The 272,055-nt window shown below is 41.5% G+C and overlaps 78 protein-coding genes across 78 annotated transcripts; 38 read left to right on the forward strand and 40 right to left on the reverse strand.

Annotated features, from left to right (window-relative positions):
* Positions 1-5,340: 5,340 nt before the first annotated feature.
* Positions 5,341-6,838, forward strand: K444DRAFT_653466 (NAD(P)-binding protein). The gene is made up of 3 exons (XM_024885883.1): positions 5,341-5,423; positions 5,473-5,847; positions 5,907-6,838. The coding sequence occupies exons 1-3, from the start codon at positions 5,354-5,356 to the stop codon at positions 6,569-6,571; spliced, it is 1,110 nt and encodes a 369-aa protein (XP_024735295.1). The 5' UTR covers positions 5,341-5,353; the 3' UTR covers positions 6,572-6,838.
* Positions 6,839-7,899: 1,061 nt separating this feature from the next.
* K444DRAFT_614179 (uncharacterized protein) lies at positions 7,900-8,496 on the reverse strand. The gene has a single exon (XM_024880490.1). It carries the CDS (start codon positions 8,408-8,410, stop codon positions 7,976-7,978), a length of 435 nt encoding a protein of 144 aa, XP_024735296.1. The 5' UTR covers positions 8,411-8,496; the 3' UTR covers positions 7,900-7,975.
* A 3,411-nt stretch (positions 8,497-11,907) lies between these two features.
* On the reverse strand, positions 11,908-14,496 carry K444DRAFT_614181 (uncharacterized protein). The gene is made up of 5 exons (XM_024880491.1): positions 14,185-14,496; positions 13,926-14,069; positions 13,529-13,871; positions 12,495-13,470; positions 11,908-12,431 (listed from the first exon to the last, which is right to left on the reverse strand). Exons 1-5 carry the CDS (start codon positions 14,293-14,295, stop codon positions 12,389-12,391), a joined length of 1,617 nt encoding a protein of 538 aa, XP_024735297.1. The 5' UTR covers positions 14,296-14,496; the 3' UTR covers positions 11,908-12,388.
* Positions 14,497-14,684: 188 nt separating this feature from the next.
* K444DRAFT_431779 (uncharacterized protein) lies at positions 14,685-15,131 on the forward strand. The gene has a single exon (XM_024872772.1). It carries the CDS (start codon positions 14,719-14,721, stop codon positions 15,040-15,042), a length of 324 nt encoding a protein of 107 aa, XP_024735298.1. The 5' UTR covers positions 14,685-14,718; the 3' UTR covers positions 15,043-15,131.
* A 4,442-nt stretch (positions 15,132-19,573) lies between these two features.
* Positions 19,574-20,840, reverse strand: K444DRAFT_532031 (oxidoreductase family protein; the record flags this gene model as incomplete). Its single annotated transcript, XM_024875048.1, has 3 exons — positions 19,574-20,039; positions 20,101-20,705; positions 20,751-20,840. 3 exons carry the CDS (start codon positions 20,838-20,840, stop codon positions 19,574-19,576), a joined length of 1,161 nt encoding a protein of 386 aa, XP_024735299.1.
* K444DRAFT_431826 (uncharacterized protein) lies at positions 20,729-23,354 on the reverse strand. Its single transcript, XM_024872773.1, has 4 exons — positions 23,107-23,354; positions 22,255-23,027; positions 22,064-22,133; positions 20,729-21,972 (listed from the first exon to the last, which is right to left on the reverse strand). The coding sequence occupies exons 1-4, from the start codon at positions 23,164-23,166 to the stop codon at positions 21,148-21,150; spliced, it is 1,728 nt and encodes a 575-aa protein (XP_024735300.1). The 5' UTR covers positions 23,167-23,354; the 3' UTR covers positions 20,729-21,147.
* Positions 23,355-24,397: 1,043 nt separating this feature from the next.
* K444DRAFT_664484 (uncharacterized protein) lies at positions 24,398-26,478 on the forward strand. Its single transcript, XM_024886968.1, has 4 exons — positions 24,398-24,665; positions 24,721-25,255; positions 25,342-25,835; positions 26,261-26,478. The coding sequence occupies exons 1-4, from the start codon at positions 24,423-24,425 to the stop codon at positions 26,351-26,353; spliced, it is 1,365 nt and encodes a 454-aa protein (XP_024735301.1). The 5' UTR covers positions 24,398-24,422; the 3' UTR covers positions 26,354-26,478.
* A 238-nt stretch (positions 26,479-26,716) lies between these two features.
* On the forward strand, positions 26,717-28,411 carry K444DRAFT_725621 (uncharacterized protein). The gene is made up of 4 exons (XM_024888650.1): positions 26,717-26,988; positions 27,035-27,590; positions 27,626-27,630; positions 27,687-28,411. The coding sequence occupies exons 1-4, from the start codon at positions 26,761-26,763 to the stop codon at positions 28,281-28,283; spliced, it is 1,386 nt and encodes a 461-aa protein (XP_024735302.1). The 5' UTR covers positions 26,717-26,760; the 3' UTR covers positions 28,284-28,411.
* Positions 28,412-29,540: 1,129 nt separating this feature from the next.
* Positions 29,541-30,101, forward strand: K444DRAFT_431870 (uncharacterized protein). The gene has a single exon (XM_024872774.1). It carries the CDS (start codon positions 29,753-29,755, stop codon positions 30,050-30,052), a length of 300 nt encoding a protein of 99 aa, XP_024735303.1. The 5' UTR covers positions 29,541-29,752; the 3' UTR covers positions 30,053-30,101.
* Positions 30,102-30,447: 346 nt separating this feature from the next.
* K444DRAFT_502597 (uncharacterized protein) lies at positions 30,448-30,999 on the reverse strand (the record flags this gene model as incomplete). Its single annotated transcript, XM_024873359.1, has 1 exon — positions 30,448-30,999. A coding segment is annotated over one exon (552 nt), but the record flags the coding sequence as incomplete, so codon positions are not given.
* A 998-nt stretch (positions 31,000-31,997) lies between these two features.
* K444DRAFT_431874 (alpha/beta-hydrolase) lies at positions 31,998-33,236 on the reverse strand. Its single transcript, XM_024872775.1, has one exon. The coding sequence runs from the start codon at positions 32,939-32,941 to the stop codon at positions 32,111-32,113; it is 831 nt and encodes a 276-aa protein (XP_024735305.1). The 5' UTR covers positions 32,942-33,236; the 3' UTR covers positions 31,998-32,110.
* A 374-nt stretch (positions 33,237-33,610) lies between these two features.
* K444DRAFT_643977 (kinase-like protein) lies at positions 33,611-34,726 on the reverse strand (the record flags this gene model as incomplete). The annotated part of the gene is made up of 2 exons (XM_024884907.1): positions 33,611-34,447; positions 34,706-34,726. The coding sequence occupies 2 exons, from the start codon at positions 34,724-34,726 to the stop codon at positions 33,611-33,613; spliced, it is 858 nt and encodes a 285-aa protein (XP_024735306.1).
* A 2,754-nt stretch (positions 34,727-37,480) lies between these two features.
* K444DRAFT_630998 (uncharacterized protein) lies at positions 37,481-39,811 on the reverse strand (the record flags this gene model as incomplete). The annotated part of the gene is made up of 1 exon (XM_024883285.1): positions 37,481-39,811. One exon carries the CDS (start codon positions 39,809-39,811, stop codon positions 37,481-37,483), a length of 2,331 nt encoding a protein of 776 aa, XP_024735307.1.
* A 102-nt stretch (positions 39,812-39,913) lies between these two features.
* Positions 39,914-40,732, reverse strand: K444DRAFT_614188 (uncharacterized protein). Its single transcript, XM_024880492.1, has 2 exons — positions 40,219-40,732; positions 39,914-40,156 (listed from the first exon to the last, which is right to left on the reverse strand). The coding sequence occupies exon 1, from the start codon at positions 40,656-40,658 to the stop codon at positions 40,302-40,304; it is 357 nt and encodes a 118-aa protein (XP_024735308.1). The 5' UTR covers positions 40,659-40,732; the 3' UTR covers positions 39,914-40,156; positions 40,219-40,301.
* Positions 40,733-49,265: 8,533 nt separating this feature from the next.
* K444DRAFT_614189 (uncharacterized protein) lies at positions 49,266-49,781 on the reverse strand. Its single transcript, XM_024880493.1, has one exon. The coding sequence runs from the start codon at positions 49,592-49,594 to the stop codon at positions 49,277-49,279; it is 318 nt and encodes a 105-aa protein (XP_024735309.1). The 5' UTR covers positions 49,595-49,781; the 3' UTR covers positions 49,266-49,276.
* A 1,384-nt stretch (positions 49,782-51,165) lies between these two features.
* K444DRAFT_478480 (HET-domain-containing protein) lies at positions 51,166-52,044 on the reverse strand (the record flags this gene model as incomplete). Its single annotated transcript, XM_024872960.1, has 1 exon — positions 51,166-52,044. A coding segment is annotated over one exon (879 nt), but the record flags the coding sequence as incomplete, so codon positions are not given.
* Positions 52,045-53,503: 1,459 nt separating this feature from the next.
* On the reverse strand, positions 53,504-56,767 carry K444DRAFT_563738 (uncharacterized protein). Its single transcript, XM_024877037.1, has 2 exons — positions 56,129-56,767; positions 53,504-56,074 (listed from the first exon to the last, which is right to left on the reverse strand). The coding sequence occupies exons 1-2, from the start codon at positions 56,396-56,398 to the stop codon at positions 53,873-53,875; spliced, it is 2,472 nt and encodes an 823-aa protein (XP_024735311.1). The 5' UTR covers positions 56,399-56,767; the 3' UTR covers positions 53,504-53,872.
* Positions 56,768-56,827: 60 nt separating this feature from the next.
* K444DRAFT_614192 (uncharacterized protein) lies at positions 56,828-57,897 on the forward strand. The gene has a single exon (XM_024880494.1). The coding sequence runs from the start codon at positions 56,945-56,947 to the stop codon at positions 57,629-57,631; it is 687 nt and encodes a 228-aa protein (XP_024735312.1). The 5' UTR covers positions 56,828-56,944; the 3' UTR covers positions 57,632-57,897.
* Positions 57,730-60,374, reverse strand: K444DRAFT_631001 (uncharacterized protein; the record flags this gene model as incomplete). The annotated part of the gene is made up of 8 exons (XM_024883286.1): positions 57,730-57,815; positions 57,871-58,104; positions 58,155-58,609; positions 58,659-58,910; positions 58,957-59,073; positions 59,119-59,780; positions 59,905-60,230; positions 60,284-60,374. The coding sequence occupies 8 exons, from the start codon at positions 60,372-60,374 to the stop codon at positions 57,730-57,732; spliced, it is 2,223 nt and encodes a 740-aa protein (XP_024735313.1).
* Positions 60,375-61,257: 883 nt separating this feature from the next.
* K444DRAFT_591704 (uncharacterized protein) lies at positions 61,258-63,594 on the forward strand (the record flags this gene model as incomplete). The annotated part of the gene is made up of 6 exons (XM_024878203.1): positions 61,258-61,468; positions 61,523-61,728; positions 61,789-62,220; positions 62,282-62,383; positions 62,439-62,622; positions 62,670-63,594. The coding sequence occupies 6 exons, from the start codon at positions 61,258-61,260 to the stop codon at positions 63,578-63,580; spliced, it is 2,046 nt and encodes a 681-aa protein (XP_024735314.1). The 3' UTR covers positions 63,581-63,594.
* An 801-nt stretch (positions 63,595-64,395) lies between these two features.
* On the reverse strand, positions 64,396-66,236 carry K444DRAFT_725641 (HET-domain-containing protein; the record flags this gene model as incomplete). Its single annotated transcript, XM_024888651.1, has 2 exons — positions 64,396-65,849; positions 66,005-66,236. Coding segments are annotated over 2 exons (1,536 nt in total), but the record flags the coding sequence as incomplete, so codon positions are not given.
* A 1,267-nt stretch (positions 66,237-67,503) lies between these two features.
* Positions 67,504-68,937, forward strand: K444DRAFT_643980 (beta-lactamase/transpeptidase-like protein; the record flags this gene model as incomplete). Its single annotated transcript, XM_024884908.1, has 1 exon — positions 67,504-68,937. One exon carries the CDS (start codon positions 67,504-67,506, stop codon positions 68,935-68,937), a length of 1,434 nt encoding a protein of 477 aa, XP_024735316.1.
* A 561-nt stretch (positions 68,938-69,498) lies between these two features.
* On the forward strand, positions 69,499-70,021 carry K444DRAFT_614195 (ankyrin). The gene is made up of 2 exons (XM_024880495.1): positions 69,499-69,756; positions 69,972-70,021. Exons 1-2 carry the CDS (start codon positions 69,583-69,585, stop codon positions 69,990-69,992), a joined length of 195 nt encoding a protein of 64 aa, XP_024735317.1. The 5' UTR covers positions 69,499-69,582; the 3' UTR covers positions 69,993-70,021.
* A 490-nt stretch (positions 70,022-70,511) lies between these two features.
* Positions 70,512-71,913, reverse strand: K444DRAFT_664494 (uncharacterized protein; the record flags this gene model as incomplete). Its single annotated transcript, XM_024886969.1, has 3 exons — positions 70,512-71,169; positions 71,216-71,424; positions 71,473-71,913. 3 exons carry the CDS (start codon positions 71,911-71,913, stop codon positions 70,512-70,514), a joined length of 1,308 nt encoding a protein of 435 aa, XP_024735318.1.
* A 3,727-nt stretch (positions 71,914-75,640) lies between these two features.
* Positions 75,641-76,123, reverse strand: K444DRAFT_532026 (HET-domain-containing protein; the record flags this gene model as incomplete). Its single annotated transcript, XM_024875045.1, has 1 exon — positions 75,641-76,123. A coding segment is annotated over one exon (483 nt), but the record flags the coding sequence as incomplete, so codon positions are not given.
* Positions 76,124-76,633: 510 nt separating this feature from the next.
* On the reverse strand, positions 76,634-78,536 carry K444DRAFT_563748 (extracellular GDSL-like lipase/acylhydrolase). The gene is made up of 3 exons (XM_024877038.1): positions 77,938-78,536; positions 77,452-77,888; positions 76,634-77,387 (listed from the first exon to the last, which is right to left on the reverse strand). Exons 1-3 carry the CDS (start codon positions 78,103-78,105, stop codon positions 76,703-76,705), a joined length of 1,290 nt encoding a protein of 429 aa, XP_024735320.1. The 5' UTR covers positions 78,106-78,536; the 3' UTR covers positions 76,634-76,702.
* A 1,298-nt stretch (positions 78,537-79,834) lies between these two features.
* K444DRAFT_563751 (heat shock protein 90) lies at positions 79,835-82,586 on the forward strand. Its single transcript, XM_024877039.1, has 3 exons — positions 79,835-79,993; positions 80,171-80,450; positions 80,498-82,586. The coding sequence occupies exons 2-3, from the start codon at positions 80,190-80,192 to the stop codon at positions 82,340-82,342; spliced, it is 2,106 nt and encodes a 701-aa protein (XP_024735321.1). The 5' UTR covers positions 79,835-79,993; positions 80,171-80,189; the 3' UTR covers positions 82,343-82,586.
* An 18-nt stretch (positions 82,587-82,604) lies between these two features.
* K444DRAFT_432110 (uncharacterized protein) lies at positions 82,605-84,235 on the forward strand. Its single transcript, XM_024872776.1, has one exon. It carries the CDS (start codon positions 83,057-83,059, stop codon positions 84,167-84,169), a length of 1,113 nt encoding a protein of 370 aa, XP_024735322.1. The 5' UTR covers positions 82,605-83,056; the 3' UTR covers positions 84,170-84,235.
* A 561-nt stretch (positions 84,236-84,796) lies between these two features.
* K444DRAFT_664498 (uncharacterized protein) lies at positions 84,797-86,254 on the forward strand. Its single transcript, XM_024886970.1, has 2 exons — positions 84,797-85,541; positions 85,636-86,254. The coding sequence occupies exons 1-2, from the start codon at positions 85,248-85,250 to the stop codon at positions 85,996-85,998; spliced, it is 657 nt and encodes a 218-aa protein (XP_024735323.1). The 5' UTR covers positions 84,797-85,247; the 3' UTR covers positions 85,999-86,254.
* A 1,314-nt stretch (positions 86,255-87,568) lies between these two features.
* K444DRAFT_631012 (uncharacterized protein) lies at positions 87,569-88,431 on the reverse strand (the record flags this gene model as incomplete). The annotated part of the gene is made up of 2 exons (XM_024883287.1): positions 87,569-87,761; positions 87,887-88,431. The coding sequence occupies 2 exons, from the start codon at positions 88,429-88,431 to the stop codon at positions 87,569-87,571; spliced, it is 738 nt and encodes a 245-aa protein (XP_024735324.1).
* A 480-nt stretch (positions 88,432-88,911) lies between these two features.
* K444DRAFT_532198 (YWTD domain-containing protein) lies at positions 88,912-89,873 on the reverse strand (the record flags this gene model as incomplete). The annotated part of the gene is made up of 2 exons (XM_024875063.1): positions 88,912-89,155; positions 89,203-89,873. 2 exons carry the CDS (start codon positions 89,871-89,873, stop codon positions 88,912-88,914), a joined length of 915 nt encoding a protein of 304 aa, XP_024735325.1.
* Positions 89,874-91,766: 1,893 nt separating this feature from the next.
* K444DRAFT_631014 (uncharacterized protein) lies at positions 91,767-93,128 on the forward strand (the record flags this gene model as incomplete). The annotated part of the gene is made up of 5 exons (XM_024883288.1): positions 91,767-91,786; positions 91,854-92,416; positions 92,539-92,724; positions 92,754-92,887; positions 92,940-93,128. The coding sequence occupies 5 exons, from the start codon at positions 91,767-91,769 to the stop codon at positions 93,126-93,128; spliced, it is 1,092 nt and encodes a 363-aa protein (XP_024735326.1).
* Positions 93,129-93,154: 26 nt separating this feature from the next.
* Positions 93,155-94,016, forward strand: K444DRAFT_432268 (uncharacterized protein). The gene is made up of 2 exons (XM_024872777.1): positions 93,155-93,799; positions 93,858-94,016. The coding sequence occupies exon 1, from the start codon at positions 93,246-93,248 to the stop codon at positions 93,711-93,713; it is 468 nt and encodes a 155-aa protein (XP_024735327.1). The 5' UTR covers positions 93,155-93,245; the 3' UTR covers positions 93,714-93,799; positions 93,858-94,016.
* Positions 94,017-94,247: 231 nt separating this feature from the next.
* Positions 94,248-95,337, reverse strand: K444DRAFT_614205 (uncharacterized protein). The gene has a single exon (XM_024880496.1). It carries the CDS (start codon positions 95,176-95,178, stop codon positions 94,261-94,263), a length of 918 nt encoding a protein of 305 aa, XP_024735328.1. The 5' UTR covers positions 95,179-95,337; the 3' UTR covers positions 94,248-94,260.
* Positions 95,338-96,221: 884 nt separating this feature from the next.
* K444DRAFT_631017 (uncharacterized protein) lies at positions 96,222-97,222 on the reverse strand (the record flags this gene model as incomplete). Its single annotated transcript, XM_024883289.1, has 4 exons — positions 96,222-96,653; positions 96,717-96,983; positions 97,043-97,129; positions 97,184-97,222. The coding sequence occupies 4 exons, from the start codon at positions 97,220-97,222 to the stop codon at positions 96,222-96,224; spliced, it is 825 nt and encodes a 274-aa protein (XP_024735329.1).
* Positions 97,223-97,494: 272 nt separating this feature from the next.
* Positions 97,495-98,619, reverse strand: K444DRAFT_614206 (putative chitin binding protein). Its single transcript, XM_024880497.1, has one exon. It carries the CDS (start codon positions 98,494-98,496, stop codon positions 97,693-97,695), a length of 804 nt encoding a protein of 267 aa, XP_024735330.1. The 5' UTR covers positions 98,497-98,619; the 3' UTR covers positions 97,495-97,692.
* Positions 98,620-100,356: 1,737 nt separating this feature from the next.
* On the reverse strand, positions 100,357-102,589 carry K444DRAFT_591727 (MFS general substrate transporter). Its single transcript, XM_024878204.1, has 5 exons — positions 102,012-102,589; positions 101,788-101,957; positions 101,364-101,738; positions 100,877-101,284; positions 100,357-100,814 (listed from the first exon to the last, which is right to left on the reverse strand). The coding sequence occupies exons 1-5, from the start codon at positions 102,431-102,433 to the stop codon at positions 100,642-100,644; spliced, it is 1,548 nt and encodes a 515-aa protein (XP_024735331.1). The 5' UTR covers positions 102,434-102,589; the 3' UTR covers positions 100,357-100,641.
* Positions 102,590-105,668: 3,079 nt separating this feature from the next.
* Positions 105,669-107,396, forward strand: K444DRAFT_432312 (uncharacterized protein). The gene is made up of 7 exons (XM_024872779.1): positions 105,669-105,815; positions 105,868-105,998; positions 106,045-106,174; positions 106,253-106,498; positions 106,555-106,672; positions 106,754-106,821; positions 106,875-107,396. The coding sequence occupies exons 1-7, from the start codon at positions 105,773-105,775 to the stop codon at positions 107,015-107,017; spliced, it is 879 nt and encodes a 292-aa protein (XP_024735332.1). The 5' UTR covers positions 105,669-105,772; the 3' UTR covers positions 107,018-107,396.
* Positions 107,397-107,762: 366 nt separating this feature from the next.
* K444DRAFT_532182 (uncharacterized protein) lies at positions 107,763-109,894 on the reverse strand (the record flags this gene model as incomplete). The annotated part of the gene is made up of 7 exons (XM_024875061.1): positions 107,763-108,639; positions 108,698-108,855; positions 108,911-109,065; positions 109,117-109,261; positions 109,312-109,422; positions 109,475-109,716; positions 109,762-109,894. The coding sequence occupies 7 exons, from the start codon at positions 109,892-109,894 to the stop codon at positions 107,763-107,765; spliced, it is 1,821 nt and encodes a 606-aa protein (XP_024735333.1).
* Positions 109,895-112,912: 3,018 nt separating this feature from the next.
* Positions 112,913-113,684, forward strand: K444DRAFT_614213 (Glyoxalase/bleomycin resistance protein/dioxygenase). The gene has a single exon (XM_024880498.1). It carries the CDS (start codon positions 113,046-113,048, stop codon positions 113,433-113,435), a length of 390 nt encoding a protein of 129 aa, XP_024735334.1. The 5' UTR covers positions 112,913-113,045; the 3' UTR covers positions 113,436-113,684.
* Positions 113,685-115,113: 1,429 nt separating this feature from the next.
* K444DRAFT_631023 (uncharacterized protein) lies at positions 115,114-116,470 on the reverse strand (the record flags this gene model as incomplete). Its single annotated transcript, XM_024883290.1, has 2 exons — positions 115,114-115,262; positions 115,906-116,470. The coding sequence occupies 2 exons, from the start codon at positions 116,468-116,470 to the stop codon at positions 115,114-115,116; spliced, it is 714 nt and encodes a 237-aa protein (XP_024735335.1).
* Positions 116,471-117,983: 1,513 nt separating this feature from the next.
* On the reverse strand, positions 117,984-119,184 carry K444DRAFT_614214 (uncharacterized protein). The gene has a single exon (XM_024880499.1). The coding sequence runs from the start codon at positions 119,135-119,137 to the stop codon at positions 118,286-118,288; it is 852 nt and encodes a 283-aa protein (XP_024735336.1). The 5' UTR covers positions 119,138-119,184; the 3' UTR covers positions 117,984-118,285.
* A 362-nt stretch (positions 119,185-119,546) lies between these two features.
* Positions 119,547-119,843, forward strand: K444DRAFT_493624 (uncharacterized protein; the record flags this gene model as incomplete). The annotated part of the gene is made up of 1 exon (XM_024873245.1): positions 119,547-119,843. A coding segment is annotated over one exon (297 nt), but the record flags the coding sequence as incomplete, so codon positions are not given.
* A 383-nt stretch (positions 119,844-120,226) lies between these two features.
* Positions 120,227-122,619, reverse strand: K444DRAFT_432454 (Vps5-domain-containing protein). Its single transcript, XM_024872780.1, has 7 exons — positions 122,487-122,619; positions 122,261-122,424; positions 122,142-122,204; positions 121,593-122,089; positions 121,162-121,545; positions 120,513-121,115; positions 120,227-120,452 (listed from the first exon to the last, which is right to left on the reverse strand). Exons 2-7 carry the CDS (start codon positions 122,376-122,378, stop codon positions 120,288-120,290), a joined length of 1,830 nt encoding a protein of 609 aa, XP_024735338.1. The 5' UTR covers positions 122,379-122,424; positions 122,487-122,619; the 3' UTR covers positions 120,227-120,287.
* A 2,350-nt stretch (positions 122,620-124,969) lies between these two features.
* K444DRAFT_643997 (TAF5-like protein) lies at positions 124,970-127,224 on the forward strand (the record flags this gene model as incomplete). Its single annotated transcript, XM_024884909.1, has 3 exons — positions 124,970-125,236; positions 125,286-126,112; positions 126,165-127,224. 3 exons carry the CDS (start codon positions 124,970-124,972, stop codon positions 127,222-127,224), a joined length of 2,154 nt encoding a protein of 717 aa, XP_024735339.1.
* A 612-nt stretch (positions 127,225-127,836) lies between these two features.
* On the forward strand, positions 127,837-129,535 carry K444DRAFT_432548 (uncharacterized protein). The gene is made up of 3 exons (XM_024872781.1): positions 127,837-127,980; positions 128,167-129,182; positions 129,238-129,535. Exons 1-3 carry the CDS (start codon positions 127,935-127,937, stop codon positions 129,283-129,285), a joined length of 1,110 nt encoding a protein of 369 aa, XP_024735340.1. The 5' UTR covers positions 127,837-127,934; the 3' UTR covers positions 129,286-129,535.
* A 1,454-nt stretch (positions 129,536-130,989) lies between these two features.
* K444DRAFT_664514 (HET-domain-containing protein) lies at positions 130,990-133,382 on the forward strand. The gene is made up of 2 exons (XM_024886971.1): positions 130,990-131,390; positions 131,438-133,382. The coding sequence occupies exons 1-2, from the start codon at positions 131,072-131,074 to the stop codon at positions 133,171-133,173; spliced, it is 2,055 nt and encodes a 684-aa protein (XP_024735341.1). The 5' UTR covers positions 130,990-131,071; the 3' UTR covers positions 133,174-133,382.
* Positions 133,383-152,314: 18,932 nt separating this feature from the next.
* Positions 152,315-152,995, forward strand: K444DRAFT_506715 (uncharacterized protein; the record flags this gene model as incomplete). Its single annotated transcript, XM_024873396.1, has 3 exons — positions 152,315-152,402; positions 152,502-152,653; positions 152,705-152,995. Coding segments are annotated over 3 exons (531 nt in total), but the record flags the coding sequence as incomplete, so codon positions are not given.
* A 1,089-nt stretch (positions 152,996-154,084) lies between these two features.
* Positions 154,085-155,632, reverse strand: K444DRAFT_591746 (glycoside hydrolase family 43 protein; the record flags this gene model as incomplete). Its single annotated transcript, XM_024878205.1, has 1 exon — positions 154,085-155,632. The coding sequence occupies one exon, from the start codon at positions 155,630-155,632 to the stop codon at positions 154,085-154,087; it is 1,548 nt and encodes a 515-aa protein (XP_024735343.1).
* Positions 155,633-156,739: 1,107 nt separating this feature from the next.
* K444DRAFT_591749 (uncharacterized protein) lies at positions 156,740-159,577 on the forward strand (the record flags this gene model as incomplete). The annotated part of the gene is made up of 3 exons (XM_024878206.1): positions 156,740-158,658; positions 158,747-158,860; positions 158,941-159,577. 3 exons carry the CDS (start codon positions 156,740-156,742, stop codon positions 159,575-159,577), a joined length of 2,670 nt encoding a protein of 889 aa, XP_024735344.1.
* A 1,985-nt stretch (positions 159,578-161,562) lies between these two features.
* K444DRAFT_563792 (Bet v1-like protein) lies at positions 161,563-162,715 on the forward strand. The gene is made up of 3 exons (XM_024877040.1): positions 161,563-161,890; positions 162,015-162,177; positions 162,269-162,715. Exons 1-3 carry the CDS (start codon positions 161,669-161,671, stop codon positions 162,337-162,339), a joined length of 456 nt encoding a protein of 151 aa, XP_024735345.1. The 5' UTR covers positions 161,563-161,668; the 3' UTR covers positions 162,340-162,715.
* Positions 162,630-163,529, reverse strand: K444DRAFT_432613 (uncharacterized protein). Its single transcript, XM_024872782.1, has one exon. The coding sequence runs from the start codon at positions 163,144-163,146 to the stop codon at positions 162,760-162,762; it is 387 nt and encodes a 128-aa protein (XP_024735346.1). The 5' UTR covers positions 163,147-163,529; the 3' UTR covers positions 162,630-162,759.
* A 12,195-nt stretch (positions 163,530-175,724) lies between these two features.
* Positions 175,725-177,882, forward strand: K444DRAFT_591757 (HET-domain-containing protein; the record flags this gene model as incomplete). The annotated part of the gene is made up of 1 exon (XM_024878207.1): positions 175,725-177,882. One exon carries the CDS (start codon positions 175,725-175,727, stop codon positions 177,861-177,863), a length of 2,139 nt encoding a protein of 712 aa, XP_024735347.1. The 3' UTR covers positions 177,864-177,882.
* A 4,457-nt stretch (positions 177,883-182,339) lies between these two features.
* On the forward strand, positions 182,340-182,687 carry K444DRAFT_725703 (uncharacterized protein). Its single transcript, XM_024888652.1, has one exon. The coding sequence runs from the start codon at positions 182,370-182,372 to the stop codon at positions 182,598-182,600; it is 231 nt and encodes a 76-aa protein (XP_024735348.1). The 5' UTR covers positions 182,340-182,369; the 3' UTR covers positions 182,601-182,687.
* A 398-nt stretch (positions 182,688-183,085) lies between these two features.
* Positions 183,086-183,603, reverse strand: K444DRAFT_432627 (uncharacterized protein). Its single transcript, XM_024872783.1, has one exon. It carries the CDS (start codon positions 183,492-183,494, stop codon positions 183,147-183,149), a length of 348 nt encoding a protein of 115 aa, XP_024735349.1. The 5' UTR covers positions 183,495-183,603; the 3' UTR covers positions 183,086-183,146.
* Positions 183,604-186,198: 2,595 nt separating this feature from the next.
* K444DRAFT_474453 (uncharacterized protein) lies at positions 186,199-187,197 on the reverse strand (the record flags this gene model as incomplete). Its single annotated transcript, XM_024872921.1, has 1 exon — positions 186,199-187,197. A coding segment is annotated over one exon (999 nt), but the record flags the coding sequence as incomplete, so codon positions are not given.
* A 5,628-nt stretch (positions 187,198-192,825) lies between these two features.
* On the forward strand, positions 192,826-193,594 carry K444DRAFT_725705 (uncharacterized protein; the record flags this gene model as incomplete). The annotated part of the gene is made up of 4 exons (XM_024888653.1): positions 192,826-193,171; positions 193,276-193,333; positions 193,413-193,477; positions 193,530-193,594. 4 exons carry the CDS (start codon positions 192,826-192,828, stop codon positions 193,592-193,594), a joined length of 534 nt encoding a protein of 177 aa, XP_024735351.1.
* Positions 193,595-195,951: 2,357 nt separating this feature from the next.
* Positions 195,952-197,215, reverse strand: K444DRAFT_631043 (uncharacterized protein; the record flags this gene model as incomplete). The annotated part of the gene is made up of 3 exons (XM_024883291.1): positions 195,952-196,694; positions 196,749-196,825; positions 197,106-197,215. The coding sequence occupies 3 exons, from the start codon at positions 197,213-197,215 to the stop codon at positions 195,952-195,954; spliced, it is 930 nt and encodes a 309-aa protein (XP_024735352.1).
* A 1,424-nt stretch (positions 197,216-198,639) lies between these two features.
* K444DRAFT_631045 (uncharacterized protein) lies at positions 198,640-199,248 on the forward strand (the record flags this gene model as incomplete). Its single annotated transcript, XM_024883292.1, has 1 exon — positions 198,640-199,248. The coding sequence occupies one exon, from the start codon at positions 198,640-198,642 to the stop codon at positions 199,246-199,248; it is 609 nt and encodes a 202-aa protein (XP_024735353.1).
* Positions 199,249-199,542: 294 nt separating this feature from the next.
* K444DRAFT_631046 (uncharacterized protein) lies at positions 199,543-200,272 on the forward strand (the record flags this gene model as incomplete). Its single annotated transcript, XM_024883293.1, has 2 exons — positions 199,543-199,811; positions 200,041-200,272. 2 exons carry the CDS (start codon positions 199,543-199,545, stop codon positions 200,270-200,272), a joined length of 501 nt encoding a protein of 166 aa, XP_024735354.1.
* Positions 200,273-200,483: 211 nt separating this feature from the next.
* On the reverse strand, positions 200,484-201,771 carry K444DRAFT_432659 (uncharacterized protein). Its single transcript, XM_024872784.1, has 4 exons — positions 201,446-201,771; positions 201,262-201,385; positions 200,992-201,209; positions 200,484-200,941 (listed from the first exon to the last, which is right to left on the reverse strand). The coding sequence occupies exons 1-4, from the start codon at positions 201,626-201,628 to the stop codon at positions 200,570-200,572; spliced, it is 897 nt and encodes a 298-aa protein (XP_024735355.1). The 5' UTR covers positions 201,629-201,771; the 3' UTR covers positions 200,484-200,569.
* Positions 201,772-201,915: 144 nt separating this feature from the next.
* K444DRAFT_644005 (glycosyltransferase family 25 protein) lies at positions 201,916-203,013 on the reverse strand (the record flags this gene model as incomplete). The annotated part of the gene is made up of 2 exons (XM_024884910.1): positions 201,916-202,782; positions 202,852-203,013. The coding sequence occupies 2 exons, from the start codon at positions 203,011-203,013 to the stop codon at positions 201,916-201,918; spliced, it is 1,029 nt and encodes a 342-aa protein (XP_024735356.1).
* A 1,340-nt stretch (positions 203,014-204,353) lies between these two features.
* Positions 204,354-205,803, forward strand: K444DRAFT_631048 (uncharacterized protein; the record flags this gene model as incomplete). The annotated part of the gene is made up of 6 exons (XM_024883294.1): positions 204,354-204,372; positions 204,637-204,700; positions 204,762-204,795; positions 204,857-204,923; positions 205,201-205,332; positions 205,511-205,803. The coding sequence occupies 6 exons, from the start codon at positions 204,354-204,356 to the stop codon at positions 205,801-205,803; spliced, it is 609 nt and encodes a 202-aa protein (XP_024735357.1).
* A 2,426-nt stretch (positions 205,804-208,229) lies between these two features.
* Positions 208,230-208,709, reverse strand: K444DRAFT_532054 (uncharacterized protein; the record flags this gene model as incomplete). The annotated part of the gene is made up of 2 exons (XM_024875051.1): positions 208,230-208,403; positions 208,455-208,709. 2 exons carry the CDS (start codon positions 208,707-208,709, stop codon positions 208,230-208,232), a joined length of 429 nt encoding a protein of 142 aa, XP_024735358.1.
* Positions 208,710-211,053: 2,344 nt separating this feature from the next.
* Positions 211,054-211,592, forward strand: K444DRAFT_614225 (uncharacterized protein; the record flags this gene model as incomplete). The annotated part of the gene is made up of 1 exon (XM_024880500.1): positions 211,054-211,592. A coding segment is annotated over exon 1 (339 nt), but the record flags the coding sequence as incomplete, so codon positions are not given.
* Positions 211,435-211,961, forward strand: K444DRAFT_614226 (uncharacterized protein; the record flags this gene model as incomplete). The annotated part of the gene is made up of 3 exons (XM_024880501.1): positions 211,435-211,464; positions 211,516-211,656; positions 211,687-211,961. 3 exons carry the CDS (start codon positions 211,435-211,437, stop codon positions 211,726-211,728), a joined length of 213 nt encoding a protein of 70 aa, XP_024735360.1. The 3' UTR covers positions 211,729-211,961.
* A 5,222-nt stretch (positions 211,962-217,183) lies between these two features.
* Positions 217,184-218,253, forward strand: K444DRAFT_631051 (uncharacterized protein; the record flags this gene model as incomplete). The annotated part of the gene is made up of 3 exons (XM_024883295.1): positions 217,184-217,226; positions 217,278-217,825; positions 218,023-218,253. The coding sequence occupies 3 exons, from the start codon at positions 217,184-217,186 to the stop codon at positions 218,251-218,253; spliced, it is 822 nt and encodes a 273-aa protein (XP_024735361.1).
* Positions 218,254-219,633: 1,380 nt separating this feature from the next.
* K444DRAFT_664521 (uncharacterized protein) lies at positions 219,634-221,038 on the forward strand (the record flags this gene model as incomplete). Its single annotated transcript, XM_024886972.1, has 2 exons — positions 219,634-220,063; positions 220,112-221,038. The coding sequence occupies 2 exons, from the start codon at positions 219,634-219,636 to the stop codon at positions 221,008-221,010; spliced, it is 1,329 nt and encodes a 442-aa protein (XP_024735362.1). The 3' UTR covers positions 221,011-221,038.
* A 5,348-nt stretch (positions 221,039-226,386) lies between these two features.
* Positions 226,387-227,945, reverse strand: K444DRAFT_614228 (S-adenosyl-L-methionine-dependent methyltransferase). The gene is made up of 9 exons (XM_024880502.1): positions 227,730-227,945; positions 227,635-227,681; positions 227,502-227,584; positions 227,425-227,447; positions 227,350-227,368; positions 227,177-227,299; positions 227,068-227,128; positions 226,468-227,019; positions 226,387-226,422 (listed from the first exon to the last, which is right to left on the reverse strand). Exons 1-9 carry the CDS (start codon positions 227,859-227,861, stop codon positions 226,392-226,394), a joined length of 1,071 nt encoding a protein of 356 aa, XP_024735363.1. The 5' UTR covers positions 227,862-227,945; the 3' UTR covers positions 226,387-226,391.
* Positions 227,946-230,841: 2,896 nt separating this feature from the next.
* On the reverse strand, positions 230,842-231,672 carry K444DRAFT_631053 (uncharacterized protein; the record flags this gene model as incomplete). The annotated part of the gene is made up of 4 exons (XM_024883296.1): positions 230,842-231,010; positions 231,066-231,181; positions 231,284-231,403; positions 231,670-231,672. The coding sequence occupies 4 exons, from the start codon at positions 231,670-231,672 to the stop codon at positions 230,842-230,844; spliced, it is 408 nt and encodes a 135-aa protein (XP_024735364.1).
* Positions 231,673-233,080: 1,408 nt separating this feature from the next.
* On the forward strand, positions 233,081-233,754 carry K444DRAFT_432782 (uncharacterized protein). The gene has a single exon (XM_024872786.1). It carries the CDS (start codon positions 233,120-233,122, stop codon positions 233,549-233,551), a length of 432 nt encoding a protein of 143 aa, XP_024735365.1. The 5' UTR covers positions 233,081-233,119; the 3' UTR covers positions 233,552-233,754.
* A 467-nt stretch (positions 233,755-234,221) lies between these two features.
* K444DRAFT_631054 (uncharacterized protein) lies at positions 234,222-236,014 on the reverse strand (the record flags this gene model as incomplete). The annotated part of the gene is made up of 4 exons (XM_024883297.1): positions 234,222-234,680; positions 234,738-235,587; positions 235,643-235,908; positions 235,958-236,014. 4 exons carry the CDS (start codon positions 236,012-236,014, stop codon positions 234,222-234,224), a joined length of 1,632 nt encoding a protein of 543 aa, XP_024735366.1.
* A 350-nt stretch (positions 236,015-236,364) lies between these two features.
* On the forward strand, positions 236,365-239,032 carry K444DRAFT_432820 (uncharacterized protein). The gene is made up of 6 exons (XM_024872787.1): positions 236,365-236,485; positions 236,553-236,788; positions 236,845-237,153; positions 237,215-237,341; positions 237,389-238,041; positions 238,091-239,032. The coding sequence occupies exons 1-6, from the start codon at positions 236,466-236,468 to the stop codon at positions 238,897-238,899; spliced, it is 2,154 nt and encodes a 717-aa protein (XP_024735367.1). The 5' UTR covers positions 236,365-236,465; the 3' UTR covers positions 238,900-239,032.
* Positions 239,033-239,234: 202 nt separating this feature from the next.
* On the forward strand, positions 239,235-239,921 carry K444DRAFT_631056 (uncharacterized protein; the record flags this gene model as incomplete). The annotated part of the gene is made up of 1 exon (XM_024883298.1): positions 239,235-239,921. The coding sequence occupies one exon, from the start codon at positions 239,235-239,237 to the stop codon at positions 239,919-239,921; it is 687 nt and encodes a 228-aa protein (XP_024735368.1).
* Positions 239,922-241,116: 1,195 nt separating this feature from the next.
* On the forward strand, positions 241,117-242,933 carry K444DRAFT_532148 (MFS general substrate transporter; the record flags this gene model as incomplete). The annotated part of the gene is made up of 5 exons (XM_024875057.1): positions 241,117-241,442; positions 241,527-241,764; positions 241,816-241,862; positions 241,913-242,343; positions 242,410-242,933. The coding sequence occupies 5 exons, from the start codon at positions 241,117-241,119 to the stop codon at positions 242,931-242,933; spliced, it is 1,566 nt and encodes a 521-aa protein (XP_024735369.1).
* A 1,815-nt stretch (positions 242,934-244,748) lies between these two features.
* Positions 244,749-245,611, reverse strand: K444DRAFT_631058 (uncharacterized protein; the record flags this gene model as incomplete). Its single annotated transcript, XM_024883299.1, has 3 exons — positions 244,749-244,906; positions 244,957-245,510; positions 245,583-245,611. 3 exons carry the CDS (start codon positions 245,609-245,611, stop codon positions 244,749-244,751), a joined length of 741 nt encoding a protein of 246 aa, XP_024735370.1.
* Positions 245,612-247,206: 1,595 nt separating this feature from the next.
* On the reverse strand, positions 247,207-248,823 carry K444DRAFT_653498 (uncharacterized protein; the record flags this gene model as incomplete). The annotated part of the gene is made up of 2 exons (XM_024885884.1): positions 247,207-247,767; positions 248,133-248,823. 2 exons carry the CDS (start codon positions 248,821-248,823, stop codon positions 247,667-247,669), a joined length of 792 nt encoding a protein of 263 aa, XP_024735371.1. The 3' UTR covers positions 247,207-247,666.
* A 782-nt stretch (positions 248,824-249,605) lies between these two features.
* Positions 249,606-250,074, forward strand: K444DRAFT_614236 (uncharacterized protein). Its single transcript, XM_024880503.1, has one exon. The coding sequence runs from the start codon at positions 249,660-249,662 to the stop codon at positions 249,849-249,851; it is 192 nt and encodes a 63-aa protein (XP_024735372.1). The 5' UTR covers positions 249,606-249,659; the 3' UTR covers positions 249,852-250,074.
* Positions 250,075-272,055: the final 21,981 nt, after the last annotated feature.

Genomic DNA, 272,055 nt, shown 5'->3' on the forward strand with positions numbered 1-272,055 from the left:
GAAGAGATATATTTTATAATTAATTAATTAATTAAATAAGCTATCTTTATATCTTATTATAAAATAATTATAATAAAAAATATAATAAAAAATATAATAAAGATATATCTTTAAATTATTTACTATTATTATAGTTTTCTGGCCTCTATTATTTCTAATTATAATCTATAATTTATATTAGTATTTTAAAGGAAATTTAATAGAATTCTAAATATAAAACTAAAATTATTAATAGTATATTATTTATAAACTAATATATTAATTAATAATTATATTTATATATTATATATTATTAAAATAACTAGAATAAGTATTTACTAATAATTAATTATATTTAATTTACTGTTTTATATAGCTCTATTAGTATATCTTTATATAAACTCCTTAATAATAAGCTTCTATAAATTTCTTTTAACTAGTTAACCCTAATAACTATATTCTAAAATAAGTTAAATAAGATAAAGGCTTAATAAATTACTAGCTAAATAAAGAATATTATAAAAAGAGATAAAAAGAATATAAAACAGATATAAAAAGGAATAAAGAAATATACTAATACTATTATACTCTACCGCTTTACTAGTAAATTTAGTATTACGTAATTGCGATAATATATACGGCTGGGACTAGTATTTAGAATACTAAAGCTCTTATATTTAGAGCTTCTCTTCTTAGTTTAGAATTCTCGGATTAAAAGCTACTTTATCTGCTTTCTAAGCCCAGAGCCCGGTTTTATAATAAATACTAAATATTACTTAATAAACTTTAAAATAGAAAATAAGATATATATATTAATAAAGAAATAATAAATATAATACCCTAGTTATAAGCTAGACTATTAAATAGCCGGGCTTTACTCGATCCTATATTAAGTTAATAATTCTTATAAAGTTAAACTATTTAAAAATATTAAAATTTATAATATATTCTCTCCTAATTATTTATATAAAACTATTAATAATTTATTATCTGGCCAGAAAAACAAACTACCTTTACTAATTCAAGTAATAATAGACTAAAAGTATAAAATATAAAATATTCTAATATTAAAGGCAAAGCAGAATAAGCTTTTATATAAGATTAGTTAGATTATATATAATAAAAACCTTAACTAGTATCCGGTTTCTAATCTAAAATACTTTTCCTATAAGCTATAAGATTACTACTTGGCTAATTAATAATAATTAGATCTATTAAAAAGGCTAGTTAACTAGATATAAGCCTAGGAAAACAGAATAAAGAACTATAATAATTTAGATAATAATTCTATAATATCTATTTATTTAAAAATAAGATTTTTTTAAAAAAGAAAATAATTTTATAATTTTATATTTCATCTAGCTTAATATCTGGTATTTAATATCTTAGTTTAGTATTTTAGCTTAGTATCTAGTATTTAGTATCCTAGCTTAATATCTAGTATCTAAATATCTAATATCTGAAGTTATATAATAGTTATATATAATAAAGCTAAGGAAAGCTATATTCTAGAAAATTTAGAATACTAAACTCTATTAGGCCGAGCTATAAGCAAAGAACTATAAATATTTAAAGAACCTTAATTCGAGATTTCCTTTTTTCCTTAGCTTAGTTTTCTTAATAAATAGTTCTCTTACAAATGCCTTATTTATAGGCTTTCTTTATATAATTATAATATTAATTATTTATTATTTAATATATTAGCTAGAGAATTATTCTTAATATTACTATTATAATAATAAATATTATAAAATTATATTTATATAATATTTTATAAACTTATATTTAATTAATAACTTTTTTCAATTATAATTTTTATATTAACTTATTTTATAAATTTATTAAAAAGCTAAATCTAAAAAATAATTCTATTTTAAAAATTATAAAACTATAATATAATATATTAGAAATTAAAAACTATTAGTTTAAAACTTATTATTTCTATTATATTTATAAGCTTTTTATAAAATAGTTAATTTATAACTCTTGCCTTTTCTATAATAAATAATTCTTTAAAATTATTAGCTTTTAAACTAATAATTTTATAAAAATAAAGTAATTAAAACTTTAAAAAACTAAGTTTTTAGCTAAGAAATATAAATATTTTATTTTTAATTATAATCCTGAATTTAATAGAAATACTATTTATATAAATACTATTAGAATTACTTTTATATAAAAATACTAATATAAAAACCTTTAAATTATTTCTATAAAAAATATTATTATTATAAATAATAAAAGTATTATTTATTAAGATTTTTTTATTAAAAACTAATATATTATATTTATTTATTAATTATTATTTAAGCTATTAAATTCTCGGAAATTAATATAAAAATATTTAATAATAAATTAAAAACATTATTAGAGAATTAAAATTCATAAAACTAATAAAGAAATTCTTATATTTAATTATTTTTATAAATATTTCATTTATAAATAATAAAGATTTCTTTTTCTAAATTAAATATATTCTAATTCTAGTAAATAAATCTTGATATACTAATATTATTTACTAGTTTTTTATTAAATATAAAAGAATTACTAAAAGTATTTTAGTTTTAAAACTTTATAATATAAATACTTTAGTTAAATTTATAATTAATAAAATACTAGAAATAGAACTATTATTAGTAATTTATATAAATTGGAAATTATTATATAAATACCTTATTAAATTAAATACTATTTAAAAGAAATATCTAATAATTAATATAATATATTTCTATTAAATATATAAATAATAAAAAATTATAAAAATTAAATAAATAAAGAGAAAATCTAATTTTATTAATTTTGTAACGAAATTAAAGCTAATAAATATTTTTAAATATCTAATTAATATAAATATAATATAAAGAAATATAAAGAAATATTATAAGAGAAGAAATTATATATATAAAAGGCTATAGCTTTTAATATATAATTAAAACCTTAAAAAGTAATATAAATATATAAAATATTTAAGAAATCTGGTACTAAACTAGATTAGGGAATTAGTATATAATTAAAAGAAAATATTATTTTTTTCGCGTTTTTAGAAAAGTTCTAATATTAATATAATTATTTCTTTAGAAGTTATATATATAATTACGGGATTCGGGATATAAAATATAAATATAAGATATAAAATACGAGATATAATTATATAATTTTGTATTTTATAAATAACTCAATTAATAAACTAGATTCTATTAGGCTTAATAAATTTAGGAATTATATATTAATATTATAATATTATAATTCTTACTTTTAAATAATAATAATTTTACTAACTTTATATAAATAATAATTATATTATTAGTAAACTAATATTTACTTTTATTAAAAATAAACTAATATAATTTATATATTATTCAAATTATTAAACTTAATTAAGAAATAATTAAATATTAGAACTTTTATTATTTTATATTTTCTAATTATAATTATAAATTATTTAAATATTTTTATTTTTATTTAAAATAATTTTAATAATAAAAACCTTAAAGTTTTCTTTTAGATTCTTAATTTTAAATTATATAATTATTTTAATAGAAAAAATATTAATATAAATTATAAATTATAATAAGAAATTAGATAACGAGTTATATAGCTAGTTACTATTTTATATATATATATAGTTCTCTTTTTTTCTTTTTTTTTAATAAAATAATATCTTAAATACTCGGGTTCTTAATATATATTTTTAGTATTCCTATATATTTCTCTTTAATATTTATTATAAATAAATACTTTTAATAATAATATAATTATATTTAAAGTTTCTAATAATTTATTTATATTACAAATATATATATATATATTAATATAAAGCTTTAAATAATTATTTTCTATTTTAAAGGACTTTATTATTTTATAAGTATTTATTTTAATAATAAATACTTAATTAATTAATATTAAATTAATATATTTAACTAGAGTGTTTTTATTAAAGTTTTATTTTTAATTAAAGAATTCGTTTTTTATAAGCTTTAGAAAATAGAAATTATATTTTATAATAAGTAAATTAAACTCAATTATTATATTATAAATTAATTTTAAATTAATAAGCTTATTTAATAAATACAAATATAAATTAATTTTTAATATATTAAATATAAGTTTATAAATTACTTATAACTTTAATTTATTTCTTTATTTAATAAAATATAATTTATATTAGTAAAAGAACTTGACTTAAAATAAAATAATAATAAATAACTATAATATATATATTAATAGCAAGTATTTGGCTGGATTTAGTAGCCTAATTAGGCTAGTACTTATATGGGATCGCATTTCCTAATTGGGAGTAGTACTTCCGTATATCTAGTAAAATACTAAGTAATATATATAGAGATATGCGAGCTTTAAAAATAGATATTAATTAGTTTCTTAATAGAAACCAGTTCTTGAAATTAATTATATTTCTATACTTTACTTTATATTTTATTTTAAATTTCATTTACTCTTATCTTAACTACTTATATAATATCCTGCTATATTATGCGCCTTATAATAACTAATAAGTTTATAAATAAAGATATATTTTTATAATTTGTATTATATATATTTACTAATATAAACTATATTTCATTAATTAAAGAAATAACTTATAAAAATAAATATTTAAAGTATTTAAGTTAAATATATTTAGTATTATTTAAATTTAAAAACTTAATTCTTTTTAATAACTAAAAATAATATTAAAGAATTATTTTTAGTAAAAAAAGAAGTTATTTAAATAAATAATATCTTTATTAATTTAATAAATACTGGAATAAGCTTTATAAATAAAATAAATATAAGTTATTAAATAATTAAAGTAAATAAATTAATATAAGCCTAAAGCTAATATTTTTAATAATTATTTTAATAACTTTAATTTATAAAATATAATTTAAGTTCTTATTAAAAATAATTAAAATAAAAGCAATTATAGTAAATATAATATTAAAATATATAATATTAAAGTATATAATATAAATATTATTTTAATATATAAGTCAAATATTAAAAGAAACCCAGAGAATCTAGATTATTAATAAATATAATATATTAAAATAATAAAATATACTTTAAATATAAAATTATAATAAAAGCCAGTATAAAATAATTATATAGCTAAGCTTATAACTGATAGTTATATAATTAAGGCAGTATTTGGCATATAATTAAGCTTTAAAATATTAGTATAAAGTTAATATAAATTGGGATGTCTAAAGTATAAGAAGTGCGGTTCAGCGGATGATTTATATGCCTCTGCAATTGAGCTAATCAAAAGGGGAGAATCACGTGCATAGAAACTGACAGGTGGGGTGGATTTACCCCTCGTTTCCCCACCTTTGAATTCCCATTTCTTTCTCGCCTTTACCTCTTCGTCCATCCCATGCAAGGCAAATCGCTTCACCGAAAGATGGAGGCAATTCCTCTCCTTTCAGTCCGTTGGGGAATTCTGGGTACCTCCTCCCTTACCCCTTCACTATCAACCTCTAACAGCACCTTCAGGGACCGGCTGGGTGTCCACCCGTTTCGCCGCCGACCTCCTCAACCCCCGTTCCTCCACCCCCGTACGGCACAAAATCGCCGCTCTAGGGACCTCCTTAGAAGTGAAAGGAGCCAGCTTTATCTCTACCCTCTTCCCATCTGGCGCCCCAGATTCTGGTAAACCGAAGATCTACACAAGTTATAGTGATGTCTACATCGACCCAGAAGTTGATATTGTTTATATCGGCACTCCTCATTCCTATCACAAAGAACAATGTCTCGCCGCCATAGCTGCAGGAAAGCATGTACTGTGTGAGAAGCCATTTACCATCAACGCTGCTGAAGCGGAAGAAGTGATTGCTGCTGCAAAAGTCAAGGGGGTTTATATCATGGAAGGTACCTCCAATTGCCCTGAACTTTCCCCCTTTAATGTTTCCAAAGCTAAAAAGCAAAAGCTGTATGGACGCGCTTCTTCCCCTTGGTCCTGGATTTGAAGAAAATGTTGCATGAGGATAAAATCATAGGCGACATCCACCGCATGACCTGCGATTTCAGTCTTCAAAAGGACATGGAAAACCTACCGGCTACCCACAGATACAAAGACATTAATCTCGGTGGTGGAGCACTGCTCGATATCGGTGTCTACCCATTAATGTGGTCGAACATAGTCCTCGACGGGTCCGTGGGCTCATCTGCCTCGACCCCGGAGGTTTCATCCACCATGGTTGTGATAGATGGGGTTGACCATGAGGACGTCGTTGTGATGAAATATCCTGAAACGAATAGGGTTGGGGTTTTGACAGCCAGTTTGAGAGCCAAAGGAACAGAAGAGTTTCTCAAGGTTGAAGGGAGTAAAGGAGTGATTACAGTCAGTGGGCCTGGATGCAGTTTGCCAAAGAAAGTGAAGATTCAAGTTGAAGGAGAGGAAGAGAGGGTGATGAATTACGATCATGAGGCGATGGGGTTTCGTTTTGAGGCTGATAGTGTGGCGAAAGATGTGTTAGAGGGAAGGAAGGAAAATCTCATTATGCCGTTGAAGGAGACGGTTCGGATGATGAGGGTAATGGATGGAATTAGAAAGCAGGGCGGGGTTGTGTATCCGCAAGATGAACAAAGGTGAACTTCATTTTTGTGTTGAGCGGGTAATTGCTGAACATTTAGATGAGGTAATGTACTGAGATTGATGCTTAATTGCGGCAATTGTCCGACCCGATTTCGAATGGAAGTTACTCATCCAAACAGCCCACATCGCACTCATCAACTAGTAGCCGAAGCGTCTTCGTTAGATTAATGGCCGAAGATGAAGAATGCAAAATGGGGGAAGGGGCGGCATACCTTACCGACCTAGCCATACGGTTCAGCAATATACACCCAAAATCTATCCCTCCGTTATGCATTCGTTGTAAACGTTCCTTCAAACCAGTGAGTTGAATAAGCAACCGGATTCGAATTCATCCACGACAATGTGGCTGAGAAGCCGCTCTCGCACTAAAGCCAGATGAAGGATTCCACGTGCTGATTCACGACATATCCGTCTACCTGGCATATGAGTTAGCCGTCATCTACTAGGGTGGCATCGATAACTGCAACGGGATAGTCGGAGAAGTGGATGTTCCTTCCAAATTGGACACATCCTTGAGCTGTTGACAGGGCAAAAGGGGCGACGAGGGTTAGGCTCTGCTACAAGAACCACATCTTGGTGGTGGGAGAGACATTGGTAAGGAAGATTCCGTACTAGTGGTCGGTAAAGAGAAAAGGGCGACTCTAAGGGAAATGTGACAGAGAGAATCTCGGGTGCAGGTTCTATATATGCATCTTACAAGCGGGATTAGTTATCAAAGACATTTAAAAGCTACTTCGGCATGTGAATATGTGAGCTACCAGTAATATCTTTTTGTTCGGTCAGTGAACTTTGCTTTCATTAACCGAACTGTGTAATGCCAAGCCTTAAATAGGCATTGGTGAACCGAACTTAAGCAGTCTTGGTATTCTGACCACCGTGGTATTTTTAAGATGGATAGACAGGGAGACATCAGTCGATCTCGGATCAAAAGTTCGCGGACGGGGTTGTGCCAGGGGTTAAGGTTTGGGTGCGACGGTATTGAACTGGTCTTACCCCTCTCCTCCTCTTGACCAACAATAACCATCGGCTCATACATATGACCCTATCCCTTCAAATCAGGAGTACTGAGCTCTTTGTTACTTCAAATACACGCATTGGCCCTCGGATTCGCTTATAAAGTCACAACTTCATAACCACCTTCTTGTTTGGAGTCGAGCTTTGATAACCAAAAAAAAAGCAGAACCTCTTCTTATCAGCAGGACTCAAACTTCGATAAATTCACATAAAGGACAAATATAAGGAACAATATGAACGAAGCCCTCTGATTAGTCGAAGTCCTCGAGCCTCTAACTAACAAGAGGTTCAACAATAAGACGTCAGGAAGCCCGGGAGGGAAGAGGAGGAAGAAATGTAAAGATAGAACATATTTCGCAAATGACTTTATCTCAACCCGTGCTTCGTCTAAACATAAAAATCAATCCCCGCCGAAATAAATTGAACATAATCGTTCGGACCCATTCCAGAAAACTGCACCCCCAGACTAATCGCCGTCCCCCACAACACCTGATGATTGTTCGGCACCGCCTCTCTCACAAACTGCAGGCTTCCGGCCAGAGCCAACCCATCGTACTCTGCAATCTTCACCTCGCCATCATAGACATGGAAGTTGGTAATCTTGGCCGTTGAACCGGTCGAGAAGCGGATCATTGCCGATTCGGCTTTGAGACGAGTGCCGTCAACGATGACGGGCGTGGGAATCACGAAGTGCACCCAACCAAAGGTGGATTCATTCGACGGACTCACAGTGGTGTAGAAACCTTGGCGGAGGGCAGACCAGGAGCTAGATTCAAGCTCTACACCAAGACCGTGGGTCCATGCTGCTTGTTTGATAGACATGGTGGAGCGAAAGAACTATGTCTCGTGTTGGAAGATGAAGTTATTTGGCAGGATAATTTTTCTAAAAATGTGACCAAGTTCCGGATTTCGTGGGTGAGATGAACAGCGAAATCCTTTTTGCTTGGCAACTTTGCTCCTTTTATACTTTTTCTAACCAGAGAATGACTCCTAGAGGGGCTGAAGTAGAACACGGCGCATCAGCGCTATCCTCAGCACATATTTGGTGTGCCACTGAGCACCATTGACACGTTTAGTGAATGCCACTATTATGGTGGCTGATACTGAGGGCCACGGCACGAGCTCCGTATAGTATCACTGGACATAGTTACTCGTCATGAGCAATAAGGATCTCATACGTATTACAGAATAGCCGTAACGTATTGGCGGTACGTATTACAAAGTGTGGTGTATGAAAAAAATAAGGTAATTCTGAATGTGGCACTGCTGAGCAAAGAGCTGAAAACAACACGTCAGGAGGTATGACCACAACGAGGCGGCTAACTGGACGCAATCCAGCGCCACGAAGCCACCTTCAGACGATTTCGGCTTGATGCAGCTTGGTTCTCGCCATTAGTCTTCTCCGTCCGGCGTGTTGAAAGTCGCCGAGCAGAATCTAACACGAGGTATTGGACAGCCATCTAGGTAGCATGATGACTCTCAATGCAGGTGAGACGTGAAGCGTGACAAGTGAAAACCTGCGATTGGGTTACACGAAGGTGCGACAGGCCACGGTGTAATCCGGGCGAAGGATTCAGCTCTCCGTTGGAGCTTTGACGCCGAAAACTTGCAGAAAAAATCGTATCAGGCCACCACGGCTTTAGCAAGAAGCTGTCCACGATTAAAGCCACTTGTAAAAATATCAAATTTTCGTAATAAAAATCGCACTCACACTTTTTCCCATTAACGCGCCTCTTAGAATTACCTCCTTTATAACTCACTCACTATATACTTAGCTTACAAATCCCTCTTATATATAAGAAGTACTACACCGTGCGATTAATTTGAATTACTTTTTGCTTGACCTAGATTATTTTTAAGAGAGATATACGGACCTTAAAACTCAAGGGTTAGTAAGCGCAAGTTAGTAAGGGGCTTAGAAAGAATAAATTTATACATAAAAGTCGTTAATACTTTACATTTTTATAATCTTAGCCTTGAGAAAAATTAATAAGCAATTTTATACTTATTAATACTAGAAATCTTATATAAAATAAATATTTTTTTAATATTATTAAATTTTCAATAAAATTTATATATAAATGTAGTTTTCTTTATAAGGCAAGAAATACTAAAACTTAGATTTTTCTTTAACTTCTTTACTACTTCTCTAATTCTAATAAAAGATAGCTAGAAATAATTATTTAAGTAAAAAGACTTCAAACATAAAACGACTTATGTTTTAGGCGCAGTTTAGTTAAGATACAGGGGGGTAAAATCGTTAAAAGAGGTGCAAAAGACAATTTTTAGTCGAAAATCTGATGTTTTTACAAGTGAGTTTATTTGACGAGATTCTGGTTCGGCGCCTTTGGACAAGAAACCTGATGAAGGCTATTCTTATGGGTAATGACGAGCATTGGCACCTGCGAAAAATCGACGCCAGTCAGAAGCCAGGATTCATGTAGCATGCTTCATGATACCATTGACAGGAGACTAGTTTTGCACGACAAAATTCCATGATTCTTACATCACTTGATCTTCCCGTATCTCAATGCACTGCCATTCAATTCGCCTCTTCATATCTCCATGCGGCGTCACTTCGATTGTCGAAAGTAATCGACGAGAATGTCCATCCAAGTACCAGAACACCTCCTCTCTCTTCAAAAGCACAGAATGATGTGCGAGCAGTATCAGGGCCCTCTGTTCTCGTTCATTCAGAAGTCTGGTGAAGTCTTCTTTGACATGGATGGGCCAGTCGAAGGATGCCCATATCACACAGTTTTTTTTTGGATTTTCCAACGAAAGTTTATTAACCTGAGTTTGAGAATAATGTTCGAAGGCCCTATAATGCCGCCAAGTATATCTTGCTGTTATATCAACCTCCGGTGCTGTCACTTGGAAGTGATTCCAGTAATGGCACAAGTCTGGGAAGCTGTCCACCATCTGAACCATCTGGTACGCTGTCTTTCCTGTTGACTGGCTCGACGAAGGCGGTCATGGAACCATTTTGAATCCACTCCATGAAGTTGGAACCAAGTGTACGTTCCCCTCAAGAAGTATAGCCAGTCAGGCACAGCTCGCGTGCTGTCTGTTCCGGCAAGAAGGGAGTCCTCCACCGATTGGGGAGAGCCAAAAGCATAACATATGGCCAGAGCAGAAAAGGCAAATATTGCCTTACAGCTACCTTTGTCGGTGTTACACAGAATTGAGCGGTATCTTGAAGTGCGATTTGCTGCTACCGCGAAACATCGATGAGGAGTTGCTCGCGACTGCCAGACTTAGACAACACTCCACATTTGTTTTTGGCCAGGTTTGCGTGCGACAGTTGCTGATGTGGACATGGTGAAGTGATGGAACAGTTCAAGAGCTTTCCACTTCAGCTCTGAGTCCGGGTCGAAAGTACTGGAGGGCAATGGCCCCTTTTCCGGCAAGCTATCCTGAGAGTGGTTCAAGTCCTTGGCAGAAGTGGGCTTTGGGTTGTAGCCTTTCGGCGTGTTGTGGATGCATTGCGTCTCGTATCTTGTGCAATGGATACATGACGTCTTTTGTTCATCGCACTGTTCGCTCCGACCATCAATTTGCAGGTGAACGGGGGTTAAATTGCTAACAATTAGTTATATGCATGGTATAATTGAGACTAGCAAAAATAAGGGCAAAGTAAATGTGGGAGTCTGAGAAGCCATTAGAGCCCAAAATTCGTTGCAATTCCATTGAAGCATACTTCAATTCTCTTCTGCCTGCACTGAAGACAAGCTGCCCTTGTCTTCCGATGTGGTCTTTGACTATAGTTTTTCATTGTGTTTCGGTCCTGGTCTTAAAATAGATAGAAGCAAGGAACCAAGGGCGAGCAACGAGGATCGAAGAGCGAGATAAAAATTGGCGCTAGTGCTGCGTCATGTCTGGCTTCTTGGACAATATCAAGGCACAGGCAAGAATTCGTACGGTTGCCTAGAGCCATGCGAGGCTCAGGCAATAACACGTGTACGTAGTTCAAGGGTTTCGCTAAGCAGTGTCACTATCTTTGTGCGTGGGTGCCTAACAAATGGCAATGCTAGCCTTACAGAGAATATTGACAGGGTGTTTTCGATTGGGCTTACGAAGGGTTACACTACCCAAATGGCACGTGAAGGGGGCAACTTCGGGTTTGGGATCGGTCGATCAGTCACACCTGGACGGAACGTGGCACGAGCTGGACTACCTTTGTGAACAATAACCAGAGAGCAAAGAATCAAAGATGCAAAATCCCAGGAGACGATGCAACGGATCCTATGTAAGAGTACTGCATTGTAAAGGAAGCCCAGTAGCGGGTCAGTTATCAATGAATTAGATAGTGCCGCAAGAAGCAATACGTATAAACTCCAGGGTATCTACTCATTTATCCTATTTTAGTAAATAATGCGAGACAAAGATAAGCTACATACGTCCAATGATATGCTGACCGACTCGGCGGCGAACTACAGAAATCGTATAGATCTGATCCAGTTACCTGGGCGCATCACTGTGAAGACAAAAGCCATGGGAGTAGAAGTCATCGTCTGAGTCTGTAACTGAAATTTTTGCTACGAGACGCTCGAATTTAGACTATGACAGGACACCCTGTCCCTCAGGATATGTTGCTTGCGCCAAACTAAAACAATATTCAACAGATTAGAGATGCCAGCAGTTGAAGATGACATCCAGCTCTGAGACCACATCCTTGCCATATCGTTGTTGAAACGCTGGAAAAACCAATTGATTACCACTATAAGATTTAGGTTTAACTAGAGCAAATTGTTCTAGATATTCATGTGGTTCGGGCGTGTTCTTTGCCTCTGCTCTTATCTATAGAGTCGTTGGAAAAGAAATGCCCTCTGTCCACCGTGTTCTGTGCGGAAACATTAGCGTCAGAATTGCTCAAGGAGTGTTCACGGTCAAGTGCACAACTCACGCTGGAACCAGATCTTCCTTAGACAAATGCAAGTCCCCATATCTTGTATTCTTGAACTTGCAGTCACTGCGAGTGCACTGTGGATCGTGAAGGCAATGGTGGCTAAGGCAGCAGCTATAATCGTCGCATGACGGGCCTGCAGGGCACACGCTCGTGCGCGCCTTGTAGCGGTGGATGGCGATCTCTCCGGGTGTGAGTTTTGTGCTGTGGTCCCTTTCGCATTCATCTCCCCATTTGCACTTGCCAGCTAAATAGTAGTGGTTGCAAAAGGCGTTTGGCTTGATCCTATCCGCCTTCGCCTTGTAAGTCGCCTGGGAAGGATTATTATTAAAGCTCGGAACTTTAATTGGTGGATCAAGACGATGGTTATACTTGTTATATTCAATAGTCTTGGGGTTCTTGGTTTTTGCAGCTTGGACGTTGATATTTTGGTGTCCACTGGCACTACCAGCCGCGGCATAGCTGGAAGGATACTTTATAGAAATGCCGCCATTGCCGGAAGTGGAGACGCTCGCGGTAGGAGTTGGTGGCTGCGCTGAGGAAGCGGCCAGTGATGCAGCCAGTAGCGTTGGAGACGGCGAGGCGGTGCCCTCGGACGGAGCTATTGTCACCAGAGACGCCGGGGGCTGATGTATACGTGATGGCTCAAGTGGCCCCCGCGAGCCTCCGTCGACGGTCGACTTTTCGAGCAGCAATGACGAATGACCGGATTGACTAGGCAATGGGCGATTCGGATACGTGTACTTTTTCTCGTTCCCAAGAGGCTCAGAACGAAAGACAGTGTCGAGGCGTATCATAGGAAAGCCCAGGACCACAAACCCTGGCTCCGCTGGTGTGGTCTCCAGAAGGACAATACGCTCCTTGGCATCTGGATCTCCTACGTGCTCCCTAAGCTCATGGAGATAGCCATTGTCATGGCAGCCAGCGAAGAAAATCTTCTTGCACTGAAAGTTCTTCAAGAAATGTTTGAACATTTCTGTCGGTCGGTGAGTTTAAACGAACTAGCGCGCGGGTTTGAGCAACTGGAAACTCACTTCTCATCTTAGAATCGGCATTCTCCTTACCACGTCCAACATTAATAAAGTCGAACTCAGCACGGCTATTGGTAAATTGCTCGGCAAACGTGCGCATGTCGTCGGCCGACTCGATGATGTTGGAAAGGCGAAGTGACCTCGCCAGGTCGTTTAGATTAGCGAAAACGCGAACCAGGATAGGAAGCTCCACGGCGCCTAAAGGCGTATCCTTCAGATAATCTTTAATCCCTTGTATCAGTCTCTGGGCGGCTTTATCAGCACCTGAGACTGGGTCTTGAAGGAGACTATCCAGGAACTTAGAGCCATCGCCGTCTACAAGGACGACAACGTAGGGGTCTTTATTCTGGGGTGACATTAGCCGCTGTTAGAACCAAGTTGACAGGAAATGGAGGATCACAATCAGTTGCTCAATCTCCCTCTTCTCTCCTTCTAGTTTGCGGGCGTCTTGCTGGTATGTCATGCGTGATTTCGTCTGGTCTTCTAGATCCAACTCAAGTCTATGAATTTCCATTTCATAGCTATAAAGTCTCTTTAACACGCCCTACACAACACATGGTTAACAAGGAAGCCCAAAATTTGTGCTATAGGATTTGTTTCCATTATTTTTCGCGATAAATACCGACTTGACCAGGCTTCAGTGGTTAGGGACACCTTACAGATGTGAGTTCAGATCTCTCTTCATCTTGCTTAGCTAATTGTGCAAAGCGAGCATTTAGTTCCTTGAGCGAGGCGGCCGAGGCAAACTGCGAAAGCGAATTGTTACTCATGATACTGGATGTCGTTGGCGTAATGAGCGATGTTGGAGATGGCTGCAGCCCTGTTTGGTTGGGAGGCAAAACTAAGGATGCGCCCAGATACGAAGCTACCTAGAACTGCTGAAAGTCCTGGTGCTATACGATCACAGCGATATTTTCTCTTTGCGGAACCTCAGCGTGGTTGAATGAAGGATGGTTTGACCGAAGATTAAGAAGATTGTGAAAGCTGAAACCGATCGAGATTTTTCTTTAGCATCATCGGGCACTAACGAGTAAGGCGAACACTAAAATTAGATGGCACGTGGCACTCAGACGCGCCTGAGCCTCGCGTCTTAGGCGGCTGGTGGCACTATACCTAATCGGTAAGAAAAGTCACCTTGTCGATATTTAGGCCGTTATTCGAGCATTTCACGAGCTCACTTCTTATTAGAAAGGATGTCATTCCCTACTCCGCGTCACCCTTTCTCCACAGCTTCGATTAACCACCTGTCCTCAAAGAGTCTCAAGCCCCAAATCGTACGAACACAACCCAAGTCCGGTGAAACAAGTCTCTCTTGGCGAACCCACCCCTCGATACCCCCAATACCCAAAGGCCCGCTCTTCCCAAAAAAGCAGGTGGCCACAGCACTCGGAGCATACAGGGTATTACGGGTATACAGGATGGGGTGCCAACAGCTGCTAGGGCTACTTGGAAACAGGCAGAAAGGGTTCAAAGACCGGATCGGAAGCGCGGGTCGCAATTCATGTTGGGAGGTCTAGCAGTGCCTTGAAGAGAACGTAGGCACAGAGTGTGAGAGGTGGTGGACTGCGGAGCTAACGTCCTAGAAAGCTTCCTACTATTGATGTCGGCTCGGTATCTTCAAACAGTTCAAACTATTAGTAAGATTCGCACCAAGAGCTACTACTCTGAAACATTCTAAACCGCTTTCTAATAGGATGGCAATTACAAAAAGGTCACAGTATGTTACAACTGCAGAGAAAAAGTTTGTATTTGGGCGAAGAGAAGCGAAGTCCCTTCCCCCTAACAATGCATGCTCACGGCAATCAATACTTCCACAAGCCGTATTCACATCAGTGCCTACTACCACAACGATGACGCTTATTAGCCACCTATGCAGAAAGCCCCCGAATATCACTCATCAGGAGGTAGGACCCGTTCTTTTGCTCAGCCCATTCCTTCCAGCTAAATGGCTTGGCTGCTTCCGCTCTCAATTTCTCGAAAATACCCAACTCGCCATCTCTCCACTTCTGGATCAACTCATCTGCTTCGACGGGTGTGTTTCGCTTTGCAATTAATCGCTCGAACAACTCCAAATCATCGCCTTGTAATTCGTCTCTGGCATTGTTGACTGCTTTCACAAGCGAGAGCCAGACTGGAATCTTTTCTTCGCGCTTTTCCTTCAGGGTGAGAAAAGGGTTGTGACTTGGTGAGAGCCAGACTGGTATTTGTTCTTGGCATTTTCCCTTTAGGGTAAGATGTGAATTGTCACCCGGACCACCGGGCGCTGTTAGTACATCGGCTTCGCTCTACGGATGTATCAGTGTACTACGAGGTAATGGGACATTAAGGAAGAAGGAAAGAGCATACTAAAGGACAATCGGCCATAGATGTATCAGTACAGTTTCTCATTCTGTTGAGCATTTCCAACATTTCCTCGTCAACAGACTCGTTCTTGGTGGGTGTGCCATCGGAATCGCTCTTGGCTCTCTTGGGAGATCGTTGGGCTGCACCATAGGAGCCGAGGAGCATAGGGGTATTATCAGATGAGGATTTTCTTTTCGGTCGCGATTGGCGGTCCTGCGGGATTCCCAGGTTGACAGCCATGGGAGTATCGATAGCCATATCTCCTCCAAAACTGAACACCTCATTGGATTGTACATTAACATCGGCTTTGATCTCCCTGGATTGTACGTTGATGTTGACATTCATCTCTGCTTTCTTCTCGTCTAGCCATTGCAGCTGCTCGAGTTCGTTGGGAGTGATTCTTACAACAGGGGAGTCTACGATGCCGGCCGACTCGCTCATGTCTGACGTGGATTCTTCAGAGTGCCCTGACTCTTCGCTCCTCCTGTGAACCGTCCGATAGCTTTCCTCCGAGCCGAAGCGTCGGAGAGGCCACTCAGACGTGAACTCTTTCTTTGTAGAAGATTCTTCGAAGTGTTCTGATACACCACTCCTTGGTTGGACCGTCTGATATCTGTCGCCCGACCTGACTTGTTGACAAGGCAATTCAGACGATGGCGGCCAGATTAGACTTCCTCCCTCATTTATCAACAGATTTGTTCCGATGCCAAGCACCAGGCTCGGCAAAAATACCAGAAATTTTAGTATCGATACCTTATCGCTAAATTTGCGCGAAAATTTAGGGGCCTCTAGCCTATAAATTTAGCGATAAACTACCTAAAATTTAGGGACTGCACGCTAAACAATTAGCGATAAGCTTATCGGGATCGCAAAACTCGAAAAATCACAATTTTAATATATTTTAATATTTTAATTAAAAACTTAGTTATTTTATACATTGATTTAAACCAAATTATTAGCATTCTTAATACTTACAAATCTTTAATTTTTAAGTTATATAATATAATAGCAAATAAGAATAATTAAATAATAATTAAAATATGGGGCAAGTATCGATACTATCGATACTGGTATTTTTGCCGAGCCTGCCAAGCACGCTCGGATGGAAATATCGTTCTTTGAGAACCGAAATCAGGGGACAGTCGGGGAAGTACTGGATCAGAAAGTGGTAGTAGAGCTCCTCAGCCTTGGATTTATCGATGTCTCCGTTGACCTTGGCATCCTCGTTCAAGTCGGAGAGGATGTATCGGAAGGTTTCGAAGCCTAGAGCTTCCTGTTTCTCGGCGATAATTCGTGGGAATATGGGGATTGTCCAGCCGTGGAACCCTAGATATCGAGGAAGTTAACATTCGAGAGAAGATCATAGAGAGTGACGGAATAACCAAGGATAAGAAAAGGGTTTTCTCCCAACACTTACAGTTGCCTGGCTTGTCGATCTTGTACTCGGCCCAGTTTCCGATCCACATGATGAATATTTATATGGTGCGCGCTGGAAGCGAGAATGTCCTGAAACCTCTGGGGTGAATGATGCTGGAGTCTCGTGGTGAGTAGAAAGGGTGTTGGTGATGTGACGAAGTGGAATGAAAGCGAAGTCCGCTTCTATGGCGAGGAAGCATCATCTCGCTTCCCCTGAAAACGAGGAAGGAGCGACAAGCGAAAGTAAATACAGCCGATCCATGTGACCAGCCCTTCCCACTGGCTCCCTTTCGGACTCGGCCCCATTCCCCCAACCTCATTAGTTAGAATTCCTTTCTCGGCGGGCAAGCTCAGGGTATTTTTTTCACCTCCAGTCCCAGGCCCATTTGTTAGCATTACTCGCTTGATGACAATACAAACTCATCCGACCAACACTTCACAGTGTAACCCCACGCGGATCTCGCCTCACTCAACCACCACCCCGCAGTACAATCAAACGGCATTCAGCAACTGGTGCAATCATGTCGTCTTTACATGCCACCAGTCCCGGCCCGGTCGTGCTGCCCAAGTAACCGCCCACTATCTACAAGCACGAGCGCACTACCCAGTATCACGTTTTCACTATCTATATTTGCGATCTCAGCTTCATCAAGCAGTGATTCAAATTCCCCAAATTTCACACAACACGAGACCCCTTCTTCCTCAATCACCGATGAGACCGATGACGGCAAGACGGGTGGGGGCAAGGATTAGGACATGAATGACGAGGAAAAGAGAGAAGCAAAAGAGAGGGATTGCGGGTTTTTGGCCCCATGGCTGGCCACTACTTTTGCACCCTTGGGGAATTCAGGGAAGTGGGAGGAGAATGAGAAAGGATCGGGAGGAGGAAGTTGAAGAGAACGGGAAGGCCGGTGCGTCCAGTGGTACTCAATAGGGTTTCAACAATGATATTGATGCTACCCCTAATTGTATCACCCCAAAGTGAGACAATGAGAACATAAACGTGCTGATTACACTATCTTTCAAATCGCAATCGCATGGGTGCCGTGGTAGTTGAACCTGTTCGCAGAGCTCTACCCACAAACCCAAATGCACCCCCACGGTATCTGAAATGGTTTCTGAAGGACTTTCTGTGAAGAATGTTTGTAGTTTTGAAGGCGCTGTTGTCTGAGATCATCCAGAGACACTCACTGCCCATCAGTCAGTATCTCCTGGAACCGGATCTTGGACATTTGAAGCTGAGCCTGGTTGAGTTGATCCAAACACTTCGAAAACAACCCAGTCAGTTCGGTCCACTTAACTCAAGCTCTTCTAGCTTTGTAGCCTCGCGGAATCCCGCCTGTCTAGACAGACGAAAAAGACGAACCGTTCAGTCGACGCCATACGTTCCCAAGACAGTCAATGCTTTGGCACCCTCTCTCTCAATACCTGATCTCCAGCTCCAGGAGCAAATATCAAGCTCTTCCCAACCATTTTCGACGAACAGTTTAACATTGCAGTACATATCAACCCCAATCCCTCAATCCTCCAAGCCGCACACCCTTTCCACCCCACCACCTCTTCTTTCAATCCCTTCCCTTCCCTCGGCGTACCAACCTCCGCAACACGAACAACGAACAATGAACAAGCCACAACCATCTCCATCCCTCTCAAACCACGTAGATATCTATCAACAACCTTCAACAAACAAAATGATCTGTATATTGCCACGTCACACTTGCTCGAGCCGAGCTCCCACTCTCCTAGTCCTGCTACCACCTACCCACCTCACCCTTCCCTCCCTCCCTCTTCCCTCGCCCCGATTTCCATTCATGCAAGTCAGGGAAAGTTTCCCAACCCCGTTTCCTTTCCTTCCTTTCCTTGTTTCCCAAACCTACCACACCGTACCATACCAATCCTCCCTTCTACGAAAAACGATAAGACGGGACAGGACAGGACGGGCCTTTGATTTCCACCCTCGAAACCAAAGCCAAACTTTTAGTGAACATCACAGAGCCGGTGAAGATAAACTGCGAAAGCGCGGAAATAAATGCATCCATTGGAGCGCGAACGTCAAGTAAACCAGCGATTAGCCTAGTTTGGTATTATGTATAGTGGATGCAACTTGCAGCTCTCTTCTCCTTCATACATACTACAACAGAAATTAGATCGAGACGGATTGGGAGAATGTGTCATATCATTGATTTTATCCCCCCCCGTCCCTTCCCGTATAATCCGAACCCAATCCATGAATCATTCCTGACACTCAGCACGTAGACATCTTGGTCCTCCACCCCAGGTCCAGTGCTTTCACGCAGCAGGAAAGCCAGCTCTCAAAATCATCTTCCACAGATCAACTTCCTGCCTCGCATCCCTGGCCCCCGTCTTCGGCTCCTTCCCCTCCGCCACAACACAATAAAACTCCAAAAACTCAAGCATATAAGGGTCCTCATACGTTTTCCTAATCGTCCTCTCTTGGTACCCATCTCCTTCCCTCTCTCCATTATCAATCCTCTCTCTAACTGTCATCGTAACCGGTAATCCTTTCACATATGGTGTGTCGTAGTCCACGCGGACAATCTTCTCATTCGAGTAGACTTCGATATGAGCATCGAATATCGGCACGTTGTTTATACCGGATTCGTAAGTGCAGGGGAAGGATGGGTATTGGAATAAGACGCTCCAAATCGGGGAGTTGTGTTGGAGAGAGGCGCCGAGCACTGAGGTGGGCATGCCGAGGAGCTCGCGCATTGCTGAGAGGTCGTGGGAGCCCAGACTATCATCCATCGAAAAATCAACAAGAGGTAAAGGAGAAGGGGAGGGAAGGGTAGACGAACCTAGCAAGTAGTCTCGCCATATCCATCGACGCCGCCGTAACTTTTACCCCATAATCATGCTCCAGCGCATACTTCATTGCTTCTTCGTCCTTCGCAATCATCTCCTCTGTATCTTCTTTCTTGAAGTCTGTGAACTTCCGCGGAAATGTCCCAGACTGAGCAACAAAAGTAGGATTCGGCCCAATGATATCCCTAACCCTCGCATACTGCAACTTCTCCATCCCCCCAACCTCTTTCACAGCATCGAGGAAAGCCTCTGCATATCTTCTCTGATAGCCCACAAACACCCTTCCCTGAGACTTCTCCTCTGCAGCGATGATAGCATCAATATCTCGGTAGTTTAGCGCGAGCGGTTTCTCGCAGAGCACGGATTTGTTGTGCGAGAGGGCGAGGATGCAGTGCGGTGCGTGGAAGGCGTTCGCGTTGCAGAGGAGGATGACGTCGACGAGGGGGGAGGCGACGAGCTCTTCTGGATTCGAAGTCGTTTTTGGGACGCCGCCTGCGACCTTTTTGCTGCAGTGGGCGAGGGCGAGAGGCGAGGGATCGCAGAGGTAGGTGGTGAGGAAATGGGAGGAGAGGTTGTTGAGGAGGGATATGTGGTTTACCTGGCGGGGTTAGACTTGGAGGGAGGTGGAGGGAGGGGGACTGACTTGAGCGATCTCGCCGAGACCTATTATACCTACTCGGAGGATCTTCTTGGGCTGGCCAGAGCTTGTTGAGGAAGCATGGGATGTGGCCATTGTGAAGTCTGTCCTTAAGTTGGGTTGTTGTTGAGATGGAGTGGACTTGTCTGTTCCGCAGAAGGAGAGTTCATTATGGATCTGTGAGGCACCAAGAGAGAATCAACTGAAGCCTTAGTCGGGCTATATAGGCAGAACACAGCTACCCGTTGGGAGTTGGCACCTCCCGTGGATCTGTAGAGGAGCCGCAGGAGTGGGATGTCCTCGTCTCGAGGTCGAGGGGTTCTACGAATACCCCGCAACTAGCGTGGCCGTAGGGCAATGGCCGGACGGACGCCACCTGTGCCTACTTTTCCCGTTCTTGTTATCATCTGTTCTGCATGGCAGCATTTGGAATAATCGCAATATGAAGTGCTGCACTATGAGTTGGTCTAGGAAGCGAGTGATTTTCCCCTCCTGCTGGGCCTCCAATCTTGTTTGCCATCGCCTTGCTGACATGATACTGTCTTATGAGATTGGTGGCCTTCACGCTCTGTTCCGGTGGGCTCAACATCTTAACCACCAACAGCGGAAACCTGGTGGATGGGCGCAAGAATTCCATCCTGTTTGGCTCTTGCGCTTGGCGTTGCGTTGAAAACTCTATGATCATATTGGAATGGACAATCGCTTGCTTGAGATGGTATTTCGACCTGCTAGGAAGAGAGGTGGGTCGTCCAAGGCGCTCGGAGGCAATGGACAATGCATGGAGAGTCGTGTGGACGATGAGACTGGTTGCGTGGTACAATGAGGCTGTGAGTGCATTGTTGCTCTCTTGTTGAAGAAAGAGCGTGGGCGAGTATCCGATACCTTCAACCTTCTCGTATTTCTGGGGCATCGAGTCAGATATCGTAAAGAGCATTTCTAACTCCTCAGGGGAGATTGATTCGTAGGCTCTCCACCAATTTTCAAGCTGCTCGAGTAACCGGCGATAATTTTGTTCCAGCCCTGGTGGCAATGTGTCGGACTTCGCTATTCTCAAAATACTATGGTCCATTGGACCCGGATGGCCAGCTTGTATAAGATAGAGCGGGGTACATAACATGATATCGACGAGATGATGGAGAAGTGCCTTTCCCTTCTCACCAAAAGGGATGCTTCGCCAATCTTGATTGGCAAATTCTGACGGTGTACCCCTCAGGATTGCGATAAGTGACTAGCCCGTAAGTCAGAAGTTAGTTATCAGGCGGATAATGACGAGACGGTATTTCAAACTGGAGGCGGCCTGGGTATCACGTATCACTTACACTCGGGACTCGGTATGTAATGAACATCTGATGGAACAGTCCTTCCCGGCATCCCTCGGGCCCTCGGAGTCTAGGATTGCAGAGTTAGTGTTTCCCATGATAGGATTTTTGGATTTGTGTTTCCAGAGCATGAAGGATGGGGAAATGTCTGTGAGATCCGGAAAAAGGATTCAGAAACTGGGTGTCCTTACTCTAAGCCTTTGCATGCAGCACTGAGATGTTGTATCACGGCCGGACCTGCTGTCTCTTCGTTTGACAGTGTCTCGAAGAGACAAAGGAATGTAGGAATAATGAGTTCTTCCGCTCCAGGAACGAACTTTGCGTTGCCTTCTATCATCTCATCTCGAGTTTGAGCACTCAAATGGGCACGGAATTTGTTCAGAGCAATGACATACCAGCGGTACGCTTCTACTCGCGCCGCCGGGCTATGGTGTAGCTTAGCATGCAACGCCGTGGTCGCTGCACGAATAGAGAATCTGAAAGCCGGGACTTGGGAGGTAACCATCCACTCTGGGATTTTCATCAGCCATGTTATGGGTAAGGTTGGAGTATCGTGTGGTCTTGAGAAGCTGAGGAGTTGCGAGACTAAGAAGGCCTCGATGGCGTTCGAAGTGGACGGCTGGAATAACATGGGCACCTTGTCGTTGGAGGAGGCTCCACTGCTGGAGTGGGGTTTATGGATAATCGCTGTAGCCCATTGACCCTCGTCTGGGGATGAGGAGTCGAGTCCATAGGGCGTGCTTTGGGAGCTGCTGGAGCTGCTGGACGCTGTTGCGGTCGCAGCCCTGAATGGCACCGAAATTTTGCGGACCTTTTTTGGTCTTCTATCTAGAGGCGTTCCCGCTCGCTCTAGGGGAAAGGCGGCCTCGGGGGTCATGTCTACAATAGTCACCCCTCGAACAGGCCCGGAGCAGTCAAGACCGAATCGGAGGCACTGCCGGCAGAAGTCATCTGTCTCGTCGCACTTGGTCCCGTTGTCAGCATGTCGTCGAAGGGATTCGGCAGGGTCTTGGCAGATGGGGCTGCCCAGCGAAGAAGCTCACCTTGACGCGCCGTCGCCGACATTGGTCACAGCCTCTGCTGCGCATTCTCCGGGAAGCCATCGCTCATATGAGCCCCCACAAGCCGGGTTGCCCTCAGGTGGTGCAATGTCGCTGTCGAACCGATTGCCGCATCGAGCACTGGTGGGACGACGGATTCCAATGGGCTGGCTGGCGTTTGATGCGGTGGCGGATGCGTTACTTTCGCGTGCAGAAGTTGGATGTGACACCAAAATGTTTTTCTAGGGAGGATGCGAGGTTCCTGTTCTTGGAGATCAGGTAATAGGTCACGGTCCTGGTCCTGGCCCCTGTGCCGCCGGTTTGTGCATGCATCGGTCGGATGTTGTCAGGATACGCTTCCTAATGCGGAAAGGAGCTGGAGAACCCCTGAAAAGCTTCGCGACCCCTGACTCGAGACGGGCTGCCACGCGAGCCGACGCGTCTCTCCCGCTCCGCTCCGCTCCGCTCCTCTTTCCATCCCGAGTTCATCCCGCCCAATCATCCAGTGTCCAGATCCAGTATCCTGGTTGGCGGAACCTGCACCACGCCGTCAGGTATCAAAAGGAATACGAGGCCCGCCAATTCAAGCAGACAACTTCCGCTTTGGCTTGGCGAGGTCCGAATTCGGCTGCCTTTCCAAGCCACACAGCTTCGCTAGATCTCTCCGACGCAAGTCCCCAACCCTGCGGTGGATTATGAAGATAAGGGCCGGAAAGAAGAGGAGTCGTTTGTAGGTGATCGAACTTTACAAAAGCAAATTGAATACTGGTGTTCCCTAGGGGAGCGATGGTGTGGAGAGGAGGGTTGAAGGGGTGGTGAGTTGGGACGGGTGAAGGGGCTGTCGAGATGGACGCAATGCACGTGTCGTCGTTTCTTGAGCACCCCTCAATTGATGGCTGCAGCTGTCTAGAGGCCTTAGTGGAGAGCCTAGCTTTGCCCTTTCGGCATTACTGATCCGAAATGTGTTCACCCTGAAAAGCACCAAACTATCAAGAATCCAGCAGAGAAAGTCGGATGAATCTGAGCATCACCTTAACCTTATTTGTGTGCCTTGAGGCCCCCCCAAAAGGAAGATAATCCAGTATGAAGATAGCCCTTAGGTCAAATGGCATGGACCAACTATTTGAGAGAATGCTCATTCGCATCAGACGCTTTGAAGAGCTGCTGTCCGTTTTCTTCACGTGTAGGCCATATCAGGGGTTGGTTCCCAATTTGGATAAGTGCTCGGCTAACCCCTTTTCGTCTTCGACGCGTTTCACTCCTCACGATCCTCTGTTCAAGTTCCATGAGACCATTTGAATCCACCCAATGACCTGAAGATGATACATCCCAACATGCCAGCAATAAAGAAGAATCGAAAGCCCACTACACGAGTAAGAGATCCAGCCACTGGTCGCTTTAGGGGCATCGCTGTGCAACCAGTTGTCGTTTTACCACCCTGTTGCTCAGTACCACAGCTGCAGGACCTCGCAGCAGTTCCCGTTGAGCCGGTAATAAAGATCGAGCCACAAGAGGAGGAAGTTGACTGGAAGGCCGAGTATTGGAGGTGGAGAGATAAATACGTGAGTAGTGATGGTGCATTTTGCCGTATTAGTGGGATGCTAACAGGCTTCGCAGACTGTGCTGAAGCGACTAACGAAAGTATCGGAGGCGGTTTTTAAAGGACGCGAAGATATGTTGAAGGAATACAGAGAAATAAATGAGGAACACAAACACATGATTGGGCGCTTGGAAGCTGCCCAGGAGTTGCACAACATCAAAATCGACGAATTGAATCTTGAGGTAGAAAGCCTGCAAAGATGTCTGTCGAATACCGGGAAACGCAAATGGACGGACCAGATCAAAAATAATTTTGCACGCAAGTGGCCGAATCGACGTAAAGCGGGATACACGCAGGTCAAGGTCTTGATGGTACGCTGGGAATCGGATGATCTGGGCGTGTCTGATGAAATCAATTCTCTTGCGGAAGTCCTTCAAGGATCTTATTATTTCGATGTATCAAAATACAATATTCCCGACAAGGACTCACTGAGCGTTCTATCAACTCGAGTTATCGATTTCATTGGAGACAGTTCACCAGACACGCTTCTCATCTTCTATTATGCAGGGCATGGCGGGCTGCACGACACAAGGAGCCACCTCTCCGGTCGCCGTGAGTTCTTATCTTACCAAGTATGGTCATCCTACACACATTTCACCACAGCACAGGTGACTATGATGGACTTTCAATACCTTCAGGTGGCATCCAGGCCTTCTTCGAACAATCTGGATCTGACGCACTTCTAATCTACGACGCCTGTCACTCCGCCGAGACTGCAATATCAATAGATTCCCGTTTCCCTCGAAGTATCACCGAACTCATCGCAGCATGCGGTTTCCAAACAGCTGCTCCTGGCGTGGGAGACCATTCCCTCACTCACACCCTCACCAAGGAGCTTCGCCATCTCCGCAAAGGAGATCGCCCATTTTCCGTGTCAGAATTATTTAGCAGGGTGCTCACAAGGCTGAAACATACGCCTTCTCGGGAGGATAGGACAACACCTGTTCATACCACTCTCACTTGGGAGGCGAGCGGGAGATGCATTATGCTCGAACCTCTGATACATATCCCAAGTCCTCGCGAATATCCACCTGACACAATGCCGCTAGCACTGTTTCTGGACACTCAAGGAGAACTCGACACTGCAGAATACGAAAAATGGATTTCAAATGCCCCACCCAGTGTCTCGAATGTATATTTCAAGCATCCCTCGTTGGACGAGATATGTTGAACTAGCTAAAGCAATATAGCTAGGGTCACGTGCTTGCAATGTAAACCAAGTAAACGATACTGAATTGACTGCTGTTCTACAGTGGTAAGTAGCCCGTATATATAGCCCTGAACCCCCTAAGTCACATGTACTAAATCCCTATGCCAGCTGAACCGATTACAGCTATACAGGGTATTCCAGCCGTACAGGGTATTCCAGCTATACAGGGTATTCCAGCCGTACAGGGTATTCCAGCTATACAGGGTATTCCAGCTGGACAGGGTATTAAGCTAGTGCACAGCCCCATAGCGTTCGGTTCCAGGGCTTACTAAGCCTATTAGGGGCCTCAGGCCCCTAATTTCAACAAGATATGCGTAGATGGCTCGTCACGTGCGAGAATATCCCAGCAAAACTGGGGGCAACGCGTACCTTCGAGCAGCAATGCTCGTAGGAGGCTAATGGAGCAAGAGCCGAGAATCAAGCAGGAGAGGACTTGGTAGATTGGAAATTCCGGTCCACACTGATTATGGGAATGCTCAGGGTATTAGTGACATCTTTTCCTCGGTTTCATACCTTTCTGGGGGGGAAGGTTGATGACTTAGGACAATCATGAATAATCCATTGCACTGATGATCTAATGTTAACTGTGGAACAAATGAAGAACCCGAAGACTTCACTCTGAACCTCCTATTCTGGGAGTTCACTTTTCAACAGATGGAGAACCTGAAGAATTCAGTCAGGTCCCCCTCTCTAAGGATGCTGGAAACCCCGCTTCGAAGGTGACCCGTTGCCATCCCATCCTCGAAAGCTGAAGCTGAGATTAAGCTCTGTGCCATCGCTTTCTTCCCTGATCAACTTCAACCTTCCACCTTCGACAACGAGTCGACCTCCAACATCGCACGCCAACATGCCACCAATTCGGACTCTGGGAACGGTGACGGAAAAGAGCACAGGAACTTTCAGAGACTCTTCTCAGAACACGGCCTCTACGAGTCACCAGAAGTCGAGGACTTGGGTCGTTCAATCAGACAATTATGCACCGTACGAAACCGACTTCATTGACGACACGGAAACCAGCACCCGCGAGGATTGTGTTTCCTTGAAGGAGCAGTACGCTATCTCGGAAAGAGAGAGGGTGAGTTCAATCACGTCTTATTCAAGGCCCGATGCTCATTTGGTAGATGCACGTCGAAACGAAGTACAACCTCTTGTCTACGCAATTGCGAGAAACGCAACGCAAGTTCAACACGTTTCGAGAACAAAACGACTTCGAGAAAGAAGTATTCTTGGGAGAGTCGAAGCCTGCTGGAAAGGTCAACGATGCACTTTACAGCTGGATTCAAGAACAAGCCGGTGTTCGTCAGACGAACATAGAGCTCCAGGCGCGCATCAAGAAGCTGGAGGGCGAAATCCAACGCAACAATCAAGTTCTGGCAAAATCGAGTCACCGAGAATTATCTCTCCAATTCCAGACTTGTGTCAGTCGCAAGTGGCCGAATAGACATCATCGTTACACGCGAGCAAAGGTGTTGCTGGTGCAATGGCAGTCTGATGACTTGGGTGTCGACCAAGAGCTCAAATCTCTCGAGAAAGTTTTCACACAACTCTATCACTACGAAGTATCGAAGTTCCTTATTCCAGATGAACTCCCATTCCGGTCACTTGGAAAGGCAGTGCTTCGTTTTATCGGCGATGATTCTCACGAGACCCTTTTGATCTTCTATTACAGTGGCCATGGTATACTTCAGCCGCATCGAAATGATCTCTTCTAGGCAGCGTGAGTTTCGGCCACCCAAAGATTGTGTCTATTGCTAACATAACCCCAGCAACGAGCTAGGCGAACCCAATATGCCGTCACATGGGATTCAGTCTTTGCTTGAGGAATGCCGATCAGATGCCGTCCTGTTCTACGATGCTTGCCATTCCGCCGAGACGTCCGTCACAAAGCCATCAACCACTCGTCGGGGTGTTACCGAGCTGATTGCTGCTTGCGGATTCCAAACCACTGCACCTGGAGTCAGCGTGCACTCCTTCGCCCACGCTTTAACACAGGAGCTCCGTTCAGCATCCCAAACAGGAGTCGCCTTTTCTGTACCATATCTGTTCAGCCAAGTGCTTTCCAGGTTGAGAAACTCCTCGAGCTGGGAGGAAAAGGCTACCCCTGTCCATACCAACTTGGTCTGCGAGCGCGGCGGAAGACAAATCATGTTGGAGCCTTTGAAACCGAGAGAAGTAATGATTGTGTACGCGTACCAAGAACCCCTTGCCGCGACCACCGTAGCATTGTACTTCACTACAAGTCATAACATCGACGCCCAGGATTGGCAAGACAGGATCACGGCTGCTCCTGCAGATGCCGATCAAATCTACTTCACAAATCCCGCTTGTGGCGAAGACCTCTACCATTACCGGCTGAAACGGATTACTTGAATGAAAATCCATTGTTCTAAGATCAAGCATGGAACGGCAAACTTCGAGCATGAAGATCTTTGGCAGACAGAGACAAGGCGGGCGGTGTCTGATTGGTCAATTTTTCATTTATGAATGTCACTCGTCTCCTTACCGCGGACTCTATGTTGATTGGAGTTCTCATTGGATTTTGGGATTTTGGTACCAGGAATCAGGCATAGGATTTTTGTGAACTGGAATGCAAATTCGGCAGAACATTGGCTGCTGCATTTGGAAGTTAAGTTCATTCTACTGAAGCACCTTCGTGCTCAGCAGGTTTGGAGTGCATAGCGGGAATGCTACCAACTTCACTGAAGCCTCACTTTTGGCATGCTCTGTGTATCAAAGATTCCAGTTGCCCTTGGCAGCCAAATGAGACAGGCATCTTTGCATGCCCTTGAATAAAACGGACGACAGGGTTCGTTTTGTGTCACGTGACAATTAGCTCAACATTCTTGCTTTATACCTTTTCATTTGTCTTTCAAAGATCTCCCATCTCCTCGTCGTATTCATTCATCGCTTTAGGGGTGCATTACTTTTGAATTCAACTTTCGCAATGTTCTGGGGAAAATGACTAGCATCCATTTACCAATCTGGTGAATCGTGGTTGAGCATTTATCGAGCGGCCTATCGCAAGAAGGATGCCTCGCATCCATCATTCATTTCTAGTGAGTCGCTAGAGAAATTCACGACCTGTCAAGGAGTTCTCAGACCGCTCTTCAGCGAGCGGCTGGAGTCCTTCCCTACATTAAGAACACTTCAAAATTCTAGCCTTTGTGTCATGCCTGAAGTAAACATACTTATATGGTATTACATGCCTTATGATTCCCGGTTGATGTAAACAGATATAGTTTCAAGTTAAATCAAACCATAGTCTTGACTTTTTGAATGTGTTGCAATTTGCATTAAGGGAAATGCTTTTGAATTGAATAGGAAGTCCTGGAGTAAGCAGACGGCTTGATTGACGGTCAGTATCAAATCATTTTATAAAGAAGCTTTTAAGAGTTGATAAAAAGTGGAAGAGCCACCCTTTTACTTCAAAAAATATTCTATATGTAGACTAGCTAATCTGAAAATCAAGGCGAGCCTCCCGAAAACATTCCTTAGCCCCTCGAAAGGCGCACCTTCGATCGGCCTAAGATGCTTGTTATCGGAAAATATCCACCATATCCTAAAAGTGTGGAGACAACTGCCCTTTCGGCAAATTTCAAAGTTCAACTTTGTTATTTCGCCGTTCACCTCTTCATCAAATCATGCCATGAGTCCTGAAAATAACACAATTCCCACTACTCAATGTCCGCCTCATCCGCCATACGCACACTTGACTTTCAACACACTTTGGCTTTACCGATGAGACTCTCTCATAACTTTTTTAATTTTGTCAAGCTCATCTCGTGTTCGTTGGAATACTCTCAGGGAGTCTCAATGCCTGATGAGCAGGAAAACAAGCCATGCCAAACTTAGGCTGTTATACACTTCTCACGAGAGACATCTCTTTTAATCTCGAAGCCTTCATTTATTATAGCAATCTCCCTTTACACAGCCCCCTGTCTGATATCTTGCAGATCCAAAAATGGCGGTGCTTGGGTCTTGGAAGTATTGAGAACGTTACAGCAACTAGGGATGTGTCAAGGAACGGGCCGGATTGGAAGAACCATACTCTGCTTTTTGTGATCTATTTCGTTTTTGGGACTTTATTTCTTCCCAATTCGAAATTATCCAGCAGAGTGCTAATTGCACCACTCTTCTAAAACAGGACAAGTAGTATACAAAGAAAAATCTCCGTTGCACTTGAGCATCCTTGTTTCAAGGGACGAAAGAATAATAGACGCAACCGCCAACAATATCATCACGCACGTAAACACTTTATACCAAGTGTCTCCCATGCAAGGGATAATCGTGGTTGCACTCTTTCCTTTGACGAGGTAAAACGTATGAATCCCCTTAGGGAAACAAGCAACCCACAATAGAAGATCCTCTGCGCAAGCGAAGATACAGTAATGCAGCCACATGACCCATCCCCAATCGACTCATAAACTGCAAACAACATCAAAGCAATTGCTGAACCCGCCCACCAACACCTATACAGGACTCCCCTCCAACTCTGCACCCCGAAAGCAGGTCCATTGCACTCCAGTTTCTCGTTGCTGCGAGTCTCAGTATAGACGGCTTCATTTGACAACCAGATCGCGCTCGGCAGCCTATACAGCCCAAATAGGGCCAACGGCTGGAAAAACACACTAAGATCCGCCGTATTCCCACCCAGTTGCACATACGCAGCTGCCGATAATCCCTGCACCGCAACAATCACGCTCGTAAGACTCGAAACGCTCAAAAAGTTCACGCGTGTGGCAGTTGGTGTATGCGGTAAGAAATGGCTACTCTCTCCAATCATCTCCTCCGAGCCATCCCAGTGATCCTCGCGCCAGAAAATCGCGTTGCTTGCAGCTAGCACCGTGCCGTTCCAGGCACTGGACCAGCGAATGCGACGATCAAGTATGGCGTAGTAGCGCCAGAGGATGGAAATTGGGTTGAAGAGTGGGAGGCGGTTCGTCCAGTGTGGCTTTTTCCCGGAGAGAATAATAGGGGAGGGGACGCCGCCCGCGATGTGCACGGCAAGCGGGGTGAGGCAGAGAGTGAAGATGTTAAACCATTGGTAGGGCGAGAGTGTCCAGGATTGGTATTGGATTGGGCAGATGGGGACCGCGGATGATACTTTCGTGAAGAGGAGGAGAAATAGAAGTAACTTAATCATAGTTGTCCGTGATGCACGATGAAGAGCCTTGAGACGGGGCAGAGTCGAGTTTATTTAGAGCGGTCGAGGTGCGATTGAGACATGTTGCGGTCCGGTTTGGAGTTGTGGCTTGGGGCTGAGCTGGAAGGCTAAAATAGAACACCAACAAGATGCCCGCAAATAAAGCCACAATCAAGCAGTCCAATGCTATCACACTCATCTCTCTCTGATTGGAGAAGGTGAGGTCGTCTGCGCAATGCACCGGGGCTGAGCAATATTGATAGCACTGAGGCGTAACTCTATCTCGCCATATGTTCTTGAGGACAATTCTTAACTTAACGAAAATCAAATGGGAGCTCATCAGATATTTTTAGCACCTAGATGAAAACTTTGGGAAAACATTCAACAAGCACTGTTCTGATGGGAAGGGTATGAGGCCCGAGGCGAACTCGAATAGACCATGCGAATCGACTGGGCCTCGCAATCACTTAGGTAGCACTAACGCTGGCCCAATACTACTTCTTATCTTTATAGTCAACTCAATCCTTTACGGTCATTCCTCTAATTCATTAGAGCTTTTTGAATTCTTTTCTGAGTGGGGCTTGTAAAGCATTTCATTGATTTTTGACCTCACTTTCTCCAATCTTGCCTTTTTAAATGAACATACTTCATGACCATGATTATGAAGAGGATCCGCCACAAGACGAAGTCTAGAGCCAGAGTCATGGGCCAAGCTCACTGGAAAATTGAGACGATTGCTCCCATTGTCCCATGGATCGTCTTTTGCGTGCATGACAGGTGCCCAAGATAAAATTTGAGACTTGCTACAGGCCTGTTCCTCAGGCTCCATTTCCCTGAAGCTCAAGATTCTAACGATATTCTCTGCCAAAGTCAAATTTTAGTTATAGAATCAGTTGGAATGAATTCCGCTTTTGCTGTTTTTTCGTAAGTAAATCGACATTGCTATTGATATTCCCCTGAACTAATCAGGATTAAGAACTCGCTTCAGAAAGTGTTCTGTTGTTACGGACACTCCATGCAAGTTTCGTTCTAGAAGAACAACTTAGTTTCCTAGCTAAAGCTTTTCAAACCCTGAAGGTATTTCTTCCCCCTCAAACCAGCAGCGTGCCGTCTCTGCAAATAGCACCGGATCCTGCCTGTTCCAAAGGTGTCTCATCACAAGATGCCTAAAAGCCACAGTCTCAAGATTCAGCTGTCTTCCAATCTCCATAAGTCTGACTGCATCGTGAGGATGATCTTTCGACGGAATGATTCCTCCCTTCCCAGCAGCCACGATAAGAGTTCGCGCAGGCCAAGGAGAAGGCCATGTCGCCGTTACAACAACCGGCACAATCTGACGGCACAGCTCCAGTGTCCATGAACCTGACTCCCCACCCTGGATATCCGTACCATCCATCAGCCAGCTGATCACAGGGCGGGGGATGAGTTTTTGAACTCGTTGGTCGAACCAGAAAGCATAAGGTGCGAAACTGGAGATTGCTGTTGGCGGATATATCTCAAAGCCTGAGATGAAGACATCGCTGACGACCTCAGGATAGGATGATGCGAGATTGATGGCGACGTGAGCGCCGAGGCTGTGGCCCACAATATGTGCTCTGCTATTCGCGGCGTGCTTACGAATGAGTTGAACAAGGTATTTTGAGGATGATTCGAGAGAGAAAGGGGTTATATGTCTTGATTGACCATGGCCTGGCAGATCAGGAATGAGGAGGTGGTATGAGTAAGCGAGATAAGGGACAACGAGGTCCCAATTGCTCCCTGAGCAAAAGGCGCCATGAATGAGAACAATTGTCCTTCTTCCAGCTGGGCTTATTGATACGAAGTGTAGTGAACTTTCCTCAAAGCTAGCTTCTGGAGCTGATGGCGGCTGATCTGGAGTTAACATGGCGTCGAGGAGAAGATAATATGAATTGTAGTGTCAACTTTCAGGATGATGCCCTGCTGTGCCGTAAGCCAGCTAACCTCTCGCTAAATGACCCCGTCACCCAATACTTTTTTATTAGATGCCCCCGTCGGTCAGACGTCTTACCATTCATTTAGGGACTTGCTTGGATGAGAGAGCAAGTTGCGCAGTTAAAGACTCAAACTATGCAATGATAATAGCGAGGAAAAACCAAGAGTTGTTTGATGACCTGAACAGCAAAATAACAAAGCAGGAGTGGGTAAGCCTATTATTACAAGCGAAGCGGCGTTTCGAGTCCCCGTGCCGAGGAATTGGATGTGTGGGCGATAGGGAATCTAAATATTGAGGCCTCTCGACTCTAGACAGAGACGGCACGGCTGTTGGAACCTCCCAATTGGCTTGGGACAAAATCGAGCAGTTGGCTCGTGACTATGTGGCGAAGAAACATGCACCTGGAAGGTATGACAGAGTTGAACATATGGCGTCACCAAAGCCAACGTGGAACATGCTTGAAGGGAAGGAGGACGTGCCTGAGACCTCGGGAGTGTTTGGGCGCGTTTCTGTCCGAACACTGCCGGTCCGAATTATGTAGCTGTGACCATTACAACTGTGTAGAAATGGGGGCCTATTTATGACGCAAGATTGTCGATTTCAGGTTTCCCCCCACCACTTTTGGCGTGTGATTTCCATTTCCAACTCCTCGGGGTTAGGGTCAAGAAACCGGGCGATTGAATTTTGCCACCATCGTCGAGTGAGATTGCCATACCATGCAGAAGTATATTCCCAGTAGTAGGGGTACCAACCAGCGAATTCCCAGTCGACGATGCCGACGACCTGGCCGTCACGGATCATGATGTTAGAGGGGTTCAAATCTCCATGCGTAAAGACAGGTGCCGGCCACGACCCATCCTGTTTAGCCACCATTTTCTTGATTGCCTCCCAGTCCCCATCATTTTCCCGCTCTGGATGACTTTCCAGCCGAAGTTCATCACGAAGCCAGATATGAAAGTCTTGGATGCTTCCAAAAGGACCAAACCTGGGCCGGGAACGCGGAATTCGAGAATCTCGCAAGGAGCCGCCGATACAGCTCCCAACCCCAGCGCCTGGAGGGGGTGGCAGCGCCCTCAGTTCCTGGATCATGCGCCGGAGTTGTGCAAATATATTCGCTAGATCAGCATCAGACAACGCTTTCGATGCTGCTGGGAATGACATCCCCGAAATGCGCTCCATGACGATGTAGGCCCGGTTCCGATGAACGAATGAACAGTACACACGCGGCACGGGAATTGAGGTGTTGGCAGCGACGAACTTCATCGTCGTGGCCTCACTGAGATGGACAAATGGGTCTGTCTTGACAATGATGTTCTTGGAGATGGGGACACAAACGCCATCATGTCGGAAGAAACGCGCTGTCGTCTTCAGCGCGAGGAGTGTTAGAGAGCGACGAAGAAAATTGTTTCGAATGGCTAAATGGGGGGTTCCCTCGTGCTGTGTATGTGTACCATCGGGGGGTGGGACGTATGATCCAGACATCATATGTCGGGGGGTTGTTGGAAGGAGAGAAGTGAAGTGAAGAGATGGGGTCAAATGCGGTACAAGGTTCTGCCCACTTGCTCGGCCAGGCTCACCTGGATTCTCGCTTTACAACGGAACAAGCGAATTGGCCTCGTATTTACGGAAAGCGATAAGGATTAAGTGATCAAGCGATTTTCGACTTTTGATGTCCGATTTGTGGCCCGTGCTCACCCCACCAAAAATCGCCCACATACCACACCCCCTCTTCCTATACCTCTACCTATTATTACTGCTTAAAATATTACTCTCTCTTTGATTCTTATTTATATATATATATATATAAGAGAGGGGTGGGGGGGGGTTTGGAGGGCGAGTGATGAAAAGTGAAAAGTGAAAAGTGAAAAGTAGAAAGCGAAAAGCGAAAAGCGAGGGTCGAGGCACGCGACTCGCTAGAAAAAGGAAGCCCTATAATTATAGGCTACTTATCGCTAAATTTTAGGGCTACGGTCACTAAGTTACAGGCTATAGGTACTAAAAATTTAGTGACATAAATTTTTGGTTAAGTTCCCTCGCTTTGCCCCCCCCCTCCCCTTTCCCCCTATAAGCCCCCTCTCTTATCCATATAGAGAGAGAGAGAGAGAGAGAGAAGAATTAAAGAAAATAGATATTTGAAGTAGTAATAGAGGCACAGGGAGAGGGTATAGTATGTGGGCGTGATACAGTCGGTCCGATCCAAAAGCGACAAAACGGTCGCCCTTTTATATCCATAATAACCTTTTAATTACAACCCCGAGTAATTAATACTAAGTAATGCAATTATAGAAAAGAACCAAGCGAATAAAACCTATTAATCAGATTTTTAATGCGATTTGTGGTTAATTAGTAATCGAGTTTTGAAGTACACGGACGTTTCTTACTTTTTTGATTTCTGACCATACAAAACGCCAAAATATTTTACGAAAGTCACGTGTACCTAAGTAAATAATAAATTTAACTTAGACTTATAAGGTCTTATAAGGCTCCTTAAGCTTCTATAAGCTTAGTATATCTAGTAAGAGATTAAATTTTAAGAGTTACTACTAAAGAGAATATAAAGTATAAAAAGTTTATGATTTTAATCACGTGCAGCCTCGTATACTATACGAGATGTGATTTTTTACTCTTACAAAACGCCAAAATTTCTATGCGAGCTTATATAAAATGGTCACGTGCTTTGTAACTTCTGTAATATTAAAGGTATTAAAAATCGGAGACCAAGGAAATAATTACTATAAGATATACGATAGTTCCGATTAATATGATTTATATCAATTAGTATTTTGGTAGACCTTTTTTTTTTGTCGCTTTTGGATCGGATCGACTGTATGTGTGTGGTATTTGCGATTTTTGGTGGGGTGCGCACGTGCCACAAATCTGACATCGAAAGTCGAAACCGGATTCGAAAATCGCTTGATCTCTTGATCCTTACGGCTTTCCGTACTCGTATTCGTTCAACCATCCCGGTCTGATGGAGCCTCATCACTCCTCGATCTGCGCCTTGAAGAAGAGTCTCTCGACACAACAAATGTTGATGCGCTGTCATACGTTTGGGGAGACAAGCCTCGAAAGTTCCGCATACGCTGCAACGGCAAGAATTTCGAACTGGATCCCCTCGAAACAAACACCCCACAGTCAGCCTCACGACTGTTACGGGTAAGCCTTCCACCTCTCCCGTCCGAACTCCAATCTACTCGTCACAACGGATCAAGTAGAGACGAGCATAAGATCTGCTTTTTACTGAAGTGCGAGGGCCCGTAGCTGATTCGATATTATTTCAATAGCCTCGACAGTGGGGCGTCAGGTACGGAGGGAGGAGAAGCTCCCCGGAGACACGGCGATGCCTTCTGTTTGGTGGATGGATGAAGGGAGAGGGTGCGATAGTTTGTGCTTCCATTCGATGGACTTTCTGACTGCGTTGCATGTGCAAGGATTACTTCCGCAAGCGGAAAACTACTTTTGTGGTGATGTTGAAGTGCGGCATGGTCTTGGCTTTCCCCCGATTTCTGGTGAGGTGTGGGCATATCACGTGAGGAAGTATTCCCACTGGTGGATTTCTCAAATTTCTTTTTGCTCACCAAGCTTTCATTCAGTAGAAACTCTGTATTCTGCTTCAATCTTTTACTTCACGCTTTTTCAACTCCATATTTTCGAAGTTGAAGTTGACGTCATGTGAGAAGTCTCACGTAACCGATCTGGCTCCAGCAAGAAGAAAAACGGAACGAAGACATGCGAACTCTTAAACCATCCTTCATATTCAATATGAAAGCCTCAAGCAATCACTTTCCTCAGCCTCGCGGGCAGAGAAACGTCGGAATAATAAGCCCCCACGCAAGTCTTACGTGCAAAGTCTTAGCATTCAGATCAGCCTGCCAAGAAACACAGCTGCCGCCACCAGATTGTGGACCTCTCCTCACTCCTCACGTTTCACCACACCCGATCTCATACGTTCTGCCGACTTGTAACTCAGCTTGATCTCGATCGGAACCTTGTACCAAAGCCTCTAGGCTCTACATGAAACCGAAAACCCATTCTACCCATTTCAACCAATACCTCAAACAATGCTTACCTTCCAAAGTTATTTCCTTGGTAGTCAGCAATTTAGCGTGACCGAAAGAGCTCTCAAGTCATTATCATTCGCCAGAAGATGTTCTCACTGTCAGAGAAGTTTTTGTCTTTCTGGTTACATCAACCTCTTCCTCGCTCACGAGACCCTTTTGTCAATAACTTTAGTTCGTTTCGTCTTTTTGTGAACCATGGATCAGGAATTCTGTTGTAAAAGGATTCTATGCCACAAGTCCCCTAGCACTCATGTAGTCCTCCACATTCTTGAGAGGGGTGAGATCGAGTGGGGGGCCGCCTCGAAGGTCGTTGCGGCGACAAAAGCTCTGCAATTGGCGGTTGTGTTGAGAAAACTCGGAAAACCAACCAGTTCTGAGAGTAAGAAACTTCCCAAATGGCTCTCTCGGATCATTGAAAGCAACACTTTGACCCCTTTTTTGAAGAGATGCTCAACTTCGCATCAGGACTTTCCAGAACCACTAATTGTTCTTCCTCTGTATCTCTTCTCTCTTCCAGCATGTCGAGTATGACTCTAGCCCTGTCTTGGATAGGGCCCCATTGCCGATTTCCACATCTTTGGTTTCCCGGCCTTTCCGAAATGTCGAATCCCTCCTTGATCAAACTTGCAGCGCCGTAGGTGCGATTCTCGTGAACCTTATCCGTGATGTAATGCCCGGTGATAGTGCAGACGGCAGATGGCGAGGCTCCCCTCTTCACAAAAATCTCGACAATTTTGAGCCACATCTCTTGGAATGCGACAAATTCCTTTTGCCCAAATCCAGAGCGGTTGCTTTGGATGAGGCGGACTGTCCTGAGCAATGTCTCCCAAGGAGTTCGCCCATGGAAGGACTCGTTAGGGTTTGCTCCCGCTAGGAAGAGCAGTGTGATCATCCTAAGAGGGGCAAGGTCGGCAGCGAAGGTAACATACAGGGAAAGTGGCCTAGCAGCATAATCAAGCAACGGTATCCCACTCCTCTCGGCTGATGCGGTGCCTTGATTAAGTTTGATACCTACGTACTCTACCAGACAGAAGCGCACTGCTAGAGTCAGAAGAGACCCAGGGTAATGTTCAGAGAGGGGGTTATCGGTATCTTTGGACCAGCCCTCATATACCAGATCAGAGAAGTGATCAAGGACACCGGTAGAAACGTGCTCTGGCCTCATGACCCGTTGAAGCCAAGAACTCCAGTGATTTCCCATGACGGACTCGACTTCATCAATCAAAGCCACCATTTCTGACCGTGAGCTTTGTTGGACAAAGATCGAGTACCCCATAGCTTCTTCGACTAACGGGATCACACTCAGGCTGGATTTTATGACCTCCTGTCTGTCATGCAACACTGGCGCTTTCTTCAGGGCAAGTATCGTTCCCGCCAGAAGGTTGAGATAAGGATCGAAGTCCGTTGAACCCTCCCTAGAGTCTACCAAAATCTTAGCCCATACGTTTGGTTGTCCTAAATAGTCGCGAGCAGTCCGGTGGATGTACTCTACACTTGATTCGAGTTCTTTTAATTGGGGGCAGTCGGGTAGGTCCTTGGGATACCAGAGTCCCATGAATTCCTTGTGCACGATTTCCAAGAGGCCGGAACAGTGCGTTTTCAACCGTAATTCCAGGCTTCGGTATTGCGCTCTCTGCTCCTCAAGTGTCAAAGGTCCCACCTCGCTTTCGAGCGCCATCTGGGCATCTCGAGAAGCAAACATGAGTTTTCGAACCGTAAGGCGAGCTTGCATTGGATCATGATGTCCCTCGCCGTAACGGCGTGCTTGGAATGCACGCATGATTCGAAACAGCCGCGATGACTGCTTGCTGTAGATAGGGTTGACCTTCTTCATCATATGCCCATAGAGATCTTCCAACTCCTCGGGGAATGTATCAACTCTGCTCTGAAGGTCGGATAGTTGGTCCTCGTTGGTCAATCCTTCTATCAAGGATCTAACCACGATCTCTACCCACAGAAAGACACCTCTTGCCTTGGTGACAATATCTAGTAGTAGAGCATCCACTTTTGCGTCTCCTTCGCTTATGCAGAGATCTTTCAATAGCTCATTATTGCCCAATTTGTCACCGACGTACATCTGGATATCATCAAAGGTTAAATACTCCAGCATCAGAGTTCGTGCGTCTTTGAAGACTTTATTGAAGACTGGTAGTGGACGACTCGAAACGCACACCTTCAGTGTTTGATAAGTGGACAGCTCTCTGAAAAATTGTGCCATACTCTGCATATCACCCTGGTATTCGTCGAGCCCATCCACTAAGAGAAACGCCTTGACCGAGATGGCATTCTGCTTGAAAATGTTTCGAAATGCTGTTTCTAGAGCACTGTTATGCCACGTGGCTGGCGGAAACTCGTCGTCAAGGAATGCTGGGAAAGCAATGGGAACGAGTCCTCGATTCTTGCTCAGAATCTGGTATAACAGTGATCGAAGGAGGCCCTTCTGCGTTCGTTGTAGAGAATGCACTCCACCGAGCCAGAAAAAGAAGTTAGCCGTAATAATGGGGCCGTCATTCGACCATAATCGCAAGAGTGCGTTTGTGATTTGATGGCCACATAGAAAATCCATTAACGTTGACTTCCCAGATCCTGCTTTCCCATTGATCCAGTAAAGAGTCGGGGTAGAAGTCTTCAGCCAGGTGCTGAAATTGTCCCATCGATGGATCTTGCTTTTGGGTTCCTCAAAAATCCATTGAAGGGTTCTCTTGTGTGATTCGTTGATTTGCTCATGGCGGTCATTCATCGTGGGGAAATGGAGGCTGCCAAGCAGTTTTGTCACAGCTTCTGCTTCCTTTGGCCTTCTTATTGTGGGCCATTTCTGAAACTCGTCCAGTCCTTCCTCCCCCTCGAGTTTGATTCCTAGACTGACCAGCTGGAGACGGTGGAGTTGATCGAGAATCTCCTCGTTACCGCGCTGGAGATTGGCTATTGTTTCGCATGTAGATCGGCGGAGTTGCCAAGAATAACGTCTGTTTGTAGCCGAAGATTTTTGCTGATTGTATCTTGGCCGTTAGCGACGGCTTGTACACTTCCATCAAGCTTCTTGAGTCCATGAGATTGCTCTACTGTCAAATCTCTAACACTCTGCCTAAACATGGGATATCAGCTATTGTCCAGCGATGTGTCCGAATAGATCTTAGTTGGAAATACCTCAAAGAAACCAAAATGTTCAGGTTTAATTGCTTTTGATATCTCTCCAGCAAATTCGCTGTTTCCTGGATCCGTTTCCGTGACTAGACGGAGGACAGCGCTGCCGAGAGGCTTTTCCATTTACCTGCTCCAGGACCGGCACTCACATCTCTCACTAGTTTCACTAACTCGTCGCCTAGCTCATTACAGCTCTCTACGAGGCTGTTTAAAGAGACTTGTTCAGCTGGTACGTCGCTGCCTGGAGGTATGTGCGGCTGGGAATTCTTGATTTTCTCGAGCAGGCGCTGCAGGTCTGATGTGGTAGTTTTGATTGAAGCATTTTCCACTGAAGCTCCGCTAGCTGAGTGTAGAATTTCTTTGCTCTTGTGGAATATCTCAACCCCAAAGTCAACAAACTGTACCACAGCTGCCGCAAGACCCAAGGCTGTGAGTGGGTCCATCGAGCAAGGCTGACGGACAGGTGTCGCTCAGCAGATTGACAGCCCCGTACCGAAGTATGGCAATTGAGAATGCGGCGCTCGATGTAGACCACAGATAATTGCGCATTCAGGAAATAATGATGAACTCTGTATGACAGTGGGAAACACAAAGATCAAGGTTTACGAGAAATCTCAGCTTTCGACAGGGTATCAACTTACGGAAAGCCGTAAGGATCACATGTGCTAGTACGGGCTCCTTTAAGGACGCTACGGCATCTATTATTATTTTTTCGCAAAATCAAAATTGCGATATTTTAAAAATGTGAGATTATTAATAATCTAAGTAATTCCTATAGTAGATCTATATGGTATTTTATTGCATTCCATGGTAGGAATGCAATAGGATGGGAAAATCAATAAAATGCACGTGATATACCCCCTTTTAACTACTAGGCCACTGGTATACTCCTTTTATATTTCTGTTCCTTTATTATTATCTTTAATTCCTTAATCTTTTATTATTAATCTCTTTATAATACCTCGTTTAAGAATTAATATTAACTATTATTAAGCCTATATCCTTTATTTAATTAGGTAATAATTATTATATAACGAGATTATAGAAAAGTTAAAATATGACTTTAATATTAATATTTCCCCTAGAACTTTATATAATAGGCTTTCCGATTAGAAAGCGCCTTTCTAGTATTCGGTATTTGAGTCTTCGTTTTAGGTAAAGGCTTTTATTACCTGGTTCTTTTATAATATTTATATAATTAATACTAATATATTTATTAATCTCTAAAGCTTAGAATATAATATTTCTAATTTACGACTATTATAACAAGTTCGCCGAGCTATAGGCCTTTAATATCAAATACTTAATTTGCAAGTTAAGCTAGAAAAGAAGTAATTATATTATATCTTCAAGTAATATATAATTAATAAAAGCCTATAAAGCAATACTAAAAGTTATAACTACCGGCTTTTATATACTTATCTCAATTCCCTAGATAATAATAAGAAGTTTTCTAGAAATAAAATAGCTTCTATAATATAGGAACTTAATCCTAAAAGTATATAATATTAATAAGAAGAAATAAAAGCAGCTAGAAAGAAATATAATATTTATAAGCCGAATTTTATTTAGTCTATTAATAGCTATTATAAAATAAGTATAATAGGAACTTAACTTTAAAAATCATTATCTAAATAACTATTAATTCATTTATTTAGCTATAATTTTATAATATTAAGATATATATTAGAATTTCAAATAGTTATATTATAAGTAATATTATTTCCTAATTTAATATAAATATACTTTTTTAAAAATAGCTAATATTTATTTAATTATAATTCCGGCTATATAATTCTATAATATTATAAAGAACTAGTAGTTTGAATTATATTTAATTTAGGTAATAAAACTCCTAAATTTCTATATTATATTCTTTTTTAGTTTCATTAATATTATATTAATATATACTTATTTATATTACTTTCTAGATTATTATTCTAGTTTAATATCTTAATTTAATAAATGAAATAAAAATTATTTTATTTTATATTTAATTAAATAGAGAATACGAAATATTTATAATTACTAATATCTATTATATTTTTTATAAAATAATATACTAAATAAGAAATATTAATTTATATTAATTCTTATATCTCTATTAGTTTAAAACTAGTATAACTAATTAATAAATTGAGATATAATAAAAGCAAGTTATAAAAGTAATTTATTTATACTAATTCTATATAGACTTATTTAATTAGCTAATATTATATAGGATATATTAAATAAATAAAAGATATTTTTCAAGTAATTATATTCTTAAAGGCTTTATTTCTATAAACTTCTCTCTAATTATATTACTATAGTTTTTATTTATTTACCTATTATATAAAAATAAACTAAAGAGTTTATTTATATTTGAAATATCTATTTAATTAGGAAATAGCCTAATTATTTATATATTATTTCTAGTTAACTCTTTTAGAACTATATATTTTTAGAATAAATAGAAATTAGAAACTATAGAATTTCTATTAATATTAATAAACTAAACGAGCTATATAAAGAATATACTAGCTATAATAAAAACATATATTTACTAGAAATTATATTTAAATAATATAAATAAGAGCTTAAAAATACCGGCTTAATTTTCCTAATTATAAAATCTATATATAATTCGAATAAAGATTTATATTACCTAAATACCTATATATATTTAAAGGAATTAATTATTAACTATTTAATTAATATAAAGAATACTCGTTTAAAGCTAGAGCTTTTATTAATACCCAAGAATATATATAATTAGAATTTATTATTAGAGGTAGCTATAAGACTAGAAAAGGTAAAACTAAAGAATTATAATAATTAAGATAATATTTAGTTTATTAATAAAGGAAGAGATACTAGCTATAGAAATAAAAATATTATTTATATTAGCTCTAATAATAAAGTAAAAATTAAAAATAATATAGAAAATACTAGATTTATTATAAATAATATTACTTTTAATAGAGTAAATAGTAATTAGGTTATAAATATTTAAGAATATAGGTAATTTATAAATAATAAATATATATCTGAGCCTAAAACAGAAAAAGAAAATAATTTAGAAATTTCTTTTATAAATATTAGACGGTTTATTTAATAATAGAAAAGCTAAATAGAAATATATTAATATATATTCTAAAAAAAGAACGAGCTAAAAACATTAATATTTACTAAAGTAATTAAATATAGAAGTTAATAATAGTCTATTTAATAAATCAAATTCATATAGTTATAAGTAATTTAATATTAAAAGATTATATAATTTATTTTCTTAAAAAATTAAATCTTATTTTTTAATTTTTTATATCTTTTATAATTATATTATTAACTTATTATTTTAGTAATAAGAACTTTATAATATAAATTAAATTTTCTATTAATACTAGTTCTATTAAATTAATAGTTTTTAAGAACTTTTAAAGTAATTATAAAATATATTTAGTAAAAATATCTCTTTATATATAAAATATAATTTTCTTTTCTTAATTCCTATAATTCCTTATTTAATATTCTATAGCCTCTAGTATAAAAAAACTATATTTTAAATAATAATAATACTAGAGATAAATAAAATAAAACTAATTTTAATTTATACTAAAGAGTATTTCTTATAATTCTTATATTTATTTCTTTTTATATATTAGTAATATACTACTATTAATAATCTTTAAAATAGATCTCTAATATATAAATTATTTAAGGAAAAAGTTATAAGAATATAGGCTAAAGAATTAAAATAATATTAATATATTATAGTTCTATTCTATTAGTTATTTTTATATTACTATTTACTAAACTATTAGATTTATTAGCTATACTTTTTTCTAATATTTAATTATAAATTAAATTCTTATTTTTTTTATTTCTAAATATTTATAATAAATAATCTTAATTTATAAAACTCTTGTTTTATATAAGAGGTATTATATTTTCTCTTTATAATAAAGTATTTATTATATAATATAATTAATTCTATTATTTCTTCTCTAGCTTTTATTATTTCTATATTAATTATTATATTAAATAATATATTATTTTCTAGTTAAATCCAACTTTAAAATACTATTACCTAATTATTAAGAAATTAAGGAATTAATATCTTAGCTAATTTCTATTCTTTTTACTATTTCCCGGATATAAATCTTTTAGAAAGAATTCTTAAAATAGAAGTATATAAAAGAAGATAATAGGCTAAGCTCGAATATTTAAAGTAATTATATAGTAATTTCTATTAGGAAACTTAGGGCAAAAGTATATATTTATCTATTTAATATCTAATATTAATATATTACTTACTAATTTTATTAGATTTGGCTCAAAAAAGAAATAAAGCCTTTAAATCTTTTATTTTTAGCCAGGAAATATATATAAAGGCCTTTAGTAAAAGTAAATTAATAATTTCTTTTATTTCTATTATTAAAAAACAATATAAGATTCTTATTTCTATTATATTATATATATATAAAATAAAAGAGATCAAGAATAGCTTTACTAGAAAAAATATATCTATTTTAATTATAAAGAAATTTCTTAATTTAGAAAAGTACTAAAAGGCTTAAATTATATAAATTAAGCTATAAAATATAGAATAGTTTAATATATATATAAAGCTTATTTATAGAAATATTACTTTACTAATATAGTTTTTTATTATAATTAAAAACTAGTATATAAGAAATTTATTATATATTTAGCTAAGGCTTTTTTATTATTAATTCCGTTATTTAAAGACTAGAAGCTTAATTAATAAATTATAATTTTAGAATATATAAATAAAGTTTCTTTTATAAGTAAAGTAAGCTAGTATTTATTAATATTCTAATAAAATTAGTATTAATATAATTAGATTTAACTAAAGAATAAAAATAAAAGAATTAATTATATAACTAATCTTATATATAAAGCTAAAAAAGATATTAATAGCTTATTATTTTATTTTAGCTAATTAAATAAGAATATATTAAAGTATATTTATTTTATATTTAATTAAAATATTAATAAAATTTAATAAAGAGATAACGAGATTTAGAATAAATATAAAAAAAGAAATAGAGAATTGCTTTTACTAAATTTCTTTTCTTTTTTAGAGAGATCTTCTAATATTACTTCTAATATAATATCTATATCTATAGCTATATCTATAGTATCTTCTTTATTTATCTCGACTTTTAATTAATAAATTAAAGCTATATAAGAAAAGATTACTCTTATAGAAAATAGATCAAATAACGACTTTAATTCAAATAATCTATCTATTTTAGAACCTGGAATTATAATTTCTCTTACTTTTATTCTTATTCTTATAGCTAATAAGTTTTAATAAATTTAAATTTACTAGTAAATCTAATATTTTTATTAGTATTCATTCCTGTTTTATTTACTTTATCTTTTTTACTTCCTCTAAAGTCTATATTAAAGAAGAAGCACCAAGTAATTATATTAAATAATAATAATAATAATAAATTAGATCTTAATAATAGAAAAAAGAAATTACTAGAGAATAGTAATTATAGGCCGGGGAATAAGTAATTAAAAGATAAAAGAAATCGGGAATAGTTTAAATTAATAAGAACCGAGAAATATTATTAGAGCATTTAATTATAATATATGAGATTTATTTATTTGGCTATAATTAGATATATTTCTTATATAAATATAGCCAAAAGAAATCGCGATTTAGTAATTTTAATTTTATAAAAATAATAATAGATATTATAATATTACTAAATTAACTTATAGCTAGTATTTATAAAAGGCTATAAGATTTATATATACTAGTACTAATATATAAAATATTTATTAAAAAATTACTCGTAACTAAAATACTTCTATTTATATATATAGTTCTATCTAATTTAAAGTTCCTTTACTATTATTTATTATTATATTTATATATATAATTAAATTAATATTTTTTTAGATATATGAAATATATTATATAGTAACTATATACTAGTAGTTATATACTAGTTTATATAATTATATTTACTATATTTAAGCTTTAGTTATTTATATTATATTTCCTTTTCCTATTATTTATTTATATATTATTTTATTATAATATACTTTTTTTAATATATTATAAATTAGTTAATAAAACAAATAATTAAAATAATAGTATATTAGTAAGCTTAATAAGCTCTATAAATAATATATTATAAATAAAAGTAAAAAGTACTAAATTAGTAATTAAATCTAATATTAAAAGAATAGTAAGCTAATATATTACTAATTTAATAGTTATTAAAGATATTTTACCTATAATTATATTAGGCGGCTTATTATAATTAACTAAATTAATTATAATCTTTTATAGAAATTTTTATAATATTATTTTATTTCTATTATAATATATTATATATATTATATAGTACTTAAAATACTTTTATAAATTAGTCTTATATTTATTAAAGATATAATTACTAAATATATAATATTCTTAAAATATATTCGATTTCTTATTTAAATATATATCTTTTAAAAAAATTACTTCTTCTTTTTAAATACTTATAAAATAATTAATAAAGAAGATATATAAAAGGCTCTAATTAAAATCGAAAGCTTTAAAGCTTCTAATTATATTATAATAGCTAGAAATATAAATTAATATAATTTATACTTTTTTAATATACTAAAAAACTAATTATCTTATAAGTAGAATTCCAGTTCCAGATTCATTAATACCTTATTAATACTTAAGAATATATTCTAATTAATTAAATTAATTATTTTACTAAATATGGGATTCTTCTAATTAATTAAATAATTAAGAACTTTATAGAAAAAATAATTAGATATATTATAGAAAAGAATTAGGTTTTTTAATTTTGCTAATAGTATTAAAGTAAGCTAAAAAGCTTATATTTATATAATATCGAGAATTAATATATTAAAGGCAAATATAGCTTTATTTATAAACTATTTTTTAATTTAGTTAAATTTCCTTTTATATTTCTTTTTTATATTTTATAAGAATTATTTATTAATATATATTTTATTCTAGTTACTTTAGATTATTAAATATAATTATATTACTATTAATAATATATATAATTAAAATAAATAAAGCTTTTTAATTAGAATAATATAAGAATAAAGAAAATTATATTTAAGAAAATATATAAATTAGAAAAAGTTATATAAGCTATTTATAATAGAAATCGAGAATTTATTACTTATTTAATATATATTTCTATAATTAGTAAAAGAATTCCTATAACTTTATTATATACTAGTAGATTATTTAATTTATAAAATACCTAAATATAAGATTTATAAAAGTAAAATAACTTTTTTTAATATATTAAATAATAAATAAAATAGTAATATATAAGAGCTTTAATAGCTTATTAAAGTCTTTAATCTAGTTATATAATTCTTTTTTTTATATAAAATATCTTTTAATTATTAATAGCTATTTAAATTATATTAATATAATATTTATTAATAAATACTAGAATCTTTATATTATTATTTTTGTTTTATCTCTTTATTTAATATATTAATTTTAATTTCTTAATATAGTTCTTTTTAGTCTTTTATTACTTATATATTCGAAAGAACTAAATAAATAATAAGTCTAAAGCCTTAAATATATATTAATAAAAAAGAAATAATTCCTAAAGCTATTTTATTTTATTTGAAATAATACTTTTATAATAGAAAATATTTAAAAGACATTTATAAAGCCTAATATTTAGTTATATAATCCTATATTTATTCTTAAGGTTATTATTTATTTAATTACTTTTCTAATACTTATTTAACTTGCTCTTTTATTAATTTAATAATTAAAAACTCTATAATCTATAAAATCGATTTAATATTTCCAAGCCGATTTTTATAAAAATCCGTTCTAAATAAAACTTAAAAAGCTTTTTAGAGCTAATAAAGAACTTATTATATAAGCTATATTTAATAGATATATAAAGAAAGAGTTAATTAAGATATTAAAGAATTAAAAAAAAGTAAGTTTTATAGGAAGCGGCTAAATGTCTTGAGAGAGGAGTATATAAAGCCTATACTTTTCTTAATAAAGAATATTTAATAAATATAGGAGCTTTTTACTAAAAAAGAAGCTTTTGCAAAGTTAGAACAAGAACGAATTAATACTAAAAAGACTACTCAAGCTCTTAAAAAGTAAAAAGAGAATACTAAGAAGGCAGCGAATACTTTATAGGCGGCTATAAGGGCGGGAAATATTAATAAAGTAAGAATCGAAGAGAAGGCTTAATTATAAGCTCAAAAAAATAAGAAAGCTGGGGAAAAGAAGGCTTTAAAGGCTCTTCTAGTGAGAACTAAGACTCCTGCGAAACCTAGAAAGGCACTAGTTATTAAAAAGAACGTTGTTTCCTTTATTAGTAGTAATATTAATAAGGGGGGGCCAGAAATACTAGTAAAATAGAGCTTCCGGGGGTATATAATAAAACTACGGGTAATTTTTGAGAAGGGATCTAATTAATTTGGGATATTATTTATTAGCTATTAACCTATTTCTATTTTTGATTTTAGGCTAATTAGTCTTGTGGTTAATTAATAATTTAATTTAGAAGTAGGAGAGAGTGAGGAAAAAATTTGGCATGGTACACGTGCATTTAAGCGGGATATCGAGTATAGAACACCCTATATAACACGCGGCACTCACTCTTAGGGCATAGTACTCTCTTAGCACATAGCCCTCACTCAGCGCACAGCACTCATTTAGCGTATCTCTTAGCGCACAGCATAGCACTCTCTCAGAACATAGCACTCATTTAGCACATCTCTCAGCCCATAACACAGTACTCTCTTAGCTCAGTACACGTACCTAGCGCGATTTCAGTCTACAGTACTAACTCTAATGTGTTTTAATAATAAAAGGTAGTAATATTAATAAAAGAAGGTTAGTGGCGTGAAGTAATAGATTTTACGGCCTTAAAAGCAAGGCGAAAATAGGTAAAAATCAGGTATAGAAGGTTTTGGTCGCTATGGTCAACCGGACCTACGCCCCCCGGCCCCCCGTAAACTCGATCCAAGCCTCTCCCCACCCGCGCTCGACACATCCAGTTTGTCCACGTCTAGGTCACCCGTCTCCTTCACAATGTAGTACCGGACCTGGACAATGTCTCGCGGGGTAGCCTTTGCGGCCGCGAGACATGTCTTGATCTTTTGATAGGCATGCGGGCTTGCTCCAGGATGGCCTTGGGGTTGGCGCTGCTGGATGCATCGATGCCGGCCAGCCCGGCCAGAGTGACGAGATCAACGGAGCCCGGAATGAGAGGCGTGATGCACAGGTGGTTGTAGGTGGGTGGAGGGAGGGGGATGCCTTCTGAGTTGAGGGTGCGTGGCTGGTTGTCTTCTGTCCTGTAACCATGTTGGGTGTGCCGTTCTTGATGGGCATGAGGCAGTGTTGATGTTGTAGAGAAAGGAGAGAGAGTAATTTACGTGTGTATGTGATTTGCTTAGCCAGTACAGATAGGTGGAAAGGGAGATGTTTGTTATCGCTAGAGAAGGTCCGGAGTGCTGTCGAGATTACTGACGTTTGCCCGGAGATGCTAAAATTAGAGCAATTGACAAATGACCTTAGCAATACGTGATCTATCTCTACAAGGCAATCTGAGTGAAACTTTAAAAGGCATCGGACATAACACTCTACTACTCTTGAAAGTCCCTTCAACAGGTTTCTCCCAGAATCCCTCTATAAGAGGTTGATTCTTTGAAGTCTTAGGAGGAGACTAAGCGAGGCGACCCTGAAGCTGGACATAACAAGGTCACTTTAATTATCACACGACTATAATTCACATATTTTTAACGAGATGCCTCGTGCCGGAATCATTTGGTATGGGCGCACAAGCTTCAACGGCTCGCTGCACATCGAGTACTGTCTATGGAATCTGATCCCACCACAGTTGGTAGAAGGCCTAGTAATTTAATTCTCACCGGTTGGGGGAGGAAATTCTCTGTCAGTGTATCACTTATGTTGGCCCAGTCTAACTTCTGACGACTCCCTGATAATCGTCTCTGAATTTGAGTGGATGGAATAAGATTTTCGATAATATCACATTGGAAAAATGACGAATATGGGATCAGTGTATACACGTGTATTATTGAAGGATGCCTACATTATCACTCCTAGCATTGTACAGGGTCGACTTTTACTACTAGTCGACATCCAATAGGAGTTTTGTTCTTGTCGCTTTGAATTGTGAGGACAATCGTGAGCCCTACAGTGTGTTTTTCTTCTACTAGCTCTCGTACACAATCCAGTGGCCACCGAACCACAGTAGGAACAACCAGTGTATAGGTAGCACCACTTGTTGACCAAGGGTCATATTTGTATATTGAACGTACAGCTGATACGATGTCGAAATTGCATTCAAGGGGCCAGTCTGTGATGCAATTTTCCTCGCGATTGGGCAGTATGACTGCCCAAGGTTGCCATTTGTGGGGGTGGGCTGACCCTCCTCCAGCAAGATTATCGAGGAGAATGAATACCCTGGGCCATTTCAACACTCCATATAGTTGCATTTCCCGACTACCCTCGACCTCAGGGTCTAGGTCGACAGAAATCGATAGCTCCAGCAAACCAGTGAACTCTTCGTTGGGTCCGATCATGAAACACTGCTTTTGCACATTCCAAAGGCTGGTAGGGAACTTTCGAGCCAGCGTACAACTATATCGGGTCTGATTGTGAATTTCTGCATAGTATCCACAACGAAGACGCTTGGTGAGACTTTCAGATATTGTGGGTGTCATCGTCTTGGATATATAAATCTCCTTACGCGGACCTCCCTGTAACTTCTCGGCATCCTTCCACGGCAAACAAGTGACGGTATCTGCACAATGTCGTACGTATCCGCTAGGCGTCTGTACCAGACGGATAAACACAAGCCCAGCTTCATTCGGCCCCCAACACTCAAGATTGAAGAGGGAATCTTCCGCTTCATTCGGGCCATCATAAAGGTTGCCTGTAAGTCGAACGCCCTTGTTCGTGATGGTGTATTCATGTGTAGGAAAGACCCAAGTACCAGGTTTCCAGACCGAAGAGCAATCATTGAATTCTGCGGGCGAACGAGCGAGAATGCCATGGTAACTTTGCCTTGTTTCTATACTGTCCTGATCTGTCCATGCAAACAAGGATAGGTCGTATGTTACTTGCCCAATGGCTTCCTGTAATCTGATAAAGGCATTAGTCCCCTCCCCATAAATCAGAGGCAGATAGACATCAAAGATGCCCAGAAGACAATATGCTAAGTCTTCTTCACGGGTCGTCTGTCGATTTGCTGCCCAAGACATACGCATAGCCACTGTATAGTTTGGAAGTGAATTACTATCTCGAAGGACATCCTCTTGAATCCGTGTTATCTCAATCAGGGGTTTCAGCAAACTAATCTTGGCACCTATTAGATTCCAAGATTCGTCGTAGAACTCGACATTTCTTGGAGCAACAAGCTCCTGCAAGGTCCAGCCTCGTGTAAACCACTTACACTTTGGCAAGTCGGGTTCGATCTCAGAACTCACGGCCAGATCCGCGAGATACGTGAAACAAATAGTCGACTCCCTATACCATCGGAACATTGAATTGATCGCCTCCGTCAATTCGGCACTGCTGGTCTTGTCGATGCAGCAGGAGTCCACCCACGCATACGGGATGCCCCTTCCGCGGGCCAGTCGACAAGTCTCCGTGATCTTGAGAAACCTCGGATGGGCAATATCGCGATCAGGGGAATTGAACTCTTGAAATGTGACTTCATCGTTGTCGTTCCATGTGTGAGAAAGGATTGCATATGGGCTGCTGCCTGCGCTTGTCACGAACTTCAGCCTTATAGTGGTAGAGTCGATCAGCCACATCTCTGTAAGCTAGATTTGTCTTGAAAGACACTGAGTGATTGGCGGGATAATGGAAGACAGTAGGCGACACCAAGGTGAGAACTTGAACACAATCAGAGTTGCCTTTTACCAAGGCAGGGGCAAGAAGATCGAAGTTGTATGAGGAAGGCTTGGCTGTTCTGAGTTGATAAATGACGTGGCTTGCATGATCGTTTAACCACACCAATGATGGACGAATCACGAAATAGTATTTGGAGAATTGGACCCTTTGATGTGAAAATCAACAGAGCAAGGCTTGTGTATATAGAGACATAGGGGAAATCATAAGCACCCACCGCTAGTCTATCTCATAAACATCTCGTGGCCTACTCCTCATGTAGGAGCCTTTATATGATCTGATTGTCAAACTTCAATCGCGGTCATAAATTATTCCCCAGACTCTCTTCCCTGTTTTATTTTTCCAAATGAGATATAGAAAGCCATCTCCTACGTCTAGGAAGGGAAAGGCCTGAAAGTCGCACCGAACTTTATTACGTGGGCGCGCCCCACTTTGCCCTTCCTCGCTTATTCATGAGTGACATCTTCTGGAAACAGGGAACCATTCATTCAAGTGCTTACCGGCGAGCAAGAGTATTTCGAAAGTCATTCATCCGAAGGAGCCGTCGCTAAATTTCACGCTTCAATAATTTTTAACTACTTTGCATTGAGTTCATGACAGTTCTCTCATCTTCATTCTCTTTTCTGCCTAGAAATGCTTTCCCGCGTTACACATGCACTCCCCGTGCCCGCCCAGGCCCAACAGATGATCGCGCCATTTGCTTTCACTCAGTTAGGCCAGGCACGAGCCCCCCTACCACCACCCCGGATACTAAATAAGAGTTTTAATAATGTCTAAAAAATTACTTGTATAGGTTTATATAAGAGCTCTAGTTTTGGGGCATAGGATAAGCGAGGCAATTATTGCGTACGAGGCAAATAAGTTCCGGGTACTCAATCGCTAAATTTTCAGGCTCTCTTAAGGTTACGAGTTAGTATGATCCCAATCGACACCCCTAATCGACACAAGGGGGGAGGGGGGGGGGGGGGGGGTTGTTTTACTTCCCGAGAATTACTGCATCAATCACCACAATGACGAACTGACGTCGCTGCTTTGGCCAACGTCGACGTCCAAATTCGGCCACAGGAAGGCGAGCGAGAGCACTCTTGAGGCAATCAAGGTCCACATTGGCATCATGGATGTTTTGCAGCGGTCACGATTCTTAGTGACGATAAAGGGAGACATTGGGCTCGTACCACCGTACACGCAGTCAGAGGATGTGCTCGTTCAGATCGACGCTATGACGATGTCGCTTGTTGTACGGCCGGTTCTAAAGGGAATTGATAGGAAGACTGTGTATATAATCGTCGGGCCTTGGTTTGTTCATGGGTTAATGTATGGTAAAGGACCAAAGTCCGCTGACAGCGAGCCGGCTTATTTTTTCCAAGCATTGATTTAATATAAGAAATATGAGAGTGCTTTTTGATATTGATGAATTCGATGGACCCCACCTACTTTGTGACTTTTGTTAATGATGCAGGAAGCAGAAAAAAAGTCGCGTAGTTTCTCGAGGCTCGGGTTTTGCTTTTCGAAACAGACCGAGCAATCGTGATGAGAAGCCTGGCCTGTACGCGTTTGTGACCTCACCTCAACGTCACCTTCAAACAATCGAAACCGAAGGGCATACGTCAGAGCCTCAGAGCACAGAAGTTGGGGGTGGGATGCATAGTCTCCCTGCTTCTCGTCACAAGAGCAGCAACATTGGAGATCAAACTATCCTATTCAGCCAAACGCCTCCCCCTGTTCCAATCCCTAATTCATAAATCCCTCAAGTCCAAGTCCAATACCATCATGCACCTTCGTCATATGTGTATAGCAAGGTTCGCTTGTATCGAAGACAGCCATACACACCCAGCAGATGTGCGCCTTGCAGCCTGCGCAAGTCATATGATTGCATCCCTCCGTCTTCTCCATCGGCGTCGTGCATTTAGGACAATCTTTGATATTAAGTTCTCTCTTCAACTTTGCGAGTGCCTCGTATCCGCCTGATGCAATGTCTTTGTATTCTGCACATGTGTAGTTGCCGTGTCGCGAATGGCACGAGGTGCAGAGCGGCTCAAAACACTTTGGACACATGTATACCAGAGGCTTCGAGCTTGAGGTTGTAGTACACCTGTAGACATAGCCACAATCTGGAGTTGGGCAGTAACGCAAAGTCTGTGGGTGGCGTTGGATGTACTCTTCGAAGGTTGACTTGAGTACAGTTTCGAAGACAGGTGACGAGACATGGTCCTTTACTTCGCGTAAGGTGAATACGGTTGAGCACGTTCCTTCGTCGCCTTGGCATTTGATCTGGAATTCGTCTTGGCTGGTCGATGCGGCGGATCTGCAGCATTCTTCGAAGCACTCAAGGCAGTATGTGTGCTTGCACGAAGTTTTGATGGGATTGTCGGCTTCGCAGAAGCAGATAGGGCAGTCTCCTTCAACTCTAGTAGGATCACCCGAGAGGGAAGGGATTGGGACAGCATGCCTGCCGTCCATAATTGCCAGAGCTGTTTCATACTGCTGCTGTGTGCCATTGATAGTAATTTTTCTCCATACCACGTTGAAAATGGCCACGTTCCTTCCCAATGCTTGTTCAATGCTCTTGAAGCCACCATGAATAGTCCAGGAGAACTGATGGGATTGGAGATCTATTTCGTAGCTCGAAGAAGATTCTTCTCTAAGCATGTCGGTGATTTGACGAACCACTTGCCGGAAGTTCTCGGGAGGTCCATAGAACCGGAGCTGCCGCATTGATTTGTCTCTGATGATGACAGCGTGGAGTTCCTCCGCGATTGACTTGAGCTTCGTGTACGCCCTTCCATTGCTGCTGAGTGCTGTATCCCAAACCGCATTCTCGCCATCCGTTAGGACAACCCCATTCAAAATTTCGTCAAGAGTTCTACGCGCATCGACCAAGTATTTCGCGTTATCGCCCTCAACCTTCAGTGTTGTATACTGATGTAAGGTGTCATGGTAAACCCGGAACACGAGATGCTGCTCTTTCCATACCTTGCCTACCTTGTCGATTCTGCTCTTCGAGACGATATAGACTTTTGTGGAAATTTTGATTTTGGCTGAATGAACCAGTGTTATGGTGAGTTGGCCGTCTCCAAGGATACCAAGTGGCCTATTATTCAGCGAGCATGCCGACCTGGCGTCGACTTCATCCTGAAACCAGGCCGTAGCTTTCACTCGTTTTCCCTTCAACGTGGGCGCAAGATAGAAGTTCTCGAGCGGGCCATGCTTCTCCAAGTGCGACCGAACTTCAACACTGACTTCCGCTTCGGACCCTCGGTAACTAACCACTCCCAATTCAATGTGCCGTGGGTTGTCATGCGGAGAGGTGATGGCTCCTTCGATGTCTTTGGATGTCGCATCGCCTGGCACGTCGCTCAATGCAATAGTCCAGGCTACAGGATTGTACGAATAGCCGCCTCGACTCCCTCGACTCCCTTGACTGGGACTTCGCCTCGCAATGGAGGATTTGACAATTTGACCTAAGCATTTGTACCTACCTTCATTGAACTTCTGTGCGACCCTGTTTGCTATATCACCATTGCCAAAATTAACCCATGCACTTCGAGTTGCTCTATGCCAGGATATGTAGACCTTTCTGGAATTTGTCCCCTTGATATCAATGGGCATTGGTGTTGCGCAAAGGGTAGACCTCAGTTCCTTGAGTCTAGTGCTCAGCTTCCTGGCAAATAACGGGTCTTCCACTTTCACCATGGCCTTGGTCTCCGACAATGCAGCATATCCAGGGATGCGAATGCAATTGACGTTCAAGTCAAAGCCTAAGGCTCGAAGGATCTCGACTACTGCTACAGGTGTGGTGCCTGGCGGAAGGCCAGTAACGCATGCAAGAGAGAAGTCTGCTGGGAGAGACACTTTGATAACATGACCGAATTCATTGAAATAGACTGATGCTCCTAAAAGATTTCGAATAAAATCATCATCGCGCTCTTGGTCCTGTTCATTGTATCAATACGGATTTCAAGACGAGTGGAAGGAAGAATTGTTTGCCTTCTCTTCATTGACCTCAAAATGCTGGTTAGTGTTCATATCCAGTCTAGGGCCGTCTACATCATGCAGATATGGGCAAGAGCCGTTTTGACAACCTCCAGGGCGCGAGAAAAATCTGCACGGAACTTGTGCGCGGGAGTCTGAAGGTGCTTGAGGTGAGCTTATGATTCCCTCATGAATGAAGTTGCAAGAGCCTTCGTTTCGACAGGATCCCCGAGCAAAGAACTTGCACGGTATCATCTTATTCGGCGCCATCATGCTATGGGTCATGAGGGTTGAAAGGTTGAGCTCGTGTTCAAAGTCTGGTGGTGCAGTTGGGCAGAAAATTGTCCAACGACCCAACACGTGATTAAGCAGAATTCTGGTCGCTCACGGGTCAGATCAGTGACCATTCACCATGAGCGACCGCACGATAACTGGTCATTGGGTGGTGACTGGTCACTAAGGTGACGGGAGCAACCAGTCGCGGTCGAGGGGTCCACAGGGCGGCGATGAGCACATTCAACGCGTCCTGCAGCCTAATTGTCTCTCGCGTTGAAGATCCAGAGGGCAAATAGGCAGAAGTGAACCAAGTACCAGGTCAAACGATTCACCGGGTAAAACACACGTCACGATACAACCGAGAGATTTCTAGAACTCTCGTCCATTCTAGAAGAGAAGCGTGAAGCTCGTAGATACTTGGGAGCGAGGCTAAATACTTTTTAGCGCGATAATTAAGCGAAATACGTGCCTGAGGCTTAAACGAATTTTCCCCCTCACACTGGTGCCTTGGGAGGAGCCAACGCAGAATCCAGCACCCTCTGGGGATCAGCCGCAATGAACGCCGAGGAAACTGCAGAAGAAATACACATCTTCTTCACCCTCCCTCCAGAGATCCGGCATCAAATATACCGTCTCCTCCTCGCCCCCAAAGACGAAAAGCGCTGGATCCACCACGCAATCCTCCAATGCTCGCGGCGCTTCAACGAAGAAGGCACAACCATCCTCTACCGCGAGCAAACCTTCAAGCTAGAATGGCTCACCGGCTCAGAGTCACTCCTTAAAGTCTGGTTCCCTTCATCTGAGAAGTTCAACCTCGTTACAAGGATGACGATCGATCCATATGTCGGTGTCGCGGAGAAGAGAGTGCGTCACAGTGATACGGCGAACGAAGTGCTGTCAAAGTTTCCAGCGTTGTCTGAGGTTGAAATCGAGCTCACCCGTTTCCCCGCTAGTTCTAGTCTCAGCTTCCTTCGTGGGGTGAGGGAGCAACTTGACAGGATTGAGAAAGTGATTTTAGTGTTGTCGATTGCGCCGTATCCTAGTCTTACCAGTGATACACCACAGGTGGCGTTGAGAGAGAAGTACAAGTTCGGGTGTGGAGATATCTTTTACGTTCCTCATGGATATTTGGGTAGGGGGGTGAAGATGGAGTATCAGCCACCTAAGGCGGGGTTTCAGCTATTCGGAGCACAGGCAATTCTGCGGTTGACGCTGGAGAAGGAGACATCTGTGCTGGCCTAGGATGATGAGATGGAAGCCTTGGGGAGGTGGTGGCAGTTTAATTCCGGATCATGAGGCTCTCGTCCCCACAAACTTCGATCTTCAATGGGGACACGAGTTTAGCCAGTGGCCTGCACATATTGTGCTAGCCTCAACTTCGCCAGATCTTTCGCCTGGCTAAACTTGGTCATAAATTGTTGGAGGTCTTGTTGTTGGTCAGCTTGGTTTCTCAGTTATACAAACATTGCGGGTACACCTACTTGTATGTGCGTCAAATTGAATAATGACATGCTTCAGCTTTTTCAGAACTTCAGTCCCTGTCAGCCGTTTGTGCATACCAGCAGCTGCCAGGTCCCATCTACTGGCGTCGCTTGTTTCTGGTGACCGTCGCGCAGGGAGGTAGGATCCTTTGCGCTCGATGACACAACTGTATGATTGACTGTGAGTATCATCGCTCTCACTGAGTTCGTGCTCAACAGTTACATCTGTGCTGACTTTATTGGTGTTAGCTTGATGCAGAAGCGCGCCTCAGAAGTCAGCTTACTGTCCACGACGAGGAAAGATCTCAGGGTCTCTTCTCGCTCGCCATCATGCGCTGGTGCTTTATGAGCGAACAGAACGATACAAGGTAGCACAGGGGCGCTATAGATCGCCACCTTCGTACTGCTAGCACCCGCAGAACTGTCAAAGTTTGGCAGCGAAGGTGGATCATTAACAACTGAACTCCTCGACGACGACGAGGACCGCATTCCAGAGGAAAACATCGACAGAGCAGATGCTGAAGACTTCCTCCTTGCAAACTTGCTGCTTGTGAATGACGTCTGTGATGCTCTTCTCGAGTCAGGAGGTGTTGAGCTCGGCGATGAGTAGGGACCTTTCGTTGACGTTTGGATGTTGATATTTGGTGGTGGTGCGAGCCAGAGCTGGAGTCGGCAGAGATCCTGTCTTCGCATTCCGCCGAGTAGTTTGGATTCATAAGATGTGGTAAGTACCCGAGTACTATTTGGTTGTCAGCTTCACTGATATGAGCGGTAAGGATCACACTCACTCGTCATGTATCACTTTATACCCAGTGACGGCGTACTGGAACTCGAACATATCTGGATTCGACGTCAGCTTGAACGCATCGGTTGAGGGCACATTTGACGTGCCTTTGGTCTGGTAAAACGCAAGTGTACGAGATACAGGTGACATGTCATCTGTCTTGAACACCATCGTTTGGGGATCTAAGGCCAGAGTGGTCCATGTCCTCTTTGCGTAAGATGGAACTATCTGTACCTTCTCGAGATCAAAACCATCCCTGGATCTAGGTCAGTCCTGACCCCCGAAGCTGGGACACGGCATACGTCGTTTCTTTCTCTCTTCCCCCAGATGCCTTCACAAGAAGCAAGTTGAACCGCTTCTCAGTCTGACGGAAAAGTTGCATAGTCTGCGTGTAGCCTGGATTAGCGCACCCCAGGTTGCTGGAAGTGTTAGAGGAAAGTCTTTGGTTAGGGAGGGATGCTCACGCGAATAATATTTTTGACCCAAATTCTGCGAGCTCTGTCTCCTTCATTGGGGCCGGCTCTGTATATCCTGGCCATATTTGTCTTTCCTTCTCGAAAATTTCAAGCAAGTCAGGTGTTGGTGGAGGAAGTAAGTGCCGTCCAAGGAGACGCCGCATTGCTTCGCAGAGTTCCGCATCAAACTTCGCAAAGAATCGCTCAACCGTCATTCCCCATCGATCTATTTGTTCTTCAAACTCATCAAGTGGCGCATAGTTTGCAATAATTTGGTAGTCGTGGGTTGCCTTCACCGTTCGAAGAATCCATGCCGCTTTCATGATATCGATTATGGTAACGAGGTACCTAATCTCGCTCTGCTGAAGTTGCTCCGGTGTCTTTGTGACTCTGTTGAAATAAAAGACAGCAGCATCAAGGCCAACATCCAAAGGAATAATGGACAGGTCAGGATAGACCTGCTGAGTAAGGGCTATGAAACTGCCTTCCAGTTCTGGGGGAATCCCCACCGGTTCTGTCGTCACGACGGGGAGGTGGTCTTTTCTTCCATCGTCCCCTCGAACTTGCTGTCCCAATTGCTCTGCTGCATTCAATATCGCATCCGTCGAATCAACGATTAATAAGAAACGATCTTCTAGGATTTTTCTGCGTTCATCAGTAACTTTCCAGTTCTTCCCGGATTGGGTCAACAATGGGATGGGAGACCAACGCGTCCAACGTGTTGAAACAAATTGATAGCTGGCCAAGTGGTTAATTGATTTCATCATGCCCAGCGTATTTTTGAGGTGTAGTTACCTTTATATTATGAAAAGCAATTTTCTCTCTCAGCTTTTGAACCTCGGGATCAATCTGATGATACCAGCTGACATTCGACACGAATTCATCGCTCTTTTGGAAGTATGTCTCATCACTCAACAGACTCTGGCATTCATTCAATGTTTCTTTAAAATTGCCCAAGACTTGTACGGATGCAGCGTTTGCTCCTGACCCCGGTTTCGTAGATCGACTGGCCCGCTTCAAAGACCCTGCTTGCTGTTCCGCTCGCCTGACAACCTGGGAGAGCAGACTTAGGTTGATGGCAAGGCTCCTGATATCCTCCCCAAACTCTCGATATTTCTGATCTGCTGATATTAGACATATTTTCGCTTCTTTCAAGTGTGAGGCAGACACTGACTGGCATTGTTTGCTTTCCTGAAACCAGTCTTGAAGAGGTATTGAGCTGTTGCTATGCCCTCCACGACGTCTTGAATACTGAGAGGGATCATTCTGGATGTTACCGAACGAAGGAATCAAATCTTTTAAAGACAGAAATGGCAAGGTCCAGCAAGGAACCACAAAACCACAAAGTGGTTTGTGATGTACCCGCTGATGATCGATGTTTGCTCTTGCACCCGACCTGACTACCGATGCTGGATCTTTCGTTTGGGGAGGAGCCCAAATCTTGCCCAAACTTTCTGTCGGGATCCATTTTGGGCCGAAATTTCACTTTGCTTTTGCAAGATGGCGTCTAAGACATGTGTAAATCAACCCGAACGCTCGCAGCAAAGGGCTTCGGTAATATCCAGAAGCCAAGCATCATCGAACCGCCACAAAAACGCCTTTAAATAATGCAATCAGTTTCTGTCACCTTAGACTTTACTCCTAGAATTGCAACATGTAGTTTATGTGCGATACACGGGGTGGTTTGGGGGTTTGAGCAAGTTGAAGTCACGGCAAAGGACCGAGATGGTTTACTTTGCTGGCAAGTCCATTATGCGACCTATATTGACAACTGCAAGTGCAATCTTCTTGGCGGGAATATGTCTCATCTGGGGTAGAATCATGCACGATAAGAGGTCAGGCTTAGCGTCGTTCGTCTCGCTACCAGCGAGCCACTGGCAATACTTATCAGCTCCACGAAAGGATCTCTCCGTCGTTAAGTCAGACAGTGTAACAAATCAACTCCCGAGTTCAGATTCGAAGTATTGCCAATAGCTTGGCATCTAATTAGATGACTGTAAAAGGTTTACGGCCACCTCGTACCATTAGACGGCCTGTTTCTTGAATTGATCCTGCTTCTCCCACGCCATCCATTCTCCTTTGCACTCGAAGGATTATTCCTTTCTTGAAGACGAAATATCTCCAGCAGAAATCTTATCGAATGGAAGAATGACCTACTCAGGGAGCAACGCTCCGATTGCGGTGAACAATCACGGATCAGATGAGGATCCAGAATGGAGCCCCGACCTTGATCCTGAGGACTTGCTTGAGCTTGAGGTAGCGGAACAGGATCCATCGAAGATCATCTCGCGAATGCCAAGAGAGTCGGTTCGTCTTGGATACTTTTCGACAATATGTTTGATCTCTAATCGCATGATTGGTAAGTCTCCGGCTCAAGGAAATGGAAGACTCTTCTGGTTAATTCTTGTGGCAGGAACCGGAATCTTTAATTCTGCGTCTGTCATATTCACAAATACTCAAAGCATAGGCATATCCCTGCTGTTATGGGCATCCGGAGGAGTCATTGCTCTTGCAGGTGTCATTCTTTATATGGAGTTTGGCCTTACCATTCCACGTTGGCCATTTGGTCCAAATGGAGAGAAAACATCCACTCCGCGAAGTGGGGACAATCTGAACTATGTATGAGCACTCTGGCAACCTCGATGTTCGTCAATTTGAAGCTAATCTAAATCGATACAGTTCAACTATCTTCTGAAGAAACCAACTTTCCTTGCAACTTGCTTGTTTGGAATAACTTTCATGGTCCTCGAGAACACTGCTGCAAATTCAGTATCTTTAGCACAAAACCTTATCGATGCAGCTCACGCACAACAAACCCCGGGACGAATTATTGCCATTGCACTAGCTGCGAATACATTTGCCTGCCTACTACACACCATGTCTCGGAAGTGGGGCATCATTTTGAACAATGTTTTGGGTACTCTGAAGTTCATCCTCTTGATTTTCATCTTTATTATCGGGCTGATTTGGATTAATCGCGACGTCGCAAACACGAATCTCAGTATCAAAACATCCTTCTCAACACAGAACAGCCCTCGATTGCCGTACAGGTACGCTGAAGCATTGTTGTATGTCATGTACCCCCACGGCGGGTTCCATCAAATCAACTATGTACGTATCTGTCAAGCAACAAAACGGTACAGACACGATTACGTTCTTGCTAACGAGCAAGGTTATATCGGAGTTGAAAGAGCCACGGAAAACATTCCCACGCGCGTCTTGGTATGGGGTTCTCACAGTTATAATTCTATACAACGTTGTGATGTTGAGTTATGTATGTGATCGAACTCCCACTTAGTGGTTCTTCCAAGCTAATGGAGGCTCCATAGGCAGCAATCATTCCCAAGAAAGAATTGTTCACACCGGGAGGAATCGATGTGGGAGCACGCTTCTTCCAACTCACACTTGGGCATGCCATCACCAACCCCAAGCATCTGCAGACCTTCTTCTCTGTGATAAAAGCTATTTCAGCCATGGGAAATATTATTGTCGTTACTTTTACGGCTGCTCGAGGTAATCAAGCCACAGCCACAAACTCTCACTACCAGCTGATGTTCGAGTAGTAAAGCAGGAGATTGCAAAGGAAGGAATTCTTCCATACTCCCTTTTCTTTGCACAAAGCTATGACTTCTCCTTTAGCCGTCTTTTCGGAAATAGCACCCCCAAAGCCGACATTACTTCAATGTACTCTGAGAAGACTCCAGCCACCGCATTACTTCTTCACTGGATACTAACAACAATCCTGGTCATCGTTCCAGTTCTGGCCATAAAACCTTCGCCATACTCCGCCACTCCAGCACAAAGCTTTTTGGCAGCCGTCTTTGCATACGACATTGATATTGTTTGTTTTACCGCCCTCTCATTTGGACTTCTATACCTTCGTTTATCCCCTAGACTCCACTGGGCGGAGAAATCCCAGTTAAAGTACCCGGCGCTGAGCATTACCGCTGCTCTCATCGTCCTCACTGGATGTTTGTTTCCCCTCATATTAATATGGGTACCCGATCCTGCTTTTAAGAAGCAATCTCGAACGGCGAATCTGCTCCCATGGTTTACGAGTGGCACTGCAGCCGTTTGCCTCGTCCTGTTTTCGTTCCTTTACTGGGTAGTGTTCCGAGTGTATGTCAAGGTTCGATCAGCTCGTGAGGGAAAGACTCTCCACGTCAGAAGAGAACCGAAATTCAAACATGACACTCACGGGTTGACTCAGGTGCTTGAGATTGTGTCTCTGGAATGGAAAAGGGAGGTGGGGCTGCGACTGGACGAGATTGCGGAAACGGATGACGGATTTAGATCGGGTACTATGTCACCTGTCACGGAGAGCGTTTCTGTGGCACAAAGTCGTGGTAGAGCGAGTTATCGAACTGATACTGGGATCTCCCGGGCTTCCGCTCATGAGGAGGTCATGAGCCAGCCCGCTGTCAGGCGCAAACCCGTGAGGTATGAATTGCCGGTGCCAGAACATATCTAATACTTGATCCTTGGACTATTCAACTTTACATATTGAAAAGAAGGGTGCATTTGTCAATGCGACAGCATATGACAGGGTTTTGTAATGACGACCATCACATGTCACGTGCCACACCTCCTGCTACTTAGCAGTCTTGAACACTTTCCGGGCCCAATTGAACAAGAACCTGCAATTTTCCAAACTCAAATTCATTTCAGAAGTATGTGAGATGTCTCGAGTCACAAGGTTGCGCTGAAAATGAATTTCTACCATTGTCAGGATTCTTGAACAACCATGAAATCCATTTTTGGAGCTTCATCTCCACCTTCTCGCTCAATTCCACGGCATCTACAATCACCAAACAGCACTGTATACATATCGTTTCAATCTCAAAGCTTTCCCAATTTGCGCAGCGTCCTATATCCCCACCATATACCTTAGTCTACTTGCACCCATCTTTCAAATTCCTCTGGAATCTTGTCTACCCAGCTAAGTCGAATAGCTACCGTAGGGGCGTCCCATGACGGTGACTTGGGCCTGTTACTGAGGGTAGCAGATCGAAGCACACGGAGTGTTTGAGACGGAGTAGTCGTGTAGATCACAGAGGAGACGATCGCGGGATGGATTACATTCCATGGACCAGGGAGGCGAGAGCAGCTGTTGTGTCGTAAATTTCGCCTTTCCATATAGTAAATTTGGGCGTACCGTGGGAGGCTAGGTCCGAGAGGAGTTTGTTGACAGTAAACTGATGGCCGTGGACCTTGCAGTGATTGGTCCTGTCAGTGGCAACCTGGAAGTTAAAAGGACAGCATAGAAATCACCACAAATGTTAGAACGAAGACTTGTCTGGAGCTATCCGGCGTGGCTTTCCTAATCAATGCTCTACTTCCTGGGCGAGACGTAGTTGAGGGTGTGCGGGGTTGTGGTCAAGCACTGTTTCGGTGGTTCGAGCGTCAAGAGGATCCAGTTTCCTTCGAACTTTGGATTTAAAGACGATGCATTCGTGGGAAGACTGTCGAGACTCCCGAATCCTGGTTTGATTTCCTGTCCGACGATGGCGAGGACGGTGGCGGTTGCGAAATTGTCTGAACTGCGAAGCTGACAGAATAGATGCTATACTTTGATATAGAAGAGACAACTCCTTTGTTGATCGATGCTGATATTTGATACTCAGTTCCATCTACATAGATTTCGACCTCGTCAATACACACAACAACTTGAACTGCCGAACCCCCCAGAGTGATACTTCCGGAAGCGGCTAGAACAAGCTTGAGATTCTCTACTGGGGCAAAGAATAGCGAGTTCGCCTCCTCCCAATGGCTTTTGGGGACAACCTCCTGGATCTTGAATTGAGCTTTGGGGAACATCACCGCTTCCTTTAGCCTTGAGTCTTCAAAGAAGTGGGAATAAGATGGAGTCATGTGTAAATAGAAGTTAACTGCTACTCCATCGCCACTATTCGAGGAGATCGTGATTAAGCTTCCATTCCGAACGAAGAGACCTGGTCCAATCTTTCGAAGTGGCACTGCGATCCACTTCTTTTTGCGATTCCCTAACGGGAGGGCGTAGGTTTTCCGGCATCCTCGTTCCCCACCCCTAGTTTCTTTCCTCGACTCCGTCCAGAGTAGCTTAAAGTTATCAAATTTCAAGCCTTTATTTGTCAGAGAGAACTCGGGGTCCAATAGTGCTTGATCAATAGGCTCAATAATCCCGCTCCCTCCAAATAAAGTTGGTGATTGTGCGAAGATTCCCGAATCGGCCTCCTCTCCTGACGCCTGATTCCAGGCAAAGACGGTAAGATCGTTGCTCTGCCGAACAATTTCCTCTTGTAGTCGACGGAACGCATTTTGCCCCTCGCCATATATCATCGCCATGTTGACCTCAAAAATGCCCAATAAACAATAGGCAAGATCTTCGATGCGTGTTGTCTCCCGATGCGCAGCCCATGACATTCTGGCGGCTACGGACTCATTCCATAGCTGGGCAGACCCTTCCAAAACCTCCTTGTTTATGTTTGTTATCAATGATATCTCATCACAAAACTCTTCCTTTGTCCCCAGGTACTTCCACGATTGGTTATGAAAAAGGACTGTCGTTGGAGCGATTAACTCTTGCAGTGTCCAGCCTCGAGTGAACCATTTACACCCGGCAAACCCCTCTGAGGACGTCGTCCCCGCGGGCAAGTCGGAGAGGAAGACATAGCATTCTACAGCATCTTGGTACCATTGAAACATGGAATTGATGCTTTCCGTCAGCTCCGCACTGCTTTCCTTGTTGATGCAGCAGGTGTCTAGCGGAAGATTTCCGAATTAGCATTGATACTTGTAGATATTTGAGAGGACTAAATCTAAGTCAAGACGACCAGCCATCATATAGGAAGTGATTCATGTCTCATAGCTCCTAAAACAATCTGGAAGTGGGAGTAATAACTTAGAGGATACCTACCAATCCATGCGTACTGGAGATTGCGCTTGACGGCTCGAAGACAGGTCTCATAAATCTTGTGGTAGCCCTTAGGTCTCGTTTTGTATATGAGTTTCCTCAATTGTGGCGACTGTGTAGGGTAATGTAGAGCAAGACTATCCAGCTCTTGGAACCTGACCTCTTCTTTCTCCCATGCATGGGAGAGAATGGCATACTTCGGGATGTTCGAGCTTAAGAGTTCTACAGTTGACAAGCCACATGGCGACAACGTTTCCTTCGAAAGATAGTCGCAGAGGCGATGCTGCTTAACGCCGGTTGGATTTGTATGGCCGCTTGGTTCCTGAAGGTTGCTTATCCTTCCTTGAGGCGCTTACTGGCCAGTGATATGTCGTCAATTAGAGCGTAAGAGTGGGGAAGACGGATGTTAGGTGGTTGGATGGAGAACTGATGAGCTCATTGGGGGTACGAAGGGAGTGGAATTCTGTAATTAAGTTTCAAAATATAAGGGTAAAGTTGATATAGATTGAGATGTCTAAAGTGCAAGATATGTGGTTCAGCGGAGGGTTTATATGCCTCTGCAGCTGAGCTAACCTAATGAGGAGAATCACGTGTATGGCAACTGATATCGAGCTTCTGCTTCATGCGCTATTTAATGCTTGTTGCGAAAGCCCAAGGCAGAATCTTGCCTGTCACCCGCAGGAGCCGGACCTATCACGGCTGCAGGATGGATACACCACCACCACCACCGACCAATGGTATTTCAAAAGAGCTGCAAACGACTCCAATCAAAGTCATTTGATACTTACCGACGTACAGGCTGGTTATTCTTAGTCGAAGAATGCGGTAAGCAGCGCACCGGGTTAACCTGTATGCTCCACCAGGTGAGTTACAGGGGTGCGAATGAGGACCCACCAGGTTATGTCTGCCTGATTTTTGACTAAAAGAAAATGGACTTTTCAACCCCAAGTTAGAACCAGTTCTATAACGCTTTTATAATCAAGAATGTACTCAGAATTTACACCAGTCTCCACATCCGTCAAATTGCCTAACAAATGCAAATGCAGACATCCCGAAGCGCCTCCGGACAGACGAATCGAGCGTCTCACTGTCCGCAATTTCAATTGATAAGCCCGATTCTGCCGCGTTTTCTAGCGCTATCGCCACTTGGTAGGGGTTTGTATGGCCGTACGATAAGCCTCGAAATCCCATTAGAAAAACTCCAAGTCGAAGAATGAGGATATATATATATATATAAGGACCAAAGATAGCTTCTATAATGCGATAATTATATATTCGACTAAAAACTACGACTCCGCCTATCTCCACGTATTGAATCGAGGGGAGTACGCTAGACTGATTACCCCATTTTTGTATAAAGGTCGTTTTACATTTTCCCCAAATCACCGTCTTCATTAATTACCACTACAATTATTCAGAATGGTATATTACATCGAAACCGACGAGCCGATCATTAATGTATTCGACAGACAATATTTCATTCAACAGAAAAGACGGCGACAATGGAAGCTTTCGAACTTCTTCGGGAGATCATTAAACATCAGTTTGACAATTGTGCCTCATCGGAAGCCGCTCTCGCAACTTTAGGCAGCCCATCCACATCAATCGGAATTCTAGATGATGCAGAAATATCTTCACACTGTATTGCAACGGAAGGTCACAATCAAGACACCTTGTTCCAGGCTTGCAGCATATCAAAGCCGGTAGCTTGTGTCTCGGCCGCAATCCTAGTCCAGCAGGGAAAGCTCAGCTTCGATGACAAAATCGCCGCACTTCTTCCTATATCGGTTATGGAAGTACTGGAAACACCGTCAACCAAGCATCTTTTGGGAGAGATTACAATCAGAATGCTTATGAGTCACACCTCCGGACTGTCCCAGCATGCGTTCCCGGGCTACACTAGCAATATACCATCGCCTCTGGATGTACTCGCCGGTAAAGGTGGGATCAACACCAAACACGTGCATCTAGAGGGTCTGCCAGGACATCGATTCTCATACTCAGGCGGTGGTATGACAGTCCTGCAACTGATTCTTGAGCACATCACAAATCAAGCTTTCCCAGACCTCGTCAGGGAACTGGTTCTCGATCCTCTAAGCATGCACAGATCCTTTTACGCTATTCCCCAGGAGGAAAATTATGCTATCGCGCAGTACACGGGCTTTACGGCCTGCGAGGTTCCCTATCGGGCAAACCCGGAACAAGCAGCGGCTGGACTGTGGACTACTCCTACAGACCTTCTGAAACTCGTCCGTGCTTTGCAGAGATCACTGAGGGTCAACGATCATACTGGATTGCTTCACAAAGAGGTTGCACAAGAAATGCTGACGGAGATCTCTGGAACGATGGCAATGGGATGGTTTGCTCCTCGGGAACCTGGGATTGCTTTTGGTCATGGAGGATCCAACGAGCCGGGATGGCGGTGTTTTCTTGTTGGCTATGCAAACCTAGACTTTGGCGCTGCAAAAGATTGGAATGCAGTTGTGCCGATTCTCGATACGGACTGCGGCATTGCTGTTATGACGAATTCCGCGGCTGGGATAGACATTTGTTTTAAGGTAGTGAATGCAATTGCGTACATCAAAGGATGGAGCTCGATCCCATACTGGTACGGGAATCCCGTGGTCACGATACCGTTCGCACTGAAAAGCCACGAGATCGATGACAGGTGGGTGAGATGGATAGGGATATGGTCTAACGGCTGGGAGATTGAGGAGGGTGCAGAAAGCCAAGCTATGGCGAGGTTTCGGAACTTGTCTGCCATTAAGCTCATAGCTGCTGCGATGCCGGCAATGAAGCACCCAAAGATGGAATTGAATATGGTACTGGAGGGATTGGCAATGATGATGAGTTTTCAAGAACAAGAGGGGGAGCTCTTGGTTGTGTTGTGGGATGGTGGTAGTGAAACAAAAAGCACTCTCCGCCGCGTCAAGTAGATAAAGCTGGTATGACGTAGAAACTGTCATAAAGATTTGGGTAGTAAGAATCGTGTTGTAAGGCCTTTTGGAGATTTGGGTGCAGGAGGGTGAATGACGTTATAAGAGAGGTGGGATAGATCTCAACTTGAATATACGTTGATTAACAATTGACAATCTAAAAGACCTTCTCAACGATAATCATGAATTTCAGATTTTTCTTCCATATCCTCATAAGTAAAACTAATTATTCTATCTTCAAGACAATAATCTTCAATAAAGAAATATTCCGCAAGGCTCATACATATATCCTCCCTTACTGGCTCTTCAGCCATTCAAATAACAGAACACTCTGGTACCTCATCACCACCAAGTGAAGAAGTCGCCGGCCAGATGCGCGGGAGTATGTACTGTACAGTAAAGACTCCCAAGAACCAACCCCACCAGAGACTTCTTACAGCATGGGAGGTCAAACACCATCATCACATTTCATGAGCCTCGAGTCAGGGGACTCCCAAAAAATGATCACAAATCCCGTGATCCCACATCCACAAGTAAGCTTGAAGTCTCGGTATTTAATTTCATAAATTGGATGGACTCGTGCTAATATCAATAACAGAATACACAAGCTGATCCGGCCTAGACCCCAACTTCTTACTCTCCACCATGCCTCCCAACTGCGGCAACACGCCACTCCACCAATCCGTCCTCAGTGGCCACGTCTCCGTCATGAATGTCCTTCTAGCTCACGGCGCCCACCCAGACGCGGTAGACGATTCTGGTCGCACAGCATTGCACCTAGCTTGCGAGAAGGGACAAGAGCAGATTGTACGACTCTTACTACAAAAAGGTGCACAGTTAGACTTGAAAGATGACTCGGGCATGACAGCTTTGCATCTAGCCGCAACTAGCGGCTCCGAGGGTACAATACTTGCTCTCCTTGAGCAGAGTGCTGATATTAGATGGACGCTTAATTTATGATATCGAGACGCCTTGTGAGGGAACGAAGCGAGGAATGAAGCGAAGAGATACATATAAAAGGAAGGGGTTCTTACAATCTCTTCCAGCCTTTGTAGACAATTTATTGCATTACCAGGATTGATTGACCTCGTCACCTTTCCACCCTTGGGTTGAGCTTGAGAGTGTTCTGCGGAGATTTTTTGTACATAGCTTTTCGGGGGCGTTGTAGGGGAAGCTGGTTTTCTGTATAAAATTGTACATATAATGATATTTCTGTTGTGATGGAGAGATATGCCAAGGTTCTATATAGACCACTTTGTTACCCCGCATGACCCCGCACTGACGCTGACTATCGGGACAGTGTCGCTAAATTAAAGGAAGGGGCTGCTCAAAAATGACGTCGCATTGCATGGAGGCGCGTGCCTTTCAACAACAACATTCACGTTATTTTCTATTAGTGAAATCCTTGCACGAACTCAATATTATTCAGAATACAAAGAAGGTGGGACCTGCTACAGTTTGAAGGGAAAGTGAATGAAGATGTTGTGAATGAGTGGTTTAGGTTCCTTCAAGGAAAATTAATTGGGTTTGCTTCAACCGCCGACAGCTCCCAGGATTCATCTAGCACACCCTTATTAATAGCGCCGTCCTCGTCCGTTCCTTCCAAACTGCTGCTCCTTGAACTTCTCAAAAAAGGCGTCACTATTCTGCTCCTTCCACGGCTCCCCACCGTTCAGAATCTCCACAATCTTCTTCCGATCAACATCATCCCTAGCCTTACTGCCCAAACCAGGAGCGATCAAATTACCTAATCTCTCCTTCTCAACACAATCGCAGCCAATCGCATCGCACTTTTCCCTCTCCTTCTTCATCATCTCCTTAATCAACTTCTCAGTCTTCTCTTTCTCAGTCTCCAGCATCTCTTTTTGTGCCTCCGTGTCCCACTTCTTGCCCTGCTTGATGAGCTCGATTTCTTTCTCGAAGCGGGAGATGGTCGATTCCAAGCCTGCAATTTGAACATCGAAACGCTTCCACTCTGCTTCCTTGGCTGCGTACACTTTCTTCATCATGTCGCCTTCCCTCCGAGCCATAGCGCGCTCCCTTGGGTTGTTCTCCTGATAGTTACCGAACACGGTCACGACGTCAAGGAAGATGTGGAGGACTTCTATCCCGGCTTTTGTCAAGATTTCGATGGTCTTAGCTAGCCCAGGTATTGGAATTTCGGACGGGAAGGCAGATACGGCCTCGTGGAGTTGCACAGCGCGTGCTGGATCGCGGTAGCCGATGAGAAGTCTTTCCTGTCTTAGCCAGAATGGCGTTGAGGAGCGGCAGAACGAACCTTGCCATCTCACCCTTGGCCACACCGTATGAGATCTCGCACAGCTGCTTGAACTCCATATAAATATCGTTGAACTGTTCATGTCGCAGGTGGATTATCTTCTCCTGGGTGTTGTGAATTATGCTTTGGCATGTTGCAAGACGACCTTCGTTCGTGAAGATAATATTCGGGTGCGTTTGCTTCGGTTCGGTTGTGGCTTGAGAAGAAGTCTTTGGATTTCAGCAGAAACAAAGATAAAAAGGAGGAGAAAAGCTTACTTGAGCGTGCCTCTCGCCACGTAGAGACGTGCACGGAGTAGATGAGGAAGCTGAAGGCGCTGAGGTAGCGGATATGGGACACCTACTGTGATGGTCCATCTCTTCTTCGTTGTCCTGGCTGACAAGCCATTCATACAATTTCTCCTTCGTCAGCTCTCCACCTAGAAGCCTCAAGCGATTTGATATATCCTCAAAGTCCCAACTCTTTTTCGACATGCAGAGAATAATATTGTCGGTACGGTCATCGGGCAAGACTCCAGTATCCTTGATCTGTTTCATCAAGTGCTTGCACTGTCGGTAGAAGACCTCAAAGGTATCATCTGCTGGAACTCTGTTGAGCAGAATGTTCAGTCGAATGTACTCGTACAGTGGAAAGTCGGATTGCTGAGCACCCTTGGGCTCGCTGTTGCTTTGGACGTCGTATCTCCCGCGTTCTTCCATGTTGATGACTGCTTGCTGTTAGAAGAGTGCAAAGATCATTGAGCATATCCCACCTACTTGTGAGGAAGTTGTGTGCTGAAGAGAGTTGAATGGCGAACTCAGAAGGTATTGAGGAGGCCCGCACTGGGTCTAAATACATCCACCGCAGCGTATAGAAGCCAGGAGAAAAGATAAAATCAAAGAAATGGAAAGAGGGTAAAGTCAACAGAAGCAAACGGACCAATTCGGCTCGCCGACTTTGCTCCCAATCATTGAGCGCCTCGCCTGATCGGAGACAAACGGGTTTTCTTCCACGGCTCCATACTTATGCAGCATTCCGCATCTGCCACATACCACTGCCCATGAAGTCGCCAAGAGTGATTTGCTTTCATTCCAGATTCATCTCATTTTTCTTATCCGCTCGGACTTTCAAGTCAATACCTACTTTCCGGCCCCAAGCTTCAAGTTCTCGATCATGCCCGTGATAACTTATAGACGGTCCTGCGGCAAATCAACATCAATCATATCTCCAGCAACCCAGTATTCCACCCAAATCTCCCTCAGTGTCGACAACTTCCAAAATTTTCACTCAAACGAACTCAAAAAATCCAAACCCCACTCATTAATAGACCAATCGTCGTAAATATAAACCTCAAAGTCTCCAAGTGCGCAGGAAGCATCTCATGTATCCCGCCTCCATACCACGAGGTCTTAGCCCACATGCTCTCTTCCGAGTCCCATGAGCGTTCAGGGTCTCAGCAGGACAGCCCAGCTTTTTCAAAACTGGAAAGTCTCTCAATACCTGCTGTGCGCAGCGCGCGGTTTAATCTGCATTCCGCACATCTCTGCACCCGACAATACCCATCTCTTTCAGTGAATTCCGGTGGGGTACAGAAGATCGTAAAATTGTCCTGGAGACGGGTTGTGGTAGCTCCAGGATGGGTTGCGGTGGTATGTCTTCAGCCACAAACCCGAACGCAAACTTCTCCAGGGCGCCTGGCAGTTGAAGAAAAGCAATCAAGGGACCTGACTCCATGCACGCAAGAGTCAGAGTGAGATTTTTGACTCCTGATTTTTGACTGAGCTCTATTGGGATGTGAGGAATAATGTTGTCGTCACCATCACTTCCGCATGCTTCATCAAAGACGAAGTCGCTCAGATAGAGTACGCGCAAGGATGGCAAGGAGAACAGCTTGACAAAGTTTGCAAACTCAATAGAACTGGTGCCGAGCCATATCATTGAAAGCTCGGTCAGATTTTGAACACCGGAAAGCCGGGCTATAAAGCTTTTGAAGAAAGTGTAGATTCCCCGGGTCCATCAGAGTAGTTGAGAGAGAACTTGAGCGAGAGTAGATTCCGAAAACGTGACAGCGTGGTCGCTGTTCTTGTCCAATACACGAGTTTATTGCTACAGTTCGGACTATGTTCAAGAAGAAGTTCTGAACTTGGAAGGGTTGCGACATGCCTCGCATGCAGTCGACCTAGATTGTACACCGCTCATAGAGGCTCGTCTTCCCAAGGGCTCCTGGCCGAAGGTCAGAGTAGTTCCGCTTGGTGATTTGGCATGCTCGCAGACAGCAGGAGGTTTCGGAGTGGCATGGAGTCTGATAGGGGCCTATATCTTGGCGGGTGAGATTGTGACATTGCGCGAGAAAGACAACTCGTCGTGGACAGCAGCTATGGTACAGGGGTCAAGGTACCATGAAGAAATTTTGAAGCCCATAGCTACTTCCAATCACGGTGGTAGCGAGAGGTTCGAGTCTCTGATTCTCCCCAGATCGAATTAGGGAATATGGATCCTGCATGCGTTTGCAAAGAGAGCAGCATCCTTCCGACTTGGTCAGAGGAAGTGTTGGGATAGCAAGACGTCGAAATGGCAGATTTCGGACTATCCTGCACTGGAGCGGGAACGGATTGAGGTATGAAGGGCACGATGACCTGCTCCATAACTGTAAGCGACCGATTTGGCGACCTCTGCCTGTGTATTGAAGGTTCATATTTCTCTCCATTATACGCCCCTCCACTCTCATATAGAAATTTCTCGTCTCTCAGAGGATAGATGCGGCATTGACTGTCATCCTATTAATGTGATAAGTCTGGCTGGATCGACGGCCTCGGGAGTCGCATTGCGTAGAGCACTTATAACACTTTAACCTCCTAACCCTTTCAACAAAACTTTGCTCAGAATCTTCTGTCTCCCACTCATTCTGTCCCCAACTCCTTCTGTCGGTATGTTATGTTTTCCATTCGGCGTTTCGGATGATTTACAGAGCCTCATTATTTCTGGCACCTCCAAGGTAAGGAAAATTCCACGTTTCTCGTCTCTGTCACAGAATCTCTCCGTTTTCCCACAGAGAGCCGCTGTGGTAGAGGGGGGTGCTGCTAGAAAATTGACAGCTCGTTTCACGGAACCAAAAACACGCCCTATATCACTAGGAGTTATCAAGGCTAGGATATCCGAATCTGGAAATTGGCAAACCAGATCTCCAACTTTCGTGGATGGAGGCGCGAATATGATCAACCCAGTCTCTTCCAAAGCAAGTACAACATCCTCTCGTGAGGAAGCCCGGTGGGCACTGTACAATAAGTTCAAGAAGTTTTGCCTCGTAGCATTTGCTGGTGCTGTCCTCGGCATCTCGACGCCCAAGCAATGCATAATCTTCTTCTCAAGTGGCGTGAAGCGCGGATCGTCAAGATTAAGCGCTACATCTTGAGCGGAGAATGAATCCACCAGATCCAGTTCACTTGACACATGTGGATGCCGGCGTGCAGCCCTAGTATTCAGACGAGGAAGTCTCAACGATAAAGTTAACTTCTTTCCAAGCCAAGTAGCAAATGCGGAATCCCTTTTCTCAAATTGACTGCAAATATGCCTCAATTGTATTTCGGTCCCTGAGGTAATGTTTGGTACCGGGACTGTCATTGTCGTGACGCTCTTCGAAGAAAATAATGGACTTGAGTAATATATACGGCCTCTGATATATCCCCGTACTTTTCTCTCGTCATCGGGATTGACTTGTTCTATTCTCTCAACGAAATTGTTGATAGCGAAGGTGAATTTTGCAGATGACTTTTCTTGGTCATAATCCCTAGAAATGCTTGCCAGAGCGCGGTAAATTTCCTGAAATTCTTTGACCGTTGACTGAGGAGTTTTCCTCAAACCCTTAGGTGCGATCGAGGGATGAGAAACTTGATGTCGAACAAGAGTCCTGAAAACTTCTCCCCATGATAGAGAGTAGTTCACTGGAATCTCTTCCTTGCAACAAGCAGATGCCAAACTGTGCAGACCAAATATCTTATCTCGCGGATCCTGGCATTCTGCCGCTTTATATTCCGCGTATAGGTTGAACAATGGTTGAGGTACCAGTTCGGATGTATGATCATTACCGAATGTATTGCCGGAGTCCTTTCGCCGCATGGCCCGCTGTTGAACAAGTCGTGCTGGAATGTTCTGGCTAATTCTTCGAGCGATTTCTACCCTTTCCTTGGACAGAACCGGTTTTGTGGGAGGATATTTCAAAATTTGTCCAATTGCATCCAAAAAGTAACAAAGCCGAAACCTGGTGCAAATGTTATTGCCGCACTGCAACATATAATCCCGTGCCATCGAGAACTCCTGAATTATCCATAACCTCCTCCAGTAGTCTTTAAGGAAAATGGTTTCAATAACTTTCAGCTTGTTGTTTCCTTCTAGCAACGTCGCTGAATCGTCTGTTTGAACAATATACGCACGGCCTTCACCAAGGCATATAAATCGGAAAGCGAGCGCGCTGGTATCATCGGCGTCACCAAGCCAAACAATTACCATGACAGCCTGTTTGAAGATAATTCCCATTTGAGAGACTTGATGGTTCCGTTCCTGCGTTTCATGTTGGTTAACACAAATAGCATCGATCCATAGCACTCTGGTCTCAGTTTCGAGGCGCAAATGCTGCAAGGCTAGCCAAAGATTCTCTCTGACACAGAAGTTGGAGTTGTCGATACTGATCGAGTGCTCTGTCCGGACATCCTTTGGACCCCACATGTAGGAGAGAGCCTCGTACTTAGGCAGGTTGGATAGCCTTGCATGCTTCAACGCGCAGTTGATGATCTCGCCGCTCGTCTTGGGCTCGAGGTAAAGTAGGCGAATCTCATCGGTATCCTTGAGATTGGAGTAGAATGCATTCGTGCTGTGCTCTTGCTCGATGAGGGGTTGGAGCTGCTCCCGAGGCTGCTGTGATGCTTCACCCATCGGCGACTCTTCTTTATTCATGGCCGGCTCGTCTTGCCGAGCTGGTCTTTCAATGCCCTGGGGGGATGAATCCTGTGCCAATGTCTCCCTATGTTAGACTCACCAAATGATCTCTGGAAATGGAGGAAAATACCTCATGCGGATCCATCTGAAGCAAGGCTCAGATCCGATGTGCGCAGTGTCAATAGCCAGGTGATGCGGATTCGCTCAGTAAGTCCCTGCACCGCGATAGAACTGGAGAGAGGTTGGCTACGGACAAGTACGGTTAATTATTTCAGCAGCTGTGCTGCGACGTATTGCCAACGCAGAGAACATGGTCGAGGGATCTTCATGTTGAAGTGAGAACTTTAAAGCCTCGAAAAAGTAAAAGGTGGAAAGCTAAAATTAGCCCAAGCCAGCCAACGAGGCTGAACTTTCAGTTGACGGCAACCAATCATGTAAACTTAAGGGTGTGGCTTGCTTATGGTCAATTGCATCGGCTGCCTTGGGTTCTTGAACAAAAAAATGGCATGCGAATATATAGAGTATTAACTGGGATGCATTTAGCCTTTATCCTGCCTCTCCTCCACCCCCTCTCCATCAGAAGATAGCCAATGGAAACGCATCCGAAATCTTTTTATACCCCGCCCCATTAGGGTGTAAATAATCACCTCCCTGCAACGCAGCCTGCAGTTGCTCTGGATGCGTTTCATTCCTCAACATCTTATCAAAATCAACCACCTCATCAAAAATCCCACTCTCCCTAATAAATTTATTGACCCTCTGCCTCGTCTTCTCGCGTTCCGGGTCGCTATAACTCTCCATCGTAACATTGTACCCCGGCGCGCTAAACGGCGTGATCGTCGACGCGAAGACCGTGATATCCGCTGCTTGGAGTCTGATAACCATCTGCTTGAAAGCCGCGATGAGACGGTCGCCGACTACTTTTTGTGAGACGGCGTCAGTGGCGCCGGTCCCAATGTCGTTTACGCCTTCAAATATCATGGCGTATTCGACGCCGCTGTGGGAGAGCACGTCTCTGTCGATTCGGCCGAGGGCGTTGGGGCCGAGCCCGTCGTAGAGGATGCGGTTTCCGCCTGCTGCTTGGTTAATTAAGGCGATGGAGGAGGTGTCTTTGTTGGCTTGCATGCGGGCAAGGACCAGGTCGGGCCACCGGTTATTTTTGTCGTTGTCGCTGCCGCGGCCGTCGGTGATGCTGTCACCTACGATGGCGAAGGAGCTGTAGTCCCGGGAGGTATAGACTTCGGCTGCAGAGAGGAAGTACCTATTTCACCCGAGTTCAGGCTTCTCACTTTTAGGAAAATGAAGTGAAAGAAACGGAAGCTTACCAATGCTGAACGCTCTGTCTGTTCGAATCCGTAATGTTAGCTGTAGACACCTGGTTCCCAAACGCCATCCAACTTGTGGTCCTGCTTCCTGGATGCGAAGTAATGAAATTCGTTGTTTGTCCATCTTTCAAATATATCGTTACTGTCAACATAGATGTTGGCGCAACTCGAAAGTTGATTGGATCAGAGACAACCAGTGCACCATTCGGAACGGTGTAGTTCGGGCTGCCGCTGAACGTAACGGTATGCAGAGTATTTGTTTGAATCGCAGAGACTCCTGCAGAGCCATTGAATGGGAGAGCGACGGTCACTGCTGTGATTGGGAGATTTGTGGCTCCAAATGCGTTGGAAATCCGAATCCTGATCTTGTCCCCGCCAATTGAGGTGTGTATCGTCTGGCGGATTGTTGAGTTTACAAAGACGGAGCCACTTTGGTTCTGATGAACGCTCAGCTTTTCCTGTCAATTGAAGTCATGACGAACTTACATATGGTGCTGGAGGAAGATTTGCAGGTTCAGTGAGCTGCGGCATCGACGCCCATGTATCAACCCAATGACCATCCTGTCGTTTCCGAAGATGCTTCCCTTCAGCACTGCTGAATATAGCAAGCAGAGCAGCAATGGCAACAACCCAATTGAAGCGAGAGACAGGCATTTTCACGACGACAATGAGCAACGAGCAAGGGAAGCACTCCAATGTCTACCATCTGGGAGAACGAACACATTTAAACAATCCCAGGGTGTCCCCACGACCGCGAAAAGAATTGAATTCTTCTAGTTTGGAAATTGGGGAGGGAAGAATGAAAGGCCGAACTTTTCAGCCTGATATTCTAGTTCAGGTACAGTGCCAACAGACTTTCAATCTACATCCATTGATCCGTTACTCTCCAGCACGCGGACAATGTGGGGCATATATGTGCCCATCCCAGCATTACGTGCCTTCCGAGCAGGCGGACACTTGTCCCGTTGTACAACCACGCATGAGAAATTGCTTGGGAGGATATGGCACCGTCCACCAACCATCTCTTTTGTTGGAAAGGGGCGTGTTGATCTCAGGTATATGACGTGCCAGAAAGACGGAAAAACTATTCATCCATGCGAAGTATGGCGGGGTAGTCAGGTTTTCGGCGAGAGGTTCCCGAACCTTTTCCCTGATATTCAGGCTGAATTAGGGTTTTAGTTGGTCAACACGTGCCTGGCCCGTACGCTCAACACAAATGAACCACCACAGATTCAGAGCTCAAATAATTCGACAGTCTGGATCAATTAGTACAACATCCAGCAACAATTCAATCGACCTAAAAAGACGGTTCATCGAAGCTATCAGCTCTTAGCACGTGACAGGGTACCCAGCTTTGATGCTAACGGCTAAGACCGGGAAAAGGAGACCCGAAAGGCACGAGGGAGGTGCTTGAAAAGATTTCAGAGCATAACGAACAATGGGAATCCATCCTTGAGTCTTTTTCATACAATTCGGAGCTGAACTAGGATCCGCATGTGATCATGATGTGGCCATGACTTCATGGCCGGAGAAAGTACAACCACGAACCTTCGATGTTGAAAATTGACACAGAAATAATAAAATGGAAGTGACCTAATAAAATAATCCCCGCGTCTGGCTTGCGCAATGGGGAGTATCACGAAGACGTTGATGCCTGCTCATCGGAGCCGAGAAATGCACCTCGCCCCTTTTCGGTGCAAGGCGAAGCACCGGGCTGCATTTCTGTACAACCTCAGTGTCTCAGCCTGGGGGAGATGGAAACTGGAGGAATCTTGAGCCAAAAAGCCAGCAAGAGTTGGAGTTTTCAGGTTGGAAACCTTGATATCACGAAGATGAAGATACAGCGAACCTGCCAGGGAAGGGACAACGCAATTCTGAGGTGAAAGGGGGCAAACTCAGACTTAATACTTCAACCAATCAAAATGAAACATTCAGCTCAGTAGATAAGGCGATCAAGGGCACTCATGTTCATCCACACCTTAAGAAGGTGAACAAGATCGACCGAGAGGAGAGCGCACGCCGACGAAGGAGATCGGCGTTCTCCCCACATTCACCCAAGAAAGAATGTTCTAGATGGATCTAAGTCAATCGACGAACATGGAAGCCTTTCAGCCTTCTCCGTAGCACGTGACATAAGATGCACGGTTCGTCCTGTGGCTGGAGGCACAGGAAGAAGAGCAGAATTGCCATGGAAACGGCGATGTTCAATGTGTTTTTGGGAGCATGTAATGCTATCTTGACCATCAGAAGATAATTAAAGGATCCAATGCTTTGAATTGGCGAGGCATACTTGGAGAATTTGCTGTGCGAGGCGCTGTGTTGATGTTGACGTTGCTCAAGGCTGGCGATTTTTTTCTCTGAGGATGGAAACTCATCGAATCGCGCCAGGGGTCGACGCTAAGAATCGACTCTCGTCGTCTATATTTCTTCGATTTTCCTCCACAAACAAACCTTTTCTCTTCATACCACCAACAAGATACCCTCTACCTCATTCTTGTGCAGCCCAACCTCAATCCTTCTACGACCTCACGAATAGCTAAAGGTAAGCTTTAATAACCCTCCCCTTATCTTCCCATCCCGCTGCCTAGAGCTCCGTTTGGCGCTCAGCCTCACATCTAGAGAGCTTTGACAAGCTGTCCAATTCTCTCCTCCACTGTTGCATCACCTTGCAATCATCTTAATACCCTCCAAGATCATCTGCTGACGCTTTTTCCTCCAGAAACGAGACAAACGCAACCATGCCTGGCGAAACCTTCGAGTTCCAGGCTGAGATTTCTCAGCTTCTCTCCTTGATCATCAACACAGTTTACTCCAACAAGGAGATCTTCCTGCGGGAGCTTGTTTCCAACTGCTCCGATGCCCTCGATAAGATCCGATATGAGGCCCTCTCCGACTCAAGTAAGCTGGAGACCGGCAAGGATCTCCGCATCGACATCATCCCCGACAAGGAGAACAAAACCCTCACAATCCGCGATACCGGTATTGGCATGACCAAGGCTGTAAGTAATCTGCCACCCGAAAAGTGAACCACTTCTAACATGCGCAGGATCTCGTCAACAACCTCGGCACGATTGCACGATCCGGCACCAAGCAGTTCATGGAGGCCCTGACTGCAGGCGCTGACATTTCCATGATCGGTCAATTTGGTGTCGGTTTCTACTCTGCATACCTCGTTGCCGACCGTGTCACCGTTGTCTCTAAGCACAATGATGATGAGCAATACATCTGGGAGTCCAGCGCCGGTGGAACTTTCACACTCACACCCGACACCGATGGCGAGCAGCTCGGCCGTGGCACAAAGATCATTCTGCACCTCAAGGATGAGCAAACCGATTACTTGAACGAGTCCAAGATCAAGGAGGTCATCAAGAAGCACTCCGAGTTCATCTCATACCCAATCTACCTCCACGTCTCCAAAGAGACTGAGAAGGAGGTTCCTGATGAGGAGGAGGAGGAGACCAAGGAGGACGAGGCCGACGACAAGAAGCCCAAGATCGAGGAGGTAGACGACGAGGAAGAAAAGAAGGAGAAGAAGACCAAGAAGATCAAGGAGACCAAGATCGAGGAGGAGGAGCTCAACAAGCAAAAGCCAATCTGGACTCGCAATCCTTCCGACATCACCGCCGAGGAGTATGGTTCTTTCTACAAGTCCCTTTCGAACGATTGGGAGGACCACCTTGCCGTCAAGCACTTCTCCGTCGAGGGCCAACTCGAATTCCGCGCCATCCTTTTCGTTCCCAAGCGTGCTCCTTTCGATCTCTTCGAGACCAAGAAGACCAAGAACAACATCAAGCTCTATGTTCGCCGTGTCTTCATCACTGATGATGCCACCGATCTCATTCCTGAGTGGTTGAGCTTCGTCAAGGGTGTCGTTGATTCTGAGGATCTTCCTCTCAACCTGTCTCGTGAGACCCTTCAACAAAACAAGATCATGAAGGTCATCAAGAAGAACATCGTCAAGAAGGTTCTTGAGCTCTTCGGTGAGATCGCCGAGGACAAGGAGCAATTCGACAAGTTCTACTCTGCCTTTTCCAAGAACATCAAGCTTGGTATCCACGAGGACTCCCAAAACCGCCAAGCTCTTGCCAAGCTCCTCCGATTCAACTCCACCAAATCTGGCGATGACATGACTTCTCTCACTGACTACGTTACCCGTATGCAAGAGCACCAAAAGAACATGTACTACATCACCGGCGAGTCTCTCAAGGCTGTCTCTAAGTCACCATTCCTTGACTCTCTCAAGGAGAAGAACTTCGAGGTTCTCTTCCTGGTTGACCCCATTGATGAGTACGCTATGACTCAACTCAAGGAGTTCGATGGCAAGAAGCTCGTCGACATAACCAAGGACTTCGAGCTCGAGGAGACCGAGGATGAGAAGAAGACCCGTGAGGCCGAGGAGAAGGAATTCGAGGGTCTCGCTAAGGCTCTTAAGAACGTCTTGGGTGACAAGGTCGAGAAGGTCGTTGTCAGCCACAAGTTGGTTGGTGCTCCTTGCGCTATCCGCACTGGTCAATTCGGTTGGTCCGCCAACATGGAGCGCATCATGAAAGCTCAGGCTCTCCGTGATACCTCAATGAGCTCGTACATGTCTTCCAAGAAGACCTTTGAGATCTCACCCCGATCACCGATCATCAAGGAGCTCAAGAAGAAGGTTGAGGCTGATGGTGAGAACGACCGCACCGTCAAATCCATCACTCAACTCCTCTTCGAGACATCCCTCCTTGTCTCTGGCTTCACCATCGAGGAACCCGCCGGATTTGCCGAGCGCATCCACAAGCTCGTCTCTCTCGGCCTGAACGTTGATGAGGAGCCTGAGACTGCTGAGGAGACTGCGGCCGAGGAGGCCGAGGGCGATGCGCCAGCTGAGAGTGCCATGGAGGAGGTCGACTAGATGCAAATAATGAGAATCTTTGCTTTCGCGCGGGGATCTTGGCGGAGTTTGATTGGTTTGGTATTTCACGAAAGGTCAATCCTCGCTTTTTTGCATGAGAGCAGTCTGCTTTTCCATCTGGACACTTCGTTTGCATTGCACGCGATGATGGCATAATCCTTCCTCTAAAAATGTACCTTTGTTACAACAATGCGTTAAGACTTTTTCAGAAAGAGCAGAGCAGAATACAAAAACTACCTCCACCATTGTCCACTATTGCTTTCGTGATTTTCTGTTGCTTCGTGTGTTCCTTGTGATGATTTCGATGTACACATTCGGCGATCGCGAGTCTATTGGGTTTCGGATGCAACACCTCATGGTCGTGCATACAGACTTGCGTTGCACCTCGACGTACACCTTCATGTCCCATCTCCCCAACATGAGCAAGTGCTTCCTGCCCCACGAGAATTTGACAGATTTGTATTGATCGTCGGATGATCAGAATTTCTGTCATGTTGCAACGCTCAGGAACAGCGACAGTTGTAACATGCAATCTCATTGTACCTACACAGCTGGGTCAATTCCGCAAACACATATATCCAATATGTTTTCTCATCTTGCCCTGTCTATCCTTCACTCACACTCCTTCCATCCATTTCTCCTCGTCGTTTTTTCCTTCCTTCTTTGCTTCCGGCCCTGATCTTCCCATTGACTTACGACCGGGCACCGCCGAAAATGCCTTCCACTCGCTCCTTTCTCACTTTCTCGCTCCTTGCACTCTTCTCCCCACTCCTAACTTCTGCCATTCCTCAAGGCTACGAATACCCTCCCCCACCGCCCTCAAACCCAAATCCAACATCATCATACACACGTCCTTCCCTTCCACCAGGAAGCTACATCCCCAGTCCTCTGCCCGAATCGGAGAGTTACGGCCCTCCTCCAACGAATGCGTACACCCCGAAACCACCAACACCTTTTCCTTGTCCCCACGAAAACAACAACCAACCTATCCCCCACCCAAATCCAGAAAACTACGTTCCTTCTGTGGCAAATGAGTATCCTTCGAGTCCGCCTCTTTCTCCCCAGGAAAGCTACGTTCTCACTCCTCCCGCTGATTCACAAACCCACTCCCCTCCTCCACCACCCTCGAATCCAGAACCTTACAGCCCACCACCTTCGTATTCAGCTCCACCAATCCACAGCCCACCATCATCACACGGAAACTCTTTTCCAACGGTGCCAGTTGTGTCGGCCTCGACGGCTAGCAATTCAGTTCCAGAATGTGGTAAAACGACGAGAACCCGCACGAGAACCGCCACACGGCTTTTCACTTCTACGTTTATTTCTACGGTGGTTTCAGTATCTACGGTCTCGACGGTGATTAACTTCACCGTCCCTCTTACAATTACTATTCCTTACTCACCACTCTCATCAACCACACTGCCGCCACCATATCCTGCATCGCCGCCTCCAAATTATGGACAACCACCAGCGAGCTATGGACAGCCGCCCAGCTATTCACAACCACCAACCTGCAACTCATCTCAGCCACTGAGCAACGCACAACCACCATCCTACAGCCCACCAGCAAGCCATGCCCAACCACCAACTTACGATTCCCCTCCTCCTCCGCCTCCAAATACTCAACCACCAAGCTACACCCCATCCCAACCTTCAAGCTACGAGCCAGCTTCATACGATGATGGAAGCAATGGAGGAGATCCATACCATGATAGTGGAGACGAGGAAGAAACGGATTCCTGGCGTGAGACTAGCCCACCTGGACAAAGTGGGGGGAATGGGGGGCTTGGGGGTTTGCTTGGGGGATTACTTGGGATTTTGAGGTAGAAGATTGGATGATGAGAGGGAGGAGAGAGTTGGGAGAGGGTCGGGGGAGACGGTGTGTTCTTGACTTGACAAACAGGCGAGGATATGAATGAGATGATAGTAGTTAATTATAGTTGCAGTTAGATAATTTCCTAATTTATAGTGTCTTTCTTCAATGGGTGTACATTTGGTGTTGTGGGTGGGAATATGAGTGCAGGAGGCTGGGATAGGGAGGAGTGAAAAGTCATGTGACGGAAAGCAAGGTTTGAAGGCGTGAAAAAGTGTGGCGTGTGGTTGGATACCTTGAAGTCAAGTAGATCTAAATTCTGTTTTCCCATTTTCCTCTCTCCCTCTTGTTCATTTCGTTGTGTCTGACTTTTGTTTTTGCACTGCCGCGTAGAATTACGTTTTAATTGACTCAAGACAGTGCCATGCATGTCCACCGGGACTTGCCGGCAATACAACATCGTACCCAATGGCAATCTTCAATCGCTTTACGGTAGAACCTCTTTCTGCTGTCTGGCCTGCTCGAATCCAGCCCCCACAGCCGAAGGATGCAAGCCGCTAGTCACAAGGCGCAGCTGAAGGAGACGTGGATTACGTTCAGCGACCCAGATGCTGGGGAATTGTTTCTCTCATTGAGGACCGCGCGAGGCTGACGCCATAGTGGTGGCTGTAGTGTCTCGGAGGTTCTCGTATCGAGTCTGTCGCCCTCCGATGGATAAGTTTCAACGCTTCAACCTGGCAAGGCTGACGCCACCGTCTTCCTGAATTCCTGCTGTCTCTGACGATTGCGCATCAAAGCTGCTTTCATTTGATGAGTTTCTACTGATCAGCCATGGAGCAGCCACTCGGACAACTCGTTAGTTCGGGAGGTTTAAGATATATTTGGTTCTACCCTTGCGTCCGCCGCCTTCTTGTTCGGTCGTATTCATCCCCATTTCCCTCGTGTCATTAATACGCATCGTACCTCTCCCTGCGCATCAAAGACTCCTTGAAGAAGACCTCTACAACTGAGAGAAAAGCATCAGCCTAAGAATATCATCCCTCTCCAAATTATATCAGCAGCTGGCGAATTCTCCAAATTTCTCCCAGCAACATGCACGCACTCAAGTCTATCATCGTCGGTACTCTTGCCACCACGGCATCGGCCACCTACTTCAACGGCGAAGCCCTGCGCCGTGAAGTCCTTCAAGTCCGAGCAACTTCGTCATCTGTATCAGCCGCCACGGTCACCAAATCATATCCCACCGCAACGGCGTCTAAGAACAGCAGCAACGTCTGTGATTCTGTCCTCAGTGGCCTCTCAACCGTGCTTACGGGGCTCCCGACACCGACAGGTGATCTTTATAGCTACCTGAAAACTGCAGCCACGACGCTCACTGATCCTTGCGTAAGTCTCAAGTTCTTGCGGTGTTCCAAACTCCACAATACTCCTTTTTTTATTAAAAAAAAAAAGACATAACTAAGCCTCATACTCGCACCAGCACCTCACAGTCCCCTCCGCCATCGCCCCCGCCTTCAGCACCTACGAATCCGCCGTAATATCCTTCTACAGCGCCCACAAATCGCAGCTCAACTCCGCCGTCTCTGCTTGTCCCAAACTCACAAGTCTTGTTGCAAACCCTGTCTGCTCCACGGCGGCCTCCTCTACAAAAATTGTGAAGACGATTCCCCCGGCTACGCCGATTCCTACCCCGACGGAGTCCGTGACGGGGACAGGGACCGGCTCGTCGTCGACCCCGAGCACGTCGATTATTAACACTGGTGGCGCGAACGAGATGAGAGAGAAGAGTACGGTGGCTTTGCTTGCTATTGGCGTGGTTGGAGTTGTGGCAATGCTCTTGTGATAGAGGTTTGTTGATGGGTTATGGTAGGCAACAAAGTGCTAGTGGACGTAGCATGGAGGAGCAGAGGCAACAGAGGCGAATAAAGCTTAAAAATTCGTTGAACTAGCCTGAAGTTCGATAATGTAATTCGGAAGGAAACAAGAGAGGAGTGATTTAGCAAAAAATAAACATACCCCCTTTCTTTTACCAAGGGGCTGGTCTCAAAACGGGCCTCACAAGATCAGACAAGAAACGTCTTGGTTTATCAAATCCATTTGCAGTTCCGGCTACCCGTTCGTACCTCCCACAAGTTACCACTGGTGGTTCGTGAAAGCGACTGGGCCACACTAGCGACTGGGCCAAATCACGTGCACACTATTTACAGGGCTCCAAGTCACCAGCAAACACCCAAACCACTCAACCGCCCACTTTTACTCCGTACCCATGTTAGAATACCAAAAAAATTTTAAAGTACTCAGAAAATTCTGAAAAGTTCACAGATTGCGAAGAACACTCTAGCAAGCCCGAATATAATATTAGTTTCTTGAAATTGTGGTATTATGGTTATTAAATAAGGATTTGAATAGTTAAGTAGTATAGACACGTGATTTGGCCCAGTCGCTAGTGTGGCCCAGTCGCTTTCACGAACCACCAGTGGTAACTTGTGGAAGGTACGAACGGGTAATCTAAATTCCAATCGTACTAAATAAAAAATGCCAAGAAGCAACCGTGTACCCAACCCAGAGAAAATCAAAGCAACAGAAAAGCCACAGCATTGCCGTTAGTCAAGAGCAAGTTCAAAAGACAGGAATATGCAAATCCAAGTCCAAATCTCCTTGCTGTTCCTCTCACAATAAATGATCAAAGGTAGAACATGGTGTTAGATATAGCATTGCTGTCGATCCAGGGATTCCGCCATACATATCCAGCGAATTGGTCTGGACATCTCCATATGTTGGTGGCTGGCGGTGCTGATCAAGAGTGGTATGGGTTGGATCTGTCAATTTTGGGGTCAGGTAGCATCGCAGGCGGTCACATAAGATATCGGCATACCGAGCCGGAGTGCAGATTGACAAGCTCGAGGTGGCCCGCGATCCCATGAAGCAGAGGTCGTGAGTCTATTGAACAGTTGTTGTTGGTTCATTGAACGTCTAAGGACTTTTCTCGGTCTGGGACGAAAAAGCGGGACTTACGACTTGCTTTGGAGCAACGATCTCGTTGTCAACCAGTCGACCGGACCTCAGGTTGTAGGTACCCGTGGGATCATCGGGAAAGAAGCGGCCATGGTGTCGTTTGGCCACGATAACAAGCATAATTTGATGTTATGGTTGGCGCCGCCCGATTCTTTGCAAGCCTGAACAACTTGGGGCAGCTCTTCGACTCGGACCATTCCAGATTGACTTTCGTTCACCCCATCACTCTCGGTAGAAAAGAATATTTTGAGGCAACTTATTCGCGTTCTTGCGCCGATAAGCTCCAAGTCTCTCCCGAATCATGCCTTTCCAGTCTTCGATGTACTAAGTCACGTTAGTGGAGCCTCCATCGCATGCCACCATCACAGGTAACTCACCTCGGTATTCTTAGGCTGGAGTCACACCGAGACAAGATATTGCATAACGTTTGGATCATAGGTAGCGACAACGCCTGCCATTGAGGGGTAGGGATGGTAGATTGACTTTCCGGAATGGCTGAGGTCGGCACCAACAATCATCCTGGTCCCTTTCAGTCCCAAGTTGCCCACCAGATGATGACTCGTGCCACCAAGTTTGAAGTTGAGGTTCAGACTGGTCTGGCATTAGCATGAAATGATATGATATTATTTGCGAAAAGATAAACCTCACCACAAACTTCCCCAGATACCATAATCTCGACGTGCTGCCTTGATGAGAGCGTCCAGGCCAACACACACAGTTGAGATGCCTGCTTGCAATCGCTCCACCATTTGACTTCCGGGTAAGGGATGGCGTCTTTGCCTGGCAGAAGTGTGATCAGGAGAGTAGGTTTACTTAAACTAGCATAAGCTTGATTGGGCCTCTTCACCCATCTCGCTCTTCTTAAAATGGATGTATGAGCATCAGACTCAAGAACCGCATCAACATCTTTGACATTTGGCTTCTTGGCATGCGCAAAGCCATGATTTTGTAATTCTTTAGCAAAAATTTGAGTGAAGTTGTCCAGGGTATGCCAATCTTGTCCGCCATTCTTCCTCACAATGATAAGTGATCGATTCGGAAGCCCTACGCAAATCTTGCTAAGGTTCCAGGAAGCGGAGTCAACGGCATTTCTCTTCGGATTCCTAGAATCGTCCAGGGGAGGACCAGTCGTCAATTGTGCCCTGTATTTAGATTCGCCGTGAATGTCCAGAGTCCACTCGCTGTTACCATCCCTGAATTTGATGCAAGGCGCTCCCAGAAAGTGCGCAGTCACCTCCACAAAGTTTTCTTCGACGGTCATTCCAAAATCCTAACCTTGTTGGCCCGAACATATTGAACACCCGGCGGGGAAGGCAATTATCGAGTACATCCCCGCTCCCTTCAGATTGGGTGGGACTATACCCAACGGACAACGGGCCTGATCAAGAATCAAAGAACGATTGTAATTAAGACATTTCTTAACGAATCTAACATATCGTAGGCCATAAGAGCAGTCATGAAACCACGTAATGGTTGCCACTCGACTATTGACGATATACATTCTCCTTTCTGCGGATGATCAAAAGTTTTCTCGGAAGCATGTTCAAAAACTAGTCAGCTTCTCAACTCACAATCAGCCTGTTGGACAATGTGATTGTATAGAGAGAGGGATACATGTTAGGGAAGAAAGATATGCGGCTGAATTGAGGTTGGATGGCTGTCTCCAGGTATCAAGCAGACTGAGACCATGAAGCTTGACAGCACTGGCAATCAGGGGTCGGCAAAGACAGTCTATTTTCAGCTACAAGTATGCGATAGCAATACCCGTGACTGTCCCCAGATCTGGAATAAGGACCTTCTCGTCACTTCCATCCAAATTGGCCCGGTATACGCCTCCCAGCAAATCGGTGATATACATAGACCTGTTCTTGATATCAAGTTCGAGACCAATTCCTTCGTGAAGTTTCCGTACAAGTATTTCGTGGTTTGTCTTCTCGCCTTTCTTCGGAATCTTCGATCGGTTGACCGTATTGCCTAACGGAATGCTTCATATCGTCAGCAATCATCCTCAGAAAGCGTTTTGGAGACTTACTCTCCACGATCCGTCCAATATATCCATTCCTCAGCGAGGTCCAGGGACAAATCAATGGGTTCAGGAAGGTGGTCAAACAGAATCTCGGTGTTCTCTCCAGCAGTACCAGCTCCATCAATAGGACACCTCAGTATCTTTCCCTTTCCGCCCTTCGGTGGCCCTTTTTGAGTCCAGTAAATATATCCGGCCTCCTCATCAACCTGTATCCCCACACACCACCTCAAATAATCTGCCCTATGCTCCTTGTTCTCTACATCCCCGTTCCTCACCAGCGTCTCCACATTCCCACCATTAAGATCACTCCTCATGACTCTCATGCCTTCCCGATCACACCAATACAGCTTCCTGCTTTTCTCCGCAATCGTCAACTGCTTCGGCGTATGCGTCTTCGTCCCCGGTTCTATGATCGTAATAACGTTCTTCCCGTCAATGTCACATCGTTGTATGCTTCCTGTATTCGTCCAGCCGTCGGGACCTGGGTGTCCCATGTTGGTCCAGAAGATATACTTGTGGTCTGCGGAGACGGCTATGCCATCAGGAGCGCTGCGTAGGCCGGTAACTAGGTCACGACCTTGCGTGCCATCGGAGAGACAGGTGAAGATGCGGCCATCGGCTGTGTTGCGGTCGTCTGAAGTGCCTTGGTCGAGGATGTAGAGGAGGGTTAGGGCCATTGTGAGGATATTGGAAGACGTTCAATTGATGGGACTGCTGTTGTTAGTGCTAGAGGGGGTTAGAAGTGGAGCAATTAGGATACTTAGCACATGTTGTGGCCATGCTTTTCTTGGGAAGTGTTGACGTAGGGTGGAGTGTTGCAAGAGTGAAATGCGAGAAAGTCCGGCAAATCCGAGGCACGTGACTGGTGGCTGTTCGCGTGAACTCTACAGTAGGGTGCAATAAGTTTGCATCCTTGTCTAGCGTGCCAAGCTTTTCTAACCCAATTTGTATGGGAAAGGCTTGCCACTTTAGACAGTAAACAAAGACTCCTTAATATTAACAAAGATCTAGTATTTTGTATACCATCCTTCCGCATTAATCACTGCTTATACACGGTGATCCATCGTAGTAGCTAATCTATATAAGATCCCATTATCAATATTATGCCATGCCTCTTGTGCTCCTCTAATTAATGCATCCAAAGTCTCCTCCGTATCTGGGGCATGTTCAAGCTCAGGGTGTAATCAATATAGCTCAGCCTTCATTAAAGCCCAAAGGTTCTCAATTGGGTTCAAATCAGGAGAATATGGTGGCCATTCCATTACTCTAATCCCCATCTCTCTCAAGATATCCCTTATAATTAAACCACGATGAGGGCCAGCTCCATCGTGCATAAACTCTCCGCCATCAACCATAATTTCCGGAAGAAAAGCCCCATATAACGCCCGTATAACCCAAGATGTAACTCCTCCACGAGCAGCTTCTGGATCGCCATCGAGAGGCACTAATCCTGTACGCCGATTGTGCCCAAACGCTGCCCAAAGCATCTTCTTTACTCCCTTACCAGTACAACGGACAGGTTATACGTCTCTTGCCAGTATTTGATCGCTTGGGCGTGTAAAAGTCCATGTAGGCTTTACTCCTATACCCCTCTCAACTATACACTCGTCGGACCACGAGACCTTCATCCAATCGTGGAGTATATATGCTTGATGACGAATTGCCCAGTTCAATCGTGCCTGAGCATGGGCAATAGTAATTATAGGTCGTTTCTTTTGTATCCACTTCCTCTTCCCCATCTCCCGTAATAGCCCTTGCAGTGATCGTTTCTTAATAACGTCGTCGACTTCGCGAAGGAGGTCTCTCATTTTGATATGAGGATTCGTATGATTGACTATATCGTATATGTGATCTCGTTGCTTTTCTGTAAGGGCTCGTGGTCTGCCAGAGCGCGATTTGGAGGCATTATCGATACGTGAGGCCTCTCGCCGTATTATTGATTTGATTATAGAGAGGTTGAGTTCAGGGTGTAACTTGAGGATCCTATTTGGTGATAATCCAAATGTAGATAGCTCGCAAATACGTGAGCGTATCTGCGGGCTCAATTCGCGTCGAACCATTCTGAATAGGATCAATTTGTTAATATAGGACGCTTTGTTTACTTGTCTAAAGTGGCAAGCCTCTCCCATACAAATTGGGTTAGAAAAGCTTGGCACGCTAGACAAGGATGCAAACTTATTGCACCCCACTGTAAGCATTTTATTTTCCTTCTCTACATCTTGCGCAACCTGCAGCAACTCACCACACCAAGGGTAGTACCCAGGCGCTCTGCGATTCAAGGATACGACTTGCTCAACGTTTTTCGGTTCGAGTGCGAATAGTGGTGCAAGGATTCCACATTTCAGTTCAATCACCAGTCATCTGTATTTCGTTCATCTTCCTCAGCACTCCAAAGACCCGCCTCACTCTGGCCTCATCGAGTTTATTGGGATGATAATAACTTCAAACGGACGTCTGCATCACATCTCAGAAATCAGGGCAAAGTAAAAGAGCCAAACACAAGCGCGAGAAGGAACTCGAGTGGTTCTTCGCGCGTCCCCAAAGAGAGAACAACGCATCATTCCGCACCGATGCTCCCACTGTTTTCTCTGTATGGCCACCTTTCAATTCTAGACCCACAATAGCTGCATTTTCCCTTCAACTTCGATCCATCTCAGGATCTACACCTTGACGGTGGCTGAAGAGTGGAAACCAGATAACATCGAATCAGTTGGTCGAGGCTATAGTAGCAGTCGATTCTCGATGGAGCACGTCGTGAGTATTTATGATCCCTGTGGCCGGATTGCTTTGTTGATCGTGCCCTTGAACTACGAAGAGAGGTACCTTACGGTGGTTGCGCAAGAAAACACACTAAACAACTATCTTGACTCTAGCAGACCTCAGACAAGCGCATCATCCGCTCCAACATACAGCGAGAAGTTTTTGGTCGACAACAAGAAACAAGCTGAGATTCATGTCTACCCAGAAGTAGCTGGAAAAGTTGTCCCACTCAAAACCCCCTATCCAAACGCGGTCGCCCACAACCAGGAACAGGGTGCCTTCCTGCCTCTTGCACCTCATCGGCGATACTGTAGGATGTCTAAGAAGGCGTTTCTTATTGTGTTAGGTGTCGTTGCCATCGCCGTTGTTAGGGTCGCAGCAGGTGCAATTGGTGCATCACTGGGTTCACGAAAGTCCCCGAAAGATACGATTACTTCTCTGCTCCGCGTACTTGTTCACAGTAAGTCTTTGTTGCCCCAGCATTCATCAGTCAATGATCCAGAAAGTTGGATTGTTTTTGGGTTATCGAAAGCCTTCACGGATCTTTGGATTGGAGTAAAGGCTGCTTGAGGATTATCTGAGCTACCACGATATCCGTCAGATGTTCTTCGAAAGCCACTGTAGCCACTGGAGGCTCGCAAACCGGGAATCCCGTCACAGCAGGCTCTTCAGTCCCAACATCCTCCACCTTTTCAGCAACTCCACTTGACACCACCGCCTCGATCGGTTCTATTGCAGCAGCTACGGCAGAAGACCCTGCTCGTAAAGGTCTACGTTCATTTCTATTTATCAACAAGGCTTGAACATCACGTACCGAACGCGCTCAGGAAAGGTCAGCTTCGCTGTAGCGCAGGCTTTACCACTTAAAACTGCACCAAAGATAGGAACTGCGTTGGCCGCTTCCGATTTTCTGGATGCCAATTCCAACTACGTGAGCTATATATCCACAACGACTTGATTCGCATGGCTAATTTTCGGTGCAGATGCTCGTCATCTACCAGGATGCATCCAATGATATCATTTGTGCCAACTTCGCGAGCTCCCTTGGTACCAACAGTCTGACGCCCACCAAGAGCACGCAAATCGCAGGAGGGACAATGGCTCATACTTCCTCCTCGCCCGCTCTCGTCTATCTCGGGGCTGACGGTGGTTCCTGGCGGGCATATTACTAAGCGACTAATGGCACACTGCTCGAGCTGGTCAGCACCACCAAAGCATGGAAAGCGGCTGCCGTCTTATCGGCAGCAGTTGCTATTGGAGGGTCTCCAATTTCGCTATCCACCAGATCCATGGTTAAGCCACCTTTAATAAACATTTTATACGTCGACTCTTCAACCAACAATATATTCAGCATCAGCTACAACAGGCTGGCAAACTCGTACGTTCTCGTATTGCTCAGTTCCTTGCCGAATAAATCACTCGTATTTCTAGCATCCCAACTCACGACAGCAACAATGACCAAGTGGAACAGAACAAATACTTCTCTCACCGCGATACAAGAAGCAGAACCCGAATACTTAGAAATCTATTACATTGGGACCGATTCAGAGATTCATGGATTTTATGGTAATCCAGGAGAGGCTTTTCCACCAAAGTCAGATCAAAGTCCCCATTGGGACGTGCTTGATACACAAGGCCCTGGGGCAATTGCTGGGATTGGGTGGTCAGACCGAGTGAGATTGTATTATATCACTGGTGGGAAGGTGGTGCAGACAGCTTTGAGCAATGCCACCTGGGTATCGGCGGCAAACTTATGATGAACGAGCTTGGAAATGGGAGGGTTCATAGGTGGGAAAGGCATACATTCTATATATTAGAAGTTACAGGAGCGACTAGAATAATTGTAGGTTGGGTCATCAATCCCCCGCCTCTCGAAAGGGAACCGTACTAATACATGACAGATTATTAATACTAGAAACACCATCAACCCCCTCCTCAAAAGCCATTCTTTTTCACGAACCCCTGAACCTGATCAAACATCTTCCCAGCCGAATAATGAAGATTGATCGCATGACCAGCGCCAGGAACAATATAGCTCTCCGATCCTTTGCTTGCATTCGGGAATAATTCAGGCTGCACCAACTCCGCTTGGTTCAATGGATAATGCTCAGCTGAGTAGCTCGCATTCCCTTGTGCGAAAATGTAATCGAATTCTCCGATGACCGCATCTACCGGTCCCGTGAACGATGGACTGGGAGCGATGACCGAGGTAAGCGTGAAGATCTCACCGTATGTGTACGTTTGCTTGCTTGCATCATCCTTCAAAAATACTGTTTGCAGGTCAGCACCATCTCCCCATAACTTTCAACGAGAAAACTTACTTTCAATATCAAAATTCGGGTAGTAGAAGAAAGCAAACTGATTCCCAATCGCATTATCCACAACCAAATATCCATTCGGCAAGTCCTTAAACCTCTCCGGCTGGTTCAGCCTTGCAATCGCACTATTGAAATCCGAAAACGTCAACCCCAAACTGTCCGCACTAGTCGAGAAGCCCGTCAAAACCAATGCATCAAAATCTTTCGGATATCTCGCCGCAACCCCAACACTTTGAATCGAGCCAAAGGAGTGTCCTACCGCAACAACGTTCTCGAATGTGGTGTCAGCGAGTTTGCCAGACCGGAGGAAAGACACGAGTTCGTGAATAATCTCAACTTGAGTCGGTGCCTGCACAATCTGAATCGGATCTGGGTGGTCACTCGCGCCTACACCCAGTCTATCATGGCTGAATGTCGGATACCCCGCCTTAGCAGCTACATCGACAAAACTATAACCCTCCGCGAAGTCCCAATACGATTGATTGAATCCGATTCCATGGGTGAGGAATTGAATTGTCTTAGTTGAAGCTGGTTGGGAGGACCAGGTCTTGGGACAGCAGAGCTTGGCTGCGATACTGAAGGTGGTGGAGATGGTTACTGGCCCACCGGCGATTTCAAGGGCTTGGGAACTGTTGGCTTGGAGGAAATGAACGAAAGAGGCTGTTACTGCGTATTGGTCGGCTGGGGAGGAGAAGAGGAGTTTTTCGTTAACGACGGTGACGGGGACGGAGATGAGGCCTGATAGACAGGTGGCGTAGCCTCCGGCGGAGGTGGAGAAGGTTGGTTTCGAGAAGCCGGCGGTGCTTTTGAAGAGGCTTTTGCTGTGATCATGGGTTGGTATTGCGAGTGCACTAGCGATGAAAAGGACTTGGATGGCGGCGGTGGTGGAAACGGGGAGAAACATTTTGTTGGTTTAGCTTTTTATTTCTCTGGCTTATGGTAGCAGCGGATGAGGATGAGGACCTTCATGTCACGACAACTCATTCTTATATATAGCTTTCCCTGCAATACGGATATAGCAGGATGTACCTGAAGCTCATTCAACCCGTTTCTTGTCAACTCGTTCAAATTGTCATGCATCTCGCAAGAAAGCTTGCTCTTAGCAGGGATTAATGGTTGTAAATGACGTTGTACATGCTTTGCTGTGAAACCACGTCCTGCTTTTCCATTTCTATTTGGAATGAAACCTTATCTTGCCTAGCCTCGCTCCAGTTTGCTGTCTAAATGCAGTCAAAATGATGCTGTTATCAAGGTTACGGCCGGCGGACATGGCTCGGCATGAGTAAGCACTCTGTATGCACTGCTGGATTGGCTCCCCTAGATTGCTTAACTAGGCGAACAGTCCATAGAAATGCCGAAGGCTGAAAGGCACGGTGCAGTGATTACTCACCATTTCAATTCCTCACCTTCGGCGGAGTTCGCATACGAAAAGTCTAGTCCCTATTTCTGCCGTGTCTGATCACGCCCCTTATTGTCGCGGCTGGGCCTTCGGGGAGAAGATACAGTCAGAACCCTTGGGATCACTAACTAAGAATCTGCAACGCTCTACGTTATCCAACTGGAATAAATTTGGAATAAAGGTGTCACGGCTTATTTAACTTTTATTCGCCTGCGTACATCACACAAGACGCCGGATTTCCATCCAGTTTTCCAGTCTCACTGCGGGAACCTTGCATCAAGTATGTCCTTCCTTGTCCGAACACTATTCTACGAAGAGAATTTGGAATGGGAGGGATAATGAAGAGGCGCAATGAGGGGAGGCTGTATCATAGAATATTCAAAGGCTCACTGCAACAAAGAAATAAGCAGTCGCCACAGTGAAGTATTGTAGGAAATCTCTTCACCCCAGCTACATTATGGACTCATTGGTTAGCAAACACGTTTTTGCTTTATTAACCAAGCAGACCCAAAGGTCCAGCAGCTCCAAAACTCGAAAGTTATCCTATTTCAAAACTTTCTGATATTATCGTCACCAGGTAGCTTGCTGAATTGAATACCGGTCAAGTCCTGCTCGTTGAGAGATGTAGTGAACCCATCAATGATAGTGTTGAAAAAGACTCGGGCCTGGTGATCGTTCCAATCCAAATTCCAGAGCATTGTTGAGCCGTTTCCCTTCTGCAACTCCTTGACAAAGCCTTTGGTGAGACTGGAAATAGCAGCACCAAACTTATCGTCTCCGCCGTTATTCACACGGTCCATTGCCCATGCCATAATGTCAGCCCGGATCTGTGCACCCCATCCACTTCCTGCCTTCTTCGCAATATCCATTGTATCACCAGCTTTGACCGTGAAAGGACGTCTACCACGCTTTGCAATAATCTCGGCGGCAAGATTCTCGTCATCAATCAGATCGATATAAGTGATACACTTTTGCGACAACTATTCTCGAGCCGTTAGCAAAACGCACTGATGTAATAACCCTATTTCTTATAGGACACCTACCTTGACATCAGAGCACTTTGAGGGGTCTTCTCGACTAGCAATGTTCGAAGCAACCTGGAGGTATATCTCAATAGCTTCGTCGGGAACCTCTCGAGTGGACAAGGCGCTTCGAAGATACTGGCCAACCGCGATTCTGACCGTGACATATTCTCTGGCGATTCTTGAGGAGATGTCTCGAATCTTATTACCATGGTAATAATCAACAAGCGCTTCCAGGCCAAAGACGGTCGCAACATCTATAGGCCACGTCTTCGACTTGCTGAAGCTCTATCATGCAGTCAGCTCTCCCTCCATTGTCAGGATGTGACTTCGCAAGAGAACAGTACCTTCATTTCTTCTACGTACTGGCTAATGTTGATTCGCGCCAAGATTCCCTTGATAGCTGGTTCCTCGAGGGAGGTAACATGCGGCACCTACGAGAAGCCCAGTCAATTCAAAGAACGGATCCAGGGCCAGCCATTGCATACCGAATCCTGGAAATACTCCAGCATCGTCTTGGCATTCATAGTTACGCGGCAAAGGCTGCAGTGCCTTGCTGTGGTTATGTGGGTTGTTCTAGCCCGTGACTATCATGACAAAAAATCCGGAAAGTTCTGTCATGATTTCGCACTGACCCAAACGGGCATAGGCTGAGCTCGAGGTCTGAAAGTGAAACTTTTCTGGCTAATTGCTTAGCCCCCCTCCCCCCTCAGCAATGATGCAAGTTTATTTTGTTACATTTTGTGTCTGACAGTGCTATTTTCTCTAGTAATTAAAAGGGGCTGTTGGCCGACCCCTTTTCATAAGCGATCATGTGACTTCTGCACGACTGTGAACGGCATGTGCTTAGACCAATATCAAGCATGTGTTTATTTACAGGCGCCTGCATGCAAAGTCAAAAGGTATATACAAAGAAGGTAAGTGAGTCCAAAGCATCGCAGATATTCTAGTAATCTGTAGCAGCAACATCATGCCCAACACAATCTCTACCCATGCATTAGCATGTATACTCGCCGTCATAAGGTGTGCTCGAAGCGGCAGCAGCAACGGGAACCGAAGTGGAGGAAGCGGAAGATACAGTGGTCTGAAGGGTTGTTGGGACCGCACTTGACAAAGTGATTGGGATGGTTGGGACGGGCGCAGAAGTGGAAGTCGTAACCCTTGAACTAGAGAGTGGTGTGGCCACTGTAAAATAGCTGGAGGAAGGCCCTGATCCAAGTCCACGAACCACAAAATCAACACAAGACTCATACGTCTGGTTAATCGACGCCGCATTCCAATAATGTTGAACAACACAAGACCCAGCCGTCGAACAACTATCTCCTAGATCCGAAGGAATTGTGATCGAGAAGCTCGTCTCATTCGCTGGAATCGGCTTTGCATTATCTGCGAAATCGGAGTAATACAACAACTGATCTCCAATAATTGTATTCGTAGCCGTGTTTACAATCGAGACGTTTGCATATCCTGTATGTGGGGCACGAACATCAAATGTGAAGTCTACGACCTGGCCAGCTGTCCAGGTTTGTACGTTGGCGGTGTTGTCAGAGTATTTAAAACCTTTGCAAAGCCAGATGTTGCATTCAGCTGCATTGTAGTCGGTCTGTGTGGCAGCGACTTGGAGTTCGCCTTGAATGTTACCGTAGTTATCGGATGCTTGTTGGTTATAGACTTGTGTGCCGCATGCTGCTTTCATTGCCGAACCTGCTAGGCGGGCTTGTGGGGATGTGATGAAGCCGTGGGCTGAGGCGGTGGCCATCATGCCGGCTGCTGCGGCAAGAACGGAGGATGAACACTTCATTTTGAAAATGTGATGAAGAAGTTGATTGGTGATGATTGAGGATAATGACCGCACGGCGGTAGGGAGGAAATGAAGTTGGATTTGAAAGAAAGTGGTGGCCAGCAGAAAAGGAATGAGTGTCTTGAGTGGAAGGGAGGACTTTGATGAATGGGAGTCTTATAACTTTCCAAGAACCTGTGGAACCCACTCGCCTTCTAAGCTTGTAACAAATAAATACATTAGCAAGATTAGACCAAGGGAGACACCCAGACACTCATGTTAGGAAGCCTGTCAGTGGTGATCCCGTCTTAACAACAACAGCATAATGACTTGTTTCAACTGGACTAGCGTCGTCAAACATCAGACGAAGGAGAAACTATTGGACGAACATGGTGGGGTAAGCAATGTATTTGTGACGAGGAAGGATCGACGTAGGTGGGTCGTGATTTCCATTTTCCCCACAGTGTTTCAAGCAACGGTCTGTGCGGGGTGCCAGTTGAGATCTATGGCGGAGAAAATTTCCCCATTCTAGAACCAGTGATTACTCCAAGGGCTCCCAAGAAGTTCTTTCGAATTCAATTTACTTATTTTGGAGTTCGAATAAAGCCTTTGGTGTAAAGAGGCAGCCGCAGCCCCCTCTTTCGTCTAACATTAAGCGACGCGGCCCTGAGCCCATGAAGCAACCCGTCAGGGATCATCCCCACGCAAGTCGATCCTGTTAGCCTCCGGGAGGAATAATGAAGAACTGCAGCAGTTTATTTCCATCCAACGCAGAGAAGAACCACTATTCTATCTAAACCGTTTGATATTGCTGGAATTATGTTTTATTGCCCAAGCCGTCCCAAACGCCGCAGCATTTGGAACTCTCCCATCGATTTCGACATACATGCTCGGAAGGATGATTTTCTTGAACATGATGTCTCGATGAAGGGGTAGTCCTGCTTGGGTAGCGATGTTATCTCGAGCACCTTCCCGTTGAACTGACTCTCGCGTGTTCTTCAGTATAGCTCGTGGGGCGGTGCTGCTGAAGTAAGGTCGGGTAAGCATACCGGGACTAAAGCGGTGGCTTGTTTAGACATCATGTGAAGCGATATGTTGACACTATGGAAGGATTCCGTTCAATTAACTTGCACACAAGAAGAGCGATCACCTTTCTTTCACAAATGCTGCTAACGCCATTGATGTTCGCCCTTTGCAAAATTGTTGAAATAATATGCACACGACCTCACCTTGCGTCAGTCAGACAGTAACTGACATGCTTGGTGGATAATGATTTTTAAATGTTCTATTGCTATTAGTAGGCCCACAAAATGGGAAGACATATTCGTAGGGGCGTGCCGCAATCAAAACACGGCCAAGTTGGGAAAGTTATACCTTTCCAGCGAGCCATACACCGAGTTTTAGCATGCTACCAGTTTCAAATTGACAACATAACCCATCAAAATTGGTATATGAGTTTCGAGCTGTAAGAAAGACTCAGTTCGATTACAAGGAATTCAACGGACAGAATCGCCACCTAGGAAGTCTCTGATAGTCCGATGCAGATATGTAACCTTGAGTGGGGCTGGAGCGTTAGAAATTGACTTTGGTACGCAACTTTGATAGATTTGTGCTCTTGTATTAGGGAAGTAGACCACTTGTACTCAATTACTCCCTAGTGCGATCTCTGAAATCGTGGACTTCAAGCAAACCCTCGTGGCGGCTTTGCAAATATAGTGATATTTGATAGCATCCCTGCAGATTTCCTTATTACAATAGTAACCGCGGAGGAATTCATTTCCTTATTAGGTGTAGTTATAATACTGTACTTAGTTATGAACCTATAAATAATGCTCAAAAATCTGAGAATATTTTAAATATTTTAAATATTTAAAACATATGCCCCGCTCTTAATATAAACTAAGATGAAAATAGAGGCGTGAGGCCCGCTGCGTTGAAAAGCACAAACGCTATAAGGGGCTAGCGGAATGATAGGGATCTTTGTATTCATCAAATTTCAAGTCCATCACAAAGTACGACTAGGATGGATCCAACAGAATCGACTAAAAACCGGTAACTACTTATATATGTTGTCAAATGAAAAGACATCTCTACTAAATTTCTCCCAAAACCTAGAAAAACAGTGTAGTGACAGTATCCCGGTAGAGGTCTCGACTCTAGGAAAACTCAATTTTCGGCAGCGGGCGGTGCGTGATTGACCCTCCACTTCTTGCCCCAGATCTGGGTCGCGATGACAAAGAACGTGAAGGCTCCAACAATGGCCCCTTGAACGCCAAATGTGACTGCAGCCCCAGACTTTGCGACCCACTGAGTCTGGAAGTAAGTAACGCAAAAGCCCCCTTCAATAGTTAGCGTAGGTCCGCAGTCCGTCATTAGGATGTAATGGGATGTCATGACATACCTGTAGTTCTCCAGAAATTGATCCACGAGCTGGCGAGTGCAGCGTGGTGAGGGAAGCAGTCCAGAGCATAAGCTGAGATGGCAGTTGTGGATGAGACTTGCGCAAAGGCCATAATGGCCCACGCAGCTGCAAGGCCCACAACTGGGAGAGTGTGCTGCAGAGTTTGTCCATAGAGGACAAGGGAGCAAAGAGCAAGAGCGGCACCGGGGTACGCACCCCAGAGTCGATTTTCAGGCTCGTAATTGCCATTGTGTGTGCGAATGTAGCGGTTGCAGAGCCAGTCATTGAACCAGTGGCCCCATAGTTCACCAACAATTGAACCGACGATAGGAGCAAGGTAAAATAGAGATGCATCTGTGTCATTGAGGGAATACGGTGGTGGCTTGATAAATTGAGTGATGGTTGTAACTATGATTGATATCAGCACATATTTCGAAACACGTCAATGTATCTCACAAAGCTCGATGCAGAGAAGGGATAAACTCACCGATTCCAATTGCCCACATGAACTGGATGCAGACAAACAGACACGGCAAGAGCAATTGCGGGCAGATTAACAGCTCAAACAAGTGCTTGAATACATCCATCATTTTTGGCATGCCCGTGGCTTTGACCCCAGCAACTCCAGTAAGAAGAGAGATCCTTGAAGCGCCGGCGGTAGGGACACGGTTGTTCTCGCGGTCATAGAGAGTCTCCTTTCCGAGGATGACTACCAAACAAGTTGAGAATCCATAAAAACCCGCCAGGACGCCCATGTCCGCTTCCCAGCCGAGCTTGATGAGAAGCCATGATGAGATGAATGGACCGACGTATGGACCGATAACGAAGCAGAATGCCCAGATGTTGATTTTGACAGCATGCTCTGCCCATTGTCAACAATTTCACGCCAAGTAATGGGGAGATTTACTCACGATGGAAAAAGAACATGTCATGAATCATGGTGAGTCCGATCACCTGTGGTGCAGTACCGAAGAAGCCTTGCAAAGCACGGAAAGCTGTAAAGGATGCATAGCTTGGGGAGAATGTAGCCGCAATTATCATGATCAGAGCCAAAGCTTGCGACCAAAACAAAACAGGCAATCTATTCCTGGTCAGTAAAGATATATATATATAATTGGCATGGTATTCATCTTACCTTCCAAAGCGCTGAACAAATGGAACAGCAAGAACTCCACCTGGACCTTGGAGGAAGATGCCTCCACTCACACTTCTTGCCGCGGCCGGTACGCTCATCTTCCAGGTTACCGCTTGAAGTTCAAATAAGGTTGTGCCCCAGGTCATTCCCCAATCCGTGAGCAGCGATGGCAGCAGAAGAGCCAGCAAAACAGTATGCTTTTTCATCCATGACCAGTTGAGTGGATCATCTGGGTCACTGGAAGGCTGTGGGATCAGAACGATCTTGCCATTCTTTGTTGTTTTGAGTCCTCGAGTATCTGCATCGGTGTCTTCGCCGACGATGTAAGCGCCACCAGCACTTGCATCTTTCTCAAGATCGGCAGGTTGACGAGTCTCCTCGACAAAACTCTCTTTACTCGTAGAATCAGGGGTTTTAGCCATTTTGAAAAGATTAGGATTCTAGAAGGGCAGTTGGAAAGAGATTATCGCCGTAGTGCACAGTGGAAAAGACGAGTGTGGGGAACAAAACTGAGCATAGTGATGAAGATTGAAAGTCAAAGAGCCGAATGCACGAGAACCCAAACTGCATATAACCATTGACTAGGAAGGTGCATCAAACGGAGCAGCACTGACGCGTCCAATCAGTCCTGCTGCAATTACCTCACTGGGTCGCAATAAAAGATCGCAGAATCTGCCATGCTGTGACCAGGGTGCTAGGTACAGGATGTTGAGGATCGAAGGTCTCTAAATGCACTCATCATGCCAGATGGAGGGTCTATTTGTTGGGGCAGGGAGGTGCTGCAAAGCCATGTCCGGGATGCTCGCCAGAGCCTGGAGCATGGAATGATGTTTCCGCTGTAGGGGGCGGAACGGGGAAGGAATTGAAGGAGCCGGGGAAGATACCCTAACGAGCGCCAGCAGGAATCAATAGACTGCATCATTTTGAGCAGGGCATAGGCTTATTTCTGTTGTAACTGGCCATGTACTCCGAACCAATCCCAATTGCCACGTTGAAAGCCCTTAAAGCCAAAAATTGCGTATTTACTTTCTTACGTGCGATCCACCAGTTGAAGGACATTCTACACGTATTGGCAATACCGAAACAAATCGAATTCTCATGGTAATATATACTCCGCGATACTTTTATTATTAGGTTGGGGTGGACATATTCTTGTTTTCGGGATGTGGATTCTCGGGAAGTGGGGGGGGGGGGGCCGAATACAAGTAACTTCCACCAGAGATATCCCCTGTAATTTGCGTATCGCTGTTCGTTGCGTATCGCTATCCCTCACCTACAAGGCGTGCTAGGCGAATTGTAGGTGGGAAACGCCGAACGATTACTACCTGTCCAATCCGGGGGGTGAACGAGCTGAGAGCAACCCTCCGGAGGCAGCCTGAACTACCGACCGTTTCAGTTGTTTAACGCCCTCGCGGCCGTCCCTGGTATTTTGCAACCCATCTTGGCAGCACAAATTCAAAGTTAGGCCGCATAGGTGACCATAGCTTGTCTTTCCGTGAAGTCGTTACTGACCCTGGAGCTTTCCTTATCCCTGTTGTTCCATAACGACCTCTCGAATGTTTCGTGGCAAACGGTGGAGCTAAAGCGATGCTTTTGGCCTTCGCTAAAAGTAGCGTATTGAATCAGATTCTATTCATATTCCACGGCAACAAGATGTAACTGCACCAGCTTAAGGTTGCTGATTCCTGCGATAGCAGAAGTTTTTTTCTAAGGGGGAAAACAACGCGCAGGCCTGTTGAAGACAACCTGTTTAGCCGAGAATGTTGCCCCTTTCTTTCCCATGATCTTTGTCGGAACAATGCTTTCAAGACGGGAATCCGTGACTGTCCCGAGGGAATGGATCAAACTAGCGCTAAGGAATGGAGGATCCCGTTCCCTGAACCGGCTGTGTTCCAAATGGACTGCAAAGTAGAGTTACAGTAAAGTAGCACGAGAAGATCAAGTTTGTGGAATTGTGGCAGCGGCACAGTTCCCAGTCAATATGTCGCTAAAATCATGGCTGAAACGCACGGACTGCAGGCCGGGCAGCCTTGTGCCGCAACCCACCGGGCTCCTGTTCTGTTGCTGGAACCCTTTGCCTTTCACTCTCTTGCCCTAAATAACACTGGGTCCACAGAGCACAGACATTCTACCGTGAAAATGCCCCGGTTTAAGATCATGTCACGACCCGCTAGCATGTTGCAGGGAGGTTTTCATTAAGAGTGGCGTTTTCAAAATGGTAAGTTACTGTGGTATCACGAAGGCGGGCGGCATTAAAAACCGTCCATCCGCAAAAAAGCGAGGAACACCAAAATCGCTACGTTTAGAAAATTACACCAAATCTCAACGTAACATCTAAAAGTCTTTAAAATAGTTTTGCGAGATAGAAAGGAAGCAGATCTAACTTTTGTGGAATTTTTGCGATAATTAAATATGATACGGAATTACAAGAAATTCTTATTGCAAGGGTCGGGATTGCGCCCGCGCTCGCTTAGCGAATTGGACGAATTTTAATGCCGTCTGCCTTCGTATCCCTTCGTCCGGTGAGACATGTCCAGCGCTAGCAAGGGGGCCTGGCTCAGGGTGAAAAGACGATAGATGACTAATAAGTTTATAAGCAGAGGTAGGCCTGAGCTAGGCCCCCTTGCTAGGGTGAACTACAACGTCTCTAGGGAAAATAATGTAGCGAGAGAACCACAGACAAGGGGTAAAAGCCAATTAAAAGTTCTTATTATTTGCTTTCTGGTCCGTGCCAGCGCGGAACACCCTTGTCTCGCTACATTATTTTCCCTAGAGACGTCGTATGTCTCACTGGACGAAGGGATACTATCCCCCCCCTTGAATACTTACAGTGGGTCCTGCGATAACACCACTCCTGCACTGACCAACTCAAGGGTGTATGGCCAATAGCGATTCTGGAGAGCACCTGATATTTCCTAGTTGGGGGTTATCCGTTCCGCTGCCACAGCGCCCGTGTTTCTGTGATCAAATATACCGCAAAAGTTCAGCCAATTAATGGCCTTGAATGAAAAATTTGACGATATGATTTGCTAAATAAGTTCGCTTAATTGCGCACAAGCCAACACGGGCGCTGTGGCAGCGTAACGGATAAACGAGGTTTCAGGGTGGCGTTACTAAAGGACTCACTGTAAGTATTCAAGGGGGGGATAGTAGTGAAAGCACGAAACTTTTAGTTGTAAAAGCCTCTATGGCAACAGCACAGCGACATTTGATCACCTTACATGAGTCCAATCCGACGAGTCCGCCCCCTTTACACCTCAAGGGAAAATGTTCTTTAATCTCGGACTATGGCCTCCCGGCTGGAATTCCTAGGTTATTGAGACTCTGTATTGAACCGGCACGCTGTTTCTGAATTTTTTGGAATTTTTCAATGTTTAAGTTTGGTTTGTGGCGGGATCCTGCCAACTACCCTTGTACCATCACACCAGTCACTCTTGACAAAGTTGTCTTTCTTGGGCACCCTGCTCAAATGCTTCCGTCTCTATTCCCTGGGTTCCTGCATACATGGGCTGGATTGGAAACTTATCTCCCCAACGGCCAGATCTGCGCATGAAACCTCCGGGGATATCCCCTACTGGGTTATTGTGCTTGTACCTGAGCAGCCAGGTTTCAAGAGAACTCGCGAAGAGATATGAAGTCTTCGATTACCTTTGAACCCGTGCACATGAACATCTTTGCTTCTTCCTATCGCGTTGTATTACTCAATCTCACTGCCTCTACTCAAGATTCTTAGCACATAGCTCCTACTGCTGATCAAAATCATGTCGACTATTCCGAAGCCAGACGGTCCTGACATTGATATTGGTACATAAAACAACCTAGGACCACAACAGTTACAGCAGCTAACAACGTAAAGGACATCAATTTCTAACGATTAGTTGGACTTTGTACAGCATTGCGACCATTGTTGTTGTCCTAAGACTCTATGCTCAAGCAACAGTCAACCGGAAGTTAGGATGGGGTGACGCTCTCATGGTCGTTTCTCTGGTGAGTGGTGATCATTAACCCAGGGAGAAACGGCTAACGCCCTTAGTTCTTTGGGATATTGTCTGGTGTCATGCTTACAATAGCTCATCATTATGGCTTTGGGAGGCACTTCTTCTACCTCACTCCTTCCGAGAGGGTCAATTCTCAAAAATTTACGTTCATCAACGAACCGCTAGGTATGCAGGCTCTTCGTACTCTTGGATTTTTTGAATTGGTACAAGGCGATTGCTGACCAGACTCGCTACTATTGACAGGTATTGCTGGTTCAGCATTCGGTCGACTTTCTTTTATGGCATTAATGTATCGGTTGTTTGGCACAACAAAATACCGGCGCTGGTTTATTATCTTCCTTATGACTGAGACTATTGTCATTAATCTCGTCACGGCAATCACCATATTCACACAATGCCCTGATGTTCGCTCGCTCTGGGACCCGGTTAACTTCCCGGGGAAATGTTGGAGTCCGCTTGTCCAAGAATACACGGGATTCTTTCAAGGATGTAAGATCTTCCTGAGCATCCAAGAGGGTAGACTTACTAATAAGAGGCACTAACAGCCTGCAATGCCGCAACTGACCTTACATTGACTATTCTCCCTGGCTACATTTTCTGGAGTCTACAAATGACCACAAAGGTCAAGCTTGGTCTGGCATCATTGATGTGTCTCAGCATATTGTGAGTTCTTGGACCTTCCCTAAAGCTGATCTTTAACACCAATGGTGAAATTGTTTTACGGAACTTCACTAACATGTGCAGCGCATTCATTGCGTCCCTTGTAAAAGTTATCCTCCTCAAATCCCTCGGCGAGCGATCGGACTACACATGTAAGCAGCCTCTACCTAATTCGCCTGTCATAAAGATTCCTAACACTCTGCAGTCAACACCGTTCCCTTCTTTACCTGGATTAAGTATGTCTCCCCCTCCCGATGGCAGACATCTCTCTCTCCCTTCTTCCGCAGTGGGCTAACCCGTACAGTGTCGAAAACACGCTCGTCATCATTGCTGCATCTATTCCTATGATCCGACCTCTATTCGCCCGCGCTCCAAAGCCAACCTCCTCATACGAAATGAATAATAAGTATAATTCAAGAAGCCTTGGTAAAGGTTACGCCTTGTCGTCCACACCCCGCGTCGGCACAGGGACAGCGAAGTTTGATAATAGTAGCGAGGAGGTGATTCTTCCTGTGCATGGAAAAGGAGAGTCGGGGGCTATCGTAAAAACGATAGCAATCACGGTTAAGGAGGATGAGGAGCGCGCTATTGGTGGTGATGGATATGGAAGACGGAGTGTTGTAGAGAACGGGTGGTCTGTTGGCAAAAAGGTGTAAAGTAGAGTTGGGAAAGTGGGGATTTCAAAAGTCTTGATATAAATGCTTAGGAAATCATGATGTCTATGTTCAAAATTCAAAGGAGCGTCAAAATTGTAGCCAAGTCCATCGCTGCAAAATCAATTTCCCGCGGATGACCAAGCTACAGTATCTCGGAACATGTCACAACCTGAGAGGAATTGAGAGACGTGGGGACCAAGCCCCGCCTAGAAAAGAACAGGAATCGTGGCGTTCTCGGACGGCCTGCTGGGTTATTCCAAAGGGCGGAAGACAGTAACCGGTACCCGCTATGACCCTCTAGGGTCCCTGCGGCGTCTCTGCGAGCCTGCGAGTCTCCGGAACAGGTGCTCACCGCATAAGGTTATGGAACAGGGTGGTGCTAGGAATGAAGTTGATTGCGCTTGCTGACACGCCGCCAAAGAGGATACGAGATAGAGTCAAAGTCCCAAATGAGTAACCAACCCCTTCAATATCTCGCCCACTTGCGTATCCACCCCATAGCAATTCAAAATGTGCTGATCAGGCCTCACCAAAACCGCGGCCCCACGCTCCAACTGCAACCCCATAACCCACTCATTCCTCCTCGCGCCAGCCACAAGCTCAAAATCTTCGCCAAGCGCAGCAGCATTAATCTTCAACCCATTTCCCGCAGATTTCAGGAGATTGGGTCGCAACTCCGAAAGTACATTCGACCAATGTGTCGTAAAGGCCGTGGAGAAAATCAGTGTGAAGGCATCGAAGGCGCAGAGATCCAGAGTGGAGAATTGCTTGTATCCTAGAGCTGAGGCATCGAGCTCGTCGACGTATGAACAGTCGATTGGAGGAAACTTCGGGAGCTTAGCGGATGAGGGTGCACTGGTTAGCCAAGCGTGAGGAAGGCGAGCACCAGCGCGATAGGAAGGCACGAAGAGAGAAGCACTGGCGGGAATCTCAGTATCGCCATAAACATATCCAATGTGCAGGCCGAGGTTATCAAAGTGCTCACGCTGACCCTCAATTCCTTTCAGAACGTCAGGGCGGCTGTTGGGATCACTGATTCGTTGGAAGAGGTTCCTTTTTGCAGTCTCAAGGTCGTTATCGGTTGTGCCGAGGGTTTTAAGGAGTCCGAATATTTGCTGCCCATTCTTGACGCTTTGCTGGGAGTAGACGAGGGCTACTTGTCGACGGTCGGACTCGTAGGTTGCGAGGAGAGACGGCCCGCCCCATTTCTGGTGGATGGCGGCGAGCTTGTAGGCGATGTTGTGGACGTCTGCTAGACCGCAATTGAGTCCAAGTCCTCCTGTTGGAGGAAACGAATGTGCTGCATCTCCAACTCTATCATGACGAGCATTAGTTTAGTTCAGATTTAAGTGATGCAACAGAGAGTACATACAGGAAGACGTTTCCAACACTGTACCTCTCAGCGACTTTCCGACTCAGCACCCAGGGGCGCCAGCTGAGTACGTCGAAAGGAATGGAGCAGCCGATGGCCGCCGTTAGAATTTTGCGAGAGTGTTGCTCATCCCAGCTCTCAGCTGGATGCTTATTTGGCTGTAGTACAGCAGATGTGAGAAGTAAACAATTATCAGGACAATGCTCCACGTACATCGAAGTTACAAATAAGGACTTGATTTCCACTCAGATCGTACCCAATTATGAACCCCGAGACCTCGGGGTCCATGATCCAGTGCAGCATTCCAACTTGCTTATTTATGACTGGGCGAAGATCCGCATTAAAGTGGATGGTCATCATAGTGTCATCTGTTCTGGATGTTCAGCCGATGTGGGACGACGTCTTTCTGCCAATCTCACATGTTGACTCTCCTTCACTCTCAATCTTCAAAGTCTCTCTGACTCTGCTTTTAGCTCCGTCGCAGGCAATAACATGCCGGGAGCAAACCTCGTATGTCTTCTTAGCATCACGATCTTCTACCAAAGTCGTAACTCGATCACCGTGCTGCTCGCTCTGTTAATCCGTATTTTCGATGGTAGCATGGCATTACATACTTGCATACAACTTACGAAAGAATGGTTCCTCCGAATCTCCACGACTCCATCTCTGGCAAGTCGTTTAGCAACAAATTGTTCGAATGTAGGTTGCGGAATGTTGTGGATCATCTTCCAGATTTATGTCAATTTCGTATTTTGCTAAGGGATAAAGAGCACTGACCGTCGAGGTATGTTCAAGCACTTCCGCGTCCATTCGTTCGTAAGGGAGACTTCCGACATAGTAGCCTGCCAAACTCGTGACGAAATTAACCCAGTACGCATCATCCCTCTGGGTACCCAGCCTTCGGACATCATTGACATCGAGATCAAACTGTCGACAGATTTCTAGAGTTCTGGGTGATAAGGCGTGTGCTTTGGGCGCAGCTAATCGTGTTGGATAACGCTCGATTACGAGGCATTTGACTACGAGGTTTTAGCAAAGAAGAGTGCATTTGCATTTTACCTCACCTCCAAATTGAGAGAGCATATGAGCAAGAAAGAACCCCGTTGGCCCCCCGCCTACAATAAGAATTGGAATATCCACCTCATTCGTGCTCGATGTCGTATCTGGGTCGGGCCCATGATCAGAATGGGGAGCCATGCTACTGACACTAGGTAATTTCCACCAGTACAGGATTATGCAGACATGTTATGGAAAGTAGCAGAGCAAGAAAAATGAAACACAGCCTGCCGACCGAGCCTCCTTACTTTTAGGATCCTCAGGGGTCGTTTACACCCGGCCGTTGCCGACACGCTACCGCCGCTGCCCAACCTCGATGTTGAGATAAGGGACTGCGCGCCGGGGAAGGTGGGAAACAGGTGCATGCGGGGAATTACTAGGGGCTGAGTGGATTTCGGATTTCGAAGTGCAAGCTTGATGTTTCACCGCTCAGGAGAGCGCATGCTCGCTCACTACGTCAGGCTGCGAAGTGACCTGAAGCACTCACCTTTTTGAATCGAGATGCCATGTGGTTGAGTGCGGAAAAGGTGGCCATTATTGTTGATCGAGGGCCTGTAGGCCATGAGATGGCGCTGGCTGGCGCCAAAAATACGCTTGGGGAGCCTTCTGCACCCCACCTTTTCCTGCTGTGCGGCTTTCCGTAGCGAGGAGCACTGAACGTGTTTTACGCAAACCATGACTCCACCCCTTAGACCCTACGTAACTAATTCTCAATTAAATCATATGCCTTTCTGAAATATACCGGGGAGAAGGCAAGGGCTAATTTAAGATAAGGTACACGGGTTCTAGAAACGTAGTTCTAAAGTTATTTATAATAGTATTTTTAGCTCCTAATTCCACCTTACTCGTTACACCTCGATTTTTAAGTGATTTTTAAATAAATCACCGACTTTACCACGATTTCTTAATAGAACTATAATCCTGCTTCAGTAACTTATGGAGAGTACTTTGTAGTTCATCTAAGATAAAGCGCACGTATTTTAGAGATATAACCTTAAAGTTATTTAGAAAAGGGCGGGTTAATAAATAATCGAGGGGCTGGGCTTAACGTGAAGTGTTATTTTCAGCCCTTTTTAATAACTTAAAAACTATGCTTCTAGACCACGAGTACCTTGGCTGAAACTGGCCCTTACGTACTCCTAGAAGGGCTTATAATTTAAATAATCATTCATGGCATAGTCGTTGACTTAAAAATCGTGCTTTGCGCAACATGAAGCAGTTGAGACTTTGCAAGACCCAGCATTTTGAATTTCTCCTGGAGTCTATCTCGGGCATACAATCGTGTATCGTCGTAAGTGAGGTCTTTGAAGCTGAAGCCCAGTTCGTGCTTCAAAAGCTCCTCAAATACAAGCCCAGGGCAACTGGAAAGACAAACCTTGACTTTGGAAGGTTGGAAATTCTTTTGAAAATAGTGACAAGTCGTTCGTGACCGCCCTCAAATTCGTCCAGACGATCGATAAATATGCAGACAAACTCATTCCTACCTAACCACACGCAGAGCCAGGTGATATGCCTTCTCGAGCTGTGGAAAAGACCAGGACCTTCTAAAAAAACACTCTCTTGACTTGTGATGATACAAGGTGATCCCACTCCTCCTCGAAAGCTATTCTGATCATGTCCCTCCGGGCGTCAAGAATTTGGTAGAGCAACAAGCGAAGCAAGCTAGTCTGAGAACGCTATTCCTGGGACCCGCAGTTCCAAAAATTGAAAGTTGATAACCCGAAGTGTTGAAATACCAGCCCAAGATTTCAAACACTTGTAAGTTATTTCGTTGTCGCAGATGTGCCGTATGAGTGCCGACTTTCCTAATCCCGCCTTCCCGTTCATCCAATACAAGTCCCCATGCTCTCGCAGCCATTTAGAGAAGTTATGCCAAACCCTACCTTTGCCTGCAGGAACAGCGCACAAGGGTTTATTGGGGTTGTCCTTGAGAATCCATGCAAGTGTTTCTTGTGGGCTTCTTCGGTCTCTACGTGGCGATGAGAGATTTCAAGACACCAAAGCACTTGCAAGAGTCGAGTATCATCATTCCGACGTGCTTCTTCTCTACAAGTAGCGACTTGAGCCAATTCATCTTTGTGATTGCCGATGAATCCTTCTCGCTCATGGAGGCCCAGGCCTCTGTGATGTAACACCACGACTTCCAACATTTTATTACGGATATCGGCAAGATATGGGAGGACTGTTCTGATGCCCTGGCGGAGCTGTTGGTCGAGTGATCCAAAAGCTTTGGCGTGCAGTATTGTCAGGTTAATGAATTTCCCACGATAACTTGGTTAGCCACGATCATGACCTATGGCTGATTGCGATGAGAACTCGTTTGAGTGATAGAGATAGATGTGCGTCCAAATCTGTCTGAAAAGCCTTCAACAGCCGTGCCATCTCGTCCACAGCTTCTTTCGACTATATACTCTTCAGAGCTTGCCGGAAGCTCTTGAACGTCCGATATCTTCGACCATCTCCCACCCTCAGCTTCCCTAATTTCATTATCAGCCCCTTTGATATAGATATGCAACCGTCACAGATGGCCTCAAGGGCGCACTCGTCTGCTGAAATACCACGAATTCCTGGTTGCCCAACTCGTCTTAAAGCCTTGATATTCTCGCTCAAATCTGCGAGTTGTCCACTTGCCATTATTGCTTCCAATTACTGATGGGCAGACCATTCGCAGATTGGGAGATCTCCTTGTTCTTCAACGCGAGGTTGGCTCCAAACTCGATGAAATGCGCGACGCCCGTAGCGACTGAAAAGGCAGATAATCCATCCATGGCTTTTCATGGCGGGCGAAGTCGATTCAATGGAATGAATCCAGATAAATTGAGAAGAAGGCACTTACCAGCTCAAATTTGTGCTCCAGGGTCAGCTTGAACGCCGGAGTGCTTCGGCTGCCTCCCCATTCCCGGAACACCAATTGGACAGCACGGCGAGGCTCCCCGAAAGGCTGTTCGGGCTGTCCATGCATACAATGGCGCGTGTTCCATTTAACGGTCGTACGGCGTATATTAGGAACGTGGATGTTTGAAGGACGGAAGGACGGAAAGACGTGAAGCAACAGTCGAGACCGGACGTTACGAAATACCAGTAGCTTGCCTCGGCGGCTGACTAAGCAGCTTAATTCAACCTGGTGAACCTTATTCCCACGACCACATCCACTTACGTCTGAAACCGTCAAGTTGACAAATGCTGTCAAGACCCCTTCGAGTCTTCATTAGATCCTGCTGTGCTTTAAAGAATACCCTAATTATCAAATCTTGAATCTTGGCCGAGAAGGCCAAGGCAGCCCAACATCGAGATGCCATCCAGCACCCTGCGCATCGCACGTCCAACCAACAATCTCTCAGCGCTTGTCATATTCTACACTACCACACTTGGGCTCACTGTTCTCTCAAAATTTGAGAATCATGCAGGCTTTGATGGAGTGATGCTCGGCCACCCAGACTGCAGCTGGCATTTGGAATTCACATATCAACATGGTATGACTGTGGAACGCGCTCCAACCAAAGAGCATCTTTTGGTCTTCTATGTGAAAGAGAAGGAAGGGTGGGTGAAGGCTGTTAAGAGAGTGGAGGATGCCGGAGGAGTCAAGGTAAAAAGCGAGAACCCGTATTGGGATGTTTGTGGGGCGACATTTGAAGACCCTGATGGGTATCGGATTGTGCTGCAGAATGCGGGGTGGCCCTAGGATCCCGATCCCTGATTCCAGGCTCCAAGCTATCGCTGCCATTCAGAAGTTGCTAATTCTAGCAGTTTTTCCTTCTGAACGGGTCGCACATGGAAATGCTATGTTCGGCATATCTCACAAGCCGGCTTGCGCTTCCGAATCACGTGTGTGCTCTGCAATACAGCATAGCAATTGGAGATCCTCTCATTGAGAATCTTCAGCGAGAAATGAGAGAAAATATCAAAATCCCTTGCCCGCCAGAGTATTGGCTGAAAAGAGCCTGACTTTTTGCACTGTGGGGCAAGTTTGCAACAGTACGCGTTGAACTCTTTGAGGGTGAGCAGAGCCCGAGAATACCAAATGCTTCTTTCTTACACCAATCTTCTGCAACGTCGGCCGATGGAGCATGAGTTTGAGTTTTTGCCAAAGCTGCGGATGCTCCGCTGCAGTGAATCCGATGACTCTGGCAATCCAGGCGGGCTCGCATAAATTGAGAAGCTCCAACTATCACCTTTCATCGTTGAAAAACCAGGAATAAATCTCAAGTGCTCAAGTGGCGCTATGAAAGAGCTTTAGAACCTTGCGGTGTAAAGAATCTTACCCTCCTTCCACCAGGCGCTACCGGACTTTGGCTCATTGTGATATCCATCGTGGAGGCATATGATGCGATCTCTAGTCGCCTCAAAATCTCGTTCCTCGGTATGGATTGGCACTGTGTCCGTGTTGATAGTAGTGAAGACGCTTGAATGGAGGCCGAGTTGATCGCCGAGGAGTTAAGCTAGTGAAGTGGAGGCGAGGTCGACGAAGAAGCCTGGCCGTCTTCGTAATGGACTCAAAGGCCGTCGTCAGGGCAAATCGCGTGATAGTTCGCATTTCCAAGTCGAGACCAAGTTTGTTGTTATGGAGTTAGAGTGGTGCTTCGAGACTTGAAACCGGCTTTGCTGTTGAGGGGTCAAGTTGCTGTGGAGGGGGAGGGCGAGGTTGAGGTTGTGTTCGAGAAAGTTGAAGTGATGCGGGGCCGGGGAGGAGGTCAACAAAGAAACGAAGCTGCCTTCGAAACGCCTCAAATATTGCTGTAAGTGCCAATGGAAATTTACCATGTTTTTGCTCACTTGGTCGCCTTAGCCCCTTGTCCAGACTAAACTTTTTTGCAATGAAGGCAGATTTAAGTGGCCTGATGTGGATCGAGTCCTAGATTCTACGCCCTTTCACTATGTAATAGAGCTATTTTTGACTTTCTTATAAGAAAAGCTAGCGGAACCTCAGAGACAGTCGGCGGGTGGGGGGAAGGGGGTAGGTTTCTATTCATTCTCGGACTGTTTTTATTATCTCAGGTGATTTTATTTGGGCTGGCTGGTAAAATTTAAAAAGGCAAAGGGGCTATTACTCAAGCTCGATATCTTCATTCAAATATTGGCTGGTCGCCTCCGTAAGCTGAAGACACGATTTCGAGTTAAAACATCCCAGGCAAAAAGAACCCAGAAGGCGCCGCATCAAACCTCCCCGACTACGATGATCTTGTCCCATGGTGACTTCTCTCTATTCAGCCCCTCCAACTATCATCACATCTCACAACTAGATAAACATAGCACTTATAACATTAAATAGAAAGAACTTTTTTCATTAATTCTCTACAAAGCAGAAATAAAGCCTGAGCCAGCTGGGAACCTGAGGCAACAGGAGTAATGTATTCAGAAAATCAGCGACCCATTGATGGCCCAACCTTGATGTTATCCCCATCAATCAGTCTCTGGAACATCTGGAACATCTCCTGCGCCAACTCCTTCACCTCTTCACGGCCAGGAAACTTATCCGGATGCCACCTCAGCCTCTCCTTCTTCAGCCAGCCTACATCATATAACCAGGCTTGGCAAAAATACTTTTGGTATCGATAAGGTATTGATACTGGATGGTATTACTGAGGTATCGCAAGAATCGATACGTATCGATACCAAATCGATACTTAGCCTAAAATTATCTCTTTCATTTATTATTTAATTTATATAATAATGTATTTCTATATAATTTCTTTATTTTCTAGTCTTTCTATTAAAGGAATTACTTAATATTATTAATAAAAGTTAATATTATCTTAATTTTAAAATGGCCCTCGTATTCGTATCTCTTATCGGAACGCTTATTATAAGCGAGCCTCACGAAAATCTCAAAAGCTATTTTTGCTTAAAATGGCCGCATTGAGACGAGTTTTAGTCTAAACCATAAGATAAGTAGCTAAATAGAAAGCCTAAATTAAGTAGAATATTTGCGCTACCAAAAGCTTTCTTATAAGGGAAGTGGTTCTAAAGTTAATTGCAATTAAAGGGGGGAATTGGGTTCCGGGAATCGATAGGAATCGATACTTTATCGATAGTATCGATACCTTACGATTCTGGCATCGATACCTATCGATACCAGAAATTAGGTATTACTGCCAAGCCTGCATATAACCCGCTTCCTCTCAGCAGCTCCTTGAGCTGGTGATGGCAGATACCCAATTTCTCGCCTTTGATGCAGACAAATTTTGTGCAGAACTTCAAGTTCTTTGGGATTGGGAACTTCCTCGCGGAAGCATGAGGATCGGCGAAGAAATCGGTACAAGCTGACGCCCACTGTTCATAGCGTTTCTTGGCAGACATTCGTTGCTGATGCGCGTAGGCTTGTGATTTTGCTCTGGCTTCCTCAGCTTCTTCTTTGAGCTTCTGCTCTCTTACCCTTGCGTCCTCGGCTTCGGCTTTGATCTTCTTCTCACGCTTGGCATTCTTTCCCTCGGCGTTGCGTTCTGCTCTCTTTTGCGCTTTCTTGCCTTTGCTCCAGGTTGTTTTCGTGAAGCGGTTTTCGGGTTGATTGTGCGCTTTTGCTTCACTTTCTTCTTCCTCTTCGCCTTCGGATTTGGACTCTTCCTCGGCTTGAGGTTCTTTGGCTGTGCTAAGTGGTTTTGTATTCTTGTGGAGATTGCCACGAGCTGTAGCTTTTCGGGCTTTGACCTGGTGAGCTGTCGCTTTGGGTCGACCTGTGGCCTTAGACCTAGAAGATTTGGCCCGGATTTTTTCTGGCATTTTGAAGAACTTCAGGGTTGAGGACAGGATGATTATTTCCGAAGTGAATGAGCCAGAACTGAGAAAAATGAAGATTGAGGTGTAGATATAAGATCGAGCTCAAGTTGCACCTCCAGACTGTTCTCACCTGAGACAAAATTATAGAACAGGTTCTTGTTCATTGACTGAATTTGGTCCTCTAATAAAGAATTTCTTGCACAATATGTTCGAAAGTTTCGAGAACAAAGAGACACCTTTGTTCTTGCCGCTGACTGCTGTCGCACCAACGGCTCGTGCTTGCCAATGGTCTTTGTTTACATTGTATGAGGAGAGGCATTCAATGAGAAAACTGTGCATACCTAGCAAGCGCCATATCCCACTACAGTGAAATAACAATCAGCACTGAACGGGATGCAATACGTGGCCACCAAAAAAGGAATGACTTAGCAAAACTGGTAACATACTACAACCCACATTTCTAGAAATTTCAACAGCCGTATACTGGTGTTAAATCGCGAAGCCGATTCCGATGAAGTGTCGGGAGATATTTCCAGTCCCCTCGGCCGCTTATGGTCGGCGGTGTCGGCCCTCAAGAAGAATTTGTCAGATGCACACATCAGCACCATAGCTGACCGCCCCGGGGTTGGGCAGAACATGTGGAATCAGGTCCTGTTCCCCGTTACCCATAAGTTCAGACTCGTTACGACCTCCATTCTCGAACATCCAGTCCAGGCGAACATAGCTCCTCAGATGTACAGTACAATCTGAACAAGACGAGAATTCTCATCACCAACAACGCCGACTAGCTCGGTTGGGGCAAGATTCCTGCACACTTCCATGACAATCTCACAGTGACCGAGAAGGATAAACTTGCCACTTTCCAAGCAGACTAGCCGGACCGCAAGTATGTTCTCAACCTCAACCATGGGGAATGTTACAAGCAAACATAAGCTACGAAACCCTGGAACCGGCGAGAATCATACCCCTGCCTCAACTCCAGCACTATGGGCCATGCTCCTGTGGTTAATGTGGGATGGGTGACCGACCAAATCGGTCTCGAGACCGTAGTCGTTGTCATCAAAAGGGCAAAAGAGCACGAGAGTTCTGGGCCACCTCGGTAATGAAAGGTATTGTGGATGACGGGGAGGTCTTGCCAGGCAAGAACATATCGACTGATACACAGAGGGTGCGGTGGGTCGGACGGCATGTGTAGACCGTCTACCATGTAGCCTTACTTGCAAGATGGGTAAGTTGTCTGATCCAATGGCCGTCACTGATTCAAGAGCACGTGCCATCGGAGTCAACAACCTGAAAGTAGCGGATGCTTCCACCTTTCGTTGCTTGCGCTGGGACACCCGCAAAGCACAATCTGTGGTTCCCTGTCCTGAGATTCCAGATTCTGGTCAAGAGACGAGGCCTAATGACATACGAGTAGATGCATTGGCGGAAAAGATTGCACACTATATCCTCATTGGGCCGCGAACATTGCTCTTTCATGGTCGCCGCATTTTTGAATCGAATACAAGAATCATTGGTCAAATGATTACAGAATGAGACTGTAGAGAAGCCCGTGAGAAACAACAGTTACAATAAAGAAAGAACGACCATAAGTAAAATGTCCGTTGCAGCCTTGCAAAGAAAGGGAAATCTGACACGTGATGTTTGGACGGTTGGCTACCCAGACCTGGAGATTACAGCCTTCTTTTCCGGCATCAGTATCTGGCTATACTTTGGAATCTATCTTTCTGTACAATATGCCGTCTATCCATCTACATGCTTTGATCTTACACCTCAAATCTTACAGTCCCTTGCTCAATCGATGTCCGCGGAGAGCTTTTAATCCAGGCGGCTTTGGATAAAGTGAGCGAGGGTAGGGCGATCCTTGACGTCTTTCTTTTCTTCAACAATATGTTCAAAATCCCCCACCCCCCTATACCTTCCATCCGCATAACACAAGCCCGTCTTGCCCTCTAACCCCCCCTCCTCACCCCCCAAAATCTCCTCCACCCTCGCAATAATCACTCTATGATCCCCCACCATCATCACCTTCGATACACTACACCTCAACACCCTCATCACACCCTCTGCCCTCAACATCGGCAAACTCGTCATTTTCCCTTCAAACTTCGTCATCACATCCACTTCCGTCACCTTAAACCCCTTCTTATCCCCCAAGAAGAAATCTCTGGCATAGTTATTTCCCTTCGTAAAAATATCCGCAATCGACACTCCACCCTCACTCGCCTCCAGCACATGCACCAAAAAGTGTCTCGAGTGTTCAATCGCCACCAACGTCTGGCTCGGGAACTTGACATTGAAGCTTATAATCGGTTTGGGCTGCAAGGTGATGGTCGTGAAGGAGGAGACCGTCACGCCGCGGTAGTCATGCGGGCGCGTGGGTTTTAGGCATGCGGCGGGGACGGGAGAGTCGCCGTCGAAGCGTAGTTGCGAGGCCGTGACTACGACCACTGAGTGCGGGAGGGTGCGCATTAGGAGGCGGAGGGTAGTGGAGAGGGGGTTTTGTGTGGGTTCGGTAGGAGATTCGATTGGAGATTTGGCGGAGCTGGAGCTAGAGCTCGATCTGGTCCACGGCAGAAGGAGGGTTGTTCTTCGGGGATCACGGGCTGGGTGTTGAATTGATGTTTCCACATATTTTGTGTGTAATGATGCAGTGCTAGCTGAATGCATGGGATAAGTAGATGTAATGAAGTTCAAGGGGCTATGCTCACCTCTTCGTACACCTTGACAACCAACACTGGACCATCTCCAGAAAGCCTCAAAGAATCCCCTGGCTGCTGCTGTATCTTTTCCTCCCCTCCGAAGATAATTGGCAGCCAATCGCCCTCCATGACGGACGATCATTGAATCTCCTAAAGCTTGATCTCGCTCAACGTCGTTATTGGGAGGTGAAGCTTGAAGCTTGTCATCATCCCAACTTCAAGGTCGGTAAAACAAGGCTGAAGAAATTTATGTTCGCTGCACACCGTGTCTCCCTCGTCCACCGTACAAAAAGATATCTCAACTCCACCACCACCTCAAACATTAATTCCTCCCAATCCAATACACAATGTCCAAACTCCCATCCCAGACCCTTCGCAGGGCCCAATTATCCTCCCCTTGTACCTCCACCTGCGCCCAGCAAACCCAAATCCGCCACGCCTCCCTCCTAAAGCGTCCCCACCGTCCCTACCAATTCACACAACTCGTTACATTATCAGATGGATCGACCTACACGCAACGCACGACGAGCCCGCAGCCGATTTTCCGCACCACGAAGGATACGCGCAACCACCCGCTCTGGCAGCCCTCCATGACCTCGTTGCGAAACATAGAGGAAGATGAAGCGGGACGATTGCGCTCTTTCCGCCTTCGTTTCGGTCGAGGTTGGGATGCCGAGACGCCTTCTTTTGAATCACCTGAATCTGGGTCAGAGGGAGAAGAGGTGGAGAGTTTGATGGATTTGATTTCTGACGCGGGAGGCGGGGGTGCAGGTTCGCTGGCAGATAAGGCAGAGGATGGAGGGGCGAAGAAAGGAGAGGAAGTGGAGATGGTTACTGTTAGGAAGGATGGCGTGCTGGTTAAGGTTCCGGCGTTGAGTAGGGGGGAGAGGAGGGGGAAGAGCTGATCTGGATGATTATGGATGAGATGTGTATGATGCGTGCGGTGTGTATAATATGTGTATACAGGAGGGAAGAAAAACAAAGAGGCAGGTGTTGAAAAGGATTATTCTATGTACAGTACAGGTCGAATACCACGAGAAGTTGAATGGTATACCCATTCATCCCCACCCAAGAACTATTTTCATCATCAAAACCAAAACTCTTTTTCGTCATCAGGTCTAGTCCTCGCCATCCTCAGCTGTATTCGTAGCAGCACCTTGGCTTTCCTCTGATGACCTCTGAGCAATAGGTCTCGCAGCCGGCTCAACAGGAGGCTTGTAGAAGACATCTTCGTTTTCTTCGGCGTCCAGCTGCATTAGGAACGTTTCCCAGAGTTCGATTAACTACGATTGTTAGTTATATTTCTTCAACGAAGAGAATGCAGGTAGGAGTAGGAGACATACCTCTTTCTGGGCCTCCACAGCACTCTCCAAGAAAGTCTCCACCGCACTCTTAAAATCCTCAACCTTCTCCCTCTCAAACCTATCCAGCTCATTCCTCATCAACTTTCCCATATCCTCAAACAGCAATCTCGCTTGATGGACTTTCCTCTCTGCATCTGCTACCTCGCCATGCATCTGTGTCAATCTATCTTGTTGGGTCTTTCCTTGCCTCAGAAGCTTCTCTTGTGTTGATTTTCTCTTCTGCATTTCCTGTTCAGCGTTATGCCAGGAATGGAACGCTTTTTGGCGAGACGAGAAAGCTTGCTTGATGCTGCCGATTAAGCGGATGTATTCGTCGATTGTGATACCGAGGGTAAGGACATCTTGCTGGGCTTGGCGGTCATACAACTCCTTGATACGAAGTTGAAGATCTGAGAGACCTTCTAGCGGTCCAGCTAGAGATGGGGAGAGCTCAACTGCCGAGAGCTGATGCAGAGATGTGGAAAATTCGCCAGCCGCTTCAGCAAGGCCTTTGCGTTGGCTTACTACCACGTCCATGGCCTTCAGGAGGGCTTTGAGCTGATTCTCGAGTGCATCGAGGTATATCCGTCGGTCGTGAAACCACTAAAAAAGTCAATAATAGCTTCTCCGCTTATAGAAATCTACTCACATCATCCTGCTCAATGAATTTGCCACCTCCACCCACGGATATGTTTGTTAACCCACTGAACATACCCTTACTCTCCCCGAGGCCAGGCTCTTTCCGCTCCTTGTGCTTAACATCAACATTGAATGCTTCGCTCTCCAAAAACAATTTCAAATCGCTATCATGTTGGAGTGTAGGATGGGCAGCAGTTTTGTTCAACATCCGTTCCAAAGCAGCTCTTCTCGATTCGACGAAATTGGTATCAAATCGACCAACAGCTTGTTTCTCGGGAGGCGGTGGGACAACAACCCCTGGATTGTTCGCATGCAGGGAACTGTAAAGCCATAGAAAATCTCTGTATCTCCTCGTCACTTCGAATTCGGGTTGACGATAAGCTTTGGAGGTTGTCTGAAGAATCAGCACATCTCTCTCGAAATAGACCCAGCAGCTCTTACCTTTGTCCGCACAAGATATACAATATGCGAGCTAGTCAAGTCCCCAACTTTATGCGGATCCCCAACCGTGATATAGAAATTCGGCTTCGCAGCTTGCTCAATGCTAACGCTAGGCTGCGTATCCCTCCTCGAGGGAGCCGCTTGAGCCGGCTGTACAGGAGGTGGCACTCTCGGGCCAGCAGGAGGCTCAATGTCATCGCTTAAATCGACAGAATCTAACATGCTCCTGCTAATCGAGCTCTGCGATGAGGCCATTGGTTGCCTGATGTTGTGGGTTACGACTTGCTCCTTCTGCGGCGGCGCCGGAGGTTGGTCGACTTGTGGAACGGGCGCATTGTCCCCAAGTGGTCCTAAGGGTCCTAGAGAGTCGTCTAGAGCTTCTAGACGGACGGGTTGCGTGCCTGGTCTGCGGGGTGTGCGTGGGTTGCGTCCTGCTGGGGATTTGAGGGGTTGTGACGAAGAGGGTTCGAGGGATTGATTTGATTTCGAGGATGATTCTGGGATAGATGTTAGATGTGCAGAGAGTTGACGAATGGTTGATTGGCTGACCTAACTGTTCTCCAAAGCCCGAAGCATCTGAAGGCTTTGATGCGGTTGCGCTTGATGGGACGTCTGTGCCAGTCAACCTCTGCACCCAATTTTCTTGTCAGCTCTCATCATATACTTACCACCCCATGGTGAGTCTGTCCCGTCCAAATCCATCTTTGCTGATTGTGTTGATGCAGCTTGGATTTGTGCTGCAGGAAGCTCTTGAAAGTTGGAGCTGGAGCTGCTGTTTGTCGACATGGTGGAGGCTAGGCTTGCATCGCCGCTTTTGCCAAGGCTGGGGAGGCTACGAAATCAGGGATCAGCTGAAAGCACAACATAACTTGTGGAATTGAGATGAATTCTCACAATAAAATCAAATTATTCGCAAGAATTGGGTTCGCAATCTCTATGGGTTGCTCGTCTGACCGATGTGTCTTACTGTAGTTATTGACTAGCTATCCATGGCGTGGACGTGGCTTCGACGGTCAGGCTGCAGCCAAATGTCCCGCACGCCGAAGGCAATGACCTTGACTTTGGCATCACGCCATCGAGAAAGCCAGTCAGAGCAACATGTATGGCTAATTGACATCACGACCGGTATACCATCCAGTACCCCAAGCATAACTGCGATCTCTTCCCCCAAGACACTTACGCTCATGTTCCCATATCCTCATCACCATCACCCTCCACCTTCGGCCCATTGCCATGACTCCTCCCTTTCTCCAATCCCTCCAAGAACGTCCTCGCCTTCTCCCACAACTCAGCCTCCATATCCCTCTCCACCCTCCCGCTCCTACTATTCAACCAACCAATATCCAGTTTCCCCATCCCGCCATCCGCAATCGTCGTCTCTCCCACAGGAGCTGTCTTCCCAAACTCATTGATTTGCTTGTCCTTCTTCGCCTTGTCCGTAGGGAGGATATCTGCTTCTTCTAGCCCCAGTATCTGCCTCTTTAGTCCTATATCGATCGATTGGAGGGTGTTGAGGTATGATTCCGACGCTGACTTGAAGGCTTCTTTGCGGTCATCGATGGGAGTGTCGGGGGTGTATTGGGAAGCTGAGAGTGCTTTGAGGGCGAGGCCAGCGGATTTGAGGAGTTCGGTTATGCTCTGCGAATTGTTAGTTGCTGGATCTTGGGGCTGCATCAAGTGCGCTCACCTTGTCAATGTCGTTGAGCTGCTGGATTCGTTCTGCCTTCGTGAAGGGCTGGAAAGAGGACGATTGGGCGTCTCCGTTTGATGGGGAAGACATTGTTCCGGGTTTTGGATGCGGTAACGTTCGCAGAACAGGCAATGAAGACGGCCTTTTCTTAAAGTCAGAGAAACACGCTTCTAAATTCTTTGGATTCTCGAGGAGCTGCTCAGATGAGGAAGAATGCGGCTCTGCGGGAAAGGTGCATTAGCGTTACCCTAGCTCATCTGGAGAACATCAGACAAAAAGCATCTTCACTCTTCACCCACATATCCTCAAATCTGAATTCATCACCCACTACCATACATTCTTATCAATCTCATCCAGCTACCGAGAGAACCACGAACTGAGGGCATGTCGAGGGGCTTCTATGCAGGCTGAAGGGTGTGAGGAGTGAAGAAGAGACAGCAGCCATCATGTCGAGTCACCAGCCCCAAGGTCCTGGAAATGGACCGCCGAGTGCTGGAATGTCGATGCAGCATCAACAGGGAATTCAGCCACCGCCACAACCCTCGCAGAGCATGTCGCAGCAGAATTTAAACCAAATTGTAAGACTCTATTTGCTTGGTAGTTGCCTGATCTGGCCTGCTTTGCTGTATTGGTCTGCGTTGTGCTGCGTTGTGCTTCGTTGTGCTTTTCAACTGTGCGAAATTTGAAGTCTAGGAATGCTCAAGATTTCCTAATGGAAAACGAGGATGGCCCTGATCTAGTGATTTCTTGAGCTGTGAAGGAAGGTGTCTGTCGCTAAGCATGAGCATGGTTTCATGTCTAGTGCACCTTCCTATTTGATATGATTCTTTGGTGAATCTTGACTCTGAAGCTGAACTTCTTCATCCATAATACTTCCACCTCTGAGAGCAAAAGCAGCACCTTCCAAACTTCTCGGAAGCGTATCAATACCATTTCGTCTTCACAATGGGAGCTGAGGGACTGGCGGAGGAGCCGCACACGAACTGGTTGACCAGCTTGTTGGGCCTTTTGCCAGGTCTGAATGTATGCTTGAAGAAGTCCCCCCTCTATGCTCTGTGGAAACAGTGCTTCAGTCACACTCAGTCACCCTCGACGTGAACTCAACCTCCCTGTTACTTAATTTGCTTGCGTTGTATTTGAAGAAAGAGAAGGGTCTGTTCTCTGAGGATCTCCACGAAAGAGAAAAACTCTCGAGCAGTGCTAAATAATCATGACCCGATTTCTTCAAATTCGCTATCTTAGGCGAGATGGCATCTTCACATCAATTCACTGCATCTCGGCCCGGGCAAGGCCACCTCGTCTTTGAATCTCAGGCCGAGACTCAATCTTCAACCTTCCTTACCCTGCACCCGAACTCCTCCACACCAAAGCATCCCCACACTCCCTAACTGCTGCAGCCTCTTCTTTCGGCAGGGTGGCCATTGTCAGTCCCTTTGATCCCTCATTATCTCGTACTTCTACCACCCTCGTTATCACGCTCTGCTCTCCTGCGCTGCTCAAGATGGTTTCCTCCGGCAGTAAGAAATCCCCCCAGTCGGGCCAAAAGAAGGCTTTTACATCGGGCCGCGCTGCGACAGCAAAGTCTCCATCATTGGACTGACCACTACTATCAGTGTCTGAGAAGTCTCTACCATCTGGCCGGTCTATGACGGAGAAGCCTTCATCATCCGGCCCAGCTGCGACAGAGATGTCTTCACTTGCGGGCAGATCGGCTGCCAATTTACAACCACCACGCCCATTAACACAAGCTGACGCTGTGAACAAAAAGGTCATCGAATACCTGGTCAAGAAGGGCTACATGAGAACTGAACAGACGCTCCGCCAAGAATCAGCGCATCTCGACAAAGATGGCAGACCCATTCATAACCACATTGAGGAACTAGGCAACATCAAGTATACCCGCGGATACAAGCTGTTGTGCGGTTGGATTGACCAAAACCTTGACCTCTATAAGGCGAGTTGCATCCTCCAAGACACCCTTTCACACCTGATAGATTGAATAGTTTGAGTTGAACCGACTGCCATGGCCCATCTTTGTCTACTCCTACCTGGACCTGATCATCACCGACGCGGTAGACGACGGCGAGATGTTTTTCCGTGAATTTAGCCCACAATTTGAGAAGCTCCATGCGGATGAACTTCGCGTCTTTGAGACCATCAAACTCCGCTCTCAGGTCTTCGAGAATTCGACCGCAAAGCTCTACCGCAACACGAAATACCTCTTGCCCCTCAATAAGAACGTATACTTCAACCTTCTTACCTTCCTTGAATCGAACGCCAACTCGGGCGGCACTGTCATCATCTACCTGCTTCAAACGTATTGCGAGGTACGGGAGACGGAACGAGGCCCTATGGACCAGTACAGCTTCGAGGCGATCATCAATCAGGCGCGCGGGCTCGGCTCTGAAGGTGACGATGCAGGTCTTCAAGAAGGGATTCCCGGCGCATTCACCGGAGTCACTAACAAAGACATTATGGACAACACAGCAGTATTGAAGCTCGGCCCTATGGCCATGGATCCCGACCTCGCTAGTGATGTGCGAGCTGAACTGGAGGAGGAGGATCGACTCAATACCGCCACCCTTCCGGAAGGCAAGAGCTCCCTGGTGGATGAGTTCGACCGAAACATCAAGCGAGAGGATAGCGCGGATGGTCCTTCCCGCACCGAAATCCCCTACCCTGCATCTCGCGCTCGAGATGTGGTTATGGAAGTCCAAAAGATCAAGGAAAACCGTGATCGCTTCAGAATTGATAACGCCACCGAGATGAAGACTGGAATCGCTCCAGGCGTCTCCATTTGCATGTTTACCTTCCACAACACCCTCGATTCGTAAGTTCCTCCTCTGCACCCGCTGCTAACGTGACGGCTGACTTGCCTCTAGCATCACCTGTGTCCAGTTCTCCGATGATAATAACCTTGTCGCTGTTGGCACCCAGGAGTCTTATATCCGAGTCTGGAACCTTCACGGCGATCCTCTTCCCACGAAGGTCAGATCTGCCCTGAATGATCCACCAACCAGCTCTCGCCGCCTCATCGGACACTCTGGCCCTGTCTACGAGGTTTCCTTCTCCCCCTCCATCGAAGGCCCCGCCAATGCCGACGAGAATACTCCAGCCACCAACCCTCGACTCCTTCTCTCCTGTTCTGCCGACGGCACAATCCGCCTCTGGTCTCTCGAGACTTGGACCTGCCTTGTCGTTTATAAAGGCCATGAAGGTCCTGTTTGGCAGGTGAAGTGGGGTCCGTTCGGCCACTACTTTGCTACCTGTGGCTGGGACAGAACCGTTCGTGTCTGGGCTCAAGATCATATCTCGTGTGTCCGTATGATGGTCGGTCATGACACCAGCGTCAATCAAATTGCCTGGCACCCGAACGGTGCTTACGTCTTCTCTGCCAGTGACCAAGCTGACAAGTCTATCCGCATGTGGTCCTTTGTCTCGGGTGAGTGTGTCCGCGTCTTCACTGGCCATACCGACACCCTTAGCGCTCTCGAATGCAGCCCGAATGGTAGGATCCTAGCCTCGGCCGACCAAAGCGGTACCATCTTCCTCTGGGATCTCGAGCATGGCAAACAAATTAAGCGTTGCCGCGGCCACCACAAAGGCGGTATCTGGTCCCTCTCCTTCAGCATCGAGACATCAGTCCTCTGTTCCGGTGGTGCAGATGGCACTGTTCGAGTCTGGGATGTCGCCGTCCCTGCCGATCCACACAAGGCCGACCGCAATGAGACTGTTGCTACAGGCGGTCAGGCAGATGCTACTCGTATCAATACCGGCAATCAACCTGCTGCTCCGGCCACCGTTGGTGCCAAGAAGAAGGGCAAGGACACCATGATTACCCCTGATCAGATCAGTGCTTTCCCCACCAAGAAGTCGCCGGTCTATAAGGTGAAGTTCACTCGCATGAATTTGATCGTTGCTGGTAGTTGCTTCTTGCCATAGGCACATCGCCTCGACCTTTACTCGCTGTACTACTCTCCCGGCTTTTGACTCGAAATCGGCACTAGCAGACAATTCATTATCATCGCAGATTTTCCTTTCAAAGAGAGTATATAGGACCGAAAACGGTGGCGTCTTATTCAGATGGGAGCGAGCGCGAAACATGGAAGGCTACCATGGGAGGCGTACAGAGAATATAGGATCAAGAAAATTTCATGAATGTGCTGAGATTTATTGTGATACTATGACGTGGTTCTTGTGTTAGGCCCATATATGCAGCAAGGCTACTTCTTTTCGTCTCTCTTCCTGACCTTTTCCTTTTCGTCCCTTGCATATTCAGTTCTATTATATCTCGATGTCCCACCTCTCGCTGTACAATTAGTCCACTACTTCTCTGCCCCCCACCCCCTCAATCTCCGGCACCACGGGACGGCTGGGCGCGACTGCATGTGCAAACATCAGACAGGGGTGTGGGGAGGGCGCCCTCGCAGCCTCACCACACTCTGTGTGACGTGAGAGCTACAAGAGCTGGCCCTCCCCCAGCGCTCGATTTGCAAACCCCCCACCAAATTCTCATACCATTCTCCCACCGAACCGACTCTCACAGTCCTCCCTCTGGCGCCCTCATTAGGCACCAGCAACGCCCTGCGTCATGGACGAATTCACCGGGGCGCCCTTCACACCGCCCTTCTCCGACGAGCCAATGGGCATGGATGATGGCTTCAGCATGCAGCCCAACGATTGGCAGCAGAACGACTGGTGAGCGCACTGATTTTTTTTTTAGCTGACGAAGAATCAGGGCGCCGTGTATGTGTAGCAGACAGTTTCCCAGCGCCCTCCTTGGCAACGCAGAGCCTTTTCCGTTTCCAGGCTGGGATATGCCCAGCAGCTTGGTCGAGACCCGCAGATTTGCCGACAGTGAGCGAAGCTCACAACTCTTCCCAGAATTCCAAGCGGACAATACATTGTGTTCTGCTCGTCCATCCGCCTCGGTAGACACGAACCGTTTGGCAGAAGATGGACTCCCGGCCACTGAGTTTTTGGATGGGATTTTTGACAGCAACGGCCGGCCAATGCAAGCGATGACCCTCAAGGCCAAAAACGATGGGCGTTTCTCACCTCACCTCCTGGACAGTTCCGGTTCCCGACCCTCACCCCCTAACAACGGTCCTCCGACCTCTGTGTCGAGTGCAAACAACCGAGCGCAACTTGACGGTCCTGAGCTACCCCGACTCGCAGATCTAGAATATTTGGCAGCCCTGCCTCATTCAGTTCTGACGGAAATTTCGAAGAATGTTGCCGAAGCTATTGTTGCCAAGCAGAAAGCAATACAACAGTCTCGTGAACAAGAGACCCCGCCACAACTACCCGAAGGGAGACCGCCCAAGAATGCCGCGACTGGTGCCAACCACGTCTTCAGATGCGAACAACCTGGTTGCAAAACGACTTTTCGGCGCAACAAAGATCGGCTACGTCATGTTCGTCAGAAGCATACAGCCGATGTGAAGACCTTTTCTTGCCCCGTCATCGATTGTCCTAAGGGTCATGGCCACGAGTTTCATCGAAGCGACAAGCTCCGCGATCATTTGCGTGGAGAGAGAATCTCTTCCCTCGAGTGGTGCTGTGTGGTACCTGGATGCTCCGATATTGTTGCCACCCGGGTTGGCCTCATTGACCACCTTGGCCAACATGACTTTGAAACAAGAAAATCCAACAACCGTCTCTTCGTTGAATACGGCTTTGCCTTGCATTCGCGATACAATTACTTGCACGCAGGGTACATCTGTTCCATTCAGGGCTGTCCATTTGGCACAGATGATGAGGCTACTATGCTTGGCCATCTGTCAAATCCTCACAACGGCCCTTCCTGTCCTTGCCCCATTCCGAACTGTGGAAAAACATTCCAAGACTGGTTATCAACCTCCAGGCATCTTGCTCAAGCTCATGACCATGATACAAGAGTTCGTTTTCAGCGGGAGATACGACTACAAAAACAAAAAATGAATTGCGGAACAGTTTTATGCCCCATCTGCGAACACGAAATCTTCGATGCAAGACTGCTAAAGGTCAGAGCTCACTGGCAGAAACATAACCACGAACAACGTCTTCAAGCCTCAGAAGCACTCACGGAAGCCGTTGTGTCCGCATTGGGATCATATACATTCCTGCACGAAGATCACCTTGGGAAGCCTTACCGGGGGCCGTCTATCAGGCTGTATGGTGATAAGTTCTTTCCATATATGATTCTACCAGACGAGGAGTTGAACAAACTGCGTACAGATAAGGATTTCGAGCGAGCTGGAGCAGAACTCAGAGCCGCTATCGAACTCTGCAAAAATGGGAAGCATTCTTGATTCGGTGGATACTGTCGGCTTCCTTTTGTCGATTTTGATTTATCTCCTTTAGTTCAGGCTGGAAGTTTTGATCTCAATTAAATTTCTTTTATGTTCGGTATGAATTTCCTGAAGTCTCCAGGTCAGGGGTGAGAGTAAGATAGTTCAAAACGTCAGTCACGGTCTCAACGCCGGGCTTCTAACGGCTTCTAACGGTTGTTTTGGATTAGTTAGTTATGGAAATGAAAGTTTGCTTTGTTTACGAGCTGCTGTTTTTGACTGCCTCTTCGTGACCCTTGTAGATGAGACTCGAATTCTACGCTTTGGGTTAATGATAAGAATCCAAGTACTAATGGCTTTCCCTATCCCTCAGTTATGGTACTCTGGCTTACTTGCCCTTTCATCATGCATCCTCGGGGTTCCGCATCACCTGGGGAAGGTTTACCAAGCTCTTTTCGAGCTGACGGAGATCCCGACAAAACGATTTAAAAATTCCCAACGCCACATTCACGAAACTTCATTAAGCAGTTGTCTTTTGCACTCACATAACTCCTAAAACATACCTCAATGCCAGAAAGATCTCACTCACGGCGTGGAGTAAGGGTGGATTTTTTTGCTAACAATAAAGTGCCCTGGGTCGGCGAAATCAAGAAAGCAAAAGATATATTGGCAAGGCGGGGGAGGGATGGAAACTCGGAAGACATGCGGTGGAATTCAGACGAGTGAGTAAATGGAATGAGGGAAGGGAATAGTTGGAGACGTGGTGGAGATGGCGTATTATTGGGATTTTGGGCGTGGAAAGGGAGACCGATGGGGGGAAGGTGGGAAGTGAGAGGCTTGGCCTGAGTCTGAGATCCGAGAATTGCTAGACTAGTCAAGTAAACTATACAACAAAGCACTGTCTAAAGGAGAAATGACGACGACGTTACGATGTATGCTTTCTAGGTGGGTTTCTTGGGTCGAGCTGCGTTCTACATAGACTAAGTGGGTGGGTTCTTTAAATACACGATCAATATTAATCCTCATAGGCATTGGAAAGTCGACATCAGCGTTTTCCATTTCCGTTTGGACCCGAGCAATTCCTGTTATGACCTAAGTTGTGTTCTAAGCCCCTGAGTTGCCGCTTAGTTATCCTTCGAATCTTAAACAAGGGAACGCCTTCAAGGACGATCGGGTAATTCCCCCCCCCCCCCCCCCCCCAAAATCCGTCTATAGATAAATTTCGAAAATGTTTATTGGCTAGACACAGCTACCTCTTTGGAATTGCCAAGATGTCCTGGTAGTATCCGTTTGTGCTCCCCTAGCGAATAGCATTTATGGATCATCAAAAGGAAGCAGAAATTGGAGCCTCGGCGAGCGGGTCGGATTAAATATAGTCCGAATACTGTAGGCAACTGCTGAGAAGCCAGTCAACAGACCTCCATCGCCAACCTGACGAAGTGCTACATCATCGCCCATCTGGAACCGAGGCACCAGTACCGACACAACTATCTGTACATCTACCCAAAGGGGCCACCATGCTGTGTGCCAAGTGTCAAACACTATGCAGCTCAATCGATCCGCATCAAGACAATGATTTTATCCACCATGAAACCTTGGAAGAGCTTCGTACAAGCTCTATTTGGGGATGCCATCTCTGTAAAATAATTCACAGAGCCTTCAAAGAGAAACCCTATGAATCCATCAGCGTTTCATCGAAGGTGATTATAAAGACGAGACAGGACAGTGGTATCGAGGTGTCCTTTGTGGACCCTGTCCCGAAATCAGCTGGTGACCATCGAAATGGCAGGAAATCACCAGTGGTCTATGTTATTTTCCAGAGCATCAACCTGCCGCGTAAGTTTAGGTGCGCGCAAATTCATCTGTACTAAGAATAAAACCAGGCCGATTCACGTCAACGTTGCAGCTCTCCGAAACTTCCAATGACCCGAATACCGGGTCTGAGCCCGCCTGCCGGCTAGCTGCGACATGGTTAGAAGAGTGCCTTGAAACTCACAAAAGATGCTTGGCATCCACAGCTGGGGATCCACCCTTGCCGCATAGAGTCATTGACGTTGGTTTAATTGACGATTTGGCTGAGCCATACTTACTAGAGACATCTGGTCAAATGGGGAAGTATCTAACACTCAGTCACTGCTGGGGAGGAGGAAGTCCAATCAAGACCACCAAGGAAAACATTCAGCGCCATCGGACCGGAGTTAAACTTGCAGATTTGCCACGCACCTTCCGTGATGCAGTTCACGTTGCGCGCAAACTTGGCTGCAGATACCTATGGATAGATTCTTTATGCATAATCCAGGACGACCGAAAGGACTGGGAAGTCGAAGCGATATTGATGCATCAATACTACAAACAGTCATTGCTAACAATTGCAGCCGCCGACGGAAACAACAGCGATGCCGGCCTCTTTCGAGACAGAGACGGACTAAAAAATCGACCCTTCGAACTTGGGTTTACTGACGTTAACGGCTCTTCACGGCAGCTATATGCCTATACGAACACCATGTCATTCGAGCTAGCAAGATCTAGTCTTTCCGAATCATTCAAACCAAGCCCGCTATATGACAGGGCCTGGGTCTTCCAAGAGCAAGCATTATCGCCGCGGACCCTGACCTATGCCCGAGATCGCTTGTCGTGGAGATGTCAAGAGATGCTCTTCGACGAGCGGGCCCCGCTCATGAAAAGTGTCGAGGACTTTATCATAAAAGACAAGACGACCAACATTGTCAGGAGAGGAGGCGATCCTCGGAGTACTGATGCAACCATTGCCGAGCTCCAACAGAAATGGATATTCCCGGGGCTCAGTCCAAATTCAAGCCGCAGCGTCGCGAACACAGGGTATCACGCAAAGTGTTGCTACTTGCCCAAAGACGAATTCTTCGTTGAATGGGGGAATGTGGTTCGGGATTATACTCAACGAGGCATGACATATCAATCGGACAAGCTCATAGCCATCCAAGGAATTGCTGACGCACTGGCGCCAATCGCCTCTAGGACCTACTTTGCAGGCATCTGGGTTGAATCGACGAAGTCGATTTTCATGGGGCTGCTGTGGTCCTCGACGCGACCAAAGTTGAAACCATCCCAAAGGCTCGACATCGCCCCGTCTTGGTCCTGGGCTTCCACTGAAGGCGCGGTATTATGGCCGGGCCATTGGCTTTGTCGATTGCAGTCGAGGATCCAAATTCTTGAACTCAAGCGCTCCGGAACGGCAGTGAAGGCTACTGCAGAGCTCATTGTCGAGGTGAAGCTCAGACCCGCATTCGTAGAGGATAACCAAGTCTTTGCTGTAATAAACTGGCCAGAAGAGCACACGGAGAAGCTCTCTGGGCAATCAACAAATGCTCCCCCCAGTTCAAGATGGCCTCTTGATAAGCGAGAAATTCCTCTTTCTCTCGACGAGAACCTTGGGAGCAATGTCCAAATCTGGTTTGCCGAATTGGCGGCCGGAGAGGTTCATACTCAGGCAAACAGGAAGGACGTGCATTGTCTTGTTTTGCTTGGTTGTGGCGAGAACTCCTCCACTTTTCGTCGGGTAGGATATTCCATGTGGAAAGAGTCTATGTGGGCGAGCTCAGAACTACCGGAAACAAGAAAAACGACGCTGGCGATTCTGTAGACACGCGAAGCGTCGGCCGCGCCGGTAGGCCGTCTCAGTCTTGGTTGTGATTTGTACTTAGGTAAAACGATTGTTACGTTTTCGATATCCCATACTTGTTGACTCGGGGGTTGGGCCGTTTATCGGCGAATCCTTCTATAGCGTATTCCACAACTAATTCAATTATTAAAACTCGTAAACATTTGTAGCCGTTTTAATAGAAACTCCCGTTACCTCTTATAGTCTCCGAATTACTAAATCGCAAGTTCTATTTATTTGTTGTTGTCTTGAAATTATAAAGTGATTCTGGTAATTCGAAAGGTTCGGGCCCTGAAGACGGGCCGTGAGGCCTGAAATCACTTAAAAATCGCCTAATAATAAGAACTTCTGTCAGCAGGCGGGGCACTATGCGGCTCAGGTATCTTGATTACTTCATTCCTTTTTACGCTTTATTTCACGTTTCATCAGCTACAACTTCATGATCTCTGGCTCCCCCACCTCACCATACAACAAGTTTCCAGACTTCGACTCGCTTTCAAATCAACCGGCAGTCTAGCTTTTTGAATTACTTTCTGCAAACTCCGGTCCTCCCACAATTCAAGATGGCTGTTCCCGGGAGCGCTGCCGCGAAAAGGGCGAGGATTGAGGGATATATAGGTCAACTCTATGGAGGATATCAACCGATGTCAGTTCCAAGATCCCTGCGCGACACGTGGTCAATCGTCAAGTGAGCCCTTATTATCCTGCTCGATCAACGGGGGAAAAAGTGGAGGCAATAGGATGGGCCATTATTCTTTGGCTAGCCCCGCAAAGAGTTGGTAGCATGGTACTGGTTTTGAATTTTCAACTAGCCAGGGGGCTAATTCTGGGAGTTCTAAGCCTTATTTCTATTGCTTAAGGCAAAATTTTTTTTGGGGCAAAGTGAATCGCGTATTTCTACAGGGCTTTCTCCAGTGGATAAGCCCCTGGAGCATAGCCTGGAGCATTGCATAGAGTGTAATTTAATATAATTATTATTTATATTTATCCTTGCCTTATATAAGAGTGCCATAAAAGCTGCTAGTATAGCGTTTGCTTGTTTTTAAGCCAGGAATCATGATTTTAGTACTAAATTTTTTTTAAATATAGTAATTATTAGGAAGGTCACGTGGAATTAAAATCCACGCCCCAGTTAAGACAGGTTAAATTAATATTTAATAATTACTCTTTATTCTAGTGCGTTTTTTAAATATTAAGAGGCATTAAAATAGCCTAATAATATTTCCTTTTATGCCCTATTATCTATTAGTAATAGTTAATTTAATTACAGGCGAGACAACTTACCGCTATATAATATTAGGTGATTTAAAGAGTTTTGACAAATAATGCCTTATTCTGTCTTATATAGCTAGCCCAGATTTTGGGTTTAATTTCATGTAATAGATTTTATACGGGAATTAATTTAATATTACGTTTCCTAATATTATTACGTCCAAGTTTAATTGAGATTTGGGTATACGTAATAATACTATAGTAGTTATTCTCTAGTAAGAGGCTTATTATAATAACCGCTAGAATAATACTATTTCTTAGAAACTTTAAATATTAATTAGGAATATCTTAATAAGGGCTTATATATATATTATTATAGTTACAAGCATTTAGCCAAGAGCAGTTTTAGTATAAAAGACTAATACTTTTATTTATTCTTTTTATATAATATTTAAAGCAATGCTTTTTTCAGATTTCTAAAGAGCTATAGCTTGCCTTAATACTATGCAAATACTTAATAGCTATTATTTCTGTTATTTCAAAATGCAATATAGCTAAAATATATATATATAAGGGTATATATATTCTATACTTAATATCTATATTAAGGGGGGTTTTAGGGAGGGAAAGAATTATTACTTCTTGGCTATTATAAAGCTCTTCCTGGCATTACTATTACTCTAGCTATATGTATCTGAAATCTAGTATTAGTATCTATATAGACCCGTAGGTAGTTAGTAGCTCTAATTCGGGCTATATAGAGAGCTTTACCCTAATCTATAACCTAAATACGTCTAGCTAATATGTCCTTAACATATTATTCTGCCTTTCTAAGTACTCTCTAAGTAATAGTAACCTTATTAGGGTAAATTAGTAGCTTATTCTAGAACTATTCTAGAATATATAAGGGAATTATGCTTTGTCTAATACTACTATAGCGGGAATAAGAGCCTAGAGCATTAATTATACGGGGAGGTAGTAGAGAATTAATAGAGGTAATTTCTATTATATTAGTAATAGATTCTATAGGATTAGAAGCCGGGTTAAGAAGAGAGCCAGGCGCAGGACTTCGAGTTATGAGAGAGAATTAAGTATTAGGAGATCTAGGACGAGTTTAATTACTACTAAGGACATTCCTATTTATAATTTCTAATACTTCTAGAGGCTAGTTAGCTATAATTAAAGATTAATAGCGAGGGAATAATATGTGGCCACGAATATTATAATAAGAAGTTAATAATAATAAAAGAGAAAAAGAAGGGCCAGGGGATATAGTATAATAGTCTATATTTATTAGAGTTAGCTCTCTAGTTAGAGCAGGGCTTAGTATAGCTATAGCTAGTATTTAATTTCCCGGACCCGCTAGGGTATTACTACTATAGTAGTCTATATCTATTAAAGTTAGCTCTCTACTTAGAGCTAGGCTTAGTAAAGCTATAGCTAGCATTTGATTTCCCGGACTCGCTAGGGTATTGCCCCTATAGTTGCCTAAAGAATATGCTAGAGAATTACCGCCATAGCTACTTAATATATAGGCTAGAGAATTACTATTATAGCTACTCGGTGCATATACTAGGGAGCTATTACTACTTGGGAATATAGCTATAAAGTTAGGGCTAGCTTTATATCCTGTATTACTATAATTTCGGCGAGGTAATATGTTATAAATATTAGGAAGATCTTGATATAGAATAATAGAAAAAGAAGAAGGGATATTTAGTAATATACTCGAGGTAAAGAGTTAAGGGCCAGGAGTTAGAGACCCAGATTAGGAACTATGATATCCACTTGCCTATTCCAGAGAAGTAATATAAGGAGGTCTAACTCGTGGGCATTATTAAGAAGGGCTTAGAGACATTATCTAATTATCTCTGGAATTAGGCCAGAATTACTATGGCTTTAGAGAAGTGCCAGAGGTATTTGGAGTAGCTATAAGAGAAGCAGGAGGTGGCTATAAAGTACGAAAGTTTAGTAGAGGAATAGAAGGGCCAGGAATAACCGGGTTTTAATATCCTGTAAGAGGAATGGAACTAATAATTATAGGAGCTAGGCATGGGGCTCGGAGAATAAAAGGTCCGGGAGAACTGCCTATAACTCTGTAATTATTACTATATCTATATTACTCGGACTAGTACTAGTAATTAGTATAACTATTAGAGATAGGTATTTCGTCTAGTATATTACTTGCTAGGAAAATAGTATATTTAAAGATATGAGTGCGGCTATTACTCTTATGGCTATACCTAATAGCTATATTACTTTTTATATAAGCAAGAATTACATAAATATGCTTAACTCATATGAGAACGGGGCTTAGCTAGTAATAATCTCTAGAGATAATCTAGTTACTATATAAGAAGTAGTTAAAGAATCAGAGATTTATATAGCGGACTAGTATTATGAGAAGGACCTGAATCTTACTTAGTAATACTATTTTGGTATAGAAAACAAGAAGGCTTTATAAGTATAATTAGTATATGTATTTAATATTACTAAGTTATAGAAAACTTATAATAAATAAGTATAATAATATACGGATATTATAACTACTTAATCTAGTACTAAAGTATACTAGAGTAAGTATTAGCCTCAGAATCTATAATTCTAGTATTATAAGATAAAAATAAGCTTATAATAAGAAAATATAATAATATATAAATATTATAGAGGCTTAGTCTAGTATTAAAATATACTAGAGCAAGTATTAGCCTTAGAATCTATAATTCTAGTATTATAGGGTAAAAGTAAGCTTATAGTAAAAAGATATAATAAAGTATAAATACTATAATAGCTTAGTCTAGTACTAAAGTATACTAGAGCAAGTATTAATCTCAGAATCTATAATTCTGGTATTATAAAATAAGAGTAAACTTATAGTAAGAAGAGATAATAAAGTGCTATATAGTAAGCTTTAAGACTATAATATAATATAGTAGTAAGGAATTATATTAAGAGAAAAAGAACTTAAGTAAAAAATAGGAAGAAGATATAATATAGTTAGAGATATAAAGAAATAAAGAGTATTACTAGAGCTAGGTTATTAGGTTAATATTGTTTTTTAAAAGAAATTATAAGAGGTAAAGGCCTATTTATATATATTTAAAGTAATAATTCATAGCTATCTAATATTTAGAGAAAGTACTAGTATTATTATAAGCTTTTATAGCCAAATCTGGAAAATACCTTCTATTCTTTCTTTAATATTATAAAGAAGTAGGAAATCTTGAACTTATAAAAGGTATTATGAGAATAAAATTAGTATTAAAGTAATCTTAAGGCAAGGTAATATATATATTACTTTCCGAATAATTTATTTGCTTTAGAAATTAAGCTTTTATAATATTTAGAATTATAAAATAAAAGAAATATAAAATATACTAAAGATAAGAGCTATATATTTAAATATTAAGATTAAGATTCGAGTTAATTTAGTATTATAGGTTAATATTATAGAAGAGTAAGCCATAGTAATATTAAGCTATAATAATACTATATAAGAAGAAATATAAAGGTTCTGGGTTTAAGATATAAATATTTCTCGTAATTTAGATATAATATAAAATAAAAGAATATAGAAATTATAAAAGTAATATTTCCTATTTTAGAAATCTTACTAAAAGTAAAAATAAGAAGAATATAGTATTTAAGGAAATATAGTTCCTCTTTTTCTCATAAATATTTATTCTTATATAATAATAATTCCTATTAAATATATTATATATACTTTATTAATTACTTACTATTAAGGCAAGGGGTTTTCTGGCCTAATTAATAGTTTAGGCTATCTTAATAAGCCAGATAACTATAATATATTTCTATTTCTTCTTAGTTAGAGATATTAGATAAAAGTATTATTATTAAACTCTATTTTACTATTATATTCTTTTAAAACTAGATAAAATACACTTATCCTATTACTTTTAAGCTCCTATAATATAAGATAAAAGTAGTATTATATAGTATATTAGACCCTAAAATATTAAGCTATAGTTTCTTTACTAGTTTTAGGAAGTAGATTAATTTATTTCTTTACTTATATATAAATAACAAATAGTAAATAAGATATAAGCTTATAAATAGAAGCCTATTTTCTATATATTTCTTATTAATAACTCTATTCTCTTTATTATTCTTTAAAAGCCTAATATAAGAAAAGAAAATAATATAAGAACGGGGAAATAGCTTCTTAATATAGCTACTTAGGAACTTATAAAAAGTAATCTTTTTCTTAGTTAGAATCTTATTAAAGTTATTACTAGTATTCTTTTTATTATTATTTCCTTTATTCTTTATTTTCTTAGCTAGTACCTTAGATTTTATAGGATTTTAACTATTTCCTTCTATAATATTAGCTTGGTTCTAATTTAGGTCTTTAAATACATACTTAAAGTATATAAAAATAGCTTTACCTATAATAATAAGAGTTTTATAAGATATCTAAATAGTATCTTACTTAAAGCTCTCAAATTCCCAAAGTTATTACTTATTATTCTAGCTATTTATACTTAGTAATAGCCTCCGGATCTGCTTTAATAATATTAAAGTCTAAGTAAGTAATATAGAGCTTTTCTAAAGTAATTACTTAACTTAATACTATATAAGCTTGCCTATTTATAAATATACTCTTGCTTAGGGATACTATAACTAATTTAAGGAAAAGACCTTATACTTTATATATTATAAGAATAAATACGTTTAAAATTAGTAATTAATAATATTAATATTTAATTTTATTTATTATAAATAAAGTAGTTATATAATATAAAATAAGAATCTAGTATAAGTTTTAAGTTAGTAAGTTATTATAGGCTATATAGGTACTATAAAATTAATATTATAAGAGATATACTTCCTATAATAATTAAGGAATTAGTAAATTACTAATCTTATATATAGAATTAGTAAAACATACCTGGATATCTTTCTTTATTAGGAAAGCTACTTTTATATTTCTATTTTCTAGAAAGCCCGTAATAATATTAAGAAAGCTATTTATAATATTTTTTAATATAAGTATACTATTTATAAGAAATATAACTTTAGTACTTACTTTATAAGTAATAGTAAATAAGAAGTTTATTTCCTTTCTAAAAATTCTTATTTATAAAACTATAAGTAAATACTTATTATTTTTAAAGTCTTAAATATAAAAAATAATATTAGTATAATTAAATAATAGGCTATTAAAAGCTAATTAATTAAGCTCTTTAGCTTTATTTTTTAAAGAATATAGATATATTATTATTTATATACTAGCTATAGGATTATATTATTACTAGTACTTTATTAAGAGCTATTTTATATTATTATCTATAATTTCAAATCGAATCTTATTAAGTATATTAAAGAATTAATAATTAGTCTAGTACTAAGGTTTTTTAAGAAAAATAGGATAAAAGAAATACTATATAACTATTTTTTATACTTTTAAGTTACTAATTAGTAATAGCTAGAGAAGATCTCTAAATATAATAAAATATAATTCTCTAAATAGCTTAGAGCTTCTTTTAAGCTTTATAAAAACTATAGATATATAATTAAGTAATAGTTTATTTATTATAGAAATCTTATTAAATATTAAAACTTTAATTTACTTTAATACCTTTCTTTTTCTTTTATTATATTATAATAAACCATAGTAATATTACCTAGTATCTAAAAAAATAAAAAGAGAGAAATAAATTATATTACTATTAATATTACGTATAGTAATACTAGTTAAAATAAGTAAAAAGCACTTATTATAAGAAAAGTTATACTAGTACTAAATTACTTTAAAAAGATATAATTTTCCTGTTTTTTCTGGCTCTATAATAAAGAAATACTTCTTATTATTAAGAGAAGCCAAGATATTCTATATAATAGTTATATAGGTTTAGTATTACTTTCTAGCTAAAGTTATAGCTACTATATTTATAAGGCTAGGAACTATTATTATATTTAGTTAAGCTAATTATTATAATACCAAGTCCTAAAAATTAATTAGTAAAGCCTCTATAATTTATTATATTATTTTAAGGTATTTATTACTAATTACTAATTAATTACTAAGTTCTTATTTATTATATTTCTATAGTAAGACTTAAAAGAAAATAGGATTAAGTATAAAGAAATACTCCCGATAGGTCTTTATAGCTCTAAAGATCTCCTTATTAGAATACTAGGAATAAAAATAAAGTAAGTAATATAAGAAGAAGCTCTTACTATTATATAGTTATTAATATAGGATACGAATTAGCTTAGTCTTATTTCTCTAGTAAATCTAGTAGCCTTATATATCTTAGAAACCTAATTAAGGGCTGCCCCGATTTATAATTCTCTTTTTAGTAACTTAATAATATTAAAAATACCTAAAATATATTAAATTCTTATAGGCTTCTAGATAGCTAAAGTATTTTTCTAAGATATTAGGAAAATACAAGTTATCTAAATCTTATATAACTTAATATATAGGTCTTATTATTAAATTTCATATACTTGGAAATACTATTAGTAAGAAAATTAATAATATTATATACTATATTATATCTAAGTTAAGACTTATAATAATTTACTTTATAAATCCTATATAGTAAGTAAGAATATGGGAATTCATATATATATATTTATCCGGATTTACTAGTAATAAATTAGGTTCTATTTTAGTAATATATTTTATTATATATATTATAAGATAAGTATTAGTAATATATTATATATTAAGATAACTCTCTTATAAAAGCAGGAGTTCTATATTATATAATAATATATAAATATCCTATTTAGTTTACTTATAAGTATATCTCTTATTACCTTAGTAATAATTAGTATATTTAGTAATATTATAAGAAAAGCCCTTCTTATACTTACTATTTTAGCTAGCTCTAGGTTTATTATAGATATGTGTCTTATATTTATAAACTTAGTATTATATTATAAGATAATAAAGCTCGGGCTTAATATTAGGATCTGAAATATTTGCTTTAATAAACTTCTTTTTAATTATTTACGGAATTGTTTTAGAAATCCATAGTATTATATATAAATATATTACTTCCTATAATTAGAACTCTATTCTTATAATTATCTCTTTTAAATTACCGAATTATATTACTAGTATTTTCTAAAACTTAGTCTTTAGGTAATATATTCTCTTATAATAGAGGCATACTATTTCCTAAGGAAAATTAGAAAGTATTTATTATTATTAGTAAGGGAGCTAATTAATAAACTCTGGCTATCTAGTTATTATTATTAGTATAAAGGTTTTTAAAAATATAAAGCAAGCGGGTATATTATAGGGTAATACTATAAGTACTTTTATATTATACTATTTACTATAGTATATATATAGGGAAAGAAGAACTAACTTATCTCTTATTAAATATTAAGGTAATAAAAAGCAAAGGGAGCCTAAATACTTATAATATAGTATTAATTATAGCTTCTTTCTCGTAATAGTATTTTTTACTAGTATATATAAATTCAGGAATAATATTTATAATTATCTTATTAATAATATTTCGGGCTTTATACTAGCTTTATTAAAGAAGCTCGAATTATAGGAGGCAATTATTAATAGCTTAATAAGTTTTATTATTAATTATTTAATTATTATTTTACTAAATATATTAAGCCTCTATTTCTTAATATATAAATCTAGGCTAGTAATAATCTTAATAAAATACTAGATTAATAAAGTTAAGTTTTATTACTATATTTATAAATTAAGTAAACTTTTAATACCTATTTTCCCCTACTAAATACTTAATTCATTAGCCCTATTTATAAAAATATAAATAAGGGAAAAAAAGAACTTCTATATCTGAATTTATATAGAAAAGCTTAAGAAGGTTTCTAGCCCTATAAGAACCGGTTACTTATTTAAGAGTAATATAATTAAATCTAAAATCTTTATTACGAGTTTATAAATTATATCTTATTAGATCTATTATAAAGTCTAGTCTATTTTATAAATAGCGCTTCTCCTAATATTCCTAGATTAATTAAAGAAATAGGAGCGGGTCTATTACTTAAATATTTATATAAATATTATTTTATTAAAAGACTAAGTTATACTTTATAAGCTAGTATTAGTATTATTTAAGCTTAATAAGATTATAGTCCTAGTTATAGTAATTATATCTAGATATTTCTAGCTATATTCCCAAAATACTAGAGTAAAGTATAATTACTTTAGGATTCTGAGTTTTATAGGCCATATATCTAGTTAAGATATAATAATTAAAAGATATAGCCCTAAGATTATAGCCAGAAATATGGCCGAGATTATTATTAAGTTAAAATAGAGAGAGAAACTTTATTAAACGGGGTTCTAAACTTATAATATATATTAGGTATAGGCTAATATTTACTAGATTCCTTAGTTCCTTTATATATTTAGTATAAAATATAATAAATAAATCTAGAATATAAATCCCAAATACTCGAGTAATACTATAAATATAGCCCTAAATTAAATTCTATTATTTCTAATAATATAATAAGAGAAGTATACTATATTTAATATAAGGCTTATTAGGAAATTTCCGGTTCTAGTATATCTTAAAGCTCTAAAGCTTTTATAGAAAGCCTAGTTACTTTTCTATAAGTATTTATATAAGGAAATTTCTTTTATTTAGATAATAATAATAATTAAAATAAAAATTCAAATTATTAAAGTAATTAGATAAATTATAGTAATAGTTTTACTAGTAATAAGTAAGGGCAGGAATATTAACCTTAATTATAGTTCTATTAATTATATAATAAGAAGCTAGAGAGTTAGAATTTATAATATTATTAACTTGCTTATTAATAGCCCATATACTAAATAAAGTTAGATTCTCTTAGACTAAGAATATTAAGAATTAGTAAGAAAAATAGAAATACTATTCCTGGTTTTTAGTAATAATATTATAGCTATAAAATTATATAGGTAATATATTTATTTGAGTTATTAATATTATAAGAAGTAATCTATAATAAGAAAGGCCTATAATATTAATACTATAATAATTAAAAAAAAATTATATATAATATAATAATAGAATAGATTAATAAAAATAATACTAAGAAACCTAAGTAAAATAGGAAAAAAAATTAGTAAGTATATAAAGAAAGCCTAAATAGAGATTAAATAAATATAGAGAGAAAGAAAAAAGTAATAAAAGAAAGTCTAGCTCTATATTAGCTTTTATAGCCTTATTATTAAGATACCCTAAAGTAAATTACCTAGTATTTAAAATAAAATATTATAAAAAAAAGAAAATATAAGGAAAATATAAGTAGTAATTAGCTAAAGTATAAAATTAATAAGGAAACTAATTTATAAAAATATAATATTTATAAATATTTCTTATTATTTCTATTATTAGAGATATAAACTATATCTTACTTAGTATTATTTATAGCCCTAGTATTAAGGAATTAAAGAATAGCCGCCTTAGTAATACGTTTACGGGTTTATTTTAGTCTTCTAGCTAGTAAGTAATTAAACTTTATATAGTACTTTCCTTTAGTTAATTTAGATAAAGAGACTATTTCTCAAGAAAATTACGAGAAAGAAAGATCCTTAATATCTAAAAAGTTATCTAGTTAGTAAGTTAGTACTAGTAATATTAAAAGTTTTTCTATAATTAATATACTAGTTATAGGAATTATAAATACTAATATTCTAGTATATAGGATTACTAGAAAAAAGCTAGGAACCTATAATACTTATAAAAAGAATATAAGTATTAATATAGTAAAAAGTAAACTTTATATAAAATATATTATTACTAGTTATTATTACTACTATAAAAAGTATTAAGAGGCAAATAGTTATTACTAAGATTACTTATATTATAAAAGGGAGCCAAATTAAGGTTAGACTAGGCCAGGATACTATATAGAAAGGGGCCTAGCTAGTATTAGAAATAATAATATAATTAATAATACTTCTAGTATTTAAAATTAATTATTTTATAATATAACTAATATACTAAAAAATAGAATTAGGTTATTAGGGCTTTATTTTTCGGCTTTATATTATAGTATTAAGTATTATTCCCGGCTAGATATTATAATTCAGATATTATATCCTTAATATAATTAGTAGAATTAAAGGAAATATATATTAGCTTAATATAGGAGTTATTTTCTATTAGGCTAAAAAAGAATATATATTTTCCTTTAATAAAGAAGTAACTATTAGACCGGGTTTTCTAAGAGCCCAAGATTACCTTAAATAAATTATTAATTACTAGAATAAAATAAGTTTACTTATTTATATATATTATAGTTATCTTAACTAATTTATAGAAAGCCAGATTTATAATAAGATCTAAATAATATCCAGATATGCAAATTTCAAATTTATAGCTCTTAATTCCGATATTTTTATTAATAAGGAAAATATTTAGAAGCTTAGTAGTACCTATAATTCTTAACTAGTAAACTAGAAGCTTAGATAAGAGATATTTAATAGTATAATTATATATAAACTAGTAATAAAAAATCCGTTAATTACTTTACTATAATTAAAGTATTAGAGTATTACTTATAAGAGGCTAGTTAATATAATTATTATTTAATAGTAATTAGACTAAACTAAATATAATATAAGATTTACTAGATATTATATAGTTTCTAAAAAAGAAAATTTATATATAATATTACTTTCTAGTCTATTTACTAAGGTTCTTCTTAAGAAACATATATATAGTATTAATTAAGGCAAAATACTTAATTAGTTTCATATAAAATATACTTATAATAAGCGAGAACCATAATATTATAATAAAAATAAAAGTATTATTAATTATTAGGGAAAAAAAAATATAAATTTACTAAAAAATATTAAAAGATTAAAATATATAGTAAATATAAAGAATACTAGGAAATAATATAATTATTATAGCTTTACTAATAGTAAATAGAGAAATAGTTAAGGTTACTAAGCTTATTAAGTAAGAAAATATTATATAGTAATATATATATATATATCTTTTTATTAACTAGCTTACTATATAAATATTATTAGATTTCTTTATCTAAAATATAAATATATTTTTTACTAAGAATAAAATAATACATATTTATAAAAGGAAATTAGTAGCTGTAAAAAAAGTAAAGAAACTAGGACCTTATAATAAAGCTAATATAAACTACTTTAAGTATTTAATTAGAAAATTTAGTAATATTATATTAATAATAATTATAAGTAATTATATATTAGAAATAATTAGAAAAAAAAATAGATATATTACCCGGAATTATATTTTATATAAACTACTATAATTCTTATACTAAATAATTTAATAGAAGCTAAGTAAATACTATAAGTAAATACTATAGGAACTTACTTTAAGCTATAGTATAAAAATATAATAGTATATTTCCCAGAATTATATTTCTATAAAGAAATATAAGTAAGATAGTTTAAATACTTACTTAAGGCTAGAAAAATAAGGTAAAAAAAATATTATAAAAGAATTATTAAGCCAAGTTTTGTATAAAATAATATAATTTAATAAAAAGTAAAGAAAGATATTAAGTTCCTAAATAGCTTATTATAATTAAGGGCTTAGGAAGATCCGGATAAGGAGCCGGAATTATAAAAGCAGTTATTATATTATATAGTAAGAATATAATAAGAAATATAATTTAGTAAGAAATATAGACTAAAATTAAATAGCTAAGTATCTTATTATAGCTAGATATTTAGAAGAGTCCGAATAAATTACTAAAATATATAGGGACAGGAATTATATTATATAATAAGAATATAATAAGGAAATATAATTATAATACCGGAATTCTAATATATAAGTTATATATATTTAGTATTAAATTAAAATATTTCCTAATATAAAAGAAATACAGGAATTAAAAATATAAGTATTTGGAAGTTAAAACACGTAATATAAAGTAATTAGAATAAATATAAGTTATACCTAACTACCTAAAATACTATAGCTAACTATAATATAATATTAAGTAGTATTTCTTTTCTAGGAAAAGGTATTAAGAAATAAAGTTAGTAAGGAATAAAAGAACTATAATTAGGAGATAGCCTATAAAGTAATATTAGAAAAGCGGCTAACTTATAAGAAATATACTAGAAATAAAAATCTAATTCTTAATAAGTATATTATAAGAACTTGAGAATATAAATTAAGGGAAAAAAGAAATTAAATTAATAATAATAAATTAGAAGAGGCTAGATTATAATACTTAAAGAAAAAAGAAAATAAGAAAAAAATATTAAATTTAATTAGAACCAAAAATAAGGGAATTAGTTTAGTAAAAGTAAATATATTAGGGAGATAGGAATTATTATAGGCTATAAGCTATAGGGTAATACCTTCTATAATTTTAGCTCGCGAGCCTTATAAAATAGGTTAAGATATAAACTTATAAAGTTTTAAAGAAAATATTAAATAAAATAAGTTATTACTTTTTATTATTTAAATTATAATATAATTTAGTAAATTCAAGTTATTATTATTCTTTCTCTTAATATTATTAGGTAATAAAAAACAGCTTATATAATAATACTAATAGCCCTAGCACGTGCCTTAAGCTTATTTCCAGGATAATATCTATAATTAATAGCTATAGTAAAAAGTTATTAGTTATATTTTCCTAAAAATATATACTAAAGTAAAGTATAAAACACATTTCTTTAAAACTTAGTTACTATTAATATTAAGTAAGGTATTATAACCTTTCATAAGCTTCTAATTATTTCATAATACTCTTATATAACCCGAATAGCTATTACTAGTTATTAGGTAAAGTTATAGGAGCATATCTTTAGAATTATTCTTGTTTTTAATCTTATTTACTAGAACCTAAAGCCTTTAAGTATTATAGTACTTTAGTAAATATACTAGATTATATATAGCTTATTATAAAATATAATAAAATAATAATAAAGTATTAACTATTACTTATAATAATATATAATTAATCTAATTATATTAAGGTTATAAATAGCCCTTTATAATACCTTAATATCTAGATTAGTTATATTATAATTCTTTAATTACTTGGTTTGGGAGAATTTAATCTTAAATATTTCTATATATAAGGAAAAGTATAATAAGAGCCAGATTAGTTAATACTTAATTATATAAGAAAGCTATATTCTTATTAATTTTATAATAATCTCTCTATAAGGGAATATTAATATTATAAGCTAATTATAATAATATAATTAAAATAGGGAAAACTAATTTTATTCTAAATAGAATTATTTTCATATTTATAATTAAATAATATATCTAATTTTATTTATATTATATATATAATAAAATCCCTAATAATAATAATTTTTACTAGATACTAGGAAATAGTTATAATTAATATAATAAGCTAGAATATAATATACTTTCTTTTCCCTAATATAACCTTTTATAAATAAAAATACTATATTTTAAAAAGCTAAAGTAAGAAGCTTAATCCTTAATAAAACACATATACTAAATAGGAATAAGAAATAGTTATAGAGCCATATTATAGATATTTAATTACTAGTTAGCCTATATTAATTATATAGCGAGAATACCGGAGCCCGGGGAATTTATTAATATAAAGAATTAGGCTTAATACTACGAGAGTTATAGAAGGCATACTATTATTAGTATTTAAATACTATTTCTTTTACGTAATTTAGTAGTCTAAATTTCAACTTACTAGCTATATTAGATATCCGCAAAATAGGCCGTATTATTATATTATTACGAGAGACTTTAAGTCTAGTATCTTAAAGTATATATATATATATATCTAGTAAGAGAATAATAGAAATCTTTTAGAAAGCTATTAATTAATTTTTGGGTATTAATTTCACACTTTATAAACTAATTAAGTAGTTATACTTTCTCAGAACTTAATTATTATTTCAAATATATTATTCTAGATATAACTAATATTTGCTAGTTACTATTTAATATCTACTTTCATAATTAATTATCTCTACTCTAGTATATAATAAAACAAATCCGTATAAATCCTTTACCTAGATAGGTTTTCCTTAATAATTAGATTAAGTTATAGTTTACTAAATAGCTATAATATAGATTAATATAAGAAATAAGAAATAAGAAAATATACTTTAGTATATTCTAATAATATTATAAGACTAAAGAAAGAATTATTACTCGTATAAGACTAATAAGAGGCTTAATATCCCCTTTTATAGCTAGTATAATATAAGTTAGTCTTATATTTTATTTATATTTAGTATTTATACTTTTTATAGTAATAGCTAAAATATAATTTAAAATATCTTATTTATATTAATATTCTTTATATTTTTAAATAGTAAAAAATATAAATTAATAATATTCTACTTATATTAGATTTTCTTTATTTCTTATTAATATAAGATTATTATTAATAAGTTTAATACTTTATATAATACTATAATATAAAAAGAAAAGAATTTAGTTTACTAAAATAATATTAAAAAGTACTTATAGAATTTATTTTATAGGGCTTTATTATAGGGCTTTATTTACTATAGAATTAATTTTACAGGAAAGGGAAATTAAATATTAATTCACTTAGTAAACAAGAAATTATACGCTATAGCATTAATATTACAGGGATATAGTGCTATAGTATGGAAGCTATAAGCGCGGAGAATAAAGCTATTCGCAAGGCTTGGCAAAAGGCATATCCTAGGCAAGAGTAATAAATATGCGTCATACTCAAGAAGGCAAGTATGCACGCAGGGCCGCGAGATAGTACATAAGAAATAAGGCATAAGAAAAACTTACAAAATCGACGATTTTTCAGCGTGGGAGGCCAGGAGGGATCCAAACAGTTCTCTCTTTGCATTAGCACCCGTTCTAGGGTCTGCCCAGAGAGGGTGCTTATGTATCTAAAAGAGAGTCGAGATCAAAAATTACTGCTTTGAGCGTACACCCATGTTTTAGGAATGCGAAGCGAGCAGAACAGGGGGGGGGGGGTACAGGGATTGGCAGGGGCACACTCCTTTTGTATCTATCCCGATGCCTCGTGAAGAGTTCTGCTTGGATTTACTGCTTTCGAATAAGGGTCCCGCTAAGCGAGCCAGGTTTCCCCAGATCGGTTTTCCCCAGATTCCCCAGATTTGATTATCAATCACCATAATGATAATAGGCGGGACACGAGGAAGGCGCATCAGAAAATTACGGACGGTAGCTGGTATGTCAAGGATCGGGACTCAGGAAGCCAGAATCCAGGGTATCTACACTTATCCAGTCCAAATCACCCTCCAACAGGATGACTTTAACGACGAATGTGACGGTTTGCTGGTCTGCCCCTGAAATGCGACGTCACATGCAACAACACTGGTGTGTGAACACAATAAAGGAGACTTGCTATCCGATTTCTTCCGAAGGCTCTGCAATAGTAATAAGAATAAGGAAAGAATAAGGGGCGAAGTCCGGCCTGACACAGGGTGGTTGCATCTCGTGACGTCTCCAGGGGCAGTAGGGGCAGTCGGTGCAGTGATCTCACGCAATAGCCCTCTAATAGCTATGAGTTCTATGCTCACTGCATCGTATAAAAGTACTAAGATCCGCGACAACTCTTCCCTGGTAAAGGGATATGAACATTCAGTACCAGCCTTTCCAAGGGTTAGAAAATAAACTGGAAGGCGGACAACATGTCTTAACGCGTACGGTTGCAAACTGATATTGGCTTCGTGCCCTACAGGGAATATTTGTTTTTTATGCTGTACAATCAACGATTTCTAAATTTTATGCAACCGTAATTAGTCAAACGCGCCACAGCACATTAGATGCCCGAACCTCATTACCTAACATCGGCTGTTCTATTTGCTCTCTCTCTTGATGACTGCCCCGCTCGGGGTGCTGAGGATTGAGATATTTGCAAATCAATCAAGTTATCAGTCTCACACGAGAGTTTTGCGGTAGGTTGGTCAAGATGATCTTCTGCGGTTTGTCACAGAATCCCGGGCACGGTTCCCCTCCCCTCCACCTCCCCTCCTTTTTTTCCGCCAAAAAAGTTTGGCGAGCCCGGCGGTCGGATGCTGGCCGAGTCGGCTATTCCCATAATGAAACCCAACACAGCGGCCCGTGGGAAATTCCCGCGCCCCCAACAAGCCTTGAAAATCACCGAGAGCACGACTGCTGCTTTTCTCATGTGGTAGCTTATTCGCAGTATCGACGGCGGCGCCTCTTACTGTACCCATACCGCAGTCATTGCTAAAGTGGTTCATGAGGAGTAGGACACAGGGTGGATGTTGAATATAACCTAATGACCTATCCTATATACCCTACTAATTTCGCCGGTAGCCGTATCATATATCAATGGCCGGTTCTGTCTGGGGCGGGAGCTTGACTAGGGCTGCTTTTGTCATTGAATGGGAGAAGATCTTTCAGCACGCTCGGCACTCGACTGCTTCTCGGGTTCATGCTGCTGGCTTGACTCCGCCATCACAGGGGGTCGTGACAAACAGACTGTTTGGCCAATAATTTACCCCACACTCCCCCGGGCTGTTTGGCGAGGGCTCAGTTCACAAATACCATTCATCGGCAAGATTCCGGTATCTGGCAACCCGCCGCGGATCCCTGTGCCGACACCAGGTTCTAGGGCGCCCACTGGCCTTGAAGAATGGAAGGAGTGGTGATGGATCGGGGATTCCGCTGACGAATGTCACTGAAAAGCAGTTGGCTCGATTGATTCGCAAAAGCCACACCAATCAAAGTCCTAATTGAAGCCCCGCTTGAACCCGTTTCAAGCGCAGAACGCGCCTTCACATCCTCAAGTTTTCGCCCTGTTTTTAGAACACATCTACGGAATAAATGTTCCCTATTGGCGCTTTGGCATTATGGTATTTTTAAATGAGATTGTAGACGGGAAAGTCGTGTTGTAAAAAAAAGGTTGTTCATTCAGGTAATTCTGTTTCAATCAAGATTAAATCATTCTGCTAACAATTGCCACTCAAATTATTTTCGTCTCAATCTAACGCTAGGTGAGCAAGAGACAAAATGGATCAAGCAACGCCCCTTTCGGCCGGGGGACGACTCTAACTCTACTTTGTATGAAGTAGACGCCAGCATTTTACGGCCCAATTATATCCCCTAATTCAGTCTTCTGCTTGGTAAGGCGCTAATAACAAAGTTTGCGGGTAAACGGGTTCCACAAGGACTGATCATTGCACGAACCCTTTTACAGTACCCCCCCCCCTGTTCATATGTTAGCTCGTGTCAATCGCCAGGGATTTTTGAGCAAATCAGACATCTCGAAAAGTACATATTGACAATCTGATTGGATGCCACACGAGTGGCAAACTAACATATGAACAGGGGGGGGGGGGGGGGTACTGTACGATCAAAAGTCGCTCCCACCCCCGTGGTCGCGGATCACGCATGAAACAAAGCGCATTTAGCGAGTGGCTTCGCCCACGCGAGTCAAGTGGGCAGCGGGGCAGAAAAACGGCAAACCCCAAGTGGTAGATTACCTCGGATAGAATGATTGTTTCTTTTTCCTGCCCCTAAATTTCACTTGTTGGTGTGGTAGTGAAAGAGTGAGCGTGGGAAGCCTGCATTTAAATAACTTCACAGCCCATGGCTTTCACAGACCGACCTTGCTGACCTCGTAAATGTCCACAATTCGGTCTTGAAACTTGCAATTATTTCATAACTTTGTTCGGGTATCTTACATTCTCGCCAATCATGAATCAACAAGCTCCTCCTGATGGAAACACCACCACCGGACCAAAGGCGCTAGCCATTATCTCAATTGTTTTTGCTATGGCCATCATGTTTTACTCTCTGAGGATATATACACGGTTGCGACCGGCAAATAAGTTGGACATTTCAGACTACTTTATCTCCGGAGCCGTTGTAAGTCGTAACATGGGCACAATGGAAAATAAACTACAGGCTAACTGCTCAAAAAGGTTGCAGAAATCATCGTTTTCTCTGCAATGGTAGCAGCAGTTACCAAAGGGTTCGGACGTCACAACTACTACTTGACCGCAAAAGACAAAGTCAACATCTTTCGTTGCCTCTTCTGTATTGAAGTCCTGGGACTCTGGGTGTTATCACTCGCAAGAATCTCAGTAGCGTGTATGCTCTTGCGATTGGATAAGGCTATGTTTACTTCATGGAAAGTAATCCTATGGGTTGCAATTGTTTTTCAGTTGGGAGCAGCGTTTGGGTCAAATATCTGTCAATTCATCCGGTGTCGTCCATTGCATGCCATGTGGGATGTTGTCCCCCACGCCAGGTGCTGGGATCCAATTGAGTCATGGATATATGGTTATGTCTTTGCTGGTAAGAGAACTCGATACACTCGTTCATGGATATACACTAAGAAGTTAACAGGAATTAGCATAGGCAGCGATCTGACCTTTGCTATTATGCCGATGTTCTTCGTCTGGAAGTTGAATCGACCGTTGCTTGAGCGGATCCTCATAACTGTTTTGATGGCACTTGGTCTTTTTGCAACTGGTGCCGCAGTACTCAAACTCTACTACTTGCGGGCGTATAATTTGACTATCAACGATTCCTTAAGGATAATGGTGGTTCTTTTCATATGGTGTCGGATTGAGGAGTTCGTTCTCATAGCATCTGCTTGCGCTCCCTTTTTGAAGTCCCCGGTTGAGCAGATTTTGAATCGATTCGGCGTTCCAATGTTCAAAAACAAGACCAGGGAGTTGAACTCACTTCATTCCACGAACAACAACAACAACTCGAACCAGCGCCGTTGGTATGGTTTCAAAAAACGTGGAGCACCAGCGAAAGTGGAAGGCAGTGATGGAGAAGCAAATTTGTACGGTGTCGTTGGAGAAGAAGTCGCTCTTGAGGAATTGCGGCATATCTGAGAGTACCAAACCCTTGAGCAAGAGACACCAATGAATTCATTCGGTGGTCCTTGAATAGGTAGTTTCTACAGGGTTCACATGAGGTGCAATTGGCACTGGAAGACGAGCGATTCTCAACCACTCATTTGACTCAATGGATTTTTACGGGCTTCGACTATGTATGGACTATCTTTGAAATATTTAATGAAGCGAAGCATTTCTGTACCCCGAGCTCCCTGCCCACGATCATGCACCAATTCTATAACTATTCAAACCCTTCGTGCGGCAGTCAAACCTCTGGTGGTTAAGAGACTCTGGGGCACTAACCTCGTAAGGGCATGTCAGCTTGCACAATCAAGGCAGCCTGGGGAACAGTGCCATTCAAAATGTTATATTCTCTTCTCCTGTGGGCAAATTTAAGCTTCCCAAAGTTCGAGAGACATTGGAATTCGATTGAGAGCCTATATTTATACTTTCTGAAGTTTATTTAATCATTTTTAATATAGCTTACTCTTTGCAGCAACACTAGGTTTAGCGTTAGTCATGAGGCGCTATCGCCTTATATATAGCTTAAGTAACCATTTATAGGAATAGGAGCTAAGCTTAGTATCTGTGACCGTGGTTGTGCCTTCCTTAGCGAGCTACACTAGCTGTACTTATCACTCCTCGCACACCATCAATTGATCAACATCATATCCTCCGATTACCTGTGACGGAACCAGTTACTAGCACGTGACCACTAATGTCGCACATATAAGTGTGAATACGGAATGAAGCCACACTTCATTCTTCTGCTTATTGGCTACAACTATTGTAAGTCTCTCCAAAGCTATTCCATGGAGCATGGCTACAACACGAAATGTTTTCGCGAGTGCTTTCAATTTTTCTTTATCATTGAGGAGTTGGCGCAAGCGCTGCCCACTCCTTGACACCTACTCCCCCGTACTGACCACCCGAGCCCGAAGCCGTCAGTACTGCCCTCAACGAAGTAGTCGATACCGTCTGAAAGCAGACTTCTTTCGGGGAATCAGTGACAGTAACTGGATAACCTCCAGAACTCGTCACCGAAACCGCTGTCCATAACCCCACAGATGTGAGATACTCCATCTTCCATGACGCTGGCGGTGGTACCCCGATGTTAGATCCCGCGGGTTGATCTGCAAATAACGCCATGGTTGCACCATTCAACTGCACCGTTGTGTTCCATTTATACGTTAACGTACTTGTCTGCGGCGATTCCTCTGCGGCGTAAGAACACCAATAGTCAGGTGGCAGTGGATTCGCTTCAACACGCCCATCGTTGATAGCCTTGATCCAATACTGGATTGGGGTGGTATTGGTAGACGATGGCATGGCACGTGGAGCGATATTACGAGTTGGCGTGTGAGCCGGTGCCGGACGATGAGTTTGCTTCACCTTCAGAATTGAAGGTGGAGAGGTTGTATCATCCCATTGGAGCTTATCGAAGGCAATGCTGCGCCGGAAATGAGTACCACCTACGGCATCGCGCGTATGGTATGTGATGAACCATTCACCGCAGAGCTGGTATACACCAGGGTGTGAGGTCGTAGATGAGACTATATCAAGAACGATGCCGCGGAAGGTCCACGGACCTAAGGGGCTTGATGCGGTCCCATATGCTATACAGGCGTGATAACTGGTCGGGGTACATGGCGAGCTTGCTCCAGCGTTGTTGGCCGCATACAACAAGTAGTACGTAGTACCTCGTCTCATGAGCCACGGAGCCTCGAAATAACCCGTGAGAGAGGTGACCGTGGTGACCGAGCCTTGGATTGTAACCATGTCTGACGCTAACTCATAGCCCCTGAGCTGGCCAAATGTTCCGAAATAAATAAACACCCGGCCATCGGTATCGACCAAAACTGTTGGATCAATGTTCTGGATGGTATCACCTGGGAGTGGCACGCTTTGTGATATGATCGGACCGGAAGAATGAGCATCAGTAAAGGGCCCAAGTACATTGCTTGAAACTGCTACCCCGATGGCAAAAGGATCCGAAGTCGTGCTGTTGGCCTGAGTGACGGGAGCATACAAGTAGAATTTTCCGTTCGCACCCTGGACGATTTGACCTGCGTAAGCTGTACCCGTTTTTGCCCAAGAGAATAACTTATGAGGCCGTGCTACATCTCGATGAAGTGTCCAACTACCTCCACTGGGATCCGGGCTTTGGGCCTCGAAAATCTGCCATTCATTCATGATGAAGTTATTTTCAGTAGCTCCCGCCTTGTCCCGACCAAATAGAATGTAGACGGTTTCATTGATTACAAGCGGTGCAGGGTCCGCTGAGTAGATAGATCCGTCGGCCAGAATTGGGTTTCCCTTTGATGTGAAAGTTGTGGTGTGGTGGCGCAGTTGTGAGGATGCGACAGCAAAAGATCCGACTACGAGCGACAAGGCAAGTGCGACGTAGGGTGCCATAATGACAAGTGATTGGAAAGGCGAACAGAAGGACTCTGATGAAAGAAATGCAGGCTTCATTCTAGGTACTATAGTTATATAGCTCGCACTAAACCTCTACTGTGACCTGGGAACAATTTATATTATGTACAAGGGTTCAACCAACTACTTCTTTGGGCTCTCTCGTCTGGTTTATTAATGTATATTTATATTGTTGATAGAGTTTATCCGGCTAATAATTGAATTTGTTAGGATCCGGCTAATCAGATCCGTTTCGGCGGTGCGAAGGTTCCGGCACAAAGTAAAGAAAATACAGGCTGCCGTGGCTGCCAAAATGCGAGGAACACCAAAATCGCTACGTTCAGAAAATCACACCAAATCTCAATGGAACGCCCAAAATTCTTCAAAAGTGCTTTACGTAATAGAAAAGAAGCAGATCTAACTTTGGCGAAATTTTTATAATAATAGAATATAAGGCGGAATTATGAGAATTTTTGTAATGGAGCATTAAAATTGCGCCCGTCCTCGCTTATCGAGTTGGACGGATTTCAATGCCGTGCGCTTTCGTAGGGGCTCTTACCGGCTTTGACCCCTATTCACTTTAATTTGTGCGGAACCTCCGTATTGGCCCCTTCGATATGATTAAAATTGCCACAGTTTAGTAAGGTTAGCTTTTCCTACTAAACTTTAAGGCACGTAGGCTGAAACACAACAAGTCACCTTTTGAAGGGCCAGACATGTCGCTTAAATACTTCGATAAGGGAATTCGTGCCTTATCAAAAGTTGACAATTTTAATCGTGCCCTCGTATCCTTGCGTATCCTCCTTCCCCAAATGAACCTGTGGAATGGAGTTTCTCCTCAGGCTATATAAATTCATCAGTTAATCCACCACTAAGGCCATTTTTACATATGAGGGGCTGCCTTCATCCCGGCACTACCAGGTCCACTTACAAAGGAGGAACATTTATTATATTAATGCAAATCTTCAACTCATTCGCTTTTTCTAATTTATTTTTAAACGCTGTTGCTCTTATTAACTTGCGTGTATTAAATGCTGGCCACTTCGCTACTCCTGTCTAGGTCTCTATACAATCAGCTTGAAGCTCGAGATATCGAATGCGATTATGATGTCTCAAATCTTCTGTTCTTTCCTCGTTGTGGTTTCGGTTCTTACCTCTGCCGTCTTGTGTCGAGATACGTTGGGTCTTCCCGACGGTTATATAAACCTTACTACTGCTAACTTTGATGCCGAAATCGTCCGCAATGCTCAAGTACTTGCATCGTTGAAGCCAGCAGGAGGGACTTTTGACTTCCTCCCCTTCGATTACCTCTCTCTCCGAGCCAAGAATGGCCAATATCACGGGGGAGACATCACCTTTCGGTACCGCACATCTGGGAGCACAACCTGGATCACCGGCGACTCTTCCAGGTCGCGAAAGAAAGTGACTGCACTTTCAACGGGGGCACTGGCAGCGTCAGGGCTTACACCCACACTTCCTACCGGTCCATTGAATATCACGCGGGAATGGATCAATGTGTCCGGCGACCTTGGTCTCCAGTTTACTATTGTCAATTCGGGATACTCAGCCATCGAGATCGGAAGCCTGGGATTTCCCGCAGAGTTCAACAGCATTTTCACAAACCGTCAAGCTATCGACATATCACGTTTGTGTTCCCTCTCCGACCCGTACATTGGGATGCACGCAGGCCAGATTCGCGTTGCGCCTACTAGTGGGGATGGTCCGGCGCTCGTAGTCACGCCTCTTGGCGACACACCGATGGAGGCCTACCGTAATCTGGAAGAGACCTACTACGATGACACCGCCTACGGCAGTCAGGTTTTTGAAGGCTTTTACGAGTGGCAAGTATTGAGCAAGGCTTGGGCTGAGAACGAGTGGGCTGGCAAAGAGCCGTGGAATGAGCCTTCTTCAAGAACGCTGCAGCCGGGCGGGTCGCTGAAGTTTGGACTCCGATTCTCCGTGGCGAAGGGCGGCGTCAGAGATCTCGACTCAACAGTTCGAGGGATCGGAATGCCTGTTGCTCACGGAGTCCCAGGGTATATCATCCCCAGAGGCACGGCTGCCGACCTCTTCCTCCAGGGGTGGTCTGCTGTCAACTCAATTACCGTGAAACCCACAGGTGCCTTGGCATCGGATTCGACTGGTAATGGACACTATACGGTAACACCTTCCAGGAGTGCGTGGGGTCGTGTGCGATTGACTGTGGCCTATGCGGACGGGAAAGTTCAGACGATACACTATTATGTTACAAAGCCGGGGACAGAGGCGATCGCGAATCTTGGCCAGTCCCTCACGACAGATCAATGGTTCACCAACACGTCGGATCCTTTTGGCCGCGCTCCCTCGGTTATGACTTATGACTATGAAGCAAGATCAATCCTTCAACAAGATTCAAGAGCCTGGGTGGCTGGTCTCAGCGATGAGGCTGGTGCGGGTTCCTTCCTCGCCGCATGCATGAAGCAAGCAGCACATCCTAATGCAGGTCAAATCATGAAACTTGAGTCATTCATAGATGGCGTTCTATGGAAGACAATTCAGACGTTCGACTTTGCAGTTAGGAAAAGTACTTTCTTCTACGAGCCAGATGCTGTTCCTGGGTATACTTACGACAGTAGTATGGACTGGAGTAGCTGGACGTCTTGGAACAAAGCTTCAGCATATACACCTGATCGTGCCTACGACTACGTTCATGTCGCTGCCGCATATTGGGGTCTATACCGTGCTGGAAGGGCGTACCCTAGCCTCATCAAGAGTCACACTTGGGATTGGTATCTCAACCAATCTTACAGCACAATTATTCGAGCTATGCAAGACGATATTGCTTATAATCAAGACGGACTCATGGGCGAGACTGTTTTCGGCGAGATCCTTACCGATCTCACTCGTGAGGGTCTTTCGTCTCAGGCGCAGGCTCTAACGGCAGCAATGAAGTCTCGAGCGGATCAGTGGAACACCGAGGCAGTGCCTTTTGGCAGTGAGATGGCTTGGGACTCAACGGGACAGGAAGGCGTGTACTATTGGTCAAAGTGAGTTTACGTCGGTATCTCTTATCTGCACCCTTTAACTTCGTATGATAAACACCTACTCTGGTGTTGAAGCTAACTACTTTACTAGGTACTTCGGATATACTAGCACAGTGACGAAGACCGTGAACAGCGTGCTAGGATACATGCCAACCGTGCCGCACTGGGGATGGAACGGCAATGCTCGACGATACTGGGACAACATGTGGGAATCCTTTACCTCTATTCTCATCAACACCTATTCCCAATTGCCCTGATTTCAACTTCTGACAACTTAATGTGTAGATACGGAGGCAAGCTCCGCCGCATTGAGCGTCAAATCCACCATTACGGATCCGGATTGAACGCTCTCGTTCTGCTTAGTGCGTTCCGTAGTAACCCATCAGACTCCTACCTCCTGCGCGTTGGGTATGGTGGAACTAGCGGGCCGGTCTCCAGCATCAACCAGGATGGTTTTGCCGCTGCATCTTTCCACTCTTGGCCCGATACGTTGAAATGGGACGGCTTCAGCGGAGACTACGGGCCAAATTTCGTGGGTCTCGTACTTGGTACCCGGACATATGTCGTGCAGGATAGTGATGTTGGACTTGTGGCATATGGTGGTGTGCTGACAAGCTCAGGTACTTCCGTCAGTGTGCAGACGGCGGACCCAGTGCGGAGGATCTTCATCGGGCCGCTAGGGGTCTTGATTACTGTTGATGCGGGTATTATCAACAACTTCAGGTACGTGCCCGGAACCTGCGCAATCAGCATTACTCTTTCACAGCTTTCTGATGTACCAGTGGCGGCGAATGCGGTGCTGTGGGTGGAAAGTACTACTGGGACAAGGAACCACTCGGTTGCGACCGCTGGAATCACAACAACTCGATTGGGCTGGCAGATTCCCTTATCGTCTGCTAGTGTTACTGTACAATTAACTTAGGCAATTATTTTAAGTGGGCAACATTATCAGAACAATACGTCATTGGAATTAAATTTTCTTGAGGTTTGAAGCTTGAAGCTTGTTCAATGTTAACATTATGTCAACCAGATATGCCAAGAGCCCCGTAGACAAACAATACGGGTAAAGTTGACGAAGAGGACGTTTGAGAATATTTGAGGATGTTGGATTTAAACGTCATATACGCTTCCATGGACAGTTTAGAGAGAGGGTGTGCATGTCCCGGGATCAAGAGCCCGATTTCCCAGTGCAGGTGATGCGCAGCGAGCGGTTGGCGGGGTCATGTAGGTGAGAGAGCACTTCTGCACTCGCTGGAACCCTATGGGAAGGTTCGTGAAGCTTGTCAGGAGCTTATGGGAATTACCCTTGTCTCAAGGCTCAGGTGGTGTTATCAGGGCAGACTGGAGCAATATTGCTTCACCGTTCGCAAGAAAGTGGATTTCACACTGCGAAAAGAATCATGCTCCAGCTTCTTGGCACTCTGGAGCTCAATCCCCGATTCTCTTACAAGTCTTAGACGGCGGCCCTGACGGTTATGAAGCTCACTTGGCAGAAACTAACGGAGCAGGGGGTGGTTTATGACTATGAGCCACCGATGGGGAAGACATACCGTTACAACTAAGCAAGAGACTCCAGCAACGCGCCACCCAGTATCTCCTGGACGATGCTACTGAAGACATATCGGGATGCTTTCGACTTCACTAATTCAATAGGCTGCCGATATCTATGAACAGACTCGCTTTGTTTCATCCAAGAGAACAAGGAGGATCACGAGCGTGAAACAGCTGACCTGACACATTTACACCCGAAGTCTTATTTGATATTGCTGCGACTCAGTCCTCGGAATAGAACTATGGAATGGAGAGCCATGGAGACGCGCTGCTGATATTGCAATCCATATAGCCATTTCGTACGCTTCAAAAGTGCAATTTTTACTCTAAAAGGAGGTATTATTGAAGTAGTTGTCGAAGGATATGAACCCATTAGTGAAGCATTCACGACTGCCAGTGTCTTGCAACTCCAAGACGATTCGAGCCAACTTTGAGGAGATATAAGTGAAATTTCAAACGAAATGAATTATGGATGGAAGGCCATGACAATAGACGCCTACCGTCTATTGATTGGTAACACCTGGGCCTGCTTTGGTCCTCGTTTAGTCCCGAGCCGAAAGGATTCCGGCTCTTGTTTCCGTACTGGCTTCCTTGAGCTTTCTAAGATCGGAAGGAAAGATTAATCCAGTGGAGCAAGGTTGAAAAAATCACTTTAGAGTGAGCCCATCGAGCAGGTGAACGATTCATCGCTTCACATGGTCTTGCGCCAATCTGTTTTTGGCAAGATAAGCGAGACATTTAGGGGTAATTGTGGGACAGCCTTGATATGGAAGGATCCTCTCCCAACTGGAAGAATACATGGAAATTACTAAAAAGGCGAATCTTGGTTAATGCTGGGCAGTATGTGGGATAATCCAATTATTCTGTCAAATTATGCCCCCTGACCTCTTCACAGTTAATCAATCTGCTTCAGCTTCATCGGGCTGGTCGGAAACGTGTTTCCGCTTCAATGCTTCATGGGGTGCTAAGCTGGTCCCTACCAACAACCAACAAGTGGGAGTGTTGGAGATATAACCGTTTTGAATGTAGAAGCTGCAGGCGCTCCTGGGTACGTACGTAGTATGACCGTATGCGAGGGACGGGGTCCAGCCCCATTTGAAACCTTGATGCACGTGACTTCCGCAACAGTCTCCCCTACTTCATCAAATCAATACGTTCACCCACGACTTGAAAACTCTTTATTTTCACCTCCTTCTGCACCACAGAAGATTCATCACTTCTGATTCCATCTTCTTTGTCTTACTGCTCCACCATCTGCATGTAGAAGGTAGCATGCAGCCAGATTACGTCATTCACAACCCCTCCCCCACATTACAAACGACTTCCCTCAAATCACACCACCACTCCTCCTCTCTTCCAACCTTCAAACCCCACCTCACCTCCACTCACCCCCAATCCAACTACCAACCACCGAACAACATCCCAATCCCTTTCCTCACACCCAACTAAGCAAAGAACCAAAATGGCCTCCCGCATCCCAACTTCCACCTCCGTCACCGAATCAGCCGTCATCTCTGCCCTTTTCAGCTCCGTCTGGCACCTCATCAAGCTTGAGTCCTTCAGCGACTTCTGGACCGCCTTGGTCAAGTCCGAGACTGTCAAGGATACCTCCCCAGATACGGATATTGTGAAGTGGGTTTTCAAGGATGGGACCGAGTTGGAAGTTAAGCTTGAGGCTCATTCGGTGCGTTTGTTCCCCCTTTGTCCCTTCCCCTTTCTCTGTCTGTTTCATATCAATTTCGATGGAGCTGGAGAAAGGTTAAGGGGAGGTGGATGGTAAAGGCGAGCCTTATGCTGACGAATGACAGACGATCGACCACTACATAACCTACTCCGTCATCTCTGCCAAGCCGCAACTCAGCTACTCCAGCGTCGTGAGCACCGTTCGCCTCTTCCCTATCACATCCGGCCACCACGAGGGACAGACGTTCGTTCAATGGACAGGCAATTTCTCCAGTGATGCTGATGCCGGTACGTGCTCCCTTTTGTTCTCTCATGGTAGTTCATTATGCCATCACCTACCGCCCTTTCTCGGAGTTCGACAGTTAATGTTTATTTCTAGGTGTTATCGAGGACGCAAAGTTCAAGCGCAGAGAGGCATTGGCTGATCTCGCGAACGCAGTCAAGAAGTGAGCAAGTTGTGCGTTTCTCCTGTGAATAGCGAAAGGATCACTGCGCCGTTGATGTCTAGGGTCTGGGGATTATTGCAAGGAGCACATGCTGGGCGGTAAGTTTTGTGGTGATTTGGCTTGATTTCGGCAATCGAAATTGCGTGGAGCTCCAATGAGCATAAAAGTTACGGTGACAAAATGCAGTCTGTTTGTTACAACTCTGGTGGATTTTCTTCTGAGTTGGCGTCAGTGACACTTGGTGACCCTGATGCGCAGTTTGACCGAAGAGATGAAATTGAGGGAAGTTTCTCGACTCCTATTATACCTGCAACCAGCGTGATAGCTGGTCAATCGAGTGACCTAAACAGGCCACAACCTCAACATCTTCACCTCATGACTCATAACCTCAACCCAATGCATGCCATTCCACGTCACCATATCCTTATGCACCCAAAGATCCCTCGCCCTCCATTTCTTCCACTTCTTGCAACTCGGCGGAAGCATCGCCATCGCGGCCGTCATGCTGCCCCAACTCAGCAACGCTCCCATCTGACAAATTCTTCGCGTAGTTCTGCAACGTTCCATTATACCCCGAGCCTTCCAACTTCCCCCACTGACCGAGTGGATCTTGGTTTATAGCGATGATTTCTTTGTTCGTGAGGGTTGAGGGACTGGTTGTCCATTCCCCGCACTTCGGGGCCGATGAGGAGTGGCGAAGCGACCATGGCCCAGGGACTGAAGTATGGGCGATACTCGCCGGTCGAGGCACCCTTGCCAACGAGCTGGTCGCTGCCACTGTTTGGAGCGACGACCAACATGTCGTAGTCATTGCAGTGGCTTGGGCCGGAATATTTCTGAGGGGATCGCGTGGTCGATCATCGTGAGGACGCCGTTGTAGTACCCTTCGCGCAGACCGACGAGATTGAAGTCGTTGGAGATGTCTTGGCCGATGCACCAGTGGTTGGCCCCTATTGGGGCATCACATTCCCAGATGTTTAACCGGTCGCAGTGGCAGGCGTGGTAGATGATGAGCCAGGAGGAGTTGAGGAGCGCGAGGGACGTCTCTAAGAGCACCTGTTTGGTTTCCGCTTGGTTGGCGAACATGTGTGAATAACTAACCCTTATGCTATTTCTGGGAGCTCTAAAGCTTATCTCTACCAATACTAGGAGCTTACTAATAGGCCAGGGGCACAGGGGCACCTAGTCGCGCCCCTTTATTATAGCTCCTTACTATATAATATATAAATTATATAATTAAATAAGAATATACTCTTAAGTAATTTATAAAGACTCTATTTATATATATTATTAAGAAATATAATTAAAAATTACTATAAAATATAATATAAATATTAATATAGCTATAATTATAGCTATAGCTAGTACCTCGAAAGTTATATAACCTTATATATATAACTTGATTAGTAAACTAGTTCCGATTAGGCTTAGTAAATTTAGGAGAAGTATATTAATATTATAATACTATACTTCCTGTAATAGCAGGAATAAAGTAATAGAACGAGATATAAAGATCTATAATTTCAGTATCTTAAGGATCTAAAGCTAAGAAGAAAAGGAGTGAGGTGTGGCAGTGGATAAGTAGATATGGCCAAGACTACTGAAACGCCGAGCTTGGTTTGAACCTTAGCTAAAACCAATTCCTTTAACTAAAACTAATTATATAATACTAGTAGTTATACTCCTACTTCTAAATATTAATTACTTTACTAATTTATATAATTAGTATTTTATAACTATATAATAATATTATATATTACTAGTAATTTAATAATAGAATATAATATTAGAAGTATTAAATAATAATATAAATATATAAAAGCTTAAAATATAATTATTAATTTATTTTTCTATATTTATTTTACTTATAATTAAAAAAAGCAATTATTTATAAAGCAAGTATTTTACTTTATAAAAATAATTACTTTATATAAAATATAAAAATTACTAGTTTTAAGTTTAATATAAAACAAATTATATTTATTTTATAAAGTTTAATAAAAATTTCTTTAATTAAAAGACCCTAATTATAAACTTATAACTTATAATATAAATAACTAAAACCCAATTTCTTTTAAAAAATATTAATTATATTATAAAATAATGAATTTTAATATTTTTTATAAATATAATATTCTTTATAAATATAAATATATATATAAAAATAGTTTTACTATAAAAAGTGAAAAAGTATACTTGCCTTATATAAGGCTTAGAACTCCCGGAATTAGCTCTCTGGCTAGTTCCTGCGAGGAAGTTCAAATGTGATAATTGGCTTTAACTCTAGGGGAAGTTCGAGGTGGAAGGGTGAACTGTTACTGTTCTATATAAACATGACTGGTGGTGAGAATGAGCCCAGATTGGGGAAGGTCGGATTTGAGGCCGGCACATGAGGGCGTTTGATGGAGTAGATTTGAAGGAGGGAAGCAGGCAGGCTTGGCGATATTCCGGACTAATTAGTTTCTGCCGATTCGTTCCAGGGGTCTGGAACGGGCAGTAATAGAACGTTTCAATTATTCCTAAGCGAGCTAATCCCTGTAGATTCTTATTATTTTATAAAGACTTCTATTAATTATATTATTAAGAGACTAAAAACTATTATATAATTTCAGAAAGGCCTTTATTAAGCTATAGTACTATTATAAGTAACTTTATTATTATAAGAAGTCTTTTTTACTATATTATATTATATAATTCATTCTTGCTTTATATAGCTACTTTTATTACTTCTATTACTTCTATTATATTTACTATATTTACTATATTCTTTATAATCTCTTATACTAATCTCTCTATTACTATTATTATTATTATTATTTCCTTTCTAGTAATAGCTTATAATATAATCTGGCTACTTGTAATTACTATAATAACTATTCTATATATTTATAATCCGGATATATTTAGGGAAAATAGTATTATTAAATCCCGTATAAATATATATAATATAAGAAATAGCTATTATATTAATATAGAACTATTATTATATAAGAACTTAACTAATTATAATATAATTTGAATTAATAATTCTATTCTAGCTAGAAAAAATAAAGGCTTATTATTATTAATTATTATATAATAAAGAATAAGATATTATATAAAAGATATAAATTATTAGTTTATAATATCTATTATTTATTAGCTTTAAGAAAGAGGCTAGTTTATATTAAGATTAGAAATATTTAAAGATATTAGCTATTATATAATAAATAGAATTAAGAATTAAAAGCTTATTACTAGTTTGGGTTTATAGGGCCAAAACTAGAAATAAGAGGCTATATAAGGGAATTACTATTAGGGGCTAAATTATTTAATATATTACTATTATATAATTAATATAATTACAAGAAATAAAAAGAAATAAGAGGTTCTTATATAAGTAATAGTAATATTAATAAAGGAAAAAGGAAATTAAAATAAGAAAGATAGCTTTTAAATAAGAGTTATAATTTAGAAATTTAGAAAATTTAAATAATATTTAGAAAATTCTCTAATTATATAAGGATTTTAAAAGATATATATTTCTTTTAAACTAGCTAGTTTTAAAAAAGATTTATAAGATTCTAGTTCTTTTCTAATATTTTAAATATTTTTTAATTTCTAATATTTTTATTATTTCTATTTCTATTTATTTTTTATCTTAATTTACTATATAGTATATTCTTAAAAAAAAACTCTTTCTAGCTTATTATTTATTAGAAGAATTAAGAAAATATTAATAGCTATAAATAAAAGCCTTTACTAGTATTTCTTTTATATATCCTAGCTTTATTAAACTAAGGCCCCTTATTTACTAATATTATATAATTTCTGGAAATTATAATTCTTATAATTCTTATTTATGGATTATATAATTAAATAAAAAGATTAAATAATCTAATTAAAGAAGTTAAGTATTAATAGCTCTTGAGATAGCTTTTTACTATATAAAAAAGAAATAATTTAATCTTTATAGTATTTCTAAAATTTCTTTATATTTATAAAAATAAGAATTATATATTTCTTTAGCTAATTAGCTCTAATATATCTTATATAAAAGCCTGAATTAAGAATTAAAATTATAATATAAAAGAGAAAAAGATTAGTTCTAATATAATATTTATTAAATATGGTATATATAATATTAAACTATATAAGAAACTATTTATTTTTATTTTTATTTTTAAACTTAGCCTATATTATATTTAATTAAGCTTATATAAGAAGAAAAAATAAAAATAAAAGATTTATAATTATTTCTTAAAAATATTTAATTAAAATATTTATTATAAAAAGTATATAATTAATAAAAATAAGATTTCTTTTTATAAAAAAAATAACTTATATAAAATATAAAATATATAATAGTAGGGTAATATATAAATAGTTAAGGTAAGTAAGCTATAGAATAATACTTATAAGTATAACTAATTTCAAGAATTAATTCTAATAAGAAACTAATTAATACTTCTTCTAAAGCTAGGAATATCTTCTTATATATTTCCTAGTACTTAGCTAGATATATAAAGCCCTTTACTTAATTAGGAAATCCTATATAATCTATATAATTCCGATTATAAGCTATACCTAAAATAGGAAACTAAATCTATAATATCTAATACCTATCTATATATTATTATATATACTTATTATATTAACTCTTTTTCTGGGCCCTTATTCCCAAGAGGCCTGAGAAAACTATAAATAGCTTTATAAATATTTCCCTGAAACTTTCTTGGCTACTAGCTTTCCCCCAAAATTCTTTATAATTACTCTATTATTATATTAGATAATAGAATTAAAAATATAGTTTACTAACCTTTCCTAGCTATTACGAAACCGGGCTCTGGGCTTGGAAAGTAAGATAGAGTGGCTCTTAATCCGAGGATTCTAAACTAAGGAAAGAGGCTTATATATATAGGAGCTTTAGTATTCTAAATACTAGCTAGCCGCATGCATTATTAGTAATTACGTGATACTAAATTTCCTAGTAAAGCGGCAGAGCATAATACTAGCTAGTTTGCAAATTGCCTCTAGTAATTTCCCCTTATAAAAGTAATATAAATATAATATATATTATCGGATATAAAGCTTATCCGATCTCCTAATTAGTTTATAAATCCCAACTTAGCCTCTATTTGCAAATAAATTATTATTCTATAGGCCCAAGAGCTTAGAAAAGTTAATCCGATCTTCTGGTTTATTTATAAATTCCTTCTTTGGAATTTTCTGGGTGTTTCTAGTATAAAGCCGGTTCCAAATTCGCAATTACTATTCGGGAAGAGGGTATTATAAAAAGGCCTCTTTTTTCCTTAACTATAATATTATACCTAGCTTCTCTTTATCCCTTGCCTTCTTTTTTCAAGCCTTCTTCAAGCTCCTTTAAGCTTCTTTAAACCTTATTTAAGCTTTATTTAAGTCCCTTTCTAATTCCCTCTTTTACTTCTTTATTTATTAAAATAAATACTTCTCTTAGTACTTATTAGCCTATTACTACCTATTTAGCCAATACTCCTATATCCTTAATTCGCCCTTACTATTTTTAATATTCCAAGAATATTACTAAGTTTCCTAATCTTACTTATATTAAGAGTAATAATTACTTAATATATAATTACTACTATTCTAAGAATAAGAAGTATAATCCTATAAGTTATAAATTCCTTCTTTTATTTCTTATTCTAATACTATTCAAGGTTCCTTAAGTATATATAATACGGTTAAACCGCCTTTTTTAAGCCATTAATATATATAAATGTCTTCTCTATTCTTTACCTAAAAGGAAAAAGGCTATTATTATTATTCTTCTATACTAAACTATATATACTTCTTATATTAAAGCTATTATTCGAGGCTAATAAATTTCCCTAATAATTCAAGGAATAGATTAAGTAATTCTTACTAGCTTAGTATAAATATAAAGTACTCTTAATAATATAGTTAATATTCTTTAATATTAAATAAGCTTACTTCTTTCTTATTTCTTACTAATAGCTAATAGCTTTATAGGCTAATTTACTACCTATTTCTTAAAAGAATTCTAATAAGAATAATAATAAGAATAATAATAAGAATAATAGAAAATAGTTATAAGAGTAGGGTATTTATAGAATATAGAAATTAGAGTTTTTAATAATTTTTATATAGTTTTTCCAAAAATAAATATATAGTTTTTTAATAGTTTTCTAATAAAAACATTTATTTTTTATATTTTTATTTAGCTAATAGTATTATAATATTACTCTTTTCCAAGTATTTTTTATAATTCTTAAGCTATATTCTTTAGATTACTTAGTAATTCTTATATATTATCTACTAGTAAGTAGCCTTTCTAATAAATAAGATATTTTCTTTCTTTTCTACTCTCCTTATAGGCTATAATAGATTCTATTTCGAATTCCTCTTTGCCCTTAATCTCGACTAGCTCTAGTTCTACTATAATACTAGCTTATAGGTACTATAGTTCTAAAAGAGAAAAATAGAAAATATTATAGATCTAATATAATAGTAATAATTCTAAGTAGTATATCTATTTATATATTTCTATAACTTCCAGAATTTTAAAGGAGCCAAAATATCTATTTACTAGCTTTATACTAGATTATAACTATTAAATATTCTTTATATAAAGTATAATTTTATTATATATTTTAAATTTCTTATTAATATATTTCTTATTATAATACTTTTTCTATATATTTATTACTTCTTACTATTATTTCTCTAATATCTCCTATTTTATTTAAATTCTTTATACTTTTTTATATATTACTAGTACCTCTTTTTCTAAAATATTATCCTTAATATATAGTTTAATACTAGGATAAAATCTATATAAAATATAGAATAGAAATATTTCTATTATTAAATATATAAAGTTATTATATATAAATTCTATAAAAGCAAGCTTTATTATTTAGCTATTTTACTAGTAGCTAATATAGTACTTTAAATATTATTCTAGAGTTTGGTTTAGATTCTTTATTTATCTATTAGTTTATAGATAAAATACTATATTTAGCTATTATTAAACCTTTAAGTAAAAGTATAGACTTAATTAGAACTTACTTATAAAAATAGATCTTTTATTAGAGATTATATTTATAGGTATACCAAAGTTTTTAATAATATAATATATAAATAGCTCTACTAGTTTAGGAGCCGAGACTTCCTTAGTAATCGGAATATATTATATTATTTTTATATATCTATTAATAATAACAAGTATAGAATTATATACTTTATTATAAAACCTAGAAAAGGGCAATCCCGTAATAAAGTCTATAGTAATTTCTTGCTATAGCTTAGAGGAAAAGAGAAATAAACTAAATATATTATATAATAGATATTTCTTTACCTTAGTTTATTAATAGATAGGATAAGTTCTAATATAGTCTTTTATATTCTTTCTTATATTTTATTAGAAGTACTTTCTCTAGAGAATTTCTAATATCTTACTAGTACTAAAATACTTATCTATAGGATTATTATAATTAGCTTATAATAATTCTTCTTTAAAAGCCGGCTTATTTAGTATATAGATAATATTTTAATATCTTAATAACCCGGATATATTAAATTCCCAAATCTTAATAGCTCTAGTAAAGATCTCCTTTAAGAACTATTTATATTACTAGTATTATATTAATAGATTAAGCCTTTAGTATTATAATAGTAGTTTAAGTAATATTTTTCTATTTTTCTTATATATTATTTCGGACCCAGCTATTTATATAACTAGAATTCGTAGTATATACTATTTATAACTAGTTATACTAGTAATAGGCTCAAGTAGTAATGTCTCTAGTACTACTTTATTACTAAAATAAACTTTCTTTTCGGAATTCTTTAATATTTTACTAATCGAGAAATACCTATTTCTTTTTTTCTAGGCCTTATATTATAGTATAGTATCCTATTACTATTACCTATAGAGTTCTCTATTCTATATTCTATAGCTTATTATAAAGTATAGGTAATAAAGTATTTTTATTTATACCTATTATAAGATCTAGCCTCCTTAATAGCTTATTAGCGGAATTACTATACTCTGGCTAGTATTCTAAGACAAAATTAAAGGCAGCTAGCTTCTTTACTTATCTTATCTATTAACTATTTAGTTTTTTCTTAGTTATAAAGTATTTCAAGTTATTATAATCTATTTTAATAATAATAGTATACCAGATATATATTAGATAATACTACTAAGTATAAAATACTAGAATAATAGCTAAAAATTCAAAGTTATATATCTTATACCTATTCTTAATTATAGTTATCTTTTTTAAATAAAAAGTAATAGGATATTACCTGGCTTCCACTTCTTTACTAAAGAGCTAGGAAATTATACTTATAATTACAAATCCTAAAATATTCGTTTCTATATAAATCTTTAAAGCTAGATTAAAATAATAAAGAATTAATACTATTATAAATATAATTTATAATTTCCTAAAAGCCTTATCTGTCTTATTTATCTAGCTAAACTAATATAGTAGTTTTCTACTAGTTTTTAGTAAATTAGTTAATTCTTTTACTATTCTAGAATATCTATAGATAAACCTCTAGTAAAAGTTAATAAAACCTAGAAATACTTGGATTTCTCAAATATTATTCTTTAGGGCTAGCTATTCTCTAATAGCTATAATCCGGCTAGCCTCTATTTCTATATTATCTGGGCTAATTACAAATTTCAGGAACTTTATTTTTTTTATATTAAACTCGTATTTTACTAAGTTTATAAAAAGCTAGTATTATTATAATTACTTAAATATATATTAAACTACTATTATATACTATTCTAGGTCCTCTAAATAAATTAAAATATTATTCAGATAAACTATATAAATAGTATCTATAAGGCCTACTAATATATAATTAATATATATCTGAAATATTACCGAAATATTAGATAGTCTAAAAAATATAATATAGTACTTAAAATATTAATAGTATATTCGGAATACCGTTTTCTACTTATTACCTTTCTATATTTATAACTAATAGTAAGTATTCTTTAAATCTAGCTTTATATATATATTTATTCTATAAAGCCTATTTATTATCTTACTAATAAATAGTAATAGTATTCGGTTTTTAATAATAATCCTATTTAGATCCCGGTAATTAATATATAGATATAGGCCGCCTTCTTTCTTTAGAATAAATATAATTAGGATACTAGCTAGACTAGTAAAATAATAAATCTATTTCTTTTCTAAACTAGTATTAAGATATTTCTAAAGAACTTTAAGCTTTCTTTCTAATAAAGTATATATAAAACCATATAGTAATTAGGATCCTGGTTTCAGATTTATATAATATTCTATTATATAATAATTAGGTAATATACTTATAGCTTCTATAAAAAATATTCGGAAAAGATCCCGATATTTCCTAGAAAATATAGCTATCCCGTTTATAGTAATAGTAATAACTCTTTGGCTATTTATTATAAAATAAATAATTAATAGAAAAATATATATTTTATATTTTATTATTTTAGTAAACTTCCTAGTATTTAGAACTTTAATCTTCTATAATTAAATCTAGTATCTCTATATTATTTTCCTAAAGAAAATTAGGGAATTAACCTAATAAAACTATAGAAATTCAAGTATTATATTAATATAATTTAGATCGAAATCATATAATATAAAGTATATATTAGCCTCTCTTTAGTTCCCTAATATATCCTTAGTAATAACCCCAAAAATATAATCTCTATATAAATAAATCCTTTTTTTTTTAGTAAAAATAAAAGAATTACTCTTAATATTAATAGAATACCTATATTTAAGGCTAATTTCCTCTTTATATAATTGGCCTCTATATTCGAATTAACTAATACTTTAATCCTTTACCTATTTTTCCTTATCTTAATAATAACCTCAATTATTATTCTCGTTTTAGGGGCCTTACTCTTTATAATATAAATAAATATAATTACTATAGGATATACCCATTTCCCGGCTTTTTTAGTTCTAGGTATTTATATATCTTATAGCCAGACTTATTATAATTATAGTAAATCGGTTTTCTCTAATTTAGGCAGGTAATAGTATAGTAATCCTCTTTCTAGTAAGTAAAGCAAGTTATATCCGGTTTTATAGATCCCGATATAAATACTATATTAGATCCTATTACTATACTTTTACTATTCCGGTTATATAAACCTTATAACGGGAATATACTTCTTTTTTATTTCCCTTTATTATTTCTTTTTTCTTTTCTTTAATTTCCTTTCTTTTATTAACCTATTAGCTTATTATTATATTCCCGTTAAGTAAACTAATTCAAGTTATTCTCGATCCTTATAGCTATAGAAATAAACTTCTTCTTTTTTTATAAAGTATTTCCTTAGTAATTAATCTCGTCCCGAATCTCTTGCCTTAAGCTACTAAATAAATCGTCTTGCTCTTATAATAAACCCGTATATCCTAAGTTATCTAATAGGCTATCTAAATAGAATATAAAGCTTTAGATACTCTAATCTAGCTACTATTTTATATCCTTAAACTTAGTAAGAATATTATTACTATAGTTCTCCGAATTCAAAATAGAATTCTTTATAAACTTAATAAAGGTCTCCTAATCCGTAATATTAATACCTACTAATTACTTTCTATATTTCTAGATATCCCTGGCTATATTTTTAAAGCAGGAAATATAATATATAATTTTTACTATATTTATAGCCCAGATAATTCTATTATCTTTATACTATTTTAGCTTTGCCTAATAGAAGAAGTCCTAGACTTCCTTAATACTTTTCCCCTTATAAGTTAGTAATTCTCGGGTTTTTAGAGTCCTATAAACCAAATATACTACCGGTAATATAATAGATTCTATAATAAGTATTCGAATATTCTTAAGATAGTAAATCTAAATTTCCAGATCCTCTAGATCCTCTCTTTATTATATCTCTACTTCTAACTTAGTAATATAATAACGAGCCGCCGCTAGCTTCTCTATTATTATTATCCTACTAGCTAGTTCTAGGGATATCTGAGTTCCACTCTCTTTTCCTAATTAGGCAGTAACTAGAGTAGCTAACTAGGCACTTCCCTGGGTGCCCGACTGGGTTGCCCTAGTAATAATAGAGGTACTTCTTCTGGTTAATACTCTAGCTATTAGTAGTTTTATTTATTAATAGCTTGACTATTTTATAATAAACTACTTCCCAAAAGTTAGATTAATTAGAATATAAGGTATGTAATAGCAGGGTAATATATAAGTAGTTAAAGTAAGTAAGTTATAAAGTAATACTTGCAAGTATAACTAATTCCAAGAATTAATTCTAATAAGAGACTAATTAATATCTCTTCCAAAGCTAGGAGTATCTCTTTATATATTCTCTAGTATTTAGCCAGGTATATAAAGCCCTTTATTTAATTAGGAAATCCTATATAATCTATATAATTCCAATTATAAGCTATATCCAAAATAGGAAACTAGATCTATAATATCTAATACCTGTCTATATACTATTATATATATCTATTATATAAAAGTAGTAAAAAAGTCTTTAATTATATAAAGCTTTTTCTAGTTTTTATAAAATAGGAAATTCTTTATAAGATTATTTTCGTAATTCTAGTAATATTTATTTATATATTCTATTTTTTTAATAAAAATAAGAAATATTTTATATTAGCTATTTTATTTTATATAATTATTTATTAGAATTATTTTCTTTATAAGTTCTATTTATTTAGTTATATAAGTAGGTAATTTGCAAATATAAGCTATAATATTATATACTTTACTAAATAGACCTAAAAGCCTAAACTTAATTCTTTTTCTTTTATTATTACTAATTTCTTAAATCTATTTCTATTATTTATATAATTCAAGTTTCTTTATTTTAACTAATTTAAAAAATAAAAAAACTTATATTATAAAATTAATAATATAACTAATATAGCGAATTTGTATTTATTATATATTTTATTTAATATTAAACTCTTATTTCTAATATATTTAAATTACTTTATAAAGAATTCTATTAATTCTAGTATTATTACCTATAATATTCTAAGCTTTTATATAATATTATAGTTTTCTAGAACTAGAAAAAGAATTAAGAATTTTTTCTTTCTAAATAGCTATAAACTAGTTTAAAAGTAAGAAGAACCTTTTAATATTTAAACTTATATAAAATAAAATAAATATAAATAGCTAAAAAATTATTATTTTTTAGAAAAACTCAAATATTTAAAGAAATATAAATATTTAAAATTACTAATTAGAGAACTCGTTATATAATACTCTTATACCGAATCTAGAATTCTTTAACCTTAATAGAAATAGTAAAGTAAAATATAGGAAATATATCTTTATAAGCTTTATTTAAAAGCTAGTAAAGTATATAGAACTCTAGCTATTTTATTATATTATATAAGAGTAATTAAGGCTTCTATAAGAACTCTTTAATTAATTTACTATTTAAGAACTTATAAATTAAACTTTTTTATATTTTCAAGTTCTTGAATTTAATAATAAAGCTTTTGAATTTATTAAATAATTTTCTCCTGGTTCTTGAAATTAGTAGGCTTAAGAATAATAAGTAAATAATACCTTAGAATATACTTTCTGAGATTTCTTATAATAGTAGTATTATATAATAATAGGAAAGAGTTTAATTAATAATATAAATAATAAAATAAAGTTTTATTTTTATTAGGTAATATATAACGAGAATATTTCCAAATTAGGGAAGTTTTCTTTAAATAGTCCGTAGAAGATATTACTATCTTGAATAGTATAAGGGAATAGTCTGGTTTAATTAAAGAAGACATTTTGAAGATATACTTAAGGTAAATTAATTATACGGATAGATAAAAAGTAAGGAAGGGAGCTATAGTAGGGGAACTAGCGGTGGATTCGCCTATCCCTGTTATTTTCGCCCTACCCCTGCCATTTTGGAACGATTGGAACGTTCTATTACCGATATTACCTAATACCAGTCGATACCGGCCGGAACGTTCCGTGGAATGTTCCAGGGTGGAATATCGCCAAGCCTGGAAGCAGGTAAAATAACAACAACAGAAACCCTGGCGAAAAGTTTCTCTTCTCTTCCAAACACTCAAAAATATAGATTGAGGCCGATAACCTCAACCTAAATCACACTCAATCAAAGAACACGGATGATTTTTTTGATGTTATACTAAGTCAGAAGTCTTCTCGATACACGTGACGTAGCGTTCTCGCTTCTCTGACATTCGGTTGGGCACCAAAGTGGCTTGGAGCTGAAGATCTCTGCCTTTCTCACAAAAATTGCCTCACCTGAATCAAGTATCAAAGGATTAAAAAGAATTCCAGTGACAATTATCCATATACTTCACCCAGGAGATGTAAAGAGTGACAGAGAGAGTTGCTGAAATCCTGCCGTATCTTGAGCACGTTAGCATGTCGCCTGTGACCACGAGACTTCGATCCTCTTCAGATCTTTATTCCCCTCTAGAAGAGGCAATAGACGAAATTCGACTTATTGCAATTGAGGCATCGCGTCCCGACGGCCCAGTACAATGCAGGCTCCACAGGGTCTCGTTGAAAGACACTCGAGAAGAGTACTCACGCTTCATCAAGTCGGCGGGCGAGGCTGGGAAGTCAGCACGTCAGATTGTTGTCCACTGGGCTCAATCCTGTGGCGCGGAGTATAAAAATCAACCCAACAGCGTCGACCAATCGACAGCGTCCAAGCCGTCGCCTACTTCCTGCCGTTTCAACTGGGGTGACTTCGCCGCGCTTTCCTATGTCTGGGGGAACGAACTAGATCGACGAAACATCTTAGTGAATGGAATCGTGCTCTCGGTCACAGCAAACCTGGAAGTTGCCCTCCGCGCGTTAGCAGCAAATAACGAATTCCAAGGTTACTACAAGATCTGGATCGACGCCATTTGCATTAACCAAATTGATGAGGTCGAGCGCGCAAGCCAGGTCAGTAAGATGAGAGAAATATACAACGGTAGCTGGACAGTCATTTCCTGGCTTGGAAAAATGGATCGACGGGGAGATATGGGGAAAGCCTTCCGATTTCTACGTAACATGGCTTCACTAACCCTGGAGGAACAAGATCTTGCTCGAGTTATGACCCAAAGGCCGGGCTTCATTGAAGATAGCTCCTTCTTTGCACTGCACGAAATGATGACTCGACCGTATTGGTCGCGACTCTGGGTCATACAGGAAGTCATCATGGGTGCCTCATCAACCGTTCTGCGTTGTGGGGTCGATTGGCTAGACTGGAATACTTTCTGTGCAGGAATTGCGGTCCTTTACAATGGAAATAATTGGAACCTCAAGGATGTTATGCTATTTCAAGAATCTGAAAAGAGGGGACTTCATCGCGACTGTGCTTGGCATACTTTGAGCCTCCATCTTGTTCACCAAGACCTCCGCCCCCTTAGCCGATACGAGGACCAGGGAGGAGAGAGATTGGGCTTCCGCCGGCTGTTGGAAATTGCTAGCTCTACTGCTTGCCGGGACGTCTGTGATAAAGTGTTTGCTTTGATTGGGATGATGGAGCCAGGTATTGCAAACGAAGTGGTTCGGAATTACGGTTTAGGTTCCCCACGACTATTTGCAGCAGTTACGAAAGCATTCATTCTCCATTACAATAGCCTGGAGCCCCTGCGGCAGGGAAATCCATGGGGAGAGTGGGAGGCACCAACATGGGCAGCAGATTGGACTTGGCAAGGTCGTATTCGTTGGTCACGCCCCGAGTCGGACTTCGCGGGTCCACTGTGCAATTCTCTCGATCCGAATCCGAAACCCGATGCTATATACAATGCCCACGGTGGTATGCCCGCACGTTATTCGATCGTGGGCAACGATACGATATTGCAATGTGATGGTTTCGTGCTTGACGAGGTTGCTGGACTTGGTGCGCCTGAGAAGGGATATTTTGCCTGGGCTGAAGGAAGGCTGATACAATGCTTGACGTGGCGAAGCTCATATGGGGATGAGGAAGCGACAGCGAGCGCCTTGTACAAGGCTCTGCTCGGTGGCAGGATTTTAAAGGGAAGGAGGGCCAAGGACCGACATTCATCGATCTTGAGCCTCCCATCCACCTTTGCGGGTGCCGGCCCTCAGTTCAAACGCCGAGGGTGGAATTGGCTCGCGGATCAACAGGGTTATTATTTCAAATGGGAAAAATGGCGATATGCAAATGATGGTTTAATGCTCGGCACAAGGACATTGGGGAGCTACTTCACGGATGTTATCCCGGAAGGTGCCGAGGAGGTGACTTATATGGAGGTTTACTCGACTGTGTGTAGGATGGTCATGGAGCGGCGCTTTATGCTTACTACGAAGGGCCACTTTGGCTGGGCACCGGATAATGCTTATGATTATCGCGAGGTGAACCAAGCCAGGGTTGGCGACCTGATCGCTATCATCTATGGATGCAGTACGCCACTGGTCATTCGGCCGTGTGGAGGCCAATTCCAAATCGTTGGTGAGGCATACGTGGAAGGGTTTATGGATGGTGAAGCCGTGGGCCATCTGCATAGCAGTGACTTCCAGATAAAGACATTCTCCTTCTGTTGATATATAATAACCAAACGAGTACATAAGAATTCCCATGCTGCCTCTAAATCCTTTTTACCGCCAAGTCTTTAAGCTTTTAAGTTATGTAACCCCAGGGCATCCGAATAATAGGTTGAGTTGGGTCGGGTTGAGGAATGGGTTGGGAGAGAATGACAACACAAACCCTAATAATAATAAATTTCTTCAATCTTTAAACACCCAAACCCCTCCTACCCTGTAAGTTCAAAGACAACTCTCTCTCTCTCTCTTCCTTATGTGGAATGGAAAACTCGACGCTAGCCTCAAGGAAATGGCAACTGAACCCAGCCTGTACAGAAAGTGAACTCTTAGTTAATGAGCATTTGTGTTGGTTTGAGGTTCGATACCTGCGTATTGTGGTCGGGGACTGATTGATTTTTGTGAAAATACATGTTCTTGAGAATAGATGCTCCACCTGATATTATCTGAAGAGCTCTGCAGTATAGGGTGTAATACCGAACCCAATATTGTATTATTTGTATCCCACTAATCTTGAAGAGTGTCTGTTTGCCGCTAATATTACCCGACAACCTCACTCGGTGCCAGCCTCCATTTGCGAGTCTGATTCAGATAATAGTCGAGAGACAGAGGCCTCTAGCTTTTCATTAATATCCATTTACTTCTCCGGAATCAAAAGTAGCATATTGCTTTCGTTGGCATCGTAGCTTGGAAACACATTTGTGGGGTTAGAATATTCAAGTCGGTATTGTATACCCTTATTTACTCCCTCTTTCTCATGTACTTTATTACTATTTGCTTGATCTCGAATGAATTAAAGAAACAAATATAGAGACTTTGAGCAATCCTTCAAATACCTTATTCCCGAACTTTAAATGTGATTTAAAAAAAGTCTGGCGTCTAAGCTAGCAAAGTTAGATCTTGCAAAATTAAGCTTGCTAAAATGAGTAATAAAGAATATAACCTTACTTGCTGCCTCTTAGGTCTTGGGTCGGTGCTTTTTACTACTAGACCTCCTTTTTACTCAATTATTTTCTCTTATTCTTACTTTCCTTCATCTCGCTTCTTTTGTCGCTGCCTCTCTCCTTTCCGTTTATCTAGATCCCGCTTCTCTTTTCCAGTTCTTGCTTTTATTCTTGTTTCCGCTTCTTTTATTCTTGCTTCTCTTAATCTAATTTTTCTAACTCTCATAGCTTTATATAAAGCTTTTCTTGCAACTTTTCCTACTCTAGCCTTTCTTGCTCTAGCCTCTCTTACTCTAATTTCTCGAGTCTTTCTTACTTTAGCCTTTCCCGCTCTAACTTCTCTTCCTTTAAACTCTCTTATAAATTATAAATAGTAATTGAGCTTAAGTTTGCTATTACTAATTTTCGACCCGATTATAAGCCTATAATAAAGAAACTCCTTTAATTTCTAATAGTATTAAAGACTAGGCTTTATATATTAATTTGCATGTAATTCTTTTTAGCTTGCTTTAAATTATTAAATATTTTATTATCTTTCTTTCTTTTATTTCTTATATTATTACTAATATTACTTCTTTTATTTTAAGTTTTATTAGCCTTATAAAGCTTGTATTAATCTTTCACTTATTCTTTATAACTTTAATTTCTTTTATTTAAATCTTTCTTATTTAAGCCTCTATTATTATTCTTATTTAAGTTTTTCTTTTTTTAATTTTTCTTATTTCAAGTTTTCTTAGTATAGCCTTTCTTAATTAAGCCTTTCTTAGTTAAGTCTCTTTTAATCTAGCCTTTATTACCTGAATTACTTAATATTATTTATTTCTAATTTTTGAAATATTTCTAATTTAGTTTATTAAGGCTAGGATAACAGAAATAAAAAGGAATTAGAATTTTTATTTATATTAAAATCCGTTAATTTATTAAAAAAAGCCAAGTATATAAATTAATATATAAAGAATAATATAATTTTCTTGCCTTATTTCTTATTTTTATAATATATATATATATAATTCTGGTACAAATTCTTGACATCGATTTTGGTTTTGATCTCGCTTTGTTTGCAATTGCTTGATGAGTGACTTCTTTATCATTTTGCGCAATTTAGGTGAATTGAAGCTTACCAGCTTACAGTCAGTCCATTTCCAAATTCTTCCCTCTTCGCACTGCTTGCTTTCCAAACCCCGCCAGCCCTGCCTTCGCGCCTTCCAAATATTCCCCAAAAGCCGACTCCACCACCATAAAAAATCTCCAAAACGCATGCACCCTCTTGAACACAATCCCGAACATAATCGCAGCCATGGACTACAACTGGAGCCCCAAATCCTCGCGCCCTTCGAAACTCTACCGCGTCTACCGCCCCTTTCAACATACCTCCCTCTCTCATCGCGGCTTGCACGCCTCAAACACAACCCTACACCTCATCATTTCGAATCCCACGAACTTCTCGCTCTTCCTCACCTCATTAAAATCCCATCGCACCCAAGCCGCCCATCCCTCCCCGTACATCTCCTTCTTTTCTTCGCTCGCCGAAGCCGAGAGCTGGCCTTTGGCCGCCGAAGACGAATTCCTCAAGCCCGCTTTTATCCTAGAGATTGATGTGAAATGTAGAGCTATGGAAAAGGTCACGATGTGGAAGGTGAGCGATATTCAGGATAAGACGGGGGAGGAGTTGGGGTTGGGGGGGATGAGGAATAGTGAGTGGTTGGCGCTGTTTACTGTCCCTGGGGCGGTGATTAGTAGGGAGTTTAGGAGTAGTAAGGAAATTAGGATTAGTAAGTGCTCTCCCCTCTGGTGTTACCTGTGTAGATTCAAGGGAAGGAGGAAGCTAATGTGGTTGTGTGGTGGGTACAGAGAGAGGCATTCCGTTCCCGGTTTATGTCGAGAATCCAAATAAGCTTACGATACATGATCCGTTGTGGGATGAGAAGCTGTTTCAGGGTGGATGGATGAAGAATCACCCGTTGAAGTGTGGGTGTGCGAATGAGTGGAGGTGTATACATTTTCAATGGCCTGAATTGACAGGAGAAAACGGGGATTTGGGTGGAAAAGGGACTCGAGGCTTGGTGGGAGATCAAGCTTCTGGCGAACCGAACCGAGTCAGTTTGGACAGCGGGGTGGACATGGAAGGTGTTCAAGCTTCCGGAAACAATTCGATAGTTGCGGAACCGAAGCGTGGTACTGCTGACAATCCTGTTCAGGTGCTGTAATGAGGTTTTCTCCTTGGGTAGTCTTTGTGCTTTGGGAGGTTGTTTCAGGAAAGCAGCTAGGGGTCCAGTGCATTCTTCAGAATAGACAATTCTATGCCTTTCTGTCGTGCAGTTTCTCCTTCGGTCTTCCCATGCTCGCTCTTCTAGGCGGTGCTGGATCTTGCAAATTGTATATCGTTCCCTACCTCGGATTTGCCGCTTCGCCTTTGTGAACATATGAATTCACCCTTTCAAGCATCAAATTTATGGCACTGGGATACCAGTACCCTTCATCTTCCATCCTCCCAAGCTTTCGAGATCCCCAACATCATCGTCAGATCAACACAAGACACCGTGAACTCGTTTCTTCAAGTCAGCTACTTGTAAGTGTCATGCGAGTACCAAATTGTAGCACAATCTAACTCAACAGCACTTGCAGAACGATCATCAAGATGACCACCTCCTCGGGTCTCAACGCCTACGACGCAATGCGTGATACCATTCTCATCGGCGTCAACCTGAGGAACTTCCGCAATGGCGCTTTCTCCAACCTGATTACCAAGGACACTCCTGTCGTCGACGCCATGAATATCTTGATTGCGTCCTCGTGCCTGTCTTCTTCCGAGAAGGAGATCGTCAGATCCTGCCGTGACGAGTTCATCGCCTTTCGCAATCGTTTCCCGGGAGATCAGACGCCGGGTATATTTGATGCCATCAAACTTATGGGTTCGACTGAAAAGATGACGAAGATGTTCGACGATGATGCCACGGCTCGAGGCCTTTATGTTCCTCCGTTCATGACACAGGTCATAAACAAGGATGGCAGCGTCAAGCAGAGCATAGTTATGAATGATGATGGCACCGGTACTGTCACAGAAGGTGGTATTCATGGTGTGCCGCCTGGTGCTCCTGACGGGTTTGCTGCCCTGCAGAAGGAGAACACGAAGTTATTCACGGACGGTGCGAAGAGATCGGCTGCCAAATGTAAGTATTTATCTTCCGGGGCTATGAGGGAGTTCAGCCAACTAACATACATTGCAGCATCCCCGAAGGAGGCCGAGAACAAGGAGTCCAGCAAGAAGGATGGCAAGGTCGACTTTGGCCAGGCATTCAGCAAGAACGTAAGAGGTGCTTTCATGTGAGTACTGTTCAAGGGCTCTGGACATGCTTCTAAGGAAGAAAAGAATGCTGGGCAAGATTTGTCACTTGGATGCAGTGTGTCAAATGATTTAGTTTCATTTGATTATAGCCTCTGAATCAAATCAAATCAAGTCAAAATCTACTTAATCAAATCATAATCAACTATAACTAAGTATAATTGATTATAGTTAATCATTTAGTTACGTTTTGGCGAAATATGTCTTCGGGGAAGAAACATCATGTCCGGGTATACCAACAAGCCTGCAACAAATACAGAAGCATTCGTGGACGTATTCTTCAGAACTGGTGATCTTGGGGTCATTCAGGAAGGTGGATACTTGCAGTTGACCGGTCAAATTAAAGATGTCATCAACAAAGGAGGGGAGAAGACAAGTCCCTCGGAAGTTGAGAACATCGTACTATACAATCTCACGAGTTGGTCCGACAAGCGGTATGCCTCAAGGTTCTAAATGAGATCTACGGTGAAGACATCGGTAAGCGTATAATTGTCTTTTGAGTCCTTGATGGCTGACAGATCTCGCTGAAGGAGTGGCGTGGTTCTCGAACCGGCGAAAGAATTTACCGGTACTGCCTTGAAAAGATTCGCCCGTCAACACGCTGCAGCGTTCAAAGTCCCTAGGAAAGTGGGTTTTGAATCCTTCGTCCGGGCGCGCTATGCGTGGCCGTTTGCGTCCTTATACTCCAAGGAGGACTCAGATGCCCACGCATAAGCAGACCCGATAAGGTTCCAGCTTGCATAAGGCTTGACTATGTTAGGTTGTCTGCTTAGAAAATATTCCGACGAATGCAACGGGAAAGCCGTGAAGAGCGTTTTTGTCTGAAAGTTATTCTGGTTGATAACACAAGGAGGTCGAAAGGAGTATGTAATGATAAGAAGTTCAAGAAATAAAGCCGATATAGCAAATCTCTCGTCAAGTTCATTGAGAGGAGTTGACCAGCTGTCCACTGAAGAACATGACCATGGCACAGGGATTATGTGGATAATGGGCAAAGCATCAATGAAGCATCTCGGATTTTGAACCACTGACACTGATATTAAAACAAATCCACTTCTCCAGCTTTTGCTGGAAGAAGGTTGAGAGTTCTCGGCCCATTGCAACTCGTATTTGAAGTACGATAAAAGAAAAGAAGAAAAAAGGAATAGCAAATTCACCTAAACAGAACACAGGAAAGGTATATACAACAGAGGACCTCGTTAGTCCGATGTGCGTTTCGAGCAGAACACCATGAAAAATGTAGCATATCAACTCTTCTGCGTTTAAATCTAAGTGCCCTTGGGTAATATGAAGCAATTTCAAAGTAGGTATTGTGAGCACAACGCCTCGTACGAAGATCCACATCATACAAGGCGTCGACTACGTCGCAAATTCTATTTTAGGTTCGTTTGGAAGCTACCGTTCCTCCTGTTCTCACTACTCAAAATTGAGCCAAGCCAATCGCCAACACAGCAACTTGAATAGCGAGTCCAACTCGGAGCATGCTCTTCGAAGAAACTGCTCCAGACGTACCAGTGGCCGATGGGACAGCTGATGTGGATGATCGACTTACGGTAGATGAAGGCTTACTGGACATTATTGAAGAAGTTGACTGGAGGACATGGGAAGAAGAAAGAAGGGAGCCCGAAGTTGTAGGAAAGGTCGTCTGGGGAAAGAACAAGCCCGAGGTTGAAACCTAGAAATTCGCGACAGCTGTTAACATACATACCAGGACATTGAACTTGAAGGATTTCTGGCTGATGAGATGAGTTCCAGCATACCGGAACAGCCACATTAGTCGGCGGTGGACCAATCAGAAGGGTAAGACCGCATTCTCCACTCTGCAGGCCTATCTGACTCCCCAAGCAACAGAAGTAGTTGAAGCTAGTGGAAGTGGCCTTAGTTGCATTCCAGAGTGACCAACTCGGGTCTGCGCAGACATGAGGTCCTATTTCCAAGAATCCTACACAATCGTCTTCTATGAGGCAGCAAGTATACGTTAGCATTTGATTCCAAGCCTTCGGTGAGCCTGCTAGGCCTATAAGTTGTTATAAATCTTTAACTGATGTCATTCAAGTGATCATCAAGTCTTTGAAAGTTCGTTCTACTTTGGAACAAGGGAGACTGAGGAGAAAATAGATCCCAGCCACGCACCTCCTGGGCAACACGCTTCCGCAATTGCATCCCCTGAATTCATACAGTTTAGGGAATTGGGGCAGCAGAATGCTCCCATATCACATTTTTTGGTACCGACTGGGCAATTCGGCGCTGATAAGGACCAACCTGCCGAGGTATCCATTGTGGGCGTCGGGCGTAACGGGGTAGAAAGTGTTGGATTCCAACTTGATGCGGGAGATAATGGGAGGTATTAACGATGCGTCATGAAGTGGCTCTGTGAGTGCACTAGACTTCGTGTTTTTCGCGGTTCCTTCGTCCGAATCAGGCTTCTCCTATGGCTGAGCGGGAAGCGGGGTTAATGAGTGCTCTCGACGACTCGATCAAATTCAACTCACCAACGGAGGCTTTGCCTATCATGTACGAATGAAATAGATGAGATGCAGCGCTTTCAAGCCTCACACCCTTACAGATCCGGCAGATTTGAGGTTGAGAGAAGATCAGGTGTCGTCAAATGTTCAGCTTCCTCTTTTAAGAAATATGCAAGTCCTCGGTTATCCTCACCGTTGAGCCAATCCTTCCTCGAATTCACTGCAGATCCTACAACCCCATTTCAGGCGAATCACAGTGAGTGCGTGACATGGCAAATCAAAAGGCCGCTAATAGCCGGCCCGCATCTTCGAAGCCAGCAGTACTGCCGTGGACAGAAAAGCGGTCTGAGATTCTCAAGGTCCGTTGACTAAGCTATCCCACATGCTTTCTCTCCGTGTGTTCCTTCGATTTATGTAGGTTCAAAGTTTATAGATTCAAAAGGAGTGTGCCCCCTGCAAATCCCTGTTGAGCTCGCGTACACTCGCGTAGCATTCCCAAACCAGGACCATTCGCCCAAAGTAGTAATTTTGTACACCACTTGGGGTCAGTCTATTTTATATATATGCTAGCACCTTCCGGGGCAGCCCCGGAGGGGTGCCTATGCAATTGACTCCCTTCTAACCCCCTTCCCCCTCTCTTAAGAAGACCAGTTTTAATAAATTTGCTTTGAAATATGGCTTTCTTTTTCGACTATGGTTTAGCCCCTAGCGCGCATATAAGACGGGCAAGAAGCACGCCCCTCCCTTGCACTTACCATCACTTAAGAAGTATATCCTCACTTGCGCGATCCCTGCGATATAGATCAGGAGGCCGCGCTGAAGTCGCGGGACTGGGTGCCCCTGAGCTATAAGTAAAGTACAGTACGCAGTATTTGGTAGGGACAAGCTTCGGAGCTCCCCCTCAAGCGCACTCTATAATTGCTCCTATTATTTATGAAGTTTTGCAATATTTAAAAATCGAATCCACCTGATGTTGAGCTTGAGTGTGGACATGGATACTTTTTCCGTCTACTAGAGCGCAATTCTCGAGCCTTACGTCAAGTTTTTGTTTCTCTGGCAGCTTTCTTCGCAATACACTACAACACGAGCAGTGAAGACTCAACTCTGCCATACCATAAGTGTGGAGTACCGTGACCACAAAATAATGATTTAATGACAGACGAATAAAGTAGTAAAACTGTGGCAATAGAAGGGGCGATTACAATTTATTCAATGCAGGGTATATAACGCTCCGCTCCAAGAGTCTTGGATATATTATCCACTTGCCCTTTTATCGTTCTAAATATCAAATTAAAGGGACTGAAGTGGTCGGTGTGCTAAATATAGATTTGAGGAGCTACCTAGTGAGTGTACAGAGCACTGAAAAGTGCAACTAACAGGCATAAATGACTACACAAGTGTGTAAGGAAAGCATGCAAAACAGAGCTGCAAGTCCACAACGGCAGACAGCTCCAGAACGTGACAAGGATTCAAAGGGACAAGAACCCCTTGAGTTCCATTGGTGCCTCTACCTATCTCCCCCATGAAAAAAAAAGGCATCATCGGCCTTCATCTGGTTCATCAACGCTTCAACAAACTTATCCAGCCACTTTCCCACCAGCACCGGGCCCACCAAGATACACATAACTACCCCAATTTGTCCCACTCGACACCACATTCCGATGATCCCACTTCTTCGAATCCGAATCCCAGAACCCTGCAGTGTAATCATGCGTTCCTGTCGAATCAAAATAAACCATGTTGTGAATATACGCCGAACGACCAAAACCCTTTTCCGCAAACTCTCCGGATCCCATATCCGTAGTAGTTACAGGACCTTCAGACTGATAGATTTCTCCATAGTAGTAGATGCTGTCTGATCCGGTTGCCAAAGTGACACCAGAAGTGTGCGCGCTGAAAAGAGAGGCTGGGTAGTACCCGATCCACCGGTCGCGAACCCAGAGCCACCAGTTGCCTTGGTACAAAAGGTATTGGATTTGGATTTCGTACTGAGCGCCCGTGTTTCCGTCGACGTTATTGGGGGAGAAAACAGTGCCGGGAAAGATCAAGGTGTCGTATTGGACCCAACCTGAAACGTCACGGTTCCATCCGCCAACCCCATTTCCTTGTGATTTGTAGCCGTTTGTCGTATAATAGGTGAAAAGATGAGGGGCGGACACTTGATTCGGGTAGTTAATCCACCCTGCTTCTAGGGTCTGGATACCGTTGGAACTGGAGTGCGTGACTGCAGTCTGGAGGAGGGAGAAGTCGGCTTTGTTGTTGACAAATGCCTTGAAAATACTAAAGGCAGCGGATCCACCAATGTTGGCCACGTACTGGGTAGAACTGACATACCAGTGGGTGCCGCTGTACTGTCTCTTGGATTTAGAATTCGGAGATCGTTTCCCGTCTGGAAGTCGTTTCGTGGGTACGTTGTTCAAATAGGCGGGGTCGACTCTTGGGATAGGTACAGTTCCCGCAGGACCATGCTTAGCGTCTGGCTTTTGGAGCTCTGGTTCGGCAGTTGAGACATTGCCGCCATATACGGTCAGAGGTGCTGGTGGTTTTGCAATCGGTCCTTGAGAGTCGATAGGTACCCAATCAATCGTGTGGTGGTCTGTAGTTGTCGTCTGTGAGACCGGCAAAAGTGCCCTCGCGCTCAAGGAATCTTTGGCATACTGATTCAGGGGAGAAGCAACGGGAGTTGCAAACGTTTGAAGAACAAAGGTAGAGAGGATGGAAGCTAGAAAAAGCTTCGTAGAGGGAACTGGAGACATCGTATCAAGACCGAGCTGGTGATGATTGACTGGGGATTGAATTCAACTATTGCTCTAGGTGACGGGTTCTTATAGACTATCTGCCATAACCAGCTATGCAGCCCATCGGCGTTTTCTTGATCATGAGGTCGAAATAAAAGATCTTTCGTCGGACAAGATTCTCACTGCTCCTCTACGCAAATAAACCTGCATGAATGGAATTGGGGAGGAAAAGGTCGGAGGATTTCATGTCTAACAATCGGTCACTTGCAATGCCACTTTGGTGACCTCGCCTCGCAGACACGGACGGAGAAATGCGCTGAAGGAATCTCGGAGATAGCGTCTCTTGGCAGACTGTCACGGTTAGCGCTGGATAGGTTGTATTCTTCGTGATTGGAATAACGGTGAGCCTCGCTGAGACAATTGGTCCGAGAAGAGGCTACTTCCAATATAAGGCGTTGATGTCTTCGATGTGGCGGATGACACAGCCTCCACATTTGATTGAGTTTCTAAAAAACGCCAAAACTGCAGCGCAAAAGCTCTTAATCGGGAATTGCCACAATCGCTAACGATGTCAAACCGTACCCTATCGTCTAGTGTGGTAGAAACACACGAAGCGGAGTAACTCCGTCGAGCTCATGCTCAATGATTGTCGAATATTTCCCGCGCTGAGTACAAAGTTTGTTCCCTAAGATTAGTAGCAGGGGCAACCCTAACCGCTTCTGACCCTAAATACCAACCGTAACTGGGGAAACGGTTTCGTCCGAGAAGATCAAACCTCCTGATAAATTACCCTTTGCCAGTGTGAAAGCTCTTTGGGAGAAGATTTTGCAGCGGGCGAAGGGGTAGATGGTAGCCAGGTTCCATCCTTCAGATACGCCAGCTTTCCCGATTCTCTCGCGCCAAGCTCCTCTAAGCGCCGGGCTTGGAGCTGAATGCCCAAAACGACATTAGGCTTTCACGAGTCGTTTGTTGAATCGACACGTAGCTCGTGACTTAGAAAGAATGGGTGGTTCCGTACGCCATATTCTCTAGACCCTGTTCAACCATGCCATGGCTGCTCCTGCCACCATGACCACGACACGAACTCAGCCCTCACAGGCCAGCACTTCTAATAATAACCAACACTTTAACAAACAAATTATTACTGCAGAAGAACTACGGAAGCGTTCCAAGCCTTGGGCGTGCTCGAGCTGGCTTTGGCAACCACCAAAATACTTTAAGCACATCATCTTGAGAGCTCCACTAGCGCCAAAGTCGAAATCTTGCTCATGGTTGAAAGCCTAGTTTTGGAATAGGTCGAAAAGCTAGTGTATGCTTAATATATGGCGAGAGCAATTTCGGTTAATCTTGAGCTATCTGAAACGCACCAAGTTTCTTATTAAAACTTTGGAGAACATGAGCAAGACCATGCATGTACTTTGTAGAAAGCTGTTCCTGTGGGCGTCTTCGGGCACTCAAGAATTTCTTCAATCACTAAACATGTGTGTATTTTTCACAGTGGAAATCAATTTCACGTACTGTAAAGGCTTAAATTTATTTCACGATCAGGGAATTTAACATATTTCAGTCATCTCTCTCATTCGGAGTAAGATTACAGCAGCACACAACCCTGCTCCCACTACCTGCCACCTTGCTCGTACCCATCACGACCATCTATTCGAGATACTTCTCCAGTCTTCAAATCAATTTTCATGCGGATTAATAGCCATTGCCTCCTGTGCCGCTTCCTTCTTCCAGGATCCTTACCAGCCAAGGAGAAGCCTCGAATCGGAGCGAAAGCAACCCACACCACGAACACCAACGAACTTGGGGGAAGACGGCCTTTTTAAGCTTTCCGTACCCAAATTTGAGCTCGCAGCTAAATAGGGAAAGTGACGCCATTCCCTTCTCATTCAAAGTTGTGGGGATCTCACCCTTCAAGCAGAAGTTAAACATTAGCCGGGCTCGGTGCCAATGTTGCAGCAGCACCCCATTCAATTTTATCTAATTTAGTAAGAAGAAGCAGCGCTTGAACCAGCGGTGCGGTATTTTTCCTTCCTAGTTTTCAAGTCAACTGCTTCAAATACAGGATAAAGGGCAGACGTCAAACAATAGCGCCACAGATCCCCTCCACCATCCATATTGATGTCAATGGATAAATATTATTTGCAATTCAGTGATCAATGCCATATTCGCTTCCATTCTGCTGGTCCTTTGGAAGAATCCTCATCATTCTCGAAATTTGCGAGTTAGAGCCGCGCCTTGCTATCCGGGGGCGTTGTAAGGCCGGAAGATAGTGAAAAGATTCTCGGAACTTGATTATTCTAATTGTGTTGAATTGGTACTAGCTTACTAGTCCTTCCAGTGCCAGGTTCAGCTACTAATATTAGCTTCGCCACTCTCATTTATAATGGTTTACTATGGAAGCCTATGGAATAGCTCACTATGGAAGCTCAGGGAACGCTCACCAATATATATGAGTCATCTGATTTATAATATACTGGAGGAAATCGCCACCCACTAGTGGGTATATAAGAACTGTACTTTAGATTCCCTCCTCTCCTTTTTTACTCTTCACTCTCCTGTATCTAGTCATTCTACAGATTGTCAAACTCCAATATATCGATTTTCCATCAATAAATCGATCACTTTCCTATAAATTGCCCAAGCGGCGTGCACTTGTTCATCCCCAAGAACTGTTTTATCTTTAAATAATATTCTACGGAAAACCTCGACAATCCGGGGGAATGGCTATACATAACTACGAGGATCACGGCATAAAATGATGGGAATACAGGGCATTCGGCCTCGGCCGCCCGTATTATAGCGTGTGGTGATAGGGGCCGTTCCGCATAAGGCTATATTTACAGGCGGCGTGCCCTCTAAACCCACTTTGAGATATTCGTAGGGTCATGGGCGATCCTCAGAGTTGTTGGTGCTGCTGGCTAAGCAACTATAGCACTTGGACGCTATACGAAGGAAAGTGTAACTACGGTAGGGGCTTATTAGCGAGTAATCTCCTGTAACTATAGGGGACAAGCTCTCAAAGGCGTGGCACCTCTTGTCTAGGATTAGAGCGTGCTATTCTGGGCAATAGCCTACGATTACGGGGCTTTATAGTGAGATGGGCATCCTGAGAAAGGTGCTGAAGTGGGGTTTCATTGGAAATGACCCGTATCCCCGCCAATTTATGCCGCGAATTACGTACGGAAGATGAACTTTGCAGCTGCTTAGGCCCACAATGTTGGTGTTTGTAAGCTTACTCAACCTGCATACATAAAGGCAGCTTGCTCCCTCAGCTGCAGGTTGATGTGTCATCGCCACCATCAAGAAACTTCTTCCAAACATCTATCACTGCAGTTATTAAACTAATTACTGAAGTTCAGAGTAACCATCAAGATGAAGTCAATTCTCATGCTCCTTGCCTCGACAAGTATTGCTCTTGCAGCGCAACTATCTAATCTTCCGATGGACAGTCATTGAGCGTGGGAGGCAAGTTTCAAACCAGAGATGAACAACTTTGGATACAGGACGTCGAGGCGGACGGCACTGTCTACATCTGTCGTATAAACCTTTCCAATCTCTTGCCATTACATAAACTGTTCTTGCCTCGCATTAGATGGTGGTCCCGAAGTCGTATCGTTGGACCCCTGGGAGGATTTTGACAATGTAGACTGTGATCTTGCTACTGAGCCGCAACTCTCAGACCCTACCAATAATCCAGCATACGGCTTCATTCACGTTAAGTTGGTACGACGACGCATTTCGATCCTTATACGGGGACAGGAGTATACCCTAGCATAGGAGTGATAAGGTTCTGTGTAGGGCCGTGTCCTTGTATCCCAGACGATGTCTGGAGGGTGGTCTCTTGTGGCCCTACATAGAAGTTGAGTGCATTATGGAGTTAAAAAAGAAGAGCATCCTTAGCTAATAGTTAGTAATTCAATCAATGATATTGCACATAAGTGACTACAGCCCAAGATATTTCCCTGCTGTTTCCTCCCGTCTGGCCCAAACTTAAGTGCAATATGTTTATAGTGTGCATCTAGACTTCTTGATTTTTATATTCTCTTTCTACGTCCCGCATAAATCATTTCCTCTCAGCTTTTAGAACGTCATGTAGCATTTCGTCCGGTTAAGTGTTCAAGCGGGGGCATTCGCACACTGAGACGGGTATCCTTCTCCTCCATGGCGTGGTGAGGGCATAAGCTCTAATTCAAGTACTGTACCATATCCAAAGCTACAAATATCCAAGCACCACACCGGAAGATCTTCGAAGAATTGTCAACTCGACAATGATTGGCAATGTAGAAGAAGTGAGCGTGAATGGAAGCTGAAGTCGTCGTCTGCATGTGTGGGTCACAACTCCTTACTGGGAATTCAAGACCATTCAATTCCGTCACTAGAGACCCGCGATTTCTCCTCTTTCGAATATATAAAAGCAGTCTTCGGTCAAAATCTTTTTGTGCATACAGAGTAATTGTAGGGTTGTGCTGGTACATTCTCATAAAGAAATTCTGGCGGAGAGATGCTTTGCACGTGACCTACACTATTGTTACTTTTCGACTTCCTGAGGCACAGGCAGAGACTATTAAACTAAACGTACCTGTGCATATGAAAGAAAAGTTGTCTTCTTTCCCTTGGAATAATGCTACATATGATTCCAGAAGACCAAATTTGGAAGTGGACGAAATTAGTCTCCTCTTTGAAAGTTTCCGCTTCCATCACTTTCGCAAAACTAACATCCACGACAGGATTCTAGGCCAAAGCTTTCCTGATATTAATAGAGCTTACTGTGCAGTATCGTACGATTCTGTGGTGCAGGCTAAACATTTATATTTAGTTCGACGAAGCAAGCTACCTACACCTTAGCCTAAACCGGTTATTCCGAACACGAGCCTGGACAGCCTCAAACTTTACGTTCTCATCTTCCAGTACAGATTTGGAGTTTTCAAAAGGTGTCTGATTCAACACGAGATATTCAAATTCGAATAAACTTTAATATTTTTAAGCTAGAAATGAGGCTGTGCCGGGCCCGGCGGAAGCTCTTCTGCCCCTCCTGCAGGGAATGTAGGAAGTTCAATCAATCTAAATGATGTAAGGCCGAGAAAAGCCCCTATCTTGTCAGGAATCAATATCTAATTCTTTGCAATTGGGCTACTTTCAACCCCGGAGTAGTCATTCCGTGCGGAGATCGAATACAACTGCGGCTAATCGACACATCGAACTCTATTTTGCTTTGTGGAAACCGCATTCAGCTATGTGAACGCAACCGCAGATCTAGTTCCCAAAAAGTTCATTCTGTATCTGTGTACCTAGAACAGACATGGAACAGAACAAATCGGTCGGCATGATCTGCCATGATCTCGTAGAATCATTCAAGGATGAGGAACAGAATTCCAAAACTATAAGACTGAGCTTTCGTTCGCTTGAAATGGGACTCTTCTGTACTTTTCACATAAAAAAAGCATCTGACCTTCACTTACTACTGTCAAAATGACCGGACAATCCACCTCCTTGTTAATTGCATTGGTTTTAGCAACAGGCATCCTGGCAGCTCCAAAATCCTACCCCAAAGTAATCCCCGGCCCCGGTCTCCCCTCTCTCGCCTCTCTGAACCTCACATCCGCGGACCTCTATGAACTGGACTACCATACCATTCTCTCAGACATCACTTCCCGAGAGGAAAGTGCCCCATTAGTACCGCGTTTCAACCTCAATTGCGACGGGCAGAAATGCCAAGCTACCGATGCTGTTGCATGTATCAACTATCTCGCCATGTTGGGGAGCGAGACGTGTAATATGAATTTTGACAATAACTTGCATCAAGCTCTGCTGTGCAGTAAGCATTCTCTGAAGAAGCCAAATTCTCGTCTCAAGCTGTGTCTCGAGTATATCTCCGAGGTCATACGATCGGACATGGGCTGACTCGCAATCTCTCCGTAGCGTCGGCAAGTGCGAGAATTATTGCCCATCAAATTCAACCAAACCAGCTTTCTTCCTGGTAAGACGAGCCGCCCTCTTCTCCACTCGTTCCATCTGCTTAGCACACTTGACTAACATGCTATTTCTCCTTCTCGCAGTCAAGATGTTGCACGAGGAGGAGGACAGATCATGGACCGCTGCACCAACTTTGGTCTGGTTTCTGGTTTGTGAACCCAGACCTCCCACCCGAATATCTTGCTAATTGGAACCAAAAGGACAAGGCCCAGCGTGGGGAAACGGCGGCTACATCGTTGATATTGCTCTCGCTGGTACCAACTAAAGATGGTCCAAAAGCTGCGGCTTTCTTTGTCGGTACTGTTTATTACAACAGAATTAGGTTTCTGTTGAAAGAAAGAGAAAATATTAGAGACCCCAGGGAAGCAAACAGAACCTGTACACATTTGAACAAAGCGCAATGCAAAGTACTTCACTCATGCAATTTTCGAGTTCCGGCTAGTACCTGAATATTAAGTACTGACCTAATCGAATGTCGAATGTTGAAAAGGTATTGACATAAGTCCACGGAACGGAGGCGACTTTGTTCACACGTGACTTGTCACGTGTCAGAGCGTGAAAAGGGGGCGAGTTGACACTCGACAAATATTGTAAATTGCGTAAATTGGCATGTTAACCACGTGCATAAGAGAAACGCGAATTAGTTCACCTGCATAGTCACTCTGCTCCGTTCTCTTCCAAGGCCACGTGGGCTGATTCCTCTGTTTGCATTCCACATTCCGCAACGGGCTAAGGAGATTCCATCGGAGGACCCGACCATTCGAAATTGGCGAGCGTTCAAGAAGTCTGAATTGCAGTTCTGCTAAGCATCGAGAGCAATCTCGAAGCATTGTCGAGGAGTCAAGGTTTTATCATTGTATACGCGACGGTGAATCTGGACCAGATTCGCTCCTCTCATATTATTGTAACTGCAAACGAACCTCTGAAAAGCACTGCTTTTCGCTCCATCTTCACGCTCGCCAATTCTACTTGCTCCTCGGTCTCAAGGTCTCTTCGAGAATGGTTTCCGATATGAGTGAAAACGTAAGACACGTACCTCGGCCTGTAAAATACTGTTTACTGACGCAATTGAAGGACGCAATCAAACCTCTAGACACCACCTCTGAGATAGAAACGACGACCACCCCAAGTGTCGCCACTCCGGACGATAGCAGCACTCTGGCGCGATTCCCTGCAGATTCAACGCCTCCCCCTCTTCTAGCACCCCCTTCTCCTCTCCCAGCGTCGACTCCCACCGAACCCAAAGCCATGGCCGTCGCCAAATCAAAGCAGCAAACGCCCCAGAAGCCCATCAAACAGAAGGGCCGCCACTCCAGGAGCCAATCTCCCTCTCGCCCTAACCAAAAAGCCAAACAGCGATCTGAACATGTCTCAACCCCTACAGAATCGAAGAAACGCTTGTCCGGCCACAAAAACCTCCCAAACGTGATTGTCCTCCCAACCCGAAAGCGATGTGGCGACCACCTTCCCTCCTCTTCTCCAGCAACCAAGCGCCGAGAGTTCAGAGAATATACTCAGACCCATGCTCCAAGACCACGCAACGACCATTGGTCTCCTCCCTCTTCCCGCGCCTCATCTCCAGCCCGCTCTGATGCACGTGTGGTTCCAATCTCGGCAGCTAGTTGGTACTCTAACCTGAAGGCCACATGTACAACACCCTCACCAGAAATACCTCGACCCCGAGTGGCTAAACCATCTTCAACTACCTCTGGTGGCAAGAAATATCCAAGTTTGACGTCTGTTGCGGTTGAGAAGGTTGTGGATGAGGAAGAGGAAAGCAAGATTTGCTATAATTGTGGGAAGAAGGGACATTGGTTTATGAATTGCACTTCAGGGTGTGGCAGATGTAACGGGGATGGACATAGGACGATTGATTGTGTGGTCGTGAAGCCGTATGTTCGTTTAAAGAAGAATCTGGTTGGCAAGACAGGTCAAGTGGGAGCCTAAGAATACATCCATATCTTAGGAGATACAATGGATAGCGAGGTCTCAAGGGACAAATCGATCTTCTGGTTATTAGGCCAAGGAAGAGTGCAAAAGGTAGTGGCACTGTTCTTATTATTTGGACTAAGAAAAGGGAGACTGTATCCAGCATAGATGGATGCTTCTTCGAGGATATCAATTTGACCTCCAAAATTTTGTCTCGGAAACATCTAAAGATTATTATTTTTCCAAGCGATCACAGTTTTTTCCTGCCATGGATACTTGCAACTCATCGTTTCAGACGCTAACCCTAAATCTGTATTATATCACGGTATTTATTAATGGCGAAAGGGAGAGAAGCACTGGCATGGTAAGAGATAAATATACGCGGCTAAGAATCAGTGATGCCGAGGTGCCTGTAAAACACGGCCAGGTACCTCCATAGAGGTGTTGAATGGAAATGAACTTCCAGTAAGATTTTAAAGGACAGTGCAGGAACTTCCCTTGGTTTAATAGGCTACTGGACAACTTTTTTCTTTGCGATGCTTTACAAAATGACCGGATATCTTTGACAAGCGTCTCCAAGGTCCGCCAAGCATTGTAGACCACTCAACCACTGTTCATCGTCGGGCAAAGCGGTGCAATTGGCTCCTCGACTAAAAGAGGTACCCATCCCACCATCCATACGGCAGCCTTAATTCAGTAACTTCTCCTTTCCATTCCCTCAAGCTCTTCCTCCCTCCATATTTCGCCATCATTCTTCCGGTTGCTCGCCCTTGAACCACAAAACAAGTATCCCCTGTGAAACTCCCCACAAGCCGTGCAACGATCCGGGCAATGCATCCATCGATGGCCAATCCGATCGCAGTTATCGCAGCACAGTAGATGGCGGATTATTGGTCGAGCATCATTTGGATTTCCGCGCTTGGAGAAGAATTCATCGTCAGCAGAAGAGCCGTATAATTCGTATTCTTCTTTGAGAGTGAGGACTCGCGTGTAGGCAGAGATCGGGTATGGAGGTTCTTCGACGGACTGCTTGGGATCGGGTACTGGCTCAGTGACTAATGGGTCTTCGGCAGGGGGATCATGGTTCTTATCGGATTCGAGGCAAAGGTTGGTGTCAGGGAGGGCAATGTTCCGGTCAAGTGCGGGGGAGTAGCTGATTTCTGGGGGGGCATTGTCCTTGTCAGTTGAGGGGTGTTCGTATCCATTGATGTCAAGCGAGATGTCGAGTGCGCTCTTAGAATTTGATGCTTTTGACGACAATCTGTCTGTTTCTTCTTCGACAACGTCGTGGCTTGCGTTACCAAGATTTTGTTCATTGGCCATGACAGTATCGATGTTGGCATCCTCCGGAGAATCCATCGTTGAAGAAGACATACTCTCCGCACTATTCGCCTGGTGGTCGCTACATTGTCTAGCCGGCACGACAAGTTCTTCCTCTAGTATTGATTTGTCATTTAGTGGTCAGATCGAACGGACAGGAAGATAAATACTGCTCTCTTGGGGTGGAGTGTCCTCGGGAGAAGCAACCTTCGCCCTGGTGAAGTAGCCTCTCAAAGTGGCGGAGAATCTGTCCATGTCTCAATAACAGAAGATAAGAGCAGCGAATAAGTTGCCTTGTGGTGGGATGAAATCAAGCCATAAGCTGGCTAAGTTGTAATTTGCGGTCACGTCAGGGGTAGAATTTCAAGGCTCCGTTCTCCGTAATATCGACCGATAGTCGGGCATACCACGTGATAGATAGGAGATTGCGCTGCTGGCCTCGCGATAAATCTGCTTGAAAATAGGGTGGTGAATTTGATGTACTTATCTTTCAGGTACAGCACAATCTAGCTCCTGGAGTCTCATACCTCTTCCCACTGTCCAGCATCCTGCCGGGCAATCCTAAGTCAGAAATTTTCTCATTGTTCAATTTTTCCGATGTCAATGCAGCCCACCCTCCCCCCATGACATGTAGCATTTTGTGATACAAATTTGCACTTAGATATTTATATCTGGCCCTGGGTGGACAAGGTCAGAGTTTTGCCCTCGGTAGCTTAAATTAGATCGCTGGCGAGTTCTGGAACACCTTGGCGCCACACACTTCGATCTTCAAAAGCAAACTCCCATTCCATTACGTTTCTCAAGTCCACGATTACCAAGCCTGTGCTCATTATTATAGATTTGATTCTCTCTTATTCCATGCAGTTTCTGTCTTTGTTTACTTTCCCCCCTTTTTTTGTTGATCCAGCCTCGATAAGCGGGAACTTGGCAGTCTTGTCTGGAACAAAGTATTCTAAAGCTCTGAAACGGTTTCAAGTAGAGATATACAGCTAGAATCATTCAGATTTTCGCTGATGCTGGAGCTCTTGCATAAAGTGTGACGAGAGTTGTGTTAGGCTTCAACTTGTACTTTTGAACGCCTTCAGCCGCCACCAAGTCAGAGTTCCAAGGCATCGTCAAGGTCCATTTTAATGAGCAACTCTTCCATTTACAGCGTCATGATTTGCTCAAAACTCCCGATTTTCCACGCTGAAGGAACGGGCTGCAGCAAACTGCATCACTGCGAAACAATTCGACGAAGTTTACAATGTTGTTACGAAACGGCAATCATGCAACTCTGAGGTACTAGTGAAGATGCACAGAACTACATGGCAGTGTTGTGGAGTTGCAGTGTGTTGCGTAAGTCGATTCCTGGATAGTAAACACATCCAAAATGTTGCTGAAAGCTCTACTGACGCTCCAATGGTCAATTCTAGTACAGGATACTGCGTTTTCGATCCCATTTTACATCAATTCGAAGGGTTGACCAAAGTTGAGCGTGGTGCTAAGCTACTCACTTCTGAGATCGAAACTCTAGCGAGACTCAAAATATATAGCAAGATGAGCGAAACTGCTATTTCTATAGCGGAATTCGCACTTGGTTTTAACAATTCTGGATCTGCATGGGCGCAGGACGCAGCTATTATCAACCAGACGGAAGAAGTAATAGAGGGTGATGCTGGAACTGCTGAAGAGAATGGAAAGTTGAGGCATAGGGTCAAGGAACTGGGGTCTCTGTTGGAATAGTGGGTGGGAGCTAAAGAGTTCATTGTACGACGGAGGTGCCTAATTAGACTCACAGGAAGGAGAACCCGAGGTATACAACGAGCTTTATGTGTATGAGAAGGGCCAAATCAGTTATGTTTAGGGTAAATAAATAAATTTAGTCTCGATTTACTATAATTGACTGGAAATTCATAAAAACAACACAGACACAAGAGAACAAATTACGTTGTCAAATCCTTCGGCGTAGATTCTTGAATTCTCTTGTGCTAGAACGTTCTTATTCCTTCTAGAAGCTCAGAATCTCTGCCCTTCTACCCTTTCCACCTTAACCGAGCTAACTTAATATCCTCGCTCGCCATGCCATCTCCATTCGACGCCCTGGTAACTCCGACCGCCCTCTCTCCTACAGACGTCAATGTGGGTGCTATGCACCCTAACCCAATCCAAGAGACCCACACTGCCCGTGTGTCAATCTTGGCCCATGGAGACCAAAGTATGGCTCTTGATCCCATCGACCAGCTCAACCGCCTCAACCTTTTCGAACTCATCCCCAATATTCGCACAAAAGACGAAATTATCCGAGCCCTACAATCCGAGAACAAACAAGTAAAGGCGGAGAACAAGCAATTGGGCGCAGATGTCAGGCGCTTGAAGAATATCAGCGAGCAGCGGAAGGACGCTCTGTTAAAGTGCGGAGAGGAGATGGATGCTATGAACAACCGACTTTTCAAACTGTTGAAGGTTGAGACCCAATTGAAGAAGCTTCAAAAGGTTGTCGGCGAGGCTCTTGAGCCCGTCGGGGAGAATAGGGGTGAAGATATAGTGGAGAATTCGGGAGAGGGGGGAGAGGCCAAAGGACCTCAGGGAAAGAGGGGCAAGGGAAAAGGAGCAAAGAGGGAGGTTGAGAATGAAGATGAGGAAATAGAAGGTTTTGGACCGAATAAGGGTGCTAGAGTTGCTGAATAACAGAAGGAGTTTAGGGGAGAGAGAAACTAGAGTCTGTATAGAGGTTGGAGGGTAGACATGGTCCTAGAAGAAACAACAAAATATGAATTTCCTAATACATTTGGTCCTGGTTAATTTCCAAGCGAATTGAAATGTCTGCAATTGTATTTAAAGAACGGGCCGCATACGAGGCTCGCTCACTTCCTTCCCCCATATCTGGAACTACAGACTGTAGTCTGCAAACCACGTACTATACCCCTCGTCGACATCTCCTCCCAGCAACCCATCTGAGAAACCATCTTCCCGGACACCGCCATGATCAGCCGGGAACAACACTCTCGGGACCCATTACAAATATATCTAGCTATCCTAGCTATCTTCTACGTCTGCCACGAGTCTAGATTAGTAGCCGGGAAGCACTACACCAAAGTCACCAAAAATACTCTGAAGAAGTACAACCTCTCTTACCGGCATGTTTACATCAACTTTGACATGGATCATTTCTGCCACGACTGGGTCCATCGGTTGAATCAGGACTTGTTGGTCTCGTACACTTTTAGGCTTGAGGAGGTGTGCAAGATCAAGTAAGCCTTCTCTTCCTTCCCACCTTTCTCTTGCTAACTACGAAGGGTATTTGAGGCAAAATTAAGATACACAATTTTCCTCCACCACGAGACATATTCTTATTTAGACAATGTTTCGAGATTGGCGGTCTGGAAAAAATTCATCTTCAGGTTGACGAGATATCTTCCTGCGTGTGCATGCAGATGGTGATTTGGTCGCGGGGTTGGCTTTGAAGTAGGACTGTGCTAGGTTTGAGAGGGAATTGAGGGCTGATCCAAAGAAGGGCGGTGGCGGGTTGACGTTTTCGGCAGAGATGAAGTGGTCCTTTCAGGAGGAGGAGAGTCAGATGATGGATTTATGGCCCATTGCATCGAATCCCCACCTGGCTGTGAAGGCACCGAAGAAACGGGTTGTGCCGAAGAATCAGAGATCCCCGAGGAAGCTGGAAGTACCAACGCTTCGGTGGGCGATGGGGACCTAGGGGTAAAGACGAAGGAGAATAAAGGAGAGGAGTAAAAGCGGGAAGGCTGCAAAACAACTTGCAACTTATTGAGAAGAGAACTAGTTTCTAGGTGGCTCGTGCAATTCGGTCTAGATTGTACATGAAGAAACAGGTTCATTGGAGTTACGGAGCGTAGACAGGAAAATAAAATGGGCCTGGCATCATTTGCTCATCATCCGAGCCAATGTCCCAAGTGTCCTAGAACAGCACTGTCCCATTGCTCCATCATTCCATCTGTATCCGAATAATAAACTTCCCATTCGACGCGCCACAGATCTAGTATTCCATTGACTCATGCTTGATGTGAGTATTATTTTCTCTCTTGACCTCCTTCTTGACCTTGTTCCTGCCCTGTTTGTTGCTGGCACTGGCTTCGTACTTTTGAAGCCTGGCCGTAAGGGACTTGATCGCATCATTCCTCTTGCGAATCGTGTTTTGTGTGTTTTTGATCTCTTTGGTTCGGTTTTCTAAGGTGTTCTGGAGCTTTTGAACATCCCGAGGAGTGCCTGTGTGGTTTAGCTCCTGAAGGTTCTTCTTGAGTTGCTTGATAGTGGTGTTGCGCTCCTGAATGTCCCTGTTCTGCCAAGCGATTGTATTCTCGTGTGCCTTGACCAACCCAATTTCTGTCCGGATCTCGCTCTCCCTGATCTACAAAATAGTCAGCGGTGGCAAAGGGTCTGTTCCGTCGATGCTCATACCTTGATGATATCATCCTTGCCAGACATCAGAGCCTTGTTAGCCAACAGGGTCTCTTCCTTGATACTAAGAAGGTCATCCTTGCTGTGTATGATCAAATCCGCCCGCTGAAGCGCGACCTCCAGCTGCTCGATGCGCCGAGTATGATTCGTTTCGCTTTGACTCAAAGCAGCGACAAAGCAGTCGTAGAGAGGGTCTTTGCCAGGGAACTCTTCTTCGACTGAAGCGGAATCAGCTGACCTCAATGTCCCAGTAGTTCTTGGGTCACTTACAGTAGTACGTCCAAGTCTCACGTTCAGCCAAGAATTGATGGTAGATTGGCGGCACTTCTGGATGGGAGCAGGATCGTTGGGCGGCTGCGTGGCATGTGTGGTAGTAGTCACTGACTTCTTGAAGCTAAAGAGGTCAGTATTCAATGTCCAGGATACTGAATGAACATTGGAGTTGAAGACTCACGTCGAGGTTACGTTCTTGAGCTTTCTGGCCTATGGCGTGTATCTGGGAGTCGTATTGTACCTCCATGTCTGGTTGATTGCTGACAGATTGTTCTGAAACCGATGGTAGATTGCCACCGTTCCGACTTCGGGTTGTCGGGGTGTCGTTGATGCGGGTAATCAACCTTCCAGTGGAATAGAACATCGGAGGGAGTGAATATGTGCGGGGCTGACAGTGAGCCCCGAATCACCTTTGGCCTGCGGATCACATGACGATTTGTCATTCTCCCAGCCCGGACGAGGAGATTGAGAAGAATAGCTTATGTATCAGAGTTTCCTCAAAGTCTATATCAAAGAGCCTGTCATCTCATGTCAGTTCTTGTTACTCACCTTTCTTCCTGTCTTTGAGGCGAATTGGAAGCACATAGAAATGTAGGTCCTGAAGCCAATGAGCCCAAACTAGTACATTCGAATTCCTCATCTCAGATGTCGTTACTTCCTCAAACAAGTACTCCCAAACAGTACTCGACATCTTGTGCTGTGCAAGACATTGGGCGTGCTCCCCATCAACTTCTCAAAATCGTCTTCCTCTGCTCTGCTACCAGCGCCATTAACCCCCGCCACCTCACTGACATACCCGAAGTCCCTCGGCGGAACATAGTGATGCATCAACTCCGGAGTGACCACGAGGCAACTAAGGTCTTTGCTTCTACACCCATGCATTAAATGAATATCATAAGCTTCGTCTTCTCCCTTCCCCGCCCATATCGCAACCTTCTTCGCTCCTCGCTTCGTCAGCGCATACCCAATAGTCCCGACCGGATTGACACTTCTCTGCATAACGCGAGTGCCAGGGGTGAAACGGTGGAAGTATTTCTTGGCCCATCCTGTATACTCAGCTTCCAGGGGAGCCGACGGGTCCTTGAACTCAATCCGTCTCGTGTTGTTGTCTGTAGGTTCGCCCGAATGTCCTATCCAAAGAATGTCCCATGATTTCCCGTACGGCGTCTCATCTTCCTCATCCACAAAAGTAAACTCTCGTACCGCGGATGAAATGAGCTGCATCTGGTGCTTGATACTGACATCCCAATCCGCGTCGTCCTCGAGGATAAGGACAGTCTCGAGGTCCAGCGCGATGGCGTATTTTACCAGATCCAGATGGGCAAGCCAATTGTAAGCTTGTCCCAGTCCAGGGTGTTTTCCTTCGGCTGGTCCGAGATCACGGAAGACCTGGATGAACTCGGGAGTCGGGAGGGATTGGACCGGGATCTCGACATCGAGGCCAGTGTAAGCGGCTGCAGCTTTCAGTCCTCTTGTTCTCCAACTTGGTGATTTGGAGAGAACCAGAATCTTTTGAAACTGTCGAACTTATTTAGTCATGAGAACTTCACGAATGAAGCGCCGAGATAAGCGGCTGCGGGGACTCACTCCGAGGGTAGAGTTTCTTGCAGCGTCCTTGGAGCGAGTGCGGACTGATGATGCCGGCTCATGGACCAGGTAATAGCAGGTCAAAAACACCAATCCGAATCCGATGACAAAATAGCGGAAGGGTTGAGCTCGGAATCCGCGCCGAGCTTTCAGCGCAGGCATCTTCTATGGCGTGATGTGGACCCGTGCTCGGCCCCTTTTCCCAGCACTCTCACTGAACTTCACAGCCCGAGTTGGCCGCAGTCCTTGAGTGCAAGGGCTCCTCTTATCACCTCATGTTATGGGTCGGATGAAATGTGCACCCCATGAATGAGAACGAGAGATGGTGCGCGTCTAGATCCGAGGCGGAGCAAAAGAGTCAGGTGTGCGAATTTTACATTTTGGGTTGTCATTCCGACCAGCTGCAGGTGCCAAGGTACCAACGGCGTGAGGGCACTGAGATTAAGCCAATCATAGAGAACTTTCCCCTCGCGGTGGGTGAAATTGCCACGCTAGTGGCTGCACGCGAATACCCCTTGTTCGGTTAGAAGAGAACAGCTCCTCCAATCAGACTACTCGCATCTATGCGGCCGCTAGCGCTGGCAATGTCTCACCAGGCGAGGAGATAACTCAGTCAATTTTGTCCCCCTGATCGCGCCCAGAAAAAGTAGAGCAAAGCTATGTGCAGTTATCCTCTCGTCCGGTGAGACATTACTAGCATATCAGCCACAGCTGTGGCACCCAATAAAATCCCAGAAGGTGCCACACTCTATGGCTAGTAATATCTCGCCAGGCGAGGGAATAATAAAGTATATACTAACTAGCGTTGAATTTCTTTCTTCTTTTAAAAGTAGTTATTAGAGACCCTAATTGAAATTATTATTACGGGAATGTGCTATATAATATAATAGGAGTCTTACTAGGAGACTCTCAAAAGAAAATCGATTAATAATATAGTTGTTTGCTATAAGTGTTGCATGGCAACTGCAGGCTAGTCACGTGTGTTTAACTCACGTGACCACACCCACTGTATTTAGCTCTGGCCATCCGCGCCACACCTCTCTTCCTTCCATATCCTTATTATATTACAATACAACCGCATTTACTGCAACAATAAGGAAGTACTCGGGCAAATTATCCTCAGCATTAGAACTAATAGCCCGGGTGAGTTTAGGACAGTTGCGGTTTGGTTTTAATTTGCAGACTGCTAGTTAATTATTTTGGCCCAGGGGAGAGGTTGTTAAAAGCGGAAAGGGTTCAAAGGGTCTGCACAAGAGTGAAAGGAGACTATGGGGTGGATTTGACGCGTCCCTGAAATGGGAGACACAGTTAACGATTTTGGCGCAAGCCCCTTTTGGATCACCTACTCCAGCACTGTCTTCCTGAGGCTTTTGCCTATACAACTGACGTCCACCTTACCTGGTTTTACCTCGCGATCTTTAATTGTCCATCTGGGCGACTAGTCTCCCCGTGTGACTGGCTGCATTTGGTGGACTGGTCTTGTCTCGGTGATTAGTCTCCCTATGTTGATTGGTATCCCCTGTGCGTGACCGGTCCCTGTGGGTGCCTGGTTTTACTGCAAGTAGAGTCGCGTTGGAAGTCAAAGGGTATCGTCATGAAAGTACCAGGTAGCTCGTATACAATGGATCTGCATATCATTTCAACCAGAGAACTTGGGTCATTCACAAAGGATGGGCAAGATGTTTTATCACAGGAAAAAAGGGAAGCTTCAAATCTCGCATCTGGGGATGGAATTCCAATCGCCCAGAAAAATCAAATTCGCTTCTGAGTAAATGTTAAATATAGCCATAGTGACACTCCGTGTCAAAACACCGCCTGCTTATCCCACCAAGAACCCCAGCACCTCAAGGTGAGTCGACAAAACATCTTTCCAACAAGTATGTACGTACCACCTGCAACTAACCGACAAGTCCAACCCTCGAGAGCGGCCGTACCGAGGACTTGGTAAGACTCGGCATCGGAGTCCGATCACGGGCATCTATCTAGCTTTTGCTGAAGGTTGCAGGCGGGTAGTTCGCGCAAGGCAGCTCCCGTACGTGATGGTCCAGGAGCCGCCGACACGGGTAATCCAGGTATGGGAGAACACGCACCCAAGTGGTATTGAACAATTGGTCGTGGGTAGGTGCCTCGTTGTGAGTGAAAAAAGGGAGGGTGCAAGATATTTTGGGAGGTGTCCGACGAAAGCCGACGTTCTTGGCGTATCCTGGCCTGAAGAGCATCCTTTCGAATTTGACGAGGAATCGATGATAGAATCTGAAACGAGGGATACATTTATCAAAGATATACTTAAGTATACACGCGCTCGCGTACTCTTCGCCAACCCATTCGCCCATTAGCTTGACTGTGTAGGCGAGCGGGGTGGAATAATCAGCCTCGTTGATGCGAATTTTGAGAAGCTGGAAACCTTGAAGAGTCTGTTCTACATCGTTCAGACCCCTTCGCAGCACGTTGACACGCTCTATATCGTCAAAAAGGCTACAAGTATAGAAGAATGGCGACAATATCGAGCTCGAATCCCCACAGCTTAACTCGCTGTAGATGTCGTGTTTAAGTAACGCCAGGCCAGGCAGGTAGAAATCCCTCAAACAGCCCAAAGTGTAATCCAACAGAGGTAGTGCATTACTGCTGTTGCTGTTGTGCTCCTTGTGTCTTTCTGCAGTGCTTGGCATGTCGTCGGCAATTATCTTTTCGTGGGAAGCTTTTATTGCATTGAGGATTTGGACACCAGTGGTGGTTGGCTTTATCGGGCTTAACATGCGTGATCTGGTGTCTCCCGAGGTCCTTCCTGAGGGCGCAGACGTGCTGGCAGCCGGGCCATTGGCACTGGTGCCTCCTCGGTCGAATGCGCCTTGCATTGCTTCGGATGCAGACAGAATTTCCGCTAGAAGGAGTACCATCCGGGGACGGCGCAGCGAGTTCTGGAAGCAGATTATTGAGCACGGCAGGACTTGAAGTTACAGTGCTTAAAGACGATGTTGGCTCTGAGAGAAGAGCATAGGAGTTCTGAGCTGCAGACGTGTCGTCGTCTGTGGCTGCCGAGGATACGAATTATGCAAAGGCACTTGCCGAAAATAGTCTTGCGGGGGTGAGGAGGTAGGTGGTGGACGAGTACTCGCGCGCGGCGGTTGCTGCTGGCCGTCACCAAAGCCAGTGCCGAGTGTATTCGAGAGGTCCAGAAGTCTGGGATCGATTGTTGCCTGAGTTAGGTTTTCGGATAACTCGGGTGAGGGAGGTTGGGAGCTGAGAGAAAGTTCGAAATCGAAGGAGTGTGGGGTAGGGTTTAATGAATCAGAATCTCCGTCTGCGTTGGCAAATTGCCAGGTTGAAGTATCAGATCGAGCTTGGTCGCTTAAAGCAGGATCGACACAGGGATACAGAGGAGGTTGTACTAATTCATTGTGGTGGTCGGATTGGTTGCCGTGGATCTCAATGCCACGATGGTCGATGTTGTTGTGCAAGAAGTACAGGCAACTGACGTCTTGACCGATTGAGCCTGGTCACGCAGGCTTCCCGCCGCCGTAACGGCGGGTCCTGCGACTTGAACAGAGGTTGCTGGCCTCTTGACAACTTGCCAAGCGACTGCCCGGAAGGGCAGTGCTGCGATTGATGGACGCGGTTGAGATTCTTTGGGAGGACAAGAAGAAAAAGAGAGAGAAAGGGAAAGAACGTTCAAGAGATAAACCATTCCCTTTGTGAGGCCGCAATGCGGCCTCCATACTTGCCCGCCAATTGGAGCTGTGTTATGCGTGAGGCTGTCGAAGCAGATCCGTCCGTGGAGGCCTCATTTCCAAGCGCGGGGCATTAGATCACCGAGACCAGTGGATTAAACCGCTTCTGTCGCACGTGACTATTCCATCACGTGCACTTGCTCACTTCTTGAGACATCGAAATGCGGGAGGTCTCGGATGACTCTCTCTCGCAGATTGTTGAATCAACCTGTTTGTTGTGAGACTCTGTTTTATAGGTTATTGGAATAGGTCGCGAGATACTCCGTACCCTAGTGTAATGTCGCCTTGGGTGGCTGAGGCGACTGCTGCTGTTGATACAAGACACACAGTTTTTAAAACCGTCTATTTCGCTAAGCGATGTCCATAAATTTCATCCCCTCGTCTTTGAAAAATCCTTATAAAACTTCCTACAATCTTCAAGCCACTAAACACTAAGGAAAGATACTTGAGCTTCTTTTCTTTTGCCTAGAGCTTAGTTTAAAGTATTTGGATGTGGTCGCGTTGCGATGCGCAATTTTTAAAATTGTGAGATTTTGGTGTACCTCACCCCACTAAAAATAGACGATGTTCAAAAACTTTGCGCCTTTGTGCGATCTACGATTCGCAGAGGCCGCCCTGCAGGCCACCTGGGCTGGCGGCTACCTCATTCAACCAGCTCATGATCTTCGTAGCGAGCTCGCTGATCTATTTATGTTCTTTTGTTTTATTGAATGAGAAATGTCTACCTCTCGTAGCTATACAACTGTGGAAGCAAATTTCCCGAAGGGGACTTCAGGCTAAATGCGAGAAGCCAAACCTTACAAGAATTGAGTTTTCAAGTGTGAATATCAGAAAGGCCAGACCAACCCTGTTAGAAACAGACCGCGTCACTTAGCACTTACCCACAACCGCTCTTGATATGTTTTGGTAGTTGTGGTGCCATCTTGCGACTGCGATGTACGAGAAGTTCCGGGATATTGAGGCGGCGGGGTTTGCGAGGGGGTAGACTTGACGACACGGCCAATTTTGAAAGTGATACTTATAGATCAATTTTCAAAGCCTGGGCAGAATACTGTTGCCGGGCGCCGAGAGGGCGCACATTAAATTATTAAGCTCTGCATGTATTCCAACTTAAACTCCAAATAATTCCAAATGAATTGCCAGAAATCCAATTTCACTTTCGACTAAAGCAGAATATTCTCTTGATTTTTAAACAACCTCCTCAATCACTCAATTTTAATCGGGAACCTAGATTTGTCTGTGCAGATTTCCTCACGTCCCTCTTCGTTGTTGGAGCTATGCAATACTAACACAGCCGATGAGGAGATAGCGGGACTTGAGAGGAGAAGGATGAAGGTCTCACGAGAGTAGAAAATTTTTGGCATGTTCAAAGTAGGGTTGTATATGAGCAGGGAAATAGTGGTTATAATCTCAAAGTTCAAAGAAATACACATTTAGTCAGTCGTAAGGGATGGAAGCACGTAATGTGCCTCAATTTCGTGAAAGCACGATTCCTTTGTGGGAGAGACTTTGGAGAATATCAAATCCCATTGTATTTAATATTTGTCAGAATCATCTACTCTTAACAATTCTAGTTTCAGACATGTTAGATTCACAAGATACAGCACACTCAGTTCGTGGTACATCCATTTGCTGCCTTTGATTCAAGCATTAGCAAAGTACAATGAAATAGAATTGAAAACCCACATCCTTAGCATTCTGCTGATTTTGTTTGATTCCACCTGAGAACATTGTCTGCAAATTTGAGAGATTCGGATTATCTATATCAGGCGTTCCCGTTAATCCTTGAGCCAGCTTTAGCTCTCCCTTCTGTGCCGTGGCAACCTGTTTGTATCAGCAAGATGCGCTCTTATATAGGAAGAAAGGTTGTCTCACTGTGGCAAGTCCTGCAATTGCAGCATTCCCCGATGGGGCAATCTTTTGATTGTTTTGACGGATCGTGATTCCCTGGTTTACAATTGTGACAAGCTTGGATTTGGCGGTTTGGAAATTGCCATCGTCAGTGGTATTTGCGGAGAGGATTTTCTGTATGATAGTGGTTTGAGATTGCTCATTCTTTTGGACGGCAATGTTGTCGTTGATGCCTGATACTAGATTTTTGACTGCGGTCGAGCATGCGCCTCGTAGCATGAGAGTTGGATCAAGAGGGGCAACGGGAACTGCGGTGCATATCGTGGAAAGAGTGATGAGGTGGAGAAAAATTGTTGAACTTGTAGTAAGCATTTTGAGATGATGAAGAGAGGCTTCGTTGGCTGATACGACCAATGGCAGGAAACTGGCGATAGGAGTGCTGAGCTCCAGACAGGAAAAAAGTTGTGTTCTTTATGTTTTCGAGCTGGCACGAGTAACAAACAAGAAGGTGCGAAGAACCTCGTAACTTTCGCGCTCGGTTTGCATATTGCGAGAAACAAATATCCGAAGAAACAAGATGATTAGCATATTTGTGGTACGCCCGGTGGTATCTTACTCATATTTCATCTCTAACTTTAATCAAAGGATAATAATTGGCTCAGAAGTTCATTCCAGTTCGGCAGTTGGTTTATTCAGGACAGCTCGAATGCCTGAAGAGCAATGAAATGATCTCATGGCAAGCTCATAGTTGCACGCACGGCCATTCTCGACTGAAACGAAACAGCGAGCGGTTTGAAGCCTCGAGAAGATAGAGTTTGGTATTGCGTCCTGGAACGAACTGGAACCCGACAAGCTCGCGTGTTTCACGAAGGACAGGGACCTTATACTTCAAAATTACCAGAATAACTTAAATTTTCCTGGATTACGCTCTTCAAACCAGTTGTACGGCTAAGACAAATACCCTCGTAAGCGAATTTCTTCAGAAAGGAATAGATTCAGATGTGTGTAATTAACGGGAACAGAAGCTGCGGTTTTGATGTTGGAGAAAGCATAGGATGTGTTTCAAGGTTTAAGTTCTACCCACATGATGCAAACTTTAAATCCCGAGTGCTTAGCTGTAAATGAAGAGCGAAGTCCCCCACCCAAACAAAACACTTGTTACTTTCAGCTCGGACATGATTGATATGACTTCAAAACTTTGTTAAGTTAGTAAAGAAATGAGATCCGAATACCGACTCTGAACGAGTAAACAGCGGCCCAAAGGAGGAGTACATCAATTAGAGTGATTTTGATGCCTGTCACGAGCCAAGATATTGTTTGAAAACCAAGTTTCCGAAACAGAAGGATAGTTCCTGCCTCAGCTTGCTAACCTTCTAAACAAAGTATAGAGTACCCTGGGAAAATATATAATAACAATGACAATTTCATAGAACCTTGGTCGTAGAATAGCTAGAGACAATGAAATCCTGACTGGGAAGCGAAACACATAATTGGCTTTGATATAAGGTTACGTGGTGGGTGCGGTATAACTAATTAATCATTTTTTGTCGCCTCTGCCCTGTAATTAACGCGGAAAGTATGTGCCTCTCGGAAGTCAATTCTTGACTCTAACCGGCTTGAGTTGATAGACGTTAACGCGTAACGTTTCGCTCCTCATTTCTATGAAATTTTTGCATTACTCATCTACTAACAGTGTGTCAAATAAATAGATTAGGTTAGAATACCAGCTAGTAATCTAATCTATTTAAGCTAATTATAAATATTTATAAATATTCGAAATATTCGAAATATTTTAATTACTTTTTTAATATACTTTCTCTTAAAAGTAATTCTATAATTAATACTATTTATAAATAAAGGTCTTTAATTTTTATTATATTTTAGTATTTCTAAATATATTTATATATATATATTTGAGTATTCTTTATTTATTTAATTTTTAAGAAGATATCTCGATTTATTACTTATTTTATAAATATAAATAAAGCAACTTTATTAAAGTAATATTATAATTCTAATCTCTTAATTAAATATAATATAATTACTTTATTTAGCCTAGCTCTATATATATATTCTAGAGCTTCTATATCTTACTTTAAGTTCCTTTCTAGCTGGCAGGCTTAGTAATAATTACTAAGTAATTAATTAGTAATTGATTCTATATATAATTAAATACTATTAAATCGCATTAATTAGTAATCAATTACTAAATAATTATTACCCTATATCAAGCACTAAATTTTTAGTACCTATAGCCTATAATTTAGCGACTGTAGCCCTAAAATTTAGTAATAAGTAGCCTATAATTATAGGGCTTCCTTTCAGGGTGGGTAATAAGCCAGCCGGCTTATTAGCTAGCTTATTAGCTAGCTTATTAAGCCATTTAGCCGGACCATTTTTATTATATCAGTCAGTCAGCTGAAAATATACTAGCTTATAAGCGGCTGATTAGCTGAGGCTTACTAATATCGCGATTTTTGGGTCCCCTTAAAAATGCCAAAATGGGTATTTTTGGGGGGGTATAGCGGGTTAATTATGTAATAATCGCCTTAATAATTAGGCGCGATGGACTGAAAATCTCTTTATTATTTTGTACGCCTCGCACTTGATTCCTTAATTATCGTCAAAATGGACTCCGCACCCGCCCCCATTAGTCAAGCTTCTCGTGATCCATTAATTGGTCCTTCTGAATCGTTATCAAATATTCCGAATGCCTTTGCCCAAATGATGCACGGTACGCCTACGGAGCAACGGAAGGGCATACGAGATCGGTGCAATCGACTAGTGCCAACTTATAATCGAAACTATAACCCTTATAAGCCCCCTCCCGAAGATAGACGCCCTGATTACTTTCCATATACTTCAGGAGAGCCTTTGCACGATGATCGCCCGATTATAATTGCATGGCTTCCAAGAAAACACGTTATTGCAGGTGCTAGTAAGAGGAAAAGGACTACTTGGGTCTGGCAGCTTGGATACGCTCTTACAGATACAAGTAAAAAAGATGAGCCTACTATATGGGCATGCAAGCTTTGTATGCCCTTTTTATTATTATATTATGGATATATGCTTATTAATTTTCCAGGCCACCATAATACTGAATTTTCCAAAGGCCGGGAATGGTACTATAATAGTAACTCTCTCAAAAATACCGAAAATCACCTCCTTACCTAACACTTTCTCGATTACCAGGGAGATATATGGAGAGCATAGCATGGAAGTGATAGTATACAAGCTTTAGGCCCGGTTAATGGAGGCTATGAGCGTGCGATACCGTTCCGTTAACAGGAATTTATAAATGCGTTCGTTAAATAGGTTATAATGGATAATATTAAGTCTCGCAAAGCAGCCTCTTCCCGACTCAAGCGTGCCTTCAAAATTGCTAATATGCAAGCTGCAAATGCTTTACCGGTTACCCATAATACGGTGGAGTCCTGGATTAACGAGATGTTTTATTATTTTGAACCAGAAATCAAAGAAGAGATTCGGATAGCAAAATCACGAATACACTATACTTTTAACGGTTAGGGATCAAAGCATGAGAAAATTAGTATTATTAGCGTTATTATACACATGGTCAACTGCAAAGGAGAGAATGTAATACGCCTAATTGGGCTACCAGAGCTCCCTAATTATAGGAAACGTGGTGTTAGTAAGTTTAATTTTTTTTTGCTATATTTATGCCACTGTAAATAGAATTTTATATGGTAGTGTTAATAATTTACGAAAGCGGTATAGCGCTATTCGGGCGTTCCCGAGCGATTCTAGCCAATAGGAGCGCTTTGGCCGGACCTTAATTTACTTCCGAGATTACATGACTAACCCCCTCTATTAGATCAAGCTATAGTAATCCTACTATTACTTTAACGTTTTGGTATTAATAAAGATAATTTGGGCTATTTTGTACTTGATAATGCCTCTAATAATAATATGATACTGCAAGAGCTCGGCAAACAAATGGAATTTGATCCAATTCAGAAAAGACTACGCTATATGGGACATATCCTTAACCTTATTACAGAGGCTTATTTATTTGGGCAAGACGAGTCAAGTTGGAAAGAGAATTTTACTAAAGCAGGAGCAAAAGAGCGTCGAGAGCTTTGGAGATAGCAAGGAGAGCTAGGGAAGCTATATAACTTGGTTACACACGTTATGGGATCAGGGAAGCGATTAGACGTCTTTACCAAGTTGCAAATCGATTCTAATATTAGTATTGCTTTAGGCAAGTAATAGAAGCTTGTTCTGGATAGGGGGATACGTTGGAATTCGATATACTTAATAATTAGGCAAGCCCTTAAACTAAAAGAGGCCCTAAATATCTATGCTAACGATTTGAGAGATTCCGACGATTTTGATGATCAAGAGATCTTTCAAGAGGACTATATTACTACCGCTAAATAGAGAGCCCTGGAGATTATTAAAAACTAGCTTGAACCGCTTTTCCGATTAACTAAGGACCTTGAAGGTAACCACGATTTAAAAGACGGAGCACGAAAGGCATTACATAGTGCTTTATGGGAAGTGCTCCCTGTCTTTGAGTTCCTTCTTAGTTATTTTGAGAAGCTTGAAAAGAAGGCAAAAGCTAGAGATTTTAATGAATATCCTGGTATTCAAAGCTCAATTACTTTAGCTTGGAATACTATAATGTCTTGGTATAAGAAGACCGATAACTCTCTTGTATGGACAGCTTCAATGGTCCTATACCCTCGATTTAAGTTTACTTGGTTTGAGTAATACTGGACGTTACCTGGGGAAGCACGTACTCTTAGTTTAATGAAGACGAAGATACGTAAGCTTTGGGAGAAAGAGTATAGGGAGGATAACGGAATAGGTCGTACTAATTATTTCCCGGAGCCTGAAAGACAAGTGTCTTATCTAGAGGATATACTAAATCAGATGGCGCCTTCAAATTTATTATGTCCTGAAAGGCCTACACGCTCAAGAGATAAGCTTTCCTTATATTTAGCTAAACCTCCAACTAATCTTTTGGGCATTGCGGAGTATTGGAAAGCACGAGAGTCTGAATGGCCTTATCTTACTAGAATGGCATATGATTTTCTTAGTATTCCCGCTATGAGCTCTAAGTGCGAGCGGGTATTTTCCTCCTGTGCAAAGATAACTTCTCCTGAGAGTTCTAGACTATCAGGTAAGAGCTTATGGCATCACGAATGCTTAAAGAACTGGTAGAGGAGAGGGGCAATTCAGATGGAAACGTTTGGGGATACTATTACTCTAAACCTGAAGTAATATAAATTTTATAAAAATATATCTTCAACTGATCAGCTACTGATCAGCTAAATCAGCTAAGCCAATCAGCTGACCCCCATTATATAAGCCAATCAGCTAGCAAAATACCTTAGCTGATGACTGACTGACTGGCTTATTACCCACCCTGCTTCCTTTTCCTTGCAACTTATAAGCATTAAAGCTTACTTTCCACTTATTTCCTAAGGAGCTATTTCCTAAAGAGCTCTCTCCCAGAAAGCTCTTTGCGCATTATAGTGAGCTGTTTCCCAGAGAGCTTTTTGCGTATTGCAATGGCTATTTCCCAGAAAGCTCTTTCTAATTACAGGAAACTATCTCGCAGTAAGCTATCTCCCAAGAAGCTTTTTCCTAGGAAGCTCTTTATATATCGCAGTGAGCTGTCTCGCAATGAGCTGTCCTCCAAGGAGCTCTCTCCCAGAAAGCTCTTTATGTATTACAGGGAACCGTCTTGCAGTAACCTATCCCCCAAGAAGCTCTCCCCTAGAGAGCTCTTTGGGAAATAGCTTCCTGGAAGAGAGTGCCCCAGAAGACAGCTTACTGCAATACGTAAAGAGCTTCCTGGAAGAGAGTTCTCTGAGAAATAGCCATTATAATACGCAAAGAGCTCCCTAGAGAAGAGCCCCTTGAGAGACAGCTCATTGCAATATATAAAGAGCTTCCTGGAGAGAACTTCCTAGAAATAGCTTACTAGAAATAATTTACTAAGAATAGCTTCTATAATATATAAAGAGCTTCCTAGAGGGGGGCTTCCTTTTAAGTAATAATAAAGGCTTAGAGAGAAGGGAGAGGGGTAGTAATATGCAAGTATAGCGATTTTTATTAAAGTAAATTATATAACTTTGAGGGAAAATGGGGCCTTAAGTACTAAAAGAAAAGTGGGATTCTAAATATTTTCCTTAAATATATAAATAAAAGAGAGCCTTACCTTTATTATATATAGTATAATGCTTTACTAAACTTCTTAACTGTCTAGAATTAGAAAAGGGGATATATATACAGGGATTTACTTGTTTATAATTAATTATTAATCGATTTAATTAATACCTTATAATTATAGCATTAATTATAATTAATTACTAAAAACGCCAATTATTGCCAAGCCTGCTAGCTAGCTTGAATTAATTCTTTTAACTCTAATATAACTTCTGACTTTGCTCGATTTATATATATTAAGTTAATCGACTTTTAATTATATACTTTATTGAGTCTCAAATACAGGGTTTTCTCAGTTCTAGGTAAAGTATATATGAGGTTTTACTAAGCAAATATTAATTAGAGAGGACTTAAACAAAGTTAATTTAATATTCCAGAATTTGTAGAATAATTTAGCAAGGCTGAACTTGAATATTATTCAGGTAAGGGGGCGTTAAGCCAGGCTTAGGTTTGCGTCCTCGATAAAGCACTAGAGGAAGGGAAATGCGAGTGCTTGGATGTATAAATGCTCTTGGGAACATTACAGGAAATGAAACCCCAATATTCTATAGCTTTTAGCACAATAAAAGACAACGGAGCTCGATGGTTCAAGGACTCGTGGATAAATTGGACGAGAACCAATCATAAAAGAACTAATAGGAAATCAAAGCATATATATAGTCAAGTATTAATTTTTGGAGTTTGAACTACGATTGCAACGAAAGCTATCTTTCTAATATTGGATTTTCTATGACTGAAGGAGAATTCACCTCCTAATACACATAAATTCTCTATCCGATCCGGAACAAGACAACATTCACTAATCTAGCTCCCCTACTCGAGGCGTGGACGCTTCGTCAGCTGAGCGCCTCCACTGAAAGCAGAATGCCTGATAAGCTGTTTAGTCAGTCGAGCATTCTTAACCTTCTCCCTTTTCAGATCGTTATGGAGATACTGCTTCTTGTCACTCAACTTCTTTCCATCCTACCACGCTTGTAGCTTCCGAGTTATATGATTATCCTTGTGTGTCGGACGCTTCTCGTAGTCCTTGATTTCCTCCGTTAACTCCTCAATCCTAGCATCGTTCATAGCTTCCTTCAACTCCACCTCCCTCAGTTTTGTCTCAAGATCTCTGATTTGTTCGTCGTTGGCATCCTTTTCTGCCTTGTGGGTGTTCTCAGCCTCATTAAATTAATGTCGAAGCGCGACTGCAATGGTCAGGGGGATTTGATGTTCTTCTCTAGCTTTTTTCTCTATTGGGTTCGGACAAGGGATAGCTCTGTTAATCGTATCGCTCAAGTGCTATTTCATTCTCAAGAATGAGTTCTCTCCCTCGTTGGCCGCGATGCGGTCTTCGCTCGGCTTGTATTTGCCATCTGCCAATTCTAGCCGACCCTCTAGTTTCTCCATATCTCCCTGAAGCCCCTTGATGGCGTTGAGTGACTCCTCGTAATCATCGTACAATGGGTTCGTGGACAGATACGGTTCGCCTTCACAAATTGTTCGCTGGTCAATTGGCGAGAGCAAAGCTAAAGAAAAAGATACCCACCGAGCAGATTCCGGGTTGAGAGCTCGGCAGGGTATTGCTGAGTTCGAGGATTGGTGTTAGGGACATCCTCACGAGCGAAAACGTGAGCAGCATCGAACCTGATGGTACTGGGTCAACGAAGAAGCAACAGATCCGCGAGTTGTACTTACTCATCAAGATCCTGCTTCTCGGTGTAGCCGAAGGCGCCTCGATGTGTGATTAGAAGGCCGGCATATTGGTCGCGTGTCGATGTGGAGATGTGGTCGTTGCTGTTGTAAGGAGTGTTTGAGGAGAAGTAAGGTTTCTTGACGATCTCGAGCTCGAAGAAATATTTTGGGGCTGTGTTCATCGTTCCATAAATTCACCAATGTCAAAAATTGGATTTGGCAAAAAGGGTGCCGCTTCGCCTTTGGGTCCTTTACTTTACTACTTTCAACCTTGACTCGCGATGCACTTTCAACAACCGTATATTTCTTCCGAGTAATTTGCCAGTTGAGAAAAGAACATATACATAGCTCATTCTACATTCCTCCGTGTATTATGGAACATTCAAACCTCTCCGTGGTCCTCATTTCGGGAAGCGCCACATTGGGGGATTGGTAGAATCACGTGATCACCCCCCTTTCTTTCCCTCGCTTAACCTTCACTCCTTCAAAGTAAAGGAATATCCAATGTCCGACATCCGGAACTAACGTGGAAATCCAGAAAGATTGATGTGTGACGTCAGTCGTGTTTTCGCACCGATCTCTTTATCGAATCTATCCCCTTTTCGCGTTCTTCTCACACACTTGACACAATTGTCTACCCACGACCGTCTGGCAAGCCTGCTTCGGCAGCAAGCAAGTCGCAAGTCGAGCATCTCAGTACCTCCTAAGCAGAGATTTGGCCAAGAGCAAGTCACACAATGCCCCTGTACGTGTCGCAAATCGTTGCCATTGTAGCGGAAGCAAAAGCCAGGGGTTGCAATTTGCACCACTTGATGCAAGCCTTTCACAAATCCATAGAAATAGGCACTTGGATGATCTGTGAAAGCCGGAATAGATTTTGCATGCACGAGTACTCTATCGAACGCCGAATCTGGCTCATACTGTGTATGCCCAACCCCTCCCCATCCACTTGAAGCGGAATCTGATTCTCTGCAGTTGGCCACACTGATGCCAAGCCGTTCCCTGGCGTCAATCCATTGATCGAGTATAACCTGAAGTACCAGCAGCTTCAAGAAGCACGACAGGCTTATGAGGATAAAGGCCAAGAGCTTGACAACAAGCTCGAACTCATCAAGAAGCTCTCTGACGAGGCGATGGAGATTCAGGATGCATCCATAGAGAAGCAACGAAAGATGTATAAGTGGGTATACAGAGCAATCACCGTCGACGTGGTGATCACCGGACTGTATTATGGTCATCTCAATGGTTTTAACCAGCATGAGGAACACACGTATCTGATGCAAATCCGGATGGCAATGCGACGGATCATCACTCGTTTGGGTGTTGGCATTACCCAGATGCAGAGGGAGCATCAGGAGAAGCTCAATGCTCTTAGGAAGCTCAAGGTTGAAGTGGATAGGCTTGATGTGGAGATTTCTGATAAGGAGGCCGAGTTGGAGAGAATACGCGCGGAGTGGAAGGAGGTCCGAGCCACTTTCTACAGTGTCAAAAAGCCACAATACGGAGAGCAGGTTCGCCGGGAGGTGCGCTGACTGCGGAATAGTTGCGAATACAATGGTGCTTTTCTATCTCTGTTTGTCTGAAATTATCTTGCATGGTTGTGACTTGCTCTGGCTTCATTGCGGAAGAAGTGCTCGCTTACATTGCTTGATTCTTACATGAATGTATACATTGAGTTCTTGAGTAATTTAGAAGACTCGAAAAACTCCATGGATTGCAGAGAGTCGAGGTTTTCATTATTGGACAGACCTCCACAGGGGACGAATGGGCCTGGATGGCACCAAAGGAGTCTCGGAGGTCGTGTGAATCTGCATTGAGAGCCGAGAATGGTCTGAATAGACCCTCCTTGCCTGCAGTATGCAAGAAACAAGTTCATCTGGCCATTGAAGGCCAGCCCAGATCTTCTTCAAGTCGACGACCAGCTAAAGCTAGCTCAGCATCAATGCATTAAAATGAATCAACAGGGTGAGACCGATTACCGAAGGCCAGCTAAGCATCCCTATCACCCACAAAATCCAGAGAGATCACAATCCGTATTTTGAAACCGTATCGATTAGCTTCGGGAGAATATTGAAGATATTGAGTTGTATTTTCGAGGGCCAAATCCGAGCAATGGGGAAATTTAAGGTTGAATTGAAAGAGACATTGCACATACGCAGAGGAGGCGTTCTCGTCCACTCTCATCTCTGCACCCCCTCTCCTCGGAATCTCTGAATAAGTAGATAAATAAACCTCCATTCAAGATCCCATCCCCACTGTTCAACCTTCTAAGCATCGATCTTTTTCCTTCCACTACTGCCGCTTCCAGCATCATCAACAGCACCTCCACTGCGTGCTGTTCCACTTCATCCCGGTTAATAACATCGGCAAGCTTAACCATGTGTCCTCTTCGATCTCGCAAGTATTTCCATACACATGCTTGAAAAGCCCGTTGCGGGAAGGGAAGCTTCCGGACACTTCCGGCAAGTCTTGTCCAACAGAATCTTTGGAATGATCGCTACGTAGGTATCGTCCTCCAGTTTCCCGAGTTTAGGTTGGCCCTCGTCCGCGAGAAGGCACATCTCTTCGCTCGCGTAGCCTCCATTTTCCCCCAGCTCTTTGTCTTTTTGATCTCCAAACCCCGGGATCATAGTAGTCCTAATCCATGGCTCCATCATAATGCCTGAAACTACAGAACCTGTCTTCATTCTTCTGGGAGTTGTTGTTGTAGAGAGTTGGATCCGTAATGAGGCTTGTCGTCTGGGTCGCCGTGTGATTTTTCTTGTTCATTCATCCTTCTCCTCCCCCCTTCCAATATCACAGATCCCCAACCCATACTTCCCGGCGACTTCATTCCCAATATCGTCAACTCACTTTCATCCTGTCTGCATCCACGCCCCCTGACCTCTTTGATACCGAATCGGTCATCGTCATCTACCGTCCTTACCGAAAGGTCGACTCTTCGAGGGTTGAAGCACATTCTAGAGGGATGTGGGAAGGTGTAACCGCCGTGATTGTTCGATACTTCCATCCGATCAGTTCAGGGTGTCCAACAAAGGGCTTCTCTCCTCGTTTGGCTCGCCGGAGCCGCTTTTGGCACGGCCATGGAAAGGCATCTTCAAAGTGAATTTGGCAGAGCAGAGCCTCGTCACCGGAAAATCTTAATTCCAAGTCCTAGCCTCCTCGGTTGGAATCCCACAACCAAAACAAAGCCGAGCCTTGATAATTATTTGCTCCCGGCCCGACCATTCTTCCCTTTGACACGAACAGCCAATCGGCGACGAAACCGACACAACCTGTCTAACGCAAAACACTCTAGCTCATTCGACCAACCCGCTGCAGAGCAATCAGCATGGCTTCACAAAGACCAGAACGTCTGCTTGTAGACACGCAGATCGCCTTTCTCCAAAACATCCTCAAAACCCAAGATGTCAAGATCGACTTTGAAGAGCGTGTCCTATCCATGCTCCAGTCATCCCTCGAGTACAAGGAGACGACAGATCACGTTCTTTTTGAGGAGGTAGAAGAAGCCGAAGAATCCAACGTAGAGCAGATGATGAATGAGGGCGAGGATGAGGAAAGCGAGCCCGCGATGGAGGTTTCTGAACGTGTGGAAACTATGGTAGCAGAGACTCGCGCTTACCAGGAATGTCAACAACAAGTTCAAGGTGATGTTAGTGATGCGGTCTTGGAGACTGGAACGGAGGGAGACGAAGGTCACGAGGGCGATGAAGATATGGGGAACATTGAAGAAGATAGCGACGTAGGAGGCGCTGGTGACGGTATGTTACACTTTCAACTATTAAAGCTATGGAACTAACATGCCTCAGATGACGGAGAGGCTGACGATGAACTAGACGGAAATGGCATGAATGAGATCGAGACATCGGGAGACGAGTCAACCGAATCCGATTCAAACACCTCCTCCCCCCAAAACCACGCTACTGCCATCCCAACAAACGTTGGTTTGAGTAGTCAAGGTGTCCACAATTATCAGCACAATGACTCCGACTCCGACTTCGACCTTGCAGCCTTTCGTGCCGCACATGTAAAGCCCAAGTACGGAGAAAAGGCCCCTGCTGGAGATCCAAGGGAACGTCTGTTTTGCGACCACCCAGGTCATCCACGCCTCTGCAAGCACCAAGGTCTGATGAGCGAGACGGAGGGAAGTGAGAGTGACAGCAATGACAGCACGATCGACGACGCAAGTATGGGACATTCCAGCGACAACGAGCCATTCGACGGCAGCGGCGGAGACAATGATGAAGATCAAACCGCGGTCGAAGAGCAAAAGGAGCGCCTCCGAACCAAGATTGCAGAGAAGGAAGCCAGACTTGCTAATTTGAAGGCCTGCAGAGATGAGCTCAATGAAGTACTTCTGCCGGAGATTGCGAGGTTGACGGAAGCCATGGCAACGGGGGGAAAACTCAAGGAGTTGCAAAGCAAAGGATATTTGACCATGGTCGAGGACTATGCTTCGGACCAGAAGCAGATTCAAGATTTCGTGGCTAAATATGATACCGCTGAGGAGGTTAGGGAGGAAGTTGAGGAGAAGGTAGAAAGCGAGGATACGACGGCGATAGAGGCAACCGAAAGTCAGCTTGCGACTCTAGAAGTTCAAGGTGCTGCGGGTACATTAACGATGGCGACTATTGGTGACAAGAAGCGAGATCGAGGCGATGATGAGGGAGATATGGGCATGTCCAAGAAGAGCCGAAAGGACCATTGAAGTTCACTACGTGTTTGGAACATTGGACCCGATTCGTCTGAAGATTGCAGTGCGGAATTGGGAAGTAGCGATGGAGGAATGACTAGCACTTGCGTATTTTGTAAATTACTGTATGTTGAATTACCGAATGTAATCGATACCAAGAAAACAATGAAGGGTCACGGTCATGGGCAAGATGAGGACCAAATCACCCATAGAACGAGGGAACAATGTGAAGCTTTGTAAAGAAAGGTTGCTCCATTCTCTCCTAATCGAATTTCAAGCCTCCTGAACTAAAAGGATACTGTGGAGCCTGATGACTCTCTCTTTGGCATCTCGAGCACGGCTGATCGCCAAAGGGCCAGTCGTGGGTGTTGCTACCACAGTTTCGGCAGGAAGCTGAGGGGTGGCGTGGGACCCTACCTCTTTCCCGGAAGTCACCTTCGAATCGTGTGTATTGAGAGAATGATTGCTCCTTAAGGTATGCTACACTGACAGATGGTAGTGCTCCAAGGTATTGTGCTCCACGGAGGTTCATTCGTCCCTGTCTAGTTGAGATCATGGACCAAGGAGGTTTGCTGAGGCCATTGTCGGGGAAGCTTGAGGACGTTTGCGGAATGCTGGGAAAATCAGGGGCGGAGGGTAGTACGGCATGGTTGACTACTTGGTGGTGTGGATTCTCCAATGGAGAGTGCAGTTGGAGCAGCCCGCAGTTGGTCTTGTTGTCTATGAACCATTGTAACAGGAAGTCGCGGTACTTTGTAGAAGTGGAAAATTTGACGCCGATTTGGTTTGAAATCAGATGCTGTCTGTCCGTGAGGCGAAGTCTTCTTAGAAGCACTGGGCTTTTCTAAATAAGTTGTTGAGCTGGCAAATGGCTCAGTTACCCGCGGCAGCTGAACATTGCACTGAGGGGACGTCCAAGGGATGAACCTGAGAACCAATCCTTTCCGGATTCGCCCAGCTGGGATCCTGTACTTGTTCATCAACGGTTTGGAAAATCCTGACCTTCTTCCTTGCAGCCGCGAATTGGCAAGTTTGTAGGTATCGGTCGAGGAGCGCCTATTTCTCGGGATTGAGGAATCGGAAGTCTCGCACAGATCTCAGAGGCGGGTTGCCGGCTTTTTTCACAACCATCACAAACCATAAGTTCGATGCATTGAGATTCTGTGCCTTTTGATTTCCTCGAAGCGGTCGATCTGGGCATCGGTCGATGTTGTGTTTGGTAGTATTGCACAGAGGGCATCCAACGAGGAAACCGTATACATCGACCTTGCGAGTGCAGTCCGGAGTTCATGGCCCTTCTGGGAACAAGCACCGCAATAGCGTACTGGATCGATTGGTTTTTGGACTGCTTCTGCTATGATCTCTTGTTGAGTCTTGGCCTTCTGTGTGACCTTCTGTCCGGGCGCGGCGATTTGAGGGAAAGAGGGCGGTTGATGCGTTCATGGGGTTTGACCATGATCGGTATTGGATGTAGCGGGAACGGTAGGACAAGCAGCCAGCTCAGGAATGATGTTCAGTGACTCCATATCTCCAGAAATAGGAGGTGTGCCGGTGGACGGTGGCGTCATAGAAGGAGCGATTGGAGGAGGGCAGGGCTCGATTCCCGGGAATGGCTGTTCTGGCCCTAGATTTTATTAGTACCTGATTTTTCTCCAATGTCCCAAAAGCTGCTAAAAGAATGAACACCACATCTGATACTCAGCCCTGTGCTGTTGTACTTTGGGCGTCATATTAGGACAGGAGGTGTGAAGGTGAAGGAGGCGGTCACGATAGTACTCGTGCACCTTGACGAATCACAGCTTCTCCTCTGCTGCCTTTTAGCGCATGGTCCCAAATTGAGACGGATATTCCATGCTGGGTGATATAATCACGAACTAGGTGTGGGGGTCGGTCGGCATTGTTCTGGCAAACGTTGGTTGAATTTGAAGATGTTTTCTAGCGAGATCGCGTGGTTTGAAGCACGCGTAGCTCGGGCGGTGAATATATTTCTAGAACCAGACCTCGAAAGTAGCCACACTTCTTCTGTTCACGCCCGTTCGTCAATACGAGCGGTTTACCAATCGGGTGCTACGATTGGTCAATCGGCCTTCCGATTAATCAATCGTAGCTCCCATTGATCAATAGGAAATGGAATACGATTCGCAAGCCACAGTGGGTCCCGATTGATCAATAAGGGGGCCGATTGATCAATCGAATGGCCGATTAATCAATCGGGTAATATTGGGGTTTCGGGGCTGAGGAGGCTGAAACCCTTTAGTTCTCAGTATGTAATAATATATCCTCAAGACTAATAGCTGAAACCCTTTAGTTCTCAGTATGTAATAGGGGTAAAGACACTTCTCCAGAGCTTCTAGATATGTATAGGGCCTCTGCTCCCTTTTTACTACCTAGACACAGTTCACAGCACATAGTTCACAGCACAAGCACCTACTTTCCAAGCACAATTACTGATTCTATATATCTCCCAATCAATTACCTTACTTCCAATATGTCTCTTTCAACCCTTCGTTCATCTCCAGCCCCACGTACACCTCGTCAACGTGTCTATGGCCGAGCAGAGCAATATTTTGATATTACTGCACCAGGAGCACGTTCCTCTGGCACTCAGTTTTTGCCCTCCCCTATTACTGAAGACCCTACTAATAATTGGTCCGCTAAAGACGAAGCTGCGTGGGATCAAAGGCTTGCTAAGGGCGGTAGTAGGAAAATTCTTACTGCTAGGAAGCGTATGGATATCAGATAGTGGTTGCAAAATCCTGATGCTTCACTCCCTAGTGGAACAAAAGCAGAGAAGCGCTACCAGGCTAATATTAAGCACGAATCCCAATTATACGAGCTTCAGGATAATCAGGTATATCGTAAGGAATACCACGATACCCGCCGCGATGAGATTATTCCAGCCCGGTATACCCTTTGCTATAATAATGCCTTTGAGGTTTTGATTACTATTCATGAGAAATTAATGCATACAGGTAGTACCCCTTGAATTTACTAATTTTTATACTAATAACCTATATAATAGCCTTTAATACTATATTTGAGCATACAAGACGTATTTGGCATGGCCCATCCCGTGACGACCACGCTTGGATAAGTGCCCGCTGTGCTTACTGTAATAAGGAAAAGGCTCAGAAGAATCCTAAGGGGATTACACCTATCCAATCTCATTATCCTGGCGAGCGTATGGTTCTGGATTTAATGGATTTTCGTGTAAGTATCCCTTAAGTCATGTGATTTACCTCTATATTCCTGTATTTCCTGCATTTCCTGCATTTCGTGCGTTTCGTGCGTTTTTAAGCTTTTCCTGCGATTTTCGCGATTCCTGTAATTTTCGTAAATTCCGAACCTTTTTATTCACACTTTATTAATACTATAGTATTACTATTACTAATACTATTATAGCATGATCGGGACGGAGAATATACGTGGATCTGGTAATTAAAATGCCACTTTTCCAAGTTCGTATGGATCCGTGGGCTTAAGGCTAAGACTGCGGACGAAGCTGCGGACGAGCTTATTAAATGGCTAAATAATAACGGGTATATTTCCATTTTAGCCTGTAATAATAGGGGTGAGTTTAAGGGGAAAATGATTGAGATTTGCAAGAAGAGAGGGATAAAGATTATTCGCGGACGAGCTTATTACCATCAATCTCAGGGCTCTATTGAAGTGGCTAATCGAATCTTCAAAAAACGACTACGGGCCGCACGAGCGGATACTAGTATCCAATCGTGGATACAGTTACTTCCTTTAATCGCATGGGTAATTAATACCACAGCTACACCAGCTCTTCCTAAGGGAAATACACCATACGAGGCCTGGTTTGGACAAAAGCCACCTACTGATTTCCTAGACCATAAGGAGAGTGCTCGCCGCGCACGTGCGGCCCTAGGGGCTATAGGGCCTATGGAAGGTACTACTGAGAGTAGCGCTTCTGGAGAGGATGGAGAGGATAGAAAGAATAGAGAGAATAAAGAGAATAGAGAGAATGGAGAGGATAGCTTTTTCGTGGATAAGGAAGCAGAACAGGAGGAAGTAGCTGAGGAGATGATTTTATCTGAGCTAACTAGGAGGGTTGCGGAGCATATGAGAAAATAGAAGGAGAATATAGTAAAGAGAGCGAATTCCAAAGCTCTTGAATATGATATTTGTGATGGCAGGAATAAAGCAATGGAACGATGCTCAAAGATCAATGATTTCCAATGTCCTACAGAATCTAAAGCTAAGGAGAGAAGGAGTGAGGTGTGGCAGTGGATAAGTAGGTATGGCCAAGACCATTGAAACGCCGAGCTTTGGAAGCGAGCTTGGTTTGAACCATAGCTTGGAATCTTAGCTGAAACCAACCCCTTTGGCTGAAACTACGTCTGTATTAACCATGTGACACCATCCGTCACAATATTCAAGAGATTGCAACCCTCCAGATCCCAAAGCAATACAGATTCGGTACGGAAATGGCTAGAATTCCAGTAAGAGTTCTGGAAAAGACTCCAAAGGTATGTAGTTTATAAGCCTTACTTTTAATAAAAGCTAATTAAAATAGGGCTACCGCTTAGCTACTAAGTATGGCGAGCTTACTACTCTCTGGCCGCATAGTGCCCTCAATAAAATCACCTCCCAATCAACTTATCCTGATTTACCTACTACTGGTGCAACCCACAAGAGGGATAAAATCACCCTCCCTAAAGCGGTAGCAAAGGAGAATAATCGTGGTTCAATTGCATCAGTTCAGAAGGCTGGAAGAGCATCTGAGAGAGCAAAGAAGAGAGTAGCTGAGGAGCAAGCACGTGAGAATGGAGCTAGAGAAGGAGGAGAATCAGGTGATCAAGTGGAGGGGAGGGTACCAAAAAGGGCTAGGGTAGCTATAGGAGCGCCTAGACGTAGTAGGAGGCATGTATAGTAAAGCTTTTGCTATTCCCGAGACCTCAATATTAGCCGATTGATCAATCGGCCCCCTTATTAATCAATCGGGACCCACTGTGGCTTGCGAATCGTATTCCATTTCCTATTGATCAATGGGAGCTACGATTGATTAATCGGAAGGCCGATTGACCAATCGTAGCGCCCGATTGGTAAACCGCTCGTATTGACGAACGGGCGTGAACACTTCAAGATCCCAAGTAAGTTTCTTAGATGCGGAACAAGGCCTAGACGTCCGGAGTCTGCTGGTACACTCACGTATCCTCAAAGCTGAAGGTTCGAGAATTTTCTGGGACATTCCTCACTGTTGCCATTCCAAAGTATTTTCGCTCTTTTTTCCAAGAAGACCAAGGCCAAGCCCTTTTCAGTTCTCGAAGGTATCAAGTGCTCCTGAAGGGTCTGGAGCAATTATTTGGATCCATAGTGAAGAGACTGGCGCTAGAAGTCTAGGCATCAACGCTACCGGATTTACAGTGCGTCTAGCCCGGTTTCTTCCCATACACCACATGCCTATCACCATTAGCACAGCTCTTAAGATCTTCAAGTATCCCTTACATTTGTACATAAGCATGCACACGCCTATTTTCAATATCCTTTCTCACATCCACAAGCAAGGATTCGACTTCTTCGGTCGACCAGCCTAGCCCTCTCGTCAACAAAGCTGTCGTCGAGTTCAGCCCCTCCAGTAAATCAAACTGAAACCAAAGACCCAACAACTTCAAATATGTATCCTTTGGCCAAGTATTTATTGGCCAGGGCAATATCTTTTCTTCAATATCAACGAATCCGATCTCTTCCATCCAACCCTTATATTGGTTCGTTCTAGTCCATGGTTTCCCAACTTTCTTTGCCCCCTCTTCAATCAACATGTTCCATTTCCATAGCGCGGTCCCATTTAAACTGTCGTCAACACATTTCATGGGAAAGTCAGCATCCTGCATTTCGAGGTAGCCTCCTGGTGCCAGTGCATCAAAAGCTCGTTTGAGGACCGCTCGGTGGTCTTTAAAGCAGCTAATCAGGAGGCGACCGTGAATGAAGTCAAATTTCTGAGAGTATGTCCAGTGGTCTTCAATGTCGTCTATTTCGAACGTGCAGTTTGCTGGAATACTAAACTCTGTCAGCCTCCTTCTACTACTTCCCTAGGGGCTCGCTGACAAGTTTGGTTGAATGGGGCTGAGGTCATTCCCTATAACTTGTGCCGAAGGAAATCTAAATGCTGCAAGACTTCAACAGGTGTCAGGCAATTTTGGGTGAAGTCTCTCACCAAAATCTATCGCCCATATCCCAGTTCCCGTTCCCATATCCAAAACGTTTTGTGGATTGGGTTTTATTGGAGCCGGGAATAACTGGTCTTGGAGCGCAATACTCCAAACGTAGTGTTGCATATCTTGAAGACACCTTAGCAGGTCTCCCTGACAGTCGTTGACCAAACCGCACCTAATCTATCTTGCTCGATCTGTTGCAACCCGCTCACATCAGCAATTCTCCATATATTCAACCAGGGTTTCTAACCTCATCGTTCGGCATAACATAGTCTGCAGTACCTATTCAGCAACCACACTCCCCTCAACCAATATGTGCCAACTCACTGCCTTCCTTAAACCGATGGTATGTCCTCCCATTCTCAACCATATAGTCGTACACGCTCGACTGCACCGAGAATACAGAGGCTCTGCGATCTAATATCAATTAAAGTTCGGAAGGTTCGGGGGAAGGACTGACGCCCGCGACAAATTAGCAATCGCAGAATCATTGTCCGTTGAATCGACCTTATCTGCAGTTAGTACAACCTAGGACACGTCACAGGGGCTTCATACACTGATCATCCCGTCTACATACTCCACTGAGGTCTCAACAGGCTGGTATCCCTGCCGCGGGGGAGAGTGCGGACCAGGGGGAGGTTCTTCAATATCGCTTGCTGCCAGCGGACCACTCTGCGTGGACGACATGCTGCGCCAATTTACGGCTTGGCAATAGTGGTACGAGGACCAATACAGAAGGCATGGTTCTCAAGGAGAAGCCATCTGATTCTGGATTGTGGAGATGCGGGTTCAATGGGAGGCTGCATGAGGTCGGGTACGGCGGTAGGTTATTGCCTGATTAGGTAAGAAGTCCGTACCCCGCTAGAAGGGTTCCCTGGTCAACCGGCCACCCATAAATCAACCCACTCACTAATTATTTTAGGTTGCAAGTTTATTAGATCAATCTTTAGTAGATAGCAATAATCCATATACTAATTTAAACTGCTTTTGTAAGTTTATTCGTGCACTTATTCGTTATCAAATTAGTACTATCCCCCCCCCTAAACACTTACGGTGGGTCTAATATTCGCCACACTCTCATGCTTCACTCACACCACACCTCACCCCATTCCAGCCAATCAGATCGCTCAGAACCACACCACGAGCACACCACGTACACCACGTATTGCCATAAGAGCGGCAGAATTGCTCATACTATATAGCTTCATTATTTAATTAATGAAAATGGATTGATATACTACTCCACTACCATACGGTAATTTATATGACGTAGAGACTCCACCCTCTGGATAGCCACATACTCCTCCCTTTGATATTAATGAATTTATTAACTTCCCTCCTAGTTCTCAGCGAACTACGCAGTCGTGGGACTCTCGCAATGGCCCTAGGGCAGTTCCTGAATCACAGCAGATAATACAGTTAAGAGATTCACGTAACGGTCCTCGCTCTCCAGCCTTACCCTCTCCTCCAGCTCCTCCTCCAGACTCTCTTCTCACGTCTACTCACGGCCCTCTACTTATTATCCCAGACTCTCAAGCAGACTCCTCTGAAGAGCTCTCTCAAGGGAGTAGTGCCTTGTCTCTTTGGCGAAGAGTTGATTATACACGTGATAAGCGTATCCAGATTTAAATAGCTTTCCTTTTCAAGATACTACTATCTCAAATTAAGGAGACTCTAGACGTTACTGATAACTAAATCTATTATGCAAAGAACTACTGCCTTACGCCGTAGAAGAGCAAGACAGGGAGGTATACTAAGCTCTATATTCCTGAAAAGACTATACTTAAGGAGTGGCTACTTTTTTTTTCTTCTTACCGTCACGTGGCATATTACAAGATCTTATACTTCCTTCCATAGCTTCATACTAGGGAGAAGGCAATACGTATAGCTATTAACGAGATTGGGTATTGCCGCTATATCTCACGAAAGAAGGGGTTCTTAGATGATCCTGGAGTTTGCCAGGAGAGGCTAGACTTAGTAGAGGACGGGAAGACATGGCCACGCCCACGTATATAGAGTATTTGCTTTATAGACGAAGTATAGGCATTTGGTAGAGCTTATACGAGTTCGTATATTATATGCTTAAAGGATAGAAGCAATTGCTTACTTCCTGAGTGTATGAGATATAAGTACTCTAAGCTCCCTTCGTAGATATTCTGGGGGAGTATAGTTAATAGTAAGAAGGGACCTGCTCTTTTCTGGGAAAAGGAATAGGGCTTAATTAACTTTACATGATATGACTATAAGATTCTCTTAATAATAGAGTAGTTCTTCCGAAACCACTCCCTTTGTCGGTACTAGTTCTGGCAAGATAATGCCTCCTCTTACTAATTATACGAGACTAAGACGAATTTACTTATTTGCTATATTCCTATAATTCAAGCTTCTCGGTATTTACTAGACTTGAATCTTATTAAACACGTATGGAATTGGATAAAGAATTAGATAGAAGAGTACTATTGGGAAGCATGCTACTAGCTGGATAAGATCCAGTTAGATTAGCTCCGCAAGATTATATAAGATGTATAGAACGCTATACTAGACGAGTATATCCAAGGCTTATATAATAGCTAGTAGAGGAGATGTCAAGCTATAATTAATATATAGGGTGGGCTAATAAAGTATTAAAGAGAGGATTATATATAGAGAAGAATATAGAACTCCAGGCCTCTGGCTTTATAATTTCCTAATGCGGAAGTGTAAATAGTAAAAGCTAACGAGATAGTAAGTACTGAGTAGAGAGAGTGAGGGTAAAGACTCTGAAAATACCAAGACTGCTAGCTTTATAATTACCCGATTGGGAAGGCGGTAAAGGCTAAGTTGCGTGTTTTAAATAAGGTAATGCGTGGCATTAGACGGTGGCGAATATTGGACCTACCGTAAGTGTTTAGGGGGGGGGGATAGTAATTAAAATCAGGCCTAATACTAAAATTTAGCGAGGAATACCAAAAAATCTCAAAAAGCTATGTTTCGTAGTTTATATTATAATAGTGAACTCTTTTTGTTTTAATATACATTTCCTTAGATATTAATCTAATTTATTTATATCCTTAGTTTTAGTTAAAACATTACGTGGTTGAATTATAAAACGATTATTTTAAGTGGCCGGTTGACCAGGGAATCCTTCTAAATGCCGAGACCTCCCCTGGAAATGCATTCTCTTCCCACACCACGTTAACATGAAAAGAGTACCGGTACATTAATCAATCGCTGTCAAAAGCCGCACTGGCAAATATTTCTGCTTATTGGGTATGTATGGCAAGTGTTCACCCATTTTTTTAAAAAAAAATTTTTTAAACAAAATTGATTGCCCGCCACCGCCCACCTACTTGATGAGGCCCCTAGGTAAGAGGTCAAAAAAGGACATCGTACCAGTGCCACGGAATGGACCGAGAGGAGAGACTTTGAAAACACAGAATTTTGCTAAAAGGGTGGGCAGTGGCGAGGCCAGAGAAGATATAGCACCAATCAAACACCAAAGAGGCACGAGTTCCACTATCCTACGAAGTGTGAAAGTAATTCAAGGAGAACCGTTTATGTCGCCAAGTCCATTGCCAAAAGTTGCAACCTCAAAGGAGGAGTCATCGAACTCAAGATCGCCAACGATCACGGTATCGGTTTCCAGACCGCCTGAAAGGATTTGACCACTTCCATATTCGGTTGATCACTAGGAACCAGGGGTTGCAGCTGAGGTACTTGACAGAGCATAGTTGTGCACGGGCTGGGAATAGGTCCTTCCAGTGAGGGGTGTGAGAGCCATGAAGTCTGGTGCTCCTGAATCGGGATTGAACAGAAATGTCTGAGGTGGATTACCGATATCAACGGCCACGAACCAGCTAATTCCAATTTTTATTTAAAGACTTACTAGAATTTTTGGGGCGCTTAACTTACGTGTTGGGAATGCTAACTTCGTCTGTAAAGCCAACGGCGGCGGCGTTGGAATCGCGAGGTCGGAAACGATTTGTAGGAACATGACCGTTGATCTCACGCTTCAACTTTTCGAAAACCTTAATCACAGGAACAGAAATTCAATTTGAGTTTCCAAGGAACTTGAGACCGCGAGGTGCGACAGTGCTGCGTGAAGTAGGAGAAGCATTTGCACTACCTACCCACGAAGGGACTAAGAAGCACACACAGACGACAACAGCTTGAGAAGTTTGAACCGTTTGGAAAGAAGATGATCCTACACTGGATTCCAAGACCAAGTAATCAGCTTTGGTACTTATAGTCTTCGTTATGCGCAGTGCAAAAGTTGTTGGGCGATGGTGAGCCCTACCAAAAACTCCACACCTCGCTTCAACCCTGCCAGGCGAGACAAGTAACGTCGACGTAATCGTATTCAGAGAGAAGAAATCCAAGTGAGGTTGTCTGTTAGACAATATTCCGTCATCTCAACCACAAAGGGGAAGGTTGCGACTGATTAGCTGTCCAGGGGATGCAGAGTCAGAGCTGCGCCTTAAATCCAGCAGCGTAAGAAACGAACGGATGGACTTACCATGGCCAGCTTGGATGGTGAGCTTACATTTTGCTCCTTTCCAAGTTGGTGAGTTAAAGGCTATTGATTTTTGAGGGAGTGGAACGAGCGCGTGTTTGGACTTGCTATCGGTGTGCGCGATGTGCCCTATTGGTGTAGGGTTCCTACAAGTCGGAGACAAAGCCCGTGCAAGCCCTGCGGAGATTTGGAGGATCCGGATTACGTGTCGAAAGAAACTGTGGGATTTTTACATGAAGGGAGATACCTGAATCTCTCGTTGGTCGTTTAGCCTTTTCTTTTTTCTTGTTCAAGGTTGGATTTCCTGAGAGTGATGAAGTGTTCCTCAATCTTCATCAATGTTATCCTTAGCACACTTCCGGGTGTCTAAGCCATACCACCACCTAAGCCGCTTGTTCATAAATCAAATTCATCAGGCCCAACTGGTGACTCTTCCCCTGCGCATCCTGTTGGTTGATACACAAAGCGTTAATCTACAGGAATCGCTCCGGCCTGCCTCGCAGAGCGTGGAGAGCACAGTGTACGACGGCATAAAGTATCAGGGATACAGGGCATTGGAAGACTTTTAGGCCCTCCAGCGTTCAGATTAAGGTAGCAAACTCGCTATAAGGCTAAAAGCAGCATTTACGCCTTCGATAAGGGCTATCACACCTTTTTAGGGCTTCCCCCTGTACTTATAGAGGAGTCTTCGCTAAGGAGGCCTATAATGGTCGCTTGTTTAGTGTCCGAGCGCTATAGTTACTTTACCAATAGCGCTATAACCCTAGAAGATATACTTATCCCTTGCGAATGTCTTATAGCGTTTCTTTACGTCAATTTAGGGAGCACTGCCTAGAGTTACAGGGGCTTATAGCGAGCGTCTGCCATAAATTCGCACTCTGTAGAGCACCAAGGGTCAAAATGCCCGGTATTCCCGATACTTTATGCCGTTGTCTTCGTAGATTTTTGCGCACATGGAAGTGGCAATCGTTGACCCATATATCCAGACCGAGTGTGTCCGGTATTCCCCGTGTGTAGGAGAGTGCCTCGTAACTCGACTCGATATTTGAGGGCATAAGTCCGCACTGAACGGCGGCCATCTTTTGGGTGAAGATCTGGATTGAGAATGAACAATCGGATGGCTCGTGACGCCTCCTCAGGTTGAGAATATTGAAATTGATGAGCCATTGAAAAGATGCTGTTGGCTTGCGTCCGAAGTACATTGGACGTGAGATGAAAATTAAAAGTAGGCTTCGGCTCCAAATGCGATCCTGTGGCAGCTGTACGAGGCTATGCAGGATGCAAACATGCGATTGGTGCGGCCTGCACCGCCTGAAAAATCAACCAGTTGGCTAAAACGACTTGAGGTGCCCTCAAATGGAAGGACAGTCTGCTCCATGCCCCTGAATTGTGTGCTGGGCTCAAGCGATAGAGTGTTGAAAGCATACATTAAAATTTCTCAGGGTGGAGGCAAATGAGAAGACTTTCAATTTGGAGATGGAAGCCAACGATTACAAAAAGAACACAAGGATTTGAAGACAGAGGGCAGAGAGCATGGGAGGGTGAACTTGCTTTTCTTTCCACGTTTTTGTTCTGTAACCGAGTCGTCTCGCTTCCCTCGAGCCACTCATCACTTAGAAAGATAGAAATGAACCTGTTCTCCGGCTCAAACAATACTCTCTCAATCTCCTCCGTCATATCCAGCAACAATTATACGCCGCCAGAGCCCACCTCCCTTACCATGTCCGCCGCTTTTCACCACAGGCATGCGGGATTAGTCAGCTCACCCCCTTATCCGCTTTTTTGGATATCGACCAAAGCTCCCAGTCCTGCAACCACCAAATTGTACAATCTTTCGACTTTGGGGGGAATAATCTCGATTTGGGCAAGCGTTGGTAGAGGCTGATGTCGCTGGCATCAGCGACAAGTATGGTGGTTCGCATCTGGTAAGAGCGGCAGCGACGAGATGTGTTTCTGATGCTGCTAGTGCTGCGATCTCTCGGGTGCAAGCTCTCCACGTTCATATTGCCCTTCATCCACCGGAACAACGTCGGCTTGGTTACCAGCGGCGATGGAGGGTGCCTCCGAGACTAGTGAACAGTTTCATGTCTCTGCAGCCAGGGGTGATTGACCTGTTTCAGTTGAAGTTCTCCATGAATCTCATCTCCTTCCTAAAAATAAATTACCACTGAACTTAGATGAAATGAGGACGCATAGGTAATACTTACCTGTCTAAAACCAAAGGCATCTTGAGGCAATTTCTCGAGAGCCCTCTCTTCTGAGAGGGTTGAAGAATTCGCTGGAACTGATTTGATCTTCATTTTCTTCCGCGGAAGGGTTGATGGTTTTAGGCAATATTGCTGAAAGAGTATGTGGCCAAAGACGTGCAGTACCTCGTACTTCAAAGCAGTTCCTGCAGCTCTCCAACCCAAATGTGGAAGCCCGCGTGTCAAAGAAGCCCAATGTATAGCGCACCAAAGCGCCATTGACAAGTCAAATCACAGCGGGTCCAGGACCGAAGGAAGGGGATAAACAGTATCCAACTTTAGACCGCGCCCCCAAATTTCAATCCCCGTTCATGGCTTGCTCGCCTCTTTCCTGGCCTCAATGATGTCCAGCAGATTATCCGGATATGTCTGGCCTCGAATCGTCTTGGGTTTGTCCGGATCAAAGTATGACCACCACGAAACGTCTTCTTCATCATAAGAATCGTGCTCACATATCGCATTGCCATGAGGGTCTTCTCGGCAAGTGAATAGCATACTCGGGCGGTCATGATCCGAGAGCTGCCAGAAGTTCACTCGCCTAGATCTTAAAGAGCGGTCGCTCATCATGAGTTCCAGGGTCTCAAGGGCAACGCCGACCTTGCGGCCTCGAAGATAAGAGAACAGGTGGAGGGCTGTCAACCGATCTGCTGAAATGTGGGGTGGCTTGGCAGTCTGTTGCCCGACGGCAGTTTGCTCGTCGAAATGGAAGTAAAGGCGAAGGCTCGAGAGCTGTGGAAACTGTGTTAATGCGTCTAGGAACTCGTAAGGCTAATATTGAGTCTCGATTAAGTGTATTTTCAATGATGAATTGGAGCGAAAGCTTACGAGTGTGTTGACCATAACCATATCTAAAATTAGTGAAGAGATTTGAGGACAAGCTTCTCGCAAGGCGTCCAAGTCGTCAGGTGTGTAGGAGGTCCGCTCTACTCCCCTCGAAAACGTATACGAGTCGTAAGCCTGCCTAGTAAACCGTAGCTCCAATGTATTCAGTGTTCCAGCAAAGACAAAGAAGGTCGATATTGGTGGGAGACGGACTGAGATGATAATTCGGAGAGTTCGCACGCCTCGAATGCTGGAAACAAAATTTTCCAAGACGTTTCCCCGCTCCTCGAGTGGCTTGTTAAAGTACAGGATAGTTAAACTCTGGAGACGTAGTAATTGAGACGCTAGGGGGAGGAGGAATCTATCCATATTGAAACCTCTGAGTTCCAGTCGGTGCATCTGAGTGAAGTCGAAGAACGAGGATGGAATGATCGATCGATCGTCTTCAAGAGGCTTGCGAGTTTCGAAGACAAGTTCCGTTAGCGGGCTGAGGCGCTCGCCAGGCTGGACACATAGATCATAGGTTCCATGGCCGTCCGCGAGCCAATCGACCTTTCCATCGCGCGTCCTAGGTAGAGTGAGGTGCAATATTCTCAGATTGGGACTGCCGAGAAGCACATTTTTCAGCCATCTCATGGCTACGGGGTGTTCGTACTCGATCACTACTTGAATGGAGTGTATGTTATGAAAATCAACAAGACTTTTTAACAGGTTCAAGTCGATGATTTGCACTTCATCCACATGGGTTTGCAACCCAACTGAAAGGCCCTCGAGGTAAAGCTTGGCATCCGGCCACAATTGACGAAGACGTCCCTTGATTACGCTGGGGAAACGTTCCTCCCAGTGTAGCCACCTATGGGAGAAGTGAGGGAAATACGGCATAGTAGGTGTTATAAAAAAACACTCACCGTATAGATTCCAAATGTGTCATCCTCGAGATCAGCTTAGCAAGTACAGTCCAATTGAGCTCGCTGCTCACAGTGAGATGACGGGAATAAGCAAGCATGTTCGTCCGAAATGTGTAGTCGCTGGCTGTAAAACAAGTGTGGTGCAACTGCTGTAGATTGCGCGAGGAGATCGAAAGCGACCGGTACAATAACGAACTTGAGATCATGGAGCATCTCTTCGATACAAGGCAGAGGTCCAATAAGGATCGTGGTGAGATATGGGACACCTGTAAATGTTGAGCTTTGCCTGGAGGCTGGAGCTAGTCTGAGACTGACTTGCTCAAATATCGAGAGAACGAGCTCATCACTGAGTTGCAGGAAACCGGGAGCCATTTTAGAGGCGTGACAATTTGATTCTCTAAACAGAGATCTCCAGGATACTTTCGTTTCGTAACTGCCCTGGCAGGTAGACACGAGCCACTCGACGTGGGGATATTTGAGAGCGATTACCCAGCTTCAAGGTTGTTCCTGGTGGTTCTGCTCTGTCAGGCAGGGGCGTCTTGTGAGATCCACGAGAAGATCATCCCATTCTTTGTCCTCGAATATGAACATATAATGAAGGTGAAGGTTCATGAGTTGAGCTGGAGTCAGAACTTGTTGTCAAGGAGGGAGCTAGTCCTCGCGGAGGTTAGCGCCAGGAATCCGCCCCGCGCCGGCTCTCGGAGTCTGGAGTCAATTCAAACCTCACCTCTTCCACCGTCACCACCAGTTTATTTCAGCGACATGTCCACCGGCAACATAGACAGGGTGCCAGCTCAATACCCGAGAAGATGATACCGAGGCAATGAGGTCTCGTACAGGATGGTGAGTCGACAATCGCATGCTGGAACTCTTCCAAAAGATCCTGCTAACTTCCATGGCCTGATCACAGTCTTACTTGCCGCCAACGAAAGCTCAAATGCGACGAAGAAAAGCCTGTCTGCGGCCATTGCCGTAAAGGTGCACGCGAGTGTCAGCCCAGCGATGGTGTTGTGTTCCGTCACCAGCAGAATGCGTCGATGAATGGAGGTGGAGAGGTGGAGGTTCGAAGTGGAAAGCTGGCGCGGTTTTATGGTTACAGGGACAGCTTCAATGAACACAACATATGGGTAGAAGTGCCAAAAAGAGGTACGCAGATTCTGAGCATTGATCTTGAGGAGCAACGAGCTGACGGATGTCTGGAGTAACCTTCTTCAATGTCACGGACCCATACAACATGGAAGCAACCCCAGAACCCGAAGCCGAGAATCGAGCAGATTCCACCCCTAGAATTGCACCACACATAGAGGAGAGATCAGCAGAAAATTATTTCAGCGTGCCTTTTGATCAGGCTTCCGGCTTAGAAGCCCTCTCTGAAGCAGCAACCAGCAATTTTCAGTATACGCGGCCGGTGTCGGTCCCGGTCCATTCGCCAGGAGATATCAACGCATCACCCCATTCTTCCAACAACTTGAACTTCATATTGAATCCCACTGAGGCCGAGGCTTCAATTGGTACCCCTGGAATCCGCAAAATCCAGTTTATAGTTGGCATATGCTAACGAATGGTTGTTAGGCTTGGCGTCACCAGCAATAGACCCCACACTGAGTCCCTCATTCGCAACGCCCAACGACCTAAAGCCCATTGACGACCATGAAATCTCGTACCTCCTTCGGCATTTTGGTGAAACGACTGGCCAATGGTGAGCAAACCTAGTTTTTTCGGATGTTCATCGTCTGACAAGATCAGGATGGACTTGTTTGATTTAGGCTGTTATTTCGCGCACCAAGTCCCTGTTCAGGCACTATCGAATCCTCTCCTCAAATTTTCAGCATGTGCATATGCTGCAAAGCAACTCTTCAGGGTTCGCGGGAGAAAAGCTGTCATTGGTGGCATAGTGAGCCAACAAGCTGCAATGGAGCTGTATCTTCGCCCAGAAACCGTGGATTGGGAATATATCGGAGCGAAGTACTATGACAAAGCCATACAGCTATTAATGGAAGAACTTTCAAATTCAGGGAATTCCGAGCCTCCAATGACTCCAGCAACCGCAGTCGACGAGACCTTCAGTCCTCACAGCGCCCACCAGTCATCACAAAGTGGACGGCAGACCCCTGGAAACAAGAGACGCCGCCTTTCCCGACAACCGTCGTCAAGCAATCCTGATGAGACTCTGGCAGCAGCCGCGATATTGTGTGTGTATGAGTTTTTGGACAATGCAAATACTGCATGGGCAAGGCATCTCAGTGGTACGAAGTCCTTATTTGACCTGGCAGAGAAAGAAGGAATGATGCCAGTTCGGTCACCTACAAGTCCGGGATCACTTTCACAACGGATTACACCTTCAAGAGCCCGCAGAGCTACATTCTGGAACTTCGCTCGACAAGATTTCCTCGCAGCCTGTAAGCCTTAACCTTGAGTTGGGGTCAAACCAATGCTAATCCATTCCAGTCATCAACGAAACTCAAACAAGATTAAACACGGAAGACGTCGGCCTTTGGAGGGCTGCCGGCCTCCAACTGGATGAAAGAGGATTTGTTGTTCCAAGTAATACGGAAGAATCCCAATATCCGGACCGACAAATTGGAATGCGCGAAGACATGGTATCAAATGCTCTTATTTGGTTGATGTCGAAGATTATCAACTTTCTCGCCTCTGGCGATTCTGTCGACAATGTATACCCGCAGGATCGATTAAGTCCAAACGGGATACTTGGTATCAACCAAATGTTACTTCTCGAAAGGTGGAAAGAACTAGAAAAGGAACTCGAAATCTGGTATAAAGGTCTCCCGGACACATTCAAGCCATGTGCTCGTCTCCCCCCAGTCACCAACGGAATTTATCCAGTTGGCTCTCCACGATCTCTTTTCTCGGAAATTTGGTATAGCATTCCGATGTGCGCTTCAACAATGCAATCGTATCATATGGCCCGAACCATTCTTCTCATGAATAGGCCTCACGAGTCGACTGCACGACGTTCCACCCTGTCAGATCGGCTTCATTCATATCGTGCAATTGAGAAAGAGGTCCGCTACCATAGTTATGAGATATGTAGTATCGCTCTGGGCAGGCCTGAAGGGAGTGTACGGATACATCAAGTGCAGCCGCTGTTCGTTGCAGGTCAATGTTTGACGGAGACTCACGAACGGCGCATTATTCTAGATTTATTACGCGGAATCGAGTCTGATTTAGGCTGGGCAACCGATTACCGTGTAAGACAACTGCTAAAGGAGTGGAATTGGAATGAAGAGCCAAGCTGAAATGTTACCCTTTGAATCAAGACACCTGCTCTTTCATGTCTAACTTCGAAACGAACAATCAACAACCGCAGGGAAGGTTCTATGTTGACACTTACAACGTGAACTTTCACTTTCATCATGGCTTTCGACTCATTTCTGATAGCCATATGAAAGATTCAGAAACCCCAAGCTATGGTGGGCCGTCTTTCATTGCAGAGACACAAGATACTTCGAAGCGCATCTAGCTCAACTGCCCCATTATCAGTGCTAGAACTCTTTCTTCTTGTATGTATATAATCAGTGGCAGAATTCCCGATCATCTTGTTACTTCAGCGCTCTGTTTTGCAGCAAGAAATATGGGCAAGGGTCGGAATCGCAGATCTCGGCGAACTCAAAACGATGAGTTCGACTCACCACCTCCACCCCGCTATCAAAGTAGAGGTTCTTCGGCCTACATACCCCCCTTTCTTCACTCTGGACCGCCTCTACCATCCATTGACAGTAATTCCAACTTTGGCACTGACAATCCCTTCCATCGCCATCGGCAGGCTCAGCAGTCTCGACCGAACCAGCCGCGGCATCAAAATCACAATCAATCTCGCCCTTACCTTCCAACAGCACAGAATCATCACGTCTTCCTCCAGAAGTCACAACGATTAAAGCAAAGCCTCATCCGTGTCTTCACTCAAGCTCTTCGGCAGATCGAGCAGTGGTATCCAGATGAGAGTCCCAACGGTGATTTGATGGATTGGCAACCAGAAGATGAATTTGTGATTCCGCAGCCTGACAATACTGTCTACAATTACGGAAATGGGGCTTTGCAAATGGGGGGATTTGGATATGCTAGGGAAAAAGTCAGGGAAGTCATGTTTGGGACATTTCCTTCTGGGAAGCTGAGAGCAGCGGGCGATGTTGCAGTTTCAGGCACTTCAGGCTGTTCCACAGAGCAGGCCCGCTGGAATGGTACATCGAGACGAATTCCCGACCCTCAGTCTGTATCGCCTTTGAGCAATGACCTGGGTGGCCACCACGGTATCGCTTGATGAATGCGTGGGTAGGATAGCAAACGGAACATGGCGTTATCAAAGCTTACAATGATGTTACTCTTGTCGACTGAAAATATGCACGCGCAATTTTCTTTTCGCAACATCGATTCTCCGTCCCCTCCGTACGCTCGGGTGGACCAAGGATCTGGGTCTTCCCCTTTCCCTGAAAACTTCCGTGCGCTCCTGTTTCTTCCTTTCCCTTCCGAGCGTGTGGGTCTTTATTGGGAGCGTATTACCCTGCCCGTACCCTTACTCCGTCAGCCAGGTTGGGTTCCCTTGCCTCTCGCCTGTTGACCCTACATGACATCCTACCAATGTTCAGCATTAGCGCCTAGAAACGGCTGACCGTATGGCTTGCATGCCCTCATGGCTTGCAGCGGGGAACTGGGGAAGGCATCAAGATCTTTCTTTCAGCTTCCATGCCGCGAGGTGGAAGAGCAGACGCCGGAGCCATTGGAGTAATTACCAATTCGGTCACTGAACCAGGACGTCGCACGAAGCCTCTGGTGCCCTGTAACTGTGCCCCATACCCGAATCAGCCCCTGCTACACACACCGAGCCTGCAATAGTAGCAACTTCGCCCTTACCTTATCTAAATACGGTAGGCCTATGCTAATATTTGTTAAGTAAGACCTAGCCTTATTAGGTTACTGTCTCAGAGCGCGGAAAGTCTCTAATCTCTGCTTCGGTAAGCGGATTGAGCAATTGCGGCCTGCGCGAAGGAATTACCGGTGTGATATCTGTATGAATGGCGATGGAACCTGTGCTTTTGATCCAAATGAGGGTATTGGCTGCAGGAAAATGTCGTTGCCTTGGAATGATTTGATCCCAAAAGCGTCCATGTAGGACGGTTGGGCTCCGACACCTGGCAGTCCTGCCTCTGCGTAACATTTCTATTTTCGTGCGGTCGGCAAGTCATCTATACCCCTTATCCCTGTGTACAGTGGATAACCTACCAGTAATCGCTGAGACGTTTCGCGTACAACCGAAGCGAGTGTGCTTACAGTCTTTGTTGGTCCGCGAAACGAAGAGAGTATATATTCTGGGGTAGGTGCACTATTTGCCATCACATTTCTGGAGCTGAAGTTATCAGTGCATTCTCCTCCTCCTCTTACAGAGCTCTGTTAGTCTCGAGTCTCTAACACACCTCAACTGTCCAGCTCGATTAGGAGCATCTCAACTCATCGTAAAAATGGCCTCCACCACCGACACTGAGAAAGCGCCGTCTGCAACCGAGATCAACACAGCTACCCACGAGCCCGACCTCGACGAGATCGGTGAAACGGAAGGCTACATAGTCGATATCTCCCTCGTAGCCGACAAATCTCTTGTCCAAGGACTCAAGCTCGCACCAGACGGCCATACAGTCCTGATCCCGCAACCAAGCAGCGATCCAAATGACCCATTGAATTGGAGTTGGACGAAGAAACATGTCGTGTTGATTATCATCAGCATGACTGCTTTCTTGCCAGATTATGGGAGCGCCACGGGCGCGGTAGCGTTGATACCGCAGGCTGCGTGAGTTTGGACCCATCCCCTGGATTTCAACTTTGGATTTTGCGGCACATAAAACTGGGAACGAGGCTGACCATTGTTGAATAGAATTTGGGGTATGACGGAGGATACGGTCAATCATTCGCAAGCAGGGAATGTTTTCATGCTGGGCCCTGGTGGGTTGGCAACCATTATTCTTGCAGCGTACTTTGGCCGTCTGCCCGTGCTTTGGTACTTTGTGATTATTGCGCTCTTGACTGCAGCTTGGTGTGCGGCTGCTACGAGTTTCAATAGTTTCATGGCAGCGAGAGTGCTAAATGGATTCTTTTCGACTGTCGCTCAGGGGGTAAGTTACCCCGCGTCACCTGCTGCTGAATCAAACGTGACGATTTTCTAGGGTGGGCTTATGTTCATCAAAGATATCTTCTTCTTTCACGAGCACCCGTAAGTCTCTTCTATTTTCGCAGTCCAAACTTCTCTAAAACAGGCGGCAGGCGCAAAATCAACATCTGGGCTGGATTCGTAATCCTCTCCCCGTACTTCGGCCCCCTCTTTACAGCCTTTATCCTCAATGTCACAAAGTGGGAATGGGGCTTCTGGCTCCTCACGATAATGACAGCGGTTTGCTTCCTCCTCATAACCTTCTTCGGCGAAGAAACCTTCTACAACCGACACATTCCCGCCTCTCAACAAGCCGTCCCGAAGTCTCGCTGGCGAAGAATCATCGGTATCGAGCAATGGGAAAGCAGGAAGCAAAGGAGCACCTTCTGGGAAGCGTTCGTGAGACCTTGGAAGGTAATCGCGAAGCCGACTGTGCTGTTGAGCTGTACTTACTACTGCTTTACATTCGCATGGGTTGTGGGAATCAACACTACGCTTTCCATCTTCCTTACCCCGCTTTACAACTTCGGATTGAAGCAAATCGGTAACATTACCTCTACTTTGTTCTTTATCCATGTTATTGGCATGTTCTAACGAAAGTCGCACATAGGCTTCTTTTACTTTACCCCCGTCGTCGCAGCCCTCCTCGGCTTCGTATCCGGCCACTGGCTCCACGACCTCGCAGCCCGCGTTTACATGAAGCGCCACAACGGCATCCTCGAACCCGAAGCGCGTCTCGCCATCATCTGGTTCAGCACACCTTTCATGATCGCCGGCCTCGTCCTCCTCGGCTTCTGCCTCGAAAACGGTTACCACTACATGGTCACCTCTCTCGCGTGGGGTCTCTACGTCTTCGGTATCATGGTCACGACAGTGGCTATCTCGAGCTATAATCTTGACTGTTATCCCGAGGGAAGCGGTGAGGTTGGTGCGTGGTTGAACCAGAGTAGGACTCTAGGTGGTTTCGTGATTAGTTATTTGCAGGTTAAGTGGGCGTTGAAGACGGGCACGGAGACGAGTTTTGGGACGCAGGCTGCAGTCGTGGGAGGTATGTTCTTCATTGTGGTAATTCTGCAGATTTATGGGAAGAGGATGCGAACTTGGAGTGGGAGGTTGCATTTTAAGACTAATTAGGCGTGAGGAGTGGAGCAAAGTGAGTGGAGAGGATGGGATGGGTGGCAATGGATTCAGGATATGCAATGAGTTATGAGGATATGATGATATGATGATACACGATGGGTGTCATTTTGGGGGTCGGAAGGCCAGTCACTGCTTGCTTTATTGGTTCGGATCTCCAAAATCATTGTCACTTGTCTCGCAGTGACTGCAAATTGGTTCCAATGCCGAACGTTGAAGCCTAAACCAGATATTGCATCCAACTGCCCCCTTACACCTTTCAGGGTTTAATTTATTCCCTAGCGAGTTGTGGCCATGGGCCATGCTTCAATTTTCAGGGCCAATCTGGACGAGTGTTTTACTGTTCCTCCTTCTCAACTCTTGAGTCATGTTCCGAGGAGACCTTCAATGTTCTCTCGGGAAGCTCATCAGTTTTGAATTCTGGCTCGATGTCCTTCTTAGCTTCATCATTAAAGTCCTTACCAAACCCAAACATCTTGGCGTACTTCGAAGGGTTGGAGAAGTCAGCAGAGACGTTAAAATTGCCCCCAAGAAGCTTTACTACATCGGGACTGAGATGATTGACAGTAGTGAGATGCGAGATCTCTGGTGTTCATCGAGCTTGTCCTCTTTTCCGTAGCCAGGCGTTTTACTCTCTTTCTTCAGAGCTCCTCCTTCAAGTCCCCAAAACCGCGGATTCCCTTGTCTTTGTCTTCTTTCTTGACACCAGCGTGGAATTTCTTCACTTTGAGGAATACTCCCCATGCATTTTTATCCCGAGCAATCTCGTGAATCAGTACAATGTGTTCTATTTGGCGAGTCTGGCACTTCACTTCCGCGATTGAGAGGGAATGCTTCGTACACTTGCAGTTTTTGCCAATGAGGTCATCACACAGCATTCCAATCTGGCAGCATTCGCAATTAAAACGATGCGAAAGGCACTTTTGTCCATCGTCTTCTTTATTCTTGCATTTGCAGTTGCCTCTGTTGATGAATTGACTGAGATTCTTGTAAGTGTCTTGATATCAATGCAACTTGTTCACGTATCGTCGATATTTTTCTATGACCTCATTCCCATTTTGGACTTTTGCAACATCAGAAGGTGATTTGTTTGCCTTCAAGAGATTGCGATATTGTGTCTTTGATCTTGGAGGTGGTTGAGAAGATGATCTTCTTTGCCCTCCCAGCCACGAAATTAATCAGGGGAGCGAACCTCGCCAAATATATCTGCCATTTTTCCAACACCTGAAGCTCTGATCTGATGCACCGAAACCGACCGAACATTACTGCACGGGGTTCAGCTTTCAAATGTGGTGTGGTGGGCAGGCCAATAATGGTCAAGGGGCCTTGCGCCTCAAGTTGTGCCGTCAGCCACCATTTCCCAAATCGGGAGCTTGTGTAACGTTGATCAGGCAATCAACATTCGACAGGCAGCTTTTTGAACAATGAGGGCCAATTCTTCTCACCAATATTTGAACAGTAATTCGAGGTATATGTGCTGAGTCCGTGGATACTGCAGGTGCATTCGACTACCGGCCTTTGGGACACTGATGACTAATTGTTGTTCTTATCAAGTCTTCTACTCTTCAGCCGAGTTCCTATCGTTAAGTCTACCTGCAATCTAAGGAACCATGCTGGTTGATTGTTTTTTTGTTTTTATCGAGCCCTGTACCTATGGTTCGAAGTCCGTTGGCTAAAAATCTATTGCAAATATCTGGCGCCTCTCTATCTCCTCATTAAAAAATAAAAACACCGCAGAAATACTCGCATTTAAAATCAGGCGCAATCTCGATGTCCTAGATGTCCCCTAACCATACTTGCCACACAAACACCTTACGCACCCCAGCCCACAACTCTATAAAAACCAACTGGACGTTCTTCGGTGACTCCTCCCTCGTTTCCCCGAACTTTCTCGATAATCTTCCTAGCGACCTCCAAGTGCTCGATCGTAGAAATCTTGTGCCCTGCATACTCTCTAATGACCTTCGCAACTGTAATATGTCAATTATTTGACCAGTTCCACAACCACTGAGTCACACACCTTCAATCTCCAGAGCCGTCCATGCCTTCGGACCTGGCTTCTTTTCTTTCGGTTGTGCCGGAGCGTCAGAACTCGGAGCCTTCTCCTTTGAATCTTCTCTGTTGGCCTTATCCTTTCCCTTTCCACCTTGCTTTGAACACGGAATCTCTACTCGTGGAACACTTTCTCCAATATAGAAGTGCTTCTCAACACCCCTCTTTTCAGCCTTTGTAGCCCCCTTGCTGGATCCCTCTCCATTGTCCTCTGGAGACTTGTAACTTCGAGGACCTCCATTCCATGCCGGAGCAGTAATGGTCATGTCATAGCTGCACGAGCGACCAGCTACAACTCGCTTCTGAGCTCGGGAGTGTGTTTGGCAGTCTCGGAGAGGTTTAGGACACGGTGAGCCGGTGCCGACGTCGGCTACGCCACAGCACTTGTCGAGGTCGACTTTGGGACGACGAGGGTGAGCGGTAGACTTTTTAATACCGGTGGAGATTGCGGAGAGGATGTCTTTGCAGGTGGTTTTCCTGTCAGGGGAGGGTCTGGTTGGTGCCATGTTGGGTTTGATTGTCCTGGTAGTAGTTTGAACAGTGAGTTGGATTGTCCTTGATATATGTGGAACATTGAGAGATGATTATACTTACTGAACTTCGAATAATGCGGCTGGTGGCATTAGGGCTTTGCTGGGGTGTAGTACTTTTCATATTTTCTGGTGAAAAAGGAAAAGGTCGCGAAGTCCTTGGGAGTCGTTATATACTGATGATTCACACTAAGTCGGTGAACTGTTAAAGCGGCGCCGCGGCAGAGCATCACGATATTGCTCTTGACTCCTTTTCGTCTGAAGATCACTGGACTCGTCTTTGCTAATGGGTTAAGAGGTACATTTGTGAGTCATTGTTCGCAAATGATCAGGTAGATTGAGAAGTTATTGTTCTCAATTTAGGAGGTACATTGTCAAGCCATTATTCAGAAGTCAAGAGACACATTGCGAATAACAATAGCGGATTATTCACACTTCAGGAGTTACACTGAAAAAAAAACTGAGATGAGCTGATTATTTGCAAACTAGGGGGTACATTGGAAACCGCAACAGCAGATTGTACTAGTAAGGCATAGAACTTCAGTTAATAATTGCTCACAACCTGAGTGGCACTTCCCAACTCTGGAGTAATACATTATTATAGCTAAACCCCCTATTGTTCCGAGGTTTTGCCAAGGCAAACACCCCTTCTCGACATTTGTATATGGGCGCTGGGAGATACAAGCACAGACATCCAAAGAAGAAAAAATGAGAAAGAAATTTTTTTTTTGGTAATCTTGAACAGAAACCAAAACCAAATACAAAAGCAAACAGGCACTTTCTTTCGCGGCAACTTTAACCAAATACAATTTCTTTTGCTAATTTCTTCGCTCGTGAACTTAAGATCACGGCATAAAATAACGGGATTATAGGGCATTTGTGCTTTCGCAGCACTTCAATTTCTGTTTCTAACGCACTCGGTTACTAAATTGCCCTATAATTCTAGGCTATTGCCCTAAAAACACGCTATAAAACGGTGCAAGGAGGTACTCACACCTTTTTAGGGCCTCTCCCTTGTACTTTCAAGGGGTACCTCGCTAAAGGGCCCTATAGTAACTACTTATTTAACGTCTAAGCGCTATTTACCCCTAAAGATCTTCTCATACCTTGCGAATGTCTTATAGCGCCTCTTAAGATCTGCTTAGGGCGTATGGCCTGGAGTTATATGGCCTTACAGCGGGCTCAACCCCCTAAATTGTGCCATGGGCCATGTCAAGGGTCTAAATGCCTTGTAATCCCGTCACATTATGCCGCAATCTTCGTACGCAGAAGGGATGGGAAGAAATTTCTCTCCGGCGAAACAGGACGGATTTGGCTACCCCTAGTAAGGACCACTTCCAGTTCCAAGTCTATCAACGCCTATTTCTCCTGTCATTTCCGATGGAGATGGAGAAAATGCAACAGACGAATGGGCTGGATTCAAGTGTAGACTTGCACTTATTTCTACACCTAACGACGACGACGGCGGCGGCGACGGAAGGAGACTCCCCCTGTTTAGTAGCACTTTCCGGCTCATGGCCGCTTACAAGGATGAGCAAGGATAGGAGAGCATGGAATGTAGGAGACAGGGTTGATATTTTTCTTGCTCTTGCGCTTCCGCTATCCCCGAGGGAGGTTCTAATGCCCACCTCTTGATTCGCAAATGGAGAGGCGCTGTCGTCGCACACCTCCATGATCAACAAGTAACCCTATATCGAGATTCAAGGCAACAAGTCATCATGACCGCAATCTCCAACCACACCAACTTGCAAGCCGATACGAACGAGCATTTGGACCGGGAGCTTCAGGTTGGCCCAGCCTGTCTGGAGAATCGGCTGCTACCCCAATCCAATAGGAGGAAGACTGCCAGACCTTGCAGCAGCGCCTTTATATTTTCCAATGCTGCCAGGTATATTCTCCTGAGCAATGGGATTGTTAACAGTACCAGCTTCGTATCACCCCGGCTTCGACTCATTCCACCATGGACGTCCGTCTTACAACTAAACACTGCAAAGACGGCAAACAGGTTTCAGAGCAGAAACCCCATAGACTGACGATCCCACACGCACTCTCAACGCTAGCTCTTAGATTCTGGGCCGTCATTCTCTGTGGGCCTGGATCGTCGTTTCCCACACCCTACCACCAAACCAAATCAAAATCCGAAAACCCTCACACCGATCGCGAATCGAAGTCGGAGTAGGAGAAAGACTCCCTCCTCATAGTGCGCCCCACAATCGTAAAGTGTACAAAGTTGTTTACAATCAGTATCGCTAAATAATAATACAGTCCAACGCCCAATTGACTCCGCAAACCTAACGCCATTCCTGAACCTAAGTCTCCCCAATATCCCACCAACGGAATGCAACCCGCCACCCTCCCATGAAAGACCCGAAGTGTGCAGATCGGCTACCACTTCAAAGTCCATGACAGAATGATCGAAATCATTTCGTAGGCATGGATAATGAATACTCCTGCGACGTTTCGTTGAAAGATGGTTGGGTCAAAAAGATTCTAGAATCGTCTCCGGGGCGCTCGCCAAGTCGGGGGGTCGTGGATCGCGTCAGGAACGATGGGATGGGAGCATTCGGGGGATCGGAAGAGAGGGTGCTTTGGTTCCGTGATTTGACGAGAGCACGGAGTCGATTTAGGATGGAGAACTCGAGCTTCAATTTGATGCTGTAGAGAGTACTCTTGTACGTCGTCTCAATGGAATATTGATTGGCGTATTCCGTTCCGAGGAGCGTGATATCCATCAAGATCATCAGAACATTAACCAATATCAGATGGATCATAACGCTGCGGGCTTCCTCCCGCTTGATGTTCGCTAGCGACTGGAGCATCTTCCTGGCCTCCCAGATATAAAGAGCTGAAATAATGAACTCCTGCGTTGAGAATGCCGTGATCTGGATCTTCTCGTAGACTGCGAACGGCTTAAGAAACGGCGCGGGGTTTGAGGAGTTGGAACCAAAAAGGAGAATCGTAGGAGGGATGTGGAAGAGGAAAAAGTTGATCACTATCAATCCCAAAATCCATCGGATCTTCCTCCCGTCTCGAACAATGAGGTGAAGTCGAGAGTAGAGGACGATTGATTGGCCAGTGACCATTGCGTACCAACCGATAACTATGAGCCCCACATTGACATATTCGTTGGTGCAAAGCCGGAAAAACTTCAATAAGAATCCCACTGCGTGAAAGACTATTCCCCAAGAAGCAATAAGCAAACTCCAAAAGTACACTCCCACACGCCGCTGAAAGGTGGCAAAGATCCAAAAGTTGATCTCGACAACGTTGAAGACCGCAAGAGCGAAAAATCCAGCTATCGTCATTGCAATGGGCAGCGTAACATCGATCCCCCCACTATATCCTTGGCCCGATAGACTGTTGGCCATACTGGGCCAATGGGCTTGTGAGAGACACTGGGGGAGGAGGGTCGTGATAAAGGGTGATTGTGGGTGTAGATTTGGAGAAAATAGCGCTCCACACACTCTAGCAAGTAGCCAGATGGTTGAGACCTTACTCTTGGGTGGGGAATGATATGCATTCGTAAATCCATATGGAAGTTTTGTTTTTTGCTCGACTCAAGCAAACTCGCAAGCTTACATGAATGGGCGCAAGCTGAAGCGCGGCGGACGCGTCCGCAACCAAAAGTTAAAACAAGCCACAAGCCACAGGTCAGCAGGGCGAACAGCCCTGCCGCACCCCCTCGGCCAATCGCTTCCGCACTGCCAGGACAAGGCTGTCTCTCAGCGGCGTCAGATCACCGATTGATCGTGTCCCGGCAAACGGCCGTGCCGTCTCCCCTGGGGGGCGAGGATTCCATGATCCCAAACCGATCCAACCGAAATGATTGATGTCTTGAGTGACTAAGGGATGTAGGAAAGCGGGCCGGTGATTCGCTTGGGTGATGCCATCAAACGGAGATTGTCCAGCTGGAGATGGTGTTTTCCCGCTTCCCCAGAAGCCACCCCGGCTGGCAGGTAATTCGAATGCCGTGCCGCCGTCGGAGTGATTCCGAGCTCGATTTGGAATGTGATCCGAATCCCTCGGCCCAGGTCCCGAAGTCAGCTTCAGCTTCACGCAAAACAGACCGGAGCAACCAACATTGTGCAAGGGCCCGGGGGGGGGGGAGAAGCCGTCAAAGTGCCAGAAGGGCGGCCCGGACATGACCATACTACGTACAACGGTCCACGGAGGGGATATGGAGAACTGCTTGCGATGCTCTCGGATAGGCATATCGGACGGCATATCTCCCCCAGCAGGTATCCCCCGCCCAAAGGAACGGCTCATCAAAACTCGGCAATTGCATTTGATACCGCGCCCAGTGATCGCACGTGCCCAAGGAGAGCTTCTGTGAATGGAAGGTGAGAGAGACTGGGAGTCGCAGCTCACGAGATGGGCAAATGAGGTCGAACTGTGTTTGTTGGTTGGTGTTTGAGCGTGGGTTCCTCGTCCTGTCATGCAGCGAACTGAGTCCGGGTTTCACCGTAATTGCGATGTGGAGGGTGATTATTGAAGGAGTGAAGGCGCACGGGGGAGAGATGACATCTCAGTTATGAACAATATGCGATTCAGCTATGAGGATGTCGCCGCAGATGTTTCTTCATCCCATGCTGTAAATGTAGACTTGGGTATTAACGAATCCCGAACATCGCTTACGAGCCCCGGCTCACGGGTCTGTGCGCACAGGGCATTTTCCAAGCATTTTCAGGCTTCGCGAATTTGCCTTTAGGGTACTAAATGGCAAAGTCTCTTCGTTTACTTGAAGATTATAAGACAACAACAAATAGTTATGACTTAGGATTCGGATTTTGGGAATTAAAATAAGTCAAGTAAAGTTTCATTAATTAATCCTTAGCGATTTAATTTTTTAAATATTCATTTATAACTAAAATGCCCTGTGCGCACAGACCTGTGGGCCCCGGCTCGTTAGATAAGATGCCCTACATGGCAGTCAGTGTATAGGGGCAAGATTCTGGGTTTCTTGGAATGGCCTTCGCCCGCTGGAAAGATCAAAAAACCTTGACTCTTGGTTATAATACCAGATGTATACTCAAGGTCACTCTAAACGCAAGATTTTGCTGGAAGTCGGTCAAAAAAGTTCTCCAATTCATTCGAAGTCTCGAGACGCCGTTTATTCGACGAGGCCATCCAAGTTACGCTTAGAGGATTGAAAGCCGGAAGCCCTCGATTATCCTGCAAATATTTTCAACCCAACATTGACGATGGAGAGAAATGTCTTCAGTCCCAAGGCGCAGGGGGTTCGTATTTTCAATCGTTTTATTGGCCCAATAGAAACGTATCGGTCGGCAAGGAGTTGATCGCAAACGCCAATTTAATACTCGTCAAGGATGATTGAGGGTCTGTGAGCTAGCGGGGAAGGAAGAGAAGTGCTTACTACTTACTACGTAATTTACTCTTCCCCCACTGTTACATTTAATTAGGGGGGGAGTAAGTGAGAATTCCCCCTCCCCCTTTATAAATATAACAGTGGGGCCAACCCCTGTACTGAACACTCTTAGTGGCTGTAGCCCTTGTTTGCAAGGTCGGACAGGCCAATGAAGCCCTAACTGTGGATCTAAGTCCCTTGACAATGGCCTCAAGCGAACGAATTCTTTTCAAGAAACCCCTGCTCAACTCTCTACTTTCGACCCACTGTTACCCTTATTGGGGTTGGAGGGATAGTATTACAGTCTTTCTCAACCAACGTGCGTGGTAGGACTACTGATAATTTCCTACAGTAGCACTACGGGAAGACGCAAAATGGCTCGATTGACTGTGCTGAACCTTAAACTCAATCCAATTGTTTATTTCCGGAAGGAATCTCCTAAGACCCAATCTAGGATGACCCTTTAGGTTTCCGATACCTTGGCGCTATTGTGAATCCCAGTTTGGTCATTGTTTATGTCGCATAGGTAAAGATCTGACTAATAACTGACAAGGTCGCCCTCACCGTCTTTGTTACCAAGCTTTTCAAAATCTTGCTTCGGACGATAATTTTAAGTTCGGAGTCATGTACTCCATGTCTACATCAGGTCGATGTGGAGAAAAGACCACCAGTGGGTATCAGAATTAATGGCGCACAGGCCATAAACACCAAAATTACAAAATCGCATCCCCTTCGATTTTAATACTCACTCTTAATCATTTCAATATGGCACTAACTATACGTCGCACAAGCCGTATTACACCTCCTCTAGCCTCTACTAAACACCTTAAAGCTAATACTATTAAAAAGACCCGCTTTTATTAAGCCTATAATAAAGAGATCTCATTCAAATTACTCTATATAATTACTTGTAATAAGAAGACTACTAAGAGTATAATATACTACTAGCTTAAGTAACGTAAGAATATAGGTTCCTTAGCCTATTAATAACTCGGAAGATATCTACTAAGCTTGGATAGCGGTTAAAGGTTACGAAATCTATATATAAGATACTTGTTAATCCGGCTAGAAATCCAGTCTATAATTAACTATATAATGCCCAGATTAGATTCTATAATATACTAGTCCAAAGATATTAATTACGCTGCAAATTAGTAGAGTATATAAACGGCGGTCAAATCTATAAGTATGTATTTATAAAGAAAATAATCTCGGGAAAAAATAAGGATAAGAGAGTTATATATAGCAAGAAGTATTAGGACAAGCCTATAAAAGATTTCTGGAGCTATATCTTCTTTACTAATAAAGTATATATTAATTCTTTAGTATAGCAAGCTTCAGGAATATTTAGGGAGCTTGGAAAGTAATATAATAATGAGAATATTATAGAGAGAGGAGAAAAGAAAGAAGTCAAGTTCTATATAGCAGCTTGAATTATATAGTTTAATAAAGTAAAGAAGCTTGAGTTTTATAAAAAACAAAGAAAAGTATAAAGAATAACCTCTAATACTCCTAAGATCTTATTAATACCTAATAACAAAATCTCTAGAGAAATATTAAGCTAGACTTATAGAGTAGGAAGCTCTTAAGCCTTATAAGATTAATATTAAGCTATAAGGCAATTTAATAACCCAGAAATACTATATAAAGTATCTTTTACTAATTTATATTAAGGCAATTTATAAAGTATATATATAGAATTCAGGAAACTGGCTTTTTGTGAGGTGTTTGTTGGTAGGCAATAAGACAATAGAATGAATCAGTGTGTTATGAAACCACAGTGTTAAATTCAGTACAGAACTAATCTCTGTCCCTCCTGTGAGGTCCAGGGAAGCCCCCTCTAAATAGGAGGCCCCGATGGCATACATACAATTAGTGATTTATAAGCCTAATGCATATGATGTAAACAGTGGTTGGTTGGGATATCGAAGGGCTGCCGAACTCCCTGATCGACACCCGCGATATCCGAGGTTCGTCACATGCCCTTAAGTCACGTGCGACCCTGCACACATCACACTTTTATAAGAGAACAGGAATTCTTCTTATAATATACAAAAATAAGGCTTAGTATATAAGCTCAAAGAAAAGAATTAGATTATTAATCTCAAGTACCCTATTTAGAGCCCTGATTTAAATCTAATCGAGGCTATTTGGAATATAATAAAGCAATACTTATACTATAGAATCTTCTATTTAGATAAGGAGATTAAAGAAGCTTTATAAGAGGAATAGAGTAAAATTATAATAATAAAGGTGCGAAAACGTATTAGTTAGATATCTGGGTAATGCAAGCACCTTATTAAAAATAATAGGAAGCCTATTAAGATTATATTATAGTAATAAACCTATATATTAGCTTTATAAATTAATTTCTGAGCTCCCTTAATTTTTGATAGTTGTGGCCCGTACGCCATTAATTCTGATACCCACTAGTAAACAGCCTAATAAAGTGGGGTTCTAGTTAATGGGCGAAGTGTGAGAAATAAATAGATTAGATTAGATTAATAGCTATTAATCTAATCTATTTATGAAATATTCTTATTAATTATATTCTATTCACAAATTAATTATTTTAATCTAATCAAATTTCTTAAGTATTACCTTAATCATATTCTAATCGACTTATTCATGAATATTTATAATTAATTTAATTAAGGTAATTAGTTTTTTCGCACACTAAATGGGCATGAGGTAGAGAAACAAGAGTACAGGGAGTGACTACTCAGAGATACAATTCACATATACTCCTATTATTGCGAAGTCTAGGTTTCCTCGGTTATATGTTCCAACGGGAGCTCTTATTAGTGCTCTTTAAAATGCTATCTATTCAAACCGGCTGCGGCACCGAGAAACGGAACTTGGTGCAACAATGCCTGTCATGCACGCTTCACCGCCGCCCCGTGGTCAGTTCATAGCTCTTTTGCCGAAATTTGAACATCAAGACCGCTAGCTCTTATCTAAACAAGAAATCTGAATATTCTCATTCTTACCTCTTATTCTGCTAAGATTTAGATTAGACGATATCAACTAAGCTTAATTCCGAGGTCATGGCCTGGGGAACCACCCATCAGGCAGCGCCAGCAAGGCTTTCTGCAGAGCACCCTCACCACATATCAACCTGCGAAGGATTCACAGTTCTGAGGCTACTTTCGACAACTCAGGGATCTGTTTGTAGAGGCACGTCAGAACGGAAGCAAAATCCTTCCAGGGCATTAAAACGCTCGAGCAAAGAAAGTCTACTTGCACAGCCAAGATGAACTCCTGGCAGATCCAAACGCTTTTCACTAAGTGCGGTGGCGCAGTCGGATGAACCTATCAACTCCATCCTGAAATGTGGAAAGACTGATTTCATCCAACTCAGTAAAGTACCGAGCACTATCCAGAAGATCCACTGGGGGTCCGGCTACCTCAATATGAACCTTCTATCTGCGATATTAAGATGCCTTTGTATCCTCGATCGTCCACCGCATTCCCACACCACTGCTCCTACTTTCACACTCCTCTAAGCAGGCCAACACTCTCTCAGCAGCAGCATAGATATGCCTCATCATTCCAACTTGATGAGGTCTCTTGTCGGGGTTGCTCTGATCAATGCAGAGTGCATCGTACCAGCGGAAAGAACCTAGCAAGTTGTCTACCCCGGGCAGATCCTCGGGCCCGCTAAGACCGTTCTGCCGCTCACCCGTAATAAATCTTGATTATAGTAATATGCGAAACTAGTATTTAAAGTAAATTAAAGTTAATTGTAATTAAAATTTTATTATAAAATTAAAAGATGAAGAGTAACTTTAAAGATATAAGAAATATATATAATTAAGAGAAAAGTATAGAGAATAGAAATTTTAAGCTATATTTATAAAAGAACTTACTAAACTTAAATAGCTAAGTATATAATACGAATCTTATAAAGTACCGTATCCGACTACAAGCTAATTTCCTAGCTTAAACTATTAGCTATAAGGATAGTAAATAGCTTAATATATATATTATAAAAGTAGTTAATATTAAATTTAGTTAGTATAATAAATACTATAAATACTCTATTAAAAGTATTTTTAAAGCCCTCGATTTCGCTTTACTTAATTAATAGCTTATTTACTAAACTCTTAATAAACTTCTTTATTAGTATATCTTATTAATTTATTATAAAGGTAATCTAGTATAATAAATACACGTAATAATATATAAATAATTAGAATTATATAAATAATTAGAATTATATAAATAATTAGAATTATATAATTAATTAGAATTATATAAATAATTATATAAATAATTAGAATTATATAAATAATTAGAATTATATAAATAATTAGAATTATATAGATTATATTAGTATAATATTAAGTTTTTTTAAATATTAGTATAAATAGTAAATAATATTTTTATAATATAGTTTATATATAAGTAAATATTCTAAATATTATTAATATTAAATCTTATAAGCCTAATAAATATAGTCGGCTTTTAATTAAAAGTAATATTAAACTTAATAGTTTTAAATATATTTCCGGGCTTATTTTAGCTCTAAATACTATTAGTATTAAATATATTATATTAGATATTAGCTTTATTTTTAGAGTTTTTAAGCTATAAAACTTTAGTATTATAAAAAAAATATATTAGCTTAAAAGTTTATATAAATAATAAACTATTTCTAATTAATATTATTTATATATAACTTAATTTAAAAGTTTTATTATTAGATTAACTATTACTTATATCTAGTATTATTAAGCTAAGAAGTATATTATATTCTAATAATAATATATTACTAAAGGAAATAATAATAGAATTCGTTATACTTATTATTATAATTACTATATTATTATTAGTTTTGTATTTTTTAATAATAAAAGCCGAACTATATAACTTTATATTAATATTACTCGATTCCGGCTATTATAAAACCGGGCTCTAAATTTAAAAAGCAAATAAAGTAGCTTTTAATTCGAGAATTCTAAACTAAAGAAAAAAGCTTATAAATATAGAAGTTTTAGTATTCTAAATATAAACTAGCTATATATATTATTATAATTATATAATACTAAATTTACTAGTAAAATAATAAAGTATAATACTAGCTAGTATTATAAAATATTACTTTACCTAGTTTAGTATAACTTAGTATTAGAGCTAGATCTAATTCGAATATATAATCTTATAGTTTAAAGAAATATAGGCTTATATAGTATTTCTTTCTTTTATTTTTATTTTTTCTTTTTATTTTTAGATTTTTCTTAATATTAAACTTATATAATTACTTTAATTAGTCTTTAAAAATACTTATTTATATCTTTTCTTTATTTATAAACTTATATATTATTATAATACTCTTTTTCTTATAATATAATATTATAATAAGGCTTATAAAAAGTATTTTATTTAATTTAATATCTTATATTTTAAGAATATTTATAAGTATATTTTTTATAATAAATTAAATATTATTTATTAAAAGTAATTTCTATTTAAATATATAATAAATTATAATATATATATTAATAAATAAATTTATAAGTTTAAAAGTAATATTATATAATTAAATTAGTTTAAAAGAAATTAAAACTAATATATTTAAAAGTAATTATTAGTATAGCTATTTCTTTAGGAATTATATATATAGTTACGGGATATAAGATACGGGATATAAGATACGGGATATAAGTAATAAGATATAGAATATAGGATATAGTTATATAACCTCGTATTCTATTAATAACTTAACTAGTAAACTAGACTCCTTTAGGCTTAGTAGATTTAGGGATTATATATTAATACTATAATACTATAATTCCTATTTCTAAATAATAACTTTACTAACCTTATATAATTAGTATTTTATAACTATATAATAGTATTATATATTTCTAGTAAACTAATACTAATTAGTTTATATTTAGATTAGAATAAGATCTATTTATATATATAAATTAGGAAGAATTAAGCTATACTTTCTTAAGATTTAATTACTTAAGGGCAAAGCTATTATTCTAGTTAAAGAGAAAATAACTATTAATTCTATTATTTATAATTCGGTTATATAAATAGGAAAGATATTTAATCTTACTAAGGTCTAATTATATTATATTAAAAGAGGAAATATCTATTAGTTCTATTACTTATAATTCGGTTATATAGGTAAAAAGGGTACTTAATCTTACTAAGTACTAAAACGGTTAGCTATTTAACTATTCTATTCTATTCCTATTTAACTTCTATAAAATCCTCTCAAAAATCACCTTCTTTTGAATTTCTGGGGCTCTTAAGCTTTAGAACTATTAAGTTCTCCCGGAATCTCAATATTTTACTCCTTAAATTTTACTTCCTAAATTTCTTATTATTAGACGAAATTTTTACCTCAAATATAATATCTTTTATAAACTATCTATTTTATAAATTGCCTTCTTTTTTATAAACCTACTTTTCTTATAAACTATTATATCTCGAACTAGATATAAGCCTATAGAATATATAATAGTAGAATATATTATAGTAGATAATTTCTTTATTAGATCTATCTAATTTAATTACTTTATATATAATAATAATTATAAGAAATTAGTAAGAAAGTAAAGATATAGAATTAACTTGAACTTTATTAGAATAAATAAGATAACTAAGTTCTTAGATACCAAGCTATTTTAATATATTTTTTATAAAATAATTAATAATAATCTTTAGAAGCTATTTAGATATAACTTTAAGGATTTTACTTATTAAGGGAACTTTAATAGATTTGAACTTCCGGAAATATTATATTTATATAAGACTTTTTAGTATAGTAATATATTTATATAATAGAATAGTAATATTAATACTATTATTAGTATAGGCTCTAATAAATTATTAATCGAAATTATTAATTAGTAATTATTATTAGCTAAGTAATTAATAAATAATTAATATTAATAATTATTATTAATAAAAATAGGCCCAGCTATTAAATATATCCTATTACGGCTTTCTAGTTTAATTATAAACCGATTAGTATTAAGATTAGTATAAAAGTATACTATTATTACTATATTATTAGACTTTTTAACTTTTTATTTAATAGTTTATTATATAATATAGACTAGCTAGTATTTAATCTAGTTATTAATAATTCCATTAATAAAAGTAGGCCTAGCTAGCCTTTAAGCGAGCCCTATTACCTTAATAATTATTAATAAAAGTAGGCCTAGCTAGCCCTTAAATAAGCCCTATTACTTTAATAATTATTAATAAAAGTAGGCCTAGCTAGCCCTTAAATAAGCCCTATTACCTTAATAATTATTAATAAAAATAGGCCCAGCCAGCCCTTAAGCAAGTCCTATTACCTCGATAATTATTAATAAAAGTAGGTCTAGCTAGCTAGTAAGCACTATTATATAAATATCTTGCTTTCTAGTTTAATTATAAACTAATTAGTATTAAGATTAGTATAAAAGTAGACTATTATTATTATATTATTAGACTTTTTAACTTTCTATTTAATAGTCTATTATATAATATAGATTAGCTAGTATTTAATTCAGTTATTAATAATTCCATTAATAAAAGTAGGCCCAGCTAGCCCTTAAGCAAGCCCTATTACTTTAATAATTATTAATAAAAGTGGGCCCAGCCAGCTATTAAACAAATTTCATTATATAAATATCTCGCTTTCTAGTTTAATTATAAACTAATTAGTATAAAGATTAGTATAAAAATATACTATTATAAATATACTATTATATTTTCTATTTAATAGTCTATTATATAATATAGACTAGCTAGTATTTAATATATAATACTAAGATTTATATTATTATTTCTTCTAAAAAATATTAAAAATTTTATATTTTCTTTTATTTTCTCTTTAATATATAATAGTACTTTATCTTCTATTATTTAAATATGGCTTCTGAATCTGCCTTATTAATTTATTAAGCCTCTACTAATATAGATTCGACTTAATTCAAATCTGATTTTAAATAAAAAGAACTTATAAGAGCTATTTAGATTTATACTTATTTTGGGTATTTAGATATAAAAGAACTACCTAAATACTACTATTATCTTCTTTATAAAAAGGAAAATCTATCGAATATTTATTTGATTTTAGTCTCTACTAATTAATATAATTATCTCAAGTTAATATATAATATTACTATTAAAAGCAAATCAGAAATTAGTCTATTTTAATTAAAAGTAATTAACTAGCTATAATAGCTTTACTTATAAGTAAAGTTATCTGGCTAAATAACTGAAATTAATATATATATCTTTTAATAATACCTTAATTAGGCAGTAATTTATAAAGCTTTAATTTTATTAATTATTATCTATAATCTATTTTTTCAAGTAATTAAATAGCCCGAATTTTATATCTTTTATTAAATACTTAATCTAGAATCTTAGTTCTTTCTTTCTATAATTTATTCTTATATAAGAAAAAAGCTTAGGAAATACTAGGTTAGCTTAAAAAATATTATATAATAAAAACTTTAATTTATAGTTTCAAGTATTTATCTCGCTTTTAATATCTGAACTTCTTTATAAGAATATTTTCTTTTAGATATTATTATATATTTTATTAAATAATAAGATAAAAATTATATAAAGGCTTTTCTAGCTCTTTATATAATATTAGATTATTTAGGAAAAAATTAATTTATAGTTTTATAACCTGTATTTTAAAACTATAATATTACTAAATAACTTAAAGCTATTATTAGTAATAATATTAATATAAATAGTATATTATATTAAGCTATTTAGGCTTATTTACTAAGGAAAGAGAATTAAAATAGGATACTTTATAATAATAGATTTATTATTTAGAATATATTATTAACCTTTCTATATAAGCCTTTTTATTTTATAATATTTTTATAAATAGAGAATTAAAGGTATTTAATAAGTAAGAAAACTTAAAAGATTTAAAAGCCCTATTAAATAATAAGGAAAAATAAATAAAAGTTCGACTTTTAGAATTATTAGACTAGCTTTATAATATTATTATATATATTTATTACTTTTCTAATTAGATTACTAGATTTAAAGCTTTTATTAGAAGAATAATTCCTTTTAATAATTAGATATAATAGAATAGCTAGTATATAATATTTAATATTACTTTTTAGTAATATACTTATTTTAATACCTATTATAAGAAGTATCTTATAAATCTGAAATTAGATTACTTTAGTCTAGAAGACTAGGAAAGGCTTCGGATAATTTCTATTTTTCTTAAATTATTTTATAGAACTACTTTTAAGACTTAAGAAAATATTATAATTATTAATTAGATACTTTTTATAATAAATGTTTTAATTCGAGTATTTAATAGATTACTAATAAATAATAACTTTTATACTAATCTTTATTATTTAAATTAATAATACTAACTATAATATAATAGAATATATATATAAATAATAAAAACTTTTATATTTAAATCCGGAAAGAATAAGAGATCTTTAATATATATTACTATAAGTCTAATAATATATTTCTTTATACTACTATTTTTATACTTTATTCGAATTATTATATAAAGTATATTAAGACTAATTAGGAGAAAAGATAGATTTAGCTTACCTTAACTAAAGTTAAAAAGCTTTAAAAGAAATATCGAGATTAGATATTTATTTCTAATAGTTTAATATTAGTTAAGGAGATTAAATAGCTAGTAGAAAAAGAACTAGACGATTTTAATAAGATTATTTAGATATTAGGGAAATATATATAGCCGGTAAGTTAAGATAAATATAAGAATTATTATTAGAAGAAGCTATATAATATTAAGGATTTATTTATATTTTAATAATAATATTAAAATATATAAAAAAGATACTAGCTAAAGCTCTTATTTATAGTAATTAATATTCTCTTAATTCTAATAATAAGTATTAAAATAAAGCAAATCTTTTTAGGTAATTACTATATAATATTATAGAATAGAACTTAAATAATAGCTAATATTTTAGAAATAATAAAATATTTGAAATATTAGAAAAGAAATAGGATTTTAAGTATTTTTATTAATACTAGTAAGAAATAATAAAATTAGTATAAAAATTAGTATAATTATAATTGTTTTTTTTGTAATTTATAACTACTAGTATTTTAAAGATATAATATTTAGCTAATTACTACTTTTACTAAAGAAGTTTCTTAAATATTATTAAATAGCTATAGTATTTTCTATAATTTATAACTTAGAATTAAATAGAAAAATATATTAATATAAGCTATTTTTTGGCTTCTTTTTAATATATACTAATAATATTACTACTTTATAGCCTTTTCGAAATTTAGTAGAAAAGTAAAAGCTAGTAATATTTAACTTAGTCTCGGATTCTAGCTACTAAATAATAAGATTAGGAAAGTTAATCTATTTATTATTTCCTTATATCTAACTAGTTAAATTTCTTTAAATAGCCTTTTTATCTAATATAAAGAATTTAGTAAGACTAATAAGTATAATATAATTACTATATAATAATTAGTAATTAATATAAAGATAAATAAAATCTATATCTATTATATAATAATCTAATCTTATAAAATAAAGATCTCTTCTTTTTTTACTAAGTTTCTTATTATATTATAAACTTAATATATTTATATTTCTATTTTAGTTAGTTTTATACTAATTTTTATACTAATCTAAAAAGAGGTTATATATTTTAGCTAAAGCTTTTTATATACTATTAGTTTTTTCTTTTATTTTATTTTCTGAAACTTATTTAATCTCTTTCTCTTAATTAAGCTTTTCTTTAATCTTTTATATTTCTTTAAACTATATATTATTCTTAGAATTATATTTAATATCTTTCTATATCGGATTACTATTATTTCAAGTTATATATAAGCTATTATACTTATTATAGCTAAGTAATTATTTAATTACTTTCTAATTCTTTCTTTATTATTCTCTAAAGCCAGATTAGTATAAAGATTAGTATAGGAATATTTTGAAAATATTTTCTTAATTTAATATTTATAATAAACTCCTATATTATTTCTTGCTATTTTAATAATAAAGTACTTTTATATATTACTAAGCTCATTATCTTACATTTTACTACTATAATTATATTTTAATTTACTACTTTTATCTTTTTAATCTTAGTATAAATAGGGTCTTTTATAAGAGCTTTATTATATTTATATACTTTTATAATATTTGGGTTTTAAGACAGATTTATTAGTACTTTTCTTTTATAAGTAGTAATATAAATAGATTTAATAAAAGAGGCTAGTTAAGATATTATATTAATATAGCTACTATTCTATAATATTATAATTAATATAAAGATTAATATAATATAAGTATAGATTTACTTTAGGCTCTAGAGATAATTTAATAATAATTACTAATATTTTATAATTACTAATATATTTAATATACTAATTATAGTTTATTATTATAGAATATATTATAAAGATAATCTATATAGAGATTAGTAGATTAATTAGTATATTAGAATACTAATTTATAGGTTATAGTATAGAGTTATATAGTAATATAATTAAGTAGTTAAAAAGAGATTAAAAAATAAATAAGATAAGGTAAAATAAAATTAATTTTATAATATAAAATAATTTACTTTTAAGATATATGAAATTTTTTTTAAGCTATTATCTTATTTTTCTTTATTACTTTACTTTAACTAATATCTTTCTTTTAATTATATTACTTTAACTCCTTAATTAATTCCTTAATTAATTTCTTTTATAATATATCTCTTAATTTATATTAATTATTATACTAATTAAGATATAGTAATTATAATCTCTAGTTAATTATTTAATTATAATATAAACTAAATAGACTAATAGTAAGTATATTATTTCTAGAAAGGCTCTTATAAATAAGACTCTAAAAAAGACACTTAGTAGAAAAGGCTATATTATTACTATTATATAAAAGAAAAGAAAATATAAGTTTAGATCTAGTAATTAGTTAATTAGTAAAAATATTAGTATATTTACTAACTAGATTTATAGCTAAGGCCCTTTAAGAAATTAGAAAATATTAGAGAAATACTAATTTATTAATTCTAAAGATACTATTTTATTAATTAGTAAAAGAAATTTTGGTTTAGGAAAATAGATAAGATATATATATCTAAGCTTTAGCTTTATATATTTTATAAGAGTTTATAAAAGCGCTTCTTATTATAGAGTTTTAAGTATAAGTTATTTTTCTTAATTATATTAATTTTTATACTAATTTAATTCTAGTAATAAACCTTATAGCTATTTATATAAAACGAATTACTATCTAGAAAAAGAATATAAAGCTAATCTAATAAATGAAATTAGAAATAATAGGTATTAGTAAGATTAGTAAATGCCTTATAGTAATATTATAGGATAATTAGTTTATTTGGGTTATTAATAAAGTAATTAGATTAGGTATTAGGAAATTAATTTTTATATCTAAAATAAAGTAGTTAGCTAGCTATTAGATTAATAAAGCAATAACTTAAATTATTACTTTTTTAATATATTTTAAATTAGTTATATTTTTTAAAGAACTAGTATAAATATTAATTAATTAATTAATTAAAATATAAAATAAAAAAAACAGATTTTACCGAACTCTTTACTATCTAAAATAATAATTATTACTAATTATTAATAAATTAGTATAATTATCTAATTATTATTTATTAAGTTTATTAGAACTTATATTAACTATTATAAAAGAAAATATATAATATATATAATTAAATAAGAATATATTAATAGCTAGACTAGACCTTATTATTACGGTTATTATAATATATAGTACTAGTAGGAATTAAACTAGAGCTAGAGAGATATCTGGTATCTAAGTAAGGCATCTATAGTTACCTAATTATTATACGTGATCCCGAGCTTAAGCTAGTATATAGGCCCATATATAGCTTGTAATTATTTAGATCCGAGGCTCTTTCGGGATTCTCTTCTCTCTTTAGCTTTAAATTATTAAGATAGAAATAGTCTAACTATACTTTCTAGGCCCTAGATCTTATACTCATAACATAATTCAAAGCTTACCTATTTCTTAATCCTATAGAGAATCTAAATAATACTTACTTAATCGGTTTTCAATAAGTATAAATATAATATATTATAGCTACTCCCGAACTAGTTAACTAATATTAGAATAAAAGAAAGCCCTATAATAACTAGGCAAGTTAAAAGAAGCTATAGTACAAGACGCTACTAGTATATTACTAGAAAGTAGACTAGAGCCTCTTATTAAGTCTCCTAAGAAGTCCGAGCATCCCATTAATATTTATAATAAAAGAGATACTTTTTTCTAAAGAGTAAAGAAAGAAAAGAGACCTGCCTTATTAAAGGCAGAGTTCTAAGAATTACTTCGGAACCCAGAGGCTTTATATAAAGAGATTATTAAACTAATTCTAAAGATATATAATATTCTTGCCTATAGCGAGAATTATTATAATTAGCTAAAAGAAACCAAGCAAGCCCTATAAAAAAACGAAGCTATTATTAAGAAGCTTATTATATAGCCTGCTAGGATAACCGGTTCTCCTATTTTAGAAAATAGATACTTAGTTAAACTCTCTAACTTTCTTATTTTCGAAAGCATAACTAAAAATAGTATTACCTTTAATAATTAGTTAGTTTAGATTAAAAATAAGCTCTATAGTAACTTTAATACTTATTAGATAGAGGACATCAAGATTATTTATATATCCGGCTATATAAGTAGTCATATCCTTATACTAATCTCTTCTTACCTAAATCAGGATAATTAATATATATATAAGATTATTAGAGAACTATATATTTATCTAGAAAAGCTATATAGTAACCCGAATAAAAAATATAATACTCAATAAGTATTTAAGGAACTATTTATAAAGAAGGGCTAGATCTTTCAGGAATTCTATATCCTATTTCTAAAACATATAGTAAACGGAAATATTAATCCGTAGGATCTTAAGAATAACCTAAATAATAAGCTCACCTGGAAGCTCTAAGAGGCTATAGCTATATATTATAATAACCCGGCTATCCGTATTATAAAGTTCATATAATATTATATTACAAATAACTAGTAGATCTAAACTTGCTATAAAAAGAAAGAATAGGTATTTAAAAAAGCTAATAAAGATATAAATAAGCCAAGCCCAGGAGGCGCCCCTTATATAAAGCCTGCTCCTAAGACCCTAGTAATAAATAAGCCTATTACCCCAAAGACCGGATTCTTAGATCTCAAGTACTATAACTATAATAGATTTAGTTATATATCTAGGAACTATCTAGAACTCAAGATAAAGTATATAAAGCAAGTTTTAGTAACTAAGCTAGTAGTACTTACTATAAGTAAGCTATCTAAGGATATAGAATAGGGAAATAAGAACCTCTAAAGAAAGTTTCCTTTTTAGGGCCATATTATATAGATATAATAGAAATTAATTTAAGCTAACTACTAGGAAATAAAGTATTTATACTTCCTTATATAATTAGTAATAATAAATTAGGTATTAAGACTTCTTCTCTTATTAATACTAGAGTAAACAAATATATTTTTATTAATTCTAAGTTTATAAGAATAATTAAATAATTTCTAGATATTAAGCCTACTTAATTAGTATTACCCTATAATATAAGAGAGTTTAATAATAAGCAGGCCACGCCTATTACTTACTATATTAAGCTTATACTCTTAATTAATAAACGGAAGGTTCTAGTACTTATACTAGTTATAGGGCTAGGCGAGTATAATATAATTTTGGAATAATAATAGTTTATAAATACTAGTATCCTAATTAATTATAAGAATAAAAGAATAATCTAGCCAGATAATTAGCCTAGAAAAAAAGATTAGGATAAGGTCCTAATTATTATATATAAGAACTTGGAACCTGGAAAAAGTAACTAGTACTAAGAAAATATAAATAGAAAGAATAAAGCTATAGCTATAAATAAGTTCTAGAGACTTTAGCTTATAAAGAGGAAATTCCCTTATTCTTTTCCTAAGCCGGGCTCAGAAAGCCATATATAGTAAAAGAATTAAGCTTAATATTATAGAGAAATACAAGTAGTCTTAGGAAATATAGAAGTTTCTTCTAAGCTAGAGATAGAAATATTAAACCTATATTATCTAAAAGAAAGCTATAAGATCTAGTTAAGGCTCTTAGTTAATATTACAGGTATTTTACCGGCCGCTTTTCAGATAAACCTATAAAAAAAGAAGAACCTTTTCTTTATAATATTATTTTTCGAGATTAATAAAAAGCTAGAATTATAGTAAGAAGACAAGTTTATTTCGGGCAAGTAATAGCCAGGAGAAATAGAGCTATAATAGTTAGTAAGAATCTTACTAGAAGAGTTTAAGGATTTTATAAATATTTTCTTAAAGAAAATATTAAATGTCTTATTCCTATATTAATTATATAACTATAAGATTTAGATTAATAATCCCAAAGGCCTAGAGAGCCTAGGGTATTTCTTACTTTATTAATAATTAATCCACAAGCTATAAGAGATTAAGTACTTCCTTAAAAAGAATCTCTAATAGGGCTTTATTAAGCCAAGCTAGTCCCTTTTTATATCTCTAATCTTCTTTATAAAAAAGGCTAACGGAGCTCTCTAATTCTATATTAATTATTATAAGCTAAATAACTTAATATAAAAGAACTATTATCCTCTTTCCCTTATTTATAAGACCCTTATATAACTAGCTCAAGCTAAGGTTTATATAAAGCTAGATATTTAGTAAGTATTTTATTAAATCCAAATAGATCCAGAATTAGAAGAACTTATGATATTTCATATAAGATATAGGGCTTATAAGTATAAGGTCTTTTAAAAAGGCCTAACTAATAGCCCTACTATATATTAGAGATATATAAATAATATTCTTTTTAATTACTTTAATATCTTTTATATAGCTTACTTAAATAATATTCTAATTTACTTAGATAATTCCCTAAAGTATAAAAACCATATATAAAAGATTCTTTAATAATTACGGGATATTAGCCTCTAAGTAAATATTAAGAAATTAGAGTTTAAGATTACTTATATAAAATACCTAGGCTTTATTATCTTTACTAGAGATATTAAAGTAAACCTAGATAAAATAGTAGTTATTAAGAACTAGTAATTACTAAAAATAATTAAAGAAATATAAGGCTTTCTGGGTTTTTATAACTTTTATTAGTACTTTATTACGGAATATAGTTATATAATAAAGCCCCTAATAACTCTAATATATAAAAGAGTTCCGTTTAAGTAAATAGATTAGTATTAAGAAGGTTTTATTAAGCTAAAGCAAGCTATACTCTCGGTACTAATTCTATATTACTATAACTTAAATCTCTCTACTATAATTAAGATAGATATATTAAATAGAGTTATAGCCGGTATTTTCTTATAGCAAGACCCCTAGATAGGATTCTAGTATCCGGTAGTATTCTTCTCTAAGACTATATAGTTAGTAGAGCTAAACTATAATATTTATAATAAAGAAATACTTGCTATTATTCTCTTTTTAACTAAATAGTAAGTAAAGCTAGAAAGCCTATAAAAGGTATTTTTTATAATTTACTCAGATTACTAAGCCCTCAAGTACTTTATAATTATAAAGAAGCTTTTAGTAAGATAAGCTCGCTAGGTAAAATATCTTTCCCGCTACTATTTCAAGCTTATATATTAGGTAAGCAAGTTAAATAAATAAGCGAATACCCTAAGTAGGAAATATAAGAATATAACTGCCCAGGATAAGGTAATAATAGCCTATTAAACTCAAATTTTCTTCTTATAATAAAAGATTAATAATAATATTATACGGGATCTCTAATTAGCCCTAATTAAGGCCTTTATAAGCCCGGCTCAGAAAAAAACCTAGTATAATAATATCTAGCTAGTAGATAAGCTATTAAGCGAGAACTAAGAGTTACTAGAGCTAGAAAAGCTATGAGACAAGGCAAGAAACGAGAAGAAAGATACTTGAATATTATAAGACAGCCTTTTCTTATAATATAGTAAACTATTTATACCTAATAATATAATAATACCCGAGATATCCTTATATATTACTCTTATTTAGGAAATATATATATAGCCCCTAATAGGATATCCAGGATAAGCCAAGCTTTAATAGCTTCTTTAAGCCCGCTATTATTAGCTAGGCCAAGATATAGATATTAATTAGTATAGAAATAATTACTATACCTACTAATAATCCTATATTCCTAGAAATAAGAAGCTAGGGCTCTTATATCTGTTACTAGTTCCTAATTACTCCTAGTAATATATATTAGTAAATTTCAAGAAATGCCTAGAGAATAGAAATAAGTATAATATAGTAATAATCTTTATTAATTACCTAAGTAAGTACCCTATTATAATTCCTATTCGAGATATAATAATAACTAAAGAATTAGTATTTCTATTTCTTATTTATATAGTTTACTAAGTTAATATCCCGGAGACTATAATATCTAATTAAGGCCCCTAGTTTATATCGGATTTCTGAAGTAAGTTCTATAAATATATTAGTATAAAGCTCAAGTTATTAACTACTAACTATTTCTAAACTAATAGCTAGATAGAGATTATTAACTAGTACTTTAACTAATAGCTATATCCCTATATAAATTATTACTAGAATAATTAGGACAAATAAATAATAATTAATTACTAGTAAATAGTTCTAGTTTACGAGACTATAGGCTAATTCCCGTTTCTTATAGAAAAGAGCTATAAACCGCAGATATTATTTAATTAGAAAACCCAAGTATAATAGGTACCCTAAAGAAAGAACTAAATAAATAAGAGGCAAAGGCCCTAGTAATATGGCTTTATGAATTATAATAAAAGATATAGGAAAATATAATATAAGTATAAGAATATTATATTACTTAAGCTAATAAGTACTACTAACTAGTAGACTTTAGAGTAAGAAATAAGGTATAAATTACTATTAAGTACTAGAAAAATAATTATTCGAGCCGCAAGCTAGCTTACTAAATAGAAGAACTATATGAAATCCTGGAATAAGTAGGATATTTCTTTAGGCTTAAGCTTCCGGAATTAATAAGAATATATCCGGTATTTTATATAAAGAAGCTATATAAAGACCCAGGTAACCCCTTTCCTGGATAAGCAAATCCGGAGCCTCTGTTATTAGAACTATAAAACGGGAAAATAGAATATAAAGTTCAAGAAATATAAGTAATAAAACTACTTTATAGGAAGCTAAAGTACCGAGTCTAGTAAAAAGAATAAGACCCAGATCCGGAGTAGTATCCTACTTTCTTATTAAGTAATAGTACCCTAGCTCTTTAGAGCTTTTATAATAAGAACCCCGAATAGCCAGGACTGCCCCAGAATCTCCCCTATTAGTTAGACTATACCAAGAATAATATACTACCAGAACTATATAATACGGACGGAAATCCTTTAAAATCACATATAAAAGGCCCTGGCCTTTAATATATAACCTATAACTTGGAAATTTAATAGGAACTTTTAAAGCTCGGGAATAAGCTTATTTTAAAGAAAAAAGTAATATTATAATTATTATAATATATAGTACTAGTAGGGGTTAGACTAGAGCTAGAGAGATATCTAGTATCTAAGTAAGGCATCTATAGTTACCTAATTATTATACGTGATCCCGAGCTTAAGCTAGTATATAGGCCCATATATAGCTTGTAATTATTTAGATCCGAGGCTCTTTCGGGATTCTTTTTTCTCTTTAGCTTTAAATTATTAAGATAGAAATAGTCTAATTATATTTTCCAGGCCCTAGATCTTATACTTATAATATTTATTAAGGAACTAATTCTATTAGGGTTTATTATTCTTATAAAGAATAAGTATTTAGAACTTATTATTTTTAATATTTCTATACTATTACTTCTTTTATTATCTCTTTTATTACTATATTCTATATCTCTATTAGATTTATATACTAGTATAAAAGCTTTAGAAATAAATAGTATACTTTTACTAGTTCTATTACTACTATTATAACTATATTTAAATAATTTCTAATTTCTTTTAATTATAAGATTTATTAGAGAAATTATTAAAATCTATATTAAAAAATAAAAATATAATAGATCTAATAGTAATTTTAATTATAAACTTACTATTTTCCTTAATATCTATTAATATATAGAGCTTTTATAAGAGGTATTAATGCGAGCCTTTTCTATTATATTAAAGGAACTAGCTTAAAACTATTTCTATAATAACTAGTTCTCTTAATATATATATATAAAAAGGCTTATATTAATATTTATAGCTTTTTTAAAGGCTCTAAATTTAAATATCGAAATTTAGATATATAAAATACTATTATATTAGCTTTTATAATAGCTAAATTCCCGGAAAAAATAATTTTTAAAACTATTTAATTACTAATTAATAAACTATATTAATTATAATATAGTTTTATATTTAATTTATAAAATACTAAATTTCTTTATAATAAAATTATTATCTTTTACTAAGGCTTTTGAATATATAGATATATAATTTTAGATCCTTTTATAAATCTCGGCTAGCTTATTAATAAGTTCTAGTTATTTATTATTATATATAAAAGCAAATAATAAACTAATCTCGAAATCTTTTTTACTAATTAATAATACTATTTTTAGAATTCTCTAAGCTATTATTTCTTTAGAAATTATTAATACGAATTTAACTATAACTTTAGAACCCGTAATAACTATTTTAAGCCTTATAATTATAATAATTATATCTTAAAGTTATGTTTTATATATAAAAAGCCTAAATACTACTTATAGAAATATATATTAGAGAAATAAGAGACTAAAAAGACTTGATTTAGGAATAGAAATATTTATTAGTTCAGATTTCAAAATACCTATAACTTTAATAAATACTTTAGTAATATTTATATATAGTATATTACTATAGCTAAAGGCAAAAAGGGTAATAATAGTAATAAGAATAAACTAGTAAATAATACTTTTAAAGCTTTATTAGTAGAAATAAATAAAAAAGAGAAATATTATTTAGATTTTTATTTTATATTAGTTAAGAGCTTTTTAGCTATTTCTACTACTTCTATTCTACTAATAACTATAGCTAATACTTTTATAGATAACCTTATTTCTCTTTCCTTTATATACTAGATAATAGGCAAAAACTATATATTAGAGTTTATTAAATCTTTAATAGAAAATATCTAGACTTTTATAATTAATAGTATATTAAGATATAATACTTACTACTTTTATAGAGTTATAATTAATACCGGAGCCTTTAGATATTTAATTACTAGTTCTAACTAATTCCAAGCTTTCTAATAAACTAATAATAGTATTAAACTTAATAAAATTACTAAAGGTTAAGTTAATATCTAGTTTAGTATTAGATCTATATTTTCTATTAGATCTATAATAATAAATATATTAATTAGGTAAGTATAATTCTATATTATATTCTTAAAAACTCTATTTTTACTTAGTTTAGCTAATATAGACAAGCTAGGAATCTACTTTAATAATCTTACTAATTATCTTATTACTTTTACTAGAAAATATATATTTATAATATAATATTTCGGATATTTTTTTCTGCTTTAAAATACTATATTATAAGGCTTTATTTCCGAATTATTTATTTATAATTCCTGCTTTTTTATAAAGATTAAATTATAATATCTATATTCTTATTTTAGTTATTTATTTATTAATAAGCCCCGAAATATACTAGAATAAGCAAGTTATAATATTAATATAGAAGCCCTTAAGTATCTTATAAAATACTATAAGTAATACTAGAAATATAGCTAATTACCCGACTAATTCAAGTTTAATCTAAAAGATAATATTAGTTTTAATTACTTTATTATTATTAATATTTTCTATATTTTTAGTAAGCCTATATTCTATATTATTAATAAAGATACTTAATATTAAGCTAGCTAATAGTTCTAGAATATTAGTATAATATATATTTAGAATATATTTAAATAATACTAAATTAATAACTATTTAGGCCTTTTTAATTAGATTATAATAGATACCGGAAAGTAGTTTACTTAACTTATAAATATTATAGGAACTAAGATTAAAGTTATTTTTATAAAAGCTTATAACTTTATTAAAATTATAGAATATTATTATAGCCTGATTTAATATATTTATTTTATTATTATAGCTAAAGTTAATAGAATTAATAAAGATAT

This window comes from Hyaloscypha bicolor (genome assembly GCF_002865645.1).
Source record: "Hyaloscypha bicolor E unplaced genomic scaffold K444scaffold_92, whole genome shotgun sequence".
Taxonomy (NCBI): Eukaryota; Fungi; Ascomycota; class Leotiomycetes; order Helotiales; family Hyaloscyphaceae; genus Hyaloscypha; species Hyaloscypha bicolor.

Excerpts from the sequence above, each read along its gene's own strand:
- K444DRAFT_432312 (XM_024872779.1), top strand. The coding sequence starts at position 105,773 with ATGTCGACTATTCCGAAGCCAGACGGTCCTGACATTGATATTG. Across the intron at positions 106,499-106,554 it reads CACGGGATTCTTTCAAGGAT|CCTGCAATGCCGCAACTGAC; the intron begins GTAAGATCTTCC and ends AGGCACTAACAG. Across the intron at positions 106,673-106,753 it reads TTGATGTGTCTCAGCATATT|CGCATTCATTGCGTCCCTTG; the intron begins GTGAGTTCTTGG and ends TAACATGTGCAG.
- K444DRAFT_432820 (XM_024872787.1), top strand. The coding sequence starts at position 236,466 with ATGAGGTCTCGTACAGGATG. Across the intron at positions 237,342-237,388 it reads GGTGAAACGACTGGCCAATG|GATGGACTTGTTTGATTTAG; the intron begins GTGAGCAAACCT and ends TGACAAGATCAG. Across the intron at positions 238,042-238,090 it reads ACAAGATTTCCTCGCAGCCT|TCATCAACGAAACTCAAACA; the intron begins GTAAGCCTTAAC and ends AATCCATTCCAG.
- K444DRAFT_664514 (XM_024886971.1), top strand. The coding sequence starts at position 131,072 with ATGCTGTGTGCCAAGTGTCAAACACTATGCAGCTCAATCGATCCGCAT. Across the intron at positions 131,391-131,437 it reads CCAGAGCATCAACCTGCCGC|GCCGATTCACGTCAACGTTG; the intron begins GTAAGTTTAGGT and ends GAATAAAACCAG.
- K444DRAFT_614214 (XM_024880499.1), bottom strand. The coding sequence starts at position 119,137 with ATGCATTCAGCTAGCACTGCATCATTACACACAAAATATGTGGAAACA.
- K444DRAFT_614179 (XM_024880490.1), bottom strand. The coding sequence starts at position 8,410 with ATGTCTATCAAACAAGCAGCATGGACCCACGGTCTTGGTGTAGAGCTT.
- K444DRAFT_432659 (XM_024872784.1), bottom strand. The coding sequence starts at position 201,628 with ATGTTCTATTCCACTGGAAGGTTGATTACCCGCATCAACGACACCCCG. Across the intron at positions 201,386-201,445 it reads CTCAAGAACGTAACCTCGAC|CTTCAAGAAGTCAGTGACTA; the intron begins GTGAGTCTTCAA and ends TGACCTCTTTAG. Across the intron at positions 200,942-200,991 it reads GCAAGGATGATATCATCAAG|ATCAGGGAGAGCGAGATCCG; the intron begins GTATGAGCATCG and ends ACTATTTTGTAG.
- K444DRAFT_614213 (XM_024880498.1), top strand. The coding sequence starts at position 113,046 with ATGCCATCCAGCACCCTGCGCATCGCACGTCCAACCAACAATCTCTCA.
- K444DRAFT_432110 (XM_024872776.1), top strand. The coding sequence starts at position 83,057 with ATGCCTTCCACTCGCTCCTTTCTCACTTTCTCGCTCCTTGCACTCTTC.
- K444DRAFT_725703 (XM_024888652.1), top strand. The coding sequence starts at position 182,370 with ATGTCCGGGTATACCAACAAGCCTGCAACAAATACAGAAGCATTCGTG.
- K444DRAFT_432548 (XM_024872781.1), top strand. The coding sequence starts at position 127,935 with ATGATGGCTTCAGCATGCAGCCCAACGATTGGCAGCAGAACGACTG. Across the intron at positions 127,981-128,166 it reads GATTGGCAGCAGAACGACTG|AATTCCAAGCGGACAATACA; the intron begins GTGAGCGCACTG and ends AACTCTTCCCAG. Across the intron at positions 129,183-129,237 it reads CTCATGACCATGATACAAGA|TTTTATGCCCCATCTGCGAA; the intron begins GTTCGTTTTCAG and ends ATTGCGGAACAG.
- K444DRAFT_614195 (XM_024880495.1), top strand. The coding sequence starts at position 69,583 with ATGCCTCCCAACTGCGGCAACACGCCACTCCACCAATCCGTCCTCAGT. Across the intron at positions 69,757-69,971 it reads AGCAGATTGTACGACTCTTA|AATCTCTTCCAGCCTTTGTA; the intron begins CTACAAAAAGGT and ends AGGGGTTCTTAC.
- K444DRAFT_614205 (XM_024880496.1), bottom strand. The coding sequence starts at position 95,178 with ATGTTTCTCCCCGTTTCCACCACCGCCGCCATCCAAGTCCTTTTCATC.
- K444DRAFT_653466 (XM_024885883.1), top strand. The coding sequence starts at position 5,354 with ATGCAAGGCAAATCGCTTCACCGAAAGATGGAGGCAATTCCTCTCCTT. Across the intron at positions 5,424-5,472 it reads AGTCCGTTGGGGAATTCTGG|GGACCGGCTGGGTGTCCACC; the intron begins GTACCTCCTCCC and ends CAGCACCTTCAG. Across the intron at positions 5,848-5,906 it reads GGGGGTTTATATCATGGAAG|CTGTATGGACGCGCTTCTTC; the intron begins GTACCTCCAATT and ends AAAAAGCAAAAG.
- K444DRAFT_664484 (XM_024886968.1), top strand. The coding sequence starts at position 24,423 with ATGATACATCCCAACATGCCAGCAATAAAGAAGAATCGAAAGCCCACT. Across the intron at positions 24,666-24,720 it reads GGAGGTGGAGAGATAAATAC|ACTGTGCTGAAGCGACTAAC; the intron begins GTGAGTAGTGAT and ends CAGGCTTCGCAG. Across the intron at positions 25,836-26,260 it reads CCCCACCCAGTGTCTCGAAT|CAAAACTGGGGGCAACGCGT; the intron begins GTATATTTCAAG and ends AGAATATCCCAG.
- K444DRAFT_432627 (XM_024872783.1), bottom strand. The coding sequence starts at position 183,494 with ATGATGTGGATCTTCGTACGAGGCGTTGTGCTCACAATACCTACTTTG.
- K444DRAFT_591727 (XM_024878204.1), bottom strand. The coding sequence starts at position 102,433 with ATGGCTAAAACCCCTGATTCTACGAGTAAAGAGAGTTTTGTCGAGGAG. Across the intron at positions 101,958-102,011 it reads TTTGTTCAGCGCTTTGGAAG|ATTGCCTGTTTTGTTTTGGT; the intron begins GTAAGATGAATA and ends GACCAGGAATAG. Across the intron at positions 101,739-101,787 it reads TGACATGTTCTTTTTCCATC|AGCATGCTGTCAAAATCAAC; the intron begins GTGAGTAAATCT and ends GACAATGGGCAG.
- K444DRAFT_432782 (XM_024872786.1), top strand. The coding sequence starts at position 233,120 with ATGAGAAGACTTTCAATTTGGAGATGGAAGCCAACGATTACAAAAAGA.
- K444DRAFT_431874 (XM_024872775.1), bottom strand. The coding sequence starts at position 32,941 with ATGTTAACTCCAGATCAGCCGCCATCAGCTCCAGAAGCTAGCTTTGAG.
- K444DRAFT_614236 (XM_024880503.1), top strand. The coding sequence starts at position 249,660 with ATGACCATACTACGTACAACGGTCCACGGAGGGGATATGGAGAACTGC.
- K444DRAFT_664498 (XM_024886970.1), top strand. The coding sequence starts at position 85,248 with ATGCACGCACTCAAGTCTATCATCGTCGGTACTCTTGCCACCACGGCA. Across the intron at positions 85,542-85,635 it reads CGACGCTCACTGATCCTTGC|CACCTCACAGTCCCCTCCGC; the intron begins GTAAGTCTCAAG and ends TACTCGCACCAG.
- K444DRAFT_614192 (XM_024880494.1), top strand. The coding sequence starts at position 56,945 with ATGAACGCCGAGGAAACTGCAGAAGAAATACACATCTTCTTCACCCTC.
- K444DRAFT_563738 (XM_024877037.1), bottom strand. The coding sequence starts at position 56,398 with ATGACCCATAGCATGATGGCGCCGAATAAGATGATACCGTGCAAGTTC. Across the intron at positions 56,075-56,128 it reads TTGAGGTCAATGAAGAGAAG|GACCAAGAGCGCGATGATGA; the intron begins GCAAACAATTCT and ends TACAATGAACAG.
- K444DRAFT_432268 (XM_024872777.1), top strand. The coding sequence starts at position 93,246 with ATGGTTAAGCCACCTTTAATAAACATTTTATACGTCGACTCTTCAACC.
- K444DRAFT_614188 (XM_024880492.1), bottom strand. The coding sequence starts at position 40,658 with ATGGACCCACTCACAGCCTTGGGTCTTGCGGCAGCTGTGGTACAGTTT.
- K444DRAFT_614189 (XM_024880493.1), bottom strand. The coding sequence starts at position 49,594 with ATGCCCATCAAGAACGGCACACCCAACATGGTTACAGGACAGAAGACA.
- K444DRAFT_563748 (XM_024877038.1), bottom strand. The coding sequence starts at position 78,105 with ATGCCTGTCTCTCGCTTCAATTGGGTTGTTGCCATTGCTGCTCTGCTT. Across the intron at positions 77,889-77,937 it reads ATCTTCCTCCAGCACCATAT|AACCAAAGTGGCTCCGTCTT; the intron begins GTAAGTTCGTCA and ends AGCGTTCATCAG. Across the intron at positions 77,388-77,451 it reads AGACAGAGCGTTCAGCATTG|GTACTTCCTCTCTGCAGCCG; the intron begins GTAAGCTTCCGT and ends CGGGTGAAATAG.
- K444DRAFT_614181 (XM_024880491.1), bottom strand. The coding sequence starts at position 14,295 with ATGAGTAACAATTCGCTTTCGCAGTTTGCCTCGGCCGCCTCGCTCAAG. Across the intron at positions 13,471-13,528 it reads TGCCGATTCTAAGATGAGAA|AAATGTTCAAACATTTCTTG; the intron begins GTGAGTTTCCAG and ends ACCGACCGACAG. Across the intron at positions 12,432-12,494 it reads AAGGAAGATCTGGTTCCAGC|AACACGGTGGACAGAGGGCA; the intron begins GTGAGTTGTGCA and ends GTTTCCGCACAG.
- K444DRAFT_614206 (XM_024880497.1), bottom strand. The coding sequence starts at position 98,496 with ATGAAGTGTTCATCCTCCGTTCTTGCCGCAGCAGCCGGCATGATGGCC.
- K444DRAFT_432454 (XM_024872780.1), bottom strand. The coding sequence starts at position 122,378 with ATGTCGACAAACAGCAGCTCCAGCTCCAACTTTCAAGAGCTTCCTGCA. Across the intron at positions 122,090-122,141 it reads GGGCTTTGGAGAACAGTTAG|AATCATCCTCGAAATCAAAT; the intron begins GTCAGCCAATCA and ends CATCTATCCCAG. Across the intron at positions 121,116-121,161 it reads AATTCATTGAGCAGGATGAT|TGGTTTCACGACCGACGGAT; the intron begins GTGAGTAGATTT and ends TGACTTTTTTAG.
- K444DRAFT_563792 (XM_024877040.1), top strand. The coding sequence starts at position 161,669 with ATGGCCTCCCGCATCCCAACTTCCACCTCCGTCACCGAATCAGCCGTC. Across the intron at positions 161,891-162,014 it reads TTAAGCTTGAGGCTCATTCG|ACGATCGACCACTACATAAC; the intron begins GTGCGTTTGTTC and ends GACGAATGACAG. Across the intron at positions 162,178-162,268 it reads CTCCAGTGATGCTGATGCCG|GTGTTATCGAGGACGCAAAG; the intron begins GTACGTGCTCCC and ends GTTTATTTCTAG.
- K444DRAFT_431826 (XM_024872773.1), bottom strand. The coding sequence starts at position 23,166 with ATGGCTTCCCGGAGAATGCGCAGCAGAGGCTGTGACCAATGTCGGCGA. Across the intron at positions 22,134-22,254 it reads GCTGCATGCAAAGGCTTAGA|ACTCCGAGGGCCCGAGGGAT; the intron begins GTAAGGACACCC and ends CTGCAATCCTAG. Across the intron at positions 21,973-22,063 it reads TTACATACCGAGTCCCGAGT|TCACTTATCGCAATCCTGAG; the intron begins GTAAGTGATACG and ends CTTACGGGCTAG.
- K444DRAFT_432613 (XM_024872782.1), bottom strand. The coding sequence starts at position 163,146 with ATGACTACGACATGTTGGTCGTCGCTCCAAACAGTGGCAGCGACCAGC.
- K444DRAFT_431779 (XM_024872772.1), top strand. The coding sequence starts at position 14,719 with ATGTCATTCCCTACTCCGCGTCACCCTTTCTCCACAGCTTCGATTAAC.
- K444DRAFT_563751 (XM_024877039.1), top strand. The coding sequence starts at position 80,190 with ATGCCTGGCGAAACCTTCGAGTTCCAGGCTGAGATTTCTCAGCTTCTC. Across the intron at positions 80,451-80,497 it reads GTATTGGCATGACCAAGGCT|GATCTCGTCAACAACCTCGG; the intron begins GTAAGTAATCTG and ends TAACATGCGCAG.
- K444DRAFT_431870 (XM_024872774.1), top strand. The coding sequence starts at position 29,753 with ATGCCAAACTTAGGCTGTTATACACTTCTCACGAGAGACATCTCTTTT.
- K444DRAFT_614228 (XM_024880502.1), bottom strand. The coding sequence starts at position 227,861 with ATGTCGTCCACGCAGAGTGGTCCGCTGGCAGCAAGCGATATTGAAGAA. Across the intron at positions 227,448-227,501 it reads CCATCGGTTTAAGGAAGGCA|ACTATGTTATGCCGAACGAT; the intron begins GTGAGTTGGCAC and ends TAGGTACTGCAG. Across the intron at positions 227,129-227,176 it reads GATATGGGCGATAGATTTTG|CATTTAGATTTCCTTCGGCA; the intron begins GTGAGAGACTTC and ends GAAGTCTTGCAG.
- K444DRAFT_725621 (XM_024888650.1), top strand. The coding sequence starts at position 26,761 with ATGCCACCAATTCGGACTCTGGGAACGGTGACGGAAAAGAGCACAGGA. Across the intron at positions 26,989-27,034 it reads CTATCTCGGAAAGAGAGAGG|ATGCACGTCGAAACGAAGTA; the intron begins GTGAGTTCAATC and ends CTCATTTGGTAG.